Source organism: Heterocephalus glaber, unplaced genomic scaffold (assembly GCF_053883595.1).
Source record: "Heterocephalus glaber isolate CG9 unplaced genomic scaffold, H.glaber_assembly_v1.0 deba00001813, whole genome shotgun sequence".
Lineage (NCBI taxonomy): Eukaryota > Metazoa > Chordata > Mammalia > Rodentia > Bathyergidae > Heterocephalus > Heterocephalus glaber.
Window position 1 is genome coordinate 49,359 of NW_028258484.1, and position 262,026 is coordinate 311,384.

The 262,026-nt window shown below is 42.3% G+C and overlaps 5 protein-coding genes, 1 long non-coding RNA gene and 3 pseudogenes across 12 annotated transcripts; 3 read left to right on the forward strand and 6 right to left on the reverse strand.

Annotated features, from left to right (window-relative positions):
• Window positions 1-2,480: 2,480 nt before the first annotated feature.
• Window positions 2,481-5,738, reverse strand: LOC147820655 (uncharacterized). The gene is made up of 4 exons (XR_015448358.1): window positions 5,361-5,738; window positions 3,857-3,975; window positions 3,038-3,168; window positions 2,481-2,797 (listed from the first exon to the last, which is right to left on the reverse strand). It is a non-coding gene; the product is annotated as an uncharacterized LOC147820655 (long non-coding RNA).
• A 2,792-nt stretch (window positions 5,739-8,530) lies between these two features.
• LOC147820656 (eukaryotic initiation factor 4A-II pseudogene) lies at window positions 8,531-29,886 on the forward strand (annotated as a pseudogene). Its single transcript, XR_015448352.1, has 2 exons — window positions 8,531-8,758; window positions 18,654-29,886. The product of XR_015448352.1 is annotated as a eukaryotic initiation factor 4A-II pseudogene (transcript).
• Window positions 29,887-32,124: 2,238 nt separating this feature from the next.
• On the reverse strand, window positions 32,125-42,624 carry LOC101711783 (uncharacterized). 4 transcript variants are annotated; one of them, XM_021247531.2, is made up of 4 exons: window positions 35,018-35,892; window positions 33,539-33,657; window positions 32,792-32,850; window positions 32,125-32,501 (listed from the first exon to the last, which is right to left on the reverse strand). In XM_021247531.2, exons 1-4 carry the CDS (start codon window positions 35,498-35,500, stop codon window positions 32,230-32,232), a joined length of 933 nt encoding a protein of 310 aa, XP_021103190.1. In that variant the 5' UTR covers window positions 35,501-35,892; the 3' UTR covers window positions 32,125-32,229. The 4 variants fall into 4 exon arrangements, with proteins under 4 accessions (XP_021103190.1, XP_021103191.1, XP_012922478.1 ...); XM_021247532.2 differs by having other exon boundaries at window positions 32,127-32,501; window positions 32,726-32,850; window positions 34,197-42,624; XM_013067024.3 differs by having other exon boundaries at window positions 32,127-32,501; window positions 32,726-32,850; window positions 33,844-42,624.
• A 1,171-nt stretch (window positions 42,625-43,795) lies between these two features.
• Aldh3a1 (aldehyde dehydrogenase 3 family member A1) lies at window positions 43,796-55,341 on the forward strand. The gene is given in 9 exon segments (XM_087203910.1): window positions 43,796-49,716; window positions 50,712-50,943; window positions 51,428-51,513; window positions 51,794-51,988; window positions 52,806-52,952; window positions 53,214-53,355; window positions 53,957-54,123; window positions 54,578-54,677; window positions 55,055-55,341. Coding segments are annotated over 9 exon segments (1,602 nt in total). The 5' UTR covers window positions 43,796-49,470.
• Window positions 55,342-75,805: 20,464 nt separating this feature from the next.
• Window positions 75,806-110,369, reverse strand: Aldh3a2 (aldehyde dehydrogenase 3 family member A2). 2 transcript variants are annotated; one of them, XM_087203907.1, is made up of 11 exons: window positions 109,795-110,369; window positions 108,224-108,455; window positions 107,348-107,433; window positions 105,198-105,406; window positions 103,873-103,990; window positions 101,836-101,977; window positions 99,706-99,872; window positions 96,571-96,670; window positions 87,179-87,414; window positions 85,894-86,018; window positions 75,806-83,977 (listed from the first exon to the last, which is right to left on the reverse strand). In XM_087203907.1, exons 1-10 carry the CDS (start codon window positions 109,945-109,947, stop codon window positions 85,935-85,937), a joined length of 1,527 nt encoding a protein of 508 aa, XP_087060033.1. In that variant the 5' UTR covers window positions 109,948-110,369; the 3' UTR covers window positions 75,806-83,977; window positions 85,894-85,934. The 2 variants fall into 2 exon arrangements, with proteins under 2 accessions (XP_087060033.1, XP_087060034.1); XM_087203908.1 differs by lacking the exon at window positions 85,894-86,018 and having other exon boundaries at window positions 109,795-110,362.
• Window positions 110,370-120,253: 9,884 nt separating this feature from the next.
• On the forward strand, window positions 120,254-122,078 carry LOC101711034 (cyclin-Y-like protein 1 pseudogene; annotated as a pseudogene).
• Window positions 122,079-123,041: 963 nt separating this feature from the next.
• LOC101710685 (multidrug and toxin extrusion protein 2-like) lies at window positions 123,042-189,780 on the reverse strand. The gene is made up of 17 exons (XM_004868803.3): window positions 189,459-189,780; window positions 189,242-189,343; window positions 183,431-183,499; window positions 182,018-182,166; window positions 181,222-181,264; window positions 180,484-180,528; window positions 177,368-177,465; window positions 175,457-175,554; window positions 157,090-157,203; window positions 155,709-155,776; window positions 144,345-144,453; window positions 143,064-143,139; window positions 138,660-138,729; window positions 137,620-137,752; window positions 125,902-125,996; window positions 124,830-124,884; window positions 123,042-124,682 (listed from the first exon to the last, which is right to left on the reverse strand). The coding sequence occupies exons 1-17, from the start codon at window positions 189,618-189,620 to the stop codon at window positions 124,447-124,449; spliced, it is 1,722 nt and encodes a 573-aa protein (XP_004868860.2). The 5' UTR covers window positions 189,621-189,780; the 3' UTR covers window positions 123,042-124,446.
• On the reverse strand, window positions 177,862-179,104 carry LOC101699103 (PC4 and SFRS1-interacting protein-like; annotated as a pseudogene).
• Window positions 189,781-190,645: 865 nt separating the features above from the next.
• Window positions 190,646-238,305, reverse strand: LOC101698224 (multidrug and toxin extrusion protein 1). Of its 2 annotated transcripts, XM_004868786.4 has the most exons (17): window positions 237,894-238,305; window positions 229,438-229,539; window positions 228,669-228,737; window positions 218,835-218,983; window positions 217,813-217,855; window positions 216,142-216,186; window positions 213,137-213,234; window positions 212,770-212,867; window positions 212,549-212,662; window positions 212,397-212,464; window positions 209,283-209,391; window positions 208,630-208,705; window positions 204,156-204,225; window positions 203,777-203,909; window positions 198,690-198,784; window positions 197,940-198,018; window positions 190,646-191,979 (listed from the first exon to the last, which is right to left on the reverse strand). In XM_004868786.4, exons 1-17 carry the CDS (start codon window positions 238,026-238,028, stop codon window positions 191,753-191,755), a joined length of 1,710 nt encoding a protein of 569 aa, XP_004868843.1. In that variant the 5' UTR covers window positions 238,029-238,305; the 3' UTR covers window positions 190,646-191,752. The 2 variants fall into 2 exon arrangements, with proteins under 2 accessions (XP_004868843.1, XP_004868845.1); XM_004868788.4 differs by lacking the exon at window positions 216,142-216,186 and having other exon boundaries at window positions 237,894-238,296.
• Window positions 238,306-262,026: the final 23,721 nt, after the last annotated feature.

The window sequence follows — 262,026 nt, forward strand, 5'->3', positions numbered from 1 at the left end:
ACTTGGCATGAAAATAGCTTGGCGCGATTAACTCCAGAAGCAAGCACGTTTGGTTTGGTAGATCGGAAGCAGAGCCTCTTCCACACTAAACTCTGACTCAGTTTCCATGGTCGTTTGTCCAGTTGATTCGTTTGGCTCTACCAGGTGGTAGATAATTTTATTGTTTGCTCGCAGCAGCATGTATCTCCTTCTCATGTTATCCTTATCTTTTGTTGTCCACTGGTCACCCTCTCCACATTGTTGACTTTGAAGGTTATGTAGGACATCTTGGTGTTGAGATTGGTTCTAGGAAAATACTTCCTTTCTCTACTCCCTAAGTCCTGTATGCTCCATCGCGTCGAGTTTGTACTCATCCGTAGTTACTAACCGTTTTAAAGTGTTTATTTCTGCCAAATGCATTTGTACAGCGTGCATCTATGACCATGTAGGTTTGCTTGTTAGAATTAACACAGGCGGCTACGTTGCTAGATTTTTTTTTCTTTTTTTCCTCTCAAATCCCGGGACACGTTCAAAGGCACTTTTGGTTAGCTTGCTAGTTTCAGTGTGCTACCTGATTGTTTAGAGCATTGGTATCCATATTTATAAGTGAGATTGTATAGTTCTTTTTCCTCCCGTATTTTTGTGAGCTCCTAATTAGAATTATGCTCTCCTTGGTGATTAAATCGGGAAACTTGTCATTTTCTGCGCTGTGGAACAGAAGAACAGTCTGTTTCTGGAAGTTTGGCAGAACCTGACTGCAGGCTGCTGGTGTTTTGTCTCGTTTCTGTGTTGCAGTGCCGAGGATTGAGTCCAGAGCCTAGGGCAAGTTAGGCAAGTTTTCTACCACTGAGTTGCACCCCCTGCCCTGCTGCTGTGTTTGGAAAGTTAACTGCCGTTTAGCTTTTTTCCAGGACCATTGATGTTTTTCAGATTTTCTATTTCTTCAAAGTCAGTTTGGTACTTTGCATTGAATGTCATTGAATTTTAATACTATTGAGTTTTAACCTATGGTAGCACAATGCTTGGTATAGTTCGTTGGGGGGAAAGAAACTCGTGTATCTGTGCTGTTACCTTTTTCAACACTAGTGTTTATTGGCCAGACGTGCTTAGTGATCGCTTATTTTATTCATCTTTTTGAAGAACCAGGTTTGGGAGTTATTGGTTAGTGCTACTGATTTTTATCCTTCTCCATCAGTAATTCCTGTTCTTAATATTTATCTTTCTACTTCATTGAAATTTACTTTGTTTCAAGCTCTAGCCTTCTGAATGGAAAACTTGAATCATTTATTTAACCAGTTGATCCTCCTCCTAAACCAGGCAAGGACTTGGAGTTCATTTTGTTGGCCTCCCATTTTTGTTTTTCCCTCGAGTACCGGGGATTGAACTGAGGACCTTGCGCTTGCGAGGGCGGCAGCGGCACCACTGAGCTAATTCCCTGGCCCGAGTTGGTTTTGTTTCATCCTGGCTCCCTCAAATGTGAATGTCCTTCAGAATCCTGATCGCAAAGCCCATTGGAGGAGAACCGGCTTGAGGGAAGTAGAGAGTCCTGGGGTGTTTTGTTTGTTGGTTGGTTGGTTGCTTTGTATGTGGTAGCGGGGATCGAACTGGGGTCCTTGAGCTTGCAAGGCAAGCGACGGAACCGCTGAGCTAAATCCCCAGCCCTGGAGAATCCTGGGTTTTTTCATGACCTTGAGTTTTGGGTGTCTCGGATGCGGGCTAGAGATGTTGGTTGGACGTGGTCTAGAGTGAGAGGAGAGGTTTTGGCTGGGACCTAAATTCCTGCATTGAACCTAGGGGCCCACCCGTCTATATGTATGTATGTATATGTGCATGTACGTATGTTTGTTTGTGTGTATGTATATAATTCCTGTAGTGCCTTAGGAATCATAAGTTCCTTGGAGCGGGCAGGGGGAAGCTTAGTCAAGTTCTCAAAGTCAGCATCACTTGAGGTGCGTGCAAAAATTGTAGATTGGTGGGCCCCACCTTCAGAGTGTGTTGTTGTTGTTTGTTTGTTTGTTTGTTTGTTTTGGTACTGGCATTCGAACTCAGGACCTTCTGCTTGGGAGGTAAGGGGCAGAACCACTGAGGTAAATCCCTCGCCCCTTTCAGAGATTTTAGTACAGTAAAACCAAGTAGACCTAGAGGTGTAGCTCAGTGGTAGAGTTCTTACCTAGCAAATTTGAGGTCCTCGGTTGGATTCCCAGTGCCAGAAAAACATATTTGTTGTTTTGGGTACTGGGGATTGGACTCGGAACCTTGCACTTGCAAGACAGGCGACTGAACCACTGAGCTAAATCCCCAGCCCCAATAATTTTACTTCTTTTTCTTTTTCTTTTTTTTTTTTTTTTGGTACTGGAGATCGAACTCGGGTCCTTGTGCTTTCGCAGCAGGCAGTGAAACCACTGAGCTAAATCCCCGGCCCCCAAAAAACAAAGAAACAACAAAAGAGAAACAGAATTGTAAAGGACTGAGAATGCATTAAGAATCCACTGAGGTGATCATTTTAAATAAGGGTAAAATGTTAATTTATTTACATTAATTCTATCATTGTCCTGTCTCTGAGCAGTCAGAGTAACAATAAGTATAATAAGTAAATCTGTATGTGACAGGAATGGCAGCAGTGGGCCAAGAGCCGGCCCCAGGTAGAGCTCAAGAGATGACACCTGTCGTGGAGATGCCAGGAGTTCCGGCTCTACAGCTGGTGGGGAAGAGGTTATAGGTCCTGGCTCTTGGTGTGGGGCCACAGCTGGTGAGGGAGCTGCAGGTAGAGCAGGCAGGAGCTCTGCAGGTGGGACTTGATCGGGGCCTGGAGCTGGCACTGCAGGTGCAAGGGGAGAAAAGATCAGTAACTGTCCATATACCTCCCAGGCCAAACCCTCTGCCTGTCCAAGACAGCTGTGTGCACCAACACAGCCCCAGGAAGTCCTCGCAGACAGCATCCCCCCCCCCACTGACTGCTGAGTGTCTCGATGTTTCTGGGTGACCCAGTATCTCCACTCCTTGCTGAGTTCCAAGACCCATCTCCTCCCCGTAGGCCCACAGCCCCAGAGACCCATACCACAGTCCTCCACACTCTGGAGCTGTGCCTCAGGAGGTTCGGGGCGATCCAGATGGTCCAGGAGAAGCTCATCTATGGACTCTATCTGAGAGTTCAGCTCCAGTGAGGAGTTTGGAACAGAAGAGGTGGACCTGGGAAAGATAGGTGTAGCTAGCAACGTGAGAGGTCTGGCCGTACTTCCCACAGTAGCTGCCCAGTTCACCTGCAGGGAAGGACAGGTGGGCCTCCTGCCCAGTCTGTGCCCTGTCCAGCCCCACCTACTCCTCATCGGAGATGGGACAGTGCAGTCCCAGGCAGCCCTGAGATGCTGACAGAAGGCTTCCTGGGAGGCAGTCCTTGTTTAGTGGTTTGATACCTCTGCCTTCTTCAGGGAAGCCTGAAAAGGTGTCTCTCTGCCCCTTTCCATTGGCGGGTGAGCTCCACGAGGACAGGAATAGGTATCTGGTGTGTTCTTGCACCCAAGGGCACATGGCTGATGTTCCATAAAAATCTGAGAAGTGTGTGGGCAGTAAGAGTCTGTGAGTAGGAGTCAGAGCTGAGTCTCTAGTTTGTGCGGCAGTGTGCTCCCCTGTTCTCTGCCTTTTCTGGCCACCTCTTGCACTCTCTGTATTGATAGGTAGGGAGGCCAGGTGGGTGTCACATCTCCCCTAATGTGAGCAGTGTTGTTTGTGCTGCCCGGGCTGACTGCGCAGCCTCCAAAATTGGAACCCAAAAGGGGAGTGATTGTGTCTGTTCTGCTTCTAAGATCATGGTCATTACCTAGAAAAGCGTCTGCACCTAGTGTCTCTTCACGTATATTCATGCATGCATGGCACTCACCTGCTCTTCCTGTCCAGGAAGGCCTTCTCCAGCGGCTCCGTCAGGGTGTGGGGTGCCCCTGCCCGCACTGTGTTCACTCTGCAGACCTCTGCCGGGCTCTCGGCCGATTGATGTCCAATCTGTGATGAGACAGTGGGGAGATAGGGAATTGGTGTCCCGTCAACTGATCCAAAGGGTTTGGAGCTGAAGCATAGACCACACTCCAAAGGGTCCTTAGAGGCCCATGGCAGAGAGGGCACAGGATGGATCGTTTAGAAAAGGGATTCTCGTATTAAACGTGACATTTTACAAGACACACGAAGGAATAATAGCATTTTCAGGACAGTTCATTAGAGGAGCAGAGGCTGTCTATAACTCTGTGCATGAGAGCAACAGCCCATGAGACCTGTGATGACCTCCCATTGTAGAAATGGGAAAACAGAGGCCCATCCGTGGTGTCCCTGTCGTTTAGGAGGTCGCACAGAATGTTCCCTGGTTTCTGGTGAGAAGTCTCAGGGACAGAATCAGGTGCAGCTTCCTTAGCCTTGTAAGGTCGAGCGGCTGCGCTCCCTGCCTCCCCTGTACAATGTCACGTAGCCAGCGGGGCCCCACGGTGTGAGACAGCAAGAGCCAGAGAAAAGGACAGAGTAGCATGGCCTGATGTGGGTGAGCTGGGCTCTGCCAATGCGATGATGTGTAAGAGCTGAGAGGGCGGAAGGACAGTTGGGGCAGGGCTACATGGAGGCTTGGTCTAGGATTACAAGGAGGTGAAATGGCAGAGTTAAATCATGACAGGAAGTGAAGTGACTGAAGTGTCCCTGTCCGTATCCTGATGCTCCCGGCATGGTGTGGACAGTGACCTTGCCCCTGGCCAAGTGAGTGGCTGAGCAGAGAGGATGTTGTAGACGAGAACATGGACCTCAGACTCCTTTGGGAACAGGACCCCAGGCCCGCTGTGTACCAAACGTTGGAGGGGGTGCTCAAGTGGTTATTTAGCCCCAAAGGTCCTCTCAGTTCTCCTCTGCTCAGAGTCCCCTCTGCTCACACTCGCACACTGCACCCGAGCTGGCATCTGAGGTTAATCGTGGGGCCCCAATGTCTGGTACAGGGACGTGGCATACAGGCCCCCAGTGACCAGCTCCCGGAGGTGTCCTGTGTCCAGCGTCCAGCTCTGTTGGGACAGTGCCCAGCAGTTGGCAGGGAAGCGTGAGGCTGTGCTAGACCACAGTTTGTGCCGTTTTTGCCCCCAGACAACCTTGTGCTCCTCAAAGAACAACACGCCGCCCTGTCGCGGGCTGCCCTCCTCAGGAGGATAGGAGATGACAGTGGAGCTGTGGACAACCCCTTGGGCACTGCCTTTGTCTCCCTGGCAGCCCTGTGCAGGGTGGGCGAGTGATAGGACCCTCAGCTCCCGGCCTCCCGCCACCTGTGCCTGTCCAGGAGGACTTCTCTCAGCACCCTGTTCCCCCTCCCATCTCCCACACACTCTGAGGATGAAGTGCTGGATTTGGGCCAAGGGACTCACAGTGGTGTCCGGGTCTACGTAGACCTGTAGTGGATTCGGTGCCTCTGAGCGGATGAAGGTCGGGCCTCGGGACACCTGCCCTGGGCTCTCTCTCGTCTCTGGGCATCTGGGGGCTGGGTCTGGTGAGACCTGCCCTGGGCTGCCCGTGACTGTTGGGTGGTTCCTGATGAGGGTCCTGAAGCTTCTGGGCCGAGTGAACCATCCTCTCACTCGTTGGCAAGTGGTTTCCCTGCGTGGGGTCCCGAGGCTGCGGCCTGGAGGCCTGGGAAAGCAGCACAGCATGTTCGCTGCTGCCTATTTCCAGCCAAGTGACTGGGAGGGCAGTTGGCGCTAGACCGTGGTGCCTGGTGACAGGGTTCCAAGGTCTGTTTGGACCTGTCACCAAGGAAGTGAGGTCATGTGCTGGGGTCCTTAGCTGAGCCCCCCCCTTCTGATAAGAAGACACTTTCTGATAAGAAGCCCCCCTTCTTTTCGTTTGTGTTTTAAGAGTAGGACAATTTGATCGCAAGATAGGTTCTGTCTAAGAGGGACAGAAGGGGACCCCTTTCTTTTCATAGTGGAAGAAATCTCTGTTCTCCCCTTAGAAACAGCAAGTGAAAACCTAGAAAAGCTGTGTGGTTTGAGACTCTGGTGAACGTTGAAGATTTAACGCAACAAATATGCAGATGCTTAAATGTGGCGGCCCCAGGGCACAGTGTCCTTTTCCATCCAGAGGGTCCATTGTCTCTGAAGATGCAGTGCTCAGTGATATCACTTAGAGATCTGTGAAATTTTAAGATGATTTTCTTTCATGGGTCGGTTTCAGTTTTATTTCCTTTTCAGTCGCAAGTATGGAGATGTATTAAGAATGTCCGTAATAATTTTCCTTAACAGGTATGAATGTTTTAAATGTTAACCCCTGCATCTATGGGAGTAGAGGATCCCTAGTAGGTGTTAATTTTCAGGGACATATAAGTTGATTCCTTATTCCTACTTCGATATGGAACTCGACCACAAACTGCTGTAGTACTCCGTACTCAGTGTGAGGAGGGACAGCAGGCGGTATTTGCAAGGTGAATTCTTTTTACATCTGTAGAGATCATCACCCCAATGGTGATGAAGAACACACGCACACATCATCTGGAAACTTTTCTTGTGGCTGTTATTATCACTTGCTGTCCTCCCATCCCAAGAAGACCATGTGCTTTGCACCCCTGGTGGATCATTTGCCTTTTCTAGAGGCGATGGAGACCCGTAAGCCTTCAATAGCAGTGTTCTTTGGTAGGTCTTATTCAAGCAGTGTCACCATGCTGCATTCCCCCTGTGCTGCTGCTTGTCGGTGGCGAAGCCATTGCATGCCATTGTGTGGATGAATCACAATGGTTCACGCATCCATCTGCGGATGGCCATTTGTTTTTTTTCCCGTGTTGACCCTTAAAATTCAAGCTGCTCCGACCGTTCCTATACACACGTTTGTAGGAATATAGACTTTCATTCCCAGGGGAAAATACCTAGCTGTGAACTTGTGAGCTCATAGTGTTGCTGTCTGTTTAACTGAGAGATTGGTGATATATCTTTTGAAGTGGTTGGTTTCCTTTTTCTTTTTTTATGCATAGTCTCTTTGTCACTTTCCTTTATTACTAATCCTCAGTAATTTGATAGTGGGTAATGCAATAAATATTTGCTGTCTTCAGAATGTTTTCAATTTTTATGTTTTTTATTTTAATGTAATAAAAGTGGATATTAATAATGAAAATATCAAAAGCGCTCTTCTTCTGTGAAAAAATAAAACCAAATTTCAGAAGAAAGTCATTAGAGAGTAGCGATAGTTAATGCATCGTGTGTCAGAATCTGAAAAGAATGGCTCGGAGTTTGAGTCATAGACAATAAAGATTCTTATACTGAAAAAACAAGCAGCTATAAGCACCAAACTTTCTCTTCAATAAAATGAAGCAAATGGACATATACATTAAAATAGTTTTTAAAATATTTCTTTGGTTTGTATTTGGTAGCGGGGATCGAACTCGGATCCTTGAGCTTGCAAGGCAAGCGACAGAAGCACTGAGCTAAATTCCCAGGCCTGGAGAATCCTGGGTTATTTCATGACCTTGAGTTTTGGGTGTCTTGGATGCGGGCTAGAGATGTTGTTGGACGTGGCATAGAGTGAGAGGAGAGGTTTTGGCTGGGATATAAATTCCTGGGTTTCCTGCAGTTTACCTAGGGGCACACAGGTACGTATGTATGTATGTATGTATGTATGTATGTAATAACTGTACTGCCATAGGAATCCTAAGCTGCTTGGAGCGGGCAGGGGGAAGCTTAGTCAAGTTCTCAAAGTCAGAATCACTTGAGGTGTCTGCAAAATATGGTAGATTGGTGGGACCCACCTTCAGAATTTGTAGTTGTTAATTGTTTGTTTGTTTTGGTACTGGCAGTGGAACTCAGGATCCTCTGCTTGTGAGGTAAGTGGCAGAACCACTGAGCTAGATCCCTGGCCCTCTTCAGAGCTTTTAATACGGTAAAACCAAGTAGACCTAGAGGTGTAGCTCAGTGGTAGAGTTCTTACCTAGCAAATGTGAGGTCCTGGGTTCCTTTCCCAGTGCCACCAAAAGAAAGGAAGAACAAAACAAAAACAAAATAGCCTCGGTAGGTAGGAGAATGTGCAGTTTTATCAAGTTCCTACATGATGCTGAAGCTGCCAGTCCCAGTACCTCACTTTGAAATAACTTTTTTTCAATATTTGGAATTTAACCCAGGGCCTCTGCACCGAGCTACTTCCCCAGCCTATGTGTGTATATATATATATATATAGAGAGAGAGAGAGAGAGAGAGAGAGAGAGAGAGAGAGACACCTTGTGTCCAACTTTATATGTACATGTACATATATATACATGGTATATATACATGCATATATATGTACATATATGGCGAGACAGGGTTTTACGAAGTCACTGAGTTGCTCCAGCTGAGCTGAAGTTGAGATCTTCCTGCCTCAGCTTCCCCAAGCACTGAGATTACAGGAGTGCCCCACCGTTTCCACTCTTGAAGAACGCTGGTGTGGAATGCCAAGAAGCGGGGGGTCGTCCAGGTCTTTCGTGGAAACCCTCGTCCATCCTCCAGGAGTGGAAGACGAGTCCTTGAGACAGAGGAAGCAGCGAGAAAGGCCGGAGCACCTGCTGCTGGCCGAGGGAGGTGGCGCCCAGCAAAGATGCAGACTCCTGGACCGCAACTCCCAGGGCTCCTGGCGCCGACTCGCGCGCGCCCCCCTGCGTCTGCGTGCGCCCTGAAGGCGATAGGCGGGGAGCCGTCGGGCCGGTGGGAGCACGGGACCTTTCGCCCAGCGTCTCCGAGCTGAGGACCGCGGTGGCTGCGGGCGGCTGCGAGGTGGGCGGAAACGGAGGCGGAGCTGAGCCTGGCGGGTGAGTAGGAGCCGCACGGGGCGCCAGGTTCTCTGCGCCTCAGCGGTGTGGTCTTGTAGGTCGGGCGTGCGAGCGCGGGAGTCCGGGTGCAGGGAGGCGGGAGGCCCCTCTGGGAAGCCGCGCTGGGGTCGCCGCCGCTGTGGCCCCGCTGCTCCTTAGCGCCGCGGGTCCTGTCCCCGGCGGGCGGGGGAGACCTCGTGCCCCGCCTGGGCCGGCCTGCGAGCGGAGCGGGAGCGGTCTGTGCTGCAGGTGGCCTCGGCAGCGGCCGCCCCCTCCTCTCGGGCCCCCGAGGGCGGGGGTGGCGCAGGAGCCTGAGACCCAGGGTCGGATGCCTGCCGGGGGCTGTGCCCGGGGGCGTGGGGGTCACAATCCTGATCAAAAAGCCCATTGGAGGAGAACCAGCTTGAGGGAAGTAGAGAGTCCTGGGGTGTTTTGTTGGTTGGTTGGTTGGTTTGTATTTGGTAGTGGGGATCGAACTCGGGTTCTTGAGCTTGCAAGGCAAGCGATGGAACCAAATAATACTCCAAATAATCTCGTTTACTCTCAACTGATTATGCAAATTGTATAATGTTTCTTTTGCCGAAGCTTGAAAAATGTTTCCCTGGTAGACAAGAGAGTACCACCCATCCTGGAATCATGATGTGCTTTTACATATGATTTCACAGTCTGATCTGACACCTTGGCAGCAGCCTGCAGAGAGAGGTGGAGGTGGCTGGTGCAGATACAAATGACCTCAGTACTGTCCCCTGCCAGCAGCAATAAGCAGAGACCAGTGCTAGCTAAACCCTGACAATTTAATTGATGGACTGGTCTGCAGGCTTTTGCCCTTGGGTTACTGAGGGGCGGGATCGGTTGCTGCTGGGAGCCCTCTTCCTGAAATGCAGTGCAAAAGGAGCATCATGTACTTGCAGCAGCATTTATTTGGAGATTTTCTTTCTCTTTTTCTTTTGCAGTTATGAAACCTGTGTGCATGAGATTCTATGCCTCTGCCATAGTGGAACTACCCATAGGCATTATTACCATGTCTTGTAAAGAGTCAGTTTTGCTACAAAACAAATTGCCTTGTTTGTGCAGACTTGTGTGTTTTCAGTTATTTCTTCAAGGGAAACTAAACGATTTAGTTTGAGTAAAGCATTAAGTGTGTTGGCATGTTTCTGTGTGACATCCTTGTCCCCAGGCCTGCAGATGGTGGTGAGTCAGGCCTTGCTGGAGGTTTAGCTCCAGAGGGACATGCTCTGTTCAGCTCTGTTGGGGATGGCCCTCCTTTGCCCTGACCTGCCACCCTGGCATCCAGGTGCCTGAGCCTTGTGCTGTCCCTGGCTTTGGAAGGTCTTGGCTGCACTGGTGACTCCCTGTGCACTGTCTGGCCCTGGGAAGGCCTTGCTGCCCATGAGTTTGTCCCCACTCAGCCCGTTCCTCAGGGGCAGTAGCTAGGCAGACAGTGGCACCAGGGAGGCTCCCCACCAGAAGCCAGGCACAAGGCTCTCCAGACAACTCTGCTGCTTCCAACTCACTCCCTGGTCTCTGCGCTGAGGGAACCTGGCAGGGGGTTGTTCTGGCCATTTTGTTGTAGGGTCACCAAGGACCAAAGTTATCCCCCGGGCCACCATGCCTGGCTCCACCAGTGAAGCATGGTGCAAGTTTGTTTCTTTGCAAGAAGAGAGAGAAAAGGTTGCCTCTCCCCATGTGTAAACTCCATTATCACACTGATTGTATATTCAGCTTAAGTACTCATTAGTTATATACTGAAAGAAGATTTTTAATGAAGGGAAAAACAACAGCAATAACATTCATATCCATGGAGCAGCTAACTCAGACACGACTCCCAGCTTTTTGTACAGAACTAGCCAATGTAAAAACATGTAACACATAAATACTTTATTAATACACAGATGTTATTTTTCTTTTTTATCTGTAAAAATTAAATTTATTCTTTCTACTTTTATTTTCACACATCTTTTTAGTACTTAAAAAGTAAAATGGGTGGGCTGGGGATTTAGCTCACTGGTTTCGCTGCCTGCTGTGCAAGCTTAAGGACCCAAGTTCGATCTCTGTTACCAAAAAAAAAAAAAAGTAAAATTGGTATAGAAAATACTGAAGTTTCCAAACTGCTCCTAAATTTACTTTTGTTTATAATTTTTTAAATATAATACAAGTAGATATTAATAAAGAAAATATAAAAGCTTTTTAAAAAAAATTTACACTGTTGCATTATACATGTGTATGCGGACTCCTTTTTCAGAAACTTTTCTTACCTGGTCATTGTCTTGTTCTCTGGGTTCTTTTTAACCGAGGAAGAAAAATGCTCCTCTGCCAGTGGGGCCAGAGTGGCCCTGGTGGGGTCCTGTGGCATCCTCTCCCACAGCTGAGACCTTGGTCTTTCCCAGCCCAGCCTTTCCTCAGTGCTCCTTCCTGCACCCCTGCCACAGCCTGGGCCAAGAGGATGCCTCTCCTTGCTTTAAGTGAGGAGTCTCAAGTGACATCTCTTTAATTTTGGGAAAACCCTAATTCCACCTTTATATAGAGCTGCCTTCCCCCTCCTCTGTCCTCTCTGCTGCTAATGACAATAGATGCCTTACTCTGCTACTTGAGAGCTATTTTTATGTAATTAATTATGCATTCTTATTTATAAATGCCTGATTTTAAAAAGGAAAAAAGAAAATCTTGGCATATTTATCTATTTCCTTGGGTACCTGTTAGCACTCCCCCGGCCTGCCACCACCCCTTTTGGAAGGGATGACATTGTACAGTAAAGGACTTTGAGAACAACAACAACAAAAAAAGATTTTACATATCCAGCCTCTGTCTTTCCCCACCTCTTTCATTCTGTTTCATGTTCTCACTCACAGAATATAGCACATCTATGTGTGTGTGCTTATTGATGTCAAAGATATTTCATTTAAAAAACAGATCATTCATACAGGCATCCTTCACACAGCCATGTATATTTTCACAGTCAGATTCCTTGGACTTTTTCCCTGTGGTCCCAGCGAGTCCCTGCTGAGCATCCTCACAGCTTTTTCTGGTTCACGTGGCCCATGCTGATCCACTACACTGTCCACATGGATGTTAGGGAGGGTCCTGGTTCCTTCCAACTTCAAACAGTGCTATGAACAGCAGTCTTGAAGAGAAATCTTGAAAAACTGTGCAGTACTGTATGTTGGATAAATCTCTAAGCTTAGCCCTGTGAAGTACAGGGACGCACGTGTAGACATCTGCTAGGAGCTGCCAGACAGGGCTCTGCTCTGCTCCCCATGTTCTCCCAGTGCTGTTTGGCACCAGCCTTAAAACCTGCCAGTCTTATGAGGGCACAAGACATCTCAGTGATGTGCACCTGAGTGTATCAGCAGTGGGATATTGAGCGTTTTATATACTTATTGGTCATATGCAGTGATTCTCTTTTGAATTAAAAGAGTTTGTCTTTTCTCTCACAAAATGGACTCGTGAGACCTGTGTGTACCCCTGCTCTATGGCCATGCCTTCTAAGTAACGATTTTGTGCTCTAGTTTGTACATTGTTCTTGTTTCTATTTTCCATACATTATGAATCACCCTTTTAACTTTTCCTTCTATCACTGAAATCATGGAAAAGTTCTTCCAACATAAAAAGTTAAATAGACACACAGTGGTATTTACATTTACTCTAAAAACATTGGTCTATCTGGGATTGCCCCTCCTAACAAAGAGCAATAGCAACCAGTCTCTTCCAGTAGTATTTGGCCGAACAGAATCAGATGTACTGATGTAAAAAACCCTGAGTAGTAAATCACAGAGACAGAAAGATCAGTGGTGGCTGGGACTCATGGGAGAGGGTAAGGGGTATCAATGGGCACTAAACTGGAAAATGTTCTGAAACTCAACAGAAGTGGAGATTGTGCAAATTGAGAATTTGCTTAATGCTCTTGAATGCAGATGTTAAAACAAATGAAATCTTAATTCTTTTTTTTTTTTTTTGGTACCCGGGATCGAACTCAGGACCTTGTGCTTGTGAGGCAGGCACCAGAACCACTGAGCTAAATCCCCAGCCTGAAATCTTAATTCTTAATTAACATTAACTTAGGACATAATGTTTAAAAGAATTGTAGACATGAGAGTAAAAATGAAAATGGTTGTGAAGTGAGGCCGAAATGAAAAGGAGGACTGAGGGGAATGATAGATCTTTGGCAGGACCTGGCCCCAGGTGGAGCTCAGGAGCTGACACCTGCTGTGGAGCCAGCAGCAGCCCCAGCTCTGGAGCTCATGAAGATGGGGTTCTTGGCTATTTCTCTGGTCCCAGAGCTGGTGAGGGCACTAGAGGTGGAGCTGGCACAAGCTCTGCAGGTAGGACTAAGCTTGGTCAGGAGCCAACCATGAAGCAGCAGAGGAGAAATGATTGTCACCTGTCCTTGTTCCTTCCAGGGCTCAAATCTTCCCAGTGCCTGTTAAAGACAGCTCTGTGTACAAACCAACCCCAGGAAGGCTTCCCACTCTGCCTTGACCCACTCACTTCTGCGTGCCTCGGTGTTCCAGGATGGCTACAGCACCTGAATCTTTCTCTGTGTAAAAGGCCCCCTCTCCTCCCCACAGGCCCACAGGCCCATGCCAAGCCCTATTCATTCTTGTTCTCTGCCTCAGTGGGCTCAGGGTGGTCCAGCTCAGCCAGATGAGGTTGGGCTACGTGTCCCACCTTGATCAGCATCTGCCTTGAGCCAAGGAGGAGGCTCACCCTGGGGAAGACAGGTGTGCGCAGCAGAGGGAGAGGCCTGGCCTCCCTCCCAACCTGCCTGCTCAGGGCACCCTGTGGAGTTGGACACCTGCCTCATGCCCTAGCTGTGAGAGGCCAGCCCCTGCCTTCTCTCTGCCTCCAAAGGGGCAGTGCTGGCCCAGGCAGCCCTCAGGGGCTGACAGAAGTCTCTATGGAAGGAAGTCCATGGAGAGTGCTGTGACCACCTCTCCTCTCCCTTCTTCACTGAGCCTGACACCCACCTCCCTGCCTCTCCCCAGTGAGTGCAGAAAGAGACACGTCTGCGGTGTTATTGCACACAAGAGTATAGGGGTGGCACTTTATAAATGTGTGAGAAGTGGAGGGAGTGTGTCCTGCTTGCCTTTCCCTCATCCTTAGCCCATGTAGCGCTGCATTGCCCCATTCTCTATGCTTCCCCTAGACTCCCCTTCCCCTATTACGTGTCCATATGTAGGGAGTCTAGGAGGTTAGCCACATTTACTGTAATGTGGACAGTACCTGGTCTACTGTCCAGGGTGAGTGTGTGGCCTCACATGAAAGCCCAAGAGGGCGATGGTTGCATCTGCCCTGGTATTGCATCATGGTCTGTGCCTAGTATCTGTTTTTTTTCTGGACTGGGAATCGAACTCAGGACCTTCCACGTGTGAGGTAAGTGGCAGAACCACTCAGCTAAATCCCCGGTCTGCTCACTTTCACCGGATCTTTGAAAAGCCAGGGTACAGTGTTTCCATGCTCGAGGTGCAGCCCTGGCTGCCAGCTTCCCCGCTGGCCCTGCTGGGTTCAGGCCCACAGTGAGACCTGGCAGCAGATGCCTGTGTTCCAGGGCGCCCCTGCTTTCTGAGGTCTGTGCAGGGCTCCGCTTCACAGCCTGGAGGAACGGGTCGGGGTGGGGGTGGGTGGGGTGTCCAGAGAAGAGAAGGTGGAGGAAAAAACCAGGCGTGGTGGTGCACATCTGTAATCCCAGCGCTCCTTAGGAGGCTGAGGCAGGAAGATGGTGCAATTTCAAGGCCAGCCTGGCCTACACAGCACAACCCTGTCTCACAAAAACCAACCAACCCATCCGCCAACCAACCAAGGAAACAAGCAAACAAAAGCAATTGGAGGAAGAGCGGGAGACTGGAAGCAGAGGCAGTTATGAGCCTGATGGAGAAGCGCTAGGCTTTTTTCACGGGTTTCCACTCCGGGGTTTCCGTGAGGAGCTCAGCAGCGGACCCCATGGAGCTGTGGCTGAACCCCGGTCCCGCCCACGTCTCCTCCTTATGTGCCGCCCGCCACAGCCGCCTCGCAGCGATCCGCAGTCTGAGGCTGCGGCAGACACCAAGCGGTGCCCTGCACCTCCAGAGTCCGCTACAGCTCTGGGTCCTGCCCCTCCACCTTCCCACCCTTTCTCCAGCCCTGGAGAAACAGCCGCTTTCCGGCCTCTCCAGCCTGTCTGGTCTGCCCCTCCCATGCACCGTGGCTGTGGGGACCCTTTCGGTGTGTCCCAGCTCCCGGGGCCAAAAATCTACCTGCCACTGCCAGAGGAAGGGGGGTAAGGAGAATGAAGAGGAGAACAGCGAGCAAAGATTTGCAATTTTGAGAATGAGTCCACTTTATTATTTTAAAAATTTTTAATTCTGTGTTTTCATAATTAGTGATTGAAGCAAACCCCTCCATCCCCCTTTAAATTGTTCTTTTTGAGACAGGGTCTCACTGTGTAGATGGACTTGAACTCACTGTGTGGCCCGGATTGGCCTCAAATTCGTGATGATCCTCCTGCCTCAGCCTCTTAGGGAGTGCTGGTATCACAGGCCTGTGCCAGCATGGCTGGTGATTTCTATTTCCTTAGTGCCCAAGGATGTCGAATATTTTTTTAATGCACTTATTGGCCATTTGTCCTTTTGAGAAGTGTCTGTTCAATTCATTTGCCCATTTACTGACTTGGCTATTTGATTTTTTTGGAGAGGGTGTTAAGGTTTTTTGAGTTCTTTATGTAGTCTAGATATTAATAATCTGTTGGAATAGTAGCAGGCAAAGATTTCCACTCATTCTGTAGGCTGTCTCTTCTCACTGTCAGTTGTTTTAATTTGATGTAATCCCGTATGTTCATTCTTGCTATTATATCTGGTAGTATTGGAGTCTTTCCTATTCAGGAAGCCTTTGCCTGTGCCCATGGCTTTAAAAGTTTCCCCTATGTCTTCTCTTCTTCTCTTACCAGTTTCAAAGTTTCAGGTCTTGCGGGGCTGGTACAGTGGCACAGGCCTGTAATCCCAGCACTTGGGAGCATGAGGCAGGAGGATCACTGTGACTTGAAGGCCAGGCTGGACTGCATAGTGAGTTCAAGGCCAGCCTGAACTGCACAGCGAGACCCTGTCTCAAAAACAAAACAAAACAAAAAAAGTTTCAGGTCTTATTCCCAGGTCATTGATCCATTTTGAGTTGATTTTTGTACACGGTTAGAGTTGGGTCTACTTTCAGTCTTGTACATATGGATATCCAGTTTTCCCAGCACAGTTTGTTAAAGAAGTTATCTTTTTTCCAATGTATGTTTTTGGCTCCTTTGTCAAGAATCACAGCATTGAAACCTTTGTCAGGGTTTCCGGGCATTGTGGTGCACTCCTGTAATCCCAGTATTTGGGAGGCTGAGGCAGGAGGATTGCCTCGAGTTTGAGATCAGCCTGGGCTACACAGTGAGCTGAAGGATAGTCTGAACTACAGAGCAAGATCCTGTTTTGTTTTGTTTTTTTTAATTGTGTGGATTTGTTTCTGTGTCCCTTATTGTATTCCATTGGTCTGTGTTCGTGCCAGTACCATGCTGGTTTTGATACTATGGCTTTGTATGTAATTGTGATTGCTCCCAGCCTTGCTCTTCCAGCAGAGGCTGTTCCGGGTGTTTTGTGTTCCCATGTGAACTTTAGGGTTGGGTTTTCTAGTTCTGTGAAGACTGTCATTGGAATTCTGATAGGGATTGTATTGAATCTGTAGATTGCTTTTGGTAATGTGGCCATTTTAACAATGTTAATTCTGCCAGTCCATGAATATGAGTGGTCTTCCCATCTTTTAATGTCTTCTTCAACTTCTCCAGTGTTCTACAATTTCCATGTAGAGGTTTTGGTTAGGTTGATTTCTAGGTTTTGCTTTTTAAGCTATTGTGAATGGAATAGTTTTCTTCATTTCTTTCTCAGCTAGTTCACCATTAGTGCATAGAAAAGCTATTGATTTTTTAATGTTGACTTTGCATTTTTTATTTTCTTTTGCTATTAAAATAATGAGGAGCTGGACACAGTGGTGTGTACCCCAAAGCCCAGCACTTGGGGGGCTCAGACAGGGTCACACGCACCTAGGAGTTCAAGACCAGCCTGGCCGAATAGCAAGACCCCTATCTCCAAATAGCTAAAGTAAAAGCATGAGGAAAGAAATGTCTCTCACTGTGAGGGTGGAGCTAGGTTCTGGGTTCTTGCGCTAGCACAGGCACAGTTTAAGATTCCTAGCTGGAGCTAGAGGTGATGGTGCACACCTGTAACCCCAGCACTCAGGAGGCTGAGGCAGGAAGATCTCTGTGAGTTCGAGGCTGGCCTGGGCTGCACAGTGAGTTCAAGGCCAGCCTGAACTACAGCAAGACCCTGTTTCAAAAAGAAAAGGGCAAGGGGTGTAGAAAAACTTAGATGTCCTGGCTACACAATGGAATTAAATAACCTTGGAAAAATGGATTAAAAGATAAGTCCTTATATAGTTCAACAATCCCTTCCAAGGTCCTCAGTTTTCTCCATTTCTTTTCAATTCTATTATCCTTATCTTCATGCAAATGGTTTTATGAATTACTGCAAAGAATAGGGTAGTAGGTGCCACCTTCCTAATTGCTACAGAGGATGCTGCTACCTGAAGTAGAATCAATCTATCCTCTAATTTCCTCAACCAACTGAATAATAAAAAAGAGGCTAGCACACAGCTCCAGGCAATTCTTTTCAAATGTGTAAATTAGAGATGTAGAGACAACCAGTATTATGCCCTGTGTTTACTAACTAATAATATTAATAAGCAATAGATTTAAACCATACCGTGAGCAACTGCCTTTTTCTTTTTTTCTTTTTCTTCTTTGCTGTACTGACGACTGAACCCAGGGCCTTCACACTACATGCATCCTGTCTGTCCTTGTCATTTTTTGAATTTTGATACAGGGTCTTACTAAGTTATTGAGCTTGAATTTGACATCCTCCTGCCTCAGCCTCCCAGAATGCTGGAATTACAGGTGTGCACTACCATGTTGAATTCCCAGTATGTTTTTTAAACTTGAAACTTATTTAGCACATGTAACCTAAAAGTTAGCCTTTTATCATTTCCTCAAGAAAAAATATTCCACAGCATCTAGTGAAATACAGTAGTTAGGTAATTGTAACCCTAAAGAAAACATTCAGCAAGTAGATGTTGTTGATTGACTTCACCCCATGATCTCCTGATTTTGATGCTACCCTAAGCTCAAATGACTATTTAGTGTCTGATTTAGTATTTTGTTTCTTAGACCACGGGACATTTTTAGTTGATTTTGAATGAGACAGTAAAGTCTCTGATCATCATTCTCTGAAAAGGTCTGGCATCACCTCCAGTCCGAATTTGAACATTACAGAGGGCTGCACAAGGGACAGGATCATTATCTCGGTACTGCTTTTTGTCTGTCCTTGGATGATAATTTTCAAATAAATAAATAAATGTCTTTTTTATGTACAAATGTTATTTACAGCCAAATGTCTTCTATAACACAGAAAATTATTTTTGTTCAGTAAGCAGACTTTAGGATGGTCTTCTGAAGTAATGACAGAGTGTTTCCTTGAGTATCTTACACTGTGAGCAGGACCGTGTTTTAAAATCCAGTGATTAAAAATATTTTATTAATGGGCCTGTGTTGTTCCTAGCTAAAAACATATAGAGCTTAAGGAGCCATGCAGTTTATCTAAGCAGCAGGTATTCTATTAGTGTGCATTTCAAGGAATCAGCATTTCACTACATTTAGGCAATTAAAACTCAGTCTTACCAAAAAAAAAAAGTCCATATAGATCAGAATCAAAGCCTATCTAGTCCAAAAGCGGCATAGCTAAATCTGCCAGAAGCATCCATTTAAACTCCTGGTCCTTAGCTCCTCTTCTATTGTATTTGCAAACGTTAATCATGATTCCATCGGTCATTCTTTGTCCCTTAGGTTAAAATCCTCGCATTTTTTGAAAAGAGAGCGAGAGGAGCCGGGAGGGAGGCTGTGGAAACTGCTGGTTCTCCTCTCGCCCGCACCGGGGCGTGGCGGATGGACCTCCGGGGACGGCGGGGTGCTCACGTCTTTCCGGGCAGGCCTTTCACAGGCTCTGGTCCCTGGTGGACGTCAGGAGACGGGCGAGACGGGCCACACGCCAGGCGGCTCGCCACCATCAGACGGAGCGGCGGAGGCCCTCCGGTGTCCGAACTCAGCCTCGAGCCCACGGCGAGCCGGGCTCCCCGGGGCAGCGCGCCTCACGCTTCCGCCTCCAGCCCGGGCCTCGCGCCGCTGCCCGCCTCTGCGTCAGGGACGCGGAAACCCCATAGGAAGGAGCAGGGCTGGCAGGGACGCGAGGTCTGTTCACCGCTGCTGCAATATTCTTTCCCCTCAGAGCAAAGAGTCTCAGGCCTTCTCCAGACCTTGAGATTTCCAGTGTCCCTATAATATCGAGAAATTACGAAATTTGGATTTTTCTTTTCGCCAACTTGCTTTAGGATTTTTACCTGAGGTAACAACCACGGGATCATAATTTCGTGGCTGACTGGAAGGCGACAAGAAAATTCCTCCGCGAGAAACTGATTCTGGCTGCAAGCCTATAAAAAACGGGTGGCGCAGTGCAGCAGTCATTTCAATCTGGCGCTGAGTGGTTCTTCGGGTCATGTCTGGTGGTTCTGCGGATCGTAACAGAGAACATGGAGGCCCAGAGGGAATGGACCTTGATGGTGTCATCGAGAGCAACTGGAATGAGATTGTTGATAACTTTGATGATACAAATTTAAAGGAGTCTCTTCTTTGGGGCATCTATGCTTATGGTTTTGAGAAGCCTTCTGCTATTCAGCAAAAGAGCTATTATTCCTTGTATTAAAGATCCAAAATGTAATTCTGGCACTTGGAGACTATATCGGAGCAACTTGTCAGGCCTACATTGGTGGAACAAATGTTTGAAGTGAAATGCAAAAACTGCAGGCTGAAGCACCACATACTGTTGTTGGTACACCAGGGAGAGTGTTGGATGTGTTAAACAGAAGATACCTTTCTCCAAAATGGATCAAAATGTTTGTTTTGGATGAAGCAGATGAAACGTTGAGCCAAGGGCTTAAGGATCAAATCTATGAGATTTTCCAAAAGCTAAATACAAGTATTCAGGTTGTGTTGCTTTCTGCCACAATGCCAACTGATGTGTTGGAAGTGACTAAAAAATTCATGAGAGATCCAATTCGAATTCTGGTGAAGAAAGAAGAATTGACCCTTGAAGGAATTGAACAGTTTTACATTAATGTTGAAAGAGAGGAATGGAAGTTGGATACACTTTGTGATTTGTATGAGACTCTCAACATTACACAGGCTGTTATTTTTCTCAATGCAAGGCACAAGGTGGACTGGCTCACTGAGAAAATGCATGTCAGGGACTTCACAGTTTCTGCTCTACATGGTGACATGGATCAGAAGGAGAGAAATGTTATCATGAGGGAATTCCTATCAGGGTCAAGCCAAGTTCTGATCACTACTGACTTGTCTCGTGGGATTGATCTGCAACAAGTGTCTTTGGTTATAAACTACAATCTACCTACCAATCGTGAAAACTATATTCACAGATTTGGCAGAGGGGGTCGGTTTGGAAGGAAAGGTGTGGCTATAAACTTTGTTACTGAAGAAGACAAGAGGATTCTTCGTGACACTGAGACTTTCTACAGTAATACCGTGGAGGAAATGCCCATGAATGTGGCTGACCTTATTTAATTCCTGGGATGAGATAGTAGGGAACGCAGTGCTCGGTGTTGCTGAATAAGCGATCACAACATGCATTGTGTTTCTTTGGGAATTTTTGAATCTTGTCTCAATGCTCAGAACAGAAATACAGATTTTGATAGCAAAATGACATGAGTTGTGAGCTCTTGTGAGGAAAGTCATTGGCTTTATCCTCTTCAGAGTAAGACTCTTGGGGTGGGTATAGAAGATGGGGTCTGTAAAATCTTTCTTTCATAGAAATTTATTTCCTAGTTCTGTAGAAATGGTTGTATTAGATGTTCTCTATCATTTAATAATATACTTGTGGACTAAAAGATGTAAGTGCTGTATAAAGTCAGCCAATTATGTTAAACTAGAATATCTGCCTTTATTGTGTTTGTCTTTAGCCTGAATAGAAAGGCCTTTAAAATTGTTTTAAGAAAGCATTTGAATGCATTTTGTTTGGTATTATATTTATTTAATAAAGTATTTAATTAGTGAAAAACAAAACAAAAAACTAACTAAATAAATAAATCCCCGGCCTGTGCCTAGTATCTTGAGGATTGAAGGCACTCACCAGCTCCGTCTATGATGTCTGTGTTGACCTGGGTCCTCTGGTGGCCCCCAGGGATTCCTTCCCTGGATACCATGGAAGCCCATGGAATGACTCTCCAATGTACTTTACCATAAAGAGAACAGCTTTACCCAAGTGCAGGGATCAGTCGGGGGGAGGGAAAGCTTCCCCATAGGGAAGGAAAAATAGCAGTGCTTTGACTGCCCATGAAAACCTAGACAAGGCACCGTGCCTCTCAGCATGGGCCTCCCCTGTGTGTGTCCTCTGCACTATGGAGGTCATCCTGGCATCTGCTTCAAGGACATCATCAAGCATGTGAGATGACATGTGTAGCCTGTGGGCTGGTGTCACATGTACCTAGTGCACAGAATTGGAGGTCAGCTCCAAGAAGGGGTGGGATAGAGTATGGAGTACAGTGAAAACAGGCCTGCCTCCTACTGTGTGGTGGTGGAAATGCTTACCTCCTGGCCACATTTCACCAGCAGCATCATGAGAGGGCTTAAATTCACCAGTTCAACCATCCCAGTGCTCCCTAAGCATCTCAATTTTTTCCCACTGTGTTTATGCATTGGTGCTGTGGACTCAAGTCAGGACCCCACACTGGCTAAGAAAGCACTGCGAGATGGTGCTACATCTCCAAATGTACTTGCATTGTATCTAGGTTCAGATCTGTGTGCCTTATCCAGGCCCATAACTTGGGCCCCTGCTAAACAGCTTGCACCTCCTCCCACCTGATGGTTGCTTCCTGAGTAACCCATTCCCTTGATTGTGGGCCACAGGTAGTGACTCATGATTTTTTTGTTTTGTATTAGCAGTTCTGAGATTTAACTCAAGGCCTCATGCATGGTAGGCACATGCTCTTACCCTGAGCTACCTCCCTAGCCCCTGGCTCACTATTAATTAACAGAGCATGGCAAGTGTCATTACCACAGTTCACACATAAAATACTATGACCAACGTCCTGCTCTCTCCTTCCTCTGTTCTCTCTTCCTTTCTCTCTGTTTTGTCCTGTCTTCCTTTCTAGATCTCTGGCTCTGGGGAACCCACTGCTATTTTTGCAGCTTCCCTGAGGAGAGGCTGATGAGTCTTGGGAGAGGGAAGGGGCAACAAACAGATGAGACATCAGGCCTCCAACCTACCTGAGTCTTGCCTGTAACCACATGACAGAGCCTGAGAGCAGATTCTGCCACAGTGGTGCCTCCAATGATCCTGCAACCTGGTCTCCCAAGATACTATGGTAGAAGCCTCAGCAGAGCCTCCTGAATTCCTGGTTCACAGAAACCCTGAGAATAGAGTTTTATCTCTTGTATCTGATAGGTAAGCCTACCTTCTGTGACATACATGTGTTCTCATTTTTTTACAAACATTATAATGAGTGTATACAATTTGACCTCTCTGGCTTCTTTCATGGAGCATCATTTTGAGATTAATCCACAGTCTGTTCCTACAGTTGCTGAGTCGGTTTCGACTGCATGGGTTGCTATGTTTTATTTATAAATTCAGCTGTTGTTGGATATTTGCATTCTAGTTTTCAGTTTGTTGAAAAGAAAGATGATGTGAATATTCTTATAAAAGTCTATGAGTTATAGAGGACTGGACAAGCAGAATCCTAAGATAGTTAGATGTGTTGCTACTAAATAAACTGCCAAAATACTTTCTGAAGAAAGCAGGAAGGGTTCTTATTGCTACACTTCCTACACCAACTCCAGTGTGTTCAGACCTGAAAAGATAAAGTCTGCTCTTGAAATGCTCTTCCAAAGATGAATGATGGCATCTCCTTGTGGGATGAATTTTCTCTTAGCTGATAACTGATTATGATAAGAAACATGTATGTGCTTATTTGAAGTTTAGACATATTTCATCTTGAAATATATTTTCAAATCCTATTGCTTGTGCTTTCAATTTTTAAAAAGTTGCTCACTGTTGTGTTTCCTATTTCTTTTATGGCATAGAAAGAAGTGTTTCTCAGATGCATGACTTCCAGATATTTTATGGCAATCTATGACTTGTCCTTTCATTCTTATAACAAGATTTTTGTAGGAGCAGTTCTTAATTTTGATGAAACCTAATTCATCATTTTTGTTCTGTTATGGACAATGTTTATGATCTTGTCTTTTGGAAATCTCTACCTAACCCTTGAGAACCAAAGTTTTGTCCAGTAGAAATGTGTATTAGTTATTTTCCCATTGTTGGGATACAATATCCAATACCACAACTTAAGGGTGGAAAGGTTTATATTGGCTCACAGTTTCAGTGGGCTGAGTCCATGATCACCTCCAACGCAGACATCATATGGTATAGAAGAGGTAGCAGAGGAAAGTTGCTGACTACAGCAAGTACAGCAAGAAAGGAGGAGCCAGGGGCAAGTATACTCATTTTCAGTCCTCAACCTATGACCCACCTTCAACAAGGCCCATCTCCTAATAGCACTTCCAGCCAGGGCTCTCATCAGTGGATGAACTCACTGAGAAGTATAACACCCCTATGATAAAATCACCCTCCAAACAGGTGAGATTTTTAGTGAAATTTTAGATCTAAACCATAAAAAATTGACATAGACTTATTTTTTATTTTGACCTTTGATCCTTTATTTTTCAGTTAATCCTGATGTGGTAAGAAATAAGGGTTAAACATTATACTTTTTATATGGCTCTCTATGGAACATACACATGTTCAACATGTGTCCAGACACATTTCTCACAAACATTATTCTTTTTACACTGAAATGCCTTTGCACTTGTCTTGAAAATCAATTGCCCACATATGTGCAGTTCCATGGGACCTCTATTCTTGTCCTTTCATCTACCATAACTGTTTCTTGAATACAAAAATTTTATTCCAGATATATCTTCAATTGCCTTCAGAAATTGGCCGCCTGTGTTATGGCCTCAGCATTTTACCACACATATCTAAGTATATCTGACATAGATTTTGTAAATCAATATATTTTGAATAAAACTGGGATTATTTCCTAAAACCACTTTGAAAATATTGAGATAGAAAACCTGTATATTGTGCAGCGTACTAATCTCAAATTCATGGTACTCTATCCCCAAAGTGGTTTGGCACAAAGGGCCTAGTGAGCATGATGTGTATGTGAGGGAAGTAACCCTAAAACATCTTTAAAGGAATGTGAGGAAAGAAAGACAAAAAAGAGAAATACCCCCACTTACTCGCTGCTCTATAGAGCAATCAAAATGGCAAAACTAATTTATCCACTCTTAGAGGTAGGGTGTCAAGAGTGTAGGAGCTCATACATATTCAGGCATGTTAAATAACTGATTCATTAATGGTTTAGGTCAGAATGTTTTGTCCCCCAGAGATAGTACCCAGGGAGGGAAACTGTGTGGCAGTTGTCTGGGGCTGTGCACAGGAAGGAGCTCAGACAGTGCATTCTGGGTGCAGTAGAAAGTGAACTCCCAGCCAACTAGATGGCTGTGTGCTTGGCCAAAGCAAGCAAGTGAGTCCTATGGCAGAGGTGCTGAGCTCTCAAGCAGGCACAGAAGAGGGCCATTAGGACTCCCCTAAGGCCTCACAGGGATCTGCGTAGAGCACAGAGACACAGCAGCCTCTGGAAGCTCAGGCTGCACATGGAGCTGCAGGGTCTGCTCTGTGCAGTGAGCTGGGAAGCGCCACACCCCCTCCTATAACTCGGCCCACAGAGCAGCTAATCATTGAAAGGCTGTCATGGCCCATTTTTCTCAGGAGCTGTGTAAATTCTAAAATCCACAAGACATCTGGAACAGAAGGACTGGGACAAGATCTCACCTCTCCTTTGTGCTTCCTAAGTCCCTGGTCTACCTGGGATTGTCTGGGAGTGGGCCGAGATCCATCTGCCTAGTGATAGTGGACTCAGAAGCCTCCAGACCCAGGTCCCCTCAAGAGCCTTCAGAACAGCACCTAGTGGTTGCTGGCCTGATAAGTTAATCAGGCTGGATTATCCTGGAAACTGATCTCACCCCAGGTAGAATTTTTCTCACCCTGTGCTACCCTAGAACCTTGGGCCAGCTCAGGCTCACTCACCAGTTCCCCACATGGGCCTTCTTCAGAGTCCTAGTGTGGCTTCTGCTACCTCGGATCCCCAGGCCCAGATCTCCAATCTGAGGTCCGCAAAGCCTCCGCCTCTATTCCTGTTAACTGCTGAGAGACTGGAGTCATGGCCACCTGAGTGGGAAGTGGGGCAGCTGAGCTCCTTGTGTATGCAGGCAGGTTCTTAATAAATGTAGCAGTGAGTTCCCAGCTTCTAGGCTAAAGTCCCTGTATTTCATATCCAGGTCAAAAGGCTGGATCATCCTTCACTGCCAGTGCATTTTGTACACACACATTTCCTCAGGAATTTCCACTCAAACTGTAGAATTCAACTGAGAAGTCAACTGTTAGTTGAGTGGCCCTGACATCTCAGTCCCCATGGAGACTACCCATCTGGGCCCATAAGGAACAGAGCTAGCACTGTGTAAATTGAGGCTTGGGTTTGACCATGTGTCTCTACAGGCCACCCTCCAGGCCTTTGCTTATAGATCAGCCCCTTGACCTATGAGATCATGGTGACCCTAGCTCACCCATGCTCCTTCTCATTACCCCCACCCCACGATACCCTAGCTCAAGGATGCTCTGCCCCATGGAGAAACTTGCTGCCAAAGTCTGGCCCATGACATGCTTGGGGTTGATCATTGGTAGGAAAAGTCCATGCAAGGAGAGAGCTTTGAGTTCCCCAGGAGCTGAGAAAGGCAGCTGAGAGAACTATGGTGTGTGGCGGAACCCAGGAGCAGGGTTCTGGCTTTTTCCCCAACACATGGACCTGCTGTCCCAGAAAAGAAGTAGTTCTCCTCTCATGGGCACAGGACAGGGTCTTAGGGGCAGTAGCACAGGCACCACTTGTGGTCGGCTCAGCCTCTGACCCTCAAGCCCACTCAGATCTGTGACCTAGCACTGTGTGTGCCCATGATAACAGCAAAGGCCATGAAGGCTTTTCTAGAGCCACCTCCAAGCACCCAGGACAACAGAGCAGCACATTCCTTAGAGAGTATCAGGAAAGGAAGGCTCCAACAGGCAAGGGGTAGAGCCATGCCCCCATGGGCCAAGATATCAGTGGAAACTGGACCAGAGTTGGTTCTGCTATTTGACCTAATTAGGTCCAGAACATAGGTAGTGCTTTATGGGGCTCCTGGAGGATCAGGGATTGCACCAAATATAAGGCCAGGGGTGAAGGCAAATAGGATGGAGATGTTTCTATCCCCTGTGCTCCCAGCCAAGGTTCTGCTGGGCAGTGGAGCCTAAGCTTGCAACATGGCCATGAGGAATCTTGAGTCCTAAGCAGAGATACCAATGCTATAGTGTCCCCCATCTCTTGGGCCCCAGTTCAGGGCCAAAGAAAGAGTTTGATGGTTACAAGGTTGCCGCAGACATCTCTGCCCAGTATTAGCAGGCTATAAGTGGCACAAGTTTCTTGCCCCTCTATAATTGGGCTGTGTATTATTTTAGGAGTCTGACTGAAGCGTTACATGTCTCAAATGGACATGTCAGTTAGCAGAGTTGGGCTAGGATTGCTCTTTTGCTAATGGCTGCTACCAAGTCTTAAGTCCTAGTCCATAGAGTAGCAAGATTCAGCTCAGTTCGTATCCAGCCAAGGTCAGCTTGACTCCAACTAAATTCTTCCCCTCTGAATTAACCATTTGTTCTGTTCTGCAAAAGATGTGCTAGTGCCCCTGCCTTCGATACTTGTTATCAGCAGGTGTCCCCAGGCCTGCCCAGTTCCCTTTCTTCTCATGCTTGTAACAAATAAACACTGGACGTCATTGTTGCCCAGAGCAGCTTGGATTTGCCCAAGACCCAGCTTCTCTCAAGTCTCTGTCTCTGTCTTTTGTTCTTTCTCTCTTTCCTATCTCGTGGATGTTGTACTGTCTTGTAGGAGATCAAGGCCCATGGCTGGCTGGGGATTTTAGTAACATTTCTTATACAAAGTGGGTACTTCTGTGTCAGGCGAGGTCCTCACACCTGTCCCCAGTGTCCCCTGTGATGAGCTCACATCCTCCAGTGCTATCATTTCTCCTCCCTGCTCTCATTACTTACATCAGTTGAGGGGTCTGTCACCTGGAATGTACTCCCATGTCAGGCAAGATGGAAGATCCTGGGGGTCAAGGGGCTGCAGATCCTAGCTGGTGGTCAAGGTCTTTGCACAAAGTGAACCATCTGCCCAGGGAGGTTGATCTGGGCCCCTTCACTTCCTGTCAGTCTCCCTGTTAAGAGGCCGAGTGACCTGACAGATGTCCTGGGGAGCCTGCCTTTTATGTTTAGCCAGCTCAGGCCACAGGCAAGGGAGGCAAGTGCATCTCCTGCCCAGTGCTTTTCCAGAGGGCACTGATTTCATAGATTGGTGATCAAGGGATATAATGATTGACAAGTAAATGACTGTGAGCAGAATCACCTCTGGCTGGCATCTGCTGGATCATTTAGAAATCCAGGCTTCCAGCTGCCCACCTAGGCTCCAGAGGCCAACTTGGTACCTCATTTTCCCAGGCTGCCTGACAGGCCAGATAATGGCTGGCTTTTCAGGATTAGTCTTCACAATCCTGCTGAAACCTCAGTGGCCCACCATATCTCCAAACAGTTTGTTTTTCTGCCTTAGCTATGTAACTTTGTAAAGGAAGAGAATTGGGTTTACCACTTGATGAGTTCAAAGCCAATAGTATACGCCACCAGGGAATAGGAGAATGAAGGAAGTTCGGTGACTTGCAGCTGGTAAGGAGCGCTCCCTGGAGAACTGCCAAAACAGTGTCCTCCTGACACAGAAGGCAGCTGGATTCCACTGGAGAGACTTATCCCATCCATGTTGGGAAGACTGGTCCTTATCTTATCTGTATTCCTGAGCATGTGGGATCACATTGCAGATTATGCTTCTTCCTGAATTCCATGGTCAAAAATGCTGAATGAGAACACATCTGGGTAGAGTAGAAAACTTAGCACAATAACATGTGCATCACCTCTTTTTTCTTTTTAGTACTGTTAATTGAAGCAAAGATCTTTGCACTGTGCTACATATTCAGCCCCACGCTTTTTTATTGTTTCTTTTGAGAGAGGGTCTTGGTAATCATTACGTTGTCCTGGCTGGGCTTGAACTTCTGATCATCTGGATTCGGCTTCCTAGAAAGTTGGAATTACAATTGTGCACAACAGTGCCTGCCTGGTTTACAACATGATTATAGCAAGCAAAGTTTATTCTACATCACTTAGAAGAGGAGCCATGCTGTTGTGCCTGGTTTAAACCAATTCCTTGTGGTCTTCTAAGGAGGACATCATCTGAAATTAATGAACAACTTGGAAGGGTGTTAGGAGTCAGCAGCTTTTTCTTCCCCCCACCCCAGGAAGCACAGGTTCTGAATCCTGTTGTCTCCTACCTAGCAGCTAACCATTTGGCAGAATGTCTCCTGGTGAGGAGCTCATAGTTTGGGATCGCTGGACAGTTGTCCTTGATCAGTGTCCCTTGGGGCATCTTCATCCTCTCAGGCTGTTCTAACCAACTACTTGGCAGCAACTCACATCCCAGACACAGAGACCTTCAGTGCCCAACAAACCCAAAGGCCTTGTGCCCTGACCACAGGCACTCATCACACCCTAAAGGCCCAAGCCCTGGTGAGAACACCTTAGAAAGGAGCCTGGATTCCATGCTTGTGCCCTGGGATCACTTTCTAAGCCCTCATGATGGATATTTGCCCTAATTTCATATCCCATCACTGTGCACCACTGCTCATTGAAGGTCTTAGCTGTTCTGACTTGGAACTGGAGGACAATTCCCCAAGCAGTGGACATGGTCTTCCCCAGCAGGCTGGCCCGTCCTTGGCCTGATGAGTGTCATTCCCAGGCTGGAGGCCCAGGGTAACAGTGCTCTCATCCCCTTTCAAACAGTATAGATACTTAGCTTGGTATGTTGGCCTCCCTTACTTCTTGAACTCGTGCGGAGTCATTTTTACCATGTGGCATAGTGCAGTAAATCTATGCACAGGATCAATAAGTGGCAGGGCAAACCCATGCTCAGCACAACCCCTCTTGAGGGTGTCTCCCCATGGACTCAGCCAGCTGTCTGTTCTTAATGTGTGGTGCCCTGTTGAAGCTGAGCACCATGAAGGAATGAGGAGAACAAGGGCAAGAGCAGGTGCTCTTGGCAGCACTGGGCAGTGAGGCAGCACTTCTCTGATGTGTCTGTTCTCCAATGTCTGTGTGGGTGTCAGGATGACCCTCTTGCTTTGATCAAGGAAGATCCTTGCCTAGTGTTGCTGAGTCAAGGTAGTGGTGCACATTGGCTGGGTCTGGCTGCCCAGTTAGTCATGTAGGGAAACACAGACTGTGCCCACGGCCCCCTGCGGAGAACATCCTCTCATACTGTCATTCTTTTCTTGTTCCCCTGCCTGTTCACATTGCTAGAGTTGAGGCCTCAGGGTCCTGAGCAGATGTACAAAGGCAGGAGTTGTGAAGGAGACTGAGGACTCCTTTGGAAGATTCGCCTGAATTTGATTTTCATTTTCTGCTCCATGCCTCAATCATCACCAGGTATTGGCAGTGTGAGTATGCTTGTTTCCCCCAAGAGAGCTGTTTCTGAGTATCTCGGGCAGTCAGCACACAGTGAGCTCTCTGTGTGTCCACGTTAGGTGGTGTATAGAGCAAAGTAGTATGAAAATACTTGTTCTTATTATAGGGCTGGGATAGGATTGGCCACAGTAATTTGATCTGAGTGTTCTTGGCTTTAGCACAGCTGCTACTTTGTGCATCAGGGTTGCATCTGCTTGAAGGACACCTTATCTCTTGACCTAGAACATCTCATGTTTATGCAGGATTTTGCTTGTCTTTGCTGTGGTTCTGTTTTGCTTTTTTTTTTTTTTTTTTTTATGTGTCAGAACTTCATTTCTTTAAATTGTGTTTATTATTTATTATTTTTATTAGTATATCTTTGTGGTACATAATGGCGGGGAGTTGGTGCACTTAATGTGCAGAATGGAAATTAGGCCCTACCTGGTGCATTATGATCCATCAAGCATAGATTATTCTCCAGGCCACTTGTCTTGAGCACCCAGTACCTGTCCCCAGGCATTACCAGCATGAGGTCCAGCTCCATCTGGAGGATCCTTTCTTTAGGGCAAATGCACTGGGTCGTGTTGCACAGTCTGAGAGCCCAGCAGCACTTGGCAAGGATGCAGGAATCTCATGACAGCCCTGTGGAGGTCATGAGCTGCAGGCTGTGGATGGAGACTGATAAGATGGTTCCAGGCATTGTTGATGAGCACCAATTCAGGACATGGAGCTGTCTGCAGCCCTAACAGGTCCTTCAGGACTTGGGGATCTAGAAGGAAGAAGGTCTTATGGGAAGAGCTTGTCCTGACTCATCTGCCCCACTCACTTCGCTGAAAGGTGGGAAAACATGTCGGGGTTTCTGCATTTCAGGGTCCGATGTGACATGGAGGTTAATGGAGAGCCTGTGGTCACCCACCCAAGTTGTCCCTGGAGTGATTGTCACTCAGTTGGCACAAGTGCAGTGATCTGCTGGCCTCTTAAAGGAGATGACCCCTGCAGTTTATGCCACTTGACAGAGATGCCAAATTGAGCAAAATTCTAAGGGTGTTAGCTAGAGCATAACAGTAGATTTTGGACTTTGTTTCTCAAAAATGCTTAGTGAAGCTGTTGAGGTGTTGAGGCTCTGTAATCCCAGTACTCTGTGAGGCAAGAGGATCACACATTCAGACTGGTCAATTTCACTACACAGTGAGATTCAGTGTGAAATTTTTAAAAATTTTAAAATGGCTTGTGATGCAGCTCAGTGAGATGGCCCAAACTGAGATCCCCCATACTGAAACAAAATTTACTGACTCCTAAAATGGCTGAGTCAAGAGGATTCCACAGTGTCCATGGGGCAAGACTGGACCAAATTCCCCTAGGAACTTTCAGCCCCTGGTGTCCAGAATGCTCTGAAATTTCACATATTAAAAATGAAATTTAATCAAGATCTAGAGAATGACCGTCCATCTTCAAATAGGTGGGGGATGTGCTGTCCTGTACTGCTGTCCTCAGAGATGTGACAAACGTCAGCCAGGATGGTTGGCTCACATGTATTCTCCAGAGAGGCTGCAGAGCTGCATTTCTCAGAGGTCACCATGGAATTCTGTGTCCCAGGTACTGTTCTGCCCTGTGGGTCGGAAGACCCCATCCATGGATGTGATCCTGTCTCTACTGCTGCTTCTGTGACTTTGACCCAGAGTCTTCACTGCTAGGATCTATCTTTAAAAATGACATTGACAGAGGCAGATGTTCCCTTCAGCTCAGGTATGGGGTGAAAACTTGGAAAGAGTCTAGAGCAGAGGTTGCTGAGACAACTGTCACAATGTGGGCACTGAAAATGCCAAGGGGTGGAGGATAACTGTGCCATGTCCCCAGTGCATACATGAGATGACAGGAGAGCTGCTGTCTGCCAGACTCCCCATCCCGCAGCTGAGGGATGCACACCTGAACCCTAAGACGAAGACACAAGGGAGGAGCCCCCGGGGGAGAGGACACTGTTCCTGTGTAGGATGACTATCTCTGTGTCCTTTCATTCATTATTCATTTGTTGCCGTCCATATTTTACTGTAATAAGTATTTATTGTCTAACAAAAACTAATGACAATTTATTGACTATGTGATAAGAAATCATTGGGATCTATCTAGGATTTTCCTTTCCTAGAAAAAGCAAGACTGAACAGTCCCTGCCCAGATTCTGTGGTCGAAGACCATATGGTTGCAGTATTGTGGAAAATAGGGCAGGAGAAGGGGGAAAAAATAAGAACCAAGAGAGTATGTAAAGGTTCATATTTCCAATGATGAATGTCATTATAGTGTATGCCTAAAATGTACCAATAAAATAAAATTTTTTTTTTGGTACCGGGGATCAAACTCTGGACCTTGTGCTTGCAAGGCACGTGCTGGAACCACTGAGCTAAATCCCCGGCCCCAATAAAATAAAATTTTTAAAAAAGAAAAATGTACAATAGGTAAGTTACAGGGACATAAGATGAGTGGTGGCCAGGATCTAGCAGGAGGGGAGAGGGGAGGAAATACCTTTGGGTACAGAATTGAGGGAAATGTTGTAGAATGGGACAGTGGTGAAGGTTGCACAACATTGCAAATGACTGAGAATGCAGTGAGCTGATCATTTTAAACAAGACAAAAATCTTAAATTTTATTTACATTAATTCTATCATTGACTTATCTCTGAGAAATAAGGGTAGCAATAAATACAATAATAAGTAAATCAGTAAGAGAGGGGAATGGCGGGTGTGGGTCAAGAGCTCTGTAGACCTCCCTGTAGAGTTCAAGAGATGAGATCTGCTGTTGAGCCACCAGGAGTTCCAGCTCTGCAGCTGGTGAAGAGGTTCCAGGTGTTGGCTCTCGTTGTGGGGCCAGAGCTGGTGAGGGAGCTGCAGGTGGAGTGGGCAGGAGGTCAGCAGGTGGGACTTCATCGGAGGCTGGAGCTGGCACTGCAATTGCAACAGGAGAAAAAATCAGCAACTGTCCAATCCCAGGGCAAAACCCTCCACCTGTCAGAGAGAGCTGTGTACACCGACATAGCCCCAGCAATCCCTCCCAGCCTGCATCTCCCCACTGACTCCTGAGTGTCCCAGTGTTCCTGGGTGACTCAGTATCTCCAAGCCTCACTGTGTTCCAAAGCCCATCTCCTCCCCACAGGCCCACAGGCCCATACCACAGTCCTCCTGGGGCTCTGCCTCAGGGGGTTCAGGAGGCTCCAGCTGGTCCAGGAGAAACTCACCCAGGGAATCCACCTGGGGGTTGAGCTCCAGTGAGGAGTCAAGGACAGAAGAGGTGGACCTGGGGAAGGCAGGTAGGCAGCAGAGTGAGAGGCTTGGTCTTTCCTCCCACAGTACCTGCCCAGTTCACCTGCAGGGATGGACGGGTGGGCCTCCTGCCCAGTCTGTGCTGTGTCCAGCCCCACCCACTTCCCACCCTCAATGGGACAGTGCAGTCCCAGGCAGCTCTGAGAGGCTGACAGAAGGCTTCTTTGGAGGGTGGCCTTGTTTGGTGGTGTGACACCTCTGCCTTCTTCAGGGAAGCCTGACACAATGTCTCTCTGCCCCTCCCCACTGGCAGGTCAACTCCATGAGGACAGGAATAGGTATCTGCTGTGTTATTGCACTCAAGGGCACAGGGCTGCTGCTCCATAAAAATCTGGTAAGTGAGGGGTTAGTAAGCGTCTGTGAGTGGGAGTGAGACTTGTCTCTAGCTTATGCAGCAATGTGTTGCCCAGTTCTCTGTGCCTTTTGGGGCTACCTCCTGTATTCTTTGTATCCACATTTAGGGAGGCCAGGAGCAGTAGCAATATCTACCTTAATGTGAGCAATATCTGTTCTGCTGCCCAGGCTGACTTTGTGGCCCCCAACATTGAAACCCAAAAAGGGTGTGATGGCATCTGCTCTTCTTATAGGATCATGGTCAATACCGAGAAAAGTAACTGCACCTAGTGTCTCTTCATGTTTATTTATAGATTTATGGCACCCACCTGCTCTTCCTATCCAGGAAGTCCTGTTCTGGGGCCTCTGTCAGGGTGTGCAGTGCATTTGCCTGCACCTTGCTCGCTGTGCAGCCCTCTGCCAGGCTCTGGGAATACTGATTTCCCATCTGTAATGAGACAATGGTGAGCGGTGGATACAGTGTCCCACCCATGACTTCTCAGTAGGGTTTTAGGGTAAAGCAAAGACCACACTCCAAATGGTCCCTAGAGGCTCATGCCAGAGGGGGCACAAGAGGGGCCCAGGAGAATAGGGATTCCCTTACTAAAAGTTCAGTTTCACAAGAGACACTTACAAATACTAGCATTATCAGACCAGCTCATTAGCTGTGGAGAGGTCGTATATAACTCCATGCATGAAAAACAGCCCACGAGTCCTGAGACAACCTCCCATTATAGAGATGAGAAAACAGAGGCTCATCTGAGGTGGCCCGGTCATTTATGAGGTCACACAGAGTGTTCCCAGGTTTCTGATGAAAAGTCCCCACAAAAGAATCAGGGCCGGCTTTGTTAGCCTAGTAAGGCAGAGTAGCTGTGTTGAACATTTCCCTTAAACAATGTCTTTTAGGCAAGGTGTGCCCCAACCTGTGACAGCAAGTGCCAGACAAACGACAGAGTAGCATGGGCCTGATGCTGTGGGCAAGCCCACCTCTGCTGATGTGATGATGTGTAAGAGCTGGAGACAGGGTAGAACTGTAGTCAGGGCAGTGCCACATAGACTCCTGTGCCTAGGATTTACAATGAGGTGAAATGGCAGAATTAAATCATGACAGGAAGTGAATTCTGATGTTCACACCAATGTGTGGACAGTGACCTTGCCCCTGGCCAAGTGAGTGGCTGAGCAGAGAGGATGTTGTAGACGAGAACATGGACCTCAGACTCCTTTGGGAACAGGGCCATGGGCCCGCTGTATACCAAGCCCTGGAGGGAGGGGCTAAAGGTGTTATCTGGCCCCAAAGGTCCTCTCAGTCATCCTGTGGCCCTCAGTACAGTCACTTCTGCTCACACACACACCCTGCCCCCAAGTTGGCATCTGATGTTATTGTGGGGCCCAAACGTATAGTGCAGGCACATGGCATACAGGCCCCCAGTGACCAGCTCCATGCTGATGTCATGTGTATATCTGTGTTGTGACAATGCCCAGCAGTTGGTAGGGAAACATGAGGCTGTACTAGACCATAGTTTGTGCTGTTTTCGTTCCAGATAACCTTGTGCTCCCCAAACAACAAGCAGCCCTGTCATAGGCTTCTGCCTCAGGAGGACAGAAGATGACAATGGAGCTGTGGACAACCACTTGGACACTGCCCTTCTCCTCTCTACCCTGTCCGGGGTGGGAATGTGACACAACTCCAGGCTCATAGCTCCCACCACCTGTGCCTGTCCAGGAGGACTTCTCTCAGCACCCTGTTCCCCCTCCCATCTCCCACACACTCTGAGGATGAAGTGCTGGATTTGGGCCAAGGGACTCACAGTGGTGTCCAGGTCTACATAGACCTGTAGTGGATTCGGTGCCTCTGAGCAGATGAAAGTCAGGCCTCGGGACACCTGCCCTGGGCTCTCTCTCGTCTCTGGGCATCTGGGGGCTGGGTCTGGTGAGACCTGCCCTGGGCTGCCCGTGACTGTTGGGTGGTTCCTGATGAGGGTCCTGAAGCTTCTGGGCCGAGTGAACCATCCTCTCACTCGTTGGCAAGTGGTTTCCCTGCGTGGGGTCCGAGGCTGCGGCCTGGAGGCCTGGGAAAGCAGCACAGCATGTTCGCTGCTGCCTATTTCCAGCCAAGTGACTGGGAGGGCAGTTGGCGCTAGACCGTGGTGCCTGGTGACAGGGTTCCAAGGTCTGTTTGGACCTGTCACCAAGGAAGTGAGGTCATGTGCTGGAGTCCTAGGCTGAGCCTCCCCTTCAGATAAGAAGACCCTATGCACCTCTGTCTCTGAAGATACAGTGCTCACTGTCATCACTTAGACATCTGTCAAATTTTAGAATGATTTTCTTTCTTGGGCCAATTTCAACTTCATTTCAATAAGGAGTATGGAGATATTTCAAAATTTTCCGTATCAGTTTTCCTTAAAAGGATATAAAAATTTTAAAGTATTACCCCTGCATCTATAGGAGTGGAAGATTCATAGGAGATTTTAAGTTTTAGGTGCATATGAATGATTACTTATTCATACATAGATACCAAACTCAATCACATTCTGTAGTATGCCTTACTTGACATGGTGTGAGGCAAGATGGCAGGTGGTGATTGCAAGGTGAAGTCTTTGTAAGGCTGTGAAGCTCATCACCCCAGTGCTGACAAAGAACACATGCACATATTACTTTCCTTGTGGCCACTGTTACCACTTCCTGTCCTCCCATCCCAAGCAGACCATGAGCTTTGCATCCCTGGTGGATAGTTTGCCTTTTCTAGAGGTGATGGGACTATAACCCTTCAATAGCAGTGTTCTTTGGTAGGTCTTACTGAAGCAGTGTCACCATGCTGCATTCCCCCTGTGCTGTTGCTTGTCAGTGGTGGAGCCATTGCACGCCATTGTGTGAGTAAAGCACAGCTTATTCATGTATCCATCTACTGATGTAGCCACTTGTCCTATTTCCAGGGTTGATCCTAAAAAGTGAAGCTGCCATGAATCTGTTTGTATAGATATAGACTTTCATTTCTTGGAGAAACACCTAGATATGAAATTGCTGAATCATCTTTCTGGTGTATATTCTGCCCCAACCTCTCTAGTGCTGGTTTCCATCCTCCAATCTGTCAATGCCCACAGATGCTGCATTTCAGATGGTCAAGGATGGAATGACAAAGGACTGCAGACCTGAAAGCTGTACCCCAGCTGCTCTGCAAACTCCACACATTCCTTCTGCTCATGACTCATCAGCTTGGATCTTGGTCATTCTTTGCAAATACAAAAGTGAGGAATAATTGCCCTGGGCTTTGGTGATTTTCTTCCCCAATAAAACTGAGTCTGTATTCTGAAGAAAAGGATCAAATGAAGTCAGGTGTACACAAACAGACTTACTTTACCCTAAGCTCCAAGAAGAAGGGGAGGAACTACCAGGGCCAGGGATTTAGCTCAGTTGTGCCTCACTTGCCTTGCAAGTGCAAAGTCCTGAGTTAGATTCCCTAGTACCAAAACAAACAAACAAACAAAACTAGGCACTAGTTCACCTGTTACCAAGGCAGGTCCTGCTTGCCTGGCACTCAATGTGCTCATCGCTGCAACAGCAGGTTTGCAGAAAATGTGATGATTCACAAAGTGGCTGTGCATGGAAGTGACCTCAAGCCTGCCTCCCTGAGGACAGGGTTTAGGGCATCTGTGGGATAAATAAACAGGTGAATGGTGATTAGAGGGCAAGTGTTCTGTGGTCTGCGCATACATAGTAGGGCTACTTGGTTCTTCATGGGACACAGGTTGAGAAAGTGGCAACCTCAGTGTGGTCTGAGGGAGGAGTTCTTGGACTTCTGATGTCAAAATGTCACCATCAAAAAAAAAGTCACCATCAGACATTTGTGCAGGTGCAAGCACTCCAGTGATCTGTAGTGTAGATGGTTTGAGCTAGACTAAAACAACCTCCAACTTCTTGAAAAACAACTAAGACAGCCATTCCCATTGTGACTGACACATCAGAGGTATTATGGAAGGCAAAGCTAGTAGGCATCTAATAATATATTGCTTAGCTATATAACCCTTGAAGTTGGTAATAAAAGCAAGTAACCAAAAAGCAAGGGAAACTAGAGTGCCAATCAGTTTTTCCCTGGGTTTTCCCCTCTATTTTAAGAATAGAGAGAGGGAGGGGAGGTGCTTAGCAGTACGATAGAAAGGTACAGAAAATGTCCAAATTGGTAAGCAGAAATAGAATGAATCAAACTTCAGAAGAAATAAAAGGTAAAGTACTTATTCATAACAGGATAAGGAAAGAATAAGTTCAAATAGTACATAGGTTGTCAGTATGATATAAACAAACCCTAGCTATACATTATTTACAATAAATAAATGCAAAGCTGCATGATAAAGAAGAGGTGGCTATAGTTATGTACTTAGGCAATAACAAATTAAAATATGGCAGGTCTGGCAATATTAACTTTAAAGTGTACTTTAAGATCTAACCTGTAATGTGTTGTGATGGAATGTGACGGTGAAAAGGAAAATTAGCCAGGTAAGGTGACACCTGCTGCAATCCCAGCACTCTGGGGGGCTGAGGTAGGAGAATTACAAATTCAGGCCCAACCCAGGCAATTTAACAAGACACTGTCTCAGTGTTTAAAAAGTGGGGAGAGGATGCAGTTCAGGACTGGGATCCATTCCTAGTATCACAAAAAAGAAAAGAAACTCTAACATGAAATAAAATGATGTTTAAACACACAGAGCAAAAGTGACTAGAATTGTACAGCAAGCTTAAGATAATAATACATTTGCTGGGGGAGAATTCAATACATATTTTTCAGAATTAGATCAAGTAAATAAAAAAGGATGCTACAGAGGAATAATTAATACATGTTATTTAATAGGTGAAGCTTCTTCTGTAAACAGAAAATATATGTCATATTCATATGTCCATGGAATCACTGCAAAAATTAATTACATATTTACTCACAAAACGTTAACCATAGAAGTAGAGAAAAAGGCCATATTTTTATCATCTTATAATATTGATAATAAATACTAATAGCATGACTAATAAAATACTGTACCATTTGAAAATTAAGAAACATGCTTCTAGAAAACTCTTAGAGCATAGATAATATTAACAGGGAATTAAAAACTATTGAGAAAGCAATGAGAATAAGAGCCCTTCATTCTCAAACTTCTGGGACATATCAAAACTGTTTTCAGTGAAAACATTAAATTTAAATGCCTTCTGTGTTAAAATAGGAAGACAAAAATAGAAGGACTTATATGGATAAATACCAAAAGAAACCTGGCAGAAGGCATTGATAAAGATCAAAATAGAAATTAGTAGGCTAGAAAACCAATATATATTTGTATTTACATTTACTGTAGAAAGATGGGCAACCCTTCCCATGGATTGCTCTTCACAAACAAAAACTTGAGCTCATCCTGAGTTGAACTTTCCCTCGTAACGGAAAAGGGGACTAGTAGACATGTACACAATAAGGAATGAGAAACGAGACATGAATACAGGTCTAGGAGAATTAAAAGAATTCGGAAGAAAATGCACTCAATTCTCTAGCAATAAGTCTGAAGATCTGGAGGAAATGAATCCTGCAGCACCTCCTAAAGAGGAACTTAGGTGAAATTCGCTGGATGAAACTTGTTTCTGTCACTTACTGGCTATGTGGCCTTACTTAGCCTAGCCTACCTGTGCTTCAATTCCCCATCTATAAAATGGACATGATAATATTCCTTTACCTTGGGTGCTTGTGAGAATTAAGTGAGTTAATACATCCAGGGGGCTTTTCCTGGCACACAGTGAAGCCTTGGACATGGTGGTATTATTAAATAATGTGGGCACCACAGGCTATTTGCAAGAAAATAAACTTGGACTTCCATCTTTATATATAACATAAATTATTGATGGACTCAAAGTAAATTTTTAAAATCCTTTTTAGAAAAATCAGAGAATTGGAGTAACAATTTGAAAGCAGGGAAGACCTTTCCAAACTAAAATGTAAAAGATTCTATTTGGCTACATAAAACTTACATGATAAATAAAGTTCATGGACGCAGGATAGAGTGGGCCACACGAGTCATGCAGAAGGTGATGATTAGCAGAGCTCTTCAGCAAAGACAAGGAGCACACAAAACCCTAACAGAAGAAGCACCTGTGTGAGACAGGCTCCACCTTGCCCACAGGGAACAATGGAGAGCATGTACCCATCAAGTTGTCTGAAGCTACAGCAAGCTCATGGGCCAGCCTTGGAGGAAAGGCATCTGGCAACATCCAGAAAGTTAGAAATGCAAATATTCCCAGGAAACTCTGACATAGAAATAAAAACACCGGTAAGTTCAAGACATTCATGGAGCATTTGTCAAAAACCGGCAGCTAATCGATATCTTATCAACAGAGAATGTTATGGTCTTGTGCATGCTCCACATGATTCATACTGGTGTCAGCCAGGACATGAAATGGACCTGAGCTCTCTGGCTATCCTGGAGTGATTGTCCCCACATACCCCACAATGGGATCAGAAAATGCAGATAATGTATGTGATGAAACCTCTACGCCATTGGTGTTACTGGCTGCCTTAGCCTTCTTCTATGGTAACAAATACTTAGAAAGAGAAAAGGGTTACTGTTGGCTTACATTTTGGAGGCTTTCATCCATGGTCAGTTGCCCGCGCTGTCTGTGGTGAGGCAGCCTGTTATGGTGAGAATATATAGCAGGGGAAGCTGCTCACGTCATGGCAGCCAGGAAGTAAAAGCAGACAAGAAGAAGGATTGGGGTTGCAATAGCCCCTTCAAGGTTGTGCCCTCAGGGACCTAACTTCCTCCCACCTCTTAAAGCTTTCAACTTCTCCAATTAGCACCGCAAGCTGGAGACCAAGATTTTGCTATATGGGCTCTTCCAGGACACTCTCAAACCAGAGCATCTGTGCACTGTCCACAGTGGCACTTGCCAACCATTGGGAGAAAAAGACCTCCTTTTTAACAGTGTCAATTTCCAATGTGTCATGTGTATTTCTGTTTTCTGTGTGTTATATACTAATCGAGGAAACCATAGAAAAAGCCTAATAGCGTATTTACAAGATGCTGGGCCAAAGCAAGACTGAGCTAAAACATTTTTATCACATTAAGCCGTGTTTATAAAATTATATTTGTGTGAATCTTATAAAGAAATAAAAGTTAAAGCTTCAGTATTTTGGAGTAAATGTTATTTTTATAAAAGTACATTGGTTTGTGATGATCTGGGGTGGGGCTTCTCAAAACCAGGGAGAACAATAATGACAAATGAAGCATGCCCTGGTGTGCCTGCCTGGCATGCCTATTTGGCATGGCCCCATGGCATGCCCAGTTGTGTCTCCTCCAGGAGACTGGGGTGGTCTGCAGGGGGCTCTGCAGCAGGGTCAGTTGCCTGACCCAGGCAGGTTGGGCGACCCAGGCATTCCTGGTGCCAGGTGGCCAGTGCCTAACTCACCACAACTTGCACTTTGCTACACCCTGCCCAGCAGGGTGGTTTAGCCTAGACAACCCTGGCATTGCCACTACCAACCTTGTGTTATGCTAAATGCCCCCACTTGGCTGTGCTTTGTCCTTTCTCAGCCATGGCTCCCTGAAAGTGGAAAAGTCTGAGGATGAGGTAAGGACTGAGGACCTCTGCAGCACCCTTGAGGAAGCAACTCCCTTTTTCTCTCTCACTTCCTTGGGCTGTAATCTCACTGCTTCTCTGACCCAAAGCACTGCAGCTGGCAGCAGATAAAAGATGGAAAGGCCCAAGGACTCCTTCCCTGCATTTCCCCAGAAGGTGTGGCTAGGTGGACGATGCCTGGCCAGGCCAGTCCAGTCTTGCCATCAGCTCCCCACAGAGGGTCTCTGATCAACACATTCCGCCATCCATAGGCTCTTTAAGTTCTGCAACCACAAATTCAACCAGCCTCAGATGGAAAATATTCAGAAAGAAATTGCATCTGTGTTGAACATGTAGATTTTTTTCTTGTTATTTCCTAAACAATGTAGTACAACAACTATTGACACAGCATTTGCACTGTATTAAGTTACAAGTAATCTAAAGATGACTTAAACTATATGGGAGGATGTAGGTAGATGATATGCAAATACTACACCATTTATATAAGGAACTTGAGGCACTGATGGATTCTGATGTCCTCAGGAAGTCCTGGGGCCAATCCCCAGAGATCACATATGGATTACTCTAGTTGACTGATAAAAAGCAGTGTTCCCTTGCAGTTCATTATTGGCCATTAGAGAGTTGTTGGCCAGAGCCTGCCCACTGACTGCAGTGATTGGAGAGGGCCCTGGAGGGGTCCACTCTAGGTCAGAAGTAATATGCACCTACATGAAGCCAAGTTCAGTGCCCCATCCCATCTATCATACCCTCTTCATCAAGCCAAGCCCTGGAATTCAGACTCAGGTCAGCAAGTCCCCCTACTGCTGTTTCATCTGGAAGGTAACTGTGATCACTTCTTGGCCTTTTTGCTAAGATGAAGTGGAAGGTACCTGTGAAGGACCCCCAGACCACTGGAGGATGCTACAGGGGATCTGGGTGGTGAGGTGATCCTATGGTAGGAGGGGCAGGGGTGGTCCCCCTGAGGAAGAGCAAAATGGCAATGAGAAGCACTGGAGTTATTGAGAGGAAGGCTGGGTCAGAGAAGGAGAATACACCCAGGTGAAGTGTCTTATCTAGAGGCAAAGGCCTATTGACATGCACCATATTACATTTCAGTCAGTGGCAGGCTGCATATACAAGATTATCTGGTATTATGATACATTTATTTTAAAATAAACTATTTAGGGGCTGAGATGTAGCTGAGTGGCAGAACATGTTCTTAGTCCCTGGGTTCAATACTTACTAACAAGTAACTATTTTAGAATCACTTTAGATCTATAGAAAAGTTACAATGATAACAGAGTTCCAGTATGTCCCAGGATCCCATTCAGCAACTCAAGTTACATTTAGCTGTGATGTTGCTATAGGGTTATCTTGGCTATGACCTTCCTCATTTTTGATGACCTTGACAATTACGAGGAGTGCTGGTAGGTATTGTGTGAAATGTCTCTTGGTTGAATGTCTGGTGCTTCCCTCATGATTGGACTGGGGTTATGGACTTGGAGAGGAAGGCCTCAGAGATAAAGTGCCCTTTCTACCCTATCACATTAAGGATACATACAAGCAACATGACTCATCACTGTTGATGTTAACCATGGTCCCTGGATGAGGTTGTTAGATTTCTCTCTCCCCATGCCCCATCAGTACTGTCCTTTCTGGAAGGGTATCACTACCATAGGTGTAGCTTACACTTAAGGAGTGGGGAACGACTTGTGAAGGCAAAGTAGCTACATAAATTATAAATTAGTATGTTATACTAAAGTAATTGGGATGGAGGTGTAGTTCAGTGCTATAGCACTTGCCTAGCATGTGCAAGGCCCTGGGTTCCACTGCAGAAGATAAATAAAAATAATAAAAACAAGAAAAAAAATTTAAAACGTTATGGATATATAATTTATAAGCCATACCATTCATCTGTTTAAAGTGTACAATTAAAAATTTGTAAGTTTGTTTTTGAGCAGCACCCACTACAGTCTATTATGTAAACATTTTTGTCCCTCTACAACAGTGTGGCGAACCTATGGCACACATGCTGCAGCCAGCCATCTGTTATCATTGAAAGTTCTAAAAGTTTCACTGTCACTGCCCTAGAAGAACTCCACACCCATTCTTGCCTTCACTCCCCATTTCTGCCTCCAGTGTCTCCCCAGGGTCTGGAAACCACTAATCTACTTCCTGTCTTTTTATGAATTAGCCTTTTATGGACATTTTATCTAAATGGAAACATGCAATATGTGAATTTGGGTGGCTGGCTTTTTTCACCTAGTGTCTTTTTTGGGGGGTTTTTTTTTTGATACTGGGGATTGAACTCGGTTCCTTGCACTTGCAAGGCAGGCGGTGGAACCACTGAGCTAAATTCCCACCCTGTGTCATGTTTTTAAGGTTCTTTCGTGTGTTGCCTTTGCTTCCTTTTTATGGCCGGATAATCATCCATTGTAGGATACCGCATACCACATTTTGTTTGTCTGTTCATCAACTGATGGATATTTGAGGGGTTTCCACTCTGGAGCTGTTAAGAAAAGCACTGCTGTGAACATTTGTGTGTAGGTTTTCTGTGGGCACGTGGTCTCATTTCTCTTTCATATAGGCTTAGTAATGAAACTGGTAGGTCATATGGTAACTCTACCTATATAATCCTTTGAGGAACTGCCACACTGTTTTCCCAAGATGCTTCACCATTTTACACACCTCTAGGCTTTCACCAACACTTCTGTGTCTTTTTTACTATGACAAGAATAGCTGCAAAGTCCGTGATACCAAAATCCCTTCTCTCTGCTTTCTAGTGCCTGGGGAAGCAAGAGTGTGGGAAGCAAGAGTGTTGGAAGAAAGTTTGATGGGCACAGAATGGGAGCTGCCACATGCCATCAATCTCCAGTGACATCAGCCCCTGACTTAGGAAAGGGGAAGTTGGCAGCCTGCTCAGTCATGGCTCTGTGAGGGGTCCTGTCGATGCCGGCTGCCCTTTCTGCTCATGTGCTCTTTCTCCAAATAAGTGATAAGTAAGTTTCTACTTGTAGAAACTCCTGCCAAACCTGTCCCTATCAGCATTTTATGTTGGCTGGAATTTGGGAGATTCCCAAATGTTTCCAGCACACGTTCACAGACAGCCTCTATCTGCTCATAAAAGCCACTGTGTGTGCATTTTCCTACTGGCAGCTTTTAGGTTCTGGAGGGAGCCTGGGAATCTCATCAGAGGCTCTCTATTTATTTATCCTAGCATCAAGGGACCCTTCTAACTTACCTCAAAGCTCACCTATGATGTATCTCAGTAAATTCATTATGAATTGAAAATATGCTAAGCTAGGGCTGAAGGTATAGTTTAGTGATAAAGCACTTGCCTGGCATGTGCAAGGCCCTGGGTTCCATCCCAAGGACTAAAAAAAGAGAAGGAAACAAAAGAAAGAAAAGGAAAGAGAGCAAGGAGGGAGAAAGAGGAGAAAGAAAGAGAGAGAGAGAGAGAAGGAAGGAAGGAAAGAAAGGAAAGAAAGAAAAGAGAGGAAGAGGGAAAGAAGAAAAGAGAGATAGGGAGAGAGAGAGAAAAGGAAAAGGAAAGAAAGATGGAAGAAAAGAGAAGGAAAGAAGAAAAAAGGAAGGCACAGGGCCCAGCATAGAGAGAGAAGAAATCTTACATTTCACTGCCTCCCCGAAAAGGATCAAATTCAAAATCTGAAGTATGGTTTCTACTGAATCTGTGTGCATCACTTCCACACCATCCTAAAGTGAGCAAGTCACTAAGTTGAACCCTTGTAAGTTGGGGACTGTGCAGGCTCAGCACAGCTTGTCAGCTCCCTCACCTGCTGGTGGCCTGACCCCTATGTCAGACTCATAGTCTCAGTTTAGGGTTGACAGCTGGGCTGCCTCCTCCAGATTTGTGCCCCAGGTGTTCCTGCCTGCTCCGACCCTTCATATCCCTCCTGCCTTCCTCTCCACTCAGAACAGAGAGGGAATCTTCAAGACTTGCTGTCTTCTTCCCTTCTACCTTAAAAAGAAAGTCATTTTTCTGTCCCAAAAGCGATTTCTAATCTAAGTGTTCCTTGAAACATGAACAAATTCCATTTTCATTTATTCAACACATTTTTTTTTCTAGGTATAGATGAATTTGTTGAAAATCATCTTGCTAAATGATAAATTATTTCTCAGACCCCACCCAGCACCAGCAGCTGCAGGATAATTGGTACCTTAGGCTACTTCCGTACTGCTGAGGCCTTCCTATGTGCCAGGCACTGTGCTAAATGCTGGGGATATGGTAATGAACAAAATGAGATCACTGCCTTTATGGAAATTCCAGTCCATGGAGGGACAAGAGGAGAAGAAAACATCAAAATAGTTACACCAACGAAGATTTGACTGCAAATTTTATCAGGTTCTTGGAAGTGAAGAAAGTATTACTGGGGGGAATGGGGGCAGATAAGGTGAGATCTGAACATGAGTAAGTGTAAGGTTACTGCTGAGTAGAGGGAAAATTGTCCCAGGGAGAGATGATGGCATGTGCAAAGGCCCTGAGGTAGGAAATCCCCAGCCCACTCAAGGAATGCTAGTGGACTAGAATGTAGTGAGAAAGATATGAAGTGGTATGAGATGAGCCTTGTAAAGAAACCAAAAGTCAACACATGCAGGGACTCAAACACCATGGGATTTTCTTCCCTAAGACAAACAAGAAGCCAATGAGGGATGTGAATCTGTGGGGAGACATTCTCAGGAGTTCATTGTCTAAATATTCCTCTGTTAGCCACTTAGAAAAGGTATGACAGAGCAAGCAGGTGGCAATGACAGTGGCCCACAAAGAAGAGAGAGCCCAGGTCAGGATGAGGCAATTAGGGATGGATTTTCAGGGTTTATGAAGATTAAAATCTAAAAACAGGTATCTGCAAGACTTTATATTACAGCCCAAGCTATGCTACAACTGAAGCTTTTTCTTTTTCTTTTTTGTAGTGCTAGGGATCAAGCCCAGGTCCTCCCACAAGCTGGGCAAGTCCTCTGCTGCTGAGCTACAGGCCTGCCCTGTGCTATATGCCTTTATATCACTGGCAGTACAGTACTTTCATTTATACCAGTGTCACCACAAACACAAAGTGTTACTATGGCCATAGTGTCACCAGATGATAGAAATTTTTCAATTCCATAATATTCTTAAGGAATCACCAGTACATGTGTGGTTGTGGTTATGCAGCACATGAATGCACACAAATAGTATGTCAGAGTGATATAAACGTCTGGTGGTGGAGTTTAACATGGCATGTGAGCAGGGGCATGTGGGTGGATAAATGGTGCAGAACACTAGCATATAGGGAGTGGGAGGGCCAAGAACCCTCCCCTCATAGGCCATGGTGGGGACTTGTGTCTATCCAAAGGCTGGTAAACAGCCTACTGGTGTGTAGGGATGGCAGGAAGAGTCTGGTAGGAAGAGGCTGAGAACCTAGTGCCAGGGGAGGTGTGAGAAGTGATTGGTTGTAGTGTTCTGTGCTTGCCTCCACCCCCAAGGTGTGTGCAGAGCCAGAAGCCCTGTAAACATTTGTTAAACCACAGAGACTATGCGGGGGAGATTCCTGGCAGTTCTCACTGGACCTGTCCCTCTTTCTGCCAGGTAGTAGGGGAACATGCTGATCCATGCTACAGTGGGGACCCCAGAGAAAACTCCAGCCTGCAGGTTGGGGTCTCTGCTTTAGTGGGGCCAGGGCACCTATGCATATGGTGAGGACAGAGGAGGCTGTGAATTTTGGGGGTGCATTTTTGGGGCGCTGTGTGCATGGTCCCATGAGTCCTGGCTCACCTGCTGTGAACCTTACATAAGAAGGAACTGGGAGAACAGCATCTGACAATCAGCATCTTGGGAAATTTGGAAGAAGTTCACACCAGGCTGAATTAGTAAGCGGCCCCCACACCCAGGGAAAACACAGAACTCCCTTTGGGGATTGGATGTGAGCCCTGCCCAAGCCTTCACAGACACATTTTCCATTTCAAAATAAAACAAAAACAGACAACCCAAAACCTAATCCTCAAAACCCCAGCTGCAAAAAAAAACAACACAAAACCCCAGCTTCAGGGAGCAGAGGTCTGGATTATGCTTCACCCCATATTTGCATATTGTTTTTTCCTTGTCATGCAAACTTCCTGGGCAGGGGCTCCAAGAGGGCCAAGTGGGAGGGAGGAAGCATTCTTAAATATGACCCATCTTGGCTCTGGCTTACTTCAGGAGCCCTAGCCACTGAGAGAGGCTGTGCTGAAGGTAATCTCTTCCCTCTGCCTCCTTTATTTTCCCCTGGGTGGGAGTACCTAGACAGAGTCTGCACTTAGAGCAAGATCCCTTAGGTTCAAAATCCACCCATCTCTGAAGGGAGCTAGTCCCAGGGGCATCATCTCCTGAGCATCCTCCTAGTTGAGTGCACTAAGGGTCTGAAGCTGGATTTCTGATGGCTTTTTCATCCCCTTCCTGCCCCAGGAAGCTGAGATCCCAGTGAGCTGCAGGGCAGAGGGACCAAAGAGGCTTTGAGTGAGAGGCCTTGATGTGCCATTAGGGCCCTTTGATCTCCCAAAAGCCATCAGGGATGAGTAGCTAAAGGGATGCACTGCAGATAAAGATGGAAGTGGTCTCAGACCTTGACTTTGGCACTCAACAACTGCAGAACTAAAGACGGCATTAAATGGTTTTCAGCCTTGCTTTCTTCATCTGTGAAGTAGATTCATAAATGGGAACTACTACAGAGCTTCTTGAGGACCAAAGAGGAGGCTGAGGGGGAGCCCAAAATGGGACATGCCTGAGGGCAGAGCCAAAGTGGTCACCAGTGAGGGGGCATGGAGAGATCCCAAAAGCAAGGCCCAACCTATAAAGCAGTCTGGCTCCAGGAGAGGAATTCCAGCTCTTTCCATAGCTGCTCCCATCTAAGTGCCAGGCACGTTTGCAGGTGCTTTGTGTCTCCATTGATCTTTCAGTAACTCTGAAGCAGATGAGGCCTAGGAACTATCCTTCCCAGAGATCACAGTTCTGAGTGATGATGCTAGGGTGTGAGCCCAGCCCAGTCCCACTCACAGAGGCTCTTTCCTGCTGGATCACCTGCTTTGATGGCCAGTGATAGAGACTGTGGCCCTGGTCTGATCATATAGGCTCAGCAGGGAATCAGAGAACAGTCCTGCAGGGCTACATGCCTGCGGTTGTGATCAGCAGGAAAGCCTTGCCTATATGCTGGCAAAGCCAAGCAGTACCAGTGAGGGGGTTCTTCCAGCCCCCTGTCAGGTTGGAGGGAGGATGCCATGCCATATCCAAGCTTGGAGCACCCTGGGTGCCAGCAGGGTTCCTCTTTGCTGTGCAGAAAGTCTGGTGCTGGAGCTGGAGTCAGCACCTCATGGGGAAGGGAGGCAGTGGAAGGAATCAGAAATCAAAAGTCAACCAGAATCATGTACTGTACCTATATATAGGGTTTGGAGTAATTTTTCTTTTTGAAAATGGAATTAGCAGGGCCAGGGATTTAGCTCAATGGTTTCACCAACTGCTGTGCAAGTGCAAGGACCCAAGTTCAATCCCTGGTACCAAAAAGAAAAAAAAAAAAAAGAAAGTGGAATTAGCTTTATTTTTTATGATGTTAAAAGTTATCATATATGCAGCATATATGAATAACTCTGGATACACACATGCGCGCGGATGCATGTGCGCGCGCACACACACACACACGCCTAATACCCAGGTTGTTCCATTCTTATCCTGACAGCACGGGATATATCTGCAGGAGGCAGAGCTTGTGAACATGCTTAATAACTATCTCATGCCTAAATACTGCACAATACGCCATCACACGGCCACAGCACAGCTTGTTTAAGCTGCCTCGTACCCATGGACCTGTAGGGACTTCCTGGTACTTCTCTGTTACATATCAACTGTGGCGACTTTCTTATTCATGAATATTCAGGAACACTGTAATTACTAATAACTCCTGGATATGGACCTCCTGCATTACGGACAAAGGTTTGGAAAGGCTTTTCCTAGATTCTGCCCAATAGTCCCCAGAAGAACCATCGAAATTTGCCTGTATGTTTTCTTGTGCCAGTAGCAGGAATCACCTCCACATTTTGCACTGAAACCCAAAGCCCACTGAGGCCTTTGCTGGCACTAGGTGTTAGCATACATTGGTTTAAAAACAAAGTCTGATCCAGCTCTGCCAAGTCACCAGTACAGTGGCTTGGACTAAAAGGCTTTGCAGGTATTTGAGTGCTGGCTTTTCTTTAATCAGTTTGGGTGTGGAATCATGACAGATGTTCATACATTGAATTTGGAAAGTGGGTGGCTGAGCTCTTGGAACGTTTGTCTGGGAATGTGTCATAAGCTTTGCAAACAGGTAGATGCAGGAGTAGGCCTGGAAAGATGCCAGGAAGGGCCCTGCCCCTGGCACACTACCAACCCATTCTGAATGGTTATGCTTAGGATCCCCGTCCCTGCTCCTCTAACACACTGCGGAGTGTCATCTGCTCCGAGACATACCAAGATACCAGAGGGACCAGACGTCAGAAGGAAAAAAAAAAGGAGGGGGCGGGATGTTCCAGTGGGAATTCCATTTTTCCTGGCTCTTCCGATAAAATTAATGCTGCCAGGGTGCAGTGAGAGCGAACGAGTGACAGGGCAGAGGCAGAGCGCAGGTCCCAGAGATGCGACCCAACCAGTTGCGAGGTGCTCTCCTTTTCCCCAGATACCATGAACAGGATCAGCGAAGTGGTGAAGCAGGCCTGGGCCGCCTTCACCTCCGGTCAGACGCGCCCGCTGCAGTTCCGGATCCAGCAGCTGGAGGCGCTGCAGCGCACGATCAAGGAGTGAGGGCCGGACATCACTGGCGCGCTGCCGGCCGATCTGCGCAAGGTTTTTGCTCCGCTAAGGGGGCGGCCGCTGCTTGGGAAAGAGGGGCAGAGATGCGACATGAATGGGGATAGTCGTGGGATGCGTGTTTGGCATCTGTTGCTTTGTGCGAGTACTTTACAGAGGCCTGCGTTTTGCCCCCCAAAACACTGCTTCATGAGCGTGAAACAAAGGAGAAAATGAGGCTTGGAAAAGATGAGGAACAACTTGGGGATCTCCCAATCCATCAAGCCCCAAGATGGGGCACATGACCCTTTCCTTTGCCACTGCTCCCCACTGTACCCAAGCAGATCCCACTGTTAGGCAAGGCACGCCTTTCCCCGCCACCTGTGAGCTTCTCCCTCCTGGCCTGGCTTCTTCATGCAGCTGCAGCATTAGGCCCCCCATTCTAGCCATCTTCTGCCCACATGACACCCAAACTTCTGGTCCTGTCATCCTTCACCCTCAGCTCCACCTAGGAGCCCTGGCTGCCCACATCAGGAAACAGCACAGCTGCTCCCCCGCCCCACCAGAGGGCACCTGTTCCCCATGGCCCCCTCCTTCCCTCCCTGGCTGCTCCATCTCTTTTCTGAACAAAATTACACACCTACAAATTCACAAACTTGCCACCTTGTTGCCAGCAACTTACCTGAACCTGCTTCCACCTTCCCCTTGTCCGGGAGAAGAGAAGCAGTGTCCCTTCAAGGTCCAGAGCTTGGGAGCCCACTGCTCACCCACCAACTGCTCTTGTGCGTCTGTGTTTTTTCTAATTTCTCAAGACTTCCCATATTAAAATAAAAACAAGAAGAAAATTCTGTGTTTTAACTTCACAGGCAAAGTTCATGAAAAATGTGTAAATTTGCTGTCTGCACCTCCTCTCTCCTCACGCCTGGCTGCTCCAGGAGGCCCTGAGGCCCCTAGCAGTCCCATCACCCCAATGCTAATCCTGAGCTCTACTTCCCTGTGTCTCTTCTCTGGCTGGCCTGGGAACTGTGGTGAACAGCCCAACCAACCCTGGCCACCAAGCACTGGAGGCTCCCTGCTCATGTCCTGGCTACAGTCTTGGCAGGGTGCCCTGGCTCACATGGCAGCCTCATCTGTAGAATGAATGGACCACCTACTATGAGGAGATGGTGTATGTCCCGGAAGAGATTGAGCACATGATCAAGAATCTCTCTGAGTGGGCTGCAGATGAGCCTGTGGAGAAGGCTCCCCAGATGCAGCAGGATGAGTCCTACATCCACTCAGAGCCCCTGGGTGTGGTCCTCATCATTGGTGCCTGGAACTACCCCTTCAACCTTATCGTTCAGCCCATGGTGGGCGCTATTGCTGCAGGTACTGCAGATTCCACTCCAGGAGGGGCTCAGCCCTGTGCGAAGAGGGGTGTGCAGTTGGGGTCCAGTTTGACAGGTCTGGCACAGGAGGCTGCAGGGACCAAACCATTTAGCCAGGCCTCCTGGTGCCCAAAGCCAGTCAGGCAAAGGTGTTCACATGGCATGCCTCTCCCTGCCCATGGTGGGGACTGCTTTCAGATAATATGGCCCAGGAGGGGCAGCTCTGCTCTCCCAACCAGGCCAGAGAATCTCTGCTACTCCTTTCCCAACCTCCCAGCAACTACACGGAGAGATGGTGCAGCCCTAGAGAGCATGTATCCCTGTGTGTGTGCTGTGTTGTTCCTGTGGTCTATGCCCATGTGCCAACAACAGTTCCTTCCACTCATCCAAGGACGCAAATGGGGGACAAGCTCCAGGCTTGGTCATTGAGATAACAGAGCTGGAGGCAGGGCATTAATGTGGCCCTGAGTCTTCGTACTCTTCAGGGAATGCAGTGGTCCTCAAGCCCTCAGAGCTAAGTGAGAACATGACGAATCTGCTGGCCACCATCATCCCTCAGTATCTGGACAAGGTGAGGTGCACTCCAGGGCTCAAAGATGATTGCTGGGGGCCTGGTCTTTGGAACTTGAGAACTAGTGAATTCTTGCATCTAAAGGCCAAGCCTCAGGAGTGTAGCCCCCAGCTGCTGCCCTCTCCCATCAGGATGACAGAGCCCTGAGCCAGGAGAGTGGTCCGGATGGCAGGGGCCAGCCAGGGTGGGTGGGGGTGCCAAGCTGCCATGTCAGCCACTGTCCACCCTGCCATGCAGAAGTGAGGTTTTCGCTGAGGCTCCCTCTCTTCTTGCTTGGAAGGATCTGTACCCAGTGATCAACGGGGGTGTCCCTGAGACCACAGAGGTGCTCAAAGAGCGATTCGACCACATCTTGTTCACGGGCAGCACAGCTGTAGGGAAGATTGTCATGGCAGCTGCTGCCAAGCACCTGACCCCCACCACACTGGAGCTAGGAGGAAAGAGCCCCTCCTACGTGGACAAGGACTGTGATCTGGTGTGGCCTGTCAGTGAGGAGACTGGATTTGCCAGGGCTGCAGAGGCCATTCAGTCTGCCAGTGCTGCAGTGCTGCTCTAAGTAGCATACTCAGTCCCTGCCCCCACAGAGCCTGCATGCATTGGCAGAAGCTCCAAGGGTGGTGGGAATTGGGGGGACCTCATTCACAGAAAAGGCACAAGGAGTCCAGGAAATCTTCCAGGAGGGGGAGAGCTCCAGGTGGAACTCTGATGCTTACACCTCACTGGAGACCTAGTGCTCCAAGCAGAGGCTGCAGGAGAAGAAGGTGTGAGGCATTTGGTGCCCCAAGAACTTCACCAAGTGTAGCCCTCTGCTAAGGCAGGGATCACCTGAGGTCTAGACAGCATGACCGGCAAGAAGGGCCACTGTCACTTAGGGTCTTAGGACTTTTATCTGGGCCTCCCAACCCTATCCAGGGGTCTGGCCACTTGTGTACCCCATGAGGGGTACAAGTTAGGAGATGCAAGTAGACAATTCACCCAGCCATACGGGATGATTCTAATCATACTGTGATCAGAAATGCGCAGAGCCCATGTGTCCCAAACATCTTCCAGAAATTCTCCATCTGTCACACATGAGGTTAAGACATGCAGGCTCCCAAAGCCCCCTGTGGGGAAAGGAGGGTCCTGGTCTGCTCAGTGCAGTGTCTGGGGGTGAGGGGCGGCTTAGGACTCAACGGTGGCAGCTCACAGCCTGCAGCTCCCACTAATGGGCAGGTTCTCCTCCAGTACTAATTCCACTGTACCTTGACCCGGAGCACAAATACATGTTCTCGGGGAGCTCCCTGTGGCTCGAGGACTGTAGCTCACTTGGCAGTTTTCATAGATGCATCGCCTGGGGAAAATTCATGAACAGCGGCCAGACCTGTGTGGCCCCTGACTACATTCTGTGTGACCCCTTGATCCAGAACCAAATCGTGGAGAAGCTCAAAAAGTCACTGAAGGTGAGTAAGGGCCCCAGGGGCTGCAAGGGAGAAGCTGTAGGCATGTAGGGCTGAACATGATGCCACAATAGACATCAGGATTTAAGCAAATACTGGATTTTTTTCTTCTGGTCATAAAAAAGGATATACATTCACTGTGGGTGACTTGGGAAAGATTAAAAAGCATAATGGAGATAAAGGACTATCCCTGTCATCATGTGTCCAGGAAGCCTCAGCCATGACAAAAGTCCACGTCCTTTCCTGAAACCCATCTTTTCTGAGGAGTTTTATGGGGAAGATGCCAAGAAGTCCCATGATTATGGAAGAATCATCAATGCCTGACACTTCCAGAGGGTGATGGGCTTGATTAGGGGCCAGAAAGTGGCTCATGGTGGCACTGGAGAAGAAGCCTCCCGCTACATAGGTATGTGCCTTCCCTCACTGCCTTGCCTGCCCTGGCTACCAAGGTCCTGGACAAGTTTGCAGTAACTGAGCACAGATACTTGAGAAGTAGGCAAACCTCTGTAGCAACAACATAAATCACTTTACCAGTGGGCCTGGGGTTGGCCCTGGGACCCTCAGCAGGCAGGGGCTGAACGTGGCTTCTAGGATGCCCAAGGCCCCCTCCCACAAGGCCAGAGACAAGGATGTCATCTCTTCCCATCTCTGTGCATCAGATGAGAATAGCAGAGGCCACAAGAGCCCCAGGTGGCCAAGATGTGAGGTACCCCCAGTGCTTAGCCCCAGGGGTCACCAGATATGGCCCATTTGGCCCCCAATTTGTTGAGGAGACAGATAAGCTCCAGGAGGGACCCAGGTGGCCGGCAGATTTGGAGATCACTCCTCCCATGCAGGTTAAACCATAGTTGTTCCCATAGTCTGCTACAGAAACCTAAGATGGGTGGAGGCCATGGAAAAACCTCTTGGGCCTCATTCCGCTCACTAAGCCTGGGCAGCTTCTTGTGCAAAGAGGTGAGGGCAGGAGCTAGATACACAGAGTAACTCTGGCTCATTTCCTCCCTCAGCCCCCACAATCCTCATGGATGTGGACCCTCAGTCCCCAGTGTTGCAGGAGGAGATCTTTGGACCAGTGATGCCCATTGTGTGTGTGCATAGCCTGGAGGAAGCCGTTCAGTTCATCAACCGGTGCAAGAAGCCGCTGGCTCTCTATGTGTTCTCCAGTAATGACAAGGTGGGCTTTTCCCAGGGCCCTGGCTTCCCAGGTCCAACACTCACATACAGACAGGATCCAGGGGGCCACAGTGCTGGGCTCAAATTGCAGCTTCCCTGTTCATCAGCTGTGTGACCTTGAGCAAGTCACTTAACCTCTCAGAGCCTCTTTGGAAAGATCAGGACAGAAGCATCCCTTGAGAGCTTTGAATGAAGTGATAATCAACACAGTGTCCTGCTCACAGTCATCTGAGCTGTTATTCTTATTATTTCACTGTGAGGTCCTGAGGGTCATGTGGTATGGGGCAAGGGGGTGGCTGGAGATAGTGACTGTGGCTGAGGATGCAGGAGCTGGTGGCTGGGGCTCTGTCTCCACCAGCTTGGTTCTTGTGGCTCTGGGACATAGTCGCACAGGGTGGGAGGCTGGGGCACCTCCTGAGCAGGAGTGCAAGGCCAGCAGCTGGGTCTCAATGTAGGTGATTAAGAAGATGATTGCAGAGACCTAGAGTGGTGGGGTGACAGCCAACGATGTCATTGTCCACATCACCATACACTCCCTGCCCTTTGGGGGCGTGGGTGAGTCTGGAGCTAGGCTCACTGCCACCTGCCTCCCTCCTGGGGCCCCTGGGGCTTGACAAACCCACAAGGGGATTCAAGAGGGCCTGGAGCATCCAGGGGCCTCAGACTTCCTCTGACCCTCCCGTTTGTGCCTCAAGCCTCTGCCTCTGAGTCCCATGAGATCTAGAACTCACCTGGTGCACAGGCCTGTTTCACAAAGGTCCCACTCCAGGTGCAAGTAACCATTTAGTGATGTAGTTGAGATTAGATTCTTCCTGGGCACTCTTTTATCCCCACCGTAGATGTTCTGGTGATCATGGTAGGGATCAGTCACCTCCCATGAGGGTGTAGGTCCAACTGGCATGGGCTCCTTGCCCTGAGCGGCTCCTCCACAGAGCACAGTGGCATGGGGGCCTAGCATGGCAAGAAGAGCTTTGAGACCTTCTCCCACTGTCGTTCCTGCTTGGTGAGGTCTCTGCAGAATGATGAAGCCCACAAGGTCAGGTGCCCACCAAGCCTAGCCAAGGTGAGAAGCAGGAGGGGATGTCAGAGAGAGTGGGCTGTACAGGACATCGGCAAGTCCCTGGTGCTCACTGCCCCCTCCCTGTCCTTCTGTAGATGCCCCAGCATTGAGGAGGCTGCTCCAGTTGACCCATCTGTGCTTGCACCCGCTGTGGGGTGAGACACCCTTGCTGACTTTCCATGTCCATTGGAGAACTACTCCTGGAGTCCCTAACCCTGGCCTCTTGTTCCTCTCTGACTTGTGCATGTCCCCGACTCCCAGATAGACCCAGGCCTCACCTCTCTAAGTGCCCCCTTTTCTAGACACAAACCAATAAAGCTTTCTGAGTGAATAGTCAAATGATGTATGTGATGGTTCTTTTTCATGCTGTACCGACCAATCCTGTCTAACCTGAATTCACTGCCTCTCAAGGCTTGGTCATTCTGATAAGCCCATGTAGACCCCGCAATGGCCCCATGCCAACCTACAGGGCTTCAAGGCAGGAGGCCTTGGTGTCAGGGTGATATCTTTCTTCCATTTACACTTTGGGATGTCAGCTCCATTCCTGGTTTGTCCAACCAAAGAGAAGCCAAGGAGGCCGAGCCTTAATGATAAAGTGGCTCCAGACCCACAGACAAAAAGCTCTTCTCAAATCAGACGTGGCTTCTATGGCAGGGGTCACTCCACAAGACAGCACAGTGGTCAACAAGAAGCCCCTTGCTGTTGTCAGAGTACAATTCATGGGGCAAAAGGACAGGAAGCCCTGTCAGCATCAGGACCTTTGGTGTCCTTGCCACCTGTTAGGTATCCTCTTGTCCCTGGCTCTAGCCTCGGGGCCTTGAGGACCCAGCCCAGGGTCCAGAGAGGGAAGTCTGAGTAGAGCAATGGTCTGAGGCATTGAATGCAGCAAGAGCCAAGAATCAACCCGATGTGACTGGGCTGGTGACTGGGGCAGAATCCTGTGGGCAGGGCCTACCCTGCCAGGTGCTCTACATAGACCCTCCTGGCATCATAGAAGCCACCTTTGTGCAACTGGGCAGTGCATCTGTGGATGAAGGCACAGCAGCCCCATGCTGTCACCAGCTGCCCCAGGTCTTGCCTCTGCCATGACTGTACCTCCTCCTGCACTGAACCAGGTGTTAGTGCTCCTAGCAAAGGCCTCTGATCCACCTCAGAGCCCTGCTTGCTGGTGTGGACGCTCTTCTCTCCTACACCATTACCCTTTCTGTACTGGCCCTGTCTTCATCCCTAGAACCTCACACCTTATGTTTAAAACTCCAAGCCCCGCCCCCAGCAACCCAAAGACCCCTTTATCTGTTTTTTGTGCTTCCCTCCCTCCAGTGAGAGGCAGAAAGTAAATTACTCTTCATTATTTGAAGGCAGTGATATGATTTCCCATTTGCACCTGTGACTTACTCTACAAATATGCACAGAGGTGAATGGCACCAAAACCAGGATCCTCTCATAACCTGCTCCCCTCCTAGTTACTGTCTCATTTCTCTACTTTCCTTCCTAGTGAGACTCAACTGAGTGGTGTCTGTCCTTGCTTCCATGTAACACAAAGACCACCACAGGGCAAGATGACAAACTCCTGAATCCTTACCCTGTTACTCATTAAAAGCTTCATTTGTGTTTTCTTCTGAGGTAGTCAGGTATTTAGAAGCCTCTTTTGCTAAAAAAAAATTAGCCCCATTCTGGGCTGTCAAAGTCTGCTGGGAGCCAGTGCAGAAAGCTCATCTCAAGCAATTGCCCTTATAACTTTTATTTAGGAGAGGGTAGGAGAGGGTAACTTCCAGTAGGCACCTCCCTACATGTTGCAGAGCTACTTCCTATTATAAAAACACAAGAAGTCTGTTCTTCCTTTAGATAAAGCCAATTAGTTAGCACAAATGGCCACTTTGGTTCCCAGGTACAGTTCGTATTATTCTGCCAAGGCTGGGTAACAAAATAGTACAGACTGGGTGGCTCAAACAGCAGTTTTCTCACAGTTCTGGAGGCTGGAAATCTGGAGGTTGGTTTCTCCAAAGGCCTCCCTTCTTGGCTTGCAGACAGCTGCCTTCTCATTGTATCTTCACAGGATCTATTATTTGATTAGGCACATTCTCTTTGTCTCCATATATCCAACTTCACTCTTTCTCAGGGCTACCATAGGACTTTAATCACCTGTTTAAAAGCCCTTGTCTCCAAGTACAGTCACATTTTGAGATACCAGGGTTTAGGATTTCAGCATATGAATTTAGGGGTGGGAAGCAACACAATTCAGTTCACAGAGTCAGGATAAACCATGTGTGACAAATGATGTTGTTAATCCTCTTACTTGAGGACTATTGTTTGTTTGTGTTTTTTTTGGTACTGGGGATTGAACTCGGGTCCTTCTGCTTGTGAGGCAGGCGGCAGAACCACTGAGCTAAATCCCCAGCCCGAGGACTATTGTTTATCTTCAAAACACATGTATTGGGTTATACCTGCTTGGCTATAAGGGGATGAGATTTCTTTCTGTCTTTGCAAATGCTTAACAGATTGACTTGATGCTTGTTGAGTAAGTAAACCATTTTCTTTCTTTGCTACCTTTGTGGAAAGTTTCCTGGGTTGGAGATTTTTATTTTAATTGTATTTCCTAACACAATGAAAGAGTTCTAGAAATGGCACACCAAAATATGCCACTTCAGTATGCTGATAAGTTCAAAGTAAGGGATAGAACAATGAGCTGCACATAGTGCATGCTTAATAAATACTTGTTGAGTAAATTAATAAGTGAATGTGTTTGTGGTATCACTGGTGTTTGGTTGCTCTGACTCTCCTCACCTCGTGCCATCATCACATCTACAATTACATGATTTTAAATGATAACAAGATCTGTATAAGCCAGCTCTGTGATGAAACAGCCCTGAAATCTTTTTTTTTTAAATTTTTGCTTAAATCCTTTTATTGGTACATTTTAGGTAGGGAAAAAATAAGAACCAAGATACAGCCCTGAAATCTTAAACCTTATTAACAATGAAGACAATGTCCTAATCAACAATGATGTGTCCTGTTGTTCTCATCAAAACCACTTGGGGCCCTTCCAAGTTGAGGGTCTCACAAGCAACACCCTAAAAAATGACAACTGTCCCCAGCCAGAGGTAGGAGAAAGGAGAGAACCTTGGCTGGCAGCCTTGTCTTCTCTACCCCCACCCCTTCATGGCCCTGTATCTTGAAGGTGTGAACCTATTAATAGGTTAGGAATCTAAGGCTTGGGTGTGATGTCACTTGGCCAAGGTCTGACTGTACCAGTCACAGGTACTACAGCTCAGGAGCAGCTGCTCTTTGCTGACACCACAGTGGCTCCTCATCAGGAGATGTTGACAGAGCTGGACATGTTCAGCTTCTAGAAGAGAAGGCTTTGCGTTCCAAGGGAGACACCTGTGTGTTCCAGAGGGAGGAATTCGAGCATATGGTACCAGTCACAATTGTCTCTCTTTTTTCTCCTCTTCATTCTCCTTTTCTTATTTACTATTACTACAATACAATATAAACTGTTTTATTCATAAAGTCCCAAACCTAACCTTTTCTCAACCTGTCCTATTGCCAGGTTACAGTTGAACTGAAAACAACTGGGAAAAAAACTTGGCCTAGCCCCCGCACCCTGAGTCAACCTACTTGATTGTTCTTTCCATTACACAGATTAAGGAATAGGCTAAAAAAATTACAATGAATCAAGGCTTCTAAACAATAACTGTTCTTCAAAACATAAATGACCAAGAATAGTCCCAACTCATATGATACCAGGGAGCACAGGTGACATTTCCGGGTTTCCCACCACAGTCTGCTCCACACTGCAAAGTGCACAGAATTCACAGTGACATCCCAACTCACAGCAGAGGTGCCACAGCCTTCTCGAATCATTCTTCAATTCCTTTGTCCGCTTGCCTCTGGTGTTTAGAGTCTCACAAATATTTTGATTTTGTAATCATCATTTCTTCCAAGTTACAAATTAAAACACAAAGTTTCAATCCATAAAAGGCTTTCCATCTTTCTTACATTTTGTTAGTACCCTTTATCCTTTGCCATTGCTATAGAATAGAAAGGAGTATTTCATCCATTATTTGTTCACTCAACAAATGTTTATTGAGTGAACTTCTGGGGATGGTTGTGAAAGAAATGAAGTGCTGTACTTTTGAGGAGCTTATAGTGATTGGAGTGTTTAGTTGGGTTAGACTGTGTTATGTTCCCATAACAAGCTCAGCTCAAAATATTGTTTACCCATCAGGAGGTTGGTGGGGCTCTGCTTCACAAAGTCAACCAGAAAATCCACCATCTCCATTTAGGGATAGGGAGTTCACCCAAGCAGGGGAAAGAAGACCTGAAGGGGTACATCCAGGGCACTTCCACTTGGACCCCATTGACCGGAGCATAGCCCACAGGGCTGAAAAAGTGCTAGGAAATGGAGAGAAGCAATCATTATTTGTTAGGCAACAAATGTCTCTCCCACGTGGGCAGAGAAAGACAACAAACGTATGGATAAACAGACAAGAAAAATAACCTTTTCAGTGCAGTGCTGTACAGAGAGTGGAGAATTTGCTACATGTATAGATGACCAGCTGAAGAGCTGATACGGGCCATGTACCCCCAACCACAGGTCCCTGGGCACAGGCTCTGACCCTTCCCCCACTACTGCAATTGCAGGCAGGCTTCCTTCCCATCCCATCTGTTTTGGATGTCAGGAGCCTGTCTCCAGAGCCACCACCAGACCTCTCCACAAGCATGGCCATCTCTCCTTTGCTCATCCTACCCTGGAGTCCTCAGGGCTCCCAATAATGACCAAGTCCCTTATCTGTTGAGATGATGTTGAAACAACAGCAAAATCTAAATTCAAAACAAAAGTTAAATGATAAGGAAATTCATCATCTCACACTTCAGAAATCTGGAAGAAGGATGCCAGTCTTGGCCTCTGGGCTCCAGCTCTGCCTCTGATGTCCCCTTGGCTTCATCTCACTTGTGTGCCAGCAATGCCCTTGGTGACAGCAGATGTACCAGACACTGTTTTCCCAGGCCAAATCCATTCCTTATGTCTCTTCTCTAACAGAACTCAATTTTAAGAATTTCTCTTAAAATTATGATGCCTAGGATCCTGAGGTTTAGATTCTATGTTGTGGTACAGAGTCTGGGCATCAATATGGTGTTGTTGTTGTTGTTGTTAAGTTCATCAAATGATCTAACATGTTGTCAGGGTTGCCATAAGCCAGTAATGAAGTATGTCGCTCCCACCAGAGATCATTAAGGGTGCTCATGTGACCTAGCAGTGGGTAGCAGGATCTGAGGGGAAGTCAGTCTACTGGGGCTCTGGGAAAGGTTCTGTAGGGTTCTAGGTTTAGATGACTATAGTCATCTTGTTCATAACTCATTTTCCCCACTAGATGATCCTGGCACGCATACCAAAACTTACAGGACAATAAAAGCCAAGCAAACTGTGCAGGCCACTGACGACCAGACTATTTCTTAATTGACCCTGAACTTGTTAGTAGGTTTTGAGAGAGGCCAGCTATATTCTGGATAGCCACAGCCTATCTTTGGCCAGCTTAGCATATAGACCCCTTTCTCCTTCCCGGGGATGCAGGGGTTCACCTGTGTGTTACTGCCGAAGACACCCTACTGCCCGTAAGTCCCCAGTTAATTGCATTTTGTACAATCCTGGATCTTTCTACCTCTTTTCTTCAGTCTCATGGTACCTTTTGTCTTCAGCACCCAGTTCTCATACCTCAAGACTGGGTTGCTCTAAAGTAGATTTCTTTCCCCCAATTGTTTAGTCTAGTCCAGTTACTGATTTTCATCCTAGAACTTCCGGTTTACTAAGCATAGAGGGTGGAATTGCATTCCTCTAAATTCTGGCTTTTCACTTTTCCTCCCCATTTGCTGGGGAGCGTCATTAGCTCAAAATGACTTCCTTTCCGGCCCTGAGATTACGGATTGGCAGGAGAAGAAGAGGAGTTGTGATTCTAGTCTGTCTGTGCAAACTGATTTTTTTTTTTTTGGAAACGGGGATTGAACTCGGGTCCTTGCGCTTGCGCAGCAGGCGACAAAACCACTGAGCTAAATCCCTAGCCCTGCAAACTGAATTTTTAAAAAATAGCATGGGGTTGGAGATGTGGTTCAGCATGTGATTAGTGAAGGACCCTTGTTAACAAGACAGACTCCATATTGCTGCTTGACCCACCTGCCTGCCCTTTAGATGAACTCAGAAGGAGGAAGCTTAGAAATCTCCTCCCCTTAGAGAGTCTCTTAGAAACAACAATTAATCAACTATTGTTTTACAAATGTTCTAACAGCAGAACGTCTCGCTTCTGTACCTGTTGCTACACTCCCCTAACCGCCAACGTCTTGCTTCTGTACCGCTGCTTGCCAAGTTCCCTCTTGCGACCCCTATAAAAGGACCTCAGAGTCTGAGCCGGGCACCTCTCTAAGCTTGGTGCGTGGAGGGTACCGTCTGGCCAGACTAATAAAGGTCTATTTTACGTTGACAACTTGTCCAGTGTGTTCCCTCCCGGGTGATCTTCACTGTAGTCAGCTCCTCCGAGGGTTTGGTGAGGCCCACAGTCTTACAATTAGCATGCACAAGGCCCTAAGTTCCATCCCCAGTACCAAAAAAGTAATAAACAAAATTTTACAATTTGCCTTTTCTGATTTCAAAAAATGTTTATTGGAGAAAATATGAAAGCATACGGCAGAAAATTACAAATTGCCCTTAATTCTGCCATCCAGAGAGAATGTTACTATATATTTTCCAGATTTATATATTTTTTTGCATTTCAATAATTTTATTGAAATATACATCTCTTAGTACCAACATAATGGTAGTTGGTTACCTCTGCCAATTCAAAATTAATACTGATGTTTTCAAAATACTGAAATATATCAGCCTTTTGGTAAAACTGAAGTTACCCACAAAACATGGTTTACAAAAATTTAAAGGTAGAATATACTGTGGTTCTTTGGTTTATTTTTCAATGCTTATTTATCCATAACATGATGTCAAAATTGGTTGCATCCATTCTGGATAGACTCAGGCTTCAGGCTTCATTAGCAGTTTACAACACTAACAATATATGTACATCTCTTTACATTCATTGGCTTATATGGAGAATTCCAAACACTACCTCAATGATCTCATAATTATGGAGGTGCCTACTAACTTTTCTTAAGACTCATTATGGAAATTTGTGAAAGTATATTCTATTCCTTTAAAAAATAAACTGGAAGCAATGGCAGTTTTATAGAAACCATCAGTAGTAAAACCTGGAGTGCTTTATCTACCCAGAACTTAGGCTTAAGCAAGTTTTCAGGGTGATAATTGATTTTGAGTTACTATGCAACACAATAATTTTTTTATAGTGTAATTTTTTTTTTTTTTGGTACCAGGGATCGAACGCCAGTCCTTGGCGCTTGCGCAGCAGGCGGCGAAACCACTGAGGGAAATCCCTGGCCCTATAATGTAATTTTTTTAATGGAATTAGACAGAGGAATTAGGTTCTGTATAGAAATTTTTTATCATCAATACAAACATTACCAGCTTTTTAGAAGAAATATTAAAGATAGCTCAATGAATATGCTAAACTTACTAGGTCTGTATTTTGGTAATACAAAACGTTTTAAAATTTCAATGTAATTTCCACATAGCAATAACATTTTCATCTCTGAATTATCCATTATTGTATTATGGGTGCCAAGAAACCATTATATTATCTAGAATATAACCCTTATTATGCCTTTAAAAAGTGCATGTGTGAAATGTTGGTTTTGATGTAAACCTCATAAGTTAAAATTTAACATTTAAATTAAGTAGGTTACCATTTTCAATATCACCTAAATGTATTGATCCAATATAGAAAGTTAAATTAATGTTAGAAATTAAAATTCACAGTTCACCTTTTCAGGCTTGTATTAAGTGTTTCACATTTATGCCTTTAGCTTTACAGATAAATTCAAATCTAAACAATCCTACTACAGCATTATATTAGTTAGGCAGTTTTCCCAAGATGGAGAACATCATACTAATCTAGTTGTGATGTTTTGAGGATTCATAATTTAAATCCATTATAACGTTATGGAATCCATAGTTCAGGGTTGTGGAGAAAGGCTTCAAAGAAATGTTTTTGTTGCTGCAATAATACTATTTATGTAAAGAACAAAAACCTCCAACTTATCAAAAGTTTATCTAAATACTGCTAGCTGTTAAAAGTAAATTTTTCATACCTCAGTTTCATAATCATGTAGACGTGTTAAATGTTAACATTTAGTTTTGAGTAGGAAAAGATAAATCATTACTGTAAGTTAATAAATTTAGATGGCAAGAACATATAGACTATAGGCAGTAATTGAATTTACACTTTTATGAATATAATTACTTTCTAGTATTCCAATTACATTATTAGTATGTTGAGACATACTGGCGATTTGCAGAAACCCATAAGAGATCATCTGCTTTGTATTACTTTTTCTTTAGGTACACTATCAAGTTCATAATGATTCTGCTTATAAGCTAAAAGTTTCAAATTTGTTCATATATGGATCAAACTTTTAGTATATGTGCTGTCAAAGCGAGGACTGGATCAAACTTTTGGTTCTATTATCACTTTAAATGAGCTGGAGCTTGGGGCTACATTTAGCAAAATGTGCAATTTCAAAACCATTATTTCAGTGCTATTTTAAAAATTCTGGTTATTGAAGAAGATATTTTTTTTTGTTTTTTGTTTTTTGTTTTCTTTCTTTTTTTAAATTATTTTTTATTGGTACATTGTAGGTATACAACACAATTACATTTCTCATTGGGAATTGTACCTTTCCATAATGCATCTTGGTTCTTATTTTTTCCCCATTCCTAGCCCTCCCTTCACGCCCTCCACCCTTCCCTATTTACAAAGACTTTATTTCCATTTTTTCCATTTCTCATCATTTTTTCCTTTCCCTTCTTTCCTTTACCCTGCCCCTCCCACTACCCCTACCCCTTTGGACCTTTTCTTCCTATTTTACATTACCGATTATTCATTCTCATCATTGGTACATTTTAGGTATACAATATAATGACATCCATCATTGGAAATTTGCACCTTTACATAGTCTCTCTTGGTTCTTACTTTTCACCCTTGCCCAGCCCTCCCTTCAACCCCTCCAGTCCTCCCTATTTACAAAGATTTTGTTCCTATTTTTCCATTTTCTCATATTAATCCCATTCCCTTCTATCCTTTCACTAGCCCTCCCACTTCCTTCCCCTTTGCCTCTTTTCTTCCTATTTCACATTACCTATTGTACATTTAGTCCTTATTTACACTTTCAGTTTCTCACACCAGAGAAACTATGCGGTATTTACACATGTGTGTCCTATTTATTTCACTTAAGAGCATCGCCTCAATGTGCATCCACTTAGCTATAAATGTCTCTAATTTCTCATTTTTTATGGCTGAGTAGTACTCCATTTTATAAAAAAACCACATTTTCTTGATCCAGTCTCCAGTTGATGGGCATTTGGGCTGTTTCCAAGTTTTAGCTATTACAAACTGTGCTGCTATGAACATGGGTGCACATATATCACTGTGGTATGATTCTTTTAATTCTTTGGGGAAGATCCCCAGCAGTGGAATACTGGGGTCAAATGGGACTCCCAGTCCTAGTTCTTTGAGGTATCTCCATAATGATTTCCACAGTGCTTGCACCAGTCTACACTCCCACCAGCAGTGGAGCAGGGTTCGAAGAGGATATTGTTTTCTAAGCTGCTAATTTAATGAAATGGTTAACATATATATCAGAGATTGGAAACTCCTTTCCTTAGGGTGTTTTTTGTTTTTGTTTTGCTTTGTTTTGTTTTTTGAGACAGGGTCTCACTGTGTAGTTCAGGCTAAACTTGAACTCACTAGGTAGCCCAGGATGACATCGAACTTGCAGCAATTCCCCCTCCTCAGCCTCCTGAGTGCTAAGATTACAGGCATGTGCCACCATGCCTGGCCCTTAGGGTGTTGCACCTTATATATAACAAATGCCTCCAAATGTTAGCTGACTAGACTGGTGATACCAGTTTTTCCCTTTTGCTATTCCAAGTCTACTTGGTTTATTTTGAAGATAATATCTCAATACTTCAATTGTAGAAGAAATTTATACAATTTTCTCTATACAGAGAATAACAACCAAATTTACCAATTAAGGAACCATTTCAGGAATTGTTGGAAAGTGAGTTATTCTATAGTAACTATGCTTCAGTTCCCCAGAAACAATCCATTTCAACTTCTGAACATTTGGTTTAGAACACTTGTTTGATGAATATCCAGTTAAACACTTGGATACAAGCTCTTGTCAGAAGGTCAGATCTCTGCCATTTATCTTGGGATGTTTCTGAAGACATTCTACTCCTTCTGTTAACTCTATACACTTCTGTGCTTGGATCTCCAATGCAGTGATAGATAAGGCCAACACGGAAGGCTTTCTTTTAGAAAATATGATCCTACAGTGACATGCCTTAAGCTGAGCTTCTAGTCTTTCAAAATTTAGGCTATTTTCCTTTCAAATGGCAAGCTCTCTTGAATGAGTGAATAATAGCATTGTAGAAATTGAAAGGCAATGGTAGCTCTGACTTTCCAGCACATCTTCTCCAATACAATCTTTTCCATTGGCATCAGGTCTGAAACCATGAACCTATACTGACTGTACAGATTCAATTAGTCTCAATTAGTCTCAAGCCACAGACCTTTGGGTGACATCAAGCCTCCTGTTCCAACAGGGTATTCAGCTGGTGTAGCAGTTTCTGGGAGTCAGTTGTTGTCATTACTTCTATCATCTTGCTAGAGACTGTGGCTCCTCGGCGTGACCATCCTCCTGGGCCTGCTCTCACCTCACCCCATGATTTGGGATACCTAGGAGGTGGGGACACTCAAGGAAAGGAGGGGAGAGGCCCAGGGAGGGAGAACTGCCCTGGGTAGAGGTCTCTGCAGCGCCGCTGAGACTACACAACTCTCTTCCCAGTCAGACTGCAGCCTCCAGATTTATATTAAAACCCACACATACATACATATTGAAGTGGGGTTAATGGGTTTATATTGTATATACTTTCAGGGGCCAGGGATTTAGCTCAGTGGTTCTGCCACCTGCCTTGCAACCACAAGGACCCGAGTTCGATCCCTGGTAGCAAAAAAACCCAAAAAGTTTGCTCATATATTGTATATACTTTTCCCTTTAAAATATGTAATTAGTTCTTGATAAGATTAAATACCCTTCCATAAGTCTATTCCAAAGGTTACCTAGTATCCCATAGTTGTGTCATAATTTATTAACAAATACTATATTTATTTATAATGCCCACTATTATAAACTAGATACATGATAAATTTTTTATACAAAAATCTTTGTGATCATCTGTAATAATTTCTCTAACATACTTGGTCAATGGTTTTTGCTACCTAATTCCAAACTACCAATTTCTACCCCTACTAGAGAAAAATTTCATTATCATAAAGTATTACTACTAACATCTTTCTCCAATTAGAAATAGTTTTAACATGCATTTCTGTTACTGATGAAGTTGAACATTTTTTTGTATTTATTGGCCATTTGATTTTTTTGTGAAAGGTCATATCTGCTGAGTTTAGTGTTCTTTTTCTAGTTATTATAGTTCTTGTTCAATAAATCTTAATCCTTTGAGGGCCAGGGATTTAGCTCAGTGGTGTCATCACCTGCCTCGAAAGCGCAAGATCCTGAGTTAGATCCCTGGTATCGAAAAAAAAACCCCAAAAACTTAATCCTTTGCAATATATATTGAAGACATTTTCCATTTAATTTTTTCATATTTTTTACTTAAAGAAGTTTGAACATTAATGAAATCCCATTCTTTATAAGATAGAGACTTAATCCACTACAAGACTCACCTATAGTTTCTTTGACTCCTTTTAGGGTTTTATTTTCACATTTAAGACTTTACTTAATCCACCTAATTTAAAATTTTGCTAACATCAATTCTAAATGTTCTCTCCTTTCTCCCTAGTGGATTATATATTAAGCTAGTAAGCTCTACATCTGTTCAAGTCAGTTTCTGGGATTTATGGCCTGATCCAGTGGTCTCAGTGCTGACACCTGTTAGGACCTGGTGGCGCTTCATGACAGCTGACTTTCATCATCTGATACTGTGACTACAGGGCCAGATACTTCTACTCCCTGGCTTCAGGGGCAGAGTTCTTGGGGATGGACCTGGGCAAGGAAGGGACAGGATAGAGCAGGTTTCCCCACACCAAGCCCAGGCCTCGCCAACTGTACCCCAGCCACATCCACCTGCATAAAAGACCAGTGCTGTGACCAATTTGGGACCTAGCCAGCTATGGAATTCTTCTGTATCATGGAAACTGTTGGACACGGTTGCTCACTCTCCTGAGTCATTCCTATGACCATACTTGTGCTCTTCAAGCCAAGGCAATGGCTTCTTGTCAAACACAACTGTGGGGCTGGGTCACTGCGGTATCCCCTTCACCAAACAAAGCAAGGTCCTTCCATAAAATACTGCTGCAAAATTTAACTGCCAATAATAATAATGATTGTAATACATAAACAGTACTTGTTTAACACTTGGAATTCTTAAATGTGTCATACACCGTTTTGTAAACCTTTTGTGATGTTAGATGCACAATATATATGTAAAATGATAGGTATATACGATCACTGCTACCCATGTTACATATGAGGAAACCAAAGTTCAGAGAGGTTGAGTAACTTACCTAAGACCATACATATAACAGGCAGAGCCAGGATTTGAACCCAAGCAATCCGGACTCAGCTCTGTAAACTTCACCACTATACTATACTGAAAAGAAGAATTAAGGGAAGGATTGGGACAGGAAGGTGCAGGCCCTAGGGCAGGCTTCTATTGATGTCACAGACACTGACACATATATCCCACTTTGTCCTCCCCAGAGAAGGGCCTGCCACCTCTGCAGGGTTTGAACCTATGAGGCAGAGGCTGCCCATGACCAGCATTGCTCAAGTTCCTACCACTGCCCTGGTGTGAGTTCACTACAACCAAATCCGGTCTCTGAAAGCCAGAGTCTGGCCCTGAGTGTCTATGGCCTGTAGATTTGGACTCTGGTGGACCCTTGTGAGAGCAATTCTTTAATACACCTCTTAGCTGATGGGGGTCAGGGTTGGTAGTTGGAGGCCTGCCAGGCACCCTGCCTGTGCACAGATGTGCCAGTGCACATTCTCTCCTAGAGGACAAGCTCATCTCCCTAGTGGTAAGCCTGAGGATCACCTGTAGGCAAGGTCAGCACATGCCCAAGTAGTGTAAGACCGGGGGCCTTACCAAATGCTCCGAGGAGCTGACTGCAGCGAAGAACACCCTGGCAGGAACACACCAGACAAGTTGGAAAGTAAAACAGACCTTTATTAGTCTGGCCAGACGGCACTCCCAAAGCAAAGTAGCTTAGAGAGGCAACTGGCTCAGAGCCTGAGGTCCTTTTATAGGAGATGCTAGAGGGGAGTTGACAAGCAGAAATACAGAAGCAAAACACAGAAGAAACTTTTACAGATTGTTCTTAAAATAATATGTCCAGATATGGAGTTGGGCAAGCATGACGGAACACTGCGCACACAACAGACCTTCCTGCCACAACAACAAGCACATCCTTGGAACTCGATGTCTACCTGGTGATCTGTAACAGAAGCAGACAAGTTGGGGCCCTATTACAAAATGGAGTGACTGTTGTTCAGTCTCACCGTAGTGACATGGGCCTCAGCGCTCCACCACCACTGAGGTCTCAGACATATCTTTGATGAAGTAATTGCTCCAAGTTCAGGTACCTACATCCTAGGAAGGATTATCTGTTCATATTCGGTGGTTTGGGGCTTGTTTCCTTTGCTTTTTATACAGTGGGTTCTTTTGTTTTCTTTTCTTTTCCAATCTGCTGGCAAAATATTTGTAAAATCAGGTACATGTCCCCAGCAAGACAGAGTGGCTCTCCCCCAGCACAATGCCCTATTCAATGAGAGGGGACTCCAAGGGCTTTCTCCCTCTGTCCTTTATGAACCTGTTCCTGAAAGGTCACATTTCCAACCTGTCCTGCCATATTCTGGCTCTGAGATAGGGCCAGAAAGAAGCTGTGTATCTCAGCCTCTTTCAGCCTCCACGAAGCCTGGGCTTGTCCACACACCCTTGGTTCCACCTTGCAAGGCCAATTTCACTTATTTCAGGAGATCTTCTAGCCCAAGTCCTAGGTGCTGTCATGGGCAACTGTGTCATTGGCCTGGCCAACTAGGCCCTGGGCTCCCTGTTGATCCTGGAGTCAGGTGAGCTGGGGGTGAGTGTACTGGTGGGGCCTGGTCAGGGGATGCTGCTCACCAGGCTCCCCATTCCACCTGGGCAGGTCAGTCACCATCCATGCCCAGTCTATGCCATCCAGGAGGGGGGGTCACGGGGAAGTAGAAAGGTCCCTCGGGTTCTGAGAACATGCCCTGGCACCTCACTCTAGAGCTTTATTGGGTAGGGGGATGGATCACTTCCTATTCCTGCCTGGCCTCCTACCAGAAGACAGAAAGTGGCAGCGGGGGTTGGGGGATATTGCTGAGCCCCAGGACACTGCAGTAGTGGTTGCCTGAGTGGAGGAGCAGTGGCCAGAGGGACCCTGAGGAGGCTGATTCTGGAATGGGGGCGGGAAGGTACTCCCTCCTGCCCTGCTGGCTCAGGAAGCCACCCATCCTCCTCAGAGAGGGCCCAGGCAAGGCCAGTGGCAGAGCAAATAACCCTAGATCTGCCTCTCTTCTTCCTGGGAGCTCTGCTATGCCAACATCCACTCCCAACACCTGCAGACCATTGTCATCTTTCTCTCCTGTATGGAAAGCTGCACATGGGGATGTGGGCAGGTGTGCAGGGCTGCCCATGCTCTAGGAGACTGAGTGGGCCCTGGGGCACCAGAACAGGGGTATTTGACAGCCGGAGGGTCCAAGGAGCCCTCCTGGTGGAAGTAGAAGCCCTGTCTCCAGCTGGCCTTCACATCCCTTCAGGGTCCCTTCTTTCCCCTTTGCTTCCCCAGGGTTCTCCATCCAGTGCACCACAGTGCAGAGCCCTGCTGAGAACACAGTGCTGCAGGATCCCTCTCCAGGCCCAGGAGCTCAAGATTGTGAGAAGAGTAATATCAAGTGAGCCAGCTAGGTGTGGTGGTGCAGGCCTATAATCTCAGCATTTGGAGGGTGAGGCAGGAGAATCACTGAGTTTGAAGCCAGCCTGGGCTGCATAGTGAGGTCAAAGCCATCCTGAACTACACAGGGAGACCCTGTCTCAAAACAACAACAAAAAGTAATACACACATGAAATGCATGGTGTCAGCAGGGGGTAGAGCATCCTACATTCCTGACCTCCTGAAAACTTCACAACACCTTATTATCTCCATTTTACATTGAACAGATTGAAGTAGATGGAGGTTAGGTAATTTGCCCCAAACACCAGATCTGGACTTGAACCTAAGTGACAGGTGCTTCTAAGAGCTGCCTCCTACAGCTAACCCTGTAGGGCAAGGGCTCCACTTACTGGGCATTTCAGGAAACCCTCTGTAGCCTCCAGGGCCTTGGCAGGGGTGGGGGGCGGGCTGCAGGCTGGGCTCCTCTCCCAAGTCTGTGCAGTCAGCCCTCTTGGTTTTGTGAATCCTTTCAGTGTCCTTGATTTCACGATGTCCTCCAACAGCCCTTCAAGGGGAGATGGAAGAAAGATAAGCACCCAGTTTCAGATGAAACCAAGCCTACAGGAGGTGACTCAAGGTTTCAGATGAGGAAACAGTCCAGAAGAGTTACCCAAGAATTCAAGACGTCATGGGTGAAGTGAAGACCAACCCCTGGGGTCCCGGTTGGGCACTCTAGTGATGCTGGCTGGCTGAGCCTGGTGCCTCCTCCTCTGCCTACTCCTACACTAGTTGTAACCCAGCCTACAACCCTTGTGCAAGACACCATGACATGCCTGGGCCTGCAAGCCCTAAATGGGAAGAGTCAAGATCCTCAGGGGCCTCCCAACAGCTGACAGAGCAGGCCTGCAGGCTGGCAGTCATGCCTGGGCCTCTGTTCCTAGGCTGATGCAATGAGCTACTGCAGGAGTGGGGTCCCTTCAGCTTCCTGGACATGCCCAGCCTGCTCACAATATGTATCAAGAGGTGAGCCTACAAGATCCAGAGGTTCTCCATGGGTACACTGGAGAGAACAGGGTGAGCAATGCAGCCCCTCCCCAGGATAGTTTCACCAGCCGAGCCATGGGGCACAGAACCAGCAGACGAACACCCCCCAGCTAGGGCTGCATCTGTCACTGCTGTCCCTGCTCCCATCAGGCTGTGAGCACCCAGGAGGCAGTCCTGGGCCTTCCTGCCTGGGTGCCAGCATGGCCCCAGCCCTGAGTGGACACCTGTGAGAGGTGGCCAAGTCCCTAGATAAGTGAGAGACAAAGCAAACTCATTCATAAGCTTGCACAGTGCTGTGGGCATGACAGGTATTGGGCCACCCCCTGGAGCCTTGGGTGTGAGGATTCAGCCCAAAGTCAGAAGGCCCCAAGACACAATCTATTCCAATTCCTAACCCCATGTACAGATGAGCAAATCAAGCCCCAAGGTCAGGAGAAACTGTCTAGAGTCACATGGAAAGTTCATGGCAGGGCTCACAACCAAACTCAGACTGCCTAAGGCTGGTCTTGCCCTTTCCCTCCCTGGCTGTGCACAGGAACAGAGTTCATCCTCAAAGATAAACCATGCAGGGCAAGGCATGTGGGGAGTTCCAGAACCAGGCAGGACTTACCTGGCAAGCTGACTGAAGGCCAAACAGAAATGTCATCTTCTTGTCATTGTGACAAATCTGTCCTTCAAAGTCATGTGGTCTTTGTTCCCAAACAGAACAGCACTGTCAGCCAGAGTCTAGGACATCTCTCTGGTGCCTGGGGTTCTTGGCAGGTCGGATACTGGCTTACACTGCCTCTGCCCAAGATCTGCTCAGCCTAGTGGATCTCTCCACCCAGACTGTTGCCTACAAAGTAGCCGCAGTGACCTACATGGTGAGGGCCCTCCAGGGAGGCCTTCCCCAGCCCCAGCCATCCATCCAATGGCCTGCCTGGAAGTATCACAGGAAGGAGCAGGCTGTCATCGCAAGAGCCATCTCTGCCTCTCATGGGGTCCTTCTCCACTTCCAGTCCCCACCAGGCCTAGGCCCTGCTTGGCTCATGCCAAGGTTCACACATAAGGACCCAGAGCAGTCTGTTCACCAAGCAAGATACTTCATTTACAGATGTTCAAATTTTTAAACATTAATTAGCATTCCTTAAAAATTAAGAGATTTCACATCACAATCTGAATTTGTGGATTTTCTTGAAAAAATGGGACCCATTTTATGGTGGGTCCACATTCCTGCCCACCACAGTCAGCCAGGGTTGAATACAGAGTCCTGGGGGACAGAGGGCTCTCGCCCATCACAATCCCCAGAGAATAAAGGTCATCATCTTACTTATACTTGGCCCACATCACTCGTAGGCATCTGTCAGCCTCCTAGAGGCAGGAGGTATCATCCGTGACCGTGGCTTTAAACACTAGATTCAGAAAAATCTATACTTACAAAGTTAATTTATGGGGCCACAAGAGGCAAGACCAGGGGTGGACCACAGACATGGCTAGTTTCCTCAAGGCCCCGGGTTCCATCCTCAGCATCAAAACAATAATTTATAAGGTGATTCTAATTTTTATAAATGATTTTCACTGAATTTTTTTTTATTTTTTAGAGGGAGCTTTTCTGGTATACTTAATATTGACCTCTTTAAAATCCATTCACTCATTTGATTTAGACAGCACATGGATTTCAGTTGCAGGGTCAGCCTGCTTGTGAGTGAGTAGGTAACAGTAGGACTGGCTCACTTGGAGTATCCTCAACCCTTCTCCTACCCTAGATGTCATTGCCTCATTATCAGCAACCACATCCATCCTACCTTCCTGTGTTCTGCCCTCTTGGGGACAGGCCTGCTTCTCCCTAAGAACTCCTCCCCTGCAAGGACTGAAGCGTAGCCCACTGACAGCACCCTTCTATCTGGAATTGCAAGCTCAGCCTCACAAGTCTGTGTCAGAGTGAGGATGGCACTGGGAGCTGCAGATGCTGTGAAAACAAAGCCCTTGCAGTGAGGGGCATGTGCTGGTGAGCCTTGGCCCACCACTAGTGAGAGTGAGTCCAGGCCCTGGGCAGGGAGGCCTCAGCACTGGGAGGCAGGGCTGGCCCTGGAGCTGGCAGCCTTATCTCCCAAACCTGCTGCCCTTCCCTGCACAGCAAATGGCTATTGTCTAGCCTGTCCCTTTCCCCCCCACAACCCTGCTGCTGGGACTCATGGGCTTTCCTGGAGACAGGCTTCCACCCTTGTGAATTTTGGGAGGCCTTTCCTCCCTTAGTACTCTCCCTCCAGATTTCCAGGGTCAGTGTACAAGCCTGGCCCTCCCAGCATCCCGTGAGATTCAGACTGCCTGTCTAATTCCTCAGAATGCACTACTCTGTGTCCTCTCGAATCACAGCTCTGCTTTCTGACACCAGCAGGTTAGGATCAGCTCCTCTTCGGAAAGAGGTGGTTCTCAGGCTTTAGCCTGTGTCAGAATCCTCAGAAGGGCTGTCCACAGATTGCTGGGCCTCAGTAGGCCGAAGATGAGCATCTGAGAATCTGCATTTCTAAATAGGTCACCAGGAAATGCTGCTGCTGTTGGTGCAGCGAGCCTACTGAGAACCATTCGAGCATTTTATACGGTACCCTTCCTGAAAAAAGATTATCCAGTCCAACACTAATGTGGGTCGGGGGAGTGATTCTGGCCCTGTGCCCAAGACACCTCGTGCAGCGGGGCAGGGTGGTTTGCTCTGATTAGGGATCATCCCCCATTGATCTAAGGTGGGATCTGTCAATGATGTTCTTTTTGTCTCGTCCAGTCCAGTCAGTATTTTCCTTGTCATTTAACTTATTAATTCAACCTGTTTACTTGTTGTAGCTCTATTTTTCATTGAGTTAGTTGTAATAATTGGTGTCTTTCTAGAAATGTATTCACTTAAACTACATTGCTGCTTGTGTGGCATAAAGTTGCTCATAATATTCCCTTATAATCATTTTCTTTATGATCAGTACTGATATTCTCACTTTCATCCCTAATCTTCGTAATTTTTGTCTTACTTTCTGATTTTCTTGGGCTTATTTTATAAAGGTCAAATTTTGCTAAATTTTTTTTTTTAATTTTATGGCTCTTAACCAAAGAACTAAATTTTGGTTTTCATTTTATGATTTTCATTCTAAGTTTTTATTATTCCTAGCCTTCTCCTTTACTTAGGTATAGTTTGTTCTTTAATGGTTTCTTAGGTTGGAATATTAGGTTACTGATTTATTTCTTCTTTTCTAATATAGGCATTTAGAACTATATATTTCCCTCTATAAGACTGTACTAGTTGCATTTAATAAATTTTGACAGGTTTCCTTTTCATTACGTTCAAGCTATTTTAAAATTTCTGTTGTGATTTATTCTTTGACCCATGGGTTCTGAAGTGTATTTAATCTGGGTTTTCATTTCTTTTTCTTTCTTTCTTTCTTTGTATGTTTTTTGAGAGGTCTCCCTGTATAATCTACACTGACCCTTGAACTCATGATCCTCCTGCCTGAGCCCCCCAACTTCAAGTTCTGGAATCACAGGTATACCTAGGTCCTGGGGTTTTCTTTCTGGTAGTTACTTCTAATTCTGTATGGTCAGAGAACATACTTTGTATATACTATGTTTATACTGCTGGGTATGGTAAATATTTCTAATTCTGGTAGGTATTTTATATAATTCTACTGGTCAGAGAAATTATGTATGATTCAATCTTTTATAATATAATAAGACTTGTTTTGTAGCCTAGCAGATGAATGTTCTGTGTGACTTTTACCCGAGGATTGTCATTGTGTTGATTGTTTGGTACTTGCTTGGACTAATTCTGTGACTCCTGCCTCTCTCTGCTCAGTGGCTTTTTTCTTGTCTGCAGAGCTTAGCATTCAGCCAATTAACAGTCAGAGATTGTATAAAGACACCTCTGACACCTAACAAGGGTTCTAGTCTCTGTGCACAGACCCACGTGTGGGCTGCAGACATGTTCAAAGCTGCAGCTGCTTTCAGGTCAGCTCTGTTTTTACTTTCTTCTGGGTCTTCCCGTCTCTTCTGCTCATGTGCATTGCTCCATTGTCCAGGGATGCATGGAAGGGTTGGACTTGTTCTGATCTCTACTACACTTACACACAGCCTCCAGTTGGCTTGGGACATGTAGAGAACTTTGCCCCACCAATGGTGGCTATTGAGGAACGGGAACCCCCTGTTAAATCCCTGTCTAGTCCACTGGTCCATGGCTTCTCTCAAAAGAACCTGCAACCTCAGTTTGGCAGGGTCACCTGGCCTTCCTGTGTGCTTTAATTCACAATGCTGTAAATCAAGGTTTCCCAACCTGAGCACTACTGCCATTTTAGACCAAATAATTCTTTAGCATAGGAAGGCTTTCTTGTGTATTGTAGGATTTTAGCAGTATTCCTGGTTCCTACCCACTAGATGTGATGGCACTCCTCCCACTGTGATAACCAAAAGAATGACTCTAGACTTTGCCAAATGTCTTCTGCAGGCAAAAATCACAGCTGGGAAAGAAATACTGATCCAGAGTTTATCGATTACAATTGGAGGGAAGTCTTGTTTTAACCAAAAAGTAGCATCTATGCCATGTTACAGAACTAGCAGATAAATGCACACCATATTTCAAAGTTCAAGAGGCACACATCCCCATTCAGTGTATTACCTACTTGTTCAAGTATGTTAAAAGCAAATCACAAACTACTCCCCATCCTTCATATAAACAAAATTAAAGTAACCAAATAATCTACTGACAAATAGTAGTGCTGACTCAACATGAGCTGTGCCTGTAGTTCCTTAGATCTGGAGTCAAATTGGGAGAAAAAGAATTAACCAAACAGTGCAGTGTTGGGACTTTCTGCAGAGCATTCTCATCTATGAGATAAGACAGACTGACACACTGTCCTCAGACAGCCACAGGCAAGGGCTGCCTGTCTTATGTGAGATGACACCTTCATTTGCCATTATGTGGCAGACAGAATGGCCCCCAAAGACATCCACATCCTAATCATCAGAACCTGTGTGACACGGCAAATGGGACTCCACAGATGTGACAAGCATCCTGAGATGGGGAAGATTTCCTGAATTATCCAGATGGGCCCAATGTAATCACAAGGGCCTGTATAAGAGGAAGATAAGATCAGAATTGGAGAAGCTGTGAAGACAGAAACAGAGACTGGAATGATGGGGGCCATGAACCATGGGATGCAGATAGCTTCTACAAGCCAGGAAAGACAGAAAGTGAGATTTGACCCAAGGACCTCTACAGGGAGCTAGCTCTGGACTTTAGCAGTGTAAAATAGTACGTTTCTGTTTTACATTTGAAGTCCTTGCTACAGCAGCCATAGTAAACTCAGGGACTATATCTGCACCGTGTGAAATCAGTCCACTCTCCCAGATCGCTTGCTCGGTCGCCAGTTCCATCGTTTACTTCCTAGTCAGGCAATAATGGTGATGCGTAAAACCTCAGTGCTTAGGAGCCCTGTTCTATGTAACCACAAACCAGTGATCTGAGTTCTATAAGACCACCAGCCTAGTATGGGTAGAATTAAATGAAGCCATGTGATGTAAGCTGCTTTGTAGGGAACAGGGAAAGGGGACATTACTAGAACCTCTGCAGTGAGTCCTACTCTCCTGCGAGCAACAGCAGCACAAGGTGAATTAACTTATTATACAGGAAAAGTAGAAAAATGAGACTTGGAGAAGAAGCTGAGCTTTGGACCTGATCAGTGCTGCTCTGGGCAGCAAAGACTAAAGCCCCCAGTTCACCGCACCTTTTACTCAGTACATCAGGAGAAACAAATGTAACAAATGACTCGCAGAGAGTTCAGTACATCAGGACAAATAAAGTGTAACAAATGACTCGCAGAGAGTTCAGTACATCAGGATAAACAAAGTATAACAAATGACTCGCAGAGAGTTCAGTACATCAGGATAAACAAAGTATAACAAATGAGTTGCAGAGAGTTCAGTACATCAGGATAAACAAAGTATAACAAATGAGTTGCAGAGAGTTCAGTACATCAGGATAAACAAAGTGTAACAACTGACTAGGGGGCAGCGGAAATCCAAGAACAATGAGGAACTGAATAGGTGAAGATTTTGTTCCTCCCAGGATGTGTTCAGCTGGTGTAATCTTGTCCTGGAGCATCACAGCATCACAGGATCATTGAGGTCTCAGTTGTGACCGGAGGCCAAAATGGAATTATGTCTCGAAATGCCATAGCTGGCTTGTAGGCAGGAGAACTAGGGTTAATCAAACAATTTTTCCCTAAAATTATGTAGCATTGCTCCTGACACTGCTTAAGCTGCAGGTCTCCTCATGACTTCCCTTCCAGTGTCTGAGTCAGGGCAATAAAAGGCAGGCTGTGGGGCCATGGTGAACACATCATCAGCCTCCCTCTGGGCACCATGCTGATCTTTGTTGTCAGAATGAGCATCATAAGTATGTGGTATGAGGAAGTCTGGAGAGCCTTAGGGTGATCTCTGACATGGACTCTTTTTTTCCAACAGGCCTCTGAGTAGCCTGCTGACCTGGGCCCTCCTGGCAACTGCCGCCTTTGTTGCCTATACCCCTGGACCGGAAACTAGGTGCAGGGGAGGTGACTCAGCAGGCCCTGGCTCAGAACACACACTGCAGCGGGTCCACCTAGGCAATTAATGCTCAGCCAGAAATTCCCAGAAGGCACCAGGACTTGGCAGCAGTGAACTGTGGTATAAACTGAAGTGGGGAGGGAAGGGCTTAGAGGGGCCACCTGAGCCTCAGAATCTGTTCCTGACACTGTAATTGGCCAGTACAAGAACACTCTGCAACTGCAAAGAGAAACACAAAACCAAATGTCTAAGACAACCCACTGACAAAAACCAAACAAAAGCAAAGGGCTCAAGTTAGCCTGAACCCACACAAGCACTCCTAGAACATGCTAGGACTTCGGAAAAGGTACTATGATGTCCCTGCTCCTTGTGGACCAACTTCCTAAGCAGAGCTGGCAGCCACTACTTAGAGGAAAGCCACAACTCAGGGTGCAAGCAGAAGGCATGTTCTCTTGCAGACCTGAATCCTATCTGTGGGGTGGCTTTGCCCCTGTGCACAGTCAGTCATCTGACATTTAAGATACTGGGTACAGATTTCAAATGCAAACAATTAAAAACCTACAACTATAAATACAGTCTGTAGCTACATGCTGCTTTAGCTTGTGATATTTTAAAGGCAGAAGATACAAAGCCATTGGTGATCATCAGGGCAGTAGGGTCAGACATGCTCTCTCCCCTTCAGGCTCAGAAACACACAGGCAGATGGTGGCAGCAGAGAGCAAAGTTCACAGCTCCCAGGCTGAGGCCTGAGAAGGTGACGGTCCCTCCAGGTGATGCTGTCACAGCTGCTTCTGCTTTGGTCCATACACAAATGTCAGTGGCACATTGCTCCTGGCCATCCCGTGTGCCTTGTGCAACTGGAAGCTGTGCAAGCCTCAGCTATTTTCCTTTATGTCTTCATGAAAATGATACCCAAAATACCAGGGAGACAACTTCTGTTGTTTTACAAGGCATGCAAATACTAGGTCCTACACCAAGTTCTTTACACTGTTGGCCTTGGGAGGCAACCACAGGTACTCCTACTCTCAGCTGAGGAAGCAAGACTGACAGAACTTACATATTTACCCCAATGTTCCACAATCATAAAGGTGAGTTAAGCTCTGGACATTGGCCCATCAAGCTCTTCAGCTCCCGCTCTCATTCACTAAACTCCAGCCCAGGACAGGCCATGTTTTGGCCTTCAGCTGTTGGTCCAGAGGGTTGAGCCTGGCTTGATCAATTGGCTTGGGAGAAGCACTTCCCCTAGGTCTCCCCATGCATCAGGCATATAAGTACTTCTATGGTTGTACTCAGTGTTCACATGATGATGATGGCCTTATCTTTGACCCAAAGACTCCCCAGCCACACCAGAGCTGGTGAGTGCCAGCATGTGTGGAGCTAGGTCAAAGTTCTTGCAGGTTAAATCTCCATAACTTCTCACCCTGGCAAAATTAGTGCATTATACCTTAATCACTGAAGTAGTAAGCCAGTTCCCTAACACTCTGAGATCTTAAACTGTCATAAGAGAAGATGGTAACATGATCAACTAAGCGTCAAATGTGCCCTTTTGAAGTTGTACATAAAAGTTATACTGAACACGTCATCACATGGACAGAAACATTCATCTGAGCTTAGTAATAAACTTTATCTGTACATCAAATTCAGTTTAAAATGCTTTACACATATTTCCTCCTCTGATCTTACTTTCGAAGTAAATAAGGCAAGCATTTTCCTATCATACAAGCTTTCTCCCTTGCCAAGGCACTGGGATTAAGAACCAGTCACAAGGTGTAACAAGGCAGCCTGGAAGTTAACCTAGGCCTGCAGATTCTAAGGCTGAAGCTCTTCCCCCTGCCCCATGGACTTCTGAGTTTGCTTCTTGCTTCTTCTGTGGCTACCAGAAACACCCTTGGAATTACCTTGACAAGTTATTTAAAGTTGAGTGCCATGTGGACCTCGCCTTTTCAAGAATCCAGAGACGGCTTCCTACCCTTACAGCTCCTACCAGCAAATGGTCAGTGCAACAGCCAGGGGTCTGCCCTGGTGGTAGCCTTAGCCACACTGATGGTAGGGCTTGTAATCAAAGTCCTGACTCCCAGACCCTCGGCCAAAGAGCTCAGAAACAGAAAGCAAGTGAGTGGGTACTCACCATGCATTTGTTTGGTACATGTTGTAGTACATTATTACATTCATCAAGGGGAGTTGGTACATGTATTGACATTTCTCCATTTCTTTAGTCCTCTTCCCCTCCTTGACCTCTTGGGATGGATGGATGAACAGATATAATTTTTTAAAATACATTTGTAGTACATGATCACATTCCTCAATTCATCATAGGGACTTGGTGCAAGAACACAGCATTTCACAATCCTCTCATTATTAATCTTTCTTCTTCCTTTCCTCTTTCCATTCCCTCCCCATATGCCAAAGATCCATCTTGCTATCTCCTACTGTCTATCCTTTATTTTGCATTTAGTTATATACTGGTATTCTCATGTAGGAGAAATCATGCAGTATGTGTCTGATTTACTTAACATTATGATCTCAAGGTGCATCCATTTTCCTACAAATGACTGAAGTTTATCATTTATGGCACAATAGTACTCCATTGTGTATAAATACCACATTTTCTTCATTCATCTTTTTTTTTTTTTTGGTAATGGGGATTGAACTCGGGTCCTTGTGCTTGTGCAACAGGCAGCAAAACCACTGAGCTAAATCCCCGGCCCCATTCATCTTTTGATGGGCATTGAGGCTATTTTTAGCTATTATCAATTGTGCTGCTATAAATGGTTATGCATGAATCATTGTACCACAGTGTCTTTACCTCCTTCAGGAAGATAACTAGTACACGACAACCTGGGTCAAATGGTCTATTTTTAGTTTTTGGAGGCCTCTCCACACCGATTCCCACCTACAACGAAGAGTTCCTCCCCTCCACCCTAACACCTCTCCAGCATTTGTCATTTGATTTCTTGAATGTAGCTGTTCTTTTTTGGAGATGGAATCTCAGTAATGTTTTAATTTGCATTTCTCAATTGGCCAGCGATGGTAAGCGTTTTTTCATGTATTCTGTCATTTGTACGTCATCTGAGAAATGTTTATTCATTTCAGATGTTCATTTTTGATTGGGCCTCTATATTTGGGGAGGTCTAATTTTTTTGTGTTCTTATTTTCTAGATATTAGTCCTTAAGTCTGATGAGTGGCTGGCAAAAAGTTTTCCTGTTCTGTGGCTGTCTCTTCACTCTTTTGTCCACCACGCATTTCTGCACGCATGCACACACACTCACACACACTCTCAGTGACCTACAAAAGCACCCGTGGGATCCAGTGCAGAGAGACACTTGAAACCATTCTCCAAAATAAAAAAGAACTTTGCCTGGTACATTCAGGTAAAGTTGCAATATTCAGAGATCTGAACTGCACAGACAAATCTGTTGTGGTCAGTTTGGTTGTTTTGTTTTGTTTTTCCCCGACCTGGATTTCTCTTTAAAAGAGATTGCCACTATTACTCAATGAAATCACAAAAACTAGTTACATTAAAAATTGCTTATTTCTTAGGAGCAGTCTGCTGCCCATCTGTTCAGAAAATATGTGCAGAGCTCCCAGGCAGCCCAATGAACCCCCAGCAGACACAGGTGCCGGGAGGCCCCAGCCCAGCAGGTGGCTGTCTGTAGACCTCTCTTCCCTCCGTCCAGTTTCTTCATTTCACCAGCACTTTCATATATCAGAGCTTTGAGAAACACTTGCTCTTACACTTGTTTTTACAGCAGTGAGAGGATGTAGAGCAGCAAGAGCCCAGACTGTTTTGCCACACTGCTCAGGATGGAATTCAGTGCTGATCCAAATTCTTGGATGCTTCTGTTTCAGGCTGGGATTGGTGAACATCTTCAGACTCAATGGTGAAATCAGCCCACACATGGCCACCTCACAGAGACTGCATACACACACTCACACACACAAACACACACAGAAAATCTTGGAAATTTTGGTTAAGAATTTAAAATGAGAAAGCATGACAAGAGTGTTAACAAATGTCCCCTTTGATAGATAAAAGCAAAAAAAATGGGTTTATGTAATTGGAGAAAAGTTATGATCAAAGGATTATCTCTAACGGGACATCTGCACTAAGATTATTAAAACACCAATTTAATAAAATATAATGTATTTATTTGGGATATATTAGTAGACAAACCAGTAATTTAGCTTAACTAGAAATTATAATGTACAATTTAAGATATTAAATGCAAATTCCAAATTTAAATTCTAAGAAATTTTATGATTGATTATTCTGTTAGAACCATAGTTTAAGTTATTCTTAAACTAGGCCAGTGATTAATTCTTGACTACTCATGCTGTGATAAAGACACAACATACTTCAAGGAGACTGAACAGAACAGATTATTCAGCAGGTGATTACACATTCAATAAAGTGAATTACATTCTCTCACTGAGTAAGGCCCAAGTCTCTTTCCCGTCCTGAGCAGAGGAAGTAAAATCCCTGTAGCCTGAGCTCTGCAGTCCAGCACAGCACTATCCGCCAGAGGATGCCACATTCCACAAGGGCATTCTCTGGCACTTCCCACCTGGCTGCACAACCTCAGGTCTTGGCCACATAGGGCTTTGGTGAGAATAATTTCTCACTTGCTCAGGAGATACTCTCCCTATTCTCCTTCTCTTTCAGTTTGGCCAATTGACTTATGGTTATTCTCCAATTCTCCTCATGAGCCACCAGCTCTGTGACCCATGAGGCTCTTCAGCCCCAAAGTCCTAATATCCAAGGCCTCTTTTTTGTGATAGGAAATGACTCCCCCACTAGGCTGAATTTATTCAGAAAGCGATCTTTCTGAAGTTTAAAAGAGTAAAATTTACTTGCATTGTGCTACAGAAATGAGACTTTTAAAAAAAAGTCTCATTTATCCTTGGGAGACTAACTTGCAACTTTAAGGTCCTGAGAGATAAGTGTTTTTATAATTCCTCTTATTAAAGCACTTTAAAAATTCAAGTTAGGTTGTATAACATGTAGAACTGTCACTTCAATACCTTATGAATAAGAGATGATATCTGCGTGAAACAGGCTAAGATCTTCTAGGAAGCCTTATGATTTACAAGATGCTTTGAGTGATACTAGCCACAAAAAATATTTATGAATAGCCACACAGACTGTCATAAGCTAAAAACCTTTCAGGTAATAGAGGATGAGAAAGGATGAAGATCAAGTCTGACCAGAAAGCCAGCTTCTCGAGGACAACTCTTCAAGTCTCAATAGGTGACGGGCATTCCCTAACAGCCTAGACCCCCTCCCCCTCTCTTTTGTTTTGGTTGAGACAGGGTCTTACTATACAGTTCAGAGATCCTCCTGCCTCAGCCTCCCAAGTGCTAAGATTACAGGCATGTGCCACCACACCCAGATGTGACAGAAATTATTCCCTTATGTTAAATTCTAAATTTATTCAGAAAGACATTTCTGAAATTTCAAAAAATGTACTTGCACTCTAAATGTACTCTACAGAAATGAGAAGGGCAGGGGCTCAGTGGTTCCACCGCCTGCCTTGTAAGCGCAAGGTCCCAAGTTCAATCCCCGGTACCAAAAAAAAAAGAAATGAGAAACGATTTGTCCTTGAAGATCCACTGGTTTGCAATTTTAACATCAACTGTAGTGCCTAAAACCTCAAAAGGAGCTGGGACAATCTCACCTCACCTCTCTGGACTACAGAGAATCACTAGGGACCCTGGGAAGTGTTAAGCTTCACCAAATAATGGCATGGCAGAGCAGAAGATGAGGTGTCCTGTGAACGGGTGTACAAGTCACTGAGCAGGTTCTGAGACTTCCTTATATCCCCAAGGAGTATGGGTTTCACTTACTACATTTTTGCTTCCTAGTACAATCAAGAATAGGTTCTCAGAATATACTCACTATTGGGGAATGTTGGGATTTGGCTGAAACGGCAAGTTTTAATAATGATGACAGTAACTTTTAGGTTTGATCACACTGCATCAACATATTTCTGATTTTGTTACAATTTTAAAATTACTGATTCATTAACCATTGAACACAGAAATAATTCAGTAGAGGCAACTAGGAGGTTAACAGGATCATTCTTCAGTAGTATCCAGCCTGGAGAGAGGAAAAAGAGATTCAGGTTATTTTGCTGGTTTAAAAACGCACCCAAAACCAGCTGTGGAACATGAGCTCAATACATGGACTCTAACAAAGACATCCTGTGCTAAGGGAGTCTGAATGCACTATAAAGAAAAGGACCATAGGGCCAGGGATTTAGCTCAGTGGTTCCGCCGCCTGCCTCACATGCGCAAGGACCCAAGGTTCTATCCCTGGTACCAAAAAAGAAAAGGACTATATATATCCCTGAAAGGTCATAAGTGTTTTGGCTTGAAGACGAAGGATTATGCCCTTCCTCAATATGAAAACAGACAGTGATGAAGGCTACATTCTGTCCAAAATCAATGAGATAACATCAGAACAGAGACAAGGCCTGAGAATATTCATTTACTATCCTGGCACTGTAAATAGGAAGCTGAAGTCTCTACATGAAATTTGAAAACTGCTAAACAAATTTGTTTGTAAAATTCAAAAGTAGTAATCCACCCAACTGAAGCTTGTGAAATTCTACTGTAACTTCAAAGTACAATTGTCTTTTTTGTCAAAGGCCCAATGGGATTTATCAACTTTAACCCATGTTTCTCCACCTTTTAAAACCCAGATCACTTAAAATGTTTTCTGCAGCTTATAAGTTTTACATGAACTTTATTTTGTGCACTTATGTCCCAAATCCACTCTAATTCTTGTAAAGTAAATTAATAAAATTAAAATTAGGGCTGGGAGGTATAGCTCAATGGTAGAGCACTTCCCTAGCATGCATAAGGCCTCAGGTTCAATCCCTACCACCAGTAGACAAACACATCCAAACATATAACAAAATAAGTAAACCATTAAGTACAGAAAATTCATTTCAGAAAAAGTATTTATAACTGTAATAAGTGGGCTCCTTAAACTATCTCATAATGTTGTCAGAAAAAAATCTAGAATGTTCACAACACAAAAAGTAATGATAAATGTGTGAAGTGACAGGCATGCCAGTTACCCTGATATCATTACAGATTGTATACAAGTATTGAAATGTCACACTGTTCCACATGAATATGTACAATTATCCTGTATTGATAAACTATATTTTTTAAAAGATTGAATATATAATCTAGATTGTCGTTTCTTAAAATAAAACAAAAACTGATTTGATAAAAAGACTAAAAGCTTAGAGAAACTAGCAGAAAAGAAGCAAAGAGAAACAAATCTGCATGTGGTCCCAGAATGAATCTGAAAAAAAAATAACAACATAGGCATCAGCTAATAGGTAATAGACGAGTTACAAGTAATCTGAGAAATCACTAACACCAACTCCCCTACTCTGTAGCTAAAACCCAAGTGACAGCTCAGAAGGGTCTCAAAGTCTTAATTAAGTCAGTAACCAAGCCAAGAATCAAACCTACATGTATGTTTGTGTCGCCAGAGAAAGGCTGTTATATGACGCTGCTTCTCCGGGTCTGGAAGGGAAAACACCCGTCTGCTGAACTCTTCATGGGACTCAACCTGCCTGGCACAGTTCACTGCACCTAACAGGCTTTCTTGAGGACAAGGCAGGTGTGTGTTACACAGACTCAGCCTCATCTTCCATGCTGTTCAGAAGGCTGAGAATTCTATCCCAACCAAGAACATGCATATCAAGCTAACAAGACCAATGTCTCAGGAGAAAGGTAAGATAGGCCATTAGCCCTACACATTTCTCTCAGACTCCTAGCAACTCATCCCCCCGCCCTTATGAGTAAATTAAACATTAACACTGATACTGTTGGTCAAGGTCTGAAATGTCTACAGACAGGTAAGTTAAAGATTCTTTTTTTTCAAACAATCCCTAAGCCTCTAGCTGTAGAAAAACAAAACAAAACATATCCCAAAGTATCCCACCTTACATACAGGAAAAAACAAAACAAAAACAAAAACAAGGGAGTTCCTACCTCACTCTTAACAGATAGAGCTGGGCTTTGAAACTTCCTGTTCATCTCTGTTTACTGGACCAAAGCAGTCTGTGAACTATCAGACAGAGCAACAGGGCCTTTATCCTCAGCACAGCTTGATATTTCTGAGAAAACCCAAATGATTTCAAATGCAACTAGTACCTCCAATACCATAAGTTTCACCAAAGCTATAATACTGTAAGATCAGCCAATCCCCTTTCAAACTCTAAAGAAAATATAGATAATAAACATAGCTACTTCCATTAAATGGTTGTTTCCTGCCTCTCTCACGCCCATTCTTCACTGATGTTGTCGATGTTTTCAATGGATCTCCTCAGATCTCTGACTAAGGGTACCCAAAACACAATGGTCTTACCCTATTCCACCTTAACTTTTATTGTCACAGATCCCTCCTTCACCCCAGAGATACACAAACTGCCCAAAAAAAGCAACTCTCACAAAGGCTTCTTTGGAAGCCCACCTCTGTGATAACCAATGACCAAAGACAAAGTATCTCATAATCAACTTTGGAGGAAAGACTCAAGCCAAATAAAATTTCCCTCACCAAAGTTGTTTTGCCAACATTCCACCAACCACAGGATTCTCTCCACCATCCCTGTGACATGCTGATTTCATGTGCATAAAAGAACAAAACTAAAGCTGAGTAAGGAAGACTGATACCAAAAGAAGCAGGGGGTGAACCTCTGAGGATTCCATAAGCAAGCTCTTCAGTTTTTTAAACCCTAAGAACAAAGGTCAGCAAACTTATAGTCTGTAAAAATTTTAGTTTTGTGGACCATTCAGTCTCTATTACAACTACTAATCTCTGCCATGATAGCAAGAAAGCAGTTGAAGATTATAACAAGATGGTGTGGCTATGTACCAAGAACTTTTATTTACTAAAACAGGTAGTTGGCCAGCAGGCTGTGGTTCATCAATTCTGTTTGAGACTAAAAGCTAATGTAAAATCTTAATCAGTGGCACCAAACATATGGCACACATGTTGTTTTTCTTTTAATACAAAAGAGGTTAATGTAGAGTTGTTTTTTCTAAACTAAACCTCAGTCAGTATTCAGATTTAATTGCAGTGTCGCCACTTTGCAATAAAGAAGAGGGTCTGGGGTTGCAGTCTGGGTACTTGTCTCTAAACGATTTGCCATCACTGGTCAAGATACAACTAATTCATAAAATAAAGGAACTCCAAAGATAGGAGAAAAGAAGTACATGTGGCGGCTAGTTGGGCAGGACCAGAAGAACTGGTACCTTGTGAGGAAAGAAGACTCACCTTGAAGAACACAGCTGCTGCCGCACACAGAAATGTGAGCAACAGGAGCCCAAGTTTTCCTTTGTTGAACTGTTTCAGCAGGAAAAACTTTGCCAAGTTCACCTTTGATTGGCTGCTGGGGGGATATCTGAGTTTGTTGGGACCTTCTCTCTTCAAACTTTTTAATAAACAGGAACGATGATGAGAAAAAGTATCAAAAGTATGTTTTCCATGATACGCCCCCATCCCACTGGAACCTGAATTGAAGGAAACAGACAAAACGAGCTTCACTGCAGGTGCCACAGGCTACCTCTTCATCTCAACAGAAAACCCATGCACACACTGCTGCCTGGGGTCCACCAGCCCACCTTCTCTGCCAGAAGTGTCTCTTTTGAGAAAATCCTTCCAACTGTGTCCCTGGCATGGTCAATATGCCTTTCACCAGGATACTTTCTAAGAGCAGGGCAAGAATTTGCAGTCCGTCTATGGCTGTGGTTCTCTTTTATGCCAGGGACTATGCTAAGGGTTTAAATGAATTAATTCTCCATGATACAACCCCACTGTGTTCTGTTATCATCAGCCCAGTTCCCAGAGAGGGAAAAAGAGCTTACATAATCAGTTAACTAGCCCAAGGTCGTATCTCTGATAAAAAGTGAAGCTAGACTATGAACCTCGTTCAGTCTGACTCTAAAGTTCAAAGTGTGCTGTTTTCCCAGTTTTCCATCCGGATTTATCCACGGTCCCAACTCATTCACTTGCTTCCTCTACTCCCCTGGACAGTAACAAAGACCAGGATGACGGGGTTATGCAGCTCCATAACACTAAGCAAGTGAAAAGAAGCCCTCTAAGAAGCCACACTCTGTGACAGTTTTCATTTCTCTAACTCATTATCTGCACAACAGACTGCTGCAAAGGGACAAAAGGAAGCAGTGTGCTGGGCAGGGGGAAGAGCGCAAGTGTGACACAGTGGTGTAAGGCAGGGCAACTGGAGGTAGGGGCAGTTTACTGACTGGGACTGGGCCCTCGTGAATCAGCAGTGCTTGGGCAGCAGCTGAAGATGTGGGAAGGGATCATTCAGGAAGGAAGACTAGTTGGAGCAAAGGCCAGAGGCCAGAACCTTGAGAAACTCTTAACCTGAGGGAGGGCTGAGAAGGAGGGGCCAGCCAAAGACATGACTGTGATAGGAAGGAACTAGGGGAAAATGTATAAAGAGCAGAAGAAAAACTGGGTGAAAAACACTTAAATGGAAATGAAAAGTAAAGAATTAATATGAAGAAAACTATAAAGTTTTATTGATGGATATAACACAGCTATATAAATGAAGAGATGAAACATGTTCCCGATAAGACTCCACATTTTACACGCCGAATCACCCTGCTGCAGACAGGCAGGTCTGCCCATGCCCTACCTAGGTCCTGAGTAGCACAGAACACGCCGAATCAGCCTGCTGCAGACAGGCAGGTCTGTGCATGCCCTACTGAGGTCCTGAGTCGGGCAGAAGACACCGAATTACCCCGCTGCAGACAGGCAGCCACCTGATTCCACACTACAAAGACGCAGAGGACACCAGACCACCAGACCAAGGTGCTGAGTCCCACTGTTCCCAGCCCAGAGGTAGGGGCTTCTGAGCCGTCGTCCCACTGCTCCTGGTCCAGAGGAAGGGGCTTCCCGGTCACCATCCCTCCCGCTGCTCCCAGCCCAGAGGAAAGGGCTTTTGGGCCACCTTCTGTCCCGCTGCTCCTGGCCGAGAGGAAGGGGCTTCCGGGGCACCATCCCTCCCACCGCTCCCAGCCCAGAGGGAGGGGCTTCTGAGCCACCATCCCATTGTTCCTAGTCCAGAGGAAGGGGCTTCCGGGTCACCATCCCTCCCACTGCTCCCAGCACACAGGAAAGGGCTTTTGGGTCACCATCCCTACCGCTGCTCCTGGCCCCTGGCCCACCTCACCCAGCTCAGAGGAGGTAATTCGTGCAGGCGCTAACAACCCCCTGCCCCAGTCAAAATGAGAAAACACATAAATAAGTCTCAAAACCAGACTTCCAGATCACCTACAGCAAGCCCAAAGGGAAGTGAGATGGAACACTCTGATACTCAACCACCTGGACCCACTGAACTGGCAACAAAAGGGGATCTGGAAAAAATGAAATCAGAAATAATTTCTCAGATAACAGGAGAAATTGTGCCCCTAGTGCAAGACATGATTAATAAATCTAGAGAGGAACTGAGGAACATGATGGAATCCCAACATAAGAAACAAATGGAATCCATAAAACAGATGCAAATAGATTTCTAGGACATGAAAAACTCCATTGAAGGTCTACACAGCAGAATGAGCCAATGTGAGGGCAGAATTTCAGATAGAGAAGATAAGATTGCAATTAGTGACCAGGAAAAGAAAAATTGCTTCATAATTATAAGGGAACATGAGAAATCAATCCAGCAGCTGCTAGATGATGCAAAGAAGAATAACATAAGACTGATTGGGCTCAATGAAGAAACAGGAGAGAGTGCAGATGACATAAAAAATCTCTTCACAGAAATAATGGCCGAAAACTTCCCAAGCAGGGGAAAAGAGCTTGACATACAGATAAGTGAGGCATATAGGACTCCAAATAGCCTTGATCAAAAAAAATCTACACATAGGCATATAATTGTTAAGATTCCAGAAACACAACAGAAGAACAAAGTTCTCCAAGCAGTGAGAGAAAAGAAACAAATCACATACAAAGGAAAGCCCATCAGAATCACAGCAGACTTCTCAACACAAACCATCAAGGCAAGAAGAGCTTGGAGTGACATATTCCAAGCCCTAAAAGAAAACAGCCTCCAACCCAGATTGATGTACCCTGCAAAACTATCTTTCAAAATGGATGGAGAAATAAGAGACTTTCATGACAAAGAGCACCTTGGGAACTTCGTGAATACCAAACCAGCACTCCAAAGAATTTTACACAATATCCTAGGAACAGACATTGAGGATCACAACCCCAGGAAGCAAAGCAGAATGAACCCATCTGGCATGACAAGAAATTAAATGGAAAGGGGGAGAACCCAACAAAAAGAAAAAGTCATGGCAAAGACAAGTCAATAGATTTCAGTTATAACCATCAATGTTAATGGTCTCAATTCACCAATCCAAAGAAATAGACTGGCAGAATGGGTCAAGAAGCAAAATCCAACAATATGCTGCATACAAGAAACACACTTAATTCAAAAGGAAGCTCATAGACTGAAAGTTAAAGGGTAGAAAACAATACTCCATGTGACAGGAACCCGAAAAAAAGCAGGAGTAGCTATCCTCTTGGCAGATCAAGTAGATTTCAAACCAACACTGATTAAGAGAGATGAAGAAGGACACTACATCCTTATAAAGGGAAGAATCCAAGAGGAAGAGATGACAATCATAAATATCTATGCACCAAATACTAGTGCACCCAACTATATAAAACAAATACTAACAGACATGAAAAGTCATATATGCACTAATACAATTGTAGTGGGGGGCCTCAACACCCCACTGTCACAAATAGATAGATCAACTAGACTAAAAATAAGTAATGAAATACTAGAACTCAATCGAACTCTTGAACAAACGAACTTAACAGATGTTTACAGAGTCTTCCACTCCACAAAACCAGAAAACAGATTCTTCTCAGCTGCACATGGGTCATTCTCCAAAATAGACCACATACTCACACACAGAACATGTTTAAGTAAGTGCAAAGGAACTGAAGTTATCCCCTGTATATTATCAGACCATAGTGCAATGAAATTGGAGATCCATAACAAAAGAAACTCAAAAAATTTCATAAACACGTGGAAATTGAACAACACACTTCTGAATAACCAATGGGTCACAGAGGAAATTAAAGAAGAAATCAGACAGTTCCTTCAATTAAATGACAATGACAACACAACATATCAGAATCTATGGGACACAATGAAAGCAGTCTTACGAGGGAAATTCATAGCAGTGAATACGCATATTAGGAAAACAGAACGAGCCCAATTAAACAACCTGATGCTGAACCTCAAGCTTCTAGAAAAAGAACAGCAGGACAACCCCAAAGCTCATACAAGGGAGGAAATATAAAGATCAGAGGAGAAATCAATGCAATGGAGACTAAGAGAATGATACAAAAAAATCAATGAAGCCAAGAGTTGGTTCTTTGAAAGAATCAACAAAATTGACAAACCTTGAGTGAACCTTGTCAGAAAAAGGAAAGAAAAGGCCCAAATCCATGCAATCAGGAATGAAAAGGGTGAAATGACAACAGACCCAGCAGAAATCCAGAGGATCATCAATACCTACTTCCAGAACCTATATGCCAATAAGATGGACAACACAGAAGAAATGGACAGATTCCTAGATATATATGAATTACCAAAGTTGAATGAAGACCTAAAAATTCTGAACAACCCAATATCAAGCAATGAAATTGAAAATGTAATTAAAAACTTATCAACTAAGAAAAGCCTGGGCCCTGATGGATTTACTGCTGAATTCTACAAGACATTTAGAGAGGAACTGCTGCCACTACTGTTTAAACACTTCAATGAAATTGAAAGGGAAGCAATACTCCCAAATTCATTCCTGGAAGCAAGCATCACCGTGATCCCCAAAGCAGAGAAAGACCCAACTGAAAAGGAGAACTATAGGCCAATCTCACTAGTGAACACAGATGCAAAAATCCTTAATAAGATACTGGCAAACAGAATGCAGAAGATCATCAAGAAGATCATACACCCTGATCAAGTGGGATTCATCCCAGGGATGCAGGGATGGTTCAATATATGAAAATTAATTAATGTAATACACTATATCAATAGAGCCAAGGACAAAAACCATATGATTATCTCCATAGACGCAGAAAAAGCATTTGACAAAATCCAACATGCATTTATGATAAAAACCCTACAAAAAATTGGAATAGATGGTCTCTACCTCAAACTGATAGAAGCCATCTATGAAAAACCAACAGCCAATATCATACTAAATGGTCAAAAACTGAAATCCTTCACACTCAAATCAGGAACAAGACAAGGATGTCCACTATCACCACTCTTGTTCAATAGTGTTCTGGAAACATTAGCCACGGCAATTAGACAAGAGAAAGAAATAAAAGGAATAAAGATAGGAAATGAAGAAGTCAAATTGTCATTATTTGCAGATGACATGATACTCTATATAGAAGACCCCAAGAACTCCACCAAAAGTCTTCTAGGCTTAATAACCAAATTCAGTCAAGTATCTGGTTACAAGGTCAACACAGAAAAATCAATAGCTTTCCTCTACACAAATGACAGACTCACTGAGACAGAAATAGGGCAAATAATTCCTTTCACAATAGCATCCAAAAAACTGAAATACCTAGGAATCATCCTAATGAAAGAAATCAAAGACCTCTTCTCTGAAAACTATGGCACTCTGAAAAGAGAGATTGAAGATGATATCAGAAAATGGACAGACATCCCCTGCTCCTGGGTAGGAAGGATTAATATAGTGAAAATAGCCATACTTCCAAAACTGCTATATAGATTTAATGCAATTCCAATTGAGATCCCAGCAGCATACTTCATAGACCTTGATCCAAAAATTCATTTGGAACAAGAAGAGACCCAGAATAGCAAAAGCAATTCTAGGTAACAGAGACATGGCAGGGGGTATCACAATCCCCAACCTGCAACTATACTACAAAGCTACTGTGATAAAAACAGCATGGTACTGGCAAAGAAACAGGCTTGAGGACCAGTAGAACAGATTAGAAGATGCAGAAACAATGCCAGACACACTCAGCCATCTCATCTTCGACAAAGGAGCCAAGCACCCTCACTGGAGGAATGATAGCCTCCTTAATAAATGGTGCTGGAAAAATTGGGCTTCAACTTGCCAAAGATTAAAACTAGACCTATATCTCTCACCATGCACTAAACTAAAATCAAAATGGATTAAAGATCTAAATATTAAAATAGAAACCCTGAACCAGTTGGAACAGAGGTTAGGTAGAACCCTTGAAGGCATCGGTGTAGGAAAAGATTTTATGAACAAAACCTCAGTTGCCCGTGAACTAGCACAAACAATCAACAAATGGGATCTCTTCTTATTAAAAAGCTTCTGCACAGCAAGAGAAACCACCAGCAGTGTGAAGAGACAACCCACAATGTGGGAAAAAATCTTCACCTGCTCTTCCTCAAAGGTCTACTATCTTGAATCTATAAAGAACTTAAAAAGATCAGACCTCCCAAATTTAAAGACCCAATCCAAAAATGGGCATCTGGAATGAACAGACATTTCTCAGACAAAGAAGTAGAAATAGCAAATAAATACATGAAAAAATGTTCAACATCACTGGTCATTCGAGAGATGCAAATGAAAACAACACTGAGATTCCACTTCACTCCAGAAAGAATTGGCTGCTATCATGAAATCAACCAATAACAAATGCTTGTGGGGCTGTGGGGAAAGAGGAACCCTGCTCCACTGCTGGTGGGAGTGTAGACTGGTGCAAACACTGTGGAAATCAGTATGGAGATACCTCAAAGAACTAGGACTGGAAGTCCCATTTGACCCAGCTATTCCACTGCTGGGGATCTTCCCCAAAGAATTAAAAGAATCATACCACAGTGATATATGTGCGCCCATGTTCATAGCAGCACAGTTTGTGATAGGCAAAACCTGGAAACAGCCCAAATGCCCATCCACTGGAGACTGGATCAAGAAAATGTGGTTTTTTTATAAAATGGAGTACTACTCAGCCATAAAAAATGAGAAATTAGAGACATTTATAGCTAAGTGGATGCACATTGAGGCGATGCTCTTAAGTGAATAGGACACACATGTGTAAATACCAATAGTTTCTCTGGTGTGAGAAACTGAAAGTGTAAATAAGGACTAAATGTACAATAGGTAATGTGAAATAGGAAGAAAAGAGGCAAAGGGGAAGGAAGTGGGAGGGCTAGTGAAAGGATAGAAGGGAATGGGATTAATATGAGAAAATGGAAAAATAGGAACAAAATCTTTGTAAATAGGGAGGACTGGAGGGGTTGAAGGGAGGGCTGGGCAAGGGTGAAAAGTAAGAACCAAGAGAGACTATGTAAAGGTGCAAATTTCCAATGATGGATGTCATTATATTGTATACCTAAAATGTACCAATGATGAGAATGAATAATCGGTAATGTAAAATAGGAAGAAAAGGTCCAAAGGGGTAGGGGTAGTGGGAGGGGCAGGGTAAAGGAAAGAAGGGAAAGGAAAAAATGATGAGAAATGGAAAAAATGGAAATAAAGTCTTTGTAAATAGGAAAGGGTGGAGGGGGTGAAGGGAGGGCCAGGAATGGGGAAAAAGTAAGAACGAAGATGCATTATATAAAGGTACAATCCCCAATGAGAAATGTAATTGTGTTGTATACCTACAATGTACCAATAAAAGAATTTAACACACACACACAAAAAAAACACTCCTCATTTGAATGACATAAATTCTTCCCAAAATAACTGTTAAGTTTAAACCAATTTTAATCAAAATCCCAAGGGATTTTAAAGGTACACTTTGAGTACAAGGAGTGATTTTAAAGTTTACCTGGAAGAATTAATTAAGCTAAAAAGCAAGAAAACATTGAAAAATAACAAAGAGGGACTTATTTTCAGATACTGAAGCAGTACTATTCCTGAGGAGCAAACTACTGGACTGGCTAAACCTGTGGGGTTTCAGTGACAGGCAACTTGGGCTCAGTCTCTGGCTCTACCACTACTGGTTTCTAAAATGCATGCACTCAGCACAGTACTTGGTACACATCCACTTAATAAATGCTAGCATCAAAGCTAACTATAGAGCTACTGTAATTAAAACTGTGGCGGTCAGGGATTTAGCTCAGTGGTTTTGGCGCCTGCTGCACAAGCACAAGGGCCCGAGTTTGATCCCTGGTACCAAAAAAAACCAACAAAAAACTGTAGCACTAACCCAGAAAGACAAGCTGGAAAGATAATGAAACCAAAGAGAAAACCTTAAGTGTGACCTTTTAATTTAGTATAGATGACTTAATGATGATTATTCTTTTTAAAAACTGGTCCCAGCATAGATTATTCTCTGGAAAAAAAATAATAGAGGTAGATTCTTACTCATGAATAATTCCAAAATGAACTCCAAAGTTAAACATAAAAGAAAAAATAGAAAATTTAAAGAAAGTACAGATGAATACTTATCTAATGCTAAAGTAGGGAAGAGTGGTCTAAGCCAAAGTAGACTCCACAGGTATCATGGGCTTGACCATATAAAAGTTTCAAACCACAGTTAAAATAAAAAACAAACTACAACCTGGAAAGAAATATTTGTCAAGCACTGCGCTGTGTCTCAGCAATATGTTTACATCCCAGAAAAGGACTTGTGACACTCACAGGCAGCAGGCCAAGGATCCCTGGCCATAGAATAAGGTTTATGGTCCTGCCAAACTGGGCCATTCAATCCATGGAATAATTTATGCTACTACAAGTAAAGAGAATAAAGGAGGGGCTTTGCTTTTCTTTTCTTTGTACCGGGGATGGAACTCAGGATGTTGCACCTGTGAAGCAGATGCAGTGCCACTGAGCTAAATCCCCACCCTGTTTGTTCATTTCTTTTCTTTTTGGGGGAGGTGTTTTAAGATAGTTGCTTTTATAGTTTTCTCACTGTTAGAAGAATTTTTCCACATTGGTCATTTTGTAATATCTCTACTAGACAGCAGGAAGGCCTATCACTTAGATCTTAAAGAAGAAATAAAAAGGCAAGGCAATCATCTCAGATGGAGAGAGGGAAGCAAGGCACATCCCAAAGGCAATGGCCTGTATTCACCATGACTAACTGACAATCTCTGTCCTCGTGCTTATCATCTTGTCCTCCAACCCAGGAAAGGAATATGCCAGGGGTGGCTGCCGCTCCCTAAAGGCTAAGGAAGCAGTACAGATAGCAACCGATTACCACTGGGAGTTACCCTGAGAAGAAAACAAGTGGACATCAGAAAAGCCTCTGACTGCTATCTTTCCCTGTCTGGAACCTTTTTTTCACTATCTCCTTTAAAGAGAGAGAAAGAGGGAAAATATCTTACTAATTTGAGATATGATTCTTGGCCCCCAATTTCTTATATCTGGGAGGCAATAATCAAATAAAGCAATAAAGTAAACAAAATAACTGCAGCTGTGGACAGTGCTACTGAGATCAGAAAGGGCAACAGGACAGATTCACCCTGAGATAAACAAGGGTACAGGGCATCAGGAAGCCACTGCCCAGTAAGCAGCAGGGGAGGGCCTCTCTCAGGAGAGGACAATCAAACTGGCACCTGCAGGAATAAGCAGCAGCCAGCTCTGTCAATAGCCTGCACAAATGTCTTGAAAAATGCAATGTTCCTGACAGATTTACCATGAGCAAGAGAAGGTTATACTCACCCACTCCTCCAAAGGGCAGTGAATTGAGTGTAAAATGCATGATGACATCATTGACTGTGACACCACCACTGGATGTCTCATCAATCATCCGTTTGATGAGCTAAGGAACAGACCAGAGGAGTCCTGATTAGTGACACCTGCACCTCAGGGAGCGCTCACCTCAGGGAGCAGTCAGAGGTCTGTGCGCTCTGGGAATGCACAGCCTGGCTCTGTGTGCCAGTGGAAGTTCTCAGGCTTGAGGACACTGTGTCAAACCTTGTTAAACTATGTTAATTACCAAACAAGAATGATATTTAACTTCTCAGATGCACATCTAGTATAGGTTACATATCTGAATCTGAAAACCCCAAACCTGAAATGCTACAAAATACCAAATGTTTTAAATTCCAATATGCTACAAGTAGAAAATTCCACATTTGAAACTTTGTTTCATATACAAAGTTACTAAAAATATTATATAAAATTATCTTTAGGATATATGGTCTATATAAAACAAATGAATTCTGTGTTTAGACATGAGTCCCATCCCCAAGTTAATCTCATTATGTACAAGCAAATATTCCAAAATCTGACCTCCAAGGCACTCCTGGGCCCCAGTACTTCAACCTGTACACACACCAAAGGACTTAGCCCTGAACTTTCAGGTCTTTCACATGAACAGCACCTACAGTTGTACTGCCCAAAACAGAAGCAAAGGGCCTTTTATAAGAACAGTTCAAATGAACAGACATTTTTCAGACAAGGAAGTAGAAATAGCAAATAAATACATGAAAAAATGTTCAACATCACTGGTCATTCAAGAGATGCAAATGAAAACAACGCTGAGATTCCACCTCACTCCAGAAAGAATGGCTGCTATCATGAAATCAACCAGTAACAAATGCTGGCAGCGCTGTGGGGAAAGAGGAACCCTGCTCCACTGCTGGTGGGAGTGCAGACTGGTGCAACCACTGTGGAAATCAGTATGGAGATACCTCAAAGAACTAGGACTGGAAGTCCCATTTGACCCAGCTATTCCACTGCTGGGGATCTTCCCCAAAGAATTAAAAGAATCATACCACAGTGATATATGTGCGCCCATGTTCATAGCAGCAGTTTGTGATAGCTAAAACTTGGAAACAGCCCAAATGCCCATCAACTGGAGACTGGATAAAGAAAATGTGTTTTTTTTTATAAAATGAAGTACTACTCAGCCATAAAAAATGAGAAATTAGAGACATTTATAGCTAAATGGATGCACATTGAGGCAATACTCTTAAGTGAAATAAATAGGACACACATGTATAAATACCGAATAGTTTCTCTGGTGTGAGAAACTGAAAGTGTAAATAAGGACTAAATGTACAATAGGTAATGTGAAATAGGAAGAAAAGGGGCAAAGGGGAAGGAAGTAGGAGGGGTAGGGGAAAGGAAAGAAGGGTATGGAATATGAGAAAATGGAAAAATAGGAACAAAATCTTTGTAAATAGGGAGGAATGGAGAGGTTGAAGGGAGGGCTGGGCAAGGGTGAAAAATAAGAACCAAGAGAGACTATGTAAAGGTGCAAATTTCCAATGATGAATGCCATTATATTGTATACCTAAAATGCACCAATTATTAGAATGAGTACTCGGTAATGCAAAATAGGAAGAAAATGTCCAAAGGGGTAGGGGTAGTGGAAGGGGCAGGGGAAAGGAAAGAAGGGAAAGGAAAAATGATGAGAAATGGAAATAAATTCTTTCTAAATAGGGAAGGTGGAGGGGGTGAAGGGAGGGCTAGGAATGGGGAAAAAATAAGAACCAAGATGCATCATGTAAAGGTACAAGTTCCCAATGAGAAATGTAATTGTGTTGTATACCTACAATGTACCAATAAAATAATTTAAGAAAAAAAAAAAACAGTTCAGACTACAATATATTCCAGTCTTTAAAGTATTATTTCTCAATCTCTCCTCTAAATTATAGCATATGATGACAGGTATTAGTCTTTATAAAATGCAAAAAGTATTTAGGATCTTAAATTTAGCATCCTTTTTTTTTTTTTTTTTTTGGTACCGGGGATTGAACTCAGGTCCTTGTGCCTGCATAGCAGGCGGCAAAACCACTGAGCTAAATCCCTGGCCTTAGCATCCTATTTTTTTAAGAAAAAAGTAGCTGGCTAACCTAAAAACCAAAAAGGCACAATGACATCAGACTAGTAAAAGTTACTTCAGCTAGGTGCCAAAGAGCTTGACAGATCTTCATGGCAAGGGTCAAGTCTGTACTGCAAGTGACCTCAGGTGATCTAGTGCCAGGAAGTGCCCCTACTGAGCTGCATCCTGACCAACAGACTGCAGGCTTCAGGCTTCCCACCCACATTATCTATGGTCACTTTACATGGCAGGCCACTGTTGAATGAATACAGTCTTTACCGAGTCCCACACATCTGTCTCACTTCAAATACCTGTAACTAACTAGCTGTTATCTAATTAGCATTCTAAGCTCAGAAACTATCACATGATATGCTTCTACTTTCCCACCAGTTTTCCAGAAAACATCTGCCTTATGAACTTCTCATACTGACTGATCCTATCTTTCCCCTTTTCATTTTCCCATTTCTTCAGAACCTACTTGCCCACATGGAGGCCACTGTCCCTTAACAGCACTAATCATCTAGCAACACAAATCAGCCGTGCAAAAGGTGGCAGAGCTGCTCAACCAGCTGAAACAGCTCTATCAGTCTAACAATAAACGTCATTTGAGAACCTGAAACCCAAGGTATCACAATCACTTGCATGTCAGTGCCAGAAGTCCTTGTGCTCCTCGGCCCCATGTGAGTGGCTGTGAATGCCATTTTGCTCGCAGGGTTAGGCAGGCGCTTAGAATCATGTCAGAAGTGAATGCCGATACATGTAAGTCTTCTAATTATACAGGAGCTGTTTGAGTCAAAAGCTTTGTGACACTCACCCTTGTGGACTAAGATCTAATCCCAGGGAGTAGGGGGAAGGATATAATGATAACCTGGGGACCTCATTACCCAAGACAACAAACTATGAGTACAAACTCATTAGGTGGACTTTGATATACATATAAGCCATCATTTACTTTTCAGCAAAGAAGAAATACGGCATGATGGTCGCTCACAATAGTGAGATATTCTCACTATTCTCACATTTACCTTATTGTTATGAGAAAATATATAGAGAGCCAGGGGCTTTTCACGTTCATTTATGAAGTTTATGGCTTCATCTGCATTTTTCACAGACACTATTGGAAGAACTGGTCCAAAAATTTCTTCTTGCATCACCTTGGATTTAGGATCAACATCAGTAAGTATTGTTGGGGCTGAAAAGAAAACAGAATGAAATGAAAACACTTAAGTGGAAAATAAAAATGCAAAACCCTCATCTTACATATGTTTCACTGGGTCACCAATCACTCCCTCCCTCACCCAAGTTACATCTATTAAAAAAAAAAAAAAAAAAGGTCCTTTTAGCATGTGCTGGTCCTGGGTTTGATTTCCAACTGAAAAAGAGCCCTGAGTAATGACTGAATGGTGCCAGTAAGTCTCTTCAAAGCAAGTGAATTAGAGGATCCTTGTGCAAATCAAAAGAAAGATATATACTCAGATATATCTTTTTCTTCTTCTCATGCAACCCTGTTCATAGCCACAGGCATACTGAACCAGATGTCGTATTTACATCTTCCCAAGCCTTTCTGGAAGCACAGACAGTCTGAATCAAATCAACACTGAGTCTTAACTCAAGCTCTTTCTGTACATTGTCTCACTGATCTTTAGTATAACTGTTAAACAGATTAAGAAAACATGATCAAGTAGGCAAGATTTCCTCAAGAGTTCAGTGTTCTGTCTAAAAAGGGAAAGCAACAAAGGGAGAGTAAAAGGGAGGCTGAGGAAGCTGTGTAGAGGGTCCCAGTGTCCATGCTAGTGTAGGTCACCATTCAGCAGAACCTTGTAAATACAGTGGGTCAACTAAAAGATATCTGGCAATAACAAGCTGACTCTTCCTCCTTCCTCTAGTTTCTACCAGGTTATCTGGACAACATGGCTAAGGCTAGCTCTCTGCAGCACATTCTGCGAGTACATAAACCACTCCCCAAAACCCACTGCCCACGTTAGATCACAGAACCAATTTGGTTTGTACATCCAACTCCTGCGCATCATCATATGCTCAAGTGAGGTGCCCTAGCTCCAGCTCAGGGGAAGTCCTAATCAGAACAAGCTAATCATGATAGACCCTTCCTCTTGGTATTGATTAGCCTAGAAGGGGACAAAGCTACCATGCCAGAGATGGGAGAACACACAGATGAAAGAATTGGCATTCGGGGTTTTTTTTTTGATGGCATGAATTACCCAAACCAGGAGTGCTCAGGACTGTGTATTATAAGAGAATAAACTTCTCATTATTCCTTTACATTTTTTATTTTTGTTGTTTTATTTTCTAAACTAGGTTCTCACTATGTAGTCCAGGCTGGCCTTGAACTCACTTACGTAACCCTCGCAGCAATCCACCTGCTTCAGCCTTCCCAGTGCTGAGATTATGGGCATGTGCCACCACACCTAGCTCCCTTTGCTTTTCTAAAGTTGGGGACTGGCTAACTCATTGTATTCTTTTTTATTTTTTGGTACCAGGGATCGAACTCGGGTCCTTGCGATTGTGCAGCAGGTGGCAAAACCACTGAGCTAAATCCCCAGCCCTAACTCATGGTATTCTGATAAGGGAATACATAAAGCAATTTGGGATAGCTTCTTTGCCCACCAAACGTCTCCATTTCTTCAGCCACTTTATTACATTATTTTAGAAAAATGTATTTAATATTAAAAGCAATATATATTCATGGCAAAAAAATTAAAAAATACAAAAAAGATAAGCAAATAATAAAGCCACACACAAAAGATCAAAACATCTCCCGAGTGGTCCTGTCATTGGCTAATTGTGGAATTGAGGTGAAGCCATTTCCTCCCTTGTACTATTTTCCCATTCATGAACCAGAAGTAATTATGTAAAGTTCTAATCTGCTTCTCAGATGAGTATAACTCAGATGTTAGGAGAAAAAAATTAGATTATGTATAAATATAAAAAACTAGTACAATATAAGTGGTGTTATTAAACATGTATACACATATATGCACTTACTAGTTTTTAAGAAAAGCAGTATACTAGAAAAAAAATTTAGTAGTTTAGTAATAAAACACTATATAAATAATAGTTTACTTGGGGTCAATAAGTGGAGTCAGTAAAACTGACAAACTGCCATCTTCCCACAGAAAAGGATGAATTTCTATTACCTATGTAGCGTGTTGCCTCATCAGTCTCCCCACCAAAAGCTATCTTTTGTCCCTCAAGCAAGCTTTGTATCCTCTTAAAATGACGAAGATTGATGATCCTTTCATAATCAGGAGATTCCTTTATATTTTCTCCATAAAATTCCTATTGAAAATAATACAAGTTGTCACAAAGACCCACATTTCAATTTGCTTTAAGTTCAAACTCATCCATGCTGTAAAATCGAACTGTTTTTATATCCACACAGAATCCAACACTACTCTCCCCCCAGCATTCAGCAGTAATGCAGTAGCAAGCTTAAGCTTTCGGCAAGTAAAAGACAAGAAAATAAATCACCCTCCCCCAACAGATCTATGGCTTCCATGAGGTTCTGTGGGTTTCTTGCAGCCTACCCAGTCTTCCTGAGTGTGAGTGTGGCACTGGGTGGCAGGGAGAGAGCCTGCCTCTGAATCTGGGTCACCCACTTGCACACACATTGGCTGTGGCTGCTCTTCCCCTGCAATAAGTTACAATAGGTAGCGGCTGAGAAGACCCTCTAGTCTTAACCTTAAAACATTTACTACCCAGCCCTTCAAAGAAAGTTTGCCAATCGATTTATTTTGTTGATTTGTGTTTTCTCTGGAGTAGTTTTTCCACTAGTCATGGATAATAGTGAAACCACTCAAAAGATCAGAATACAGCTTTGGTAAACTATTGCAAGAAGCATATAATCAATATTTATTAGGTAAAACAAACCCAAAACTACTGAATTGCTGTATCACTTCAAAGCCTTGTAAGAACTCTGAATTTTATCTCAAAGCAAAATGATCATTATTCCCCCACCATTAAAAACCAACTCTCAAGTGTGGGTGGCAGGGATCACCCAGGCAGCTTGCTGATATGTAAGTTCAGAGGTCCCAGGTTCAGGGCCACCAACAATGGTTTTCAATACTGACTGCATCACAAAATCACCTAGAGGCCCTAGACCATCTGAATTAGAATCTTTGGAGGATATGGACTAGAAACTCATTTTTAAATGGCTGTCTAGTGACTAACATGTAGCTCCACTGAGAACCACTGTGCTGTAGTATAAATGCCTCAAAATGTAGGCAGAGGGGCTCTTCTTCCATTGGGACTAAGTTCCTCACTATGCTCAACTAAGCACTTTTCTAATTCCCCAGTATTTTCAATCTCATAGATATCTTTAATCACTCCCTCTTCCATCCCAGATTCCCTAACCCTGGCCAACTTTCACGTTCTCCTTGTCTAGGTCCATCATCAGTTGCAACACTAATGTCTAATTCTCACATCAAGATCTGAGCACCTCACCCTATCTCCCTAAACTTCCTGGTACACAATTTTCATTCTCTGATCATATGTTACTCTTTTATATTTTCTTTTAATGCTCAATTATCACTGGTTGGGTGAGCAATGACTGTTCCAATAATTTGTTTCAGCAAGGGGGCTTAGTGACCCCCTCCTACCCCTAAAACTAGTAACACTGGTCATCCCTTTCCTTTCTGCCAACTTAAATCCTACATTTCCTTCAAGTCGTAGCTTAGGATACTACCACCCACCCTTCTTTGGTTCCCTCATATAGACCTTTAAACACTTGAAGAGACTGATAACTATCTAAAGGGTACGTCAGAAGTAGGTATTTCATTGACTCACTCCTTTACAATACTGGCCATCCTTGGCCTTTAACATACTTAAGAACTAATAACCTTAATCAGTAAAGGCCAATATGCCAAAAGTGTCTCTGAATACACTTCAAGGAACTGGTAGTATTCTTACAAATCCACAGACACAGCTATTAAACTTCTCTTAAAGTATATACCACAAATAACCATCAACAAACAACTAGTTAGTCTGAGTGGATTTACATCAACCTAACCTTGCTCCCGTTCTGTAAAAGGTGCACAAAGCATTTCCAATTAGCCAGTAAGTTAATTCAGTCACATATACTACTGGAATTTTCCTACAGGACGAAGGGATAACAATGCTGCCTACAAACACCTGTCTTACGGAAATCAGTGGAATCAGATGGATTGAAAACAGACCTTCACAGTTTCCTTAATCTTCTGCACAATTTGATTCTGGAGCAAGGCATCGCAGAGAATATAGTCAGGAGCGATGCATGTTTGACCACAATTCATCAACTTTCCCCAGGTTATGCGTCTGAGGGGGAAAAAAACCCAGAAGAGCTGAAAGATTAAGTCAAATTTCCACTTGTTATGTAATTTTGTGGTGTTTTCCAGCCAAATATTTCCCCAGTACTCTTTGACAAAAATAAACTCATCTCTAAAATAGTTGGTTAGAACTTAGATTGTATTTTCCAATGGAAGTAAAACAGTCTAAGTACTACAGGAGGAAAGTTCTCAGCTTGGAGAAATAGGACTTGATAATCAGTGAACCCACTCCCTGCTTCAGGAAAGTGAATAAACATCTTTCCAACACCCCTTTCCCTCGCTTCTCCAGCTAAACAGCTGTCCTGCATCACAAGAGTTCAGTTCAGACTCTGCTTCTTCTAGTTGTGGCTTTAGGATCTGCTGGCAAGATGTTCAATGTTCCGCCAGCACCTGTAACCACTTCCCTCTACATGGAGTCTTCTCCCACTCTGAAAACCCTTCCTATGCATGGACACAACCTCACAACCACAAAGTTTACTCTAAGTCTCCTGTTCTGGTAATCCTGCTTCTATGAACAAAGAAATCCTGTAACCCTGCCCTAACTTCCTCACCTTTCCCGTGGCTCCCCATATCTGAAGGAGAGAGAAAGCCACACACCCAGAGCAGAGGCAGTTCTAGGTTTTAGTACTTTCTGACAGCTAAGCCTGCCTTAGCAGAAACAACCTAATTTTATTAAGTACAGGAAACACTTTGGATTACCTACTTCCTGATCAATTACTAGCAAATCTTTAAAATTTCTTGCCAGATTTATCTATAATCTCAAAAACAGAAAGAACTTCCCCCTAAAAAAATGGAAATAAAGTCTTTGTAAATAGGGAAGGGTGAAGGGGGTGAAGGGAGGGCTAGGAATGGGGAAAAAATAAGAACCAAGATGCATTATGTAAAGGTACAATTCCCAATAAGAAATGTAATTGTGTTGTATACCTACAATGTACCAATAAAAGAATTTAATAAAGTGAAAAAAAAAAAAGAAAGAACTTTCCCCCCAATTCCTAATGACAATCACATTGATATGAGGACATGTGGTTCAACAACAGCAAAAGAGAGTTTGTGAAAGACTTCTGTTACTCTTAAGCATATCAACCACAAAAGCTTAATTTAAGGCATGGGGTTCAAATGCAAAGGATAACATCAGCCTATCAGAAAAACCCTCAATTGTGCAGGGAAAAACCTCAGAAAACCAGAGCCAATCTTACCTGCAAGCAACGTCTAGGTCACAATCTTTATCAACATAACATGGACTTTTCCCTCCCAGTTCAAGTGTCACAGGGGTCAGATGCTTAGCAGCAGCTTCCATGATAATTTTTCCAACTGTAGCATTTCCCGTATAGAGAATGTAGTCAAATCGATGCTTCAGAAGCTCTGTGGTTTCCTCAACACTACCATTAATAATAGCATACAGTTCCTCAAAGAAAGAGAAACATACATTTGTACTGCCAAATTAATCTTTTTGTGTTATATCAGTAATTTCTTTAACATGTTAAAATAGGAGACCAATGACCAGTCTCTGTGAGCAATGAAAGGGAGGTGACCAAGGACAAGCAGAGAAAGTCTGCTGGCATCTGGGAACCATCAACCTATAAGAAACTAACTGGAGAGTCTAATCTTTCAGTATGAGCACAAATGACAGCAAATGGTTGGACACAACCAAGGAAATGCAGGAGATGGGTGTGGTGTGACATAGTGTGGTGTGGTGTGGATGCTGAGAATTTGGGTGAAGTAGCTGCCGTCAATGACCACCAGACAGGTCACAGCTAGCTGCATGTCTTAATTTGAATGGTTTTTTTTCTCTATACAACACAAAGCAGGGCTAACCCAAAGTAGAAACCAAGTCTGTTTGTCGAATGTATACCTGGACTGAATCTGGGCTCTTCCACTCACTAGAGTATGTGACCTTAGGCCAGGAACATTTCTGCATCTTAGTTTTTCTTATGTTATTGGGAGAATTCACATAGCTTCTACGGACTGAGCACTGTGCTATTATTAGCAGCTACTCTAAAGGAGAAAACACTTTGGACAATAGCAGCATGAAAAATAACAGATGAGAACAAATGGCAAGGAAAGCTGGCTTGTGAACATTGTGTTTCCATTTGATCTCCTGCTCTTTGAAAGGCTAATTAGTTTGAGGGTTTTTTTGTTTGGTTCTTTTTTGTTTGTTTTTTTTGAGACAGGGTCTCACTATGTAGTTCAGACTGGCCTCAAACTCCCAGTGATCCTCCTGCCTCAGCCTCCTGAGTGCTGGGATTACAGGCATGCACAACCACGCTCTGCTTGAAAGGCTAATTCTTACTTCTTAGTTTAACCACCTACCATGTTTCAAGTTTTAACTTTTCTATGGCTTAATCTAGAAAGCATATGTGATTGATTTCCCAACAATCTAACTGAAGCAGGTGGGACACTATTATCCTCCCTATGAGGACAAATTGAAAAATTTACTCCTGGTTAGGGGCAATGCAGGACCATCTTTCATTTTCTGGCTGTAAATCACTATCTTCCACTTTATCCTTCTAGATTGGATAACCACAGCTATCAAAACAAAATCATTCTGTCGACTGCCATACAGTGTCACGGTAACAGAGAACAGTATTATTCCAAGTGCCAGAGTTGGCTTCAAGGTCATTATAAATTAACACACCCAATACAGCTAGAATATAAATTAACTTGTTCAGTACAGCTAGGATATTTGTCTTTTGTTGAAAGCTAAATAAAGATTCCTTCCTGCAGCAAATGTCTATGCAAATTAATCATAAACTTGCTCCCTAGGAGGACGAGAGAACCTCTGATTCAGAGCAATAAACCACCCTGTAGCTAAGGAAATCACTCCTCTTATACAGCCTCTGATACTCTACAACAGTACTTTAATCCAGTGTAAAGATCCTCTAGCTGGTTCATGAGACCACTTTCTTCCTGTATGGTTCATATCACAAACATGCACATTTTTAAAGCTAAAGTTCTCTTATACAATATTATGATAGTCTGATAGAACAAAAAAAGTGTCTGTGACAAAAATGTGCTGGTAAGCAGCACAGTACCAGCCCTTCATTAATTAATTCATTAAATAAGTAAATCTAAAATGATATGTAAATGTGAATAAGGATTAATCTGAAATCCCAAACAGTAGAAGATCTGTAAATAGTAGATATACTTATGAAGCTATGGGCCTAAATATATTGGGCAACAATATATTTATTTCACAACATACTTTGGAACTTCTTAGCCCACTGTTGGCAGCATATGGAAACTGCAAACAGCTTCTCAATGAGCAATGCCATCCACCAACAAGAAAATCAAATGTATTTTTTCCACAATAAACAGATGTGTTGAAGATGGGGCAAGATAATCTTACTTGGTCTAAATACTGAGGGAGAAGCTTAGTCAAGATCTTGGCTGTCTTTTCACTTAATTCAGAAGGCTTGATAATTGCAGCATTTCCTAAACAAAATAAAAAGTAGAAGAGTATCATTTAAGACTTGATTAACTTTAACTTTAACCAAAAATAATGTTCATGTAGAAAGTACAGGCTAGGTACAGTACTCCAATTATTTCTCCACCTCTTAATTCTGCTTTTCCTCATAATGAGCATCAGGACTCATCTCAGTTTTTCTTTTCACTTTCTCCCTCTCATCTGCTAATTCCTTAGTTCTCATTATCTTCAGGTCACTGACAACATGTTCCATCTGCCTTTCCCACTCCTCCGGCTTCTATCACTTTTCTCTTACTTCTGCCCTTGGCTTTTCCTCTCTGACCTCAATTATTAAGCATGGTATGTCAACACAAAGTTGTCCATCTGGATCCTCCAAAGAAATTAATCTCTAGTCACCTGCTATACACCTAAGCAGCATTACTCCCACAGCCTTTATTTGAATGAAGATACTGATCTGGCACAGTCAGATGGTTGGGCCAAAGCCAGAGATAGCAATTAAAACCATATTAGAACATAGATACCTGACTTCAAATTCTTCTTCTGCCTATAGAATCAGATGCCTTTCGCCTTCATAGATTCATTCCCCAAGTACTTCAAAAAATAGTCATACAAATCTCAGATAAATATCTAATACATATACACATATACATATATATTTTTGTTTTCTGCTGGTGTAAACCAAGGCAAGACATAACCTCCAAAATAAATGTATTTAGTTAGCCATTATCCTTAATTAACAATCAACATGAAAAAAATAAGCCCCTCTATGAAGGTATAAAGACATAGCTGGCACCACACCTGCAGCGATGGCTCCCACCAGTGGATGCATGGTGAGAACAAATGGGTAGTTCCAAGCTCCAATAATCAGTACGACTCCTAGAGGCTCTGGTTGAACATAGACCTCATCCAGCATGGTGAACAGGTTCTTCTTTGCTGGTTTAGGAGTAACCCATTCAGGAAGATTTGCCAGCATAAAATTAATTTCCCCAAGTACGGTAATGACTTCCTGACTGTATACATTGAATTCATTCTGGTAAAAGAGAATCACAGTTAACCTTGCAAAATGTGTATGATATACGTGGTCCTGGATGTCAAAAACCTCAGGCCAGATACATATGCCTTATCAAAACTAGGTGGTTTGCTATACAGATTGATTCCTTTCGTACCCTCTTAAACTTCCCTTCTAATATTTGCAATGCCTCTAAATCCTTCTGCACTGATCCAAGCCCTTTAAAACTAGGCTTAAACATTATCCCTGAATAACAGCCTACTTTGATCATACTTTACATAGCAAATATGCTTCTGACCTTTATCTTACTGATACACTGGTTTGTAACTATATTCACATTTTCTCAACTAAGTTTAAAACTCTCAAGGGAAGAGAACTTGTATTTCTTTAGTAATTATACACACAAATATTTGATACTTGTAGAATAAATGATATACAGGCTTTCGACTTAATTTGTCTTAATATCATAGTCCCTCTCCACCAAAGGCACTCTAAAAGAAATTTTAGTTACTAGTGTTACTACCACTGCTGTCAGTATTCCTTGAAATCTTTGGGGAAGGGATAATGATAAACCCTGAGGAAGGCCGCACGCGCAACGACCAGAGTTCGATCCCCGGTACCTCAAAAAAAAAAAAAAAAAAAAAAGAAACATTATTAGAAAATACAAAGAATATTGCACATTCATGTCCTAAACACAAGTGTGCTTCCAAAAGAGGCAGCATGGTATCACCTGAAACCTCATTAGAAACTTGGAGTCTCTGATCCCACCCAGACTAACTGAACCACAAATTTGCAATTGAACAAAATCTCCAAGTGACTGTCAGTGTACTAGAGTTTGAGGAACATTGAGCTAACATTGTCCCATACGAAGTCACTAGGAAAATATGGGCGTGAAATGATAACCTAAAACACCGCTGTCTACAAAGGAAACCATAAACAAAGTTATAAGTCAAGAAACAGACCCAGGAAAAAATATCTGCCATACGCAGGGCTGATAAATTACTGACATCCAGACTACACAAAGAGTTCCTAGAAATCGTAAGTAAACGGACCATAAATGCAACACAAAAATGGACAAGAAGGCCACAAATATAATAATTAAGAATTTAAAGACAATTCACATAACTACGGAAGCCAGGAAACGTATGCACTTCCAATGTGTCTGCAGCTACATAGGCTGGCTCTCAGCAAGGCTAGAGTATCTGGAAAGTCGGCAGGAAACTTATTTTTTATCTGTATTGCTGGGGGGTGTACCTCAGAAATAAGTAAAAGAAGAAAAAGCAAAAGCTCAGGCGGAAGGCGGTCCCCAAGCCGGTGGTACCAAGATGTGGTCCAGGACCCTCCCCGCAGCCAAGTGTACCTTGCACAGGTCGGCGCCGATGGCCGCCAGGATGTCCTTCTCGTGCTCCTGCACCATCCTCCGCAGGGCCTCGAGCTGCTGCAGCCGAAAATGCAGCGGTCGCGACCGGCCGGACCGGAACCCCTGCCGAAGCCGCTGGACTTCGCGCTCCATGGCTAGTCCAGAGGAGAAAGGCGAGGTCCCGGGGCGCTGCAGCACAGGTGCGTGGCAGGCGAGAAGGAAACTGGAGCGGGTGCGCCTGTCTGTCCTCTCACTTGTCTCTCCTCCTGCGAGAGGGAAGCCACAGCTGACCCTGGCCGCAGATTCCACCTCGGACAAAGTCCCAACGCCCACGGAGACCCGGCGGAGCTCACCCCAAGCCTCAAGCCCATTGGCCTGGACGGCCCACGTGACTGCGAGGCCCCGCCTAGTGCCTCTGGTCCGGACAGCGAGCTAGGCTAGAGAAGCCTTTGGGGCGGACTCGGGGCTGTTCCCGGCAGGAGGGGCGTTCTGGTGTAGGGGTGGAAGAAGGAGGATGGTGGTGCTGGGTGGAGGAGCCCCAGGGTGGCTTGAGAACAGAGTGGCTCCAACAGGAAATTAGTAGCGAGATGGGAGGGGAGAGGCGCGCAGGGCGAGCCGGGGCGGAGGGTCAGACGCCAGACAGGAAGCGCCAGGCGCAGACGGAACGCGATCCACGCACCGAGACGCCCTGGAGGCGGTTTGGGTACTTCCTTCCTGCTCCACTCTCCGGCTGTTCAGATGTGGCCGAATAGGCGGGGTTGGGAGGCAGACGCCGCCCAGCGTGTGGAGAGTCCCGGGGCCGGGCCATTCCGGATGAGTGGAGAAGAGGGGACAGGGCCCACCGTCCCTTGGTGATTTCTCGTATCCCCGGCTCCGTCCTTTAGGAATTTAGCTGAGCTGACGACGCAGCATGGATGGAATTTAAGAATTCCCTCTACAGTTATTCTCCTGGTGCCAGAAAACCAGGCCTTCATCTCCTGTAATCCCAGCGTCTTGCACTCAAACATTATCATCATCCAGGCTTGTATTTTTTCCCTCAAATTCTCCCTTTTGTGCATATTATCCCACTTTTCTTGTCTCTCTCTCTTTTTTTTTTTTTTGGTACCGGGGATCGAACTTCGGTACTTGCGCTTGCGAGGCAGGCGGCGGAACCACTGAGCTAAATCCCTGGCCCTCTTCTCGTCTTTATAGAACTCCAGAAAGGGAACTCGCACCACTCGGGGGTTCCTATTTCTCCATGCCACTTCAGTGAAAGGTCTCAGGTCTCATTTTGCTCACTCAGCAACAGTTGACACGTCTATCATCCCCATCTTCTGGAAATTCTTTGTTTTCCTTTTTCCTGCACTCTTCTGGTTTTTCCCTTTAGCTCACTTGAGTCCTCCGGATTTTGCTTTGCTGGATCTTTCTCCCTTCCCTGACCCCTTAAGTGTTCAAATGCAGTAGGGCTTTACTCTGAATTCCAAAGGGTATATGTAACTACATCCTGTTTTCTCATTTGTATTTGTAATAGACTTAACTTTAGAGCTTTTGATTCTTCACCAATTTTACATACAGTGCATACCTTCTCCACTGTTCCTGACACAGTAAGTAGGACAGTTCTTTATCCCCTTTCCTTGGGCCAGTTCCATGAAATCACCCCTGACTCTTCTCTTTGGCCTTAATCTTGACAATATAGTTTACTGGGCATGGTAGCATACACTTGTACTCCCAGCTACTCCAGGGGCTGAAGAGGGAATTGCAAGTTGGGGGCCATTCTCAGCAATTTAGTGAGAACCTGTCTCAAAATTAAAAAGTAAGCAAACAATAGATGGGGATGTACCCCAGTGAACTAGGGTCCAGTCCTCCCAGGCTGCTTCTTGTTTCTTCAGGGACTTGTCATTTGTCCTTTACATTCTAACTTTAGTTCACTTAGGCCCTGGCCTTCAGTACTAAGTTTTCCTACTTAATTTACTTAGTTTACTGAAGCCTTTGCCCTGTCTACCTATCTTGCTATCTCTTGGCCTCAGTGACTTCCCATAAAGTTCTGCCAGTAGGAGACACTACCAGAAAATTAAAAGGCAGGAGGAAGAGTGTAACTTTGTGCTTCTGGATTCAATAATGTGACCGTTTGGGGCCACTTCTATAGTGGAAGTGGAGGTGTAGGTTATTCCTAACTATGGGAATTCCTTCCTTGGTCAAGATGGCATTTATTAGTTGCAGTATGACAGTGACAGGATCTTCAAAAGGTACAGGAGCTGGTGTAGCTCCATATGCTCCAGCCAAGGGTAGTTTTTAAGTACCTTATGATCTCTAACGTCTTTCTGTTACTCCTATTGACATCTATTATTTAAATTTTCCTCTGCATGAAATAACTAGATTGGTTTTTCTTTCATGCCAGGGCCCTGGCCAAATGCACTTTGCTGTAGCCTATTCACTTTTTATTTTGATTGGTATATATGTGCAGTACATAATGATTACATACATCATGGGGCGTTGGTACGTGCATATGACAAATCTTTATTTATTTGCCCTTCCCTTTTCTCTATCCTTCTCCATCTCTAGATCCCCTTCCCATTTGCAGAACTATCCCCGTTTACTATTATCTTTCATTTTGCTCTTTATGTATACTTTGGATTTCTCACATAAGACAAACCATACAATATGGGAGATCAGATGAGGCCTAATTGGCCTCCTCAGTGAGCACTGAGAAAAAAGAGTTCATGTAAGCATGCTAATACACTGCAGGGAAAAGTAGAAACACCTGAGGTTAAATTGTTTACCTGGAGAAGTACTGTGGAAGGTGGGAGACACATAAATCCTGTGGAACCCTAATTGCTTGTGCGCATGTCTGAATGAATAAACCCAAGGTGTGCCACTAACTTGGGGCCCTATGTAGAAGGGAGGTATGAGTTCCTCTGGCCCCCCAGATTTTAACCTGTTTCTGTGTCTTTATTTTTCATCTTCGTCACCCCTTGGTCAGGTTTAAGCTTGTAGACTGGTTCCTACATTGCATTATTTAATCTTGTGGGTCTGATTTATTTCACTTAACATGGTCTCAGGGTGCATCCATTTTTGTACAAATGATTCATTTGTCTTAATGGAATACCTTGTATATAAATACCACATTATCTCTTCATCTATTCATGGATATATAGACTTTTCGAGATTTAGCTATTAATTGTGCTGCTATAAATGGGTATGCATGTATCACTTAATATGATGACTCTTTTAGGAAGATACCTAGTAGGGGAAGAGTTGGGTAAAATGACATTTCTAGTTTTAGTTGAGGAATCTCCATACTGATTTCTGTAGTGATTGTATTAGTTTACATTCCCAACAACAGTATAGAAGAGTTCATTTTTCCCTGTAGCTTTGTCAGAATGTTTTATTATTTGTTTTCTTTTATGAAAGCCATTCTTTCTGGAGTAAGATGGAATCTCAGTGTTATTTTACTGTGCATTTTCTAATTGCCACAGATGTTGAACATTTTTTCACGTATCAGTCATTTGTACTTCTTCTGAGAGGTGTCCATTTATTTCAGTTGCCCATTTTTGTTTTTTAACATTTTATTGGTATAATTTATACATAATGATCATATTCATCAAATAGCATTTGTAACTGTACATTGTGTATCTTGATTCCTCTTTTTCTCCCAATCCCCTCCTCTCCCTTTAACCCTCCCTCCCCTCTTTTTTTTTTTTTTGGTACCAGGGATCGAACTCGGGTAAAATTATTTAAGACAGAACCCCAATTTTACAATAAAAACCATCAAAAATTAACACAGGATTATATAAAATTTAAAACTTTCTGTACAGTAAAGGAAACAACCAAAAGAGTAAAGAGAATACCTACAGAATGGGAAAAACAGTTTTTCCAGTTATTTCACAGAGGATTAATGGCTAGAATATGAAAAGTATGAAAAAAAATTAGACACCCCTCTAAAACAAGACTTAATCCAAAAATGGGCTACTCAATTCTCGGCAACAAAAGTAAGGCAGGGGACATCACAATCCCTGACTTGAAATTATACTACAGAGCTACTGTGATAAAAACAATATGGTACTGGCAAAAAAACAGACCTGAGGATCAATGGAGTAGACTAGAAGATGCAGAAACAACACCAAACACACTCAGCCACCTTATTTTTGACAAAGGGCCCAAATACTCTCACTGGAGGAAATATAGCTTCTTTAACTCATGGTACTGGCTTTCTAAATGCCAAAGATTAAAACTAGACCCATGTCTCTCACCATGAACTAAACTAAAATCAAAATGGATCAAAGACCTAAATATTAAAATAGAAACTCTGAATCTGCTGGAAGAGAGAAGAGGTAGAACTCTTGAGGACATAATGGTAGGCAATGACTTCATGAACAAAACCCAGACTGCATGGGAAATAGTGCAAAGAATCAACAGCAGGGATTTCATCCTATTAAAAAGTCTTGCACCACAAAAGAAATCACCAATGGACTGAAGAGACAGCCCACAGAGTGGGAAGAAATTTTAGCCAGTAGTCCCTCAGATAAAGGACTAATATCTAGAACATACAAAAAATTAAAAAACAAAATCAGACCTCCCAAATTTACAGACCCAATCCAAAAATGGGCATCTGAAATGAATAGACACTTCTAAGATGAAGAAGTAGAAATACCACATAAATATATGAAAAATGTTCAACATCACTGTTCATCCAAGAGATGCAAATTAAAACAACATGAGATCACATCTCCAGAAAGAATAACTTCTTAAGAAATCAACCAACAACAAATGCTAGCAAGGCTGTGGGGGGAGAAGGAATACTTCTCCACTATTGGTGGGAGTGTAGTGCAACCACTGTGAAAATCAGTGTGGAGATTCCTCAAAAAATTAGGATTAGAGGGGCCGGGGATTTAGCTCAGTTGTTTTGCCATCTGCTGCGCAAGTGCAAGGACCCGAGTTCAATCCCCAGTACCAAAAACAAAACAAAACAAAAAATTAGGATTAGAGGTCCCATTTGACCCAGCTATTCCCCTTCTGAGTATCTGCCTGAAAGAATTAAAAGCATCATACTACAATGATATATCCGTGGCCATGTTTATAGTGACACAGTTTGTAATAGCTAAAGCTTGGGAACAACCCAAGTCCCCATCAACCAATGAATGGATAAAAAAGATGTGTTTTTTTTAAAAAAATACAATGGAGCCATAAAGAAAGATAAACAAGACATTTATAGCTAAATGGATGCAATTTGGGACTATACTTTTCAGTGAAATAAATCAGACACATCTGTAAATATAGCATTGTCTCTCTGGTATGAGAAACTGAAAGGGTAAATAAGGATCAAAATGTATAATAGATAATATGAAATAGGAAGAAACTTCAAAAGGAAAGGGAAACTGAAGGAGGGAGGGGGGGAAAAGGAAGGGAAAGGAAAAAAATGAGCAAAGAAGAAAAAAATGGAAATACTTCTCTTAAAGTTGAACAAACTGAACAAGGTAGGAAAACTGTTTAAATACTCAAGAGCTAATAACTGATGGAGTCAATATTTTGAATCACATGCCTAACTGCAGGTGCTATGGTAAACTTTGCCCACTGTTTACTTAATGATCATATTGCCTGAGATAAAACAGGAAATTGGCTGAGGTAGTTGAATTAGCACTTCTGGTAATTCTCAGTGATGGTGAACCTTTTAGAGCTTTTGATGATAATAAACAGCCATCTGTGGCACATGTATCATAGATTTGCCACCACTGGCATAGACTATGAAATCTAGATTACTGACATTTATAATTCTAAAACAGCAAAGACTGATTGCAACATTGAAATTTTCCATAATTTTTCAGAAATATTCTCTTTTGCGGTTCTACTGATCAACAATGATCTGTTTGCTAAGAGCATACTTTGCCCCATATAGTATAATTCATACTGTGTATGCTTGACCTTTGAAATGTTCTGTATCGATCAGGCTTCACCCAGAAAAGCAGATGCACCAGGAAGTAGACACATACACATTCATATATAGTCTTACAAGGAACTGGTTTACATAATTGTGAAAGAATCATAATATCTGTAAACCTGTTGTATGTTAGCTGTATACCATGCTAGAATTTGTAAACAAGCAGCAGGAAGGGAAGATGGTTACAAAGTAGAGGAGATCCAAAACAGGGTGCAAGCCCCAATCACAAACTGGGTCTCAATAAAGACAGAATTTATGTCGGTTCCATTGTCTTTGATCTTAGGAACAGAAATATCCAGAAGCCAAGGCCTTTGTCAGAGAGCTCAGCACACACACCTGGCACAGAAATCAGAGAAACAAGAGAGGGACAGAGGGCAGGGAGAACAGGTAATACTTCACACCTGGGAGAGAAGTCAGCAGGTCAACAGCATTTGTAGATCCCTGTGGATTTGGCCTACTACTTGCTAGACCTAATTCATAAGTATTTATAGAGTTTTCTATTTGTTTGTGTTTTATTATTGTGAGTTTAATTAAAATTCCTAACTGGTAATTGTTGAAATATAGGAAAACTATTGATTTGTGGAAGTGAACTTCCTATCTAACAAGTTTTCTGAAACCTTTATTTCTAATAACTCTTAGCTTTTCTGCATTTTCTAAGTAGGTAGACTTATTGTATTCAATGATACTTTTGTCTGATTTACCCACATTTGCATCTCTTATTTTTGATTGTCTTACTGCACTGGTTAGGTTGAAGTTGGTACTAGTTGGTTCCACCTATTTCCAGAGTTATCACAAACTTGGTTCTGCTGCCACTTCCTGTCCTGGTACTTTCGCCATGAGCCTCCCTCTGGTTAAGAGTTTACTTTATTGAGAAAATAGTTTTCAGGGATTCATCACAGTAAAAGTGGCTGCTGCCCCCAGCCAAATACACTGAGGAGAGAGAAAAGCCTGATTGTCCCAACTCCTTCAAATAGAATTTTTAAATTACTCACCTGATATTTTCCCCAAGAATCCTTTATAACTCTTTGCATTTAACTCTGGAATTTTGTTGGAAACTACTATGGCACTTGTGGCATGGGCTATGGTTTGCCCTCCTCTACTTCTCTGTTTCAGTCAGCTTCTGTCAGATAGGAATTCTGGAAATGCTGAACCTAGTTTCTATCATTTCAGTGGGATTCAGAGCAGAAGGAAGAATTATGTAGGAGTTCAGTCTCTCTCTCTTTTTCTTTTCTTTTCTTTTTGTGGTTCTGGGGATGGAATACAAGGCATTCGTATTGAGCTACATTCCTAGCTCTGTTTGCTTTTTACCCTGAGACAGGGTCTTGCTCAGTTGCCCAAGCTAGGCTCCAACTTGTCATCTTCTTGCCTCAACCTCCCAGAGTGCTGGGATTACAGGTGTCTGGATGTTTATCTAATCTCTACTGCTTGCTTCTGAAGTTTTAACTTTTCTTTTTCATTTTGTTTCTTGAATACGACACAAACTATTGTTTTTTCCTTATACTCGGTTATAAAAGCAAAAGCTTCCTTTCTTCTTCCACCTCTCTTCTAGCCCCTTACCAAAAGGAATAGTTGTTCCTGTAAAACAGTTTGGATTCCAGAACACAGATGAAGCCATATTTATCAGCAAGTTTCTTAGTCACTTTGCTGTCACTGGGACAAAATATTTGACACTCACAACTTAAAAGAAGAGAGGTTTTGGTTTATCGTTTTACTCCATGGTTGGCTTACTCCAAGGCATAAATAGGATAGCAGAGGGCCATGGCAGAGGAAGAGTGTTCAACTGATGGCAGTGAGGAAGCAGAGAGAAGGGAGAAGCCAAGGACAAGAGTACACCCTTCCAGGTCATGCACCCAATGACCTAACCTCCAACCAGACCCTGCCTCCTTACAGCAAGCCAACTATAGTGCCCCTATGATCCAGTCACCTTCCAAACACATGACAACTGGAGGACATTTCAGATCTAAACCATAATAGTGGGTAAAGTCACTATATATTCAAATTTGTCTCGCATAGAGCCTCTAAACATCAAGAAGAAAATGATCAACAATCTAATAGGAAAATGGACAAAGGACATGATCAGTTTATAGAGAAAGAATTCACATATAAAATAGTACTCAACTTCACTCTTAATAAGAGACATGTAAATTAAAAGGACCCTGAGCTGCTTTTTACCTATCAGCTCAGCAAAACCCAGAAGTTTTTCAACATATTCTTCTGGGAAGGTTGTGATGATGTAGTGATCTTTATACATTGTTGCGGGAGGATAAAACTAGTGTAATCCCTCAGAAGGGTAATTTGGCAATAATCTGTCAAAATTACAAATTTAGTTTGACACAGAAGACCCTCTTATGAAAATTATATCCCTAAAGATATATATATATCTGCCCATAGAGGAAATACCTGGGAAATAAAGTATGTAGAAGGTTATTCACTGTAGCACTGTAGCACTTTACTGTCCATAAAGGAGAAGTCAAGAGTTTGTTAGATTTCTCCAGCTCTTGCTTCACCAAAGGGATCTTCTTCAATCCTTCCAATATAACACAAACTGTGAGCAGTGGAGAAAACTGGAAAGGTGAATAGTATAAGGGCACTGAGAATATAATGTTTGAAGTTGTATTATTCATTCATTTATACAACAAATATTCATTGGCACTTACTGTATGTCAGGCTGTTATAGGGTCTGAGGTACGGTACATGCCAATGGCTAAGGGGAAACATCTTATCATCAAGGGTCATTATAATGAGAAAATCAATGAACAAATAGATATATAGTATCAGTACTATTTATAATAAAAAAACTGGAAAAAGTCCAAGTGTCTATCTTTTGGTTAATGGTTACATAAACTATGGTATAGTCCCACAGTGGAATAATATGTGGCAATGAAATAAAATAGGAAAGCTTTTATACTGATAGAGAAGTATATCTAGCATATATTGTTAAATGAAAAAAGCAAGATAATGCACAACATGAACTATGCTGTTGCTTAAGAAATAGAGGAAATAAAAATATATTCTTAGTTCCTTGCTTTTTCTTAGAGAAAGATTGGAAAGCTACAGAAGAAAATGTATGATGAGTATACATTACCTTTGTAATTAAGAAAAGCAAATGAAGGGCCAGGGATTTAGCTCAGTGATTCTGCTGCTTGCCTCACAAGTGCAAGGTCCTGAGTTCGATCCCCAGTACCAAAAAAAAAAGCATCTGAGTAATAAGGCAGCCACCACTCTGCCAAAAATTAGAAAATCTAGCAATATCAAGTGTTCTCACAGATGTGGAATAACAAGAGCTCTTATGCCTGGCTAGAACAAACATTTATACAACCATTTTGGAAAACAGGTTTATATTAATTAGTAAAATGGAAGATAAAGTCCATGACTCATTAATTCCATTACTGTTTTTAGATCCTAGAGAAAATTGTGCACATAAATGCTATGGTACATGTCCAAGAATATCCATTGCAGCTGGAAGTAAGCCAAATGGTTGTCTATAGAACATGAATAACTTGGACTTTCCTCCTTCCTACTGAATGGTCTTGTAACTGTGTGTGAAGTTATTTGATACCATAAGCAGTGTTTCATTTCTGGGCTCCCAATTCTGTCCATTGGTCTGTATGTCTGTCTTTATACCACTGAAATAAGATTATGTCATCTGTGAATGAAGGTAATTTTACTTTTTCCTTTCCAATTTGGATGCATTTTATTCCTTCTCTTGCTTAATTGCCAAAATAGTGTTGGAAATTTGAGATATTGTTTGTAGAAAACTCTTCTGAGTCCACAAAACTGTCAGACCTAGTAAACAAACCCACAAATCCACATACAAAACACAACACACAAAAGCAGTTGCATTTCTATACATTAGCAATGAATGATCCACAAAGGAAAGAAAACATCAAGGCTTGTACATTGAAAACTATACCCAAAAGATGGAAACAATGAACATTTCTATCAACTGAAAAATACATGAACAAAATGAAGCATATCATACAATGAAATACCATTTGACTGTAAAAAAGGAAACAAGTTCCCACATATTCTACTACATAGGTGATTCTCAAAAATTCTTCCAACATGAAATACACAAAATAAGTAAATCTATAGACCCAGACATCGTGCTTGTCAGTGGTTGAGGGGAAAGGGGCTTGAGGAGGGCCAGCTTAACACGTGGGGGTTGTTTTGGGTGATGAAAATGTTTTGTAACCACATGGGTGGTTGCGCAATTGTACCAAATGCTGCTGAATTGCACAGTTGAAAATGACTGGTTTTATGTTATATAAATTTTACCTTAATTTTTTCTGAATGTTTTATTCTATAGTATCCTATGCTACATGATGGTCGTAATATTTTATATTACCTCTTTGAGGATAGGCATTTTGTTCCTGTAAGTGAGCTGTTTTTTCTAGTTGCTTTTTCATATAATTAGCTTTTTAGAGATAGCTGATGATCCTAAATTGCTTGTTCATCTTCAAGAGAGGGAAACAAATAAGCTAAGGGAAGTGATGGCCACCTGGGTATTATAGTTTGGGTCTAGAATGTTCTCTAAAGGCCCATATGTTAAAGGATGGTCCCCAGCTGATAGCTCTGCTGGGAAGTGTTGGAACTTTCATGAGGTAGGGTCTTGTGGGAGGTCTTCAGTCTTTAGAGGTGTGTCTTTGAAGGAGATAGTGAGACTCTAGTCCTTTCTCTTCTTTTCTTTGTTCCCAAATTATGAGGTGAGAAGCTTTGCTCCACCACACATTCTCCACCATGATGTGCTACAGGCCCAAAAGTAATGGGGCTAAGCAACCATGGATATAAACTATGAAAACTGTGAGCCAAAATAGACCTTTCTCTGTATATATTATTTCAGATATTTGTTATGGTAACAAAAAGCTGACTGATGCAGTGGGGTTTTGACCTGTAAACTCCTCTCCAGATGCCTGCTGCACTTTGTGTGAGGTTATCTGATATTAGAATATACTTAGGATTTTCTTTTTGGTTTAGTCAGAGTCTCTAGAAAAGGGTCTAAAAATCTCCTACCTGAGGGTAAAACCACAGCTGTCAGCATTGTGGGAGCTGAATAGCCAAAAAACATAGATTTATTTTTTAATTAGTATAAAAGTTGACACACAGCATGAGAACTTTCAAAGCATTGGGAATCTGACGCTACTTCTCGAATCCTCAATTCAACCAACATCCAGTCCTGAGAAGCCCTGACCAGGCAGTCAGCTGGATTTAATTATATGGGGGCCTGGAATTTTTCTTCAGTTTAACTCAAGAAATACCTTACAATTTGGCTTATAGCAGTGCAGCTTTGGAATCAAGCCCTTGTGACCATCCAAGGGCAAGCACAATTTTCCTGAACAAATGTCAAGCATATTTGGATGGTCAGAGGATATGCAACAACTTCATCCATGAATCTCCAGGGCAGCTTACTAGGAAGTATAGCTCCTTCTCAACAATATTTCTAGATGACAGCACACTCAGCCAGCCTAGTTGTAGAAAAACAGTAGAATGTATGAACATAGCAGTATATTACCTCATAAAGAGCAGAGATGCAAACAGATTCCTGGATATTTTTGATAAGCAATTGCATCCACTCACAAGAGAAAAGCTTCCAGGGGAATACTTTGAGCATGATCCTAAACACAGATTTATTGCTAGTATTTTTAATGCCACATGGTTACCAACTAAATGCACAATAACCTTGGTCTTCTTAGAAAGGCTTTTGTCATATGCTGAGGACAAGGATTGTCCTGGGAGCCATTCTTCTTGCCTGCAAGGATTGGGATGATGAGAATATGTAGTTCTGCCAGATCTTCAAGGATGTTACACTTGAGGAGATAATGAGTTGGACAGGCATTACTTGGACCTGATTAAGTTTAATGTTAAAGTACCTGTCGGTGTTTATGCCAAATACTACTTTGACCTTCATTCTTTAGCATATGACAGTGACATGTGTGGCGTGCCCGTGCCTCTGACCAAAGAAAGACTGCAAGACCTAGAGGTCATGTTAGGATTGTGTGAAGACAAAGACTTGTGCAGAGCAGCTGTGAGAAGATCGTCCAGTGATGGCAATTTTGTTGGGGGTTTTTTTTGTTTAATATCATCCTCTCTTAAAAGGGAGAAATGGGACCTAAGACATCATGAACCCCTCATTTACAAAAGCTAGAGAAATACCACCTCTATTGCCAAAAAAAAGAAAAGAAAGAAAGAAAGAAAAGTTAGTATTTTCACCAAAAGGAAAGACCTTGAATTCAAGCAACTCCTGGACAGTGACAGTTGCCCTGCTTGAGAAAGAAAGAGACCTTGTCAAAGCAGCAACACACTTCCTGTCCTCATTGATGTGAGCAGAGTTGCAAGTACTGCAAAGCAGAAGCTCCCAGCAGACACAGAGACATTTGCTTACTTCGCAGGCCAATGCCTGTGAGCTCTGGGAGGTTTTTGAATTAAGCATTTTAGTTTAAACAACTTTAAAATTTTTATTAATTTTTAAAAATTAGATTTAAAAATAGTACTCATACAATTGTTCTGCCCCCATATTGCTACATATGCCTTTAGGATTGTGGCAATATTACCATTAAAATATGGGAATCTTTTTTATTGCATGGTGCTGGGAATAAAAGCCAGGATCTTAGCCATAACCTGGGGAGAGTGTCTACCACTGAGCCATCCACCCAGTCCCAAACATGGGCATGTTCATACTCATGAAGCCACTGAGGAGTAGACTGTAGCATTGTCAGGTATTGAAGGTTCTTCCTTCCCGTGGTATCATTGAGTTGCTAGTCATTATTGTCAGTGAGTTTACACAGAAAAGCTGCTGGAGAACACTTGCCACTCATGTTCTCTGCAAGCACTACTTAGTACCATTGTGGCATATTTGTGGTCATAAAGAGAAAGCCTCAGTTATCCATTGTCTACTTCTATTGGGTCCATGCCGCATCTTGTGAACTCTTACTGGTCCTTCACATTTTCTGATGACTTTCCCCTTGTTAAATAAACACAATAGAAGATATTTTCATAATGTAAACCAACATGGTGGTCCAGTGATAACAAGCAGATAGTAAAATACAAGGTGTCCCAAGGGTTTCAGTGTAGTTTTAAGCCTTACCCTACAGTGCTGCTGCCTCCCAGGGCACTGAAGCAGGTATAGAGGCTACAAACTTTTGTGGAACATCATTTGAAAGTTTCGGTTTTGCAAGTTTGGAATAGTAAGCTTTTATTCTTATTTTTTTCCTAGTGTCTCTTAAAGGGAATAGAAGAAAGAGGAACTGGAACAAGAATTGCAATTCAAAGCTTGATATTCCACATTTTAAAAATTGAAACTTTCGGATGATGTTTTATAATATTGTAGCTTCTGTACTTGTACTGGTATCAAGGCTTGGGATTACACTGACACTTTTGGGATACTTTGTATTGCCACAGAATTCCCCTCCTGTTTTTAAATAGTTGTTTGAGGGCTGTGCACTGTCTGCTTTGATCACCTAAATTTCGTTTCTCTAGATTTGGTAAAGGAAGCTTATTAAAAGCAGTATTAATTCACATGTAATAAAAAGAAATTGGGGGCTGGGGATTTAGCTCAGTGGTACTGTAAGCCCAAGGTCTTAAGTTCGATCCCTGGTACCAAAAAAAGGGGGGGAGGGAATTGGATCCCAATAGCAGCAAGTGATAACAGAAAGTTTCTTTTAAAGTCTGCCCTGCATGTTAACCTGGCTCCAGGTGTCCCATTTCAAGTCCTCCTATTTAAGAGAGAACGTAGATGAACTGTAGGAACATTGGTGAAGGCATTAAAGGGCGGAGATTAAGTGACTTGAGGGGGTTCACAACAATGTTACCTAAATGTGAAATATTAATACCAATTAGTGTTCTTGCCCTGTGAAATCTATTTCTCTGCCATCTCAAATATAATCCTAGGAATCTTGCCTGTAACAAAGCCCTTCCAGCCCAGCAACACTTTCTCACAGTGTAGCAGGTCTTCATACAAACTTGCATATTGCAAGTTCCATTGTGTTTTTAACAAAAGACATAGATAATCAGTGGCATATGAAATATTACAATCTACCACCTCGAAATTATTTATGGAGATTCAAGCCTGGAGATCTGCATATTAGTTGCAATTTTATTTTGAAAAACAATGCTACCATTTAGTCATTTTTCTTCCCCTTGTTTATATTTTGAAAAGTTAATAAACTATTTTGATTAAAAAAAAAGTTGACACAGAAGTTAGTTACAAGACAAAAAAAGTAAGTGATTTTCTTTACATTGACATTGTAGTATCAAATACTGTCAGCATACATTTTAAATTTTAAAGTGTTTGTTTTAATAAAAGCTTATATGACATAAGACTTATTAGGCACTTAATATGTACTCCCTTCTGAGACAAAGTACGTTAACAGAGAAATACAAACAAGTAATAATATTTTATATGACAGTAGGGAATATCAAATGTCTATATTTAGAAAGCATAATAAAGTTAACAGAGAAAAGTATACTAAACTTAACGACCCTTGGGGCTGAGAGTGTAGTTCAGTGCTATGGAGAGTGCATGTTTAGGGTGTACAAAGACCTGGGTTTGACCCTGCCAAAACTACAGCTCTGTTCTTCATCTCTAGTACAGTGAGTAATTTCTCAGAACAACTAAGTTGATATCCTTTCCTCCCACGGTTGATAATGAAACCACCGTCCAGATAACAGGACCATTTTTCATGCCTAATATAGAGCATAAAATTATTGCTAATTTGTACACTGGTGATGATTTTTCTATTTTACTTATGGCCACTGAAAACTCTTACTAAAATTCCTACCACAAGGATAGCAGTAGCAACAGCTAATGCTGTTCCACGATAGAAAATCAACTGTCTCACTGTCAAAATCTCTCCAATGGTAGGAAACACATATTGGTTTTCTTCTAGTACCATCAGCTGGACAGTCTGACTCTCTGGTCTGACAATATCAGGTAAAATCATGCCATCAGTTACTTCTCTTTCCAGGTTCGGTAGATCTGTTTGAAGAAAACAGTAAGGCACTTAGTAGTACTAAATCAAGTAAAATTATATTACTGAAATTTAAATGAGACTATATTATAGAAAATGACCATAAAATTCTGGCCACATTATGTTAAACTATATAAAAGAATAGCCTCCAATACCTGTTGGGGTCAGTATGGTGTCTTTATTGCCTTTTAGCCCAGCTCGAACCTGTGCCTAAAAACAAGGTCACATGAGTACATGAAGTGTAAATCAAGCCAAAATAATAATTTTTCTTTAAATTTCAACTTATGGCTACTTCTAAAAATACTCTTGAAGGGTTATAATATTTAGCACAGCCTTTCACATTTCTAAAAATGCCATACCACAAGAACAAAGCACCAAAAACCTATTGATCTTCCCCCTCTGATGCTCAGCTCACAAAAACTGCTTGTGGCTATTGTAGCAGATTCACCATACTACTTGTACCTATGCCCTTTTAGTGTTCTTAAACACAGATAAATGGAATAAAATCTAAAGATAAATGGTGTCACCACCTACTGGTTACTTTATAATCAAACTTAATGTCCTGTTCACTCTATTCCCTCAATAAAACAAATTGAACTTAAGGAAGATACAATACATTACTACTAGGCAAATCCAAATGGATTTGAAATATGAAGGGCGGTCAAAGCTTGGACAAAACAGCGATACACCTAAACTCATCCTTGTGTCCCCTTGTTAAGAATCCCTCCATACATCTCATTTCACCTCACCGTAAATAAAGTTTACAGTTCAATCCACAGATGCTCATCAGGGTCAGGATCCTGACTCTCCACCCACATGTTCTGCCCCCAAAGTACTTCCCATAGATCACACATACTTAACATTGCATTTCACTAAAGAATGGATAAAAATATTTTTTAAAATAAACCTAAAAAAGAGGTAATCACTATAAATAAGAAACTATTTTTCCAAGATTACTGTATCAAACAGGAAAATATGTTTAAGTGAACATTTTTTAAAGGGTGGATTCCAGGTTAACAGATAGCAAATTAGCTGAAATTAACAGAAAAATGTGCTAAACTGAGACTTACATGTTCTCATCTCACTGCCTGGTATATCAGATATATTTCATGGTGCACTGTGAGTCTTGGTGCTAGGAGCATCGTATCGCTTTGACTCTAAAAGGTTCCTTAGCATGCCATGGAATCAAGTAGAGCCACATTTTAAAATCAGCACATACACTGTTACCTGCTCTGCAGCTCTGTTCCAGTTTGTTCTCAGGATACACACCAAATAGAAAAGGGCTTGAAAGAAGACACAAACTATCAATCCGGACCAGAGACCTGTGGATATAACAAAATATCAAAGTATAGATTTTCTTCAATTCTGTTCCCCCTGATCATTAAAATTCTTCCCTACTAATCCATAATCTGTGGAGCAGACTTTTGGTTAAATTAACTTCCCTTCCTAAAATTTTAGATCACCATGGATCTGGGATTGAACACAGATCCATCACTGAGCACCTACTATGTATGATAGCAAGCAACTCATTATTAAATAAAGAAGACAGGACCTTAAAAGTCTAAAAGGTGAGTGGTTCTTTGCAAGTAAAGATGAAATGTAAAACACCAGAAGCTCATTAAGAACAGGGATATTGCTTTGGTTAAATGGTAATTCCTCAATGTCTAGCATAGAGCCTCATAGAAAGGCAGTATAATAATTTGGCAGTTCTGTTCCTAATCAGAGAATGATGGATTCCAGCTTGAGATTTATCAAACACTCCATGGTCGCAGCCTGTACCCATCACTAAAAAGAGTGGGTGTTGAAGATAATTACTTAGGAAGCCATCAAATGGCAGCATTTCCAAGAAGACAAGAAACTGAACCTCTGCTTTTGTTTGATTACAATAAAGCTCTTCTACCAGCTGAAATTTGAATTTCATAAAAGAATGAGGAAGCAATAAAAATTTTTAAATGGTAAAAATGTACTAGTTAGATACAGAACAAAAAGTTTTCTCAATACATATTGTAACCCTTGTTCAGTTCTCAAATTAGATTTTTTTTTTCAATGCTGGGTATCAAACCCAGGGCCTCATGCATAGTAGGCAAGAACTCTACCATTGAGCTTCAAGATACCAAGTCATGAGAGTTTCATTGAAGAATTTCACTAAACTTTTGAAAAACAGATAATTTTTACACTATTTAAGCTGTCCCCGGGCATATAAGAAAGAAAAATTTCAAACTGACCATACGAAGTGAGTTATGTTGTATGTCTAGATGTCCCCCAAGAGCCTCATACACTCATGGGTGGAGCTTTTGGAAGGTGATTGAATCACAGGGGTGCTACAGCTAAATGTGATGGCAGGAAGTGGGATCTGATAGAAGAGGCAGGTCACCGGCACATGACATGGTAGGGTACATCTCCCTCCCTCAATTTCTCCTTTTCCTCTCTGCTTCCCGACTACCATGATGTGAACAGCTTTCCTACATGGCAGACCCTTTGCTCGTGCCACTTTGGCCCTCAAGCCAAATGACTGGGTTGAAACCTCTTAAAAATGTAGGCCAAAATATACCTCTCCTCTTTGAAGTTGTGAGTATTGAGTATTTTGTCCAGGGACATGAAAAGTGACATGAGCATAACATTAATATCAAAACCTAACAAAGACATACAAAAAATAAAACCGTAGATCAAGCTGAGCCTGTGGCAGATGTCTGTAATCCCAGCACTCTGAGAGGTGGAAGCAGGAGGATCACATGTTCAACCCCAGTGTAACAACTTAGCAAGACCCTATCTCAAAATTTTAAAATGGGCTGAGGATGTAGCTCCGTGAGAAAACCCTAGATTCAATCCCCAGTACCACAAAAACAGACAAATATAAAGCCCTGCAGATCAGTCCTATTTATCATAAAATTCTTAAATAATAAAATAGTAACAGAAGGACTCTAGAGGCTTGGTAAAGAAATAACATAATCAAGATAGTTGAGTATGAGGAAACCAATTAATGTCATTTATCTTTATATTAGATGTAAGAGTAAAAGTGATAGGGTCATTTTTAAGGGCACCAAAAGAACACTTGACAAAATTCACAATCACTTTTGTTAGAAACATTCAATAAAATAGATTCCATAGATACTTCTTGAACATGATTAAAGTAAAAACAAAAACAAATATGTACACATTTCAGTCCAAAATCCAACCCCCATCTTGTAGAGAAATACTGGAAGTGTTAGCACTGAAGTCATGTTAAGTTCTATGATCACAACTCATTACACTACTAGAGGCATTGTGCAAGAAAAAGAAATCAGTGGTATGAAAGTTGGAAAGGAGAATATAAAATTAAGATTTACAAATGTATGATTGTGTACCTGGAAAACTCATAGTAATCTACTCAGAACTACCATAAATAATAAGAGGAACTCAGAATTGTAACACGTACAGTTATTAATAGCCTCCATATATACAAACAATACTTATTTTTTATGATGAAAGAGGTATTTTAGTCTCTTTCCCCTTGCTATAAGAAAATGCCAGAGACTGAGTAATTTATAAAGGGCAAAAGGTTTATTTTGGTTCATGGTTCTGGAAGCTGGGAAGGCAGCAATATCTATTTAACTTTTGCTTGAATGTTGAAATCCAGAAAGCCAAAAATACTGAAAACCACTATTCTCATGATTTTAAAAGGCTATAGGAGAGGGGAAGAAGTCAAATTCTGAGCAAAGTCATGACCACACAATAAAGCAGTTATAACCATTTCATTTGTCTGCATGACATAAATATTCCCTATTAAATTTCCCATCTTCTGTGCTTTAAGCCTGTGTTGTTTTGGGTGCACAGAAATCCATTCTGCATGCATTGATATACAGTACAGACCACAAATATGGTAGGAAAATTGTTGGTGACTGAAAAGCAACACTGCTTAGTAACTGTTTTCTTTTTTTTTTTCTTTTTTGGTACCGAGGATTGAACTTGGGACCTTGCACTTGCGAGGCAGGTGGCAGAACCACTGAGCTAAATCCCTGGCTCAGTAACTGTTTTCTTATCCATCTCTGTACATAATTATTTTTAAGATAGTAACGTTGCTGGGATCTTCGGGTAAATGCAGCTTTAAGTCATTACAAGCTCCTGGAATTTCATCAGCTGGAAGGATTGGCAATGCAGACAAATGATGAATTTTTAAATATGTTTTTCTTATTGTTGTATTCCATAGCCAAATTATTTCAGAATTTGGTTTTCTCACCCCTCTCATATAACCTTTTTTTCATGGGATTATTGCCCAAAATTAATAAAAACATGCCTAAGATGAAAGTTTTTCCAAAATGTTCATCTGACACTGGAACATAAAAGCTGTGTTAGAGTGTCAGAGAAACATCTGCCTCATGGAAACACAGATGGCCCCCAGGTGCTGGATGTACTGGCAGGTGGTTTCTGCGTCAGCTCCTGAGTCTTGGGCAAACTCCATTTCTTATTTTTATTTTGCTTAGTTCATGTTTAGAGTACACATGATTACATTCATAGTGGGGAGATGGCACGTGCATAACACGTCCTAATTCTTTTTTCATCCCCTTTGCTTCCCTCTCTCCCATCCTGAGACCACATTTATTCTCTACAGAGACATAATGATACGATCCTGAGATGAAACTTGAGAATAATTTCCTTGAAGAAGGATGAAGTGTGTGTGAAAAACAGAAGCTGCATGGAGCTGTACACCTCCACTCCCTCCCTCTGTAGGAAAGCATGCTGAGAGGTAACACCTAAAGAGGCAATAAGGGATTGAGTTAGAAGCAGAGTTTACTGGAGATAATAAATGCTAAGATAAATGCCATTGTCATAGCTGTTACAAACTTTCAGCTCTTCCTTTCTTGCATGTGAGATGGACCCCTCACAGATATGAAAGATATTACACCACACAACTATCTGAGATTGGCAGTGAGATTGGGGCTGAGTCCTTGAAGTTGTGTGACTCAATCAGAAAGGGCCCAACAAGGAGGCCAGGTGGTGGAGATGTTGGCAGGGCAGCCAGGAATGCCTGTGAGAGCTGGAAATATAGTGTGGAATTCAGGCAGGAGGTCAGGCCAGCTGTGAAAAACTGCAGTATGAACATCTAGGAGTGAGGCCAAGACTTCCAAGCGGGGGTTGCAGAAGCACATCAGGAGCAGAAGCACTACCACCATCCTATATTCCGAGAAGCCAACATTCCAAGAGCAGAGAATGAGAAGAATGCCAAAGAACAAGAGAGGAGAGTAAACTAAGAGCAGAGTGTAAACTCCCAAAGACAGGGATAACACAGGCCCTGATACATGTAGGGACTCAGTGAATGTTTACTGAATGAATGAGAAAATCATGAAACCCAAATGAGAGGAACAACACACAGCAGTAAAAAGTGTGTCTCTTGCCTCAAACTACCCGGGTTCAGATCTTGCCTCACCTCTTAATACCTGAAGGACTTGGAACAATTACTTAACCTTTTCAGGTTTTAAATTTTTCATGAATAACAGCAAGCTAATGGTATATTCTACCTCATGCAGTTGTCATAAGCCCCCCCCCCCCAGTCAGGGTCTCCTTATGTAGTTCAGGCTGGCTTTGAACTCATTATGTAGCCCCGTCTGGTCTCGAACTCACAGCAACCCTCCTGCCTCAGCCTCCTGAGTCTTGGGATTATAGGCATGCACCACCACATCCACCTATAGTTGTCATAAATTTATGTGGCATAATGTACATAAAGAGCCTAACATAGTTTTGACAAAAGTGTTTTATGAATCATACCATATCCTATACATTTAGCTATTATATTGTTTTACATTGAAAGTAAAATACTGAAGGATATAGAAGATTGTTAAAATCCTATTGTTAAAGTTCTTCCCAGAACAATAAGGCAAGAAAAGGAAAGCAACAAAAATTGGAAGGAGTAAAACTATCTGTTTGCAGATTACATGATCTTATTTATAGAAAATCGCTTCCCCCTCAAAACTAGAGATACCAAGTGAATTAAGTGAAGTTTCGAGATACCACAAGACACAAAATATACCAGCAATGAGCAATCTGTAAAGAAAATCAAGAAAAGAATTCTAGCTACAATAGCATCTAGAAGAATAAAAATACCTCAAGAATAAATTTAACTCAAGAATCAGTGGTTCCACTGCCTGCCTTGCAAGTGCAAGGTCCCGAGTTCGATCCCCAGTACCAAAAAAAAAATCTAACCAAAGAAATAAAAATTATATGGTGAAAACTGAAAAACATTACTGTAAGATACTAAAACACAAATAAATGGAAATGTGTCCCATCTTCATAGATTGGAACACTTAATATTGTTAAGATGGCAGCACTTTCCAAAGCAATCTACAGATTCATTGTAATCCAGATCAAAGTTCTAATAGCCTTACATACTGAAATAGAAAAGCTGATCGTCAAATTCATGTGGACTGACAGAACACGCCGAATCAGCCCGCTCCAGACAGGCAGGTCTGTGCACGCCCTACCAAGGTCCTGAGTGGCGCCGAAGACGCAGAATCAGCCCGCTGCAGACAGGCATGTCTGCCCACCCCCTACCAAGGTCCTCAGTCGCCCGGAATACGCCGAATCACCCCGCTACAGACAGGCAGCCACCTGGTTCCACACTACAAAGATGCAGAGGACACCAGACCAAGGTACTGAGTCCCGCTGCTCCCAGCCCAGAGGTAGGGGCTTCTGAGCCGCTGTCCCACTGCTCCTGGTCCAAAGGAAGGGGCTTCCTGGTCACCATCCCTCCCGCTGCTCTCAGCCCACAGGAAAGGGCTTTTGGGTCACCATCCCTACCGCTGCTCCTGGCCCCTGCCCCACCTCTCCCAGCTCAGAGGAGGTAATCCGTGAAGCCGCTAACAGCCCCCCGCCCCAGTCAAAATGAGAAAACATGTAAATAAGTCTCAAAACCAGACTTCCAGATCACCTACAGCAACCCCAAAGGGAAATGAGATGAAACACTCTGATACTCAACCACCTGGACCCACTGAACTGGCAACAAAGGGGGATCTGGAAAAAATGAAATCAGAAATAATTTCTCAGATAACAGGAGAAATTGTGCCCCTAGTGCAAGACATGATTATATAAATCTAGAGAGGAGCTCAGGAACATGATGGAATCCCAACATAAGAAACAAATGGAATCCATAAAACAGATGCAAATAGATTTCCAGGACATGAAAAACTCCATTGAAAGTCTACACAGCAGAATGTGCCAATGTGAGGACAGAATTTCAGATATAAAAGACAAGACTGCAATTAGTGACCAGGAAAAGAAAAATTGCTTCAAAATTATAAGGGAACATGAGAAATCAATCCAGCAGCTGCTAGATGATGCAAAGAAGAATAACATAAGACTGACTGGGCACAATGAAGAAACAGGAGAGAGTGCAGATGACATAAAAAATCTCTTCACAGAAATAATGGCCAAAAACTTCCCAAGCAGGGGAAAAGAGCTTGACATACAGATAAGTGAGGCATATAGGACACCAAATAGCCTTGATCAAAAAAAAATCTACACATAGGCATATAATTGTTAAGATTCCAGAAACATAACAGAAGAACAAAGTTCTCCAAGCAGTCAGAGAAAAGAAACAAATCACATACAAAGGAAAGCCCATCAGAATCACAGCAGACTTCTCAACACAAACTGTCAAGGCAAGAAGAGCTTGGAGTGACATATTCCAAGCCCTAAAAGAAAACAACCTCCAACCCAGATTGATGTACCCTGCAAAACTATCTTTCAAAATGGATGGAGAAATAGGAGACTTTCATGACAAAGAGCACCTTAGGAACTTCGTGAATACCAAACCAGCACTCCAAAGAATTTTACACAATATCCTAGGAACAGATGTTGAGGATCACAACCCCAGGAAACAAAGCAGAATGAACCCATCTGGCATGACAAGAAATTAAATGGAAAGGGGGAGAACCCAACAAAAAGAAAAAGTCATGGCAAAGACAAGTCAATAGGTTTCAGTTATAACCATCAATGTTAATGGTCTCAATTCACCAATCCAAAGAAATAGACTGGCAGAATGGGTCAAGAAGCAAAATCCAACAATATGCTGCATACAAGAAACACACTTAATTCAAAAGGAAACTCATAGACTGAAAGTTAAAGGGTGGAAAACAATACTCCATGTGACAGGAACCCGAAAAAAAGCAGGAGTAGCTATCCTCTTGGCAGATCAAGTAGATTTCAAACCAACACTGATTAAGAGAGATGAAGAAGGACACTACATCCTTGTAAAGGGAAGAATCCAAGAGGAAGAGATGACAATCATAAATATCTATGCACCAAACACTAGTGCACCCAACTATATACAACAAATACTAACAGACATGAAAAGTCATATATGCACTAATACAATTGTAGTGGGGGACCTCAACACCCCACTGTCACAAATAGATAGATCAACTAGACTAAAAATAAATAATGAAATACTAGAACTCAATCGAACTCTTGAACAAATGAACTTAACAGATGTTTACAGAGTCTTCCAGCCCACAAAATCAGAATACACATTCTTCTCAGCTGCACATGGGTCATTCTCCAAAATAGACCACATACTCACACACAGAACATGTTTAAGTAAGTGCAAAGGAATTGAAGTTATCCCCTGTATATTATCAGACCATAGTGCAATGAAATTGGAGATCCATAGCAAAAGAAACTCAAAAAATTTCATAAACACGTGGAAATTGAACAACACACTTTTGAATAACCAATGGGTCACAGAGGAAATTAAAGAAGAAATCAGACAGTTCCTTCAATTAAATGACAATGACAATACAACATATCAGAATCTATGGGACACAATGAAAGCAGTCTTACGAGGGAAATTCATAGCAGTGAATACGCATATTAGGAAAACAGAACGAGCCCAATTAAACAACCTGATGCTGAACCTCAAGCTTCTAGAAAAAGAACAGCAGGACAACCCCAAAGCTCATATAAGGGAGGAAATATAAAGATCAGAGGAGAAATCAATGCAATGGAGACTAAGAGAACGATACAAAAAAATCAATGAAGCCAAGAGTTGGTTCTTTGAAAGAATCAACAAAATTGACAAACCTTGAGTGAACCTTGTCAGAAAAAGGAAAGAAAAGGCCCAAATCCATGCAATTAGGAACGAAAAGGGTGAAATTACAACAGACCCAGCAGAAATCCAGAGGATCATCAATACCTACTTCCAGAACCTATACCCAATAAGATGGACAACACAGAAGAAATGGACAGATTCCTAGATACATATGAATTACCAAAGTTGAACGAAGAAGACCTAAAAACTCTGAGCAACCCAATATCAAGCAATGAAATTGAAAATGTAATTAAAAACTTATCAACTAAGAAAAGCCTGGGCCCTGATGGATTTACTGCTGAATTCTACAAGACATTTAGAGAGGAACTGCTGCCGCTACTGTTTAAACACTTCAATGAAATTGAAAGGGAAGCAATACTCCCAAATTCATTCCTGGAAGCAAGCATCACCTTGATCCCCAAAGCAGAGAAAGACCCAACCGAAAAAGAGAGCTATAGGCCAATCTTACTGATGAACATAGATGCAAAAATCCTTAATAAGATACTGGCAAACAGAATGCAGAAGATCATCAAGAAGATCATACACCCTGATCAAGTGGGATTCATCCCAGGGATGCAGGGATGGTTCAATATACGAAAATCAATTAATGTAATACACTATATCAATAGAGCCAAGGACAAAAACCATATGATTATCTCCATAGACGCAGAAAAAGCATTTGACAAAATCCAACATGCATTTATGATAAAAACCCTTCAAAAAATTGGAATAGATGGTCTCTACCTCAAACTGATAAAAGCCATCTATGAAAAACCAACAGCCAATATCATACTAAATGGTCAAAAACTGAAATCCTTCACACTCAAATCAGGAACAAGACAAGGATGTCCACTATCACCACTCTTGTTCAATAGTGTTCTGGAAACATTAGCCACGGCAATTAGACAAGAGAAAGAAATAAAAGGAATAAAGATAGGTAATGAAGAAGTCAAATTGTCATTATTTGCAGATGACATGATACTCTATATAGAAGACCCCAAGAACTCCACCAAAAGTCTTCTAGACTTAATAACCAAATTCAGTCAAGTAGCTGGTTACAAGGTTAACACACAAAAATCAATAGCTTTCCTCTATACCAATGACAGACTCACTGAGAGAGAAATAGGGCAAATAATTCCTTTCACAATAGCATCCAAAAAACTGAAATACCTAGGAATCATCCTAATGAAAGAAATCAAAGACCTCCTCTCTGAAAACTATGGCATTCTGAAAAGAGAGATTGAAGATGATATCAGAAAATGGACAGATATCCCCTGCTCCTGGGTAGGAAGGATTAATATAGTGAAAATGGCCATACTTCCAAAACTGCTATATAGATTTAATGCAATTCCAATTGAGATCCCAGCAGCATACTTCATAGACCTTGAGAAAACAATCCAAAAATTCATTTGGAACAAGAAGAGACCCAGAATAGCAAAAGCAATTCTAGGTAACAGAGACATGGCAGGGGGTATCACAATCCCCAACCTGCAACTATACTACAAAGCTACTGTGATAAAAACAGCATGGTACTGGCAAAGAAACAGACTTGAGGACCAGTGGAACAGATTAGAAGATGCAAAAACAACCCCAGACACCCTCAGCCATCTCATCTTCAACAAAGGAGCCAAACACCCTCACTGGAGGAAAGATAGCCTCTTTAATAAATGGTGCTGGAAAAACTGGGCTTCAACTTGCCAAAGATTAAAACTAGACCTGTATCTCTCACCATGCACTAAACTAGAATCAAAATGGATTAAAGATCTAAATATTAAAATAGAAACTCTGAACCAGTTGGAACAGAGGTTAGGTAGAACCCTTGAAGACATCGGTGTAGGAAAAGATTTTATGAACAAAACCTCAGTTGCCCGTGAACTAGCACAAACAATCAACAAGTGGGATCTCTTCTTATTAAAAGGCTTCTGCACAGCAAGAGAAACCACCAGCAGTGTGAAGATACAACCCACAATGTGGGAAAAAATCTTCACCTGCTCTTCCTCAGACAAAGGTCTACTATCTCAAATCTATAAAGAACTTAAAAAGATCAGACCTCCCAAATTTAAAGACCCAATCCAAAAATGGGCATCTGAAATGAACAGACATTTCTCAGACAAAGAAGTAGAAATAGCAAATAAATACATGAAAAAATGTTCAACATCACTGGTCATTCGAGAGATGCAAATGAAAACAACACTGAGATTCCACTTCACTCCAGAAAGAATGGCTGCTATCATGAAATCAACCAGTAACAAATGCTGGTGGGGCTGTGGGGAAAGAGGAACCCTGCTCCACTGCTGGTGGGAGTGTAGACTGGTGCAAGCACTGTGGAAATCATTATGGAGATACCTCAAAGAACTAGGACTGGAAGTCCCATTTGACCCAGCTATTCCACTGCTGGGGATCTTCCTGAAAGAATTAAAAGAATCATACCAGAGTGATATATGTGTGCCCATGTTCATAGCAGCACAGTTTGTAATAGGTAAAACTTGGAAACAGCCCAAATGCACATCAACTGGAGACTGGATCAAGAAAATGTAGTTTTTTAAGAAAATGGAGTACTACTCAGCCATAAAAAATGAGAAATTAGAGACATTTATAGCTAAGTGGATGCACATTGAGGCAATACTCTTAAGTGAAATAAATGGGACACAGATGTGTAAATACTGAATAGTTTCTGTGGTGTGAGAAACTGAAAGTGTAAATAAGGACTAAATGTATAATAGGTAATGTGAAATAGGAAGAAAAGGGGCAAAGGGGAAGGAAGTGGGAGGGCTAGGGGAAAGGATAGAAGGGAATGGGATTAATATGAGAAAATGGAAAAATAGGAACAAAATCTTTGTAAATAGGGAGGATTGGAGGGGTTGAAGGGAGGGCTGGGCAAGGGTGAAAAATAAGAACCAAGAGAGTCTATGTAAAGGTGCAGATTTCCAATGATGAATGTCATTATATTGCATACCTAAAATGTACCAATGATTAGAATGAATAATCGATAATGTAAAATAGGAAGAAAAGGTCCAAAGGGGTAGGGGTAGTGGGAGGGGCAGGGGAAAGGAAAGAAGGGAAAGGAAAAATGATGAGAAATGGAAATAAAGTCTTTGTAAATAGGGAAGGGTGGAGGGCGTGAAGGGAGGGCTAGGAATGGGGAAAAAATAAGAACCAAGATGCATTATGGAAAGGTACAATTCCCAATGAGAAATGTAATTGTGTTGTATACCTACAATGTACCAATGAAAGAATTTAATAAAAAAAAATTCATGTGGACTTACAAGAAGCCCCAAATAGTCAAAACAAAATTGAAGAAGAACAAAGTTGGATTATTTATACTTCTGATTTCAAAATTTAACTACAAAGCTATAGTTATCCAGGCAGTGTAGTACTGGCCTAAGGACAGACATATAGACCAACAGGATAGGTATGAGACAAGTCCATACATCTATGGTCAACTGATTTTCACCAAGGTTACCAAGACCACTTGGTGGGGAGAGAAAAGTCTTTTCAACAAATGCTGCTTATCCTTGTGTCTAAGGCCTGAGCTAAAATATGATATAGAGAGCTGTTCTGGCAAGCCAGTGGGGCTCAGATGTTCCCACACTTCATGTTAGACCCTTATGGCAACCTATTCTCTTTTATAATGCTTAGCCCCCTGGTAATTGACTAGTTATATAGTTATTGAATCTTAGTCTCATCTTGAGAAGCCTATTGATTTCATTCAATACTGCACTCTCAGAGCATTGTATAAGGGGACACTGGATAAATACTGGGAGAGAAAATATTTTTTCCTATTAAACGCAGAATAACTTTCCAGTCAATTACTTTATATCCCAAGGAGTTTATCTTAATATGACAAATGAGATTTGCAGTGAGTCACTGAGGAATTAAACACGTACCTATTATCCCAAGCTTAGCAGCAAACATCAGAGACACTCCAATGGGAAAGCCAAACACATAGTAACCAATGGCATTCAGGATAGCACCAATCTTTTGCTTTCCAGTACCTCTCAGTACTCCACCACAGGTACCCTAAGGAGAGGAAACCCAACAGCAACACTGTAGCCATGCAGATCTCATCATATCAGGCTCAGAATAGTACATTAGTATCTCACAAGTTTGGGCATCATCAAATAGCTCTGTCTAAAGCAGACAGCACATTGAATGAGAGATAAAGGAAAACATTTTGCTTCTAAAGTTATGTTAACGACAACAGCTTTCATCAGAAAATTATCAAGTAACACTTTTTAAATCTCTGATTATTTATCTTAACTAAAAGTATTTTCTAACACCACATATATTTTTTAAAATAGAGGTTACACTGAAGGTATCTCAGAAGAAATTAGTCTGAAATCATGGCTAAAAAATATTAATCCAATTGTGGGCTTCTTTTCCACACTGTTCTTACCACCCTCTGTGTCCAATCATGGGAGCCACATCTTCAGATTGTTGTGGAGAAAGTCGAAGAAATTCCATGGGAAAAAAAAAGCATGACAAATATTTGGGCCTAGGAATCATGTAATAAAGAATACTCCAAAGATGATTCTAGAATATAGCCCAATGGTCTTCTAATATCCAAAAATCCACAAAAGACCCAGTCTAGACAGTGGCCTTCTAACAGGTAGAGTTGACTCAAAGGTAGTAGCACTGACTACCAGGGAGGATTCAAGGAGCGGTCTCCTCACCACTTGGCCAGGACACCACTCATGGCAGTCAGGTACCAGGTAAAGTCAGAGGAGGTAGAGAACTCAGATCTCCTCCACCTTAAGAGGATATACTCCTAAGTAACTCATCTTCCTTTGAAATGCTCAGGATGCTTGAAGCAAGAGATCACTCTTCACAAATGAAATCACAGACATTCAATTTTTAATTTAAAAAGATAGAAACATAAGACATATATTACTATGTATGATAGAGCAAAATCACTCCAAATACTCACTGCTAGTGCATCAAATAGATGAAAAGGAGCAAAAATTGGCATCACTTGGCTCACAAGAGAACTAATATCCCTGTTCAAGAGAAAGAAAGCAGTCAGTGACCTAAAAATCACAAACTCAGATAACTGAGTCCAAATAGTACATTTCTTTTTGAAAAATTAAGTACATAATAAAACACTAATTCAAATTTTATTACTACCATATATAGGACTTAGATTGAAGGGGACACAGTTAGCCTGCCACTTTAGAGGACAGTTCTTAAAGCTCCATTTATGGGTGTACAAACATAGGGAATGGAACAAAAAAAATCCAGCAGGTTTCAGCCCATGTACAGGGAATCCCCCTCTGTATACGGGAGTCTTCCTCAAAAATGGAGTTGAAAGCCAGTTTTATATAAGAAAGATTTGCCTCCTTGTGGATTCTCTGAACTGTTTTCATTTATGGAAGTTTGGCTTGGAAGGTATGTAGAGGAGGTGTTGGAGCTCTGGAAAAGACACAGCAGGGACAGAGATGACTAAACACATGCTCTATGGGTCCAGTGCCTATATAATCCATGAAACAAGCCACAGTGCCCTCCCCAAAGGAAAAGACTTCCTCCTCCCCTCCCATGCACACTCAAGGGGAGCCCATGTTTAACAGAGCCATTCATTTAGGCATAGCCTGCAGTGGCCCTTACTCTCAGAGGAAAGACCTCTTTAAATGAGATCCACACAACCACAATTACCTCATGTATGCACTGTCTACTGATCAACAAAACAGTGTGGTCTCTCAGAAATACAGACATGGAACCAATGCTCACAAGATGCTTAGGAAAATCGACAAAACAAAAACAACAACACAGACAGAAAGGGAAGCCAAAATAAAATAAGCATGCTGATACAAAAGGAACCTCAAAGAATGGAAAGAACATAAGAGAAAATTGTTTAAATTATAATTGCTACTCTGAGAGACATTCATAAGCTAACAACAGGCAATTAAGGATAAGGTACAATTGAAAAAAAGTGATTGGAGATGAAAAATGTGAACAATAAAATAAAACATTTTACTTAAAGACCAGATAATAAATGGCTAACAACTAAATTTCAACTTGGAAAATAAAAGAGAGTTCCAAACAGAGAGACAAAAGATGAAAGAAACAGGATGCGAGATTGATCCCATAAATGCTATCATTTGAAAAGCATTTCAAAAGGAGAGAAAGTAAAAATGCACAAAAGGGAGTAAATTTAGAAGAGAAAAATGATAAATTTCCTAGAGCTAAAGGGAAATCCAATGCTTCAGATTTAAAGTCTGCAAAGTGGTAAGGGGAACAAAAGAAAAAAGATTTACCCACATTTAACCACAGTCAAGGGCAAAAATATTAACTAAAAGACTTCTGAAACAAAATTTTCTCCTACAAAAGAATGAGAGCCCAATCAGCATGATAAGTCTCAATCCTGATGACATCATGAACGATGGCAGAGTAGGAAGCTCAAGAATCAGTCTCTTTGCCATAGCAGTCATTAGCCTAGCAAGAAATGTCAGCATCAGCTATTTATGAATTTTGGAGTCAACTTGGAATGATAAGGAGGATATTGATGAAGAAAGAGATCAGCAAGTGTTGGTGAGTTTTAGAGCGGGTACATTTTCCCATCTCTCAGTCCCATAGCAGACAGCTACAGGGATGGCCACCCATATTCCTATGTGACATACTGGCACCAGGCTGGACAAATAAATACCTTGTCCTCTGAGTCAGAGTTATGTGTTTTGATCTACCAGGGATTAACTGAGGAGCTGGCACAGAGGCTTCCCAGGCATGGCCTATCAAAGATTTTAAAAAGACAAAGAATTCAAAACAAACAAACTTACTTAATTAAGGACATCCTTATCAGGTCATAAGTCTTTGTATAAACTACATGAGAATCTTCCTCTGTGTAAGGGAGGATAACAATCCTCCATTGTTACTAAACAAATGGAGACCTGTAGCCCTCAATAAGCCAGAACAGCAATGACAGGGAAAGGAGGAGAATCTGATTCCCACAGTTACCATATCACAATATTTGAAATGTCCAGATCTGGAAAAGAAATTGCCAAGCACATTCAGAGACAGGAAACTGTTGCCCTTCACAGGAAAAAGAGAACTTGTCAAAAACTGGAAAATATTACCAGACTCAATTTTTCCAAACTCCAGAAATTAACCCAAGGCTTGTAGGCACTAATTCAAGACAAGGTGCCTAAATCTCGGTGAGAACAGCAAACTTGGTGCTGTAACTTAGATCTTAGTATCATTCCCTTGCTCCCAGCTCAGTGGTAACCTTGAACAGTAACAGCATGTGTTCTAGGACTTACGGAGGAAGGATGGGTGCCTTCAAAATCACATTCCCAAAGAATGGCCAGGATATTTTGGAGGAATCCCAGTGTCAGATGAGTGACTACATCAAGTAGCCTTTTAGATTCCTTTAATCCTAAGATTTTTACCAAATTTATTTCATTTTTTGTTGTTATTTCTTCAAATTTTCTTCTGTCTCTCTTCATTCTCCTCTGCTTTGGGAACACTAATTACATGTTTTTTAGCTCATTCACAGCTCACTGATAAACTATTCATTTTTTTTAGTCATTTTTTTAATCTCTGCATTTCATGTGAGGTCCAACTGCTATATCTTTTAGTTTACTAATCTTTTCTTTTACAATGTCTAATCTGTTGTTAATGTCACCCAATATATTTTCACTACAGACTTTTTCTTCAACTCCAGAAATTCAATTTGGTTTTGTTTTGCTATCTTTGATGTCTCACTTTAACATGCCCATGCTTTCTTCATCTACCTTCTTGAGACTATGGTCATAGTTATAAAAACTTCTAACATGCCGTGTAGTAATTCTTTCTTCTGTTTCAATTCTAGGTCAATTTTAGTTGATTGGTGTTTCTCTTCATTATTAGGTTTAGGTTTTTGCTTCTTTGTATCCCTGGTAATTTTTAATTGTACACTAGACATTGTGAATTTTTTTGACGTTGTGAATTTTGCTTTGCTGGGCATTCCATTTTCTTATATTATTTTAAATGCTCCTGAGCTTTGATACAGTTGAGTTCTATGATGCAGTTCTGTTTCCTGAAAACTGTTTGATACTTTTGAGTAGGCAGAACCAGAGCACCTTTGATTTCCAGGGCTAATTTTCCTCCACTCCCAAATTCTGCCAGCTGCCCCATGTATTGCCAGATCATTTCATTTTGGCTGGTGGGAACACAAACCTTTCCCAGCCATTAAATTTCAGGGACTGTTCTACCTACTCCTTTCAGGCATTCTTCCCTGGGCTCAAGTAGGATCCTCGCACACATGCATTCATGGCTCAGTGGTCAGCTAAACATGCAAGAGAGACCCTCTGAAGAGCTCAAAAGCATCCTCTCTGTGAAGCCCTCTCCTCCCTGACAATTGCTTTGTGAATTCTAGCCATATGGCTTCCCTGAACTCGCGGTTCCATTTCCTCAACCCAGAGGTACAGAGGGACTTTACCAGGGCTTCACCTTCCTGGACTAGAAACTCTCTCCCAGTAAGCTAGACAATCATGAAGTCTCTTCATCTCATTTCTCTCTCTGTGCTGCTTATTGTCCAATGTCTAAATATCATTTTTTAAATATATATTTTTGTTAAGGTAGAAAGGAAAATCTAGGCTCTATTAGTCTCTCTGACTACCTTCTTAGTCCTAAGATTTTGAGTATATGTTTAGGCATCAATTGAAAGCCAGTGGGATGAGATGAGACTGGAGAGCACAACCTAAAAAGAATAAAATTGAGTTTCTTCCCAAGAGGAACCCAAGGTACAAATTATTGAAGCTTTTTCTTTTTCTTTTTTTTTTTTTTTGGTACCGGGGATCGAACTCCGGTCCTTGCACTTGTGCATCAGGCAGCATAATCACTGAGCTAAATCCCTGGCCCTTGAAGCTTTTTCATAAAGAAGCACTCTACCACTGAGCCACACCCCTGGCCTATGCAGATTTTTTATTGAAAAGACATTTTATTACACTTCAAAATTATGTAAACATTATTAAAGAAAACACAATAAATTTAGTTTAAGATTAGATCAATTAAAAAAAAGATTAGATCAGTAAGCTTTGCAAATACTGCCCAGAAAGAAGTAGGTGTGGATGCTGTCACCACACCCTGGACTTTGTGGCACCCCCTGGGGTGAGGATATGCCATGTGCTTTTTCTGTGTATCTGAGAAAAACTTTAGTCTGGCCAATAAGTGTACTGAGGACTAGAGGAGTGGGGATGATTTTCATTCCAACCCATTTAAATTAACACTGTGCTCCTCACTCCTGGCTACACTGCAAGTTTTCCTGCGAGCCGGAATGCTACCTGCCTCTCATAATCAGAAAAATATGGTGATGAAAGCATGAAACCAACCAAAGACATTTTTGTCAATGAGTGCATACTTGTCACTGGTGAATATGTAGGCAACCACATCCTTCAAAGCTGTGAGTAGAACTCCCACTGCAAGTGCGCACATACCTGGAAAACAAGGAAGAAACACCAGGATGTCACAATCCTCTAGAGTGGTAAATCCTAGGGCTGATTTCTCATGAAAGATTTGCATCAGTTATTTAAGAAATGCAATAAGGTGGCTATGGTGCTTGTAGTCCCAGCTACTGGGAAGCAGAAGCAGGACAATTACTTGAGCCTACAAGTTTGAGACCAGCCTGGGCAACATAGTGAGAACCTATCTCAAAAGAAAAAACAAAAAGCTATAATGTAAATAATGTTTCTTTTTACTAGCTATTAAAAGGACATCTGATGATTCTGAAACTTTTTAAGGGAGATTAATAAGAAACATCTTCAACAGTTGTTATAGTTTGAATGGTTTTATCTTCTCCAAAATTCATGTTGAAATTTAATCTTGAATTCAACAGCATGGGGCAGTGTGGCTTATGGACAGTGACTGAATCGCAGGGACTCTTCTGTCATGAATAGATTAGGTGCCCTTAACAGATTAGATTAATAGATTAGAGCCTTAATAGAGCGAGTTTGGTCCCCTTTTCATCCCTTCCTTTCCTCCATGTGAGGACCAACTGTACCTTCACAGCATTGAGCCACCATCTTATAAGCAGAGAGCAGCTCTCACCACAAAGCCAATTCTGCTGGTTCCTTCATGCTGGAATTCCTGCTCTCTGGGGATGTGAGAAATAAGTTTTTGCTCTCTATAAATTGCCCATCCCAGGTATCCTATTATAGTGGCACATACAGATTAAGACATTAATACCTCAGAACCTTTTCTAAAAGCTCAGATTCCAGACATTAGAACTGCCAGAAGAGGCAGTAGTCCAGGAACACAGAGAATCCATCACTCAGACTGTGGTCATAAAATAAGATTGCACATAATAATTTCTTTTGAAATATTTCAGAAATACCAAACATAGTATTATTAATTTGTTATATAATAATAGAAAATTATAATTAGGAGATTTAACTCAGTGAATTAGAACATGAAGAATAAAGATTTTAGGAGCCGGGGATTTAGCTCAGTGGTTTCGCCACCTGCTGCCCAAGTGCAAGGACCCGAGTTCGATCCCCGATACCAAAAAAAAAAAAAAAAAAAAAAAAGAATAAAGATTTTTATATATATGTAGTTCTCTTTCTGGAGATATTCTGACATGTTGATTTTAACTTATCACACTAAATTAAGTACAGACACTGGGGAGTAGAAAGTCTATACTCACTAGCACACAGGAGAACAGTGGTACAGGAGCACCGGGCCTGCTCAGCGTCCCCTGCCCCCAGAGCATTGCCCACTCGGATGCTGGCAGCCACACCAAAGCCAAGGGGCACCTGGGAATTAGCAATCATAAATCACAATAAAAAATTCTGAAAATTCAAGTATTAGTGGACGAGGGTCCACCTACATGAGAAGTTCAGACAGGCCTAGTGATCTGGGTTCTAGAGCTGATTCTACTACATTCTAGCTGGGTGACCAGAGTCAAATTGCTTAGCCTCCTTGACACCCTACTTCTTCATTGGTAAAAGAGTGTAGCAGCTTCCGTGACTGTTCTCTGCTGCCCACACACACCAGAGCAGACCTCTTAAGGGAACTGGATTTGGGGGCAAAATAGCTCTTTCATTGACTACATAAAATAATCATGACTTAATTTAATCTAGCTACATTCCACAAGGTAAGATTTAACTATATACATACATTATGATAAGAATTGAAGGAACCATGTGAAAAAACATTTAGAACAAAGTCTAGCACACTGTAGGACTCAATAAAGGTTGACAGAAACTGATTCCACAATCCCTCATTGCTGGCAGGCCATGAGTCTGACCATCGAGCCAACTGGAATACATCCTCCTTCAAATGCCACTACTCTAATAATTAATTATAGAATTCTAAAGCTGTAAGTTTTTCTGTTTCTTAATAGACCATCATTCACTCTTCAGAGTAATCCTTCAACCCGTACTTATCTTGTAACACAGTGCTACCCTTGGGCTATTTGGGTGACATGAGTTTTATGATAGAACGCTTTGGTTTTGGCTTTTAATAATTTATACATTTGCTTAACTTCTCATTCCTACTAGTAGGCGCATCCTCCCAACAGCATCCTAATTTGTTTTGAAAACTGAATTGATAAAAACATATATTAAATTGGTAAGATTAAGAACTTGAAAAATAAGGTACTTGACATATAGAAATGTATAGCGCTTATGCACCCAAAGTACATATAACTGACCTCTAGTTCAAGATAAATGATGAGTGCACATGCTTCATTCTCTTCTATCCTTAAACACCATTAGTAGAAAATAAATTTCCATGCTTGGTGGAAAAGAAATTCATTAACAACATTGAGGATGAATAAGCAGAGCAGCTTTTGGAAGAGGGAAACCAGGTGCCATTGCCATGATACTGGGGGAAACCACAGGAAGCCACAGCTTAGGACACACACAGAAGCCTGGGTCACACCCCTTCTTCCCAGGGGAGCCCTGGGGTTTTGCTATTCCCATGGTCATCTTCAACCCAGACAGATAACACCCAGCCTAACTGAACCTCCCTCGCACTCTACACACATGGCAGGGCTAAGAGAAGAAAAGGTTGCAGCCTCCCCATGTGGTATGAGTCCCCAGAATCAAGCACTGCCTTTTTGTCAGGGGATAGGTAAACACAGGGGCAAGGTGCTCACACTGTCTTTACATGCTTCTTGCCCACAAACCCTAAAGTTAAGCTATCACTTGACAGATACCATCTTTGCCTGGAGCTCCTCACTGTTCTGTCCCTCTCAGGGGAAAAGGCTCTGTTGGAGAAAAACCTCCAAATAAGGGGATAGGAACATAACACTGACCATTTATTTTTATATTCATTCATTCGTAAGTATAAATGGACTATTAAGATCACCAGAGCTTTAAACAGAAACACTGAACTTGCTGGAAGATAAGTTAGGTAGAACTCTTGAAGACACTGGCATAGGAAAAGACTATGAACAAATCCTCAGTAGCACGGGAACTAGCACAAAGAATCAACAACTGGGATCTCATCTTATTAAACAGTTTGTGCACTGCAAGAGAAACCACCAGCAGAGCTAAGAGACAGCCTACAATGTGAGAAAATTTTTTTACCAGCTGTTCCTCAGACAAAGGCCTACTATCTAGAATATATAAAGAATTTAAAAAATCAGACCCCGCAAATATAAAGACCCAATTCAAAAATGGGCATCTGACATGAACAGACATTTCTCAGACAAAGAAGTAAAAGCAGAAAATAAACATTTGAAAAAATGTTCAAATCACTGGTCATTCAAGAGATGCAGATTCAAACAATGCTGAGATTCCACCTCCAGAAAGAATGGCTACTATCAAGAAATCAACCAATAACAAATGCTGGCGGGGTTGTGGGGAGAAAGGAACCCTTCTCCATTGTTGGTGGGAGTGCAGACTGGTGCAACCACTGTGGAAATCAATATGGAAATACCTCAAAAACCTAGTATTAGAGGTCCTATTTGACCCAGCTATTCTTCTGCTGGGTATCTTCCCAAAAGAATTAAAAGAATCATATCACAGCAATATATGCGCACCCATGTTTATAGCGGCACAGTTTGTAATAGCTAAACCTTAGAAACAGCCCAATTGCCCATCAGCTGGAGAGTGGATAAAGAAGATGTAGGGTTTTTTTTATAAAATGGAGTACTATTCAGCCATAAAGAATGAGAAAGTAGAGACATTTATAGTTAAATGGTTGCATTTTGAGGCCATACTCTTAAGTGAAATAAATAGGACACACGTGTAAATACTGAATAGTTTCTCTGGTGTGAAAAACTAAAAGTGTAAATAAGGATCAAAATGTATAATTGATACTGTGAAATAGGAAGAAAAGGTCTAAAGAAGTAGAGGAAGTGGGAGGGGTAGGGAAGAGGAAAGAAGGGAAAAGAAAAAATATGAGAAAAGGAAAAAAATGGAAACAAAGTCTTTGTAAATAGGGAAGGGAGGGCAAGGGAATGGAGAAAAAATAAGAACCAAGATACAGCACGTAAAGTTGCAAGATCCCAATGATGACTGTAACTGTATTGTATACCTAAAATGTACCAATAAACTTAAATTAAAAAGAAAGATCACCAGAGCTTTGAAGAAAACTGAAGTATACATCTCCCCAAAAGATCAAAATAAATAAAAGGCCGGTTGACTTCAGAGGAAATAAAATAGATGACTCAAGGGTCAGAAAAGAATGTTTAAAGATTTGATTTAGTATCCTCAGAGATAATTAAAGATAGTGTAGCATAAAAGAAGAAGAGACCTAATATGGTGGCACAAACCTATAATCCCAGCACTCTGGGAGGCTAAGGCAGGAGGATCATAAATTCAAGCCTAACCTGGACAACTTAGTGATTTAATGAGACCTTGGTTCACGGGGGAACAGGAGAAAAAAAACACCAAAAAGTTTTCCTTAATGTAAAAAAAAAGGTAAAAAATAAGAAGATTAATTTAGAGATCCAACAGATTAATCCAGAAAATCGGACTCTACCTGATAGGAAACTTAAAAAGAAAGAATAGAAAAAATTACAGAAAGAGGAGAAATTATATATATATATGTTTTTAAAAATTTCTCAGAGTTAGCCCGCGGCAGACAGGCAGGTCTGAGCACACCCTACCGAGGTCCTGAGTCACGAGGAAGACGCCGAATCATCCCACTGCAGACCGGCAGGTCTGCCCAAACCCTACCGAGGTCCCCAGTCCCGCGGAAGACGCCCAATCAGCCCGCTGCAGACAGGCAGCCACCTGATTCCAAATTACCGAGGCGCAGAGGACACCAGACCACCAGATCAAGGTACTGAGTCACACTGTTCCCAGCCCAGAGGTAGGGGCTTCTGAGCCGTCGTCCCACTGCTCCTGGTCCAGAGGAAGGGGCTTCCCGGTCACCATCCCGCCCGCTGCTCCCAGCCCACAGGAAAGGGCTTTTGGGACACCATCCCTACCGCTGCTCCCGGCCCCTATCCCACCTATCCCAGCTCAGAGGAGGTAATCCGTGCAGGTGCTAACAGCCACCTGCCCCAGTCAAATTAGAAAACACATAAATAAGTCTCAAAACCAGACTTCCAGATCACCTACAGCAACCCCAAAGGGAAATGAGATGGAACACTCTGATACTCAACCACCTGGACCCACTGAACTGGCAACAAAAGGGGATCTGGAAAAAATGAAATCAGAAATAATTTCTCAGATAACAGGAGAAATTGTACCCCTAGTGCAAGACATGATTAATAAATCTAGAGAGGAGCTGAGGAACATGATGGAATCCCAACATAAGAAACAAATGGAATCCATAAAACAGATGCAAATAGATTTCCAGGACATGAAAAACTCCATTGAAAGTCTACACAGCAGACTGAGCCAATGTGAGGACAGAATTTCAGATATAGAAGACAAGATTGCAATTAGTGACCAGGAAAAGAAAAATTGCTTCAAAATTATAAGGGAACATGAGAAATCAATCCAGCAGCTGCTAGATGATGCAAAGAAGAATAACATAAGACTGATTGGGCTCAATGAAGAAACAGGAGAGAGTGCAGATGACATAAAAAATCTCTTCACAGAAATAATGGCCGAAAACTTCCCAAGCAGGGGAAAAGAGCTTGACATACAGATAAGTGAGGCATATAGGACTCCAAATAGCCTTGATCAAAAAAAATCTACACATAGGCATATAATTGTTAAGATTCCAGAAACACAACAGAAGAACAAAGTTCTCCAAGCAGTCAGAGAAAAGAAACAAATCACATACAAAGGAAAGCCCATCAGAATCACAGCAGACTTCTCAACACAAACCATCAAGGCAAGAAGAGCTTGGAGTGACATATTCCAAGCCCTAAAAGAAAACAGCCTCCAACCCAGATTGATGTACCCTGCAAAACTATCTTTCAAAATGGATGGAGAAATAAGAGACTTTCAAAGAGCACCTTAGGAACTTCGTGAATACCAAACCAGCACTCCAAAGAATTTTACACAATATCCTAGGAACAGATGTTGAGGATCACAACCCCAGGAAGCAAAGCAGAATGAACCCATCTGGCATGACAAGAAATTAAATGGAAAGGGAGAGAACCCAACAAAAAGAAAAAGTCATGGCAATGACAAGTCAATAGGTTTCAGTTATAACCATCAATGTTAATGGTCTCAATTCACCAATCCAAAGAAATAGACTGGCAGAATGGGTCAAGAAGCAAAATCCAACAATATGCTGCATACAAGAAACACACTTAATTCAAAAGGAAACTCATAGACTGAAAGATAAAGGCTGAAAAACAATACTCCATGTGACAGGAACCCGAAAAAAAGCAGGAGTAGCTATCCTCTTGGCAGATCAAGTAGATTTCAAACCAACACTAATTAAGAGAGATGAAGAAGGACACTACATCCTTGTAAAGGGAAGAATCCAAGAGGAACAGATGACAATCATAAATATCAATGCACCAAACACTAATGCACCCAACTATATACAACAAATACTAACGGACATGAAAAGCCATATATGCTACAATTGTAGTGGGGGACCTCAACACCCCACTGTCACAAATAGATAGATCAACTAGACTAAAAATAAGTAATGAAATACTAGAACTCAATCGAACTCTTGAACAAATGAACTTAACAGATGTTTACAGAGTCTTCCACCCCACAAAATCAGAATACACATTCTTCTCAGCTGCACATGGGTCATTCTCCAAAATAGACCACATACTCACACACAGAACATGTTTAAGTAAGTGCAAAGGAATTGAAGTTATCCCCTGTATATTATCAGACCATAGTGCGATGAAATTGGAGATCCATAACAAAAGAAACTCAAAAAATTTCATAAACACGTGGAAATTGAACAACACACTTCTGAATAACCAATGGGTCACAGAGGAAATTAAAGAAGAAATCAGACAGTTCCTTCAATTAAATGACAATGACAATACAACATATCGGAATCTGTGGGACACAATGAAAGCAGTCTTACGAGGGAAATTCATAGCAGTGAATATGCATATTAGGAAAACAGAACGAGCCCAATTAAACAACCTGATGCTGAACCTCAAGCTTCTAGAAAAAGAAGAGGAGGACAACCCCAAAGCTCATACAAGGGAAGAAATTATAAAGATCAGGGCAGAAATCAATGCAATGGAGACTAAGAGAACGATACAAAAAAATCAATGAAGCCAAGAGTTGGTTCTTTGAAAGAATCAACAAAATGGGTAAACCTTTAGTCAACCTTGTCAGAAAAAGGAAAGAAAAGGCCCAAATCCATGCAATTAGGAATGAAAAGGGTGAAACTACAACAGACCCAGCAGAAATCCAGATGATCATCAATACCTACTTCCAGAACCTATATGCCAATAAGATGGACAACACAGAAGAAATGGACAGATTCCTAGATGCATATGAATTACCAAAGTTGAATGAAGAAGACCTAAAAATTCTGAACAACCCAATATCAAGCAATGAAATTGAAAATGTAATTAAAAACTTATCAACTAAGAAAAGCCTGGGCCCTGATGGCTTCACTGCTGAATTCTACAAGACATTTAGAGAGGAACTGCTGCCACTACTGTTTAAACACTTCAATGAAATTGAAAGGGAAGCAATACTCCCAAATTTATTCCTGGAAGCAAGCATCACCTTGATCCCCAAAGCAGAGAAAGACCCAACCAAAAAAGAGAACTATAGGCCAATCTCACTAATGAACATAGATGCAAAAATCCTTAATAAGATACTGGCAAACAGAATGCAGAAGATCATCAAGAAGATCATACACCCTGATCAAGTGGGATTCATCCCAGGGATGCAGGGATGGTTCAATATACGAAAATCAATTAATGTAATACACTATATCAATAGAGCCAAGGACAAAAACCATATGATTATCTCCATAGACGCAGAAAAAGCATTTGACAAAATCCAACATGCATTTATGATAAAAACCCTTCAAAAAATTGGAATAGATGGTCTCTACCTCAAACTGATAAAAGCCATCTATGAAAAACCAACAGCCAGTATCATACTAAATGGTCAAAAACTGAAATCCTTCACACTCAAATCAGGAACAAGACAAGGATGTCCACTATCACCACTCTTGTTCAATAGTGTTCTGGAAACATTAGCCACGGCAATTAGACAAGAGAAAGAAATAAAAGGAATAAAGATAGGTAATGAAGAAGTCAAATTGTCATTATTTGCAGATGACATGATACTCTATATAGAAGACCCCAAGAACTCCACCAAAAGTCTTCTAGACTTAATAACCAAATTCAGTCAAGTAGTTGGTTACAAGGTTAACACACAAAAATCAATAGCTTTCCTCTACACAAAGGACAGACTCACTGAGACAGAAATAGGGCAAATAATTCCTTTCACAATAGCATCCAAAAAACTGAAATACCTAGGAATCAACCTAATGAAAGAAATCAAAGACCTCTTCTCTGAAAACTATGGCACTCTGAAATGAGAGATTGAAGATGATATCAGAAAATGGACAGATATCCCCTGCTCCTGGGTAGGAAGGATTAATATAGTGAAAATGGCCATACTTCCAAAACTGCTATATAGATTTAATGCAATTCCAATTGAGATCCCAGCAACATACTTCATAGACCTTGAGAAAACAATCCAAAAATTCATTTGGAACAAGAAGAGACCCAGAATAGCAAAAGCAATTCTAGGTAACAGAGACATGGCAGGGGGTATCACAATCCCCAACCTGCAACTATACTACAAAGCTACTGTGATAAAAACAGCATGGTACTGGCAAAGAAACAGACTTGAGGACCAGTGGAACAGATTAGAAGATGCAGAAACAACGCCAGACACCCTCAGCCATCTCATCTTCAACAAAGGAGCCAAACACCCTCACTGGAGGAAAGATAGCCTCTTTAATAAATGGTGCTGGAAAAAGTGGGTTTCAACTTGCCAAAGATTAAAACTAGACCTATATCTCTCACCATGCACTAAACTAAAATCAAAATGGATTAAAGATCTAAATATTAAAATAGAAACTCTGAACCAGTTGGAACAGAGATTAGGTAGAACCCTTGAAGACATCGGTGTAGGAAAAGATTTTATGAACAAAACCTCAGTTGCCCGTGAACTAGCACAAACAATCAACAAATGGGATCTCTTCTTATTAAAAAGCTTCTGCACAGCAAGAGAAACCACCAGCAGTGTGAAGAGACAACCCACAATGTGGGAAAAAATCTTCACCTGCTCTTCCTCAGACAAAGATCTACTATCTCGAATCTATAAAGAACTTAAAAAGATCAGACCTCCCAAATTTAAAGACCCAATTCAAAAATGGGCATCTGAAATGAACAGACATTTCTCAGACAAAGAAGTAGAAATAGCAAATACATACATGAAAAAATGTTCAACATCACTGGTCATTCGAGAGATGCAAATGAAAACAACACTGAGATTCCACTTCACTCCAGAAAGAATGGCTGCTATCATGAAATCAACCAATAACAAATGCTGGTGGGGCTGTGGGGAAAGAGGAACCCTGCTCCACTGCTGGTGGGAGTGTAGACTGGTGCAAGCACTGTGGAAATCAGTATGGAGATACCTCAAAGAACTAGGACTGGAAATCCCATTTGACCCCGCTATTCCACTGCTGGGTATCTTCCCCAAAGAATTACAAGAATCATACTACAGTGATATATGTGCACCCATGTTCATAGCAGCGCAGTTTGTAATAGCTAAAACTTGGAAACAGCCCAAATGCCCATCACCTGGAGACTGGATCAAGAAAATGTAGTTTTTTAAGAAAATGGAGTACTACTCAGCCATAAAAAATGAGAAATTAGAGACATTTATAGCTAAGTGGATGCACATTGAGGCAATACCCTGAAGTGAAATAAATAGGATACACATGTGTAAATACTGAATAGTTTCTGTGGTGTGAGAAACTGAAAGTGTAAATAAGGACTAAATGTATAATAGGTAATGTGAAATAGGAAGAAAAGGGGCAAAGGGGAAGGAAGTGGGAGGGCTAAGGGAAAGGATAGAAGGGAATGGGATTAATATGAGAAAATGAAAAAATAGGAACAAAGTTTTTGTAAATAGGGCTGGAGGGGTTGAAGGGAGGGCTGGGCAAGGGTGAAAAACAAGAACCAAGAGAGACTATGTAAAGGTGCAAATTTCCAAGGATGAATGTCATTATATTGTATACCTAAAATGTACCAATGATTAGAATGAATTATCGATAATGTAAAATAGGAAGAAAAGGTCCAAAGGGGTAGGGGTAGTGGGAGGGGCAGGGGAAAGGAAAGAAGGGAAAGGAAAAAATGATGAGAAATGGAAAAAATGGAAATAAAGTCTTTGTAAATAGGGAAGGGTGGAGGGCGTGAAGGGAGGGCTAGGAATGGGGAAAAAATAAGAACGAAGATGCATTATATAAAGGTACAATTCCCAATGAGAAATGTAATTGTGTTGTATACCTACCATGTACCAATAAAAGAATTTAATAGAAAAAAATATTTCTCAGAGATAAAGAACATCACAAGTTCTGAAAATGCATCCCTAAGTCCCAAGCAGAAATAAAACACATCCCCAGAGAAATATATCCCTGTGAAATTTCAGAACCACATGGATAAAGAAACAAATGCTAAAACTTTCCAAGAGAAAAATCATGATGTCTACACAGGAACAAAAGCCAGATTCGGATCAGACCTTATGTAACTCTGAATGTCAGAAGACCATGGAGACCATGGCTTCAGACTTCTGAGGGAAATTATTTTGAACCTAAAATTCTACACTCAGCAAAACTATTAAACAAGAGGAAAAGGAGAATAAAGGCTCTCAAATGTGAATGGTTCATAATTTACCTGTACATAGTTTTTTGATTAAAAAAAATATTTCAAAGAATCTTAAGAAAGAGGAAGACATGGGGTCAGAGAAACTGCAGAATTAATGCATAAGGAGAACAAAAGAAATCCTGGAATGACAGCTCCATAGAACTCTAGAAAAAAATATATAAATCAGTGTACATAAGTTGAACAAGGGATCAAGGAGCCAGTAGGTGTTTAAGGAAAAACTTGGATTGATACTCAATGCTGTTTAAATACTGGATGGTCTTATAATGTGGTGAAGGCCTACACTGCTTCTGTCAACAAGAGATAAAGACTGTTAGAAATGCCAGAAACACAAATAAAAAGCTGTATAAGAAAAGTCCTGGTTTAAATATGAAACAAAGCAAAATATGATATGATTTTGACTAATCGATGAAAGCAAGGAAAAATAATTAATTTCATCTTTCCCTTGTAACAGTGTCTTTCCAGTGGGCAGGTTGTGGTGACTACAGGGACTGCCTTCCTCCCTAGATGGTCATGTCAATTGTCATTAATTATTTTCCATTCTTAAGATTTAAAAAGCAGCACATAAGCCCCTGTGATCTTATAAAATTAAAAAATTTAAATGGGCTGTGAATGTACCTCAGTGCAAAGGCCTTAGGTCCCATCTCCAGTACTGGGCGGGGGAGGGAAAGAGGGAGAAGAGAGAGGAGAAGACAGATAATGAGCACATATCCTATCTGTAGAGAGTTGGAATATTCAAGAAATATGGAAAAGTGTTCAAGCTGAACATAATTCTTCTAATTTCTCACCTCACAGTCCACAACTCTGACCACGGCCAGTCAGTTCTGCCTCCCCATGTACCTCATTCATCTACTCTCTCCCCACTCCCACCTCCATTTCTTCCCTAGCTCTAAGCCAGCTTCAACACAGCAGCAAGAATGTTTTTTTTTCCCTTCCCAGAGCCTTCAGCCCTGAGTGCTGCTTTCAGCCTCCCATTACCCTCCTCCTCACTAGCCCTCAGCAGTGCCACGTACTGTTCCACACAGAGCCTCTGCTCAGGTTACACAGCTGGCTCCCAGGCCCACTGTTCTCATCTTTCAAGCTTTAAACAACAGTGCAGAAAGACCCTGCCGGATTACCCTGTCTAAAAGGTATTCACCTCTGTTTCCATGCATCTCAGACCCTTTATAACTTTTGTGGTACTTGTCATATATATACATGAGATTTGCAATGAATACTTTTACTCATCTATTTTCTTCTTTATCTCTGTCTCCATCTCACTCGCCATCACATCCCAGTACTAACTCAAGATTTTGGTGAATGAATATACCAAGCATCTAGCTAAGTGTTTTATGTGCCATATCGCATTCAGTCGTTACCTGCAATGTAGGTATTTCTCCTACTTTTTTTTTTTTGTCCCTGGGACCAAACACAGGACCTTGTGCTTGCGAGGCAGGCACAGTGCCACTGAGCTAAATCCCCGGCCCTCTCCTACTTTTTATATGAGAAAGCTGAAGTTCAGAAAGGTTAAGTAAGGACCTCTTGTCACATAGTCAAGGAGCGGCATGGCAAGAACTCAACCCATTGTGTCTGGCCCCAACCACATATTCTCTCTACTTTGTTGTTTCTTTCTTTTTCTCTGTCTCTGTCTCTGTCTGTCTCCCTGTTTCTGTCTCTTTCTGTCTCTGTCTCTCTCTATCTCTCTCTATCTCTATCTCTATCTCTCTGCAATAACGAACACAGAGAAGGTGCCAAGACTCACCCCAGGGTTCTTACCATGTAGGCCATGGAGACCAGTTCATAAATGATTGCCTGGGCTCCAAGCTCTGTCACATTAGTCAGTCCTGAAATGCCAACACACAAAGAACACATTTCAAAAAGTGAATTAAAGCAAATATTTTCTTTATAGAATGCATTTTAAGTTAAGAGAAACCAAGAATGTCCCAGAAGCATGATCTGATGGTGAAATTCACCATCTGCTGAGGAGAACCCAGACTTCTCTTCCTAGGGAGTTGCCTCAGGCTTACTGCCCAAGCTCTACCCGCAACTCCCACCCTCTGTTCAAAGTAGAAAAAAACCAGACTCCTGGAGTTGCAGATCATTCCTAGAAAACTTAAGGTCATGTCGTTGGAGAAAAGGTGGGAGGGCAGCAGAACTCTACATACAGCAATGGAAATTACTGCAGAAACATGGGTTGTCTTGGTTACTTTTCTCATTGCTGACACCCTAAATATCTGACAAAATATCCGACACCCTAAATTAAAGGAAGAAAGGTTTATTTTGGCTCACAGTTTCGAGGTTTCAGTCAAAGCATGGGACACATGGTCTAGAGTCCAACAGCCATTGCAGTCCTTGTTCCTAAGTGAAACCTCTTGAGCTTGGTCTTTACTGGCTGCATTTCTATCAGCGTTCTGGTCTTCTTAGCTGTGACCAGAATCTTCCAACAAGTCCAGCTTAAAGCATTCCAGGCCTGCAGCCAGCATCTCTAAATCCTTCCAAACTCCTTGTGCAAGCCACTGTGAAAGGTTCCTAAAGCACATGGCCAGGTAATGTCACAGCAATGACCCCACTCTTGGTACCAAAATCCGTCTGTGCTACTTTTCTTGTTGCTGATACAAAATACCTATGCTTAACCAAACAGTGGACTAATTTAGCAATCATGCACTCTTAACCCTGGCATCACACAGCTTAATCCTAGCATCACACCCTAGAACTGGTCACCTCTGAAAAATCCTACATATGAGCACATAAGGTATTGGTGGGACATCTAGATACAAGCCATAATATAGGTCACAGCTTAAACAGATCCAAGTCAACCTGCTGTATCTGTTCAAGTCTTAAAACCTTGGCTGGAAGCCTAGCAAAAGTCAGCTAAAAGATAAGGCACCTGACAGCCTTAGGTTGGGGATGCTCTGTTCCATGGGAGAACCCTTCTCCAGTGTCCTCTCTTCCTCATTTACAAAATGAAGGAGTGCCCTAGAGCTAAACTAAAGCCTTGCCTAATTTGAATATGCTTATGGATGGCCAAGCATGTATGCCTATAATGTAAACCTTTCTTTGAGCCTGATAAAATGGAACAAGATAAGAAAGCAGAGTTAAATTTCTAGGAGACAGGACTCCTAGGCTACATGTAGGTTTCTGCTGAATGCTAACCAACCTGCCAGGAAGGTCCCGATTTCAAAGGTCCACCACTCGATGCATACCATGAACATGCTGGGAACAGCCAGGTGGATGTAGGAGCCCCACTCCTGGAAGCACTCCCTCGTCCAACCTGGATGTTAGAGAAGAAAACAAATACCAACCATTCTATCTCATCTACCCTCTTCTTCCCCCATGGCCAGAGACTAGGAATGACCTTAGTTCTCCAGAAAAATATAAAGAGGACTGGAGTTTGAGATGGCAGACACTAAACTGCCAATGTTTAGTGAAACTGAAGTACATTTATGCCCTGTCACCCACACATGCCACTCCTGGGTATAAATGGCAGAGAAATTTCTGTGCTGCTCCATAAAAAGTAAGTTGGATTCACTATGGCAAACAGTGATTGTGGGATGTGGGAGACATCAAGGAGACCTTTAGAGAAGTAAAAAATGATAGCTGCACACTAAAGTTGAAAGCAAAACACTGGTTATATATGTACATAATGGCAGTATGGATATAGTTAGTTGGGTTTTTTTGTTTTGTTTTTCCCCGGTACCGGAGATCAAACTCAGGACCCTGTGCTTTCAAAGCAGGCACAGCAGCACTGAGCTAAATCCCCAGCCCTGTCTTGTTTTTGAGAGAGGGTCTCACTATCTTGCCCAGGCTGGTCTCTAACTCCTGGGCTCAGGCAATCTTCCTGCCTCAGCCTTCTGTGTAGCTGGGACTGTCCCTCCCACTCCACCTAGCTTTGATAGATATTGTATTAAAATTGCATTCCAAAGCAACAAAATAAAAATAGATAAATTAGACTTCATCAAATTAAGAGCTTCTATGCCTCAAAAAACAGAATCAGCAGAATGAAAAGGTAGCCCATAGAATGGGAGAAAATATTTGCAAATCATATATCTAATAAGGATGTCTATATATCATAATATCTATAATATATAAATAATTTCTGCAACTCAGCAATGAAAAAAAAAAGCAGTCCAATTTAAAAACAAATACTTTGGGCTAGGAATTTAGCTCAGTAGTTCTGCCCCCTGCCTCACAATTGCAAGGTCCCGAGTTCAATCCCCAATACCAAAAAACAAAAACAAACAAACAAAACAAATACTTTGGAAAGACATCTCTCCAAAGATGATATACAAATGGACACATACATGAAGATATTAAACATCACTAATCAATAGGAAAATATAAATCAGAACTACAATGAGTTATTACCTTCTACCCATTAGAATGTCTATTATAAAAAAAATACAATAAGTGACAAAGGTTGGTAAGGATATAGAGAAACTGGAACCCTGGTATATTGTTGGTGGGAATGTAAAAAAAGTGCAGCTTTTTTACAATATGCAGGTTCCTCAAAATTAAAAATAGAATTACCAAATGACTCAGTAATTTCACTTCTGGGTATATAATCAAAAGAATTGAAATCAGTGTGTGTGTGTGTGTGTGTGTGTTTGTGTGTGTGTGTGTGTGTTTAGACATGGTCTTACTGTGTATGTAGTTCAGACTAGCCTCAAACTTGCTTTGTAGCCCAAGCTGGTCTCAAACTTGTGATCCTCCTGCCTCAGCCTCCTATGTGCTGGGATTACAGGCATGCAGCACCACACTTCACTAAAATCATTATCTTAAAGAGATATTTGTACATCCATGCTCATATCCCTTTTATTCACAATAGCTAAGGATAGAAGTAATCCAAATACCCATCAACTGATGAATGGATAAAGAAATATGGTTTATACATACAAAGAAACATTACTCAGCCTTTAAAAGGAAGGAAATCCTGATGTATGCTACAACACTGGATGAACCTCGAGGACATTTTGCTAAGTGAAATAATCCAGTCACAGAAAAAGGCCAATACTATACAATTTCAATTATATAAGATATCAAGAGTAGTCACATTCATAGAAATAAAAAGTAGGATAGTGGTAGCCAAGGGCTGAGGGGTGGGGAGGGAGGGATGGGGAGTTTAATGGGTAAAGAATTTCAGTTTCTCAAGATGAAATTTTTCTGGAGATGGACACATGTTTCCCCCAAATACCACCATCCAAAGTTAGAAACTTAATCCCCAAAGTCATGTGATAATGTTATTTGGACGTAGGATCTTTTAGAGGAGATTAGATCACAAGAGCAGAGTTCTCATGGATTAATGGACTAATGGGTTAGTGGATTAGTGGGTTATTGAGGTAATGAGTGTTATAAAAATGAGCTCTCTCTGGCACCCTTGCTCTGTCACCATGTGATGTCTTCCATCATGCTATGATAGAGGAAGAAGGCCTTCACCAGATGCTGAGAAGATGCTGGCACGATGCTCTGAGGCTTCCCAGCCTGCAGAAATTTTAGCTAAATAACCTTCTTTATTAATTATTCAGTACATAGTATTCAATGACAGCAACAGATGATTATGATGGTTGCATGATGGTGTGAATATACTTAATGCTACTAACCTGTACCCTTTAAATGGTTAGGACAGATGGTACATTCATCAATTCATTCAATAAAACTTCATTTATAAAGACAGGATGCAGGCTCATGAGGTTGCCAACCTCTGCTAAATAAAAAAGTTTATAGAAAAAAATACAAACCACAGTACTATTAGTATTTGAATATAAACATATACACAGGCAAAAAACACTGCACACTCTTCAAAGATACACATTGGAAGGGGAATAGCAAACACAGAGAAGGTGTGTTGAGGGAGGAGAATGGAAATTTTGATACAAGGGAAAATACCCTGACATGGGAGAAGAGCAATAGAAGGAATGATGCAATGACTGCCCATAAATTTTAACATGAGAAACTCAGTGCTTTGCATTAAGGGCAGGAGAGGAAGAGGGGGAGAGGTCTAGGCAGGCACTGGGCACAAGGAGGAATTTCTGTAACAAAGAACAAAGAAAAGTACCAAAAGCCAATTTGTAACTCATGTCCTGGAAGGCAACATGGTCTAGGGGGAAAAGAGTAAGCCTGGGCCCCAGCCGATTCCCCAGGTTTGGAGGTGGAATTTGAGAGGACAACACAGCAAACTAGTAGAAAAAGCCAAATGGACTGCCTGATGGCCAAGGATAGTGAGAAGGGGTACAGGATGGGAGGGTCAAGGCATAGGCTTGAGTGAGCAGGGAGAACTAGGAGCCAGGAAATCACTGTCCCTGTCTGCAAATAAAGACCAGCTGCCTGCCAACCTGTGTTGGACACAAACAAGCTTCCCCTCTCAAGCTATGAGCAGAAAGGTTTGCCACTTGCAGAAGAACCTGAAGTGCAGCCATGGTGAGGACATCCTAAGCCAAGAAGCTGGGCTTGGAGCAGATATATTTCATCAGACATGAACAGATACAACTCTTTTAAAAATGGACAGTGCGCACATGTAACTCACAGGGAGAATAACCCCTCAGAAGATGAGTACACAGACAACACCATAATGAAGTCAGTCAAAAGCTTGAGGGGACAAGTATCCATCAGAAACTTCTTAGTGAAGTTGAGTCCTAAATGTCAACATATCCCAGGTCTCATTATGCGCCAGAAAGAACCTGCTAATTACATTATGGTACAACATTGTAGCACATCAACTGAAAGGCGAAGTCCAATTTTAGAGATATTAAAATGTGAAAAAATTTGTGTCTGAGAATCAGCAAGATAGGAAATATGTTCCATGACCAAGGAAACAAACAGATAAGAAATCTAATGACAGGCTGGGGTTAGTGGTGCATCCCTGTAATCTCACTCAGGCATCTGAGGCAGGAAGATGTTAGTTCAGACCCTGCCTGGGCCACATAACAAAATCCTGTCTAAAAATAAAATAAAGGCTGGGGATGTAGTTCAGTGGCAATGTGCTTGCCTCGCATGCACAAAGCCCAGTGTTCAATCCCTAGTACTGAGAAAAAAATTCATATTTAATGAATACTGGGCTAATCTGAAATAATTTTTGTTTGTTTGTTTTCTAAGACAGGTTCCCACTATGTAGTTCAGGCTAGCCTTGAAATTTATTATATATTCAGGTTGGCCTTAAACTTGCAACAACCCTTCTGCCTCAGCCTCCCAAGTGCTGGGATTACAGGTATGTGCCACCATGCCTGGCTAAAAAAAATTTTTAAATAAGCATTCTTAAAATGTTCAAAGGCAGAAAGTTATGAAATGAGGATAAGCAGATATAAAAAGAACTAAATAAAATATTACAAATAAAAAATATAGTATTTAAAAACCTGAGTCTACTCATGAGGACACAAATCCAGAGATAATCCATGAGGGCCATTCTACAAGACAACTGGTTTATACTCTTTGAAATACTAGTGCCATAAAAAACTAAAAAGGAAAGAAAGGGTTGATAAAAAGAGCTGGAGTATAGGTCAGTGGTAGAGTGCTAAGTTGCCCAAGTTGCAATTCTGTTTTAGCCTTCTGCATAGTTGAGATTATAGGCTGGGTCCACCATACCCAGCATGTTTTTTTTTTTTAATGGGAGGGCAATTAGTTGTATAAGCACTGTGTGAATGTGTGAATATATAAAAGAATACTGATTGCTTAAAGAAAGTTAAATGGCTACTAAAGTCATCAAATCTATAAATCCACATCAAAAGCTTCCTAAACATTAAAGGGTCTGTAGATCTGGCATAATTAATTGGATTTTCAGAGGATTCAAAATACACATTTATGTTTAAAACACTACTATATTAAAATAGCTCCTCTATCACTGAAACCAAGAGGTGGAGAAAGATAAAAATAAAGATAAAAATTGAGCAAGGAAATGAAAATCACCTTGGACAGAAGGTTTAAGTTCTGCCTCCTTAGTTACTATATTAAGGGCACAGTATTTACTTATAGACAATTAGCCATCTCTGAAGAAACCATTAATCTCTCACCATTGGATGGGTTACATATAATATGAAATAACTGGACAAAAAGCTAATCTAGAGTGACTGAGAGCAGGTTAGTGGTTGCAGAAGCCAAGGGCCTGAGGATGGAATAAGACTGACTACAAACTGTCATGAGGAATCTTTCTTGGGCAACGGAAATATTCTAAAATTAGATGGTGGTAATAGCTATATAACTGCAGATTTGTAAAGAATCTCAGTGAAGCTTTTTAAAAAATGACAACTTTTCTCATTTTGATTTTGAAACAGAAGTAATCTGAAATGATTAAAAACTGTGATCTGTCAATATGCCACAGCTCCCAGCACAGAGGAGGCTTCCGGGTCAACATGCCACAGCTCCCAGTGCACAGTAGGAGGCTTCCAGGCTAATCTACCACCACTCCCAGTGCAGAGTAGGAGGCTTCCAGGCCAACCTACCGCCCCTCGCAGCACAGAGGATATGAGCCGCGTGGGCAACAGCAGCACCCCCCCCACCCCGTCAAAATGAGAAGACATGTAAACAAGTCTCAGAAACAGACTTCCAGATCACCTACAGCAACCCCAAAGGGAAATGAGATGGAACACTCTGATATTCAAGCACCTGGACTCCCTGAACTAGCAAAGAAAGAGGATCTGGAAAAAATGAAATCAGAAATAATTTCTCACATAACAGCAGAGATTGTGCCCACACTACAAGACATGATTAATAAATCTAGAGAGGACACAGATAAAAAAAAATACAGGAGCTGAGGAACATGATGAAGTCCCAACATAGGAAACAAATGGAATCCATAAAACAGATGCAAACAGATTTCCAGGAGATTAAAAATTCCATTGAAAGTCTATGCAGCAGAATGAGCCAATGGGAAGATAGAATTTCAGATACAGAAGATAAGATTGCAATTAGTGACCAGGAAAAGAAAACTTTCCTTAAAATTGTAAGGGACCACAAGAAAGCAATCCAGCAGCTGCCAGATGATGCAAAGAAGAATAACATAAGACTGATTGGAGTCAATGAAGAAACAGGAGAGAGTACAGATGACATTAAAAATCTTTTCACAGAAATGATGGCAGAAAACTTCCTAAGCAGGGGAAAAGAACTTGACATACAGATTAGGGAGGCATATAGGACTCTAGCTAGCCTTGATCAAAAAAAATGTACACATAGGCATATAATAGTTAGGATTCCAGAAATCCAACAGAAGAACAAAATTCTACAAGCAGTGAGAGAAAAGAAACAAATCACATACAAAGGAAAGCCCATCAGAATCACAGCAGGCTTCTCAATGCAAACCCTCAAGACAAGAAAAGCTTGGAGTGATGTATTTCAAGCCCTAAAGGAAAACAGCCTCCAACCCAGATTGATGTACCCTGCAAAACTATCTTTCAAAATGGATGGAGAAATAAGATACTTTCATGACAAAGAGCACCTTAGGAACTTCATGAATACCAAACCAGCACTCCAAAAAATTTTAGACAAAAATCCTAGGAAAAGACAATGAGGATCACAACCCCAGGAAGCAAAGCAGAATGAATCCACCGGGCACAAGAAATTAAAAGCAAAAGGGGAGAATCCAACAAAAAGAAAAAGTCATGACAATGATAACTCAATACGTATCAGTTATGACCATCAATGTTAATGGTCTCAACTCACTAATCAAAAGAAATAGACTGGCAGAATGGGTCAAGAAGCAAGATCTAACAATATGCTGTATACAAGAAACACACTTAATTCAAAAAGAAACTCACAGACTGAAAGTTAAAGGGTGGAAAACAATACTCCATGCAACAGGAACCCGAAAAAAAGCAGGAGTAGCTAACTTCTTTGCAGACCAAGTGGATTTCAAACCCATACTGATTAAGAGAGACAAAGAAGGACACTACATCCTTGTAAAGGGAACAATCCAAGAGGAAGAGATGACAATCATAAATATCTATGCACCAAACACTAGTGTGCCCGACTATATAAAACAAATACTAATGGACATGAAAAATCACATAAGCACTAATACAATAGTAGTAGGGGACCTCAATATGCCATTGTCACAAATAGATAGATCGACTAGACAAAAAATAAGCAACAAAATACTAGAACTCAAACTCTTGAACAAATGAACTTAACAGAGTGTTCTACCCCATAAAATTAGAATACACATTCTTTTCAGCTGCACACGGGATGTTCTCCAAAATAGACCACATAGTCACTCATAGTACGGGTTTAAGTAAGTGCAAAGGAATTAAAGTTATCCCCTGTATATTATCAGACAATAGTGAGATGAAATTGGAGATCAATAGCAAAAGAAACTGGAAAAACTTCATAAACACATGGAAATTGAACAACACACTTCTGAATAACCAGTGGGTCACAGAGGAAATTAAAGAAGAAATCAGACAGTTCCTTCAATTAAATGACAATAACAATACAACATATCAGAATCTATGGGACACAATGAAAGCAGTCTTACAAGGGAAATTAATAGCAGTGAATACTCATATTAGGAAAACAGAGCAAGCCCAATTAAACAACCTGATGCTGAACCTCAAGCTTCTAGAAAAAGAAGAGCAGGACAAACACAAAGCCCATAGAAAGGAGGAAATTATAAAGATCAGGGCAGAAATCAATGCAATGGAGACTAAGAGAATGATACAAAAAATCAACGAAGCCAAGCGTTGGTTCTTTGAAAGAATAAACAAAATTGACAAACCCTTAGCCTACCTTATCAGAAAACGGAAAGGAAAGGCCCAAATCCATGCAATTAGGAATTAGGAATGAAAAGGAAGAAATTACAATGGACCCAGCAGAAATCCAGAGGATCATCAATACCTACTTCCAGAACCTATACGCCAATAAGATGGACAACACAGAAGAAATGGACAGATTCCTACATATGTATGAATTACCAAAGGTGAACGAAGAAGACATAGAAATTCTAAACAACCCAATATCAATCAATGAAATTGAAAACATAATTAAAAACTTATCAACTAAGAAAAGCCCAGGTCCTGATGGGTTCACTGCTGAATTCTACAAGACATTTAGAGAGGAACTACTGCCACTACTGTTTAAACTCCTCAATGAAATTGAAAGGGAAGCAATACTCCTGAATTCATTCCTGGAAGCAAGCATCACCTCGATCCTCAAAGCAGAGAAAGACCCAACCTCAAAAGAAAACTATAGGCCAATCTCACTAATGAACATATATGCAAAAATCTTTAATAAGATACTGGCAAACAGAATGCAGAAGATCATCAGGAAGATCATACACCCTAAGTGGGATTAATCCCAGGGATGCAGGGATGGTTCAACATACGCAAATCAATAAATGTAATACACCATATCAATAGACCCAAGGACAAAAACTATATGATAATCTCAATAGATGCAGAAAAAGCATTTGACAAAATCCAACATGAATTTATGATAAAACCCTATAAAAACTTGGAATAGACAGTCTCTACCTCAATCTGATAAAAGCCATCTATGAAAAACCAACAGCCAATATCATACTAAATGGTCAAAAACTGAAATCCTTCACACTAAAATCAGGAACAAGACAAAAATGTCCACTATCACTACTCCTGTTCAATATAGTTTTGGAAATAGTCACAGCAATTAGACAAGAGAAAGAAATAAAAGGAATAAAAATAGGAAATGAAGAAGTCAAATTGTCATTATTTGCAGATGACATGATACTCTATATAGAAGATCCCAAGAACTCCACCAAAAGTCTTCTAGACTTAATAACCAAATTCAGTAAAGTAGCTGGATACAAGGTCAACACACAAAAATCAATAGCTTTCCTCTACACAAATGACAGACTCACTGAGACAGAAATAGGGCAAATAATTCCTTTCACAATAGCATCCAAAAAACTGAAATACCTAGGAATCAACCTGACCAAAGAAATCAAAGACCTCCTCTCTGAAAACTATAGCACTCTGAAAAGAGAGATTGAAGATGATATCAGAAAATGGAAAGACATTCCTTGCTCCTGGGGAGGAAGGATGATAGTGAAAATGGCCATACTTCCCAAACTGCTATATAGATTCAATGCAATCCCAGTTGAAATCCCAGCAGCATACTTCATGGACCTTGAGAAAACAATCCAAAAATTCATTTGGAACAAGAAGAGACCCAGAATAACAAAAGCAATTCTAGGTAACAGAGACATGGTAGGGGGTATTACAACCCCCAACTTGAAACTATACTACAAAGCTACTGTGATAAAAACAGCATGGTACTGGCAAAGAAATAAGACCTGAGGACGAGTGGAACAGATTAGAAGATGCAGAAACAACTCCAGACACACTCAGCCACCTCATCTTTGACATAGGAGCCAAGCACCCTCACTGGAGGAAAGATAGCCTCTTTAATAAATGGTGCTGGAAAAATTGGGTTTCAACTTGTCAAAGACTAATACTAGGCCTATATCTCTCACCATGCACTGAAATAAAATCAAAATGGATTAAAGATCTAAATATTAAAATAGAAACACTGAACCAGCTGGAACAGAGGTTAGCTAGAACTCTTTTTTTTTTTTTGGTACCGGGGCTCGAACTTGGGTCCTTGCGCCTGCGCAGCAGGCAGTGAAACCACTGAGCTAAATCCCCAGCCCAGGTAGAACTCTTGAAGACATTGGTGTAGGAAAAGATTTTATGAACAAAACCTCAGTTGCCCGTGAACTAGCACAAACAATCAACAAGTGGGATCCCTTCTTACTAAAAAGCTTCTCCACAGCAAGAGAAATCACCAGCAGTGTGAAGAGACAACCCACAATGTGGGAAAAAATTTTCACCTGCTCTTCCTCAGACAAAGGTCTACTATCTTGAATCTATAAAGAACTTAAAGGGCCGGGGATTTAGCTCAGTGGTTTTGTCGCCTGCTGCGCAAGTGCAAGGACCCAAGTTCGATCCCTGGTACCAAAAAAAAAAAAAAAAGAACTTAAAACAATCAGACCTCCCAAATTTAAAGACCCAATCCAAAACCGGGCATCTGAAATGAACAGACATTTCTCACACAAAGAAGTAGAAATGGCAAATAAACATATGAAAAAATGTTCAACATCACTGGTCATTTGAGAGATGCAAATGAAAACAATGCTGAGATTCCACCTCACCCCAGAAAGAATGGCTGCTATCAAGAAATCAACAAATAACAATTGCTGGCAGGGCTGTGGGGAAAGAGAGATACTGCTCCACTGCTGGTGGGAGTGTAGACTGGTGCAACCACTGTGGAAATCAGTATGGAGATACCTCAAAGAACCAGGACTGGAAGTCCCATTTGACCCAGCTATTCCCCTGCTGGGTATCTTCCCCAAAGAATTAAAAGAATCATACCACAGTGATATATGTGCACTCATGTTCACAGCAGCACAGTTTGTAATAGCTGAAACTTGGAAGCAGCCCAATTGCCCATCAACTGGAGACTGGCTAAAGAAAATGTGGTTTTTTAATAAAATGGAGTATTACTCAGCCATAAAAAATGAGAAATTAGAGACATTTATAGCTAAGTGGATGCACATTGAGGTGATACTCTTAAGTGAAATAAGTAGGACACAGATGTGTAAAAACCACATAGTTTCTCTAGTATGAGAAACTGAAAGTGTAAATAAGGACTAAAAGGTATAATAGATAATGTGAAATAGGAAGAAAAGAGGCAAAGGGGAAGGGGTAGGGAAAGGAAAGAAGGGAATGGAATTAATATGAGAAAATGAAAAAATGGAAACAAAGTCTTTGTAAAGGGATAGTCAGGAGGGATAGAGGGGTTGAAGGGAGGGCAGGGGAAGGGGGAAAAAATAAGAACCAAGAGAGACTATGTAAAGGTGGAAATTTCCAATGATGAATGTCATTGTATTGTATACCTAAAATGTACCAATAAAAGGATATACAGTTTTTTTTTAAAAACTGTGATCTAACAAAAGGAAATACATAAAAGCCTTTTATGTGTAGATGTGGTGGCTCGGCAGAGGGATGCTGGAACATTCTCTAACCTTTGACTTACTTATGCTTGCTGCTAAAAGTGAGAGGGGGGTGAGTAAAAGGGGGCTGGGGATACAGTTCACTTGTAAAACACTTGCTTAACAGTTTTCCTAGCATGCGTGAGGCTCTATTCCCAGCACCAGTAAAACAAACAAACAACAAAAAAATACAAAGAAAACAAATGAAAGAAGGCTGATTATAAGAAAAATCCAAGGTTTAGTGACTCATAGTTGTTCCTATTTTATCACTTTTACAGAATAATTTTGCTTTAAGCTGTACCTATATGAAAGTTTTCTTATTGTAGGCAAACTCTAATCTCAAGTTTGTACCATTTGTACAAATATACTGGGACCCAATTGTATTAAAAATGAGTACCCCTGAACAGGTGTGATGGTGCACACCTCCAGCACTCTGGAGGCTGAAGCAAGAGGAAGAGGTCATCATGAGTTCAAGGCCAACCTAGGCTCTATAGGGAGTTCAAGGCCACCCTGGACTACATAGCAAGACCTTGTCTCAAAAAAAAAATTAGCATTCCACTACTTCAGAGTATAGTAGATTTCCCCTTATCTGCAGGGAATATATCTGGAGACCCTAAGTGGGTGCCTGAAATTGCAGACAGTACTAAATAATACATTATGCTTTTCCCGATACATACCTATCAGAAAGTTTAATTCATAAGTGAGGCACAGTAAGAGATTAATAACAATAATAACTAATAATGTAATATAGTTATAATGATATACTATTAATAGGATTATACTTTTAATAGGATTATATGGCATAATCCTATTACATACTATAATAAAAGTTATGTGAATACTGCCAGTTGTTCTCCCAAAATACCTTATTGTTAATACCCTTCTTGCTGATTGCAAATAACTGAAACCACAAAAGCAAAACTGCAGGTAAGGGGGGATTACTATATAATGCTTAACTGAGAAGTGTTACTTCCACTAGTAAAATAATAAATAACTTCTTCAGGGAACTTCTTTCTCATACTGGAGCAAGCATGAAATCTGACAAGATAAATGAGAATCTAGGGAGTGAATACAAGGGAATTTAAGGGCTATAGCTGTTAATATTTTCTGAATGCTTACTATTTGTCTACCAAAACCCACTTCCCATCATATTTTAGAGGCCACTTGCATCTTTCTTGCAGCTTGGGGTGGCCATGTGGCTAAATGTTGACCAAAGGGATGAAATCAGAATTGGTATAGGCAATGTTCGAGAAATATTCTTAAAGAAAGTGTGTGAGTGTCTTGTTCTTTCCTCCTTTCTCCTCCCTCCTAACTGAAATGTTGGTGCCACTTTGGTCCACAAAATGACTTTGGAAATAGAACTATAGATGTGGAAAAACAAGATAGAGTGAACCTTGGGACCAGGATCTCAATTAACCTATTTAGTGCCCCTCATAGTTGGGCACAACTCCATGATACCTTCATTAGAGGTAAAGGATGCTGCAGCTCCATGCAGAATGCAGGGCATGGCAGGGGAGAATGGGCTGGGCCCTTGCCCCAACTCAGGTTGAGCATCTTTGTGAGTTCAACCTAGGACCCTGATATTGTGGAGAGACAAAAGTCCTGGACAACCATATCTGGATTTCTTGTAGGTGAGATAAAAATAAATGCCAATCTTCCTTAAGAAATTTTTGTTTGCCTTTTTCTGATATCCTCAGCTGACTACTGCAATTCTAGAATAAACTGTATTTGTAATGTTTAATCTCTCTCTCTCTCTCTCTCTCTCTCTCTCTCTCTGTCTCTCTCTGTCTCTCCTAAGGATAAAACCCAGGACCTTTTGCACTGACTATATCCCCAGCCCTTTGAAAATTATATTTTATTTTATTTTGGGGGTCAGGGTCTTGCTACATCACCAAGTTGCCCGGGCTGGGCTTGAACTTGTGATTTTCCTGCCTTAATTTCCCACAGCACTGGAATTATGGGCATGTGTCATCACATCTGTCTTTTAATGTTAAATTTCTATTTTTTTAAGACAGTGTCTTGTTCTGTAGTTCAGGCTGGCCTTGAACTCACTATTTAGCCCAGGCTGGCCCCAAACTCCTGGCAATCCTCCTGTCTCACCCTCCCGAGTGCTGGGATTACAGGCATGCACCACCATACCCAGCTTTAATTTCTTTTTTAAAATGGCATGTAAAAAGAAAATATTAGCTAAGCACAGTGGTACAGGCCTGTAATCCTATCACTCTGGAGGCTAAGACAGGAGAATTGCAAGTTCAAGTCCCTCCTGGGTAACTTGGTGAGACCCTGTCACAAAATAAAAAATAAAAAAGGGATGAGGATGTAGCTCAGTGCAAAGGCCCTGGGTTCAATCCCCAGTACCACAAAAAATAACATAATATGGTATAAAATAAAATGTGACAATCTATTTAACTGATATTATAAATTAGAGTATTTGTTATATTATTCTTTAAACTTTTCTAGGATTTCTTTGTGGTACTGGGGATAGAGCTCAGGGCTCTGTGCATGCCACTTACATAACTTTCAATGCTGAGTAATTTGTGACTTTGATGGTATATCTTTGGGGCTAAAGCTACAAGATACAGAATAAAATCAGATGTCACTTAAATTTTTTCCTACCTGAACAGATACTTCTCATAAGAAGACGTACAAATGAGCTAGAGATGTGGCTCAATGGTAAAACACTTGCCTAGAATATATGAGGCTCTGGGTTTGATCCTGAGCACCACAAGAAAAGAAAAAAACACCTTGGAAAACATACAAATGGCCAACAACTTCATGAAAAAGTACTGAACATCAATAATCATGTAAATTAAAACTATAATATAATACTTCATACCTGTTAAAATCACTTTTATGTAAAAAGATAAAAGACAACTCAATTGAGCAATAAAGGTGAAGGAACCAATAAAAGATTTACATAAGGGCACAGAGTGTCCACGAAGGAAAATATCCTTAGAGTCAAACAGGGAGCTGAAGAAATGAAAACAGAGATGAAACTGATACAAGTAAGACTATCATCAAGTTTAGAAAATTCTAATATAGAAATGATGGTGTGAAAAGCACTTAAGGCTCTAAAATAAAGGTTAAAAGACAAAAGTATAGCTACAGTAATTTGTTAATGAACATTACAATATAAAATAAAGAAAATGTGACATAAAAGCATAAAATGAGGAGTAGTAAAAATGTAGAGATTTAGTATGCAACTAAAGTTAGTTATCAGTTTAAAACAGGCTTTTATAACTATTTTAGCCTCACGATAACAAAGCACAAACCTGTAGTAAATAAACAAAAGATAGAGAGAAAGGAAAGTAGGTCAGTACAGAAAATCATCAAAGCACAAAAGAAGACAGAAAAAAGAAAACAAGGAACAGGTTTATAGAAGCCAGAAAATAATTAACAAAATGGCAATCACAAGTCCTTGCCTATCAATAATTATTTTGAATGTAAATGCATTAAATTCTCTAAACAAAAGACATTGAGTGGCCACGTTCTTTGACCCAACTATATATTGCCCACAAGAAACTCACTTCACCGTCATGGATACCCATAGATTGAAACTTACAGGCTTTTATATGTGGTACCTCATAGGCAATAAGCTACATCAAGATAAAGTCATTGGCTGCCAAAAACTCATTGAAGTGGATGAGGAAAACAAAGTTTGTGTCCTGTGAAAAGCATATGGCCACAGGTGTTGCTGCTGATGCTCTGGGTAAAGAAGGAAAGGGTTACGTGGGTTTAAATCAGTGGTAGGGATAACAAAAAAGGTTTCCCCATGAAGCAAGGTGCCTTGACCCATTATTCTGTGTGCTTGCTACTGAGTAAAGGGTATTCTTGTTACAGACTAAGGAAAACTGGAGAGAGAAAAAACAAATCTGTTTGAGATTGAGCTGGGGATGTCAATGTGAACATTCTTTACTTGGTTAAAAAAAATGAAAAAGATAAGGATATTCCTTGATTGATGGATACAATTGTGCCTGGTTACCTGTGGCCCAAAAGTATTAACAGAATACACAAAATTTGCAATCTCTCTTAAGAAGATGATCAGCCTCTTGTTATTCTGCATCCTGTAGCACAAATGCTGTCATATTGCTCTGACAAAACAATAAAATAAGAAAAATAAGGAAAGCTTGGTATGATGGTGTACATCTGTCATCCCAGCTACTCAGGAGGCTGACAGAGGAGGATCACAAATTCAAGGCCAGCCTGGGCACCTTAGGGAAACCCTATTTCAAAATAAAAAATAAAGAAGGCCTGGGGATCTAGCGCATTGTGAAGGCCCTAGATTCAATCTCCAGTACTGCAAAACATAAATAAATAAATAAATAAATAAATAAATAAATAAATAAATAAATAAATGTGGGTTGAGGATGTAGTTCTATGGTAGAAAGCTTGCCTAGCGTGCATGAGGACCACGGTTCAATCCTCAGTACTGCAAAATGAAAGAAAAATAAGGAAGAGGCAACAAAATATGCTAAACTTTGGGCCTACAGAATGAAGGAAACCTAAGAAAAATGCCAAGAACAGACTGCCAATGGATGCATGCTGTCGTATCTAAGAACTTCTACTTCTAAGTCTGAATCCAATAAATAAGAATTGTTAAGAGTAACAAATAAATAAGATCAGATCTCAGAAAAGAAACTTATAGAAAGAAAAAGATGTTTCAAGCAAATGGAAACCAAAAAAAAAAAAAGCAGAGATAGTTATACTTACATCATAAATTTAGGAAAAAAACTGTAAAAAGGAAAAAGACAGTCATATATAATGTAAAGGTGTCAGTTCATTAAGAAGCTATAAGAACTATAAGTAGATATGGATCCAACACTGGAGTACCTAAATATATAAACCAAGCATTAACAGATCTGAAGAGAGAAAGAGCTATACAAAAACAGTACATCACTTCAGCACCCTACTTTCAACAATGGTTAGGTCATCTAAACAGAAAATCGATAAGGAAGCAATAGACTTTACCAGAAAGACCTAATAGCTAAAGAACACATCATCCAACTGCAGAATACACATTCTTCTTAAGCACACACCTGGAATACTCTTCAGGATAAACCATTTGTTAGACCACAAAACAAGTCTTAACAAATTTAAGAAGATTAAAAGAAAACTACCTATTCTGACCACAACGGTAAGAAACTAGAGATCGATAACAGGGAAAAAAAACTAGAAAATTCACAGATTTGTATTAAATAGCACTAAACAATCAGTGGAGCAAGGAAGAAATTGAAAAGTAAATCAAAAAATACTTTCAAACAAAAAAATTAAAATACAACATACTAAAACATAACATGCTATAAAAGCAATGCTAAGACAGAAATTTATAGAAATTAATGTCTATGTAAAGACCTCAAATAAACACTGTAAACTTCATACCTCAAGGAATCAGAAAAACTATGCCCAAAGTTAGTAGAATGAAGAAAATAACAAAGATCAAAGCAGAAATTGATGGAACACACACACACACACACACACACACACGTTTTTTGAGGGGGTCTTCCATCTTTCCAGAGCCTCCTACCTTGATTTATCAGGGTAGCTATCTATCTCTTCCTTTTGCCTCCTTTCCAATAAAGTGTCCCATAAAATGTGTTCCTTTCCTTAAGCTTTGTTTAAAAAAAAACAAAATTAACAAACTTTAGCTAGACTAAGAAAAAAATAGACAACTCATAATCAGAAATTAAAGAAGCATTATATCTCATACCACTGAAATATAAAAAATCATGAGACTACTGTGAACAATTATTTGCAAACCAGTTGGATAACAGAATAAATGGATAAATTCCTAGAGATGTCCAACTTACCAAGATTAAGTCATGAAAAAACAGAAAATTTGAATATATTAAGAATGTGTTAGGAGATTGAGTTAATAACTGAAACATTAGTAAAATCTACAAAACATTTAAAGAGAAATTAGTACCAATTCTTTTCAACTTCTTCCAAAACACTGAAGTTGAATCAAAACATTGGTTCCAAATTCCATTTAATGAAATACACACAAACACACTATTAAAAAAATTTACAAGCCAATATCCCTGATGAACATAGATGCAAAAATCCTCAATCAAATACTAGCAATCCAAATTCAATAGCACATTAATAGGATAATACTCTACAATGAAGTAGGACTTATCTTGAGATGTAATAAATAAAAATGAGACACAACATTAGCAGAATGAAAGAAAAAAAACATATAGTCATCTCAGTGGATTTGATAAAGTTCAATATCCCAATGATTAAAAACTCTCAATGAATTAGATATAAAAAGAATGTTAAACCTTCACACAATAAAGGCCATAATTACAAGCCCACATGTACCATCACATACAATGAGAAACTGAAAGCTTTTCCTCTGAGATCTGCAACAAACTGAGTGTACCCACTCTTGTCACTTGCATTCAATACAGTTTGGGAAATAGCAGCCAGAGAAATTAGGTCAGAAAAACAAAAGGCAGCCAGATCAGAAAGGAAAAAGCAAAATTTTCTCTGTTACAGATGGTAGAAAACTCTAGACTCCAACAAAAAACTATTAGAACTAATAAACCAATTCAGCAAGTAAAGTTGCAGGACAACAACAACAAAAAACCTGTTAGAACTAACAAATGAATTCAGAAGAGTTGCAGATACAAAATCAACATACAAAACTCATTTATGTTTCTTTACAGAATGCCAAATTACTTGAAACAGAAATTAAGAAGAGAATCCAATTACAATAGCACCAAAAGAATAAGATACTTAAGAATAAATTTAATCAAAGAGGTGAAAGACCTTTCCAATAATATCTACAAAGCATTGATGAAAAGAAATTAAAGACAAAAATGGAAATATCCCGTGTTCATGGATCAGAAGACTCAATATCATCAAAATGTCCACATTGCCCTACATGATCTGCAGATTCAATGTAAAGCCTATCAAAATCCCAATGGCATTTTTCACAAAAAAATAGGAAAAAAAACAACCCAGAAATAACTGGTTTTGAAAATATGCAAAAGACCTGAATAGATATTTCTCAAAAGACAACATACAAATGGGCTAACAGATACATGAAAAATGCTCAGTATCACTAATTAGGAAGGAAATAAAAATCAAAACCACCTCACACCTGTTAGAATGGCTATTATCAGAAAAAGAGAAACAAAAATCTAATTTATTAAGCTTATCTATGCATGTTAAAATATCCAAGGGACTTTCAGTAAGTTATAAGTGGTACTATTGTTTCACAGAATACAATGTGCTTGCTTGATTTAATAAGACATTAATGATCTCATACAACAGGATAATTTTCAAGGAAAAACTAGGATTTTGAATTAGTAATCTGAATTCATGAAATATTAATTCTTAAAACCTATAGGTGCCAATAGTCTTCTATGAACAAAAAGCTGCTGTTGTGGACTTGAAAAAAAATCACACATTGATCCCATAACTTTTAGATTTTTAGTGATTTAAACTTTTCCTATAAATTTTATATTTACCAAAAGATAAAAACAAATAAAAAACCCTCCGGAAAAAGTTCAGAAACCAGAATTATATCTTCTTAAATTTCAAATAGCATAAGAAAGTAATGTCATCATACCTCCCCAGGTGTTGATGTGGATTTTCTTCCACCACACATAGAGGAAAAGAAGAGCAGACAGGAAGAACTGGGAGGTGGTATTGGCCCAGGCAGACCCTCTGAAGGGGAAAAAGTCATCATTATCTCTGAGCAAGTCCTTTCAAATATGAACTGACAGACAGTCCTGCAAGCTTTGGCCTGTGGTAGACTCAGTTATTACACGATTCTGAAGCTCCTTCATTGTTTTTTTAATATTTTTTTAAAGTGCACCCATTTATAGTAAACATTTAATTCCCACTGAGATTGAGTTTTGTAGAAGAAACCAGTGTTACTATTTACCAGTGGGAAAATAAAAGGACAGAAAAATTTATCAGCATTCCTTGTACTAACAGCCTTAAACCATTCAATAATTTCTCAGATATAGCTAATCAAAAGGAATATATCAACCAGCTACTGTGTTTAAAATACTGCCCTAGGTGCTACTAACTTTATTTTCCAGGATTATAACAAGTTTGTTTTCCATTGGAACTTAAGCTTGAGATATCTCCAATAGGTGGCATTTTATCACCACAAATAAAATATCCATGTTGCTACAGTGAGCCAGGAACTCCGCCTTCTCGTCTATTTTTCATTTCACTCTCCTTTCCAGTCTTCACATTTTATCATTTATTAATCCATTCCTATATTTTCTTTTCTCATCCCACCCCCAAACTTTCCTACTATAGTTCCTTGGGAAACTTCTATGAGAAGTCTCTGGAGTCACCTCATAGGGGAGCTGGATGCGTGTGCTGTCAGGTGCTGGTCCCCACTCTGGCCTGCTGACTCTAAATTCCCTGGCAATTACCTCATCCAGCTTTTTAACATAAAGAGGATTTTTAAATGGGCTTTCACTGATTGTAATTGTTTTTGTTGTTGCTTGTTTTTTGTTTGTTTTCACTGTGCTGGGGATTGAGCCCAGGGCCTTGGACTGCTAGGCAAGTGCTCTATGATGTGTTATGTTCTAATCCTCTGCTATCTTTTCATTGATGGCTTTTAACAATAAGAAATAACTTTTCCATCACTATCCAGTACCCACATTATTAACATGAGTGCACACACCCACCCATATACCCCTGAAACAAGTCTCATAAAAAATACCTCCATGATACTTGGTGCTCTACATATTTTCTATTCCATTTCACTTTCTCTTATTCGATTCTTAATATATTTCTTTTTTTTTTTTTTTTTTGGTACCAGGGATCGAACTTAATATATTTCATTTTTTAAAAGTGCTGGTCATGATCCACTAAACTTATTTTTGTTTGGAAAGGAACACATTACCCTGAAGCACCCTAAAAGTGCTGGGGCTCAGTCTGCACTGCAGGCATGACCACTCTAGCCACACATATAAGGCTGGCTCTGGGCCAAGCCACCAGAGTATCCTCAGTGGATCTGCAGGGCACTTCCCAAAGGAAGCCTACACTGATGGTGCTTGCTTGGTTTGTGGTACTCTCTTGTCCTCAAGCTTCACAAGATGGAATCTAGTTCACATTCTTACAATTCAGACACTGGAAGAGTACCTACAAGCATTTACCCACTTCTGCCTCTGCCTGTGTCACCCACTTCAGCCTTCATGGACCAAGCAGCTCCTTTCTCCCGGCTAACTCTGCTTCTACTCACAGCTATCATCTTACACATCACTTCCTCCATCACCATGTCTCTCCTCTCCACTTAACCTTCACCCATTTCCAACAGCCTGAGATAGCTGTTCCCACTGTGGGCTTCCATAACAACCAATTCTTACCTGTCTTTCAGGTAAGCAAACCAGCCTATGGTTGCCTGTTTACCTGTCCACATTCCCTCTGTGGATTGCTTCACCCCCTGCATCCTAGCCCTTAGGACTGGAGCCAGCACACACTCAAGTTTTTGTTGAATGAATGGGTCATGACTTACACTACTCCAAGGTCCAGGGCGTACAGCAAGAGGGCATTCATACCCACATTGACGACATTCGCTGCAATTCCAGTAATAACTTGGGGCATGATGATGCCCTAAATTCCAAAAAAAAATAGGAAAACAGCATTTTCAAAAGCTACTCAGCTAAGTTGTCAAGTGAACATTCAGAGTTAAATAGGTAACTTTTTTTTTAAATTTTGGTTACAGTTTCATTTTTTTCCTTAACAAGTCTACTGCTTAATCTCTCAGGATTAAAAAAACAAGATTCTAAAGAATTAAACAACAAAGGAATGTCAAAGGAAGGGCACAGCTGTGCCACTCTCCGGTATAATAGCTATTCCAATTAATACCTAGCTTCAAAACAAAACATTTTTATATTATCTAAATGAATAATGTACAATCACCATCTTCGTCTAGGCTTGTTATAACTTTCAAACACAAAGCTTCATTTTAAGCTTAGTAAAAAGTTTAACAGGAATGATGGCTGACCTTAGTGTGTAGTGTGTACCTCACAGTAAACTTTGTTAACAATCAGAACACAGTAACAATGTCATTAATAATGAAGTCCTCAATTTAGAATCTGGAACATTCTTCCATCAAGGGGGGAAGGGGAAATTCAGTCCAATGAGTCTGTCTCAAGATCTTTGTCTCTTGTTTGCTCCACTTGTATTCTATTTTCAGTAACTGGATTAGTGCTTTGAGCCCAAAATGAGATATATTTTTTATTACTGTAGATTACATGTTGTTTGGTGCTCAGTTTCCATTTGTTCCTCTTGTTTGCGTTTTCGGTCTGCAGCTTCCTTCTTATGCTGGCCTTTCAGCATATTCCTCCTATGAGCAGTCTGGAAGTTTCTTCCACCCTTTCTCTCCTTTTCACCTTCTTGGTCATCTCCCTCTTCTTCAGAATCAGGTTGATGTAACCCCTGTTTTAGCTACATTTTTCCTTTTTGATTCAACTTCTTTCTTGCCCTCTTTTTTGTCTGGCTCTTTCCTTGGTTTATCTTCTTCCTTCTGGCCCTCTTCATCCTTTTTAGGCTGCTTTTTAGGTTGTTTTTCCTCTTGCCCCTTTTTCTTACTTTTGTCTTCTTCACCAACCATGTCCCTCTCTGAAGGGCAAGGCTGTTTTACCATTTTGGGTCTGCCTCTTGGTTTCGGAATCTTGACTTCTGTAGCTGCAGGTCGTCCTCTCTTAGGACTCACTTTTAGATTAACAGATGTTTTTGCTGTTGTCACTACTCCTTCCTCCTAGGTTTCTACTTTTTCTGTTCTCTTTCTCCCTCTTCTGGCAGCTTTTGGAGGGGTTATATCAACTGCTTTAGTCATAACCTCACTGCTTGCTTTTTCTTCATGATCACGGTCTTCCTTTGAAGCACTAGTTTCTTTTTCTTCAACTTCAACATCAGATGATGGATTTGACTGTTTAGTCGATGCCTGTTGGCTTGAAAATTTCACCTTCTGATTGTTGTCTATCTCCCATAAGCCTTCATTAAAACCTTTTTGTTTATTTGGTTTACCATACTTTTCCTTATTTTCTGAGTAAGGAAATATATCCTTTGGTCCTAAAAAAGCTGCCTCATGAGTCCCCAAAAAGAAGATGGGCAGTTTGTTTGTGGGCGGCTTTACAGCCCCATCAGGAACTTCATCTACTCGGGCTGGCCAATGAGAGTAACCTTTCATCTTGGCGAAGATGAGGGCTCCAGGTTTGAAATCACGAGTCATGTTTCGGGGGCGAGGCTGGGGTCCCGAGCCCAGGAGTGGTGCGACGGCGCGCGGCGAGGGGATGCAAGGCGCGGAGGAGCTCGGCCACGAGCGAGAAGGATGCCTCGGGCTGGAGGCCCCGCGGCGGGGCGGAGGTCTCGGGGTGCCCCGACGCCCAGGGAAGGGACGCAGAGCAGAGTGAGAAGGGCTCCACGGGCAGGCTCCCTCACGCACTCGCCCTCCGCCCTGCAGCTCCCGGCCCGGCCGGCCCTTAGCCCAGGCCCCGCGGCCCTTCCCCGCTCAGGCAGCCAGGCCCGGGGCTAGGTAACTTTTTTTTTGAGATGCGGTCTTGCACTAACGTCACTCCTGGGCTCAAACAATCCTTCTACCTCAGCCTCCCCAGTAGCTGGGACCACAGGCCTGCACCACCATGCCCTGCTTATAGGTGACAATTACAGGCAGTCACACAAGCCAGGAGCAGAAACAACCAGATGTCCCTCCCCCACCTTGGTACAGCTTCTACACAATTCAACCAAAAATTTGTAAATGCTTCTGAAAGCCTTGGTAGGTCATAGTTTCCATAACAGTGGCAGAGAGGAAAGGGGGAATAATCATCTAAAGAGCAAGCAGGCCCTGGCATGACATGTAAAAGAAAGACCATGTGGGAGACAGTGCAGCCAAGCTGCTTCACTGCTCTCCAGGGCTGTGGTAAGTGTGAAGTCTCACGTGCAAAGCACCCAGCAATGCCTGCTTTGTAGCAGGTGGCACAAAATGTTTGCCCCTTTGTTTTATGGTGCCAGTCCTCATTTCTTTTGTTTACACTGCCCAGTCTAGTACTCAGATAAACATTTTCTTTATGTAACACCTCCCCCTCATTTAAACAGAGTTGCCTGATATAAAGGCAGAATGTATTTATTCGGGCTTCATGAGCAATGTTTTTGTGTTTAAAGGCTACCAAGATATTTAACTGGGATGGACAGCAAAGGGACAGTGAAGAGTGACTCAGCCTCTGACCTTGCTCACCCACCTCCTAGGTGCAGCCTTCTCCTTCTTTTCCCCTTCTGCCTCTGGTGTACTGAGGTCACAGTGCCCCATTACCACTTCCAGGAATGTGTCTGTAATAAATCCAGGCTCTTTCCCTCTAAATCAGAAGTACAGGCCCAGGTCCCAGGCTAGTTGCAAAACTGGCCACCAGCAATCCAGAAGTAAGGAGCTGAGAGATGATCAGGAGGAAGTACACAGACTGATGTGGGCATCCCTCCTGGGCTGGATGATATCCAACTACAAGGCCCTACATCTCCCAGACTAAGAACTCTGGTAGGAAAAATTATGAATTACTTTCATAGCAAATTTCTTTAAAATGTTTACTCTATATTTCTAGTATTATGGAGTAAAAATATAAAAGGAACCAATACCTGACTTTGTAAATATCTTGTCTGCAGCTGAAATAGGAATGCTGCCTATAAGATAAAACAGAAAGGCAAACATCAAGTTACTTCAGTTCTGATTTTGTGGTGGTGATGTTATTTTCGTGGTATTGTGGCTAGAACCCAGAGCCTCATACCTGCCAAACAAACACTCTCCAACTGAGCTGCATCTCCAGCCCCAGTTCTAATTTATATTTCCTCCTGATTATGTGATCTCAAATTTAGAAAACCAGACTCACCCTAAACGCTAGGACAATAACTATTTGAAATTTTTCACAGTAGTTAAAGATTTACTCACAGGCAAATTCTAAATGGCTGAAGCATAAGCCGCAGCCTTGACATACTAAATGGCTCCAAGGGCACCCAGGAAATGTTCTGATTAATTTGCTATCAAAAGTAACCATGGAATGGGCCAGGGATTTAGCTCAGTGGTTCTGCTGCCAGCTTTGCAAGCGCAAGGTCCCAAGTTGGATCCCTGGTACCAAAAAAAATGTAACCATGGAATAAGGAATCAGGGAGAAAACATTTTCTCTTCAATACTTGTATTTCCGTTGAACACCAGAGTGGTATATATTTTGAGAATCAGCAAGGTAGGGACAGCAGGTCCCAGAAATACTTGTTGAACTTTTTCATGAATGGCACTGTGATCAATGAATGACAAGTGGGCCAGGGCAACACAAACAAATGAGCTGCTTCATGTCAAACAACAACAGCCTTGACACTTACAGGAAGAGCAGGAATGAAAATCATCACATAAATCTGGGCTATCCTGTAATAAACAAAAAAAGTCTTTTATTAATATTAAAATGATTTCTGGTCATACTATCTTCAAATTGAGCCCACAGAATATTTTTTAAAATTAAAACTAAAAGTAATTTATATAGGAGAAACTGAATCACGACTCTAGTTTTCTCTAATATACATCAACACCACTTGAGGCCCATTCTATCTCCTTACTAACAGGAAGGCTAACAACATTTTTCAACTTGTTCTCAGCCTAAAACATAGAGTGAACACAGAAAAAGAAATAAAACTTGAGCACAATTTAGAAACCCTTTGAAAGCATCAGGAGTACCTTACAGTGAGCAAGAATCTACTAGAAAGGACCATGCATCCAAGGACAATACGTGAGGCCATGCTGGAATTGTAAGTTTTTAAAAAAGCATCTCTAAAAGTCATGTCTGTATTCTACTTCTGTCAGGGAAAGCATTCTATGTGTTTGCAGGACACCAAAATGGAGGGATGACGGAAAAGAAAGATGAGGCCAAGTGCACAGCACCTTTGTCCTGCTTCTTGTCACACTGAGTCAGGCAATCCCTGTAGCCATACCACTCAGGCCTATAGTCACAGCTTCCAAAGGGCTCAAGCCCAGGTTAACTGGCTGAAAATGTCAACACAGGTGCGCTGGGGGTGAACACAGTGCTTTGTGCAAGCAAGGAAAGGGCTCTACCACTGAGCCACACCCCAGCCCAGAGAGCTACTTACTCTTGACCTAAGATTCTGAAATGGAGACACTGCTGACCTGGAGACTTCAGGGTCTTGTTTTAAGAGCAGGAGGAGGCGCTCAGTGTTGACGAAGATGGCCCAGCAAGGGAAGCAACACAGCAACAGGATGAGAATTCCTCTCTGAAGTATGGTCCCCACGCGTTTCAGGTTCTTGCCTCCAAAGGACTTTGGAAACCAAACAGAAAGAATCCCACGGTGTAGGCTGAAACCTGGACCTTGAACTTCAGCAGACCCTGTGGCTCAGGTAGCCAATGTTCATAGCTGATGGTGCAGGGAAGCTGCAAAGCCAGCAGCAGCCAGCGAGCTAGTAGGCAGCTGTGGCAATCTACACATCCTGGGACATGTAGGTCCCTATTCTCCAGAATTGACACTGTTAACCTAGAGCGTACTGGAGCAGAGATGAGAACCTAGAATAGTGAGGATGAGAATGAAGCCTTGGGAACAGGGGGGCCCTGAGGCCAGGGATACTTGCAGAGGCAGAGGAAGAAAGATATTTACCATATGGGGTTGGCCATAATGGGTTAAGGACAGAGAGGTGTTTACCTGACAATGTCATCAAGAGGTGAGGAGGGGACCTGGAAGAGGATAGGCCTAGCAGATGAGCAGGAATGCAAAAGGCATTGATGGGGGCTGAGTTGAGAATGGGAGTGCAAAGAACACTTTCAAGAAACTTATGGAGGACTGAGGTGTGGCTCAATGGTAAAGCACTTGCCTAGCCTGCACAAGGCCCTGGGTTCCAACCCCGGCACCAAAGAAAAGAGGGACAGGGGAGATAAGACAGGGAGGAGCAAGACAAATGCAGCCCCTAAGCAAGTGGGACTCAGAGGACAGAACAAGCTGTTAAACAAAATGATGACAGTGATTGGGACTGATCTTTTATACTAGCCCCAGCAGACCAGATCAGACCAAAATGGAGGCCCTCCTGCTAAATGCCACATCATCAAACTCAAACTTTAAGAAGCAGATGGATCCCCAAACAGACCAGTTTATCCTAAGAACAGGAGATCCCAACTATCTGAGTCTGTGTAATAACAAAGTCCCCCTGCTTTAACCTACTTAGAAAAATAACCTAAATGAAACTGATGTTGACCAGTAATCTTCCAATTGCTTTGCTTTCTTGTTCCCACCTTACAAAATCCACCATTCTGCCATGGCTGGTGGAAATACTCACTCTTTTGTAGAATAGAGCTGGCCCATTCTTGAATTGCAAATAAAGACCAGTTAAATTTATAACTAAGTTTGCTATAATTTTGTCTTTTGATGTTGTAAAGCTAAAACAGCTATGCTTGCGGGTTTATAGTCACTAACAGCATTGGATTTAACACATAAAAGGAAGAAAAAACCCAATAGAGTGGGTAACTCCCTAGGCAACGCCGAGGGTAAAAGGTAATTGCCCATAAAAAATCTGTCTGGGCAAGGTGGTCCTTACCTGAGACATCAGCGTGTCACAGGCAGAGGCTAAGCCAGTTCCCACTGAAATCCCAGTAACATTCACAACCTGCAAGAAACAATAGGGGAGGTGTGGCATCCAGTGTCAATGTCAAACACCTCTTTACACCAAGGAACTTCTACAAGTCCATTTTTAAAGAGCAATTCACAGCTGTATACTTAAGCCTATGTATTTCAGATCAAATGGGTGTCCCCATCAATCCTTGTAGATTATTGAACAAAAACATACATTTTAACCAAAAGGTCATAACCACTTTGAGTCAACTGGGAAAACCTAAAACCTAGTTTTTCTTAATACTACACATTACAATTTCTGTATTTAAAAGTTCAAGAAGGGTGCTGTGGTATGTGCTTGTAGTCCCAGCTACTCAAGAAGTTGAGGAAGGAGAATGCCTTGAGCCCAGAAGTTCCAAGACAGCCTGGGCAGCATGGTGAGATTTTGTCTTAAAAAATTAAAGAAGGGTCAGGGATTTAGCTCAGTGGTTCTACCCCCAACCTCACAAGTGCAAGGTCCCAAGTTTGATTCCCTGTACCAAAAAGAATTAAAGAAATAGGGCTGGGGATTTAGCTCAGTGACACCACACCTGCCTCACAAGTGCAAGGTCCTGAGTTTGATCCCCAGTACCAAAAAAAAAAATTAAAGAAATAAAGGTAAATAAAAGTTGTGGTTAATGTTCAAAGGCCATGCCTCTGTTTGCTAGTAAGATGCACATTTAAAAATAACAATAGGGTTGGGGTGTAGCACCTTCTAATGTGCCAGGCAGTCTCCTAAGCCTTTCATGTACATAGCGTATGATCATTAATCCCATTTTTTGGATAACATGCATCACAAATGCTTACATTTTCCCAGGCTAGTCAGATGGCATGATGTGAAGTTGGGGAGTCTGGCTGCAGACCCCAGACTTTAGTCCTCTAGTGAGGAACAGGTCACTCTCTTGACTGGACCTTACCCAGTGCTCTGAGATCTAAGGGCACAGACAGAAGCCCACAGGTGAGAGCAAGGCCTATAGGTGCTATTGTGGAACAGAGAGGAAGAAGGAGAAATGTAGAGCCAGGGATCTGAAAATCCCTGTTTCCACCCTGGGACTCACACACAGCAGCCATGTCAATCCTAGGTGATAATGTCTCTACTTACTAAGACTACCCTGGCCCCACAGGTTGAATATAGATTGAGAGTAATCCCCAAAGGTGCAAAGCTGAACGTTTGTTTCGCAGTGTGTCAGAGTTGGGAGGTAACACTTCAAGAAGTGGAGCTTGAAGAAGGTGATTAATCACTGGGGGCACTACCCTTGGAAGAAATTAATGTAGTTCTTGAGGCATCCTGGTTAGATCTTGTGAATCCCTCTTGCTTCCTAACTCATCATGTGACTGCTCTCTTTCTCTTACAGATGCTCTGGCTATGGTGCATCTGCTATGCTATGCTATAGAAGCCAAGAAGGAGCTGGTGCCATGCTCTAGAACTTCTAGAACTATGAGCTAAACAAATCTCTTTTCTTTATAAAGTACATAGGCTTCAAATTTTTGTTTTAGCAACAGATAGTGGACTAAGACATCTGGTAACCAAAACACTAGTCCCCAGGAGCTAACAGGCCACATAGAGAATGCCTAATGGTTACCCCATGAGGCAAAGGCTGGATCTAAATGAGACCCAGAGGGCTCAGGGCACAATGAGGGCTGGACATGAAACACCCACGCCACACACTGAATTCATCCAGAGCACCTCAGCCTTCTAGGAAAGGAGAAAGGCGAAATGTGCCAATTTCTGAAAAGTTTTCCATTTTTCATTTTGTTTTGCTTTTGCTTTAGGGAGGGTGGTTTTGTTGTTGTTTTCTTTTTGTTGTGTTTTCATTTTTTGTAAACTAACTGACTTTGGTTGGCTTAGAATATTATTCCTGTACAGCTCACAGCTTAGCCCAAAAGCCACAGTCGTGGATCCCACTGCTTCAGTGGTCACAAGCTTTTATCTAACTGAACTGGTGTCATGTCTCTCCCTTACCATGGACAACTTATAAGAAAGGATAGGACAAAAATTGCTACTGTGTCTCCCATGGCAAGTTGTCCAAAAAACAGTCGTAGTGTTCACTGTATGAGAATCTGCAAGAGAAATTTCACTACCTCAGTACACGGAAAAATCATTTTTCCTCTAAATCCACAGTTTGGCAAAATCTGAGGTATAGTGAGAATCCCACAGAGCAGAGCTCAGAATAGAAGCGCAGCATCCTGCTGCTGATCTTGCCCCTGGCCCCAGCTACCTCCATCCCTGTTCCTTTGGCCCATTCCACCGACTATTTGTCCTTCCCTACTATACATATTTGTGTAAACCAGCTTAAGTTCTTTGTGGAATAAGGTGGATTATAAACAAATGTTCTTTTACTTAAGGAAAATAAACACATAAATTTCTTCATACTATAAAGAATTTTTCATAAGGTCAAGACATTTCAAAACTAACTTTCATAAATAAAGTTATCCTGCAGCTAAGTCTCTTGTCTTCCCAGCAGTTAGTTACAGTTTCACAACTGACTAAAAGAAAAGTGTTACCTCCTGCTTGCCAAGGGCTGGCAACAGAGCTCCCAATGCAGGACCTCATCTCAGATAGTCCTGTGTGGGGAACACACCATCCTTCCCATTCCCTGTTCAGGCTCTCTATTATAATCAGGATTGTATTCAGCCTAGGCCTGATATTTTTACACTGAAAACTAAGAAATCTTCTCTACCCTCTTATCATTAGATGATTTGGGGGATAAACAGAAAGAGAGAAGGAAATTGCCACAAACCATCTCTATAATCTTAATTTAATTTTCCTAAGATATATTTTTAAATAGTTTTAGTGAAATAAATGAAAGAATAGGAGTCATAGGACTTTATGCAAACATATAATCCTGAGGTTTTAAATCCTCACCACATTACAGAATGGAAAAGCATAAAGCAGTAGGGCTGAGGGATAGGACAAAAACAAACCAGAAGATGCCCAGTGAAAGCTGACTCAAAGGTCAGAACACCTGAGCAATGTGTCTCTCTGAAACAGTTAGGCCAGCTCTGTCTATGCCAGATCGGTGCCAGGAATTAAATTGAGCAAAAAATGAATATGAGCTTGCAAATCAGTGAGAAACCAGAGGCAGAGAAAATCAACACAACAGAGCCAGGGCCCAGACCCAGCAGTCACAGGGCTCAGGACACGGGGAAAGGGCTCTGGCCTTAGAGGGCAGGGTAGACTCCAGGCGAGGAGAGAGGTAGAGAGGATGAAGGCCACCCAGGATAGTGGAGTGGGAAACAGAAAAAAATGAGGGATTCTAAGGAATGTAGGGCAATAAGGGCCATGCTGACTGATAGAGATGGGAAGTATAAAAAATGAAAGAGGGGATCTGGGTGTGTAGCTCACAGGTAGAGTACATACGTGAGGCCCTGGGTTCCATCCCCAGCACTGCAAAAAATAAAAATTATACAAATAGAGGAGGCAAGTACATCAAGACTCCAGGGAATATTTTCAAACTCTCTGGGTTGGAGGAGTCCCTGCATTTTCTATCTGATTCATCCCAAAGTGGTCACCTGAGCTGGAAGCCCACGTCAAGGATGGAGATACCAATTTAGGACATACCAATAAACAGGGAACATTTGAAACAGAACGGGGAGGAGAAAGGAGAGAAAGTGAAGTGCAACTATCACAAAGACCACAGGAGAGCTGAGGAGGACCAGGCTGAAACATGATCCACAGGGTGACCAGGTGAGGGTGAATCCTCTGGTATCAACAAAGGGATGAGAGTCGGTCACTGCCAACTGCTGTCAAAGCAAGGTGAACAGAACAATGGGAGAGCAGGGGCTCGACTTTGGCAGGAGAAAAGGCGATGAAGACAGAATATGGTCTTTCCAGCAAAGAACATAGATAGAGAGAGATGACAGGGGTGGATGGGGATGTTTTTATTTAAAAAAAGAGACTGGTGGTGCACACCTGTAATCCCAGTGCTCTCGGAGGCTGAGGAAGGAGTATTACAAACTTGAACCCAGCCTGGGCAATTTAATGGCTTATCAAGACCCTGTCTCAAAATAAGAAATAAAAAAGGGCTGGGGACAGGGCTTTATACAGAGGCTTATACAGTGGGTTCATTCTCCAGTTTAAAACAAATAACTTCATAAGATATCATAATGGAGTGGAAATACATAAAGCAAAGGGGCTAGAAGGAAAAGGAAGATTCTAGAGCACAGTGGAAAGTGGATCATGAAGGGGAGGTGGCAAAAGCTCTGGGGGTGTATGGAACACGTGATGAGAGGTCAGCCGCTGCCTGTGTGGCCCAAGGTATAAGACAGAGGACCCGCTGGGGGCCACAGGAGTGAGAGAAGATGGATCCTGGCACTGTTGACATCATAAAGTCAAAGGCAGAAAGAGTGGGCATGGGGACTTAAAGAGCTCTAGGCACAAAAGGTGGGAAAGAGACTGGAAAAGTAAAGCTGAAAATGTTCACTGTGGGTCTGCACTGAGGGATGAAAATGGGCAGGGTGAGGGGCTTGGAGTGGATTTGTAAGTCCAGGAAGTCAGGGAGACAGAGGGAGGGAGGTTGAGTCATAAGAGCCTGGAGGAAGAGGGAGTCTCAGGCTGAGGTCACTGACTGGCCAGGAGCTGTCATCCACATGGAAAGCACAGGGCGAGGGACCTAGATGGGCACCCAGAAATGAGTACTGGGCTAGGGGTTCCGGCTGGGAGGCAGGGATGGGAAGATGGTAGACCTCAGTCTCAGCCTCATACTATTACCCATTCACATATGCTCACACCCTAAGCGTGACCAGGGCAATGTGGGCCAGGGCTCCACTGCCAGGCACCACGCAGGGGGCACACACACCTTTGCAGCAGGAGACACTGGACCGTCCATGTTTTAAAGCCTCTCTTCCTTCTTAACCTTCTATAAGCCCAATCTGAATTTTCAAAGAAAAAAGAAATGTCCCATACTAACTCATTCACCAAAAACAGTAACAAGCTCATAAATAAAAAGTGATATACTACAAACCCTGTCTTCTCTAACGTGAGGCTAAATGTGAAACTTCTGTGGGGCCTCCACAGTCTCAGGATGCACCCCTATGGGGACAGAGAGACATTTTCTGAAAATGAGAAAAAACACCTGCTGTTAGCAGGTGGAGTCTTTTTTTGCCTTCTTTGGAAGCCTGGATTTCATGCAAGAGAAGCAGCTTTCCACTGCCTCACTAAGACCCAGAGAAATACTTCAAAGAAGGTGTAATTTCAACCCACCCCCAAAAACCAGACTTTACAAGCATGAAACAAGACTTTAATGAATGGTGTGAATCAACTAATGGTTTCCTTGGTTTAATTTGATAATAGAAAAAAAAGCAACGTGTTTTTAGTTTTGGTTGATATGTACAACACAATAACACTCCTCACAAGACCTGGTGCCTCTGTAGATCGAAACACTTTAAGTACTTGACAATATCTCCTTTCAACCCTAAAGATCTGGTAAATCTGTAGGTCAGGCCCACTCTGTAAAGGATGACACATAAGACATGACACAATTCACATTCTGAGGCTTGGGACTTGGGGAGTAGCTCAGTGGTTGCACTTCCCTAGCATGGGCAATACCCTGGGTTCAGCCCCAGCACCACAAAAATAAAAATAAACAACTGAATTTCTGAGGCTTTGCCATCTCATCAGCTCAAATAAAAAGGTAAAATTTAAGGTAAGTGCGGTGGGGCAAGCCTGTAATTCCAACACTCGGGAGGCTGAGGCACGAGGATCAGCCTGTGCGATTTAGCAAGATCTTGTCTCAGAAAAACAAAACAAAACACCTACCGAGGTGGCAAGTGTGACAGCATCCAGCTCGACTTTGCCCAGATGTCCGCAGAATATGGAACTGACGACGCTAATGAGAAAGATCATCAACTGTGCCAGGAACTGCGAGGGGACAGAAGGAAGGCAGTTCCCACTGGCACAGTGCCCAGAGGACAGAGTACCAGGAACACGCGGGGGGCGCCTGGAGCAGCCCGTGCCCTGGGGTCGGCCCACTCACCACCGGGCCCGCGAGTTTGGCAAGCGCGGCCGCCTCCCGCTTCACGTCAGGGGGCAGCGCGCTCCTCAGGCCGCCGTGCCACCCGAGGGCGCCAGGCAGCTCGGGGGGCTGGTCCGCGGCGGGCATGGGGGGCTCGGCGTCGACGGGCGTTGGGGGCTCCATGCCGGGGCCGGGAGGGGGCTCCACTGGTCGCGGATGGGAGCGCAGGAGGCCGAGGCAGAGACCGCTCCACTTCGGGGAGGCGGGCGGGCTGCACGGGGACCAGGCCGCCCCTACCTATCCACTCTCTGCCGCCACCGCCAGCAGAACGGGGGATGGGGGTGGGTGGGGGGTGTTGGGAGGGGCCTACGATGGGGAGGGGAACCCCAGTGAGAGGCCACTCGGGTTTCTATGAAGACATTGCAGGTTGCAAAAGCAGTAGGTTCAGAGGGTGGGCAGAGCCCCACTCCCCGGCCTCGCCACCTGCGCTGTTTGAGGCTGGAGGAACCTCGCACACCTGCGGCCCAGGCGGAGGGTAGGGAGTGTGAGAAACTTCTAGGCTGCTGGGAGGTAGGGACAACAAAGACAGAGCTTCCTAACAGAGTTGGGGAGGAGGCATCCCTGGGGCTGCCTTCTGCCCCCAGCCCCATCTGGAGGCCACAATCAGTACAAAATTTTTTCTGGGTGCCTGGAAAATGAGGTTCAATTTAAGAAAGCCCTAAGGCTGGAGATGCCTTGTGATGGCCCCAATCACAATCAGCGTTGGAGGACAGGAGTGTAGCTCAGAGGTAGAGTCTGTGTCAAGCCCCTGGTTCCATCCCCAGCAGTGCGGGGGGTTGAGGCGTGCGGGGTGGGGGGAGTTGGGTGCTTTTTTATTCACTGTAATAACTTTTCTGACTTTGTTCATTATCTGTTCTTTCAGGGCCAAGGTCTTGCCTAGACATGTATCCACTGTAGCACTGAGTGTGCTACTCAGTGAGGTTTTCTGATTAGCCATGTGCATTTAACTCTACAAAGACTGAAAGAAGTAGCATTACTAAGACCTTTGTGAAAACTGTCCACCACCTCCAGGCACTGTAACTTTCCTTTGGATTTTCAAGCTCCAAATATTTTGCCTATGGACCAACAGTGCCTGAGACCTGGATGCCAACTAAAGATTAACAAATGCCATTCGCCCGCTGAATAATAATCTATGACACAAGGAAAGATATATTGTAAAATACATTTTTTAAAATCACACAGTAAGAATCTTTAAGCACTTTATGAATTTGTGTCTTCGAAAACAGTAAGCATAAGAAATATGAAAGCCATAGATAAATGCAGTCAATACACAATAATCATTGGTTGAGACCATGGTGGATGAATTATTACTCCAGCATCACCTTTCACACATTGTCTTGGGCCAAAATATAATGTTTATCTTCGTTCCTTTTCTTCATTAGAAAAATATTTGTATTTTCAGTTCTTAAAAGTCCACAGGTGCAGCTGAATTACATTAGCTGAAAATGAATTTCCATTGCTGGGCCTACAAATTATTTATCTCTGAGCTCAAAAATACATGTGCCCCCCAATTTAAGATGGTCTGAATTTCAATTGCTCAACATAGTCAGTAGAAACTGTACTTTGAATTTGAAGCATTTCCCAGGGTAGCGTCTCTCAGGATGCTAGACAAAAAGCCACGGCTCCAAGTCAGCTCATCAGTCACAACAGCAGCAGATTCTCTGTGGTGCAGCTGCAGCTAAGCTAGGGTGTTTCATAGGTAAGGTACATTAAATGCATTGTCAGTATTTCCTTTTGTTTTTTTGGTGGTGCTACTGGGGATTGAACCCAAGGCCTCCAGCTCAACTACACCTCCAGCCTTAGGATATTTTCACCTTCTGATGGGCCTCTCAGGAGGCAACCCTATCTGTATCACTTGACCTACAAATAAACATTTAAAATGGTCTGTTGTAGTCATGAAAGGGTTTCAGAACAAATGCAAAAGGGGAGAGTCAATTAAGAAGGGAATTCTATGCTAACTCTGGAAAAGCACTAGCAGTTAGGAAGTAATCCCCTGTAGTTTAATCATTTGCTTTTAGAAACCACAAATTGCTTACAGAGGGAGCAGGGTAAAGAAGTTAGGCATGCCTTCTGATGGAACAGACTTGAACCTCCAAGTACTCTTCCAATGAGGGAAGGAAGAGGGAACTTCATATAAGGAGGGGGAGGAGTTAAATTGCTCACTGAAATTGGCACCCTATTCTTTCAAGAATGAGGAATTGTCCCTAAAAGTCCATTCTTTGGGTCTGGACAAGTGAATGCATTTCTCACACACATCACTGAATTCTGACATATATTCTCACTAAAATCCCTATGAGCAAGACTAAAAGGACCCCAAGGAGCAGGAGCCCTCGCCGTAGCACCAACTGTTTTCCAGACAATTTGCCATTGTCTTTTGTATGGGCAGGCAAAGGTTGTTCTTGGTGTATCTGTTGTTCCGAGTGAGTCTCCTCTTTTTTTTCAATATCTCTCATTAAAATCTCTTCATGGTTTTCAGGACTCACTGTGGGGGGAAAAAGGAACTTAGTTAGCAGTTTGAAAGAAATTTCTTTTCACCTGTATAAAAGACGATGTACATAATGTACTACTTGCTAGGAAAAAATTGGGAAATAATTGCTACAATGAATAAATTTTAAAAATTTTGTTAGACAAGAACTTTTAGAACTCCTATACTTTTTTTGAGGGTGGAGCTACTGCCCCTTTAAATGACTGTTATTCCTTCAATGTTTTTCTTTGTTTCAGATATTGTGCTCCAGAGAAAACCACAAGGAACCACTCTTTGCTCATTACAGTGCTCAATTCTCCACCCAAGAGACATTGCCATCATTTTTTAACATGAGCAGCATGAGCTTACACTGAGCATGCTCAGGAGTTTGCCTACCTTAATGTGTCACAAGAGTCTCTCTATGATGAATATGCATAAAATTTCTCCAATGCAAGCCCCTTGCTTCCTTTCTTCAGAGAGACACTGCTTTGGGAGTTATCCTTAGATTTCTCCTTACTTGTTCAAATATTAAACCTTTCTGCAGTCTTTGTCTCCTGGTTGTGCTTATTGGCTTAGCACTCACCAGGGGCAAGCCCACTGGGTTCCATTACAATTATCTCAGAGTGCCTCTTCATTCCTTCACAAACCACTGTTATCGGCCTGGGTATTCTGGGTGAAACAGGTGACACCATACAAAACCAGCTCATTGAATTTAAAGAGTGAAATCAAGGACAAAAAGGAAGCAGTTAAAGGGGAAGTGTTTATTGGAAGAAAGAAAGCTCCTGGGGAGTAGTTTCAGAAGGGGCCTGAAAGTGGGTTTGCTCAGTGGGCTCTTTGTCCAGAATCTTTTATGGATGAGCAGAACAGGGGAATCTGCCCAGTGCCCAGCAGGTGGTGTGTCAGTCTGTCTGTGGGCCCAAAACAACCAATTAAGACTCAGGTTTTTAAATGTAAATTTCAAAGAAAAAGTAGCTGCTCAGTGTTCCCAAATTCCTTGAAACCAGCTGTCAGCCCGAAGTAGGGAGAGACTGCCACCTTGGTTCGTTCTGCCTAAAAAGTTTCTTTCCTGGGAGTCATAGTTCTTAACTGCCATCCTTATCTTTACTCTTTATCATTTTTCCTAGGTTTGCTTTTACATTTCTAAGCTTAACTATCTGTATGGCTTGAATTAGCTCTTAAGTCAGTGTAGGTGTAAGTGCTATTTTCTTTTTAATGCTGACAAGCCTGACTCCATCTTAGGCCCTGTCTCTTCTAGCTGCCAATTCATGAGCTAAATAGTTAAACTGCCTCTTGCAGAGGGAACTCTCTAAATTAAAATTCACAGGGGAAGTTTTCAAAGGGCCGGTGCCCATAGAATAAGCATTTAAGAAGGACCAAATGGAGGGGGAAATAAACTAAGGAATAAATTAAGGTTATTCACAGAACTGAGAAAAGGTGTTAGTCTTCACATCCAAGGGCCTACTAAGTACCAAGTGGGATAATGACTCACACCTACACACTCGTTCTCCTGATGCTTCATAATAGTAATGTTGTGGCTTGTGTGTAGCTGTCCTCCCAAAGCTTCATGCACTCATAGTGCTTTTCAGAGGTGTCTGGATCTAGGGCGTGTGATGCTGGGACCAAAGGTGTGCAATTACTAAATTAGTCCACTGATTGGTTTGGGAGTGGATAATGGGAGGGCTCTCCCTGGATGTGAGTGCTACCTGCAGTAAAGATGGTGTGGTAGATTGACTAATGGTCAACTTGTAATGCCCAGCTGAACTGAATCAGCATGGTCTGGGCGTGGCAGATTCACCTGAAGATTGTTACCAATAGCCACAAAAAGTGAACTGAAGGGGAGGATCTTGGCCAGCTGACTTGCTAGGAGACGCCTGCTGCAGATGGTTTTCCCGATGCAAACTAGGATGTTATCAGAGGAGGAGCTCGGGGCTTCGCTGTTGCTGGGAATTGGTGCTGTTTTCATCAGGGGAGCTCTAATCTTCACTGTGAGCATCAGTTCCTAACTCCAATGTGGATCCCTCAGCTTGATGGCAGAAATCCTTCATCTCACCAGCGTAGATTTTCTGGCTTCCATCATTGGCTTTTGGGCCTTCTGGGTGCATATCCTCAATACAGAAAAGTATGACACATTGCCGTGGGCTCTAGGCCACTGGCTGGACTCGAGAAGGACATTGCCTTGGACTCTAGGCCTTCAGCTGGACTTGTATGGGAAGCTTCTGGGATCTAGGCCCTCACTCGAATCCTTTGGACTTCTAGTGTGTGGTAAATCTCTTGCACTCCTTTGCATTTGACTCTTTGGGTAATTATCATAAAATAATCTTATAAGTTATGTGTCCTGTATTTAATGTATTCCCTCACCAAATCCTTCTGCCTGCAACAGATGGGTATCCCAGACAAACTATAAGGGACTGAAAGAGGGCTTCTAGGATCACTTGTCACTGCTTGCTGCTTGCTACTTTGTTGTTCTGCTGTCTTCTGCCTGCCATGAACTGTTTCTCCTCTGTGATGCCCCTCCACCATGCCACCCTGCCTTGGAGCCACCCAACTATGAACTGAAACCTTTACAAACTGTGAACCAATTAAACCCTTCTTCCTTTAACTTTGAGCATCAGGTATTTTTGTCTCAGCAATGATAAAAGTAATCAAGACAAGTAAAAATACTGGTAATAGCAGGAAAATACCCTAACAACTTCCAAAGATAAAAATAAAGGCAGATTATCTAACAACACAAGAAAAAGATTAGCAACCAGGTGTGGTGGCTTATGCCTATAATCCCAGCACTCATGGAGGCTGAGGCAGGAAAATCAAAAGTTTGAGTCTCACCTGGGAAAATTAGAAAGCCCCTGTATTAAAATTTTAAAAAATTAAAGGGAAGAGTTGGGGATGTGGTGCAATAGTACAGTGCCCCTGGGTTTAATCTCCCAGTACAAGAGGGAAAAAAGGAGAAGATTAGCATCCAGCTTCCTAACAAATATAAGTGATTGCAGGTTGAGTATTCCTTAACTGAAATGCTTCTGACCAGGGGTGTTTCAGATTTCAGATCATGTCAGATTAGGGATCCCAACCTGTATTAGGAATGTTACAATGCCCTCAGAGTTCTGGAAGAAAATAATTTCAAACATAGTAATACCAGATTACATCTACCAAATGCTTATCCTGTGTCAGACCCTTGTCAGTACTCAACACTACAGCAATAGTAAATACTGTTATCCCAGTTTTATAAATTGGGGGAATTTACACTAATGGTAGAAAACTCAGACCAACCCTTCCTTTCAAGATAATTATCTGGATAAAACAAATGTAAAAGATCATCTTGAAGGCATCAAAGAGCTAACAATATAATGAACAATTACCAGGACATGATCATGAGGAAGCTGGAAAACCGGACATGAAGAACCTGGCCTTAAGGGCTACTTTTGCCCAGAGAATTCCCCATCTGGAAGATGAAGCTCAGAGGCTAAGCAATGCCCAGCAAGAGTGGGCTCTGGTAAACCTCTCTGGGTTTGGGCTTGGAACTTCTCTGAAGGGATGAATCCAAAAATTATGTATAAATGAGAAGTAAACTAGCCTCACACTGGCTGCCTCTCACCTTCAGGTCAGCTGGGTGGTCTAAAAGCCTCAATTTCTGAAATTTCCCTACATTGCCTGTGAAACTATTAGGCAGTTAAGTTAGATAGATATTAATATGCTGTCAGAGAAGGATTGAGCCCCAAGGAAGTCAGGACAAAAAATAAAGGCACCAGAATTGTGGCTGGAGGCAAATTTGAAGAGAGTAAATGGAAATACTATAGTCAGGCCATCAAGATGAACAGCAACTTAAAATTATACTGTAATTAGCACCACCTGGTTCTGTTAGCCCAGATAGGCATCACATGCATAAGTGGGTGATTAAAACATCTAGACTCATACTCCCCTCCCTTTCCAAAATTTTCATTGATCTTTAAATATACCCTTACTACATGACTAGTTTCCCTGTTGGGTCAATATTAGCTAAGCAGCTATACTTGTAATCCTACAGGTTAACTGTAGTCTGACCCACATTGTACCCACATTGTAATTTTGCTGTACAAATTACTCCTGACAAAAGGCTTTGGTGGTCATTGACTCAAGACCCCTCCTGGAAATCCAAGAGCTATTCTTCTCCTTAGTTCCAATAAAACCCTCCTAACTTCTTCCTTTGGTTCACAACTCTGTTCCCAGATAATGTGAGACCATGAACTTGGTACATCTGATATCTAATAGGCCATGAGTTATAGTTTTCCTACATCAAAAACTTAATGTCTGACAAACAACATCCTATCTGAAGATATACAACTTTGTTTTAGATCTCAAATGATTTCTAAAACAAGTTCAAATATAAAGTGTGGAACACAATCAAAGATAACCAGACACAAGTGACAAGACAGTATGAATAAGAACTGAGAAAAAAACAATTGACTACTGATGGCCAGTTAGCCACCTAGGAAGCCCAAAGGATTTACATTATAAAGGAGTGTTGGGGCTCAGAACATACCACCCCAAAATGTGACAATAAGTGGCAAGAACATGCTACCCCAATTTACTCTTCTTTGACATGTTTCAAGCTGGTCATTCTGAGAAAATGCAAACTTTATACTCTGAAATGCTGTCCTTTAATAAAATAAATGTACATCTATGAAGGAAATCTATATTAGTAAAAGCAACAGTCTCAGGAAGAGGGCTGCTCCTGACAACTGTTACCACCAGTGAAACTTTTATCTATACAACATGGCCACCTTTATTGATGCTCATTTCCTCCCCTCCCCTTCCCGTAACTTATATAGCCACCACCCCCAGAAACCCCACATCCTTTTCTTTCTGTGGTTCAGAATGCTATATAAGTTTGGGTTATCTGACCCTTCTTTGAGTTTCATATTTTGTGAGATTCCCCTGCCTCAAAATGTAATTCAATATGGTTTTTTTCTATTAATTTCCTTGTGTTGACCTAATTTGTAGCCCAGCTACAGAGTGTGGGAAGTTGGAGGGAAGCCATTTTTACCTCCTCTACAGGAGCAAAAGAGTCATATAACTAGCTGCTGGAGAAACTGGAAATGCAGAGGAATTACTAAATAGATAGGAAAAAAAAAACCCTATTTCTATAATGTTCATTAGAAGCAGTGATTCAAAAAATAAACTATTGCCAGGGATTTAGCTCAGTGGTTTCATTGCCTGCCTCGCTAGCACAAGGACCCGAGTTTGATCCCCGGTACCAAAAATAAATAAATAAATAACCTACTTAGGGCCAGGGATTTAGCTCAGTGGTGTCGCACCTGCCTCCTGAGTTCGATCCTCGGTACCACAGAAAAAAATAATAATCTACTTAAAGCAAGTAATGCACAATGAGGGACCCCATTAAAACAAACAGGCAAATGTCAGTTTCTCAGATATGATCCATGCACAGAATCACCACATATTAGAAATGTCTGCAGCTCAACACAAATTATAAATGTACGAGGTGATGGATATGCCAGTTACCCTGATCTGAACCTTGCATACTGTATATATGTATCAAGAGGTCACATTGTACCCTACAAATATGTATGATTATATATCAAATAAAAATTTAAAATATATGTTTTTTAAAAAATGTCTGCATGGGGCCAGGGATTTAGCTCAGTGGTTCTACTGCCTGCCTCACAAGCACAAGGTGCCAAGTTCAATCCCCACTACCAAAAAAAAAAAAAAAAAAGATGTCTGCAGAATACTTACAGAAGTACCACAAAAATAGCAGAACTGAGGGTCCTTTAAATCATTTATGGTGGCAGGTAAATGTATGGAGTTGAATCACAGGCTTTAATTCAATTTACTTCAAAGTGGGTGTCACTTGACTTAATAATTTTCTCCCGAAACACTGGTGTTCTGTTTCAGTGGGAGCTCCAGCAGCCAATCTAGTTGTGTCCCCTAGTAGCCCCTCCTGTCATACCCAGACAACCTGATCAAAAGTGAGACTTTTATCATACCTGAGAAAACTGGATCCTGAGAGGCAGTAGAATTCCCACTCAGGGCCACATTTACCTTCAAGTTGGCATGTACTTGAGCCTAGAAAGCAAAAGGCAGAGTATGTCCAAACGTCATTATATAGTTGTTAGGACATTTAGTTGACCACTCAGCTGAAAACTCAAGCCATTTTCTTTAATTGATACCCAGAGCTGAAATTTCTCTAGGTCACCATGGGGTCTTCTTTTAGAAAGACTGAAATGGTGTCAATGGGTAGGGAGGCTAGATGGACAAAGTACAATGTGAAGGAGTGAATCAACCAAGCTCAGTTGGAATTTGCCCTTCTTCATCTCCTTCCTTCATCTCCTTTTGCTACCTATTTCCAGACCTCACCTTGTCACTGGAAGAGCAAAGAGAAGGAAAAGCATAGTATCTTAGCAAAATATTTTGGGACCATATATAACAGTATTAGAGTGGATTTGATATACCTCACCTTTCCTAGACTGAAATCAGCCTTTTGGGGACAAATGCAAGGGCCCAGCATGAAATTCAAGAGAACCTGTATTTTTCTATTCATGGAATCAACAGAGGGCAATAGATAAAGGCCAGGTTGTGCAGCCCTCTACATCTGAAAGTCCAGTTCAAATAAAACAAAACAAGCATAAAAACAGCATAAAAGGGAATGGAATCTACTAGAAGAAAGGGAGCACTGAACTGGGTCCTGTTTGTTTGATGGAAAGGAACTTCTTCAAGGCAGCACTGAGCATAGTTACCTGCTGGCAGGCTTGTTTCCAGTTAAGCTGAGCAATGAAGACCAGAAAACACACAGCTTGAGAGACAGCACAGATGATGATCCCTGACCACAGACCTGGAAATGGAAATATTTAACAGGTCAGCTCCATGGAAAACAGCCACCCCTACAGAGGATGTGTCTCCTATCACTTCTGTGAGCCATGCTGAGAATCTGTTTCCATGGGGGAGATGCAGCATAGCGGACCAGAAGTTGGGTTTGCAGAATGTTCCAAAAGGCTCAGCACTCCCTGAGGATGTCAGTGCAAAGGTTCAGAGATTGTTTTCGGCCTATTGTATTATAATACTTTCATATTAAGAAAAGTGACAGTTAAAATTAAATTTCCCAAAGGGGCCGGGATTTAGCTCAGTGGTTCCGCTGCCTGCCTTGCAAGCTGAAGGAACCAAGTTCGATCCCTGGTAACAACAACAACAAAAAATTAAATTTCCCAGGACAAACTACTGCTGTTCTTTTGCTTTTGTTTTTGTTTTTTTGTTTTGTTTTGTTTTTTTGAGGGTCTCACTATGTAGCCCAGGGTGGCCTCAAACTTGCAGTCATCTCCTGCTTCTGCCTCCTGAGTGCTGGGATTCTAGGCATGCCCTACCATGCCCAGCTTCTACTGCTGTTCTGTGTTCCTCAAAAGAGGAGACAAACTTTTTCAAAAAGCAGAAATCATATCAAGTAAGGGAACTAAAATAGTTCTTTTTTGGGGTGAGGGTACTGGGGATCAAACGTGGGTCCTTATGCTTGCAGGGCAGCTGACAGAACCACTGAGCTAAATCCTTGGCAACTAAAATACTTCATTTTTAACTTGTATGTTTCCACTAGAACTCTTTGATTTGAAAATTAGTTATTTTGCATGTTTATGAATTGCACATGTACTAAAATAGAAAAGGAAAAAAATCTCTTTTAAAAATTCCCTAAGATTTATATAAGTTAATATTTAAGCTCTTATAAGGGAGATAAACTTGTTTGGGGGGGGTGCTGGAACTCAGGGCCTAGGGCACTAAGCATGCTCTCTACCAGAGCTACATCCTTAGTTTAAAAACCATTTTAGAACCTAATGTTCATATTCTAAAATGATGCTCGTAAGAACCCTATTCTCATTTTATACCCACAGTAATCATTTTTTTTTATTTTTTATTTTATTTTGCTTTAATTCTTTTATTGGTACATTTTAGGTATACAATACATTTACATTTATCTTTGGGTGCTTGTACCTGTACATGATGTATCTTGGTTCTTATTTTTTCCCCATTACCTGTGCGCCCTTCACCCCTCCACCCTTCCCTATTTACAGACTTCGTTTCCATTTTTTTTTTCTTTTCTCATAATTTTTCCTTTCCCTTCTTTCCTTTCCCCATCTCCTCCCACCACCCCTACCCCTTTGGACCTTTTCCTATTTCAAAGTATCAATTATTAGTTATAAATCCTTTTAGTCCTTATTTACACTCTCAGTTTCTCACACTAGAGAAACTATTCGGTATTTACACGTGTGTCTTCACAGTAATCATTTTAACAGGGAAAATTTTTAAAAATTTAAAGCAGAAGTCACCAGCCATTAGAAGTATTCATGGTCCATTCCCCAAATCTCCCAGCCTCCCCTTAAGATCTTAATTTATTCCTAGCATAGAATTTGCTGGGAGCTCCAGTGCAGAGTGATGGCCCAAGAAATGAACAGAGAGCATACAAAGAAGAGGCTGAGTAGTCATGGATGACAGAAAAAGCCTTACAGCTCTCAAAGTACATACCATACAGATTCCACCTAATAAATCTGCCCAGAGCACTGAGGAACACACAAGTGATGAGAGGCTTTTTGTCAACAAAGAACTAATGGCAGAATCAAAAGCTCTAAGATAGCTATCAGAGGCTGACTGTACAAACAGGTAATGGCCAGGTCACATATAAAAATAGACTTCTACAACCACAACCACAGGAAATCACCCCCTTCTCTGAGATAAACAACCCCAAAAAGCCAGCCTTAGAGAAATCAGATTTGCAGCCAGATTGCCTGGGTTGCCTAGTGGCAACCCATGAAGCTAAACAGTAACTTCTCACAGTGGACCCCAAATGGCCTGGAATTGGCTAATAACTTATAGCTACCCTAATTTTTGTCCCCACTTCCAAATTAGGATCAATTAGAGAAAGTTAAATAAATATGGCCCCTTGAGCAGTCATATGGAGGACCTAGTCAGCAGCCTCCAGTTCCCCCAGGGTAACAGGCTCCAATCAGACACACCCAAGCCATCCCTTCTTGCAGGGTGAGGCTCTTGGTGGCTGACTCCCTTGCTAGCAGACTCAGAATACACAGCCTTTGCTTTACCCCCTTCCTTGGTCTTAGCTTATTTCCTCAACTGTCTGGATCCATCTAAGGGCTAAGGAGGTTAGGATGGGTTCGCAGCTTACATGTTTGGTAGACAGATTCTGTGCAAGGTTACAGCTCTGCTCCTTGGTACCAATCACCCTCACACTGTATTCTTCAGATGTGATCAATCTGCCTTTTACAATAGTGAAGGTAGTGATCACTTTCTATTCCTGTAATGAATTAGTAAACGCAAGCTTCTGGCTTCTTCTTTCAAACCCAGAGTTCTAGGTACACATGAATTATAAGCTCACCCTAACCATCCTCAATAGAAAATGACCAGCTATCACCTGTAATTTGAAAGTTATCAATTTTATTTCACAATATATCATTTTTAAATTCTCTTTGACTCAACCTAGAAAACCAAATTAATTATTGGAAGTCCCTACTCTGGGCCTAGGAATTTGCCTATTTGAAAGGCTTTACGGGAAATTCAGAGACCATCATTTGTTGGAGTTGCTTGTGAGAACCAGCAGAATGCTGATGTCCTCTGGGGACTATGACAAGCCACACAATATTCCAAACTAATGTGTACTACTCTTCTTGCTAAGAGGTGAGTGGAGGGATGGTCTGCAGTCTTCTTACGAACTGTCACCTCCCCAGGGTCCCCAGCAGTTGCTTTCAGTGACTCTCAAGTCTCTACTTTACATATAGTAGGAATGCTTTTGCTAAATTAATGAGACTAAAATACAGTCCTAGTGCTATAGGTAGATCTATATTCTAAAGTATATTCCTCTTCTAAAAGTTGAACTCGGAAGTAGAGAGTAGAATGATTACCAGAGGATAAGGTGGTCTGTGGGGGTGGGAAGCAAGAGAAGTTGTTGATCAAAGGGTACAAAATTTGGGGCTCTGGGGCTATAGCTCAGTGGTAGAGCATGTGGCAAGGCCCTGAGTTTGATCCCCAACACTGCAAAAGAGAGGAAAGAGGGAAAGAAAGAAAAGAAAGGAAGAAAGAAAGAGAGAGAGAGAGAAAGAGAGAGAGAAAGAGAAAGAAAGGAAGAAAGAAAAAGAAAGAAAGGAAGGAAGGAAAAGAAAGAAAGGAAGAGAGAAGTTTTAGTCAGAAGGAATAGTATGAAACTGATTATACAGCAGGGTGTTTGTAGTCCATAATATACTATATATTTCAGATTAACTAGAAAGTAGATTTCAAATGTGTCACTATGAAAAATAATAAGCAAGGTGAGGGGTATACTAATTACTTTGATTTGATCATTCTTCATTATACACATATATCACCTATGCCCCTACATAAATGTACACTGTTATGATTTATCAATAAAAATAATATTTAAAGAAAATATATAATAGCCAAGCATGGTCACACTCTATCTCAAAAAATAAAAAGCTCTGGGGATATATAGTTCAGTGTGAGGCCTTGGGTTCAACCTCCAGTAAAAACAACAACAAAAAGATATAAAATATAATATGAAGTGTCTCCTTAGTATTTTATACTGATTGTATGTTACAATGATAATATTTTGAATACATTATGTTAAATAAAATACATTACCCCAGAAAGAACAGGTTGCTCTGATATTTCCAGTAACTATGTCATCAGCAAAACCAAAACATTAGTAATGCCAGAAATTCAGTTCAATAATTTTCTGCACCATGGTAGGAGCCCTGTGAAACCTGGCAATTCCACTCTTACAGCATCTCTCATATTTTTAATTAAAATATTATTGAACTTGAGAAAAGGGTACAAAACAATGAAACATATCAGCCTGGAAGTTCTCTGTAGGTATCAGATGATTTCTTGACACCTCTGAGCGCATCAAGTACTGATGTATTAAAACAAACCACGCTTGAGTCAGTCACTACTTCACTCCAAAGGTAACATTCAGGTTTTAATACAATAATCTATTCACTGCCAGTATATTCCCAATTATTATTCTAGAAATCAAACTGGGCAATCACTTATTTCCCTACTTTTTAAAAAGATGAGCTCTGGTAATTTCAGATCCTGTGGATTCAGTTCTTTCTTCCAAATGCTGTAAGGTGATAAAGGGGTACCCTGACCCAACTCCCTTCTGCGTCTTCCACACACATCCCACCTGTGCCCTTGTGGGATCCCACAAGACACACAGATAAGAATGTATGGTGGGAGGTGATTACGCAAAGGGGGTGAAGGTGACAAGGACAGCACTTGCCCCATGTCCTCTTTGAACCTAGCCACACCCATTGAGAACACGAGGGTATGATGTTCTAGGATGTTCTGTGTCCAGCCAAGCACGCTGACCTGCTGCTTCTCCATTTCATTCCAAACACTCCAGGATGGCCAGTGTCAGTCCTGGAGTCTCACTCTCAGGGTCTTACCACACAATGGGCTGTCACTAAAAGGACAGAATGAGGTCTACAAAAGGGACATTTCCAAATGCTTTTTCAAGGATCCTTGCTGTAATCTCCTTTGAAGAAAGAACTGGAGACACAACAGGGAAAGGGGTAGAAAGGGCATTTTGTTGTGCTCAAGTGTGACAGTGTGGAAGATCAACAGCATGGGCAGGCAAGGTGGGGCATGACCCAATCTGGGGCCCTGGATGAAGCAGAACACCACCTATTGTCTCTCCTAGTTCCTTCCCTACCTGGAATGGTATGGGAAAATTTCAGAATTCCACAGTCAAGTTTCAGTGTGCTCTGACAGTCATGTTTAGTTTTAGTTACTCAGTCTGTGAGTAACTAAACTCTGCATGAACATGGTTAAAGCTTACCAATAACTCCAAGCTCAGCTGCAAACATCAGCGCAATCCCAATGGGAAGACCAATCACATAATACCCAATGGTATTAACAATGGCTCCAACCTTCTGGTTTCCAGTTCCCCTCAGGATGCCACCACTTGTACACTGTAGGTAGGTAACATTCCATCAGTGTGAGCATTGGTGGGGTTCTGAAAGACCCCTACCACCCAAGCACAGACCTACCACTTCATGGTAGACGTAAAAACTCATGACCATGTGACAATGTTCTGCAGAAATGACCATGATAATAATATTCCTACATTACCCTCTTCCCTGCTGAAATTTACCCTCATTGTAAGAAATATATAACAGATAATGTGTGTGTTTAAAGGACTTCTGCAAAATACTCACAGCAAGACCTTCAAAGAGGTGGGTCACAGCATAAATTGGGACCACCTGAGCCACCAGAGCAATGATGTCTCTGTCCAGAAAATAAAGCACATGGTAATTAGCAGGAAACAAATGTATAGAAAAGAAAAATTTCAGTTCCCCAATAATAGGACTCCACTTCTGTTCCAGCTCAGCATGGACATGTGTTCTAGTTAAGACTCTGGGCAGGGTCGATTCTACAGTTGCTGGCCCACAGAAGAAACCGGTTGTATATTGTAGTTTGTGACTTTTAGAAAAAATACATAGTCTATTTGATCAATGTAAAACAATCAAATATTTGGAACATCTACCCCCCACCCAAATTAAAATTTAGGTTATACTGCCATCCTTCTTTTAACATGGATTCCTTCAGCCAAGTCTGTGTGTCCCCATGGTTGAATGAAGCATTACAAAGTAAGTTAGGGTGCTCTCCATGAAGGGCTGAGGGCCTAGCATGTGTGAAGCCCTGGGTTCCATCCCTAGTGAAGGCCATAAATACATTTTGCAGAATTATCCTTAGTACCTAGAAATGGGCTTAACCCTGATGGTAAAGACTTGGATTTTAATGCCTAATTGTAATGGGAAATGAGAAAAATTATACCACTGGCCTGGAAAGATAAGGAATTTGTACTCTTGAGTGGATTGGTCACAAGTAAACCTAGATCAATCTCTGACAGTAATTTTTTTCTAATACTGGAGATTGAACCCAGAGCCTTCTGCATGTTAGGCAAGTGCTCTACCACTGAGCCATTTCCTCGGTCCTTTTTATGTTTTATTTTTATTTTGAGATAGGGTCTCACTAAGTTACCCAGGCTGGTTCTGATCCTCCTGCCTCAGCTTCCCAAGTAGCTAGTGGTATTGTGTGCCCAGCTAATAAATGTTGAGAGAATGAATAAATAAGTAATCTAGGACTGAAAATGATAAAAACTTCCATCCCCTCAAAGGGGAATTTAATTTTTGAATAGGTAACATATGCAAACAGTTAAAGAAATCAAACAATAGGAAAAGGAGAGTGAGAAAAGCCCTGTAGCCTCTGGTATACCAGGCCGCGGCATTACCAGCCCGTCCCCCAGGAATAATGATTACTAGTTTTGGTATTTGTCTAGTGTTTATGAAATACATGAGCAAGTATAATGAATACTTTTAATTTCCCCTTTTATACTCCATCCTTCGTATATAGCATTCTCTACATGATATTATACATCTTCCCTTTTCCACCGAATATATTATATTCACTTTTATATTTCACAAAAATATATTAATTTCAATGTATTGTCAAATTCTGTCTACTAATATTTTACCTTGGATTTGTATTTTACTGCTGGAGATGAACCCAGGATGTTGTGCATGCTAAGCAGGCGCTCTACTTTTGAGCTACACCTCCATCTCCTTACAAGTATTTTGGATTTTTATACCAATATTAGCGAGAATAATCTGTGATTTTCTTTTTCTATGTGCAAATTTCATCCGTTTTCATACCACCATTATATTTGCTTCATAAACAGAATATGGAAGTTTCCTTTTCCTGTCCTCTAGAATAGTGAGACATCTTTGGATATGACTACATACCTATTAAAGATTTGATAAAATTCTCCTCTGGAACCCTCCGGAATTGGTGCTTTGGGCATTTCAAAACAACTTTCCTTTATAAGGAAATCACTTTATTTAGACCTTTTCTAAGTAAGTTTTGATCAACTATTTTCCTAAAAAATTATCTATTTCTTCCAGCTTTTTAAAAGTTCCTTACAAAAGTTTGTGCAAATTAGTCTCTTAGAAGTGTGTGTGTGTGTGTGTGTGTGTGTGATACTGAGGACTGACCCCAAGGATGCTCTACCACTGAGTAACTCCCCAACCTTTTTTATTTTGAGACAGGGTCAAACTTAAGATCCTCCTGACCTTCCTGCTTCCTCCTCCCAAACTGCTGGAATTGTAGGCACATGCCATCACACCCAGCTAGTCTCAGAATTTTTAAAAAGTGATTGTGTCCTATAGTAATTTACTCCCCTCTTCTTTGTGCAGAGATGTCTTCTCCTCCCCTCTGCTGTAATTAGTTGAGGCAATGTTTCACTTATTTCATTAATTTTGCTGGTTTCACTTAATCCTGGTTGCTTAGTGACAGTGATAACATTCTGAGAAGAGTTAGCTGGTGTGTGATCACAGAGTGAACTTACACAAACTTACACAAACCCACAGAGAATTGCATGTTGTAGTTCATGACTTACACAAACCCAGATAGTACAGCCTGCTAATATACCAAAGCTGTATTTTGTGTGTGTGTCTGTGTATCATACAGCTTGGTGCCTTGATGGATGTGATGAATAAAACAACACAACATACAATCAAGCACAAGAGAAAAGGATACAGTTAATTGACACAATAAATAGATGTATGGGGCTGCTGCTGGTGTAGCACTGCATATCATCTCACAGAAAATAGGTTTTTATAAGTAGGAGTACATTCTAAAATAACAATTAAATACTAAACCAATAACAACCATGAATTGTCAAGTATCATGTGTACCTAAATACACATGCTGTGCTTTCATACAACTGGCAGTGCAGGCTTATACACTAGTGTATAAGCCTTACTTACAAAGATATGATTAAGGCATCAACTGCAACAGTGTGGCCACTGTAACATCACCAGCTGCTAGAACAGGACCTTTTCAGTCCCATTATAACCTTATGGGCCCACCATCCTATATTTGGTGCAGATCATTATGTTGTACATGATGATAATTTGATTTTTGAGTTTCCTACATCCCCTAATTTCAAAGATATAATATGTGAGCCTTTTGTTTTCATTTTTCTTCCTATCCAGAAGTGGGTAGATTCAAAATACAACTTCTCCATATTCCCACCAGAAACATCACTGTATCCTGGACGTCAGGATATCCTCTGATTCCCTTTGAAAAAATTATAACTCTCTAGGTTGCATTCCCTACTCATTCTGAGGTGAAAAATCTGTAACAGAATGACAGAGACAGAAAAACAACCTATCATCTAAAGACATAGGATAAATAAGTGAAGAATAAACTGTGAACGTTAATTCTGTCCACTCTACTGGCTTTTTAAATCCATGAAGAGAATGTCTATTTGCATTATGTGATTGTTAATAAAGATATTCCAAATAAGTAAAACCATGATTTTTTTTTTTTTGGTACCAGGGATCGAACTCAGGTCCTTGCATTTGTGCAGCAGGTGGCAAAACCAATGAGCTAAATCCCTGGCCCAAACCCATGATTTTTTTGAGATAAGATCTTGCTATGTAACTCAGGCTGGCCTCAAAGTTGTGATCCTCTTTCCTCATCCTCCCATGTGTTAGGCCCATATTTCTATATGGCTAGAATATACCTGCTACTCACTCTGAGAAAGGAAAAAACAGAGTACAGGAAGGATTTATCACGCACAAGAATTCTTCAGCAACAATCTGATGCTGTGATTTCTGAAACAACTCATAGGTGAGATTTTAACTTCAATTTTAGTTTGACAAATATCACGCAAACTTTATCAATTAGGTAGTTTGGCAGATACCAAGATACTAAGATGATTCTTGTCATTGGGGCCAAAATACAGGTTGACTATCCCTGATCTGAAGCACTTGGGATTAGAAGTGCTCCAGAGTCCAAATTTTTTCAGATTTTGGGTATTTGAATATAAATAATGAGATTTCTTAGTGATGGGACTCAAATCTAAACACAAAATTTATTTATGTTTCACATATACCTTCTACACATAGCCTGAAGTGATTTTAGACATTTTTTCATGCATGCCTGCATTTTGACTGTGACCCTGTCACATCTGTGACATCATCTCAGAAAGTTTCAGATTTTGGAGGGTTTCCAATTGCAGGTTTGGAATGCTCAACCTGTAATTCACTGAAAATGTAATCAGTGGTAACAAAAGGGAGGGTTTTTTAAATAACATGACTAGTCTGACCACCAGAAGCATAGTACTACCACTAATGCCCATTATATTTGCGTTTGAGATTACAAATCAGTTCCATCTAATCTGTTCCTCCCAAGTAACATCAAGTGAGTTTCTAACCTTGCAAATGATTCAGACACCCCTCAAAGATGCACCTATCCCAGGGCTTGCCCATGATAGCATCTATCCAACTTAACCAGTTTTATACCACAGATTTCACATTTCAAGAAAATCCTAGCACTCAGCCAGGCATGATGGCCCACACTTGTAATCCCAGCACTGAGGCAGGAGGATGGCAAGTTCAAGTCCGGCCTCAGTAGTTCAGTGACATAGTAAGGCTCTATCTCAAAATTTAAAAGGGGGAGAGGGGCTGAGGACATAGCTCAATGTGAATGCACCAGGTTGAATCCCTGTACTGCAAAAAGAAAAGAGAAGGGAGAGGAAGAGGGGGAGGGGAAAAGAGGAAGAGGAGAGAGAGAGGGAAAGAGAAGGGGAGGGTGGGAGGAGGAAGCAGAAAATCCAGCACTTACCTGTCAGTAGTGAAAATGTACCCCAAAAGGTCCTTACAGCTTAACAGCAGGACACAAAAGGTTACCGCGAAGAGCTCTGGAAATAAAAGGGCAGAAGAAATGGCACAGTGAACAAGGTCCATTATTGTTGGCTACTAAATGTCCCCCACAGGCTCCTGTGTTAAAGGTCTGGCTCTCAGTGCAGCAGTGTTCAGAAGTGGGGCTTGTAGGAGGTGACTGGATTATGAGGGTTCTAACCTCAGCAGTGGATTTGAATCCACTGATGGATCCACACTTTGATGGCATTACTGGAAGCCTGTGGAAACTTTAGGAGGTGGGCCTAGCTGGAGGAATAGGTCACTGGGGATGTGTCTTTGCAGGGTATATCTTGTCCTCCACCCTCCTCTCTCTGCTTCCTGGCTGCCATGAGTTGAGAAGCTTTGTTTCACAATGAGCTCCTATCCATGATTTTCAGCCTCCCCTCAGACCTGCAGCAATGGGGCCAAGCAACCATGGACTGAAGCCTCTAAAAGCATGAGCCAAAATAAATCTTTCTTCCTTTAAGTTGATTTTCTTGGTTCTTTGTTATAACACTGGAAAGCTGACTAACAAGGTCTGCAGGAAATGGGGAAGACTGCATACACCACGAGGCTTAGACAAATTGATGTAAGCACCTGTGACCAACAGGGAGACGACTGAGGACTTCTTTGCCTGTTCAATGTTTCCAGCACCCAACGCATTTCCTACCCGGACGCTGGCTGCCACACTGAAGCCTGTAGGGACCTAAAATGAAAAGGAAACCTACAACAGCAAAACTGCAGGGTGAGAAAGTGGAACAGAGGAGCAGCCTCATGCCTAGCACCTTACTGGCAAATCTAGGTCCTATAAGTTCTGAAGACTCATTTGCAGTATCTCCGTAGTCCAGTTGGGAGCCACCAGGGAAAATATGGAACTTGGATCCCCAGGTTATGATGCTCATCATAAACTGGGCTTTTCCACAGAGCATCCAACTTCTGCCATAGAGGAACCCATGCAAACATATTCCTCCTCTGAGAATCAGAGGTGAGAAAGAGGGATTAGCAGCTTGGAGTTCAGGCTAGTGCTGTTCTGAAAGAACACTAAGGGACTAAGTTGAGAAGGCAGGAATGGTACTAATGGAACTATAAAGAAGCAACATTGCACTGTGTTTAGGAATCAGGACTCTGAAGCCAGAAAGTCTGAGTTCAAATTCTGACACAGACATTTGTCAACTGTGTGACTCCAGGCAAGTTACTTCTTTAGACCTCCACTGTTTTATCTGTAAAAAGGCTTTAGACATGGAACCGACCCCTTAAGGTTATTGTGGGGCTTTACTGAGTCCATACATGCTAAGTGCTTAGAATAGTGTGTCCCATGTAGTAAATGCTCAATAAAGATTTGCCATTACTATTATCAATAAATTTATCACTTGAGAGTTATTAATAAAGAAAAAAGATTCATCACTCACTTGAATGTGAATGTTGCTTTACAGTCAGGGTAACTAAGGACAGGGTTAAAGAAATCTGACACACAGATTGAAGACTGTAAAAGAAATGGAACACTGGATCCCTGCCTGCCAGCTCACTACAGCAACATTCAGACCTCCTCCACTAAATGGTGTCCTCACCACAAAGGGAGAGACAGGAATGTGACAGGGGGAAAGCTAGCAGGTACCATCTTAACCAAGCAACCAAATTAATCTCACTGAAGAGGGGACAGTCAACATCCAGCACCTCCTGGTATGATGCCCTGAGAAGGACACAACATCACTTCTACTTTTCCTGCCCAAAACAGATGGTCTGGATCTGTGCAGGAAGAAATAGCACCAGCACATTGAGGGAAATTCTACAAACAGTGGCCTGTGTTCTTCAAAAATGCCAAGGTCAAAGAGGACAAAGAAAGGTTAAGGATCTGTTCCAGATTAGAGAACATTAAAGAGATGTGTCACAGCTGGGTATGATAGCACACACCGGTAATCTCAGCCATTCAGGAGGTTGAGGTAAGGTCAAGCCCAGCCTGGGCAATTTAGTGAGTCAAGCCCAGCCAGTCTCAAAATAAAAATAAGGTCTGGGGATGTAGTTCAGTGGTTAGAAACAACAACAACAAACTAAACACACTGGTTCGATCTCTGGTAGCACACACAAAAAGAGATACATTGTCACCTTAATGCCAGGTAAAAAGAATAATTACAAAGAACATTACTGAAACAATGGATGGTATTTGGCTACAGACCATGTACACGGATGGAAAGACAGATAGATAGAGAGATAGAGAGATAGATAAATAGATAGAGAGATAGATAGATAGATAGACAGACAGACAGACAGATAGATAAGGTGAGCCAGTAAATGGAGCAAAATGTAAACAGTAAACCTGTGGAATAAAGGGCATACATCCTTCTTTTGATTAGGGAGAAATAGAAATACACATTCTTACAAGCCTAATGGAAAGAATATGGCAACATATCCAAAAGACTTAAAATTGTATACAAGTTTCACTGGTAGGAAAAAGAAACAATCAAGCAAGTGTACAGACATATTTGCCTAGGGATATTCACTGAGGTACTGTTAATGTTGAAAGATTGGAAATTAAATATTCAACAGTGCAAGACTGGTTTAAAAACTATGCCACACGCAGTGGGAGTACTAATGCTCCATTAAGCATTTTGACTTAGATACAGTCTAAAAATGTAGTGAAATATAAAAGGTAAATAAAACATAAAAATTGAAAAGTACAGGTTAAAACATTCTGCCAGTGATAGAAAAAACAAAAACTAAAAACACAGGCCCATAAGAGAATGATTCTTAAAGAAAATAGGAAATGTATATTTTAAATATAACCAATGGGTGATGGAATCTAAGAGTTAATACCATAAAAAATACAAAAATATGCTGGCTTTAGTCTCTTTCCATGTTACAAATGCCTCTTTCCGGTTTTACTGTTGGTTTGGTTTGGTTTGGTTCTGCAGTGGTGGGGATGAATCCCAGGGCCTCGAGTATGCTAGGCAAGCCCTCTAACATTGAGCTAAACCCCCCAGCTCCCACCTTCAATTGTATGTTTGTAAAGTGGTACTTGCTATAGAAGAGAATTCTTCAGAATTTGCAGTTGATGAATCCAGTAAAAAAATTTACAGAAAAGTTTCTAACAACTATAGTTCTTCTCTAGACTATCAAAACGTCCTCCCTTTCAAAGGCTAATACCCACTGTGTGCACACACATTTCATCCAGGCTTCATCTGTTAGTGATGGTCACTGGGTGGCCAACACCCACTGGCCATAGTGAGTAATGCTGCTGTGAACACTGTCCAAGTGTCTGCTTGAGGTGCTACTTTGGATTCTTTTGGGACTCTCCCTTAGGGGTTCCACTGTCAAGTAGGACTAGGCAGGAGCTGGCATGGTGACATACAAGTAGCTTAGCATTTATGGCAATCCCCCCAGTTTCATCTTACCTGGCCTCTTGAAGCCTTTCTGTTGTGACAACTGAAAAAGATGCCCAAAGTGTGGAAAAACAAGTCTTTCAGATTTGAACTATGTTAGAGACGGAGAATCAGCAGAAATTTGGAATTTCTGCCCATCCCCGCCTTTAGCTCACAGGGAAGATCAGCTACACCATTAAGACCTTCCTCAGCTCTAGAACAACAGTTTATTTTGGTCACTCATTTCACAAATTATTACTTGTAACACTAATGCCTGTGTTCATCTGTAGTGCCCTTTCAGAGCATCAAGCAAGGGAAATGTCTAACATCTACACAGCAGCTCTGAGACACTCACCATGTACACAATGACAGCCAGCTCGTATACAATGGACTGGGCTCCCAGTTCCACCATGCCAAGGATACCTAGTGAACAAAGACAGCTGACACCCTGCTTCTGGACAGGCTCCCCCACATTCCCTCCTGTCACCCCATCGTCTGCACACATACCACTCAGGAAGCTCCCGATCTCGTAGGCCCACCACTCGATGCACAGCATGAACATGCTGGGGATGGCCAGGTGAAGGAAAGAGGCCCAGTCCTGCAGGCACTCAAGCGACCAGCCTGCAGGCACAACACACACATTTCCAACATATTGGGCCATGGGGCTGCAACTCAGCCTCAGCCCAGGGCAAAGCCACATCCAAGATGAAAGAAAAGACAGTGTTTACCTCCCCACGTAGCTTCATGCAATTTTCTCCCAAAGATGTAGAGAAAGAGGAGAAGAGCTAGGGTGAACTGGGAAATGGTATTGGCCAGTGCAGAACCCCTAGAAAGAAGGGTCCCCGTAAGGACAGGTGCTCTGTGCCCCAGAGCCTGCACGACTCTCTCTGAGGTGCAGAGCTGTCCACCCCTTGTTGCGCCCTCTTCTGTAGGCCCTGAGCCATCTTCTTCCCCGGGCAGTATCCCCACCAATGTTTTCCAGGGTGGCACAAGGAGGTCACACATGGACCCATTAAAGTGCTCACTCTTCTCGCCCTTGAAAAAGCCACATGCAAGTCATTCCTCCTCCCTGTCCCAAGAGGAAGCGGAACTCACGTCACTCCAAGGTGCAGCTGATAGAGAAATATATAGTTGGCAAAGGCATTGACAAGGTTGGCTGCAACTCCAGTCACAATCTGGGGCAGAACAATTCCCTGGAACAAGGAGACACTGCAGGCTACACTTACCAAGACATACATTAGGCGCCAGCTCTGCCAGTGTCCCAGCAGGAGGGGTTAACTGAGTTTACCACATCCTTGCCACTCCTACCTTCCCATTCTCCCTTCTCACCTCTTCCTCCTCTCTTTGGAGCATGAAGTATGGAACTCTGGCCACATAGTGACAAAAGCAGGAGAAAAGGCAACAGAGAAGGAAGAAGAGAAATGCCTCACCTGTAAGGGTGGGAGGGCTGGCAGGGGCATGTTTAAAGTTGACACTGTAGACAATGATGTTTAGTGGGTAAAAGAACAAAACTATCTCGACCAAAATTGAAATTCAGAAAACTGACCAGAGAAGACCTTGTGGAACTAGTGTTCCTTTCTGGAATATGGAATAGACTCTATCATAGCTGACCTGAGAAGCAGGGGCAGAAAAAACACCTAGTCTGTTTGGAATCTCAAAGACTTAGGGGCTCTGTATAGAGCTCAGTCATAGAGCACTTACCGTCTTTTGCAAGTTGGGTGTTCTCCTTGTTTTTGTACTAATGATTGAACCAAGGGCTTTGGCACTGGGTTACATCTCCAGACATTTTTGTTTTGTTTTGGACTTTGAGATAGGATCGGACTAAGTTGCTGAGTTACTCAAGCTGGACTTGAACTTGCAATCTTCTCGCATCAGCCTTCCAGATTACGGGAATTACAGCTATGCACCACAACACCCGGCAAGCTTTACAGTTTGCAAGGAGAAGAGGACTTGAGTCCATGTCAGGACAAGATCGTGGCTGACCTTCCACGGACCACTTATTTGTCAGGAGCTCCTGGTTAGTTTTCAGCAAAGGAGTCTGTGATCAGATCTACATTTCAGACGGACGGTAGAAGTAGCAGCAGTGTAGGATAGACCCAGGAAAAAGGTGGCAGCAGGGAGACTAGTTAGATCCTACAGAAATGACACAGAGGGCAAATGACAGAAAATAAATTCAGGTAGTGGCAGAGCAAAGAAGAAGGAATGAGTAGGACCTATGGGACCAGGTGACTGGTTACTGGAGGAGGAGGAAAAGATGAAGTCACAGGTATGATGGGCCTATGAAGGACAGGTGACAGGAAGAGAAAGCAGTGGAGGCCCCTGAACTGGGATCCAAGAGGCCAGCAGCAGGCGCTGGGGGCAAGATGAGCTGGTCAGGTATGTAACACACGTGCCTCTCCTAAAGGGAGCTAGGAAGGAGGTCTGGAAGTCAGACAGACAGATGCAGAGCCATGAGCACACAGATGGAAACTGGACACAGGTAAGGGGGAAGTTCTCAGGGAAAGTCACAGAGGCACAGGGCAGCCACCCTCTGCTCCATCATCCTCTCACTCTCCACCAGAAAGCCAAGGCCTGCCTGGATCTCCTCCACCCTCTCCCACCCTCACCCTCTTTCAGGTTGTTAACCTTCTCCAAACAACCAGGTACTTCTTTTGGTTCTGTATGTAGTTACTGGCCAGATGCCTCCCTAGGGAGGCCCCCAAGACAGAAACTTCGAGTTGCAGTGCCACCCTGTCCTGTCCCCACTCACCTGCCCCCACCCACCTGCCATCTCCTTCTACAGAGACCACCCAGGGCAATTCTTCCTCATGGACCAACATCAGACCACCACTTCTATAACTCTCATCTCTGCCCAGCCCTTCAGTTTGTTCCCTACAAACTGAAATCTGTAGCAGAGAACACAAGGCCCCGCTCCAGCAGACGCTGCACCAGAGTCCTAATGCCATTGTCCACTGTGTCTCCCACACTGCAGCAACCAAACACATTCTGCATGTCACAGCCCTGTGAATAGCCCTGCTGCTCCACTCTCTGGGACCTTTCCCCCTGCCCCACCTGGAAAGCCATACATGTCCACCATAATCCAATTCACATCTCCAATTCACCCCACTCCACCCCAACCCCATCCTTCCCTTGGCCTTGGGATGCAGAAATGTGAAGAGCTCATAGCCACTATCTTCACTTAAGCAAACCTGAACCTGAGGTTAAAGTCACCAAATTGCTGGGAGGTTGACAGCCAGGGAGGAGACCCTGGGAGGTGCTTAGGGTTCTATCTGCTTCCAACTAGGTTCTCATCTGAAGAACACAGCCCAGAGATGAACCAAAAACACTAATTTCCTTTTCTCACCTATAACTAGTTCAAGTATATAATTCACATGCTAATAACGTATGTAAATATTATTATTTTGTTAATATGGTAGTACCCTAAATTAAGATCATTAAGTAGGGAGGAAACTCTCTCCTTTTCTTTCTTGTTACATATTTTGGAAAGTGTGGCAAGAATCCATGATCTGGTCCCACATTTTCTTGGATTTGTCTAAAAGGAATAGTCCATATCCCACATCATATGCTAGAATCATACATCCACACCTACCAAGTGAGGCTAACTATGTCGGGGTCTCTGGCCAGTTCTGTGAACCATATGTGAAGATGCCTGACTGACATTAGGTGTCATTACTATTTGAGCTTTTGTGTCCCCAATGGAAAAATCAAGGGCTTTCAGACAGAGCTGAGCAGCAAGGCTGGCCTTCTGGGGCCTGATGGGCCACTGTAACCCTAAGCTTTCTCCGAAGAGCAGACAGGCCTGAACCCTTCCCTCCAGAGAGCCAAAGAAGGTGGCAGCTCTGATGCTAATAATGCCAATGACAATATTTCCAAGTGGGAATTGGATACGAATTTTCCAGAGCCAAAAGTAATGTTCTCGCTCCCTGATATCACTTAACAAACCTCTCCACATCAAAGTCCTGTGCATACAACCCTGAAAACATCTTTCAGCGGCTCTAAGAAGGGGAACTCCCTCCACCCTGGTTTCCCTGACCTCTGAGTATTTGCAGGGTCCCCACTCTCACAGCTCCCCACCCAAGGAAAAGGACCATCCACATTACCTGGTTGAGGAGGTATTTAACTTGTAATGTATAAAGAAAGGCTGCCTATAAGAGAGCAAGAGGTGAATGTTAACAGCGAGGCTGGACATAACATCAGTGAGCTGGGAGCCACAGCTGGCTTGTGCTATAACCAAGGCCTGGCTGCTCTTTGCTCCTGCCCAGGGACACAGAGGTGGGGGTAGGGCAGGGCATTTGTGGTCATTTCCTTTACGGATGAACATGATCCAAGCTCCCCATCCAACCTCCTTCCCCAACTGGCAAAAGGAAATGTAATTTCCTTCAGTGCATGACAAGGATTTTCCTAGGGACATTGGGATAAAACTCGGATGACCCTTCCTTGTAGACCAGGGTACCATCCTATTAGGTGGAACAATGAAACAATATCACATGAAAAATATTAAGTGTGGGGCTGCAGTGTAGCTAAGTAGTAGAGGACTTATCTAGTGTGTGAAGCCCTGGGCTCAATCTCTAGCACCACAAAAACATACAAATAAAATTTTTTAAATATAAAAATAAAATTAAAGATTTTAGGAAAAAGAGGGAAAATGGTTATTGTTACGAGCTGAATTATGTGTCCCAAATTGACACACTGAAGCCCTATCCTCCACACACATGACCCTTTGGAGGTCATAAAAGAGCTGATAAAATTAAAATTAAGGAGTCAGGGTGAGGCCCTAATTGGTGCTCTTTACTTACTTACACTTTTTTTTTTTTTGGTGGTACTGGAGATTGAACCCGGTCTTCTCATTAAGCTACATCCCCAGCCCCCAATTTTTTATTTTTTATTTTGAGACAGGGTCTCTATTAAGTTGTTAATTTGCCCAGACTAGGCTTGAATTTGTGATTCTCCTGCCTCAACCTCCCAGATTACTGGGATTATAAATTGATTGATTTTTCATTCATTCATTCATTCATTCATTCACAGTACCAGGGACATGCTAGGCAAGTGCTCTACCACTACACCACACTTTTTATTTTTTATTTTGAGGCAGTCTCACTAAGTTGCTCAAAGTAACAAGAGGATGACTATGTTACATGGCAGCAAAAGGGCAGCCATCTGTAAGCCGAGCCGAGGCCACAGAGGAAAGCAACCATGCCCACACCTTGACCTTGGATATATGGTTTCCAGAACTGTGGAAAAAATGCATTTCTGTTGTTTAAGCCCATCAGCCTTTGGTATTCAGTTACAGAAGCCTCAGCAAACTAATTCAGCTATGCTGTCCAACTGGATAAACTTAGCTTTGATACTTCATTGACCACACAAAAGTGAGTGTCAAACATTAACACCCACTGATAGTTCTGTGTGACCCCCTTCAGCAGACACAGAAAAGTCTAAAGATCAAAGCGATGCCCTTAGAGATTCTGAACTGGTTATGACTTTAACCCTAAAAAAAAAAGAGTCTAGACTCTTCTCCCTGGATGATCTCAAAGGCCCCTCCAGCAGTGGGAATTTAAGACAACGGTCTCTTGAAGTTGAATTGCCCACCTGGTGTTTGAGTTATGTTGGTTATGTCCTTAATGGTCATAATTAAAACCATGCTTCCATGAAGGGGTCAATGTCATGTGTGAGAATCATGTAACACTGAACTAGACATGGTGCTCAGGAATGTTGCAGCCACTTTTCACCCACAGACCCCCGAGAAGGGAACCTCTGAACCCTTCAAAACTTACAGGAAGAGCTGGAATGAAGATCATGACATAGGTCTGGGTAAGCCTATATAATGAAAAGATTAAAATCACCACCAATGACAGAGGCCTCCATTTCACCAGAAAGAGAGACAGAATAAAATAACTAACGACTAAAGTTGTCTGCTGCATTCTCCACTCTTTCTAAATAAATAGACTTCAACTACCAGAACAAATAGGAAAATTTAGACATAAAGCTTGTCATAACCCAAATTACCTTTCTTGCTTTTCCAAGTCTTTAAGTGAAGGACAGGGTTTCTCAACATTGCACCATGGCCAGACAACGCTATTCAGGAACTGTCCTGTGCATCACAGGATGTCTGCAGCCTGCCTCTCAACCAGAAGCAGGCCCCATAACCAGCTGAGATACCCAGAAATGTCTTCAAAGACTGCCGCATGCCCCCTGGGTTCAGAGCTGCTAGTTGAGAGCTAGAATTTCTTAATTTTAAAGGTCTTAATCAGTTAAATAGTGGGTCTCAAACATGGCAGCTCATTGGAATCATGTGGGAAGCTTTGAAAGCTACTGATGCCTAGGCCGCTCCCTAGATCAATTAAAAGAATGGGGGAGGAGGGCCTAGAGATACACACCAGGATTTGAAGCACACAGATGATTTTAATACTAACTATAGTTAGGAATTACTAAGCTATAAATAAACACTGCAAACTACCATGCCACATACAGAAGATATTCACAAATCTTTTTTTTTTCTTGGTCCTAGGGATCAAACCCACATGCCCTGCATGCTTGGCACGCCTTCTATCTCTGAGCTATGTCCCCAGAAGTTTGCAAATCTAATTCCACTCAAAACTCTGTGCCCTGGAAGTCCTTCAGAGGATGAGGGGTCTAGATCTTAGGAGCCAGATAAAATAGTTACTGAGGCCTGGGTGGGAGGGGCCAGCCTAGGAGAACTTGTTCCTACCCTTTGTAACTCCCAGAGGCTGAGCCTGGATGGATGGGGTTTTTTGCTAGGATTCATGCTGAACCCACCATGACAGCCCCATCTTACCTGGACACGTCTGGATCCTGCCTGAAGAGCAGCAAGATGTGCTGGGTGTTGAGGAAGAGCGCCCAGCAAGGAAAGCAGCAGAGCAGCAGAATGAGTGTGCCCCTCTGCAGGATCACCCCCACGTGCTTCAGGTTCTGGCTCCCGTAAGTCTGAGGTGCACTCAGCCAAAACAAAATCATTAGCACAGAAACAATACATCCCCATCCCCACCCCCCAAAGCCTTCAGCTGTGCCTCTACATGCCCTAGAGAATTCGCCATATGCCTTAGGGAGGAGGCATATGGTGAAAAAGACATGAGGTTTTAGAACATGGGGAGCATTTAAAAAGCACAGATGCCAGGGTCCTACTAAAGATATTCTGGATTGGGACTCAGCAATAATTTTTAAAACTTTCTCATGCGACTCTAACATGCAGTAAGAGTTGCATAACCTGCAAACTTGCTAAAAATGCAAATTCTGGGGCCTCACTCCAGAACTTCTAAAGCAGAGACTCTGGGATCAGGGCCAGTGGTGTAAGGAGACCGCTTCCTATAGACTTACAGGAGCCAAATTGTGCACATGTCTTTTTTTTTTTCTTGGTACCGGGGATCGAACTTGGGACTTCCCGCTTGCAAGACAGGTGGCAGAATCACTGAGCTAAATCCCCGGCCTTGTGCACATGTCTTACAGCTTCATGTTCCGTGAACTCTCTGAGATAGCTTCAGGCTAACCATAGAGGGAAGGCTTACACCACTGGCATTAGCAAAACAGACAGTGCTCAACTCAGGATGGACTGACTTACAACTTTTTGACTTTAAGATGGTGCAAAAGGGATATGAATTCAGTAGAAAGAAGTTGCACTTTGAATTTTGACTTTGAATCCTTCCTGTGCTAGCAACATGTGGTATACTCCTCTGATGGGAAGCTGGGTCGTGACAGCAAACCACTGCTCCCAGTTAGCCACATGATCACAAAGGGAACTGCTGATGCTCTACAGTACTGTTTTGCTAAGCCAGGATGTTCCATAGGTTAAGTGAATTCAATGCATATTTTCAATTTATGATGGGTTCACTGGGATGTCAGTAGACAAGTCAGAATGTTTCCCTTCTACTCCTGTCCACCTCCCTCCAAGGAGGATGTTGAACATTCAGACACTCAGGGGTTGGGGATTAGCAACCTGTGCTTTGACAAGCCCTCCAGGTGATTCTGACACAGGCTCAGGTTTGAGAACCACAGGACTATAGCAACTAAAACATGGGTAACAGGAGGGACTTTTACAAAGTGTCCCCTGTTTGGTCAGAATATAGGATAAAGCAGCCATCAGATCAATGGTAGCTTACAAGGCTGAAAGAAACCCACACATCCTACAAAGAATGGAGGTAAGAAGCGCTGAAGTCAAGAGCTGATAAAAAGCTGTAGGTCACACACACACACACACACACACACACACACACACACACACACACGTGCCTCTGGCCTCCTGGCTGTGCCGGTAACTGGTTCCACACTACAGAGGCACAGGGGGTCATAAAGGCCATTGTCCTGAGCTCCAGAAGATAGAGCAGAAGTGAACAACAGAAGGAGGGCCTCTCTCAGGCTCCTTGATGAAAACTGAAGCCCACTGAAAAAATGAAGAGAATCTCTGCAATAAAGGCACACCAGACCACTGTACTTGGTAAGTTGGAGGGATCATCACCTTCCATCGGAACCTGGAGCTGGAACCTGCAGTAGAACCTTGCAGAGTTCAACCCTGCAGGAGGACAGGGAGCTCAACTTGGGACTTGCAGCCAGAAATCTGCCTGAATCTCATGGGTCTGCTACTGTCTTGCTGAGACTCATTGACTTATATCTGCACACTGCTGCCCACATTGTCTATTGGGACAGCAGAGACATACCCTGAAGGAGGCCCTTCGTTTTTATTTTCAAAATTATTTTTTTTTGCTTTTTTTTTTTTTTTTTGGTACTGGGGATCAAACTCAGGTCCTTGCACTTATGCAGCAGGTGGCAAAACCATTGAGCTAAATCCCCGGGCCTTCTTATTTTTAATTTTTTATTTTTTTCTACTCTTTTCAAATTTTTCTTTTCTTTTTCTTTTTTTTTCTCTCTCTCTCTCTCTCTCTCTCTCTCTCTCTCTCTCTCTCGCTATCCCACATTGTTCTTCATCTTCCTTTTTGTTCCTGTTCTAGCCCTAATTCAGATTTCTGCTCTATCTTTCTTTTCTTCTCTTTTTCCTTCTCTCAATTGTCATTAGTTTTAAAGGAAAGTAAATACAGTTTCTAGCCTCCCTGTTGCTGTTAGGTTGTTCTGTTCTTGTCTTTGTTCTTTCATCCTGTCTTTTCCTCTTGTCTTTAACAGCTTCTTAGAGTTTGCGTGATCTTTCTGTGTCCTCTGGCCTCATTGCTAACCCTTCCCTATCCTTCTACCTACCTATTCCTCCCTCTCCAACTCCTTCTAACTCCCCATCCCAAAAGGTAAAGTTGCTATATTGAAGAGTTTATTCACTATAAACATATGTTGGGCTGGTCCTCAATTTTGATTTAATTCACACAGTTAAAGGTGATAGATTAATAACTACTACAAACTGTCATTTTCTAAGCTCTGCTTGATGCTATGGTGTTGCTGATTATATCACTTGGGCTAAGGTGTTGTGATTGATCTAATCAGTTGTCTTTCCTGGTATAATGAAACTGAGATAGCCTCAGAGTCATTAGAGACTCAAAACCTAAAGACCAGATATATCTTCCAGATATATCTCGAAGTCACCTCATCCCATAAGGAATGATTTTATTCCATAAATACAAGCAACAAAGATACAATAAGCAATTTCGAAGTATCAACCTAGGACTTAAACCAAGGACAGTACCAAAAACAAAAATGAGAAGACATTTAAGGAAGGCACAAACCCAGACTTCCACCCTACTGAAGGCAAAATCTCAGGGAAACGAGGTGGAAAAGTCTGATAATCAACAACCTGGACACCCTGAACTGACAGCACAGGAAGGAACAAAACAGATGAATGAGGCTCTAGAAAAATTCAAAACTTCCCAGATAACTACAGAGATGGTAAGCAGAGTGAAAGACATGACTGAGGCTCTAGAACAGAAACAGATGAACTCAGAACCATGCCGGAAGCTATGAATGCCCAGCACAAGAAAGAAATAGAAATCATGATCACCCAACATAGAAAGAAATGGAATTCATGAAACAGATTCAAACAGATATCCAGGAGATTAAAAACTCCATTGAAAGTATTCACAGCAGATTGAGCGAATGTGAGAATAGAATATCAGATATAGAAGACAGGATTGCAGTTAAGGAACATGAAAACAGAGATTTCTCAAAAATAGTAAGGGACCATGAGAAATCAATCCAGCAGCTGCTAGATGATGCAAAGAATAACATAAGACTGATAGGAGTCCATGAAAAAGCAAGAGAAAGCACAAATGACATTTAAAAAAACTGTTCACAGAAGTAATAGTAGAAAACTTCCCAGACAGAGGTGGAGAATTCGACATACAGGTAAGTGAGGCATATAGAACTCCAACTAGCCATGATCAAAAAAAATCTACACCTAGACATATAATAGTCAAGATCCCAGAAATCCAACCAAAGAACAAAATCCTACAAGCAGTTAGAGAAAAGAAACAAATCATATACAAAGGAAAGCCCATCAGAATCATGACAGATTTCTCAACACAAACCGTCAAATCAAGGAGAGCCTGGAGTGAAGTATTTCAAGCCCTAAAAGAAAATAACTTCCAACCTAGACTGTTGTATCCTGCAAAATTATCTTTCAAAATTTATGGCAAAATTAGATACTTCCACAACAAAGAACACCTGAGAAATTTAATGAACACCAAACCAGCACTCCAAACAATTCCAAACAATATCCTAGAAAAAGATAATGAAGGTCACAACTCCATGAGGCCCCACAGAGCAAAGCCACCAAGCAAGGCAAGGAAACAGTTCTTCAATTCTTTTACATTTATTTAGATTTTCCCTATGAGCTAGCATGTGATCTATCCAAGAAACTGAAGGGAAAGGGGGGAAAAATAAAAAATAAAAGAACCAACAACAGCAAAACATTATGATGAGGATGAGTCAATATCTATCAATTCTAACCATCAATGTAATGGCCTCAATTCACCAATAAAAAGAAATAGACTGGGGCTGAGGGTGAGACAGATGGCCACATTCCAGGTTGAGACTCTGAAAATAACTCATTCCTGCTTCTGTTGCTAGCCTTGCACTGTGCAGTGGAGAATTCTCAGTTGTGATTTTTCAAAATCTGGGTTTGGATTCTTGGAGCAGCTGAATTACTATTGCTCAGCACTCTATTTTCCAGCACTGGAGATTTGAAGGCTTCTGATCCTTAACAAGTTCTTGCTGTCTTCATGGCTTCCAGTCAAAGGAGTCAACCCTGTGAGGGTCCAAGTTCCTCGCAGGACACACTCTTCTCTCACATCCTGCAAAATATGCTCCTAAAATGCCAAGTTTTGTAAGTTGGTGTCAGTTCTGCTCCACAAGTATCAAAAGAAGGAGCAGGTCACCATGAAAGAAATGCTGCATGTTCTGCCCCATGATTACCATAACAACTTCCCTCTGAACTTTTGGGAACTCTGTGAGTCCATGTATCTGGGCTTTGGCATTAAAATCAGGAAAGTGAATCACTCCGGCAACACATATGAGCTAGTCCCCATTTTGGGTCTTACATACAGTGGGATACTAGATGGCGATGATGAAAGAATCATTCTCAAAATCAACATCATTGTATTCGTCCTGTCTCTAATCTTCATAGAGGGCAACCATATTAGTGAGGAGGATCTAACTGAAAAAGTAGAAAGATGGGACATTTAGCTCACTCTGAGCATATTCATTTTGAGGAAGCCTGGAAATTCATCACTGAGGATTTAGTACAGGAAGAGAACCTGATGTACTGGCAGATTCCTAACAGTGATCCTGCTCGCTATGAGTTCTTGTGGGGTCCAAGGGCCCACGCTGAAACCAGCAAGATGAAACTCCTAGTTCATATGGCCCATCTTAATGGAGCAGATCCCAAGTCTTACCCAGAACTATATGAAGAGGCTTTGGAAGCAGAACTAGGTATAGAGCCAGGGTTCCTGAGAAACAGGGGATATTGCACAAGGGTGTCAGTGAATTTGTTCTCCCCTGAGAAGAAATGAGGTCCATTTTCAGCCTCTGTGGAGAGCAGGCAGTTTTCTAAGTAGTGAAGGGCCAGGGGAAGGGTAAAAGAGCACACATAGCATCTTGCTGTCTCTTCTACTTGGGTTACTTGGAAACGGACAGGGGTTTTCTTTATTGTTTTTTGAAGTATTGGTCCTTTTGCGGGGAGACTGCAGTAGCTTGCATATTTATTGAATGGTATTGATCTCCTGTGTATTTTCAATTTTGTGATGTTGTTGTTTGTGTTTTCTGATGGGAATGTGATTTGTGTGACATTGATCAGAAATGGAGTGCCTTTTACATTCAAATGTAACAGTCTTTCCTGTTTAATCATACAAACAGAAAAACTATTCAATTTATTTATGATAAAATGGGAATGCAATAGGAATTTTCTTGGAAATTGTTAAGTTTACACCAAGTTAGAGAAAACCTAGAAAAAGTGATAAGGATGAAAATCAAATATTGGCTGCTGCTTATTTCTTTTCCCGTGTTGATATATACTATAAAACTTATATTTATTGCACACACAAAAAAGAAATAGACTGGCAGAATGGATTAAGAAGCAATATGCTGTACACAAGAAACACACCTAACTCAAAAAGAAATTCATAGACTGAAAGTAAAAGGATGGAAAACAGTTCTCCACATGACAGGAACCTGGAAAAAAGCAGGGGTATCAATCTTATTTGCAGACAAAGTAGATTTCAACCAAAACTAATTAAGAGAGTCAAAGACGGTCACTACATCCTTGTGAAGGGAACAATCCAAGAGGAAGACATTACAATCATATATATGCATCAAATACGAATGCCCCCAACTATACAAAACAAATATTAATGGACATGAAAAACCAAATAAGCACTAATACAATTGTAGTGGGGGACCTCAATACCCCACTATCACAAATAGACAGATCATCTAGACAAAAAATCAACAATGAAATTCTAGAACTGAACCAAGCTATTGAACAAATGGACTTCATAGATGTTTACAGAGTGTTCCACCCCACAAAATCAGAATACACATTCTTTTCAGCTGCACACGGGTCATTCTCCGAAATAGACCACAAGCTAGCTCAAAGGACATGTCTAAGTCAATGTAAAAGAATTAAAGTTATCCCTTGTATATCATCAGCCCATAGTGCAATAAAATTGGAGATCAATAGCATAAGAAACTGCAAAACCCCCACAAACACATGGAAATTGAGTAACACTCTCCTGAACAGCCAATGGGTCACAGAGGAAATTAAAGAAGAAATTAGACCGTTTCTACAAGTAAATGATAATGCCAGTACAACATACAGGAATCTGTGAGACACAATGAAAGCAGTTCTACACAGGAAATTCATACCAGTGAATGTCCATATTAGGAAAACAGAGAGAGCTCAAATAAACAACCTAATGCTGAACCTCAAGCTCCTAGAAAAAGAAGAGCATGACAAACCCAAAGCTCGTACAAGAGAGGAAATTATAAAGATCAGAGAAGAAATCAATGCAATGGAGACTAAGAGAATGATACAAAAAATCAATAAATCAGAGTTGGTTTTTTGAAAGAATAAATAAAATCAATAAACCCTTAGCCAACCTCACCAAAAAAAGGAAAGAAATGGCTCAAATCCATGCAATTAAGAACAAAACAGGTGAAGTCACAACAGATCCAGAAGAAATCCAGAGGATCATCAATACCTACTTTGAGAACCTGTACTCTAATAAAATGGAAAACAGAAGAAATGGACAGATTCCTAGATACATATGAATTGGCAAAGTTAAATGAAGAAGATATAGAAATTCTAAACACCCCAATTACAATAAGTGAAATTGAAAACATAATTTAAAATTTACCAACAAAGAAAAGCCCAGGTCCTGATGGCTTCACTGCTGAAATTTACAAGACATTTAGAGAAGAACTATCGCCATTACTCTAAACTCATCAATGAAGTTGAAAGGAAAACAATGCTTCCAAATTCATTCCTAGAAGCAAGTGTTACTTTAATTCCAAAACCAGGGAAAGACCCAACCCAAAAAGAGAACTACAGGCCAATTGCCCTAATGAACATAGATGCAAAAATCCTCAACAAGATACTGCCAAACAGAATACAGAGGGTCATCAAGAAGATTATACACCCTGACCAAGTTGGATTTATCCCAGGGATGCAAAGATGGTTCAACATTCATAAATCAATAAATGTAATACACTATATTAACAGAGCCCAAGGACAAAAACAATATGATCATCTCAATAGATGCAGAAAAAGCATTCGACAAAATCCAACACCCATTCATGATAAATTGGAATAGAAGGTCTTTATCTCAACCTGATTAAGGCTATCTATGAAAAACCAACAACCAACATCACACTAAATGGTCAAAAACTTAAAACTTTCACGCTAAAATCAGGAACAAGACAAGGATGCCCACTATCACCACTCCTGTTCAATATAGTTCTGGAAACATTAGCCACAGCAATTAGAAAAGAGAAAGAAATAAAAGGAATAAAGATAGGAATGGAAGAAGTGAAACTGTCATTATTTGCTGATGATATGATACTTTACATAGAAGACCCAAAAAACTCTGCCAAAAGACTTCTAGACTTAATTGACAGATTCAGAAGAGTATCTGGATACAAGGTCGACACTCAAAAAACAATAGCCTTCTTGTACAGAAATAATAGGCTCACTGAGAGAGAAATTACGGAAACAATTCCTTTTACAATAGCATCCAAAAAAGTGAAATATCTAGGAATCAATCTAACAACGGAAGCAAAAGACCTCTACACTAAAAACTACAGCACTCTGAAAAAAGAGATCAAAGGGAACAATAAGAAAATGGAAAGACATCTCTTGTTCCTGGGTAGGAAGAACCAATATAGTGAAAATGGCCATACTTCCAAAAGTACTATATAGATATAATGAAATGCCCATTGAAATTCCAACAATATATTTCACAAAACTAGAGAAAACAATCCAAAAAATTATTTGGAACCAAAAGAGACACAGAATAGCAAAAGCAAATCTAGGCAACAGAGACATGGCAGAGGTATCACAATCCCCAACCTGAAACCATATTACAAAGCTACTGTGATAAAAACAGCATGGTACTGGCAAAGTAACAGACCTGAGGATCAGTGGACTAGATTAGAATATGCAGAATCAACTCCAGACATATTCAGCCACCTTCTCTTTCACAAAGGACCCAACCACCCTCACTGGAAGAAAGATAGCCTATTTAACAAATGGTGTTGGAAAAACTGGATTTCAACCTGCCAGAGATTAAAACTAGACCCATATCTATCACCATGCACTAAACTAAGATTGAAGTGGATTAAAGATCTAAATATTAAAACAGAAACACTAAACTTGCTGGAAGATAAGTTAGGTAGAACTCTTGAGGACATTGGCATAGGAAAAGACTTTATGAACAAAACCTCAGAAGCATGGGAAATAGCACAAGGAATCAACAACTGGGATCTCATCTTATTAAAAAGCTTCTGCACTCCAAGAGAAACCACCAACACAGCTAAGAGAAAACCTACAATGTGGGAAAAAATTTTTAGCAGCTGTACCTCAGACAAAGGACTACTATCTAGAATATATAAAGAACTGAAAAAAATCAGACCCCCCAAATTTAAAGACTCAATTCAAAAATGGGCATCTGAAATGAACAGACATTTCTCAGACAAAGAAGTAAAAGCAGCAAATAAACATATGAAAAAATGTTCAACATCACTGTTCATTCAAGAGGTGAATGGGTGAGATTCCACCTCACCCCACAAAGAATGGCTGCTACCAAAAAATCAACCAATAACAAAGGCTGGCAGGGGTGTGGGGAGAAAGGAACCCTTCTCCATTGTTGGTGGGAGTTCAGACTGGTGCAACCACTGTGGAAATCAGTATGGAGATACCTCAAAGAACTAGGACTAGAGGTCCCATTTGACCCAGCTATTCCCCTGCTGGGTATCTTCCCAAAAGAATTAAAAGAATCATACCACAGTGATATATGTGCACCCATGTTTATAGTTGCACAGTTTGTAATAGCTAAAGTTTGGAGACAGCCCAGGTGCCCATCAACTGGAAACTGGATAAAGAAAATGTGGTTTTTTTATGAAATGGAGTACTACTCAGCCATAATGAAAGACAAACTGGAGACATTTATAGCTAAATGGATGCATATTGAAGCCATACTCTTAAGTGAAATGATAGGACACACATATGTAAGTACCAAATGGTTTTTCTGGTGTGAGAAACTGAAAGTATAAATAAGGATTAAAATGATTAAAATGAATAATTGGTATTGTGAAATAGGAAGATCCAAAGTGGTGAGGGAAGTGGGAGGGGAAGGGGAAAGGAAAGAAGGGAAAGGAAAAATTATAAGAAAAGGAAAAAATAGAAACAAAATCTTTGTAAATAGTGAAGGGTGGAGTGGGTGAAGGGAGGGCAGGGGAATGGGGAAATAATAAGAACCAAGATACATCATGTATAGGTAAAAGTACCCAATGATAAATGTAAATGTATTGTATACCTAAAATGTACCAATAAAAGAATTTAGGGGAAAAAAAAGCTGTAGGTACTCGCTGCTGTGTGTGCATATGACTCTCCCTCCTGCTGGTAAGGTTCTTCCATCTACTCTTCAAGAGATGTATGGGTCACTGTGAGAATGTGACCACTTCCATTTACCTGGGAGATGAGGGTGTCACAAGCAGAAGACAAGCCATGTCCCACAGAAATGCCAGTGACATTGATAATCTAGAAATAAACCATATAAGCCAGACAGAGTTAAAAGGATAGGAAGGTCAATTCTCTTCCCCTGCCATGTTCTTCCATAAGTATTAACAAACCAATTTAATCACCTTTGTTAAAAGCATGGAGACCCTGCTCACATTCATTGAGCTACCTTAAAGGACATGCATAAATTCTGAGAGGGACAAAAAAATCTATGCAAGAGGTTATCACACAGCCTTCTTGTGTTCTGCACTCCAGCTCAGGGGGTCATGAACCAGTTTGGACACTGGTTTGGATCTAGACCTTCTCATTCCATTTCCAGATTAGGATGTTCAGTGAGATTGACAGGAGTGGGGTGTGGAGGAGCTGGCTCCTCTTAATGATGTCATATTTTTGAGTTCTCTTTTACAATTTCCTTCTCTCAGATATGGGACCAGAGCAGAAATCAGAGCTCCACAGATTACAAATTGCATGATGCGGCCATCAGAATAATACCCCCCAAAGATGCCCCCATTCTAACCCCCAGAACCTGGGAATCTGTGGGATCACACAGCAAAGGAGAATTATTTAAAGGTGCAGTCCTGTGGCATTTTGACTTTAAACCTATTTAAACCCAGTTCAAACTTCCCTGAGATAGCCACTTGGTTGTGTCAGTTTGTTACAGCGGCAGGAGGAAACAAACATAGGCAGCTTTCATCAACCCACTAGAAAGACTCATACATACTGCAATTGCGAGTGTGACAGCGTCCAGTTCCAGCTTGCCCAGGTGGCCACAGAACACAGAGCTGATGAAACTGATCAGGAATATCATCAGCTGGGCCAGGAACTGGGAAGAGAGGGGATGAGGAGAGGTAAGTACCAAGCACAGAATCCAGGGGGTGGCCCAGTGCCCTCCCCACCCAACTCCAGTGGGAAGTAAAGAAGTCCAGATCTCAGTGAGCCACCACCAGCTTCCACGGGCAAATGTACAATTTCTGAGGGACTCTTTGAAATAGTAAAATGTTTATCTGCAACTACTGGGTTAGAATCCCATTTTTTAATTTTTAAAAAGTCTCTTAATTGGCACCTGTCTATCTTGCCCCATTGACTGTTGGAACTGTTTAACTTTCTTTTCATTTTTACTGGGGTCTGTCTGCAGCTAAGAGTTTGACTTAAATCGCAGAGGAGGCTTTGGGCTTAGACTTTTCGGCAATGCTGAAACTGTTTGGACTTTAGCAACTCTTAGACATGGACTAAATGTCTTTTGCATAAAGGAATGTGCATGAGTCTTTAGGGGGCCAGGGGTGGAATATTATGGCTTCTATCTAGATTTCCTCCCAAAGCCTCACGCAATCATAGGTGGGGCTTTTTCAGAAGTATCTGGGTCTAGAGTGTGTGACACTGGGATTGATTCATGGTGCAATGCTAGGCGCAAGGGCCCCAGGATTAAAGGTGTGAGTGCTACCCACCATATGTAGCCTGGATAACACATAAGGGAAAGAAAGAGCTGCAGTCATCCCTTGTTGCCTGCTACCTTCTGCCTGCCATGAACTATTTCTCCTCTCCAATACCACCCTGACTTGGAGCCAGCTGATTATGGATTGAAACCTCTACAAACTGTGAGCCAAATAAATCTTTCCTCCTTTAACTTTGGGTGCTGGGTATTTTGTCTCAGCAACAAGGAAAGTAACTAAGACAGCACACAATAATTTACATGCTTGTGGTGTACAGTGTGATATTTCAGCATCATGTACCCTGTATAATAATGAGATCAGGGTAAGTGAGACATCCATCACCTTCAACATGTATCATTTCTTTGCACTGGAAACATACAAAATCTTCTTTACTGGCTACTTTATGCAATTAATTGTTCTCAACTGTAGCTACCCTATGGTGCAAGAGAATATCAGAAGCTCATTCCGGCAGACTGGGGCTGGAGGATCTCAAGTTCAAACCCAGCCAAGGCAATTTAAGAACTTAGTGAGACCCTGTTTCAAACTAAAACACAATAAAGGGCTGGAATATAGCTCACTGTGAAAGCCCTGAGTTCAATCCCTTGTACCACAAAAGTTATTCCCCCGTTCACTTGTACCCCTGTATCCATTAACTAGCTTCTCTCCATCCCCTCCAGAATCATGTTTTTTAAAATTTCCCAGTCTTTTTGGTGTCTTTTTCACTTTAATTTCTTACAACAAAGAGCACACTGTTTCTTCTGAAGTTTTCAGAGGCTGCCTTCTTGGAAAACCCCCTTATTATCCCAGATTCCTAGTGAAGATTCCTAGTGAGGATTCTGGAGAGAAGGTGGCCTTTAACATCAAGAACTCACTCCAGCCACCAAGGCATTCCACACCTAGGAGGGATGGGTGGGAATACCATTATCCAACTAGAAGGCTGGTGAGATCCAAGCATCCCGGGGAAATGCTACCAGTCTGTCCTGCACCTCTCATTCTTTAATTCTATGAAGGCTCAGATATGAATGCAAACTCAGCTTCTGGGATACTGGGCCATTCTTCTAGTGACTGCTGTGAATCATTCCACAATTGAACACTCAGCTTATTTCTTGAGGTTAATTTAAAACCAACTCCTGCTTCCCCACCTGCTAGCCCCAGGCAGTCCAATTATCTTGCTCCAGTGGGGAAGAGGGACTGTTGGCCCAAGAAGGGGTCCATCTGACTCCCACTGCCTAGGAGGAGAGAATAGGTACCTAAGGATTTGTTGTGGCTGCACCACGGGGCCCCTTTCAAAAACTGACACCCCAGGATGGTGACCATGCTGCTGTTCCAGCTTCAGTGCTGCCTCACAGGCTTCAGGGACATGGGCTCCTCTGTGCTGAGCTCCAACACACCTTCTCCTTGGGCTCCAGTGATACAGCTCCTTGTGTTGGCCTCCACCTGACTCATGTATAGCCTGTCTGCCTGTCCTGTAGCCACCCCAAAATTGCCACAGCAGAAGCTGATTAGGGTTTTATTAGGCCCCCAAACCATGATAGAATAGCTTCTTTCTTTCCTTGCTCAGCATCTACATCTGAGAGACAGTTTTCAACTCTGGTAATAGGCCCAGTCCTTCAAAACATGAATTGGACTGTCACAGTGGTGCATGCCCATAATCCCAGCTTAGTAGACTGAGGTAGGAGCATTCTAAGATTGAAGCCAGCCCAGGATAAACAGTAAGACCCTGTTTCAAAAAAAACAAGGAATAACAAAAAAGGAATGGTGTTCTTAACTCCGTGTGTCTCTGTGTGTGTGTGACACACATGCAAAAGTAAGAGACATATCTTTGTTACATTGACTCCCAGACCCAGACCCAGGTACCTTTCACCCTGCTGCAGAAACGAAGTGTGAACTTATTTTCCAACAGAGCCTCCTGCTAGTAAACAGAGGAATGCTTCTGTATTATACAGGTAAGCCTAAATAAAATGAGCAGGGAGTAAAAACGGAGCGGGCAGAGCTGTAAATTAAAAAGGCTGGGCTTGGGAGTGTACATCAGTGGCACAGTACTTGCCTAGCAGGCACAAGGCCCTGGGTTTAATCCTCAGCCCTGCAAACAAATAAAAATTAATTTTTTAAAGAAGTCGAAATGTTCAACCTGATTTTGCAGAATCTAAAGCTAGAGCCATTGGATCACCCACCATAGCCATGTACCAGGACACAGTGCCATGATGTAGGTGTTGTCACTTCCCTTGCAGATATTCTGTGGTTCATTCAGCGACACTTGCTGTCTCTTCACAGTTCTGCCTCCCCGAAGGCCCCATGTTTCCGTGGCTTCATGTGAGAACATGCTCAGGCTCCCCTGCCATCCAGCCTTTGGAGCGCAGCCCAGATTTTGCTTTCATAAATCCTACTGCAATGAACATCTCTCACTTGGGTGGGAACGGGGCATTTTTTTAGGGTGAGTGCCCAGTGCAAGGGCGGGAACAGATGTCTCTTATACAAAAGGCCAGGAAGTCAAGCTGAGTTCAACTCATTCCTGGAGAGGTACCTTCAGAGTCAATGCCAGCCAAAACAGCTTCTTGGTGAAGGTTGCCACTGCTTTCCTTCGGTTATGGCAATAACTCTGCACTCACTGGCCATTATGGTTTATAACTGGATATCCCCTCAAAGCCTCAGGTGCTCAAAAGTGGGGCATTTGAAGGGGATCGGTTACAGAGACACAACAACTGACTTTCTTTTAGGAGGTGGGGTCTGAAGGTGTAGGTCACTGGGGGCATGACTCAGATGGGTGTATCTCCCTTCCCAGCTCCTCCCTTGACTCTCTGCTTCCTGGCTGCCATGAGGTGAGCAACTTTCCTCTGCCAGACGCTTCTACCATCCCTACCTTCCTTGGCGTCAGCCAACTACAGACTAAAAACATGAGCCAAAATAAACCTCTCCTCCTTTACACTGTGGGTATTATGTCTCATCCATGAGGAAAGTAACGAAGACCCTGTGGGCGGCTGCAGGTAGCCAGCCCCACTCAAGCCTCAGTTCCAGGAGAACAGGGCTCTGGAGGTTAAGTTTACTAACTTTTTTTACTAACTTCTGCACAGATCCTGGTTTCAAGTCTTTGGATGAACTCCTGGCCACAGATCATGGTCCGTGCACACAAGGATCACCTGGGGTACCCTGGCCCATTTCAAGAGACAGATTTAAAATGATAAAGGATGGATAGAAAAGGACAAGGGGACAGATCACTTGCAATAGGGAAGGGGTCCAAGGGAACAAGGGGAAGGGGTGAGGAGGAGGGGAAGGGGAAATAAGAAGAATAAAGATGTGCCACATACGGGAACCTAACAACCCCAATTAATGTAAACATTATGTGCCATAACATGAGCTAAGACAGATAACATCAACAAGTATGATAAAGGTGATAGGGGAATGGGGCAGGGGAGGGAAAGGGGATTGAAAAATAAAGAAACTATAATATGTACACACATGTAACCACTCCCCAAGATGATTGTAAACTGCATGAATTGCAAACGTGTATTAATAAAATTTAAAAATTATTTTACAAAACCATCTTGAAAAAAAGAGACAGATTTAGAAGGTCTGGGGGCTAAGGGATCTGCATTTTCATACACGTTCCACCCCTACCCCCAGCAAAGATTCAGGAGGTCAAAGACCTTGCTCTGAGAATGTTCTGGGCTCTTTGGAACTGTGCTACCAGGAGGCATGCCGGGGAACTCACTGAGAGGATATAAGAAATAAAGATAGGTTGAAAGGAGACAAGGAAAATCATAATTTAAAATCTGTACTTTTCAGAAGACTGCAAATTCAGGACACAAAGTTACCCAGGGTTATCCATATCTGTACTCGCTAGACTTGTTTATGCTTCTTTTCTTTCAGCTGCATCATATCCAATATCCTTAAAGATACTTTAGGTCCATAAATTAGCTTAATTCATAAGATAAACAGCAGAATCCTGACCTTTAAAAATATAAATATAAAATAGATTGGGCCCCTGACTTTCTCCTATAAAATATGAAATGAGTCATTATCTTACTATTGTGGGTGGGCCATTGATTTTTCTCCTGTAAACCAAACCCAAACTTTCTATAGATTTATAAATTTCACCATCAAAAACACATAAATATCCCCAGTTCCAGACTGTAATGCACCTCTCTCTGGAGGGCCCGCACTCTACTTCTCTGGATGTATACTTTTAAAATTCTGCCTAATAAATCCCCTTATGCCTTTTTACTGATGCATCCTGAAAATCCTTTTTCTGTGATGGAAGTCAGCAAAACTGCAACCTGTGCTGCAGTAGAGTGAGTCAAGGTTTCCCATCTCTGCTTTAGGGACCTCCTTAGACCCTTTCTGATGACATCACCATTTCTGGACAAAGGTTTGTTCCCTATAATTCTCAAAGGCAACTGTTGAACAAGCAGTGACCTGAACTGGCAGTGCTCAGATAGAGGCAAATGGACAATGGAAACTAAGGCTGGGGTGTAGCTAAGTGGAAGAACATGTTCCCTGAGGTCCATCCCCAGCACAACCCCAAATCTATCAGACTGACTACACTTCTGTCCCTTCTTCTTATCCAGGATCTTTCTCATTTTTTAGCCAGGCAGCAACATACAACCTGGTCGCAAGATGACCACTCTTACAGCACAGCCGCTTGTGAAAGTTGTTCTCCAGGCAGCTGCCTGCCCAGTTGTCCATGCAAGGGTGTGAAAAGGACCTCTGACCCCATCCCATGGGGACTTGAAAGTCCACACTTAGCAGTAAAAGGTCAGCATGGAAAGGAGCCTGGGCAGTCAGTCATCTGGGACAACTTCCTCTTTGTACACACAAGGAAGCTCCGGGCCAAAGTCACCTGACTCAATTCAGTCCATTCAGGACAACTACTTTTGGAGCACAAAATGCAACCCAAGCACTGGGGCTGTGTGTGAGTTAAGTAAGCACCATCACTCCATTCCTACCCCGTGGAACCCATAGCACAGAAGAAAAGATGTTGAGGTTGCAAGTACACATGTGTGCTGAGCTAGAAGGGCACAGAGGGAGAGACAGAGAAGGTCCCAGGAGGCAGCAAAGTGGAGCTGAACCCTGATGGACTTCTCAAGTAGAGATGCAGTGACCACTGACAGGAAGCTGGTCAGTGGAGGGCCACTGGAGGCAGTGACACAAGAAAAGGCAAGAGTCTCAGTGGGGGCCAAGCCACTGAGCACTTTAAGGCCAAGGTCAGGGTTTTGAGCAGGGATGTGACAGCTTAAGTGAGCATTCAAAAAGGACTTCAGTGGCTCTACGTGGTACATTTTGGGCAGCATGAGCAAAACGGGGCAGAGACTGGAGGCTGTCAGGATGTACCCAGAGTGGAGATGTGAAGAGTTAAACCCCTCTAAGAGATTTTCAGGATGCTAAAACCAGAGGCTTTGGTAAGGATGGGCTGCAAAAAAACTGGAGAGGAAGGAAAGAGGGTCCCAGGCCCCTCTCTCCAATGGCCACCATCATTGAATGCTTCCTACTCCCACTCACTCACCCTTTGACCTGTCTGGAAGAGGAACCATCTTCTATACTTTCCTCTCCTTTAGCCCGGATTCTCTCCTGTCCCTAGTAACCTTCCCCTGTCACTAACCACTCCCTGCTAAAGATTTCCCCAGGCCTGAGACAATTCAAACTGTCAGCCTGCGTGTGTGCGTGCGTGCGTGTGTGTGTGTGTGTGTGTGTATGTGTGTGTTCTGGCTCCCATCACTGGATGCCACCCCCAGCCTTGCCTGATCTTCAGACTATAGCCCTGGGAGGTTCTGAAACTCTTTCCCAAGAATATGGGCCTAGACAGTCCCATCTTTAGTACATCAGTCCATGCCCCTTGGAATCCATCTTTGAGGTTGTTTTTCAGGATTCTGACAATTCAGCCTGGTAGGAGATGCTAATGACAAAGAGAAAGTGTGCAGGGAATGCCTGAGGCAAGGTATTTGCACAACACCACTTTCTTCCCTCTCAAGTATCTGCTTTCCTAAAGCCTTCTGCAAGACAAAATGAAGAGAATGTAAAGCTATTCATCCTACAGTCTTTCTTTTACAGTATGGATTATTCTATCTTACAAGACCTCATTAAACTGGACACAGTGGCACAAATCAATAATCTCAGTACTCAGAAGGCTGAGGCAGGAGGGTGGGAAGTTTAAGGCCAGCCTGGGCTACATAGTGAGATCCTGTCACAAAAGAATAAAGAGAGGGGGTGGGGCTTCATTTAAGGCTCACTGGGAAAGTATCTTGGTAAATCTTAATGCTCTTAAGGGTCAGAGATAACACGATAACTTGGGAAGTCCGGAAAGAAAATGGTGAATGAGAAAGAAGATTTGGAGAGAGGCACCAGACTAGTCATCCTGTATTTTATGGTAGAGCCACAGAAAAGAATACTGGACACTGAGCATAGGAAAAGAAGACAATCTCCTCCCACCCTGTGTCCTTCAGGAATTAGGAAATTCACAGGAGATGGGGATAGGGATGAAGAAAGACTAAATGAGGCTCCATACATAATTTTTAAGAGACTAAACCAGTGCCAGAAGTCTCTGACCACATTTTTTGCAAAGCATTCACAGAAACATGTACACCAAGGACTGGAGGGAAATTGCCAAATTATCTCCTGGTAGTAAGAGTCAGAGGGATAGATAAGATGTTAATTGCTGGATCATTCTTTAGATTTACAAAACCCAGCTGATATCCTTAGCAAGGAGCCCTAGTTTTCAGTTCTTTGCATCAATAACACAAAGCATGTAAAAACAAACAGCTAGTCCCAGGAATTTGCGGTCTATTTCCATGTTCTGGAGAAGAAGAAAAAAAAAGGATTTTAAAGGCCTAGCTCAGCATGTAGCTTCCTGGCCTGCTCCTCCATTCTTTTTGGCCCTGATGTCCCCCAACATGGAGCTTTGCAGTGATAGCTTCTCGGTCGTCTCAAGATTGCTGAACCTTGAACAGATACTATTCCTTCCTTCCAACTTTCAGCTCACAAATACTGGCCTTCCAGCCCTGGCCACCCGGACTTTTAATCCCAGGATCAGAGTCCAAAGAGCCCCCAGATCTTGAGATTCCAAACCAACAGTTCTTTCCAGTCTGCCGTGCATCACAAACGCCTATGCACTGGATGCATTTCCACACGTGGCTCTGTGCTGGGCGTTGATCATGTTGCCCTGCTCCCCACACTGGATATCACCATATCCCACGAACAACAGTGTCACCACCGTTCCAGGAAGGCACACCTGCCTATGCAGGTGCAGAAGTCTGCCCCATGGACAAAAGCGTATCTTGGGGCAAACACACACTTGCTGCTTCATGTCCAGTGAAGCGGCTCCCCTACCGCTGGGGCTTGAAAACCACCCAAACTGGCAAGAGAACAGGAATAGGATTGTATGTGTTGTGATTTTTATGGTTTTAAGAACCCACATTACTTTTTAAGGCTAAAAGAGGCCTTGTCTAATGATATAAAACACACGCGCGCCACGTCAGCCCCAAAGAGAACCACATTGCAAAGAAATAAAATTCTAAGCGTTAGTTGAAGTAACTTTTGCCTCGTTCGTTGGAATCTGTGTCCAAAGACAACATCCGCGGGGTGCCTTGGGTCCCCAGGTCCCGGGTGCAGAGCGGTCCGCGGCCAGGGCGAGCGCGGAGGCTCGGAGCACCCCGACCCGCTCGGTCCCCACCTCCGCCAAAACGCAGGCTGTAACAAGAACCGCCGCGTGCTCAACGTGCCGGGACCAGGCTGTAGCGCAGCCCACCAGACTCACCGCGGGACCAGCCAGGACCAGGAGAGCCCGCAGCTCCTCTCGGAAATCAGGCAGCAGGGGGCAGCGCAGCCCCCGCCGCTCGGAGGTGGCCGGGGTGCCTTCGGGCCCGGGCCCAGACTCCAAGGGAGCCTCCATGCGGCAGGCGCTATGCTGCAGAGGAGCTCCGACGCCCGGGACCAGAACCGCATTGGGCGGGCCCCCCTCCAGTCCCCGCCCCTGGCCGATGCCCCCAGCCAGCCCAGCCAGTCTGCGACTTTGGACGCGCTCCTGCGCCTCTGCACCCCTGTGGACAGCTGCGAGTCCTGCAAAGGCCAGCGAACTCGGAAAACATCGCGGGGGCGGGTGGGTCTCCGAATCTCTGACGCCAGAGCTCGCCGGCCCCGCGCCTCTCCCTTAGGTTCAGGCTCTGAGGTGTGTGCTGCGGAAGGACCCAGAGTCCTCGAGGTGTAACTGGATTGGCGTCCAGCCAGGCTTCGGCGGTGGCCGCTTTGGTGATGTCTGCTGCGCAGCTTGTACTCAGCGCGCGCTTTGATATCTGCTTGGATTTTGCGCTCTTTCCTGCCAGCTGTTCCATTAAAGAATTTAGAATCTACCAGGAAAGAGCAACAAGTGCTCATTTACCAAGTAGCACAGTCGGTGTTTTCAGAGCTTCTGGGATGTTTATCCTTGAGCATGATGGGGAAGAAGCTGTGAGCATCAGATAAATGGAGCTTTGAGAGGTATCTGCCACCTGGGAGCACGAAGACAGCCTGCTCACTGCCCGACCCTGTTTCCTTGACTGTAAATTCACTCACCATTGGTGAGGTGGGGGTTTCATAAGTGGAGGAGCCTGGCACACGATCACTGCCTAACAAACATTAGTTACAGGATCGAGGATGAGTTCTATAATAGCCAAAGAAACTGGAATACAAAAATGTTTTGGCTCATGTAACCAGGAAGCTTTGATTCAAGGACTTAAAAACAAGATCAGTAGGGTTTTCACCTTCCCTCTGCCTTCACCACACCGTCTGTGATTCTGCCCTTGCTTTTATTCATCTCTGCAGCAGCCCCTACCTTCTTGTATGGGGGTCCAGTACCCTCATTCCCTTACTTCCCACCTGGTAGGCCAGAAAGTAAAGCTCTTCTCCCTTCTCTTCTAGCTCCAAACTATCAAACAAAAAGACAAGAAAACTTGATTGGAACTTGCCTAGGCTTCTTGCTCACTTCTGGAACAATCACCCTGGCCAGGAAAACAGGGCGTGTACTATGCACTGAGCCCTGATTCAAAGAGGTTGAATGCTGTCATGACCTTAATCAACCCATCAAAATTGCATGTATGGTGTAAAAAAGTTTTCCCCAAAGAAATGAGAGTTTCTACAAACAAAACTCCTTGAATGTACACTAGATCTCTGATCACTGCTTTTTTTAAAATGACTTTCTTATTTATTGATATTGCAGTGCTCAGGCCTTGAACCTGAACCTATAAGTGCTTCTTGGTCCTCAGATTCTCCTGACACCGTGACATGTAGCATGTGTCTTCTTATGTGCAGATTCAATGGCTTGTTTTTCTTCCCCTTGTAGAATTTCCTGAGATTTTCTTTGAATCTAGTTAATAATGGTGAGAATACAGGCAATGTGTTTTCTGACAGCTTTGATCTCACAGATATTTGGTGTTATGACTTGTGTAAGCCTCATGTGGTCATAAGTAGGGGCTTTTGGGAGGTGGCTGGATATAGGGTGTGTGCTGCTGGGATGTGAGGTTAGGATTGATTCACAGTGCAATGCTAGGATTAAGGGTGTGAGTGCTACCTGCCCTAGCCTGGATAAGATATAAGGGACAGAAAGAGCTGCTGTGTTGCTACTTGCTTGTAGCTTGCTGTTTGCTGCTTTCCGTTTTCTGCTTGCCATGAACTGTTTTTCCTCTGCAAAGCCCCTCTGCAATGCTAACCTGGCTTGGAGCCAGCCAGTTATGAACTGAAACCTCTACAAACTGTGAGCCAAATAAACCTTTCCTCCTTTAACTTTGGATGTCAGGTATTTTGTTTCAGCAACCAGGAAAGTAACTAAGACACTTGGTCATGGTATCACCTGTCACTTTGGGGTTGTGCAGCTAGGACAGCTCCACATGCAGGTCACCCAGCTGTTTCAGCAATTCCTCTTTCACACTTGTACTTGCAAGACTGAGAGCAGAAGATCACTTGAGCCCAGGAGCACAGATGCAGCCTGTGCAACATAGTGAGGTCTTGTCTCTTAAATAATAATAATAATAATAATAATAATAATAATAATAATAATAATAAATTATCCAGTCTACAGTTGATGGGCATTTGGGCTGTTTCCAAGTTTTAGCTATCACAAACTGTGCTGCTATGAACATGGGTGTACATATATCACTGTGGTATGATTCTTAGAATTCTTTGGGGAAGATCCCCAGCAGTGGAACAGCGGGGTCAAATGGGACTTCCAGTCCTAGTTCTTTGAGCTATCTCCATACTGATTTCCACAGTGCTTGCACCAGTCTACACTCCCACCAGCAGTGGAGCAGGGTTCCTCTTTCCCCACAGCCCCACCAGCATTTGTTATTGGTTGATTTCATGATAGCAGCCATTCTTTCTGGAGTGAAGTGGAATCTCAGTGTTGTTTTCATTTGTATCTCTCCAATGACCAGTGATGTTGAACATTTTTTTCATGTATTTATTTGCTATTTCTACTCCTTTGTGTGAGAAATGTCTGTTCATTTCAGATGCCCATTTTTGGATTGGGTCTTTAAATTTGGGAGGTCTGATCTTTTTAAGTTCTTTATAGATTCGAGATAGTAGACCTTTGTCTGAGGAAGAGCAGGTGAAGATTTTTTCCCACATTGTGGGTTGTCTCTTCACACTGCTGGTGGTTTCTCTTGCTGTGCAGAAGCCTTTTAATAAGAAGAGATCCCACTTGTTGATTGTTTGTGCTAGTTCACGGGCAACTGAGGTTTTGTTCATAAAATCTTTTCCTACACCGATGTCTTCAAGGGTTCTACCTAACCTCTGTTCCAACTGGTTCAGAGTTTCTATTTTAATATTTAGATCTTTAATCCATTTTGATTTTAGTTTAGTGCATGGTGAGAGATATAGGTCTAGTTTTAATCTTTGGCAAGGTGAAGCCCAATTTTTCCAGCACCATTTATTAAAGAGGCTATCTTTCCTCCAGTGAGGGTGCTTGGCTCCTTTGTCGAAGATGAGATGGCTGAGTGTGTCTGGTGTTGTTTCTGCATCTTCTAATCTGTTCCACTGGTCCTCAAGTCTGTGTCTTTGCCAGTACCATGCTGTTTTTATCACAGTAGCTTTGTAGTATAGTTGCAAGTTGGGGATTGTGATACCCCCTGCCATGTCTCTGTTACCTAGAATTGCTTTTGCTATTCTGGGTCTCTTCTTGCTCCAAATGAATTTTTGGATTGTTTTCTCAAGGTCTATGAAGTATGCTGCTGGGATCTCAATTGGAATTGCATTAAATCTATATAGCAGTTTTGGAAGTATGGCCATTTTCACTATATTAATCCTTCCTACCCAGGAGCAGCGGATGTCTGTCCATTTTCTGATATCATCTTCAATCTCTCTTTTCAGAGTGCCATAGTTTTCAGAGAAGAGGTCTTTGATTTCTTTCGTTAGGTTGATTCCTAGGTATTTCAGTTTTTTGGATGCTATTGTGAAAGGAATTATTTGCCCTATTTCTGTCTCAGTGAGTCTGTCATTGGTGTAGAGGAAAGCTATTGATTTTTGTGTGTTGACCTTGTATCCAGCTACTTTACTGAATTTGGTTATTAAGTCTAGAAGACTTTTGGTGGAGTTCTTGGGATCTTCTATATAGAGTATCATGTCATCTGCAAATAATGACAATTTGACTTCTTCATTTCCTATCTTTATTCCTTTTATTTCTTTCTCTTGTCTAATTGCCATGGCTAATGTTTCCAGAACACTATTGAACAAGAGTGATGATAGTGGACATCCTTGTCTTGTTCCTGATTTGAGTGTGAAGGATTTCAGTTTTTGACCATTTAGTATGATATTGGCTGTTGGTTTTTCATAGATGGCTTCTATCAGTTTGAGGTAGAGACCATCTATTCCAATTTTTTGTAGGGTTTTTATCATAAATGCATGTTGGATTTTGTCAAATGCTTTTTCTCCGTCTATTGAGATGATCATATGGTTTTTGTCCCTAGCTCTGTTGATATAGTGTATTACATTGATTGATTTTTGTATATTGAACTGTCCCTGCATCCCTGGGATGAATCTCACTTGATCAGGGTGTATGATCTTCTTGATGATCTTCTGCATTCTGTTTGCCAGTATCTTATTAAGGATTTTTGCATCTATGTTCATTAGTGAGATTGGCCTATAGTTCTCTTTTTCGGTTGGGTCTTTCTCTGCTTTGGGGATCAAGGTGTTGTTTGCTTCCAGGAATGATTTTGGGAGTATTGCTTCCCTTTCAATTTCATTGAAGAGTTTAAACAGTAGTGGCATTAGTTCCTCTCTAAATGTTTTATAGAATTCAGCACTGAAGCCATCACGGCCTGGGCTTTTCTTAGTTGATAAGTTTTTAATTACCTTTTCAATTTCATTGCTTGATATTGGGTTGTTCAGAATTTTTAGGTCTTCTTCGTTCAACTTTGGTAATTCATATGTATCTAGGAATCTGTCCATTTCTTCTGTATTGTCCATCTTATTGGCGTATAGATTCTGGAAGGAGGTATTGATGATCCTCTGGATTTCTGCTGGGTCTGTTGTCATTTCTCCATTTTCATTCCTAATTGCATGGATTTGGGCCTTTTCTTTCCTTTTTCTGACAAGGTTGGCTAAGGGTTTGTCAATTTTGTTTATTCTTTCAAAGAACCAACTCTTGACTTCATTGATTTTTTGTATCATTCTCTTAGTCTCCATTGCATTGATTTCGCCTCTGATCTTTATAATTTCCTCCCTTGTATGAGCTCTGGGGTTGTCCTGTTCTTCTTTTTCTAGAAGCTTGAGGTTCAGCATCAGGTTGTTTAATTGGGCTCGTTCTGTTTTCCTAATATGCGTATTCACTGCTATGAATTTCCCTCGTAAGACTGCTTTCATTGTGTCCCATAGATTCCGATATGTTGTATTGTCATTGTCATGTAATTGAAGGAACTGTCTGATTTCTTCTTTAATTTCCTCTGTGACCCATTGGTTATTCAGAAGTGTGTTGTTCAATTTCCACATGTTTATGAAATTTTTTGAGTTTCTTTTGCTATGGATCTCCAATTTCATTGCACTATGGTCTGATAATATACAGGGAATAACTTCAATTCCTTTGCACTTACTTAAGCATGTTCTATGTGTGAGTATGTGGTCTATTTTTGAGAAGACCCATGTGCAACTGGGAAGAATGTGTATTCTGATTTTGTGGGGTGGAAGACTCTGTAAACATCTGTTAAGTTCATTTGTTCAAGAGTTTGATTGAGTTCTAGTATTTCATTACTTATTTTTAGTCTATTTGATCTATCTATTTGTGACAGTGGGGTGTTGAGGTCCCCCACTACAATTGTATTAGTGCATATATGACTTTTCATGTCCGTTAGTATTTGTTTTATATAGTTGGGCACACTAGTGTTTGGTGGATAGATATTTATGATTGTCATCTCTTCCTCTTGGATTCTTCCCTTTACAAGAATGTAGTGTCCTTCTTCATCTCTCTTAATCAGTGTTGGTTTGAAATCTACTTGATCTGCCAAGAGGATAGCTACTCCTGCTTTTTTTTGGGTTCCTGTCACATGGAGTATTGTTTTCCACCCTTTAACTTTCAGTCTATGAGTTTCCTTTTGAATTAAGTGTCTTTCTTGTATGCAGAATATTGTTGGATTTTGCTTCTTGACCCATTCTGCCAGTCTATTTCTTTTAATTGGTGAATTGAGACATTAACATTGATGGTTATAACTGAAACGTATTGACTTGTCATTGTCATGACTTTTTCTTTTTGTTGGGTTCTCCCCCTTTCCATTTAATTTCTTGTCATGCCAGATGGGTTCATTCTGCTTTGCTTCCTGGGGTTGTGATCCTCAACATCTGTTCCTAGGATATTGTGTAAAATTCTTTGGAGTGCTGGTTTGGTATTCACGAAGTTCCTAAGGTGCTCTTTGAAAGTATCTTATTTCTCCATCCATTTTGAAAGATAGTTTTGCAGGGTACATCAATCTGGGTTGGAGGCTGTTTTCTTTTAGGGCTTGGAATATGTCACTCCAAGCTCTTCTTGCCTTGATGGTTTGTGTTGAGAAGTCTGCTGTGATTCTGATGGGCTTTCCTTTGTATGTGATTTGTTTCTTTTCTCTGACTGCTTGGAGAACTTTGTTCTTCTGTTGTGTTTCTGGAATCTTAACAATTATATGCCTATGTGTAGATTTTTTTTGATCAAGGCTATTTGGAGTCCTATATGCCTCACTTATCTGTATGTCAAGCTCTTTTCCCCTGCTTGGGAAGTTTTCTGCCATTATTTCTGTGAAGAGATTTTTTATGTCATCTGCACTCTCTCCTGTTTCTTCATTGACTCCAGTCAGTCTTATGTTATTCTTCTTTGCATCATTTAGCAGCTGCTGGATTGATTTCTCATGTTCCCTTATAATTTTGAAGCAATTTTTCTCTTCCTGGTCACTAATTGCAATGTTATCTTCTATATCTGAAATTCTGTCCTCACATTGGCTCATTCTGCTGTGTAGACTTTCAATGGAGTTTTTCATGTCCTGGAAATCTATTTGCATGTTTTATGGATTCCATTTGTTTCCTATGTTGGGATTCCATCATGTTCCTCAGCTCCTCTCTAGATTTATTAATCATGTCTTGCACTAGGGGCACAATTTCTCCTGTTATCTGAGAAATTATTTCTGATTTCATTTTTTCCAGATCCCCTTTTGTTGCCAGTTCAGTGGGTCCAGGTGGTTGAGTATCAGAGTGTTCCATCTCATTTCCCTTTGGGGTTGCTGTAGGTGATCTGGAAGTCTGGTTTTGAGACTTATTTATGTGTTTTCTCATTTCAACTGGGGCGGGAGGCTGTTGGCGCCTGCACAGATTACTTCCTCTGAGCTGGGAGAGGTGGGCCAGGGGCCGGGAGCAGCAGTAGGGATGGTGACCCAAAAGCCCTTTCCTGTGGGCTGGGAGCAGCAGGAAGGATGGTGGCCGGGAAGCCCCTTCCTCTGGTCTAGGAGCAGTGGGATGGCGGTTCAGAAGCCCCTACCTTGGCCCGGGAACAGTGGGACTCAGCACCGTGGTCTGGTGGTCCCACAGTGTGGAAACAAGTGGCTGCACAGAGGAGCGGGGGGGGGGGTGTCCAGGGGACCGCTGCCAGGGTGTGGGCCGACTCAGCATGCCCTGAGCGACTCGGGACCTCGGTAGGGTGTCCGCAGACCTGCCTGTCCACAGTGGGCTGACCCAGCATGCTCCGTGGGACCCAGGACCTCAGTAGAGTGTGCACAGACCCGCCTGTCTACAGCGGGCCTACCCAGTGTGTTCCGCGTGACTCAGGACCTCGGTAGGGTATCAACATGTCTCCAACTTTCCTGGTTTGTTTGTTTATTGTGTGTTTGTTTTTTTTTCCTTCTGTTGCTGGCGATTGAACCCAGGACCTCACACACACTAGACAAACACTCTACTATAAGCTACACTCTCAGCTGTCCTGTATTTCTTATCCTGATCAACTTTTCATTTTATAGCAGATGTTTCCTCAAGTAGAACATGCAGTGCATACTTTCTGAAAAGTCCATTGCTCCTCTAATTTTATTTGTATTGTCAGTAACTAAGGTGAATATAGCAGCTAATTCAGGAATATTCTTTTCACACCTAACAATTGATTTTATCTAGTCACAATAATCTCATTTTCCTTTTCAGGAACCCATGTAGAAATGGACAGGCATGACTCTATGTTAACCATGAAACATTAGTGAAATTCTGATGGTATTTCTGGGGAAGGTTTCCTTGTTTCTAACAAAGAATTGGAGAAGGAAAAGGCCTTGGTTTTCTCCTTTGCATGTCACAATATCTGGATGTTTTGGCTAGAAGTGCTGCAGCCATCATAAAACACAAAGATGAGACCAATGTTTGAAAAGGGCAAAATCAAGAAAACTGGGGGGAAAGGGAGTTTTTCTGTTTACACACACACACACACACACACACACACACACACACACAGAGAACCAGTTTTTTCAGTTTTACTAGCTTTTCCCAGAGATTATAAAAGAAAACACAAACTAGTTGGTTAACCTACAGATATCAAAGGGCTGCTCTCCATTCTAGGGAGAGAGAACACTTTTCTTATTGAGTGATTTGAGCCCATACTAGTTGACAAACAATAAAAACAAATCTCAGTGTCCTGGGGATATCAATATCCCTGAGACAAACGAACAAACAAAAACCCTTAACAACCAAAATTCCTGTTGTTGACTAGTGGGCAGTGATCACCAAATAGTCTCATCATCAAAAACCCCACTATAATGCCGGGGATTTGGCTCAGTGGTTCTGCCACCTGCTTCACAAGTGCAAGGTCCCAAGTTCGATCCCCAGTACAAAAAAAAACCCACTATGAGAAATAAGTCACTGTGCACAGATCAGAACCAAAATCAGAAACTTGGCGAAGAATTAAACCTAATCTAGAAACTAAAGCAAAAGAAGAGCAAGCAAACACTAAATCAAAATATGCAGACTCAGTGAAAGTCAAGCTGCATTGCTTCCTGTAAGTCCTCATGGGCTGGGCAAACAGCCCCTAAGGGCAATTTTCTTGACTCTGCTAAGGAGGTCCCTCCAGGTGCTCTTGGGTACCCCTCGGCTATGGCGGGAAACAGCCAGCACTTAAGACAAGAGGAGAATGTTATTTACAAAATAATTGTAAGTTCATACTTCAGAGAATGGATTGCCAAATAAGGAAACATGACATGTTTTGGGAGGAAAAATGAGACAAATAGATTATTATGGTTAATAAATCTGTCTGTTCACGATGTGAGGGGAAAAAAACCACAAAATTTTCACATGAACATTGTATCCATACAGGTTGTAACAGACCTTCAGTTACCACATTACGAAAGTCAGAAAGAAGTATTTTAGGTCAAAGAGTCAACAACTATAGGAATAACTCAATTAGCATTGGTTTAGGGATTCTAGAATGTGTCAGGACCCTGTGTGTTTTGGTTTGGTTTACCTCAGGATCCAAAATGTTTAGTTTGTAATTTTCTCCTAACTCTGAGATGTGACATATGCACTTAATTGCCATGGTAGCATTCCAAAGTGTCCATTTTATTTCACAAATGAAAGTGAAGCTGTATCCCAAGTATCATACCTTAAGCCTTCCTGCCTGCTGGGCTCCTTATTATCTTTGGTCCAGTTTCAACTATTGCTTGTTGAAGAAAGCATCTTAACTGATACATAAAACCTTTTTTTTCATAAACAGATGATTGATACTGTCTTTCTCCTTTGAAACTTAATTATTCCACTAGATTTTGTCTAAGAGCAAGTTTCCCTTCCACTTTTTTCCTGGCTCTGCTGGGCCTATTATCTGTACTTTTATGTGCTCACTCAGCTCAGCAAGATGATTCTCAGTGACTAGGAAAGCACCACCAATGAGTAACTAACCCTCCAAGATCCTTCCAAACTTTGAATCTAAGTTTCCTTCAGTGTGAGTCAATTTTCCATCACTATAACAAATGCCTGAGATAATCAGTTTATAAAGAGAGAGAGTTTATTTTGACTCACAGTTTTGAAGGTGTCAGGCCATGTTCCATTGGCCCCATTATGTTGGGATCCTTGGTGAGGTGGCACATTATTGCAGGGAGCACTTGATGGAGCAAATTCCTCACCTCATGGCCAGAATGTGAGGAAAAGACAAAGAGACCAGGGTTTCACAATCCCTTTCCAAAATACCCCGTCAAAGAGCAGAAGACCTCCCACAAAATCCTCTCTTCAAGTTTTTAAATCCCCCAATAGCACAACACTGGGGAACAACCTTCCAACACTTGGGTCTTTGAGGGACACTTACCCAAACCACAGCACTTCTGTTGTTCTCAATGTCACAGTGAGGTTTTCTCTCAAGTTTGGTAAAGGTGAACAAACTTTTTAACTAATTTGGGTTCTGTTTTATAGTTTCCATAAACTGTGTTTTAAGTATCTATGATACACTGGGGTAGCTTTCTGGAATGTATTTTATTCTACTGTGGTACTCCTGTGTGTTAGAGCTTAAGCAGGAGTGAACATGAATTGTAATCTTATCTTGTTCCTTTGGAGCTTAATAAGCATTTGACAGTCATTCCTAAACACATTTGCTTCCCAGGGAAAGTGCAAACAATGAAAATTGGCAAAATCAAGACATTTCTAGTCCCTGTGAACGTGAGACTCTAACAACCTGGATGTTGCTCAACTGATGATCTGCTGAGATCACCCTATCATGTAAGAGTAAAATTAAAATGTTTGAGACCCAGCTTGTTTATAGTGGCAAAATCCGCACCCTTTCCCTTAAAATCTTAAAATAGGATGGAGGTACTGGTTTGGAGAATGTGGAGATTTGTTAGGGACGATCAGGATCTACCCCTGAATCAGTATAGCACTGTACAGCCTGTGTCAGGGGCAGGGGTGAGAAGGACGAATACATTCAACAATCACTGTGGACTTCTTGTTTCTGGTCCATATAAGGGGCTTAGAAGTCACTGCTTAATCCTGACAAGTGAAAAGTTGAACAAACTAAAAACCCAACAACTCTTAGATCTATCAGAGAAGTGAAGTCATGGAGTCAATTACTGCCCCCCAAATAACAGAGACAGACTGATAAACACAGAGAATCAAAACTTACCAGAGGAGACGCTTACCAGCAGAAGCTTCTAGTAGGGAAACCCGACCTGTAATTGACAAAAGGCTCAGTGTAGTAGACAAATCTGAGGGACAAAAACCCCACAGGGACCCAGTTACTGAGGGACCCCATACTTTTGTGAGTTTGACCTCCAGGATCTCAACCTGGCCCTTGCAGTGAATATCAAGGAAAAGTTCCAGTTGTTGAGAAAAGGGAAGATGAACCATTTTGACAATTCCACACTGTTCTAAGAAGGCTTGCCCTTGGGAGAAACTAGTCATACAAAGCCTAACTTGCTAAGGTTTTATCAGAGTCAAACTGACCTGGGGAAGGGGAAACACCCACCTATACCCCATTCTAGCCATCCTACCTAATGGGAGGAAACACTAAGAAGTACTTCACAAGGTAAACTAAAAGGAAAAACATAGTTTGAAGAGACTGGTTTAGTATCAGAACCAGAGTCTGATATGGCAGAAATGTTAGATCGGCAACTTTTAAAAACTATGATTAATAGGCTTAATGAACAAACTAGATAACAAATAGGTTGTGTGTGGTGGCAAACGCCTATAATTCCAGCATTTGGGAAGCTGGGAGAGGAGGATCAAAAGTTTGAGGCCAGCCTAGGGTAGATACCAAGATCCTGTCTCAAAAAACAAATAAACAGCACATGAATGGTATTGTTGCAGAAATCTCAGAAAGAAATACATGGAGACACAGAATTCAGGTAAAATAATAAAATTTCTTCTCGCAAGCAGGCGAGACCACCAGAAACAGGTCTGGTTAATATCCAAGCGCCCCTTTGTTCAGGGTTTCTCTTTTTATATCCTTTTAAGCCATTATCTCATCCCTAGTGGTCTTTGATGTGTAAATACAATTCCAGTTCCTATTTACAAGTCACAGACACAAGATAAGCACATATACATTGTAAATTCACCCTGGCATGGCAACTTTGTTAGGTTAATGAAGTTACTGTTTAAAGAGTCAGATAACTATCATTTTAAACAAGGAGTTATGGGAAGAGCAAATCTTAAAAGAACACAGTATTTATTTTGCAACTTCTACAACTACCTTAATATTCAACCTATTAAGTTATCTAAAACTTTTCCCTATCAGTATAAGCAGAGAGATATAAATTCTAAGAAATTTTTTAAAAGATATGCTAGAGATCAAAAACAATGTAACAGAAATTAAAAATGCTTCTGATGGGCTCATCAGTGGTCTGGACATGACACAGAATCTCTGAGTTTGAGGATATAATTACTACTAGAGGGCCGGGGATTTAGCTGAGTGGTTTCACCATCTGCTGCGCAAGTGCAAGGACCGGAGTTCAATCCCTGGTACCAAAAAAACAAATTTAATACTAGAAACTTTGAAAGCTAAAAAGCAAAGAGAAAAAAAGACTGGGAAAGGAGAAAGGGGATAAAAGGATTGAAAAGTAGTAAGATTTATTATATGCATGTACCAATTTCCCAAAATAAATATCACTACTCTTTAATATAAACATGCACTAAGAAAAATAAATAAATAAACAGATTTTTTAAAGACTGGAAAAAATAATGGAATAGAATACCCGAGAACAGTGGAACAACTACAACTGCTGTAACATGTGTGTAATAGGGGGCAACAGAAAAAGAGAAAGGAACAAGGCCTGGGGATTTAGCTCAGTGGTGCCACCACCTGCCTCGCAAGGGCAAGGTCCCGAGTTTGATCCCCAGTACCTAAAAAAAGAGAGAAAGGAACAGAAGCAATATTTGATAAAGTAGTGACTGAAAATTTCTGCCAAATTAATGTAAGACACCAAACCACAGATCCAAAATGTTCAGAGAACATTAAGCAAGATCCACCCCCATAATACTACACCTAGGCATATCATGTTCAAATTTTAGAAAATCAAAGATAGAGAAAAAAGATCTTTCTAGGCATGGTGGTACATGCCTATAATTCTCATATTTAGGAGACTGAGGCAGAAGGATCACAAGTTCAAGGTCAACATGAACTACAAGGCCAGCCTGAGCTACATAGATACTCCATCTCAAAAGACCAAGGAAAGAAGGGAGGGAGAGAAGGATGTTGAAAGAGTGAAGAGGAAAACAAACTTTACCTATAGAGGAGCAAAAGTAAGAATTACATATGGCTTTTAGGAAACAATGCAAACAAGAGAATGGAATGAAACATTTAAAGCGTTGAAGGGGAAAAAACTGGCAACTCAGAATTCTCTACCCTGCAAAAATGTCCTTCAGAAGTGAAGGAAAAATACTTTCTTAGACAAACAAAAATTAAAGGAATTGGGCCAGGGATTTAGCTCAGTGGTTTCGACACCTGCTGCACAAGCGCAAGGACCTGAGTTCGATCCCCGGTACCAAAAAAAAAAAAAAAAAAAAAAAAAAATTAAAGGAATTTATTTCTAATAAGCTTGTCTTACAAGGTGTGTCAAAAGAAATTCTTCAGAGAAGAGGGAAAAGATAATAGGTTGAAACTCAGATCTACTTAGAGAAAGAAGAGCACTGAAGAAAGACTACATGAAGATAAAATAAAACTTTTCTGAAGGAATAAATGAAGACAAAGCTTTTGTACATAGGGAGGAGAGGGGGTTTGAGGGGGAATGGGATAAAATTAAATTAAATTAAAGTTTTTATTCTTATTTTTAACTGATCTAACACTTAACAGTTTGTTCAGAATAATAATAACAATAATGCTTAGCATGCATGAAGCCCTGTGTTTGAACATCAGCACCTCCAAAAAAGCCAACAATGTATTTGATTATGCATCTATGTGTATAAATGAAATGTTTGATAGCAGTGATACAAAAGAACAGGGGATAGTAACAGGGATTATCCTGTTATTATAAAATATTACTACCTTTGAGGTGGTATATTGTTATTTGAAACTGGCCTTGAATTAGTTGTAAGTGTGTATTGCAAATGATAGGGAAACCACTAAAAAAGTAAAAACAGGAGAGGAAAATGGAATTCTATAAATTTTTAATTTAAATCATTTAATTAAAACCTATTAACTTGTTTATAGGAGACAAAGTAAAATAAGAACTAGGGAAGCAGATAGGAAATGGTGACAAATATGATAAAGATTCGTCCAACTCTATCAATAATCACTTTGGGTGTCAATAATACACCAGTTAAAGACCGAGAATTCCATAGATTTCAGAACCAACCATACATTATCTAAGCCCACTTTAAATATAAAGATATATAGAGATTAAAAGTGAAGACATGAAAGAAAAAAAAGTGAAGACATGGAGAAAGATACACCATGCTGAAAGATACACCTAACTGAAACAAAACAAGGGGAGCTATATTGATTTCAGATGAAATAGACTTCAGAACAAGAAAAGTTATCAGAGATAAAAAGAACCATTGCCTAATGATAGATAAATGGGTCATTTCTCCAAGAATATAGAGCTGCTCTTATAGTTTATTTCTAAAATGTTGCCCAAAAGTCATATATGTTCAGAGATACGGCTTTCAGAAGATAATTGCACTGTGGGGCACTATACTCAGCAGTGGATTAATCCAGTGATGAGTTCATAACTGAATGTGCTGGTAGGAGGTGAGGCTTAGTGGGAGGAGGTGAGTCAGTCAGTGGGGGTGTATATTTGGATGGTATCTGTGCTCTGGCTCTTTCCCTGTGTTCTGCTTTCCAGTCACCAGAAAGTGAGTACCTTTGCTACACAATGATCTTCCACCATGATGCTCCTGCCCTGGAGTCAGCAATCTATGGACTGAACCCTCTCAAACTGTGAACAAAATACATCTTTTCTCTTTTAAATTGCATGTGTCAGGTATTTGATCCCATGGAAAGCTGATTAATACAACAGTCTCTAACATGTATGCATCCAACAACAGGGTGAGATAAAAACTGAGAACTCCAAAGTGCTACGGCACATGCCTTTCATCCCAGCTACCTGGAAGGCTGAGACAGGAGGATCATAAGTTCAAGGCCAGTCTGGGAAACTTAACAAAGTAAAACGAAAATTTTATTTTTAGTGTCTCAAAACAAAAGATCTGGGGATGTGGTAGAGTGATTGCCTAGAAAGTGTATGAGGACTTGGGTTCAATCCCCAACACCAAAAATAGAAGAAACAGAACAAAAACAAACAAACAAAAACTGATAGAACTGCATATTCCGCCTACTGTACTGCTTCAATTCACATCATTCTAAGCTTTTCTGGAGGTCAGGGAGCTTGTAATTACAGTGAACCATATCTGAAATCCCCTCCTGTCATTCTTTTCTTTTTTTCTTTTCCTTTTTCTTTTTGTTTGGTACTGGGGATCAAACTCAGAACCTTGCATTTGTGAGGCAGGTTGAGGCACCACTGAGCTAAATCCCTGGCCCCCCTCCTGCCATTCTTATATTCTTAGTTCTGCTGTGTGCGTGCATTACTGGGGATTGAATCCAAGTGTCTTCTACTGCTAAAATATATCCCCAGCACATTTTTATTTTGAGACAGGGTCTCACTAAAGTCACTAAGTTTCCCAGGCTTGACTTCAATCTGCCATCTTCCTGCCTCAGCCTCTCAGAGTGCTGGGATTACAGGTATGAGTCACCGTACCCAGCTCAGCTCTGCTTTCAAGAGTGATACATACTAGGTCTTCTCTGTTCCCACAAAGTATTTTGGAATGCTCTGAAGCAGATATCTTCATATTTTTTCAGCTCCAAAGGAAATTGGTATAAATTTCTTTTTGGAGTATAATTTGTCAATGATTCCCTTTTTATTGTAGTCCTCACACCCTGCAAAAATCAAGGTATCCAGAGCTGATAGTGCTTCCCTGGTTATAGTCTGTTCTGAGAACCCAAGACTCCTTTCATTAAGAAGATAGGAGGAGGCCAGGGATTTGGCTCAGTGGTTTCAAGGACCCAAGTTCGATCCCCGGGATAAAAAAAAAAAAAAAAAAAAAAGAAGAAGAAGATAGGAGGAATGAGAAAATGTAGATAATTTTTACCATTTTGATGAATTATTTGTGTTACAAAATAATTATTACAGTTGGGGATATAGCTTGTACTAGAGTACTTGGCTAGTCTGTGCAAGGCCTTGGGTTCAATCCCAGCATCATTTGAAAAAGTATTTTAGCTCAACATATGTAAATAAAAGAGCATGGATTGAGAGACCTAAATTAGCTTAGGAGACTCCATTTTGTCTGAACTGCCCCAGTGCTGATGGGAAAACTGTCCTCTGTGTGAACTCTGAAAAGGTGGAGGGGGGGGATCTTATCTTACATTTGTACTCCTGTGTGATGTCTCAACACACCAGATGTTCTTATCTCTTGCCTATACTCCTGCTTTTAATTGGTGCTTAAGGGTTTAGACAGACAACCACAGGGGTGCATATGGAACCCACCCATCGTAAATAAGAGGATGCGTGTTTACATTTTATAAGGGCTGGTTTTACATTATGTATCTGGTAACCCAGAGGTGCTAACCACACATTCTTTCTTGCTTCTGTAGATATGCTTACTGTAGTGTTAGGGAGGGGGTAGGAGGAAAGGGTTTTCTTTATAAAAACTGACCAAAAGTTCAGTCTGGGGCCAGTCTCCTTGCAGGGGATTTGGTCCCGGCCAGAAATAAAGTTCTCTGTGGACTGTACATCGTGTCGTGACTCAGGTGATTATTGCTGTAGGGGATTTAGGCCCAACAGGATCATAAGTGTATAGTTAGATGAATTTTTCAGAGTGAACACACCTGCATAACCAGTACCCAGATTAAGAAACAAAATAACCATCATCCCAAAGACTTCCTTGTGGGCTTCCAATCACTAATCTTCCTAAAAGCAATCACTATCCTAGCTTTTAGTAGCATTACAGAGTTGAGCTTTGCCACCCCCCTCCATGATGAGTCTATAAAAGTGACCTGGTTTGGAGATGGTGTCTTTGTGGATATAATTAAGTTAAAGATTTTGAGATGAGATCGTCCTGAACTAAGTGGATCTTAAGTCCAATGACAAGAATCCTTATAAGAAATAGAAGTGATGACACAGATACAGAGGAGGTCATGTAAAGATGGAGGCAGAATGATGGGGCCACAACCCAAGGAAGGCTGCAGCCACGACAGGCTGGAAGAGTCCAGGAAGGATCCTCCCCTAGATGTTTGGAAGGAATGTAGCCCTATAAATATCTTGACTTCAGATATTTGCACTCCAGAACTGTGAGAGAATAAATTTGTCATCTTGTTTGTGATCATTTGTTTATGGTGGCCCCAGGAAACGAATACAGATGTAAATACATTATGTCTGTTTTCAATTTTATGTAATCTGCATGTGTCACCAGCCTTATCCCAGTGGTGAGATTTATCCACATTGGTATGCGTAGTTTCAGTTTGTTAATTCTCATTTCTGTACTATAATCTACTGCATGAATATGCCACACTTAATTTATTCACTGTTCTGCACAGGAACATAAGGGACCTTTCCAGTTTGGATATATTATGAATATACACACACACACACACACACACACACACACACACACATGCACCTTAGGAGCAACCTGGTACATGTCTTTTAGTGAACATAAGTATTTACCTGATAGTATAACCCTGGGCCATAAGTTTTCTGAACAGTTTTCCAAAGTGGCTTACCAGTTTACAAACCCACTACCAGTGTAGAAAATTTCCATTTGCTGCACTTCTTGACCAACACCTGTTATTTTTTATTGTAGCCTTTCTGATGTGGGTGCATGTGATAGTATTTTATTATGCTGTTTGTTTGTGGTTTTGTTTGGTTTTTTGAGACAGGTTCTCACTATGTAGTCCCAGCCAGCCTTGAACTTACTATGTAGTCCAGGCTAGCCTGGAATTCAGATCCTCCTGCTTCAGCCTCCTGAGTTCTGGAATTACAGGTGTGCACCACAGGTTTGTATTGTGTTTTTAATTGGTATTTCCCCTAGTGATAGGGAAAAGTTTTAGATAACTTAGTAGATTGAATATTAAAGGTAGTTGTAGAAGCAAAATAAGTAATGTGTTCCTTTAAGATTTGCTTTTCCTGTAACTCTCCTTGTTTAAGGTGATGGTAATCTGACTCTTTAACCAGTAACTTCATTAACCTAACAAAGTTACCATGTCAGGGTGAATTTACAATGTATATGTGCTTATCTTGTGTCTGTGACTTGTAAATAGGAACTGGAATTGTATTTACACATCAAAGACCACTAGGGATAAGATAATGGCTAAAAAGGGTATAAAAAGGGAAACTGAACAAAGGGGCCCTGCAGATATTAACCAGACCTGTTTCTGATGGTCCTGCCTGCTTGCAGCAAGTAGAAATTTTATTATTTTACCCGAATTCTGTGTCTCTGTGTATTTCTTTCTGAGATTTCTGGAACACTGGGACTAATGAGGTGTGTTATATATCTATTGGTCATTTGATTATCTTCTTTTTGAAGTGCAAATTCAAATTTGTATACTGTTCTACTGAATTGACTAAATGATACCTATGTGGGAACATAAACTAGCCCAGCACAAATATACTTCTTGGGCATATTTTGAATTGTTTCTTTAGAGAAACTGTGGGGCTCTGCAGACATAGGAATGGCTCTGATAAGATATTCTTTAGTAAAAGACATTTGTATCTATCCACACCAGTAAAACAAACAGTGATGATGCTCTGGGGTTCCCATATGTGCCTAGGAAACATCTTTTCACAGTACTGTAGCTCTATTTGAGCCAGGATTATTAATAATGATGGCCATAATAATGTAATACTATTATCTACTATTTTATATAATAACATTTTCCTTTTGTAATCGCATAAGTGCTGCCATACTCCAGGTCCATGCTAAGAGCTTTCAGCCACTATCTCAACTCTCACACATCCTACAGGGAATTATTACTCATTTTCTGCAGATGGAGAAGTGGCTATGTAACTTGCCCAAGGCCAAATGGCTAATAAGCAATGGAGAGGGGACTGAAAATTCTGCCTGACTCCAAAGACAGAGCATGAATAAAGATCATAATTTAATATCAGATATTTTACAAGACAAGAATATTTGACTCCTCACAATTGTTCACCATTCATTCGCCGAATACACTATGAGTGACTGGTGTCCCCAAGAAAATTAATACATTAAAGATGAATCAATTCTGTATTTTCAGATATGAAAGGTCAAAAATAAAGAATGTGATCTCTAAACCTCCAGAGGTAACCTTAGAGTCAACAAAATATCTGCCTTCCTGGTCATTCTGGTTAATTGATTTTTCCCTGTAAGGTGCCTCACATCAGTAGTTTTGATTATTTCTTGGTTTTGGGGCTGAAACCCAGGGCCTTGACACATGCTAAAAAGTGCTCTATATGCCCTAGGCCTCAAATTGATTTAATTAGGAACAGTACAGTAGTGCTTCTCCAAGTGTACTGCACAGAAAATTGCCTGTGGATCTTGTTAAAATGCAAATTTGGCATCCTAGACCTGGGGTGGGGTCTGAGTGTCTCCTTTGCTACTCCCAGGCACGACCCTTCTGTGGGTCACAGAAGTCAGGAAGGTCAGGAAGGAAAGGAAGGAAAGGAAAGTCACAGAAGGTCAGGATTAGAGAGCTTCCAGCTGGATGGGCCTTAATGAGCATCCAGTATAGTCCTTGCATTGCACACATTGAGACACTAGGCCTAAGAGTTAGTAAAGGGAGTTCCCCAAGGTCACACAGAAAACTAGGGGAAGAATTGGGCCTACAGGTCAAGGTCCTAAAACCCATCACAGTATAAAAACCACACTGTCCAACAACAGAAGAATAACTACCAGTGTTGAATATCTCTAAGGGCCAGGCCCTGTAACACAGTATATAATTTATTTCTTTTAAAAAAGTGAGATAGTCATATTATTCCTTATTATTCATAGTTGAGAAGTCTGAGGCTTATATAAAATCAAGTTTGCCAAGTGTGGTGGTACATACCTATAGTCCCAGCCCCCAGGAGGCTGAGGCAGGAGGACTGCTGCAAGTTTGAGGTCAGCCTAGACTATATAGTGAGTTCGAGGCCAACCTGAACTACATAGCAAGACCCTGTCTCAAAAAATAAAATAAAATTAAATTAAATTAAAATAAAATCAAGGGGCCAAACCTGGATTTGAATGTAAATCTAACTTCAAAGCCAGTTTTGACCCAGGTGCCATGGAACACATTTGTGGTCCCAGTTACTTGGGAGGCTGAGACAAGAGGATCACTTGAGCTCCTAAGTTTAAAATCAATCCGGGCAAAGTAGTTAGCCCATGTGTTCGTTACTTATTTCTCTTTGCTAAGACAAAATACCCAGCACCCGAAGTTAAAGAGGGAAAGGTTTATTTGACTTACAGTTCGTAGAAGCTTCAGTCCATATTCGGCTGGCTCCTCGGCAGAGTGGCAGAGGAGCAATAATTCATGGTGGCAGAAGACACCAAAATCAACAAGAGAAAAGCAACCAACACGGAATTTGGTATCAGAGAAGTGGGATTGTTGCTGTGACATCACCTGGCCATGTGGCTCAAGAGCCTTTGGAACTAGCTTGTGGGAAGGTGAAGAGTTAGGAAAGATTCAGGGATGCTGGCTGACGAAGTAGAGCTGGAATACCTTAGGCTGTTCTGTATGGGAGATTCTGGTCAAAGCTCAGAAGACCAGAGAGCTGGTAAAGGCCAGGCTCAGGAGGTTTCTGCTGGGCAGAAGGACTGCATTGGCTGCTGGACTCCAGACAATGTGTGCTATGCCTTGGCAGAAAGTTTGTCTGCATTTTGCTCTTGTCCAGAGATTCTGCCTGAGATTGCACTTAAGGGCAGCGAACTAATTAATCTCATAGAAGAAATTTCAAGACAGTCTAAAATTGAGGCTGTAGCATGGCTGCTGTTGGGAGCTTTTAGCCAGATCTATGTTGAGAATCAAGAACAAAGAGCCTGGCAGAATGATGTAAAACATTTTGAGTTTGGACAAAAAGGGAGCTCCAGTATAGTTGGGGGCTTGCAAAGATAGAACAGAGGAGATCTTGATTGCTGAGAAGGAATAGGAGAATAGAAAAGATGGCCTGAGGGCATCAAAAGAAGTAGCAAGACTCCACCCTTTGCAATTTTAAAATTGCAAAAGTGAAGGACTCTGCCTTGAAAAGAGAGTCTCAGAGTACCATGTTCCAGAATGGCAGTGGCCTAGAGAATTTGTTCCTCAGAATTGGATTCAGTGTTCAGCAATCCAGGCACTTGATCCCTACAGCCAAGAGAGAAGCCTGGCTACCGCTCCAGCTGGCACCAGACCTTGGCATCATCCACGAGGTGCTGGTTTTAGATGCATGCAGGATGCAAGATGTGGAGTCAGGAAGACTTCCACCCAGATTTCAGAAGAAGGTCTGGGAGGCCAAGCAATGTACTCCTGAGAGGGCAGTGTGTGAAGCTGTAAATGGGAAGCTGAAGGTGCGATGGAGACCCCAGAAGTTTGGAGAATCTGGGACCATGGATCTTCTGAGGAAAACTGTAAGGAGGGAGTAGGGCCAGCCCAAGAGAGAAGCCATGGGAGCTACATTCACCAGACGTGCCATAGGGGTGGAGCCACCAAAGCCCTTTGGAGTTCACAACTTCCCACAGATTGCCACATATGCTGGAAGTGGAACTGTGGGATTTAATATTTGCCCTGCTTGATTTTGGACTTGCTTTGGTCCTATTCCTTTGTATCCCCCTGTTTGTAACTTTTGGAATTAAAATGTCTATCTCATGCCTTTGAATATTGGAAGTGTTTAACTTTCTTTTCATTTGTACAATGGCTTACAACCAAGAGTTTGCCTTAAATTTCAGAAGAGACTTTGAACTTGGACTTTTCAGCAATGCTGAAACTATTAGGCCTTTGGCAACTCTTGGAGATGGGTTAAACCTTTTTGTATAAAGGGATATGCATGAGTCTTTGGGGGATCAGAAGCAGAATGTTATGGCTTGTGTTTAGATGTCACCCAAAGCCTCAGGCTTTTTCAGAGGTGGCTGAATCAGAGTGCGTGATTGATCCATGGTGGGGCTAGGCCTGAGGGCACTGGGATTAAGGGCATGAGTGCTACCCACCCTAAATAGTATGATAAAGATAAAAGGGGCAGAAAGATGCTGTTAAGGTCCCTTGTTACTTTTGCTGCTTCCACCACCATGAACTGTTTTTCCTCTGCAAGACTTGTCTGCCACACTGCCCTGCCTTGGAACCAACCAGTTATGGACTGAAACCTCTACAAACTGTGAGCTAAATAAACCCTTTCCCCTTTAACTTTGGGTGTCAGGTATTTTGTCTCAGCAACCGGAGAAAAGCAACCAACACAGACCGCATCTCAAAACAAAACAAAGCCTGTTCTTTATGCTAAGACACACACTGCTATGGTCTGCGTGTGGTTTGTCCCCCAAGGGTTCATGCATTGGAAATCTGGTCCTCTGTGTGGTGATGAAAGGTAGCGGGACCTTGAAGAGATAGAGCAGCCTGGTGGGAGGTCACTGGTGCTGCCCTCAGAAGGGATTTAGGCAGTTCTCATGGGACCCCAGTTACTTCTTGAAAGAGCAAGTCTGAGGGCTGGGGATTTAGCTCAGTGGTTACACTGCCTGCCTTGTAAGCGCAAGGACCCAAGTTTGATCCCAGGTACCAAAAAAAAAAAAAAAGAGCAAGTCTGGCTTCCTGCCTGGACATGTGCTCGCTCCCTCTCCTCACATTCCTGCCATGGTGACACCATCTATCCTAAGATGATGTAGTCAAGGGGACCCACACAAGAGCTGGTACTATGCTATTTGGACTTTCAACCTCCAAAAATAACCCCCCCTTTTTTTCTTTTCTTTTTGTACTGGGGATCGAACTCGGGACCTTGCACTTGCGAGGCAGGCAGCAGAACCACTGAGCTAAATCCCCAACCCTAAAGCCCTTTTCTTTAAAAGTACCCAGCCTTAGACATTTGTTATAGAAAAAAAAAAGAACATATGTCATCTCATTGCAAAACATCTAAGACCAGAGATTACAGAAGATCTTCAAATGGCAGAAGACTCAAGCTGCATCCAATGGTAAGTTATTCTTTTTTTTTTTAATTAAAAAAAAATTAGGTGATTGCTTCTCAGCCTTTTGGCTAAGATCAAGTGTAAAAAATATTAGGTGAGTTTGAGGTATTTAATTTTGTCACATTCAACTTACATGGCTTGCCAAAAATGGAATTTAAACAGCTATAAATGATTTCAGTGAGTAAAGTAAGGCAATCAATTCACATGTAAACATATGCAACATTTACAATAGAAATACTTTAACATAATATAAAACATTTAAAACCAAAATACTACTTGATGACCGTGCTCTGTTATTCCTAGCCGTAAAGTAATGAAGTCATCTGGGAACATTGCATTTTTAAAAAATTTCCATTCATACCTTTCCCATCTGACTCTGGTTCATGGGTTCCCTTGGTTTGACTTTGATCTGTGATTTCTGACCCAGTCCCCTGGGCCACATATGTCTAAAGAAAGGACCTGGGGGTAGGGGAATGCTCTGCCCTGGACCTTGAGGAAGACCTCATTCATCTGCTCTATGTGATTCCTCCCATGACACCGGTCCAGTGGCCACCTGGCTCAGCTTAGGCATTCTACCCATAGCAGGGATTTTGTTGTTGTTGGGTGAGTTGTTTGTTTTGTTTGTTTTGTTTTGTTTTGTTTTGTTTTCAGTACTAGGGATTGAATCCAGGGCAAGCTCTCTACCACTGAACTACATCTTTGAGCCTTTTAAAATTTTTATGTTGAGACACAGTCTCATTAAGTTGCCCAGGCTGGTCCCAAATTGCACTACTGCCTTAGCTTCCAGTATAGGAGGGACTACAGATGTGCACCATCATTCCTGCTCTCTGTAGCAATTCTTGATGGCATCTATGAACTGGAGCACGCAAGCCTAACCCAGGAAGACTTTCCAAGGGAATATGTGACCAGAACAGTTTTAAGAAACTGATCTTTCCGATCCTCAAGTCCCTCATTTCAATTGCCCTGTCTGAGAAGGAGCCCATGGGTTGAGTCTTCCTTTTGCTTCTGTTTGCTTTCTCCTCTCATGAGTCATTGTCAACAAAGAAAGCCACCTTCTTACCCATATTGCACCTCTCTAGAGAGAGTGCCCAGCTGTGAAAACTTCTCAAGTGACAAAGACACAAGTATATAATGTCAAAACCTCCTAATACACTTGTGCTGTGTTTGTAGCAATGCTGCACTGTCAGTTATAGTGAGACTTCTACACCAAAGAAAAATGCTAATACTTTGAAGGTCTCAGAAAATAAAATGCTTTACTTTTCAGTTTAGATTTACATTTTTGTGGTGAAAAGTATGTCGGGATGGTAAATAAAATACTTTAAGCGCAAAAGTATATTATGATAAATTTATGGGGAGAAGGAATGAAAATACGAAGA

What these genes read in the sequence shown, in the direction of transcription:
- LOC101710685 (XM_004868803.3), bottom strand. Translation starts at nt 189,620, where the DNA reads ATGGAGCCCCCAACGCCCGTCGACGCCGAGCCCCCCATGCCCGCCGCG. An exon ending in CAAGACCCTGAAGTCTCCAG is followed by an intron (nt 181,265 to 182,017) that starts GTCAGCAGTGTC and finishes TGTTTATTACAG; the next exon opens with GATAGCCCAGATTTATGTGA. An exon ending in CAAGATATTTACAAAGTCAG is followed by an intron (nt 177,466 to 180,483) that starts GTATTGGTTCCT and finishes TTTGGAATTTAG; the next exon opens with GGCATCATCATGCCCCAAGT.
- LOC101711783 (XM_021247530.2), bottom strand. Translation starts at nt 35,500, where the DNA reads ATGACAGTGAGCACTGTATCTTCAGAGACAGAGGTGCATAGGGTCTTC. An exon ending in ATGTAGACCTGGACACCACT is followed by an intron (nt 33,658 to 35,017) that starts GTGAGTCCCTTG and finishes GTCTCATTACAG; the next exon opens with ATGGGAAATCAGTATTCCCA. An exon ending in AGAGCCCCAGGAGGACTGTG is followed by an intron (nt 32,502 to 32,725) that starts GTATGGGCCTGT and finishes TTGCAATTGCAG; the next exon opens with TGCCAGCTCCAGCCTCCGAT.
- Aldh3a2 (XM_087203907.1), bottom strand. Translation starts at nt 109,947, where the DNA reads ATGGAGCGCGAAGTCCAGCGGCTTCGGCAGGGGTTCCGGTCCGGCCGG. An exon ending in GACCTAGACGTTGCTTGCAG is followed by an intron (nt 103,991 to 105,197) that starts GTAAGATTGGCT and finishes TTTCCCCCTCAG; the next exon opens with ACGCATAACCTGGGGAAAGT. An exon ending in CAGCAGCTGTGTTCTTCAAG is followed by an intron (nt 86,019 to 87,178) that starts GTGAGTCTTCTT and finishes GGGTTTTCTCAG; the next exon opens with AAATATCAAGCTGTGCTGAG.
- LOC101698224 (XM_004868786.4), bottom strand. Translation starts at nt 238,028, where the DNA reads ATGGAGGCTCCCTTGGAGTCTGGGCCCGGGCCCGAAGGCACCCCGGCC. An exon ending in ACCTCTTTGAAGGTCTTGCT is followed by an intron (nt 203,910 to 204,155) that starts GTGAGTATTTTG and finishes ACCTACCTACAG; the next exon opens with TGTACAAGTGGTGGCATCCT. An exon ending in AGCTGAGCTTGGAGTTATTG is followed by an intron (nt 198,785 to 203,776) that starts GTAAGCTTTAAC and finishes TTCCATTTCCAG; the next exon opens with GTCTGTGGTCAGGGATCATC.